Source organism: Thermobia domestica, chromosome 1 (genome assembly GCF_964235325.1).
Source record: "Thermobia domestica chromosome 1, izTheDome1.hap1.1, whole genome shotgun sequence".
NCBI lineage: Eukaryota > Metazoa > Arthropoda > Insecta > Zygentoma > Lepismatidae > Thermobia > Thermobia domestica.
This window is the reverse complement of record NC_137454.1, coordinates 193,945,644-194,182,184: the sequence shown is the minus strand read 5'-3', so window position 1 is coordinate 194,182,184 and position 236,541 is coordinate 193,945,644. Positions and strand designations below refer to the sequence as shown.

The window sequence follows — 236,541 nt, the reverse complement described above, 5'->3', positions numbered from 1 at the left end:
TCCTTAAAAACAAATTCGAGTATAGTTTTTCTTTTGTCTGAAAGCACTAAATTTATTATTGAAAAGAAGATTGTTTTTCAGCAGACACTGACTTTGCTTCGGAGAGTCATCTGCTTACAGACCTCACGTAAAAGCAGCAATTCTTCTTCTTGCCTTAGCGAACATCGCTCTCCCTGCAATTATAGACAGTGATTTCAAAAGACAAAATGGAAGAATGAGATAAATCTTTGGAGATGCTTATAAGAGCGACATAACATAGATCTTTGTAAACAGATAATAGGTATTAAGAACAGGTGGATATAAGGTGAAAATTAACAAATCAACATTAAATGAACCAGAACCATAATATTTATGGAGAATGGCGAGAAATGGCTGGCGATATTTCTCGTAGAGAGGACAAGAGAAAATGATATGATTGATGGAGCCAATATCGAGACCACAAAGTCGAGCAGTTCGTTTTTGAATGAGATATAAGCGTTGGGATGTATACAGAATGTGAAGTCTGTTACGGAGAAGAAAATGGAGGTAAGAGGGAGGGAGATTATGATGAAAGAACCACGATGGGGAACGGAGAGAAAAGCAGCAAGTCTCGCGAAGAAGTTAAATCACGTGAACAGGGTTGGAACTATTTTCCCCTCTTGCCCGGCTAACTTATTTCTTTCGCGACTGTACGATAGGACTCAAATATATTCCAATAGCTGACTGACTCTCATACACACACAAATCCATACTTTAACGTCGAAAACAGATTCTTAATAAATTTTGAATTAAGTTTTTCACTTTTCCTCAGGTGGATGTAAAACTGGTTTATAGCGGTTCATACATTCTTGACAAAATCCATATAATTTTTTATGTTCCAGCTCGTGCTTACTAAGTTTTCTTCTAGAAACGCAGGGTGCAATATGGCACCGTTAATTTACGCATTGTTTTCTTCATTGGTGGAAGCTTGCCAACTCTGTTGGTACTTTATTATTATACCAATGCTGTGCAAATTGTGTAATTACTGCTTCCCATTCGTCACTTAACCCCCCCCCCTTTTTTTTTTTTAAACAAGTAAATTTTCAAACACGAGTCATTTCATTTTTAGTTCCCAAAGTTTTGAATCTTTCGTGTGTTGAGTTTTTCAAATGTTTCCATAACCTGACACCTGGCTTTCCACTTTAGCATCCCTAACATGTTCCTTAACACGGACTACGAGGTTTATTTTCCTCTGTAACTTTCGTCATAACTGCATTTTATTTCAGAAACCGATTTTTCATTAGAATCTGTAATGTTCTTTTCTCGAGCGTTGGGGGCTTTAAAGCAGAGAAAAAACTCGTGTAAAAATTTTCTTTAACGTTGTCAATCTAGGAAAAACAGGCAGTCTCATTTTGTGCATTCGTGTCAGTTTTAGGTCTACTGAAACGTAATGTACCTTCTAACCTGGTTATACTAATTTATTAATTAATGGAACTGGATACTATTCATACTGCCAAGCTTTAATAAATGACCAATCTCTTTCTGTAAATGTTTCCAGAGGTAAACCGAATGGCACGTAAAAAGAAATGCTTCCAAATACATATTTATCTTTGTAGTATGAGCGGATTCCTATGGATATATGTGCCCGGGGTAGGCTTGTGGTGGACACTAGTGACGAACTTACTGTTTTGTCTACTTACATTAAGATCTAAATAAACAAGTTTGCCTTCATTATCTACCGTAAATCTCAAATTACTATTAAATTCCTTTAATAAAATTCAATTCCATCCTTACTGAGGACTAAAAATGAAATGTCTCTTTAAGGACTCATGTCTCAAAATTAACTTATCCTTCATCCGCTCGCGCCCGCAGCAAATTGGCCATCATTTTTAGTTTTTGTGTGTTGTTTCCCAGAGCGCTAACATTATGGCTGGGTGGGTGTGTATTCTCTATTATACTCTCCTCTTCTAGATTCTGTGTCTCTGCAGTCTCACTAGAGCCTACTTCCGGCGCAGTACAATCTCAAAGTTGGTGGTGGGGGGAGGGCCAATCTGCCGTGAGTGCGAACGAAAACGTGATTATATTTCTTGCGCAACTACATAAAAATTTAATCATTTTTCATTGGCTGTTTCATTTTTAACTGCCCTAACATCAAAAATAATAGAAGACTGTATCTTTACGAGTTAGAATTAGAGCTAATGAATGAAAAAGTTCGTTCTAAAAAATCTCAACTTTGCCAACAGATTTCCTGGTGTTCTTGGCACAATTCAGGGAGTAAACTAATGATGATGAATCAGTCCAACAAATCCGAAGAGATATTTACGACATCTGCGGGTCAAGAAAAACCAGCAGAACTCGCCTTGAATGTAAAGTTTGTGGGAAAAAACGTTGCAAAAAGCCCTCCACCATTACTATTACATGCAATACATGCCAGCAATATCACAACGAGGACAGTGACATGGATATTGATTAGGTTAGTTTATGTTCTTTCGTGTTTTGTTCACTGTGTATTCATTCATATTTTGCAGTGTTGTAACTTAATGTAAGTATATTTTTGTTCAACAATGATTTGTTTTAATGTACTAAACCTAATTACTAAAAAAACATACACTTTGCATCATGCAGAATGTTGAAAAACGTAAATAATCGATGACGGCCAAATTGCCGTCGGCGCGAGCGGAAACGTAAATTTGCAGTACGCGAGCGTATGAAGGTTATTAATAATAACAGGGTATCTACTAAAATTCCAAAATGAAATTTCGTGATCTTATCTTTCCCAAACCATAAAATTTGGTGACATTCTCAACAGTGAATTTGCGTGCGAATTGGATTGAATTTTCATGCACGCGATAGAAGTGTGTTTTGCTTGAGATTTGGTAGCGCCTAAATCCGACCATAGACATTTTTGATGGTGAATTTTGAACAAAATTTTTCAGTCTATACTTATATTTGTACAGATAAAAAAATCGGGACCCAAAAGCTAAATTTCGTGTCTTTCTTGATTTTCATGACCGTTTTCTGATTTTATGACTTTCTTGACCGATAGACAACCTGAATAATAATAATAATAATAATTTCAATTTAGATGGGAAATGATTAAGTGACGAATGGGTAGTAGTAATCAGAACATTTGCACAGCATTGATAAAAAAAATACCAACATCAGTTAGCAACCTTCTACCAATGAACAAAAGAATGCACAAATGAACTCCGCCAAATTGGACTTCCAACGTTTCTATCATTTGGTGTGTGATCTTAGGTTCTGACAAGGTATTTCCTGCACTACTCTACTTGGTAATTCCATTTCTTTTATTTTTACCTTATGTTTTTATTTCTTATTTTTCCTGTTCCTGTCCTCCGTGAGCACGACTGCAGGGGAGAGTCAAAAGCTAAGAAATGCAAACAGTATTCAGGAGCTATATACACTTATAAATAGAATGATAATTATTGTGTGGGGCATTAAAATGTCTGAAGGAATTTTTGATTTGTTGAAATTGTTAATAAGCAGGTCTAAATTAAGTTCTTTTCTGAAAAGCTGATTTAATTTGAGACTATTTGTAACATTACTCTCTTTTCAAATTCTGGTATGAGGTAGTGTTCTGTTACGACCACGTTTCTTTGCCAGTAGTTTCGATGTTCAGTTAATTTGACGGCAAGAGAAACGAAATTTCTCCATCCTTCGCTTGTCATTGAATATCCACGAAATTTATATTTAATTATCATCTGACCAAATCCAATTGTCTGATTTTTCGTCTATTGTGACTATAACGAATTACTCAATCATTGACGTTCTTATTCGATTCCATTTTTATTCGTATGGCTTCCACTAGGTCCAACTTGTTGACATATTACCTGAGACAAAGAGTCTTTGCTGATAGAATATGTTAAGTGCCACATTTACAATTCTAAAACGAAAGAAAATAGGGGGGAATGAATACGTGATTATGATTTTTTTTTCTTAAATTAAATCTGATACCAATCCGCTCAAAACATCAGCACCAAGATCAAGCATATAAAATTGTAAATACATAAATACTTCCTAGATAGCTGGGTAGATGAAATGATACACATTGAATTGATGCTCAACACTTTTACACAAAAATAGTCGTACAGAACTATCCATCACAGATAAAGTATTTCTTGGTCATATTCATGAAGTACAAACAGCACTAACACGTTCCTGTGGCAGCTAAAAAATTTCGATTAACAAGCTTTGTTTTTTCATTTGTATGTAAATTCGATAGACTGATTCTTTAAATCCATCTCACAGATGTTAACTCGATATACGGAATGCTTCAAAAGCTCCAATTCCGTTATAACGATTAAATAAAATTTCCTCCATTTAACATTCATCTTATAACTACTGAACGAAACAACAGAAAACCACAAACTACAATATAAAGAAAAGTACATTTTACAAACTTCTTTTAAAAAAATCGAAAAAAAATTATGCATAGCAAATGTTATATATATTATATAAACTTTTTTCTCACTTAACCTAGTCAGACTTCAATGATAAACTTTACAACTGTTAACTCTAAACTTTCGTATCTCACAAAAATTTTATATACACAGAAAAAAAATACAACTTATATTTAAAATAGTAAACATATTTGTTCTCAATTTAACAATATTTAAATAAAATGCGCACTGACTGACTATACGATTATTACAAAATAATACACAGATAAGTATATCTTTCTATAATTCGCATTATGAAGACTAATATTTGATATGTCTACGTTTCTAATCAAGTTCGTCCCATTGTACAATATTATGACGGATTATAAAATAAATCTCAATGAAAAGCTCTGAACTTACGGAACATATTTCATTGATCTTACAGTGCAAAGTCTATGAGAATCACGAAGTAATTCAGTACTCCGAAATTCTCACTTTTGATGAGCATTAAAAAATCAATTAAGGTTTTGTAATTTTTAATTTTTTTTCTTTGTTTTCTAGAAATAGTTCCCCAATTACCTTAAAACTATCTGTGCAATATCTCCACCAGCAGCATATAGCTGTTAACTAGACATAAAATATTTTCAATATATATATATTTATATATATATAACTAACTTCTCAATATACAAGTTCTTATATATATATTTGATGCTTAAATTTATGTATTCAACCACAAAGAAGTGACAACTGCAAATATTATATATTAATTATTTCGTGCAATGTGTAAATTATCGTAAAAGAATCTTTTTTTTTTTTTTTTTTTTTTGATCCTTTAGTGTACATCAACGAAACTGCATTTTTTTTTTACAGTTGAACATTTTTTTACATACCAAATATATATTTTTAACATTTCCATGCACCATTGATAAAGAAAAGCTAGTCAGTACGTCCGTATTATGCAGCTTTCTGTAACAATATAGCGCCAAAACATGTTTTCCTTTTATTTAGCACAATAAACAGCCTGACAGGGCCACCAAGAGCTATTCTTAAAACACAGCTGGTGCATCACAATCGTTCTCTGCATATTAATTCATTTTTTTCTCACTATTTTTAAAACTAAAATGAACACAGTTTATTAACAAATTGAAACATGTAACCATAACTGGCTTTGTACATAGTGTAGTAGTTTTACAAAGTACTTGTAGTAGCAGCGATATTTTGGGCATTAATTGCAGATCCTTTGTTCTGCCAAAGGAACGCAACCATCTACAGAAAGAGCACTTTTTATTTTTTAAATGTAGTACGCGACTATTCTACAATATAGTATCTTCATAAAACTACTTTCACCATTAAACGTGAGTTTTACTAACATAAGACTTTATTAATACTCTATAGTACAAAGTAAAATACAAATGTGGACACTTTAAATGCTCATGACTATGGAATGCGATAACAGTTTATCTGATGAAACCACTGATTTAGATTTCAACAGTCCGGTCAACCTCTATCTACTGCACACTTATGGATTACTTCTCTTTGGTAAAATGCAAATTGGAAAAACTTATGCCGAATTGCGTTAGGTACTTTGCATGGATAAATAATTTATAACTGGAAATTAATTCTTTTACAGGAAGTTGCAGTCCTAGATTTTTTTTGTAAAGTTACACATATGAAGCAGGAACTGCAATGGCGAGAATTTAGGAGGGAAAAAAAAAAGAAAAAAGCAAGCTACTTTGATAGAAGAGAAAATCTACAAGGGAGTGAACAGACTGTTTTCTATGTTCTTACGGGTATGGCTGATGTTTTACCAATTTTCGTTATATGTCTAATTAAAACATACCTGCATTATTCTGGTATGTTCACAGTAACCACATATCGTTAATGATTAACCGTTGTTTTAACAAACAATACAAATTTATACAAATTATAATTACAATTTATACAAAATTAATAATTGTGACTTTTTATACAATGTAAACCTAATTTCTTTTCTGACAGCAAGATATGCATGTCCTCAGGAAGGTTACATGAAACAATTAATAAAATATCTTTAAAAGAAGAACACGGAAATTGAAATTAACAAAATTATGATTGCTAGTATTTAACACTTAATTACAATATTGGTCACCAACTCACTCGTCTTATTGCACAGGGAAGACAAAAATTACAATATATCTACAAAATTACTTATTGTCATGGAATGTCAAACAAAATTAAGAACTACAAAGGAACTATCAACTACCGTCTTATCTTAGGAACAAACAGGAAAAAAAAAAATGCAAGTTAGGAAATTCTACTACATAATACGAACATATATATGATGGACTTGGAAGTTGCTTTTCAAAAACACTCTTTTTGGCCCCATCAGGCAGCATAGCACCAGAAATTCACTGTTCAGGCAAGAAGCAATTCCGTTGTATAATTTTTCGTTACCATTTGTACCAAGCTGCCGTTAGGAGGTCTGTCTTCTCCACGACTCCAACGAAGGAATAGCCTGCAAGGAGAAATTTGTATGAGGACGATCAACAGTAATAACATTCAATAAGAAAAGAAGTCGACCACGGCCCATATTTAAAGGTTTCAACCATCATAGTATCTGGGTAGTGAAACTACGGAAAAGCCTTATGGAAACAATAAAGGAACGTCGAGCATCGGATTCGAATTCCGGACATCCTGATTGTGAAGCAAGAGCTTTAATAACAGAAGACAACGCAAAGAACTTCCACAAGCGGCTTTATTAACATTTTAAGTCATGTGTTCACTACTATTACAACTGAAACCACGTATAACGGGATTAACCCTTTTACGATATGCAGTGTTGTCTTCAACCGTTTATTTAGGTCTTATGACAGGCATTTAAGCCTCTCCCTTTTTTGTCAAGTCAGATGGAACCCAGATCCATTTTGGAACCACATGGTCAACTTGGGAGCGTGACATTTTTTCTTCTTGAGACAATTTTCATGAATTTTTCCCGCCCTCATTGCATTCTCCACCTGAAATATAATGTGCTTGTACACTCTTGAAGGATTTATTACATCCGGTTATAGTAAATTCAGTTCATATTTTTTTTTCTGAAATTACAATTTGTTATAAAGGCAGGAAATTATCAGATTCGAAACTGCTACTTTTTTTCAATCATATGCAAAAGACTATTTCAATAAAAGCAGTAGTTAAAGACACTGCCTGCGAAAGTTCCAATGACTTCTAATAACTTTGCACATAAAACTTGAATCAATGGAATTTCGCACTTTTTTTTTTTTCAGCAAATTTTATATTGCTAAATTGAATACTGTGCTGTAGACCTGAAAGACGGTGTAAATGCTAGTTACTCCGAAGTGCAATCCAAATTATATATTTTAATGCTTTTTGAAATGAATTGTGAGATTTTATACATTGGAAAAACTTCAAGGATCGGATATAAAAAAATACCGACAAAGAGGAAACATTAAAAACTGAATCATTATGAAGTGACGACAGTAGTAGTAGTAGTAGTAAAAAAAAAACTCCTTGGCAACCTCTTTCCTGGGAGGCAAAATGTCTCCCACACACATTTACTATATTTAGCTTGTATAAAGGTAACCAAGAAAGTTCTGTCGCTTTTTTGTGGAGATCTGTGTTCAACTGGCCCTCACACCGTGAGTTGAATGCGAAAGAAGATAGGCTGAAGGTCAATTGTTAGTGTGGATATATATCTAACATACTACCTGGTTGTGGCAGTTTAGTTACACTGTGAACTTGCGTAAGGACAGAGTGAACATGGGACCTTCACAGTGTCATAAGGGCGTGTATGCTGTAGGAGTTCAAACTGGGATCAAGCGCCGTTGGAGCGGAGCGGAAGATATGCTAGGCGTTCGCACGAGGGTGTCGTGACTACGCGGACAATGCAGCGGTGGTTGAACAAGTTTACGGACGATGAAACTCGAAGACGCACCACGTGCCGGAAAACCAACACATGTACAAAATGAAGATCTTCACGCAACAATTGAGGCGAACAGTGGCCAGATACGTGAGGAATTGGGACTACAATTCAGTGTGAGTGGAGAAACCATTCGGCAGCACTTCCATCAACTTGAGAAACCCTCTAAGTTTGGTCGACGGGTCCCACATGATTTGACACCAGAAGGTAACGCGAGCAGACACCTGTGTTTCTATAAAGTGTCTCGTCTGAGGAAGGAGTCATTTCTGGACAGGGTGTTGACATGTGATGAGAAGTGAGTCCTGTACGAAGCTCCACGGCGCCGTCATCATTGGTTAGCATCCCATGAACCGGTTCCAAACAGCCGAAACCAGCACTGCACTAGAAGGTGGTCCTCCTGTGTGTTTCGTGGACTGCTAGCGGCATCGTGCATCAGGAATTGCTAACACCTGGTCAGAGCATCAATGCAACTGTGCACTGTCAGCAGTTGAGTCGTGTTCAAGAAAAACTCAAAACTCGGGAGCCAGCGCTTCTGAATCGTCAAGGGGTCCTCCTGTTCAAGGACAACGCTAAGCCCCACAAAACTAGGATGACCCGGGATACAATTTTACGCCTTGGATGGGAAACACTATTGCATCCGCCACACTCCCCGGACATTGCACCGCCCGATTGTCATCTGTTGCATTCCTTGGACAATCACCTTAGAGGATGCCAGTTCAAATCCCTAGTAGAGGTGCAAAATGCACTTGATATCTTCTGCGCTTCACGGAACACCCAGTTCTACCGCGATGGAATCAATGTCCTTTCAGAACGTTGGCAGAAGGTCGTAGATGCTGATGGGGACTATTTTTGATCTTGGTACGTCTTAGGTGACATATCGATGTTCGAAGGTGGTGGGTGAAAAAACGACAGAACTTTCTCGGTTAACTATATATTATGTGGTCTTCTATTCATCATTTTTATTCTTATATCTGATCACTGACATTTTCCAGTACATTGACCACAATAACAGTTTGACGAAGCATGAGCGAGAGAAAGAGACCTAGTACTTTTGTTTCAATAATAAAGACTGATAGACTTTCCTCTCTTGAAAAATATTTTCAGCTGAAAAAACGATACTTGCTCCGATCCCTGCGTTAGCGAAAAGAATTTAGAGACTACTACAAAAGTTGCCAAACACTGTGGATAACCCGGCAGATCCGTATTGTGACGGATTTGTAATTCTAAGTAAGTAGTTTTCTGCAACTTTTGCTCACGTCATAATAAACCAATGTTGTCTGGATGCCTATGTATTGCTTCTTCCTTACGAGAACCTTCTGCGTCCATTCTTTGGTGGCACCACTTGGTTGTATGTGCTATATATTCTCCATATTCTTAATGTCTTAAGAATATATAAAACTGAATTTATTGCATTACGAGTAAGGGCGAATACACAGTGTAATTTTTATTTTGTTCATCCTACTAATCATGAAATACCAAAAGTTTCAATGATGTTCTTGAAATTTACGTTTCTGCATTATCTCAAGCCTGAGTTCTTTAAATAACATGATCATACTTCTACACGGAGGAAAATATGAAACGAACTGACATTTCAGAACTTAAAAATGTGTGTTGAGAAGGAAATTTACATCGGAGGATAATTAAGAGAGGAAAGCTGATCATAAACATCGCGTGGTAGTTACACATGGAAGGTTTCTGTAGAAAGGAACAACGATATTCAATGTTGCAGTTTTTAACATGTTTAGAAAGTGTTTGTCAACACAGATGAAAGCAATATAGCGGACGCTTCAGCGTAACATTCGCTATATGGTACTATGGGAACACATGTTCTTCGAAATGTCAACTGTTTCTAATTTTGATCCGAGTATACAAATTGGTTTACCAATCCTAAAATTGCTGTATTTTATCTTTTTTGATTTTCCTATATGCTCCTTAATTTCAGTTCATACGTTATCCTTTGTCAATAATTTCCTGTGCATTGGGATACGGCCTTGTACACCCATGAGTCCATATGTACGGCAATGTTTTCTTTTTTTAAATCATCGTTATGCCATTATTATAATGATCCATTCGTTCTGGCATGCAAAGAAGGAATATGCACACAGACTTCATACTCTGCAATAATACAAAGAAAGAAAAGAAAATCATGCACACAAAACATCCGCCACCAAACTTGTACTTGCATTCAATAAAGTAAGGTGGTAAGATTTAAGTCACAATCTTTTAGAACGATATTCTTAATAATGTAAACAAATGGACAACTACCATATCAATAGTTTCTACACATTAAATAACATCTTCAGTAAGAATACCATTACCCTATAGTTAAAGTGTATTATCAAATATCTACTTACTCTGCAACAAATTCTAGAGGTGTCCAAGTAGAGAAATCTGCATTAGGCATCCACTTCCTGTTCATTGGTGTATCTAAGGTGACTGGCAGTATAGCTACTGATAAAGAATTCGGCGGTAAACCACTTTTGTCTGCTGCTAACGATTTTGTGAGTTGATGTACTGCAGCTTTGGCCATCCCATAACCAATCATAGCTGAAAGCAAACATATCAAATAGTTGACAAATCTGACATTGAAATCGTTCAAGATACGAATATATAGTCACATTTGGAAACCAAAAAACAATGTTTTGTTGTTCTGATATAGAAACAACATTCGCCACTAAGAATTGTAAACCAGATGCAACGAAAATAGAAATTAAGGAATTCTATGCTGTAACACTCATTTCTGTCAGTAGTTTTTAGAGCTCTGCACCCGCATTACAGACTTTGGGAAGCACAAAACCTACTGCCATAATTAACAAGTTCCACAGAATTCACAAGGAGCATCTTCCTAGGTTGATGTGATATGCAGCCTTTGAAGAAGGGAAAGAATGCAAATAAGGGTATTTATGAAGCTATGGGAACATTTTGTGACGTTTTGTTTTATTCAGGGTCTAGAAAGGCATTTTAGAACAAACGAATGAAAGAGGTTTTCAAGAGCGATAAACCTTGTAAACTGGTTCCTGTCTTTTCCGTCTGAATGAAAAGAGTACATTACATCACACACCACTTTAGACAAGAAGAGGTGGAGGAGGGGGTGTTAGGTTGAATACCGGAAGTAACTAGTCGATGAGAAGTGTATTTCGGAATGCATAAGCACATAGCACAAGAGTTTGTTCCTAAGTTGGACTTAAACTTTCTGTAACATTTTCTATGCTTCGAACTGTACATCCAGTTTTTAAGGTCGCTGTCAACCCGCCTGTGCAAGAGTGGAGTAGGTCATTATGAGTCGAGCTGTCATAGAGAAAGTGTGTTCGTGAAAGTGTAGCTATGGAGTGGGGCGATTATAAAAATCGTGTGGCAGGAATAGCTCTTCATAAATTGTGTCAATCAGCCCCCGTGATATTCACAACACTTAAAAAGTTAAATATTAGCAAATCTTTCGTGTATCGGACCATCAAGCGGTTCACGAAGACTGGGACAGTTGACGATTGTCCAAAGGAAGGCCACCCACGCAGCGTAGGAACTAAACGTTAGTGCAACCAATAGCGGCCCGTATTCAGAGAAATCCTGTATGAAAGCAATCAATGCTTTCTCGTGAGCTGAACATTTCCAAAATGTCAATGTCTGGTGTGTTAAGAAGTGACTTGGGGTTGACGGCTTACCGACGAAGTACAGGTCACTTCCTCAATGCACGTCAAAAAGAGCAGAGGGTGATAAAAGCAGAACGCCTATTGCAGCATTACGCAAACTATGGACACAGAAGTCTTTTTCACAGATGAAAAGATATTCAACATTGAGGAGGCTTTCAATCGACAAAATGACCAAATGTATACTTGAACTTCACAGGAAGCTCGAAAGAAAACCCGAAGACCCATAGGGGTCATCAACCGGCCTCATCAAGGTTTGGTGGGGAATGGCATATGATGGCACCACCAAGCTGCATTTTTTAGAAAAAGGGTTGAAAACGTCAGCCAGAGTGTACGCAAATACTGTTTTGAACTCTGGTGTGAAGCGTTTGAGCTACATTTTTTTCAGAAACCAACAATGAACCTTCCAAAAGGATTCCACACCAGCCCACAATGCACACACTACCCAGGAGTGGCTGAGGAGAAATGTCCCGAACTTCATTGCTCCAGATAATTGGCCTGCTATCGGCCCTGATCTCAACCCGTTGGACAAGTTGTGGTCAACGCTTGAGTGCATGGTCTGTAAGAGGAGGCATGACAATAATGACAGTCTGAAACTTTCCCTGGTGAAGGCAGCGACGGGGTTCCCTATAGAGACAGTGCCTAATTCTATAGATGAGTGGACGCAGAGACGAAGGCCAAAGGCGATGTATTCAATAGACTTGTAAGTAATCTATACATTAAGAATATTAAGCCGATATACAAGACCAGGTATATCGGAACGGTTCAATATCTTGCGAAATATACGTATCAGCAAAACAAAGAAAAACACGTGATAAATTGTTTTGAAAAAGCTATCCAATAATACAAAACGCAACCCCTATCCTAACCCCCTTTGGGGGTAAACTTCAAAATTTTAAATGGGAACCTCAATTTCTTACTGCACATTTGGATTCTACAGAGAAAGAGACAGTGATTTGACCCAGAACTGAAAACAGTGCCTTCACCGATGGCGCTTGAATCGACACACAAAAAGGGAAGATACTAAAATATTATGAACATACGAGATGTTAGTCCCGTATTCTATGGCCATACGGTCAGTGTACTAGATTGTGGAGTCAGGAGTTCTGAGTTCGATCCCCGCTCAAGGCAACCTTTTTTTCTTGTTATTTCCCCAAATAATAACTCCATATGTTTAAACTTCAATTAGTACTTTATTCAAGTTACATACCATACAAATTTCGATAAATGTTTCGCAAACTAGTTTTACGACGTGGTTCTTAGTAATACGGTTATAGGGTTAATTACAACAAAAACAAACCATTTTTGATGCAATTGTATTTCCTTGCAAGTTAATAAATTATGGACAAATACATTATTTTTTTATCCAAGTTAAAATGTATAAATTCATTATTTGGATAAAAAATGTTCGCTTACGCAGGGAATCGAACTCAGGACCTCTGACTCCGCAGGCCAGTACGCTAACCGTATGGCCATAGAATACGGGATTAACAATTTGCATTTTCATAATGTTTTGATACCCTTCCTTTTTTGTGTGTTGATTCAAGCGCCATCCGTCAAGGCACTGTTTTCAATTCTGGGTCAAATCACTCTCTCTTTCTGGAGAATTCAAATGTGCAATAAGAAATGGGGTTTTCCATTTAAAATTTTATTCAAAACTATGTAACATGTGTTTTTGTTTGTTTTGCTGATCTGTATATTTCGCGAGATATTGGACCGTTCTAGGACTTTTTCCGCACTGTTCTGGGACTTTTATATATATAGTATTAAAACAGACTCTGAGAAGTCAAGCACAGTTATGTCTCATCCCAAAAAAAAAAAGTTAAGATTCTTATACTTCTACAAAGTTTTATCATAAATATTGTTACAAACATATTTACAAGCGGTGCAAAGAAACAAGTGCTCAATGTTAGCAATACTCCATTAGGCGACTGAATTGGTGAATAATTGTGTAGTGCACCACAGTGGAGAAGTTGTTTTACGAGGTTTAGTATGGAGCAGAGTTATTACAAATCCAGTATTATTACAACAGAGCTACATATAGTAGGAAGGTCAGCTATTTCGGAGATTTTCCACCATGTTTAAAAAGCTGACTACACGAATGTCTGTCACATCATCAAAATGTTCCCTGAGAATGAAACTGTTGATTCGAACTCTAAGGTCGGTTCGCATAGAAACGATTCAGGATCTGGTTAAGATAGAAGAATCGAATTCTGAGAATTCCTATTGGGAAACCGCACTGGTAGCTTGTGAACATTCCAGAAAGTCGATGACCAGAGAGCAGAGGTGACCACTTTGACCTAATCTCACTCAACCTCACGCTCACATCACCAGTCTGACCTCGCGTTCACATCACCAGTCTGACCTCGCGCTCACATCAACAGTCTGACCTCGCGCTCACATCACCAGTCTGACCTCGCGCTCACATAACCAATCTAACCTCACGCTCACTTCGTGAGGTTGAGGTCAAGCGAGCGTGAGTTCCGAACTCGTGAGCGCCGACCTCATGAGTTTGAACACCTTTGCCAGAGAGTTCAGCAGTGATGCATGGATGAGAGTTAACTGATGAAGTCCATGTTATTTGCTTACTCCAGCTGAAGAATAAAAAGATGAAAATAGAACACTTGCTTCTGTATTATATATATATATATATATATATATATATATATATATATTTTCTGATTTTGTTTCTGCGCTGAAGACTACTTCAAATGGTATAAGTTACCTAGTAGCTAATGAGGCTACAAGAAACTTGAGATATCATCCAGCTTCGAACATTATTTTACTGTAACTGGGTGTCTACCAAAATTCCAAAATGAAATTTCGTGATCTTCTCTTCACCAAATCATAAAATTTCCTAACATTTTCAGGCAAATATGGGTGCGAATTAGGCCGAATTTCCGCCCATGCGATAGAAACGTACTTTGCTTGCGATTTGGTAGCGTATAATGCAGACCACAGACATTTTTGGTGGTGAATTTTGACGTTTTATAGAACAAAATTTTCCAATCTGTACTTACATTTGTAGTTAAAAAAAAAATCGTGACCAAAAAGCTAAATTTCGTGACTTTTATGACTGTTTTCTGATTTCGTGACTTTCGTGACCGATAGACACCCTGTGTAATGTTTATATAAATCTATTATTTAACTTATGAAAATATCTACGCGAGTGTACACATATCGGGACGAAAAGGAGTTACAAAAATGACTTTCTCGGCACGCAGAGAACATGAAACGTGGAAATCTGCTAAATATTAAACTCGATTTTGTCAATCATCATACTTTCCTCCCCCATATCATGGCTCAAAAGATAAACTAAATTGGAATTGGAAGAAAGGTTATGGCTCAAGAATGTAATAGTTCTAAATCCTGATAAAACTACATATTTAGCATTCTCATTTTTCGTTGTGTACAAACAACAAATCACTAATTGCGTAGTTTTCAAAAAATGTTTTAGTGTAAATATCTTACTATTGAAGAAAATATAAAATATTTAGGAATGAATACTGATAGAAAAGTTTAAAATAGAAAAACCATATTCAATACTTACGGAAGTATTACGAAAATCGTGATATTATATATATTTGTCAATCCAGAAATGTTGTCGATTTATAAATATTGCGTATGGTCTAACACATACACATACACAAATTCAGGAATTGATGTTGAGTCTACACCAGCAGGGAGTTCCAATTTATTTGGTGAACACTCAATTCCTGACTATTCAAGGTTATCCAAATCAGAATTTACGAATTTTCAGACCTATAAGTAATGAAAAATAATACTCTTCCCGACCAGGGGTCCGTTATCTACTGTGTGTGTACACGTACAATATATATATATATATATATATATATATTGTAAGTATATAGAAAAGTTCTGCAAACTAAAGTATTTTAGAAAATATCCCCTACCAAATAACCGGATAAGGCAAAAAGAGAAATGAGTTCTAAGTAAAAATCCGTACTCCCTAACTTTTTGCGAGTAAGCTGAATTCCCTGACTTTCACAGGTTAGTGGGAACCTGACCAGACATGTCCGGATTTGTGGTTAGTGATTAGACTTGAGCCCGAACCCTATTTAGATTAGTGAGTGCAAGCTGCATTCAGAATAGTGTGACCGAACACCAACGAAGTGAGCACGATTCTGATGGAGAAGAGGTACCTTTGTTCCATATTTAACAATATAACTTGTAAGACGGGACACTAGTATTGTCAGTCTTAAAAGACTGCAGAATACTTTCAAGTGTTACCCGTGTGTGATATAATGGGTAAGTAACTTCAGAGAATTAAGGCTCGTGTATGTGGTAGAAATTTGGAAAAAGATGGATGAATTGTATTTATACTTACATTTGAATTATGTAACAAGGATAATAGAATATTTTTATGCTTGTATTACTTATTACAGAATTTAACGTGATTAGGCGTATTTTTCAGGTAACAAATCAAATGACATACCTGGTGTAGGGCCTAGGGCTGGTTTCGCACCAGGTAATGTTATTAGCCCTCCTTCCTTCAAATGTTTAGCAGCAATAGAGGCAGCAATAGCTGAACTCCACACGCTCTGTCGCCACATAAGATCTGCATTCTTTATAAGATCTGAAAAAAAAAGAAAAGAAAAAAATAACTAAGTCAGGGTTGGATAAAACCGGTAGATTTTGCATTCCTCAATGAATGAAATTTAAGTCTCCTGTGAGAACTAACCCAGCAAAAACCGACATCTATATTATCTTAATACCATTATTCATTCTTGAATAACATTCTTCTATAATCAAATGAAAATCATAATCGGAACTAATAAAGAAGCTTTACTTGAATTTGATTCTGCAAATTGCTTCTATACGTAGTTATGATTAATTCTGATCTATAACATAAGTAGTACTGAATTCTGCAGTTTACTGATGCTTTGAGATCTACATTAAAACTGAACATTCATTGTTGGCTATAATTAAGTAATCCTTAGGAGTAAGTTCTCATCAACAAATCGAACTCCCAGAATACGACTGTCATAATTTGAAAATGTCCATTTTACGAAAAAGAAAAAAATCTAAAGAAACTACTATTATTATTTTGTTGTTGTTGGGAACTACAATGTTATTTCAATATGTATAGTGTTAATTACTATAGAGACTTTTTTAATATATAGAAATTACAATTATTACACATTAAAAATTAATAAAAAATTAAATTCTATTGTACTTACGACAGTCTTATCTGGGGGAGCGAAATATTGCAATATTGCTGTTGCAATTTGTTTCATACGGATAGTCTGACGATGTGAATGTACCTCCATAGCAACGAACACATCACTTAGTAAGTGAAAGAGAAAAAAAAAAGTGAAAACACCTTGTTAAAGCCCCAAACATTCGGACGTTAAAAATCCACCCTAAAAATAAATCACTATAACCGACTCATGAATACCTTGAATTCACGGACAATAAATTAACTACATGATCTGAATTGTACTTCAGTTTTTTCCACTTTCCTTTAACAGATAATCTTTTGCTGTATTTCTTAAGGCGTTTGAAGAATTTGTTTAGTAAAAAAGTACTACTTACTGCAATAATTATCAAAACTTCTTTCACGTTATCGTAAAGTTATGATCTCCGTAACTGATACTTGTTGATTATTAAACAGTCTCGAAAATTCTACTCTTACAACTTACGGTTAACTTGTAGTTCCTGTTTTTAATAAAAGCAGCTTTCATAATTAAATAAATAAAGCTTTTGGTATTCCTTGTCGGTTTTGATTTATTTGAACTGATATTCAGAGGCAACTAACTGCCTTTACCAGCACACATTGGAACAAAATAAAATATGAATGGAATACAAAAATCAACTTTTCTTCAATTTACTTTTGCTAACAACATACAATCTTATAGCCAAGGTAAGAATGTAAGCTTTTTCAGAAGGTAATAAACTAATCAGCTTTGTTATTTAAACAGGCAGCTCAGGTCACACTCAGACCTTATGACTATATAAAGCAAGTACCCTCCTGCACTCTGAAAAATTGCCTGTTGAGTTTTCTATCATATCCAAGGATAACTACAAGTAATTCATCGAAAAACTTGTGAAATCATACGTATTAAACTCAAAAGATACTTCCTATCCTCTTCGTATCTTGTTCGAAAAATAAATGTCGAAATTTCGCAACCATTGTCAGTATTGTCAGAGCATATGAAGAAAGTGAAAAAAGGGAAGGGGTATAGTGTGGATACGAGGAATGGCAATTAATTACATAGGTCAGCATTTTTCAATTCTTCTGAGTGGGACCACTTTTATAAGTCACTATGTTCTACGGATCACCCTACATTTGTTCCCTAAATGTTTGGAGCATATGTTAAGATCACCATACTTATATTTTTAAAATCGTATTAACTGAAATTCCCCTAATTTTATATTGGTATTAATACAACACAATACATATTAGGCTTCCAGTAGAAGGCTTTCAAAAGTATTTTATTATGATATATTTATATAACCCATCAGAATTTGGAAAACCTTTATCTTGTATAATCAATTATTTGCAGAATCCAGAATTATACCTGTTTGAAATTTTTAACTATAGTGTGTATACTATGCAATTCACTTGATTTTTTTCTGACTATTGTCCAATTTAAGGTGTTCACAAAGGTGGACCTTGAGAACCGTATTTTGAGAAACTTTCACATAGATAGTAACATACATCGACATATCTTTATTAATAAACAATAACTTCTAGTGTAAGGGTACGTAAACATACAACCTGTCTCCGATTATCGGAGCTATCTGCGCAAGTACGGAACAAAGAACGGCAGACAAAAATCTGCTAGCAACTTGAAAGATGATTAGTTCGTCGAATGAAGAGTTTCTTGATAGCGCCGCATTACAATTCAAACAGAATGCAACTGGTATCTACATCCATATTTATGTCCTATAATGAAGCTAAAAATGTTATATATCTGAGCAACATATTTTTGAAATAACTGCAATAAACATGGAGATAAATTGTAATGTAGATTTACTCTCTTTCCTCCTTCAAATCCACACCTCTCCCTTTCCAGCATTTGTCAAACACAAGTCTCTTGTGATATTTGTTTTTCTTATCTTATACTTCAGTACATTAAAAATAGCTTCAATTAAGGCCCAAACCTTTATTTTACACTACAGCGCAAAGAATCAGTGCCGACACCTAGCGAGCTAGAATTAAAATTAATTTTGGTGAACTTATAAGTGCAGATTCCAAGCTTTGACAAGTCTGAATCTGCTTTCTGTGTGTGCTGTTTTATTTACGAACATTCTCCAACGTGACAGGTGCAGGTTGAAGCAGACAGTCTGAAAGCAGGGAACTCGCGTCCTTTGTGTTCGTACTCGAACAGGATACAGAAAAGCCAGGTGAATGAATAACTTGAAGATTTTAATAGAAAATAACTGCTATTTTGTTTCGTGAATTTTCTAAATGTATTGAACAAGCATGGACTCAAGCACCAAATCGAGCATTTTGAAATTACCTCTAGATGCCGCATTGCCACCAGCCCAACCTCCTGCAACGCATATCACAGCATCAACTTTATCTCCTTTAAGTAGTTCTCCTACCAACTGCAACACGTTGGCCTCCTAAAATGGAAATCTCACATAAAACACTGATAAAAGCAATTACGTCCTATTACTGCAATTTGACATTAATAGAAGTAACTTTCGTTTATTGTTTTTAATTTAGGGTTCAGAAATAATGAATGCATTCATTCCAGTCGTCTCATTTTGGTTAAGCTTTCCGATCTTTGTTACTATGGTTAGGTCTACTTGATTTTAAGTGTTCGAAATTATTAGTATTTACTAATGGACGCTGTAGACATAAATACGAACGTCATTTCATAAATAATGCACACTATTTTTTGTGGCTTATAAGTTTATTGTTTGGAGAGGATCTCTTTACAGGCCTTCAATATAATCTCCCTGCTTGGCAATGACGGAAATCTCAACGTCCGGGTAGCTTCTGTATTTTATCTAGGACGCTATCTTTGTGAAATTGTTGAATGGTTCGTGTAACGACTACAGAAAACTCTTCCAGATATAGGAACCGACATTCACGCAAACTTTAACTTTAGGAACAGGTCGTAGTTTGGTGGACTTATATCCGGACTGTAAGGAACATGAGGTAACATTTCCCAATTGTATTTGTGAAGCTTTGTACGCACAGAATTAGCAATGTGCGGGCAAGTACTGTTGTGGAGAATCAGTGGACCTGCCCTGAGCAACTGCGGTCGGATTTTGTATTTTTCTGCGCAGTTTCAGCAGGAGCTCGCAATAATACGCTCGTGCGACATCTTCCACATAGAACTCTGTACATTATGATAATGCCTTGGTGATCGTAAGCAAAAATCATAATTTGCTTAATCTTTGATTGAGATCAGCAAATTTTTTTTCTTTCTTTTCTCCTTGAAGAAGATGGAGCTTTCTACTCGTGGGATCGTGATTTAAGCTCCGGCTCAAAATTTCTGATCCTAATGGGACGCAGGAAGTCCTCACTTTCAACGTGGAATCTCTGTTTCAACACTTGCACTGTCCAGACATGTCTGTTTCTGTTCTGCAGTCAAGTGGGGGATCCATCAGGCAGAAAAGTTTCTCTTCTGTAAACCACTTGTCTGAATTCCGCATATTGACGCAGGGGGAATCTGTGGTGTTAGAAAGTTTCATAAATGTCACACAGGCGATTTTCTTCAAATGTTTACCTCTATTTCATCATTTACTCCGCATTTTTCCCATAGTGTGCATTATTTATGAAGAAATGACCCTCGTAAATGGTCAACTCATCTCAGTAAGTGTTCGGTTACTGAATAATTTTGGCTCATTGTGAAATTTTCTTTGCAGCGTTCCTCTTTGTTGCAGTGGTTTCTTTACATAATTATTTTCGAGACTTGTTTCGAACCAGTGGTACACGTGATAAACTCAAAGAATGATCTGGTTTCCTTTAAATTTTCCAGGGAAACAACTCTCCAAAATTATTATATAATGAAACCACTGCAACAAAGAAATGATGCAGAAAGAAGTCCCAAAGTGAACCAATCACTGTTATCCTTCCCGCTCCATCTTTCCATTCTTTTTGAGTTCGTTCTGGCAATGCTCTTGGAGCATTCTCAACTGGTTTTGATAGCGTAGCGTCCTTAGTTTATTACACTGAATAACAAATGTGGGTAATTTTTCGTTTGGTGTATAGATTTGAAATGTGTAATAATTTGACGTAAAGTCTTTAATAATATTACTGATAAACTATGGCAATGTCCTTCTGTCGATATTTGAATCGTACAGAGGCTGTTTTATATATATATATATATATATATATATATATATATATATATATATATATATAAAATGTCAGCTTAAAAGTCACAAGGGTGTTTCAAGATAAATAGTCCACCCTGTATATTTTCAAATGGACGTAAATTTTGCTACCCAAATCTTGCCCGATAACAAGCTCAGATCGGTGGGATGACTGACAAAGCCTCAAAGAAAATATTCATAACACTGAACAAAAATAGAATATATATTTTACGGATGCCATGGGATCATTTTCTTAACATAGTGTGTGCATGACAGCTACTGAAGTAAGGAAATTTAGCAGCAAGACTCGAAGGACCAAATACATTATTTCTACAATACAAGGAATTGATGAAATAAAAATGTGGTTCTTCAAGCAACATAAATAAGTTTTGAAGGGATACCTAATAAAGATGGCAAAAATCATCGCTGAAAATTTTGCATTTGGATTTCTATTTGGATGATTATATAACGCAACTTTTTGTTATGATTATTATATAATGTTTATGATGTAACTCCAAGTTAGGGGTGAATTTATCTCTGATTCTCGATTAGTATCAATCCTAAGCAATAACTAGGATGATCACGAAGCCCTGAAGAAAATAAACACACATTAAACCAAAATTGACAGATTTTTTACGAAAGTTCATAGAAATCGGGTCTCTTGCAATGATACACTTAACGTGGATCTGGGATGAATTCAAGCCTTGTCTTTAACTATTTACAACTGTGGGTCCCGTGTCACAACTAACTATTTACAAGTAAGTATATATATATATATATATATATATATATATATAATTATATGCCCGGTGAGATGTTGAGAAATGAGGGACTAACGCTAAACAAGCAATACAATGAGTAATGAAGGAATCACTTCACCGTGTTTTCATGAAAGCTTATACAAGATTCTCATCCAAAGTTTTGGTTATTTCTAAACAATAATACTGTACATTGTGTATGAGTGCTGACATTAACGACTAAGAAAAATGCAGAACTAGACCGGGACTTCCTCGCTGTTATATGGTTAGCGTACGCACCTTTGGTGTGGAAGATATGGGTTCAATTCCCCATGAGAGCTCATGTACAGTAGTTTGCCCCAGGCTAAGCTGTAGGTCCACGTCTCATATAGTCTAGGTGGTAAAATGGACGCTAAAGCCCGAAGTAGTGATATTAATGCACAGCAGACAAGAATTTTCATCTCTAGAATGTTACTTGGAACTCGCACTGCAAAGCTTTCAAGGCCTTCCTCACGCGAATAGTACGCTATTCCCGCCCACTCTTACATTCCGGAGAATGTAAATATTAACGCGACAATATAAAACTTGTTGAAACTATGAAATTTTGTTACTCCTCTCTAAAGTGGGTGAGTCACAAACTATCTTTGGTAAAGTAAATAAATAAATAAATAAATGAAAAGCTTGTTAGACAAATCTCATTCACAGCCAATGTAGCGACTGGGAGCAGAGAACTTCATAGCGTAGAAAACTTATAGAAGTTATCAACTATCATGAAAATTTTTGAGGAAACATACAAGGTTTTGTACATGGAACTGCCTGTAAAAGTGTCAGATTTCGACAGGCATTATACAGATGCCTGTTTCGGCGAAAACACATATAAAAAAAATATTACAGGCACATTGTCTTCAGGTGATATGCATGTCGAAAAAGTATTAAACTTCGCTTGGACATTTTGCACGGAAACACGCGTTGTACAGAGCCTATACATTAAACTGAAAACATGCAATGTACACGTAGTCACTCACATGCAAATAATGGAGGGAACATGTACATGTAAAGTACCCTGAATGGGTTGTTGATAACATTTGCAATACAGTAAGAATGAAAAGTACAAGAAGGTGCCTGTTTATCAACTTGTAATTACATGTGTGACATTCGCATTACATGTAAATACCATGTATTAGCGTATAGCATGGAAAAAGCATGATGTAGAATATGTTATTTTACATTTATCATTTTCATGTACATGCGAAGTGTGTAACTCCCCTACGTGCAGTGTACAGGCAATGTGCAGGTGAACGGGAACATGCAACGATCATGATTGCCAATAAATGGATTAAACAGATACGTGTGGTGAACAAGGTGGATTGGAGCTAAACATTCACGTTATAGGCATAGGAGACATGTAATATTCAGGCACCAAGTCTCCAGTTTGTCATACACATATGCACGGTCCTGACCATGTATAGTACATAATGCGATGTACGTTACATGAATATTTCCCCTAACACGCCCACTAATTCACTATCACCTGTATTTAACATGTCAATTACATTTTTATTAAATGAAAAGCAGCTGTCGGCAGATCCTCATGAGGTAACGTGTGTGTCAACTGCATGGAATATGCCGGATTTCGTACATGTCTTTCCACTCTTTACGTGTTGTTTACACGCATCTTTCACGCTGCAAGGTTGCAACCCTATCAACATGAAAACTCCCTGTTTCCGTGAAACGAACATTCTAACCCCATCTCTCATGTCATCTCCATAGCAACGATTTCAGAAGAAACCATACGAAATATTAACCGTGTGTTGAATAAGGCGGACACTTCACCGAAGAAAAGAGAAATAAAAACATTCCAAAGAAATTGAAATGTCATTAAAATGAGATGACATGAGTATGGCCGTTAGACTAGGAAAGAAAGAAAGGAAAAGAAAGAAGAAGAAAAGAAGAAAAAGAAAAGAGAAGAAAGAAACAGTATCTAACCTGTCCACATAAAAGAATAACCCTGAGAGAAAACATTAAAAAAAGTAACTCTGCAATTTAAATTATTTCACTATTTCCCCTTTTTTTTAACCAGTCACCGTTTCAACGATTACTCCATCTTCTTCTGTGCTATACAGCACTGAATATATGTATATATCTAGATCATATTTAGAGGAGTAATAATATATTACTTCATAATTTCGATTGATACTGTTTTCAGTGCATGCCTAAATTGGGTATTGATTTTACTCTCATATATATATATGTATATATTCATTCACTATTGAAATATTCTTTATAACCAAATCGGAGTAAATCCACACCATCACATCAACCTAAAATACATAAATACACAAATAAATTAAAATGTTACTAAACTACCATTAGTTGCTAGGATGCATTGGTCTACAAATTACAGAAAATAAACATTTTTCCAGCTGGAAGTTTTATTTACATTTAATAATTTGACATATTCAAATAAAAAAATTATTAAACTCCGAAATAAACACATTAATATTTTCCAAAATGGAAATACCTCCGTCCACAACGGAAGTAAACAGGGAAATGGTTTTAGCAGTATTTCACATAAAATTTGCAGTATCAAATGATTTTCAAAACAGTTAGTGGTTAAACAAAAAAAAAAAAAAAAAAAAAAAAAATCTTTTATGGCTTTACGAGACAAAGAAAGTTTTATGAAATTTTTAAATAACATTGAGTAAACTTGCATAAAAAAAATAGCACAAAATTTCTGAACTTTAATTCTCAGGGAAGTGTTCCATTGCATTAAATATGTTGAAGTTTTCCATATTCTTCCAAAGTTATTGCAGAACAATGTATATATCTTTAGGTCAACTATTTGCAAAGAAGATGGTGTATTTATGAATAAAATTTAGTAAATCACAGTTCCTGTAAATTATTAATTCCTTGCCACTACTTGTTTCACTGTAATTTGGGCATACTTAAATTCAAGGTGATTCATAATCTATATATCTTCTTAGTACATTATTCCTGTCTATCCAAATTAATATAGTAATTTATTTCCGAACTTTATTTTGATTCCGGCATATTGGGATATCTGCGTTAACCTGTCACTATTTGCACTTCTAGAATAAATTGGATGTGATTTCGCACTATGGCAACTCCAAATGAATAACTAGGGAAACACTGTTCTATAAAGATGAACGCACTAAATTGACGTAAATTAAACTTTCAATTTGGGTGTTGGAGTTTTCTTTTGGAATGGAATGATTATTACGGATTCTTCACTGATTACGAAAATTTTCATAGCTCCTGAAGGTACTCTCGCCCATACAGAGAAATCATATACAAAAATATTGACTTTACATGGCAACATCGAATATAAATATTAATATTTTAATTTTCCATCAATTGATTTCGAATAGAGGTTAAAATTTTGTAACAATGATAATTCCAGAAAATGTCGTCAGTATACCCATCAATGATTAAGTGAGACGGCGCAGAAAATTGAGATTGAGGTACGAACAAGCAATTTACAAAAAAAAGTTCCTTATTTGATTAACTAGAAGTCTTAAACATAGGTATTACGATATGAAAACAGAATTTCTGGTAATTACATCTACCTACAGCTATACAGTCTCGGTCTAGTAAAAGGGTATATTAAGTTAGTTACAAAAATATTATAGCAAGAGCTTTTAAATTTGTAATAACAGAAGCTTGTATATCTATACAGTAGTATTCTCGTATGGACGATAAATATTAAAATTTGAAAATAATACATAAAATAAAAAAAATACTTCCACAAATATCCAACCCAAGGTTGTTTTTTTTTTTAATCAATAAACAGCTTTTCTTACTCATCCAGGTATATTTACAAAATAAAAAAAAAATCATGTTAATTGCGTACGCAGGTGATTAATATTTCTCCTTATTGGTGATTAGCTAGGCCTAGCTGATGTTAAGGATACTATTTTGCTATAACTGGCAGAAATATAATCTGTGGAACCACTATGAATATCGGATTTCAGGTATATTTAATGGAGACTAATTTCTCAGCAATATGGAAACGACTTCCAAGATCATGAACCCATTTCGGAACCAAAATCCCAGAACTTCAGTTATAAGTCCCCTTAAATGAAATATATATTGGTAACATGTCTGTTAGAGATGTCTCTATTATAAATATTTAAAAAAAAGTACTTATATCAAGGAATATACAAATGGCAAAAAAAAAAAAATCTAGTTCGAGGAAAGAGAGAAGAAAGAAAAAAAAAATCAAAGAGCGAACATCGAATGCCTCCAAGCCGATAAAATATCAAGTAACATTAAAATTTATCCTTTCCCCATTCCAAATAACGCTAGCTTCTTAGATTTTGAATAATCGACGTCTTGGAGTCATCGTTGATCAGAGATACAAGGAAAAGAACCGAAGTAGCAAATGAAAAACCGAACAATTTTTAGGTCGTCGAAGATGATAAAACTTGCAACCATTTGTTGACTTAAACCGAAACAATTTAACATAAACCCCAAAACGTACGGTCCTCACAATACAGACCGATTTACTATCCTGAAACCCGCTAGAAGTCTGTGACCAAGCAGAGATACGAAGGAGGACTACCGTTAGAAAGTTCCCCCTTAGTACCTGCGCCCTAGTTATTCCGTCTCCGCTAGACGACCTTCAGAATTAGAATTTACAGAAAAAAATTCTATATAACAAACAATCTTCGTTACGACCAAAAGTCGGTTAAAAGCAAAGGAGACAATAGAAAGGAAAATTGTCAAAAAAAAAAAAAAAAAAAAAAAATCCCGTTCAATAAAAATGTAAGTAAATAAATAATATGATCAAAAGATGAACTAAGTAAATATATTCTTTTTCTCTAAATCATCATCATTATCAATTCTTCATCCCGACATTTGACATTAGATTAGCATTATTGTCAAAACAGTCAGAATGTCAGCCGGCTTCAATAAGAGATAAATTACATGTCCGGAGGAAAGCTTGGAAAATAAATCGGATAGTTATAGTACAAGTTTATCGGTGATGTAAAATAATGTTAAACTGTCCCACTGTGAGCTCACACACATGTCCCCCACATCACGACATCGCTCTGCCCCGAAGGAACCATGACAGATGCCATGAAGTATACAAGAAGATGAAAACTTCTTCTCACATGAAAACAAAGTAGGAAGAAAGTACTTAATGCTTATATTTAAAAAACTAGGAACAAAAAAAAAAAACTGGAAAATACCGAAAAATAAAAAAAAATCTATAGGATGTGTTAACCTGTATTACTTTTTCCTTACCGAATCTTCCTCGTTATTGGAAATATTTTAAAAATATAGTATAATAACATTACTAAATAATATGCGGACGTATTATGAAGTTTCGCAAGATATCAATACGCATCGATATTATGATACTATTCGCCTTCACTTCCACACCGAAGTGCGACTAAATTCCACTCCACCCAATCTTATGAATTAGCTTTCCCGAAATTATAATATTCGACGATAGGTCTGGGAGACTCCGATCGCATTCACACACTCATTCACTTGATCTAGTGGCCTCTCATATGTATATTCATTACTGGGCTTATATTTTTATATGTTGGGTTCCTATTATATTCATAATATTCATAATCACAAATCAACATATCTATATTCTCAAGTACTAGTCACTACGGAACACCACCCAATTTACAAAATAGCCCATAGACTCGATAATCCTATACTATAATATGCTTTTATAAATATATATATATATATATGCCACTATTTGTATCGTAATAAAGGTTGTCATATGTAAACAATACCACCGGGGTATTGTATACATATAAAAAAATATATATAAATACTCCACGAAAACTCCCGTTCCATTCATTTAAACTAATATTATTTATCATTCCTACTACTTTCAGCTGCTCACATTTTACCATATTACTTCGAAAATCGCTAATTAAATTTCTGGCTTACCTTCCAATAAACAACGCATTACAGATTTATTGCGAAAGCTAACCGATGCGCACACTATTCGGTAAAATATTCTGCTATTTCTATCAATAACTTCTGTTGAATATTCTTGTATTTACTATCTATTAATTTGCTCTGTATATCAACAATCAGCTTTGAATACGACGCTGCTAGCGCCACATCTACAACTACGAACGGATCCTAAACTATCCAAGCACAACGAAGCGATTTAATTACTGCAATAGTTAACTATTGAAAATTAAATTTTACGTAATAACAGGTAAAATTTTTAATGACACGTTAAGCACTCTCGAATACCACATTGGCCAACGAAAATGAATATTCAATATACACACAATGACTCGTTATCAAAATTTTCAAACACCTGGATTCCCTCACTAAATTACAGTGGTTCACATCCCTTCGCTATCACTAAATTATTCATGATGCAGTCTATCACCATCCCCACGAGACAAAGAAACATCGCACAGCGAAGAAACACGCATGGGAACTCACAGTACGAACCAGACTAAATATCTATATACGGAAGTTCGAATTCAGAGTGGTTACTAACACGAGAATAACCCGGCACTAAAATTTCAATACAGAAGTGACCATGTCAACGGGCTAATCATATATAAACAAAATAAATATGAGTCCATTATAATCACTAGTGTGTATCCCAACCAAAGCAATAATAAATATACACTACAAACTTATACACACATAAAAATATTATTAACCAAATAATTATTAATCTAAGATGGATGGTGGGATTAAAAATTCTTGCTATTGTAAAAAAAAATATTATATGACGAAGCCATCTTTTAATTGTTTTGAGTAAATGACAAACATGCGAAAATGGGGAGAGAGAGAGAGTGTAGGTTAAGGTCCTACTATTTCATAATGTTCTGATGTTAAGGAAACAACAACACAAAACTCACCTAGGAACTGAAGGTTCCTAAGGAGGAAATGAAAACTTAGCCAGCTACATTTCACCCTTTTTGGCACTCAACACCCTCTTTAGCCCCGCATGGCTACGTGTTCAATTTTCACATAAGCAATACGTCGTACCATTTTGAACTTGAGTCACATAAAAAAATAATAATAATGTTTGCTTTCAGTTTTACATAAATCAAACGTGAGCGAGAGTAAAGGTAAACCAGAAGACTTTTATAGTTCAACAATTAGACATACTCAATAATTTCCAAATATGGCTGTCCTTATTTACTTAATGAAGTCTGAGTATTAGATCGCAAAACACTATTTCTGTCTATCTGTGAAATTTGATTATTCGAACATATTTGTTGTACTTACAGTTTCTTCACTTCCACACCGAATTGCGAATAAATTTTATGCCGGAAACTTTTAAACTAAAAAAAATTTTGATAACCAAAAAGGGCTTGATATTTCCACCACGGTATATGAAGAAAAGACGCTTCTACATCTCTTCCTCCCAGCTTCTATAAATCTGGAAGCTAAAATCTGACCAATGACATTTCTTCTATCCACCTGTGGCAGATGTTACGAAGGAAAAAAAAAATATCCGCTAGCATTTGCTAGTAATTATTTAACCTATATTTATTCAATAAATATAAAGGATTCTGTAAATAATAATCTTTACTATTATGGTCCCAAAGAAAGAAAATTTGATGCTACAAATCTTTTACGATTAATTATTTACTGAAATTTCTCTTTTCTTGGTAAAGCGCTGATGCTTAAGAAAGCACAAAAAAATCTATACGGTAAAAAGGAAAGAGTGGGGGGGTATGAAAAGATTTTTTTTTCTCTAATCACTGTAACGATAAGTTACAACATGCAATGATCGTGAAAAAAATCGATACCTGTCTCATGCGTTTAAGTGTTCCATTTTCAGGTGCATGTACAGGCGCCTGTAAACCACCTGCATTTTCTGTCTGGAAACACAAAATTTTATTTTGTATTTTGTCTTATTTGCAAGTGATCCACACTCATATTTTTAAGTTGGAGGCACAGTGCATTTCCACGCAGGAACATCACTCACTTTCACAGTAGAAAGTACTCATAGCAAATCATGAAAGTATGACATTTTTCATATTGAGATGATAAATGTTAAATTCATTTCTGTCACTTCCACGCCTTGATAAGTTGGGAATTAGATTTCTACCTTCGGGCAGTTATACCATGTTAGTCCATCACTTTTGAGGGATAACGTTCCTCGGCGATCGCACTACCCGGGGATTTGGGGAGGAAGCGGCCTCGGACTGTTGTTAGATACCATTTCTTCTGGTGTGAATGACGAAAAACCAGAAAAACATCAAGTTTTACACTTTTTAACAGTGTGTCCCAACTGAGAATCGAAACCGGGACTGCTCGCAACTTCCTTGAAATGTCAAAAAAAATCAGTCGAATTGTGAAATTCATTTACATTTTTCGACGTTTAATTAAATACGTATTTTTCAAAGTGATAAAATATCTAGACGTATAAAATATCGTAGAAAAAAGTATTAGAAATGTGTTTGCGATGTAGTATAATTATTAAAAGGTAGTTTTCATTAAAAAAAAAAACTTTTTCTACACCTTTCCACCCAATTTCAGCATTTTTTTAATACACCAAAAATCCTCGCCCTAGTTTCATAGATATTTTCGTTAACCTAAATAGTGGGGAGATTCACCCTGTAATTTCCGAATGCTTTGGAATAGAAGTACTAGAAATGACCGTTAAACTTCAAAAAGTGTGTGCCAAATTCCATGAAAATTTTATATAAACGTGGAAGATTCTTTTTTTTAATCGGAAAGAGGGGATGGAAAGTAATCCATACATTCAGGAGGTTAAATTTATTGCTCACTCTTGACTCGTTTCAATCTGAAGCTCTGAAATCACAAAATATACAGGGTGGTAGGAAACTCCACCGACAAAATTCGGGAGGTGATTCCCGACACCGAAACAAGAAAAAAAAAAAAAAGTCCTTTTGCACTTTTCTCTAGGACACAGTTTCGGAGCTACATGATGCCGAAAACCTGGCAAAATACACTTTAGAGCGCTATATCTTCTCTATTCGAATGATAGAGGCAAGGCGGCATGGTCACCTCAAAGGAACGAAACCTGCTCTATTCAAAGATGGGTATGTCGCAATCGTGAAATCAGTGCACAAGGGATTCCCAAAGGAGCGTAGGGACTCCCGGATAAACTGTCAGGTAAAGATACGTCAAAATAGGCGTGAATGGATAGGTTTCCCACCTGGTAACCATAATTAGTTGTAACCATGTCGAGATCTCAAACAGAGACGAATTGATGGACGCGTCATATTAGGTATGTGCGGTTGGATAACCACCAGGTATGATGGTGACCAACAATGAAGTTGTGGATATGAAGTGTGGGTGAATACACTTCGGAAGGTGACTCCACAACTGGAAACAAGTCATGAACAGAAGTCGAAAGAGGCGGCGTGTTCCAGCAGGAACCGAGAATTGCTGTAGGCCCTACCGAGTAGGAAACAGGCATGGAAGACATGGACAAAAGTAAGCATGCGTACAGGCAAACCTGGACTGTATTTTCAAGGATGATACACTACAGCTCGTATTGGTGTCCGTGATGAATAAGTATCACAAAGAATGACACTAAAGGTTTCAGAAGTCTTACAACAGTCTTACCTGTGGCAACACTAAAGATGATGCTCAAAATAACGTCCACCACTCTGAACACAGGCATTCAGATGTCGTCGCACAGACCGGTGCACACGTCGAAACGTATCTGATTCTTCCCGCAAAGCGTCACAAGCGGCTCGGACGCGTTGTTCCAACGTTTGGATATCAGGTACCGGAGTAGAATAAACAATAGTTTTGAGATGTCCCCATAAATAGAAATCCGCAGGGTTCAAATCCGGCGACCGGGCAGGCCATGACAGGACCGCCACGCCCGATCCACTTGCTCGGGAAAACAGTGTTCAAATAATCACGCACCGGGCGACAGAAATGCGCCGGAGCACCATCGTGCATATACCACATACGTTGTCGTAAGACCAACGGCACATCCTCCAGAAGCGTAGGAAGTGTCTCGAGCAAGAAGTTCAAATAGATAGGCCCAGTGAGTCGTTGTAGAAGAACAACTGGTCCAATGAGATGGTCACCCAGAGTCCCTGCCCAAACGTTGATACGAAACTGGTGCTGGTGGCGGGCCTGTACCATTCCATGTGGATTATCCACAGACCATAGATGACTATTATGAAAATTCTGGATACCATTCCTTCCAAATTGGACTTCATCTGTTAACAAAATGAAGGAGAGAAAACCGACAGTTGTTGCCACCAAATGGAGAACCTGATTACAAAAGCCCAGCCTGGGAGGAAAATCCCCTGGCGATAGACCCTGTACCCGTTGCAAATGATAGGGGTAAAAATTGTTGGCATGAAAGATCGACAACACCCTCTCATGACTGACATTATGCTGATGGTCAAGCTCCCTGGAACTTACACTCGGGTCATCGAGCACATGTCGTAAAATACGTTCTTCGGCATGCACAATGCGTTCCTCATGTGGTTTTCCCGTGTCATACATGGCAGGGTGAAACGTTCCGGTCTCACACAAACGACGAAACAGCGTTGCAAATGTTGTATGATGTGGTTGGCGTCTATTGGGATATCGATCGTTGTATAATTGAGCTGCCTGACTACCATTTCCATGTGCTTCTCCATACACAAATATCATCTCGGCCTGTTCCTGATTGGTGTAATGGGAAATTGTTACAACACACTACACTATGAACGTGATTCAGAACACACAACGCAGCAGTTGCCCACTTCAACTTCACGGATGACTTTGACAGACAAGGTAGGTCTGCTCAATGGTGATGTATTGTTTATTGGTTGTGCACTCAAGTGTTTCTTCCGTGCTAACTCCTTATGCATCGGAATGACTTGGACTGGCAACTTGGGGGTCCTCTCGAGGCAAATCAACGAAGTACGTATGTAGTGTGGTTTAGCCGTATGGTAGCTATGGTCCTCTGTGACCGTGCAATGTTCCCGAAAATAGTCAACGTGTTGCTGTCAGCGAAATGAAACTACTGCTGTTTATATATATATATCTTGAAAACAAATAACATTATTGGAAAAACAAAAACATAGTGCACTAGATAATATTCTGCATGTGATACCGTTATCACAACTCACCTATCTTCTTTGGGTGTGCCGCTATTTACACAACCCGCAAAAAATGCTAAATCTTTCGGCAGTTGCAAATGGAAAGCAGATAGTTGAGTTGTGATGACGGTATCACATGCAGAATCATAATATCTAGCGCACTATGTTTTTGCTTTCCCAATATTTGTATTTATTTTGAACATATTACAGAAAAACTATAAAATTTGCGGTAGTTTAATTTTCGCTGTGATGAAGACCCTTATGCAACCACACACAGCGAATATGGTGTGTCCGCCATTTCGTCTCTGAGATCTCGGCATGGTATAACTAATTATGAAAATGAAAAGAAATCTTTGAGTTTTACGTCCCACGGTTATGCCGGTTAGGCTAAAGGAGACGGTGATGATGAGTAATGAATGAAATGGTGGAATGAAGAAAGTGGGAGGAATCGGGAGAACCCCGAGAAAACCCACGCACACGGTGCTTGTCCACCACAAGGTTCACTTGGCGGGGCCGGGGATCGAACCCGGGACCCCAAGCACCAGAGGTGAACGCTCTACCACTGAGCGACCGCGGCCCCAACTAATTGTGGTTACCAGGTGGGAAACCTATCCATTCACGCCTATTTTGACGTATCTTCATCTGACAGTTTATCCGGGACTCCCTCACGATTGCGACATACCCATCTTTGAATAGAGCAGGTTTCGTTCCTTTGAGTTGACCATGTGCCGCCTTGCCTCTATCATTCGAAATAGAGAAGATATAGCGCTCTAAAATGTATTTTGCCACGTTTTCGGCATCATATAGCTCCGAAACTATGTCTCCTAGAGAAAAGTGCAAAAGGACTTTTTTTCTTGTTTCGGTGTCGGGAATCACCTCCCGAATTTTGTCGGAGTTTCCTACCACCCTGTATATAACATTGTATCAAAATCTAGCGAGTTTTACGTAGGTTATCGTGGAGCTCGAACAAAAAATGGAGAACGGGAGATGTAATACCACTACTTATTCTTTACTGATTTCAAGTCCATGCAGAGTGAATGATTTGACGCCTTTAATAAAATGTACAATACATTCAAATCGAACAGTTCTAACGGAAATTATTGTGGAACATACGTTTTAAATTGCGAGTGGGGAACAGGTGAGTAATCCACGCCATATGAGAGGACTGAATCGAAGAAAATGTATATTACATTGTATCAAAACAGAAGGAATTTTTAAAAAAATATGGAGGAACTGTAACTGATTGGAAGGAGGGAGGGGAGGATAAAACCATTATTTTATTATTTGCTGATTTTAACTGCTTTCTTGTACAAGGAATGATTTCTAAGCTTCAAAGAAAATGTACGATATATTACGTCAAAATCGAATGAAATTGGAAAGTGTGGATTCAGATTCGTTCTTGACAGACTTTAATCCTAAGCTGTGAACATATTCAGAAATGCAAATGCTATAAAGTAAATATACATTGAGATTTGTCATTACCAAAAAATGATCTTTCATTGGAAAACTGTCTTGCGTGTAGATGTGTAAACTTGCATTATGGAGTGATTTTACCTCTTTTCCTGCCTTTATACTTGATGAATTTTAACCCCAAACAATAGGGTTATTGCTAGAAGTGAAAGGAAGGCAAACACTTACCAACTTTAATGGAAATCGGATTAGTTTCACGAGCGTTATCGTGGAAGAGATAAACACTCAAATGCCAATCGACTCAAACAGCAGAGGCTTTGCTAATGCTTGCTTGAATTATAGCTTTGAATAAAAAACACTAAACGAATACATGGAACATGCTGCTATTCATTGATTATAGCTTTTTCAAACTCATCTGAATGGCTGAACAGACTTCAAGAGTGAAACTGTTTTAGTCACAAAAGGCTAGGTAGCGTAGTTGTTAATACAACAGCATATATTCCCAGTCCACTCGAACAATTTTACCATAAATTACAGTACTTTCAATATGGCTTCTTGATCTAGTTCGTATCTGGCACCAAAATTAAACCTTACTCTGGTTCTGAGCAGCAACAACTTACCTGTTCAACCCAGCTTTCTTGATGTTTCACAAGGATATTAGCATCTGCTTGATCATTTGCGACGAGATCTATTGAACCAACCCACTAGAAAAGAAAATAATAAATGTGAACATCTTAATATGGTTACTATCTCGTGCGAAACTGTTTCTGTAAATCTATGTAATCATACGAAAAAGTTTTAGAAGCTTCATTATCTTTATTTCTACACAAAATTATATTAAACGAAGAAATATTTGCTAAAAGCTATAGAATACATATTGAATACTTAAAGACATTAAAAAACTTACGTTCTCTAAATGAAAAGCACACCACGTATATTTCGAATATGTCAAAATACTATTCAACTCATTAAGTAAGTGGAACATACTCCCCTTATAACGTATTTTTAAAAAATCACAATGTTTCAAGCAAGTGATATTTTAAAATTTCTCAAAAATGACTCAACGAAACAAAAATCGCCTAGCTGTATGTTATCAGTCTAATAGAAGAGTAAACGACTGAAAAGTTGCAAGAGAATAATAAAACTAAAACAAAAGATAGGCATTTTCCTTCCTGGATAAAAGTAAAGGCCCTTTATGTCTTAGGAAATACATCATTTTGAAAGTCATTTTTGCTAAATACCACTCATAGGTTCAATTAAATGGATTTCAGAACTGTGCTGAGTTACAAGTGTGGGCACGGCATCAACTAGAGATGAAAATTTCTTCAACTCAAAGTTCAAACCCAAGTTTAACTACAGGTATTATTTTTAAAAGACGCTTCTGAAGAGAACGTATTAATCAGAAAATAATAAGGAGATACATTAGCTCCAATGGCACTGAAACAATCCTTAGAAATTAGAATTATCAACATAAGGTTAAAATTCAACATGTATTTACGAACTAAGTTAACTGAGTTGAGTTGATTTTGAGTTTAACGTCCCGTTAAGCAGCAAGGCTATATGAGACGTGGACCAACTGATTGACGTGGAATCTGAACCACATGAGCTCCCGCCGGGAATTAAACCCGGATCTGCAACGAAAAGACGCGTACGCTAACCGCTTAGTCACGAAGGAGCTCACTAAGTTAACTGAATTCTACTAAGTAACAAAATTCTTAACCTGAATGTTGCAGTACTTTTAATGAGAAAATAAGTTTCTTAACACTTACATATTTTAAATTATTATCGGTTTTTAAAAAAAGAACCAGTAATTCGTAATATACGCACAGTTCCGGAGGTAAGATATATATTTTTTTTTAATCGGTAATATGAATCCCATGGTTTAGAGTATATTTAATGAATTTCATTAGAACTCAGACACCTATTAATTTTAACAAAGTGCAACTCTTATCTACATACTTTGAAGCTAAGATCTCTCCCTCTAAGCCTAGCAGCAAGAACTCATTTCTCAAAATTAACATCAGTAAACAGACTTACTATTACTAGTTGGCACTGCTATTTCAAATTGTTTACCAATCGACTACGTAAGTCAATTACTAACAAACACACTGTGCAAGAACTACGAATCTGGAGTGTAGCAAGACATTTGTGTCACGCTGTATAAATGTATAATTTATATACGGATCTGCAACAGCAAAATAAATGAACATATTTACAAATTATTCATCTCAGAAATACAATGTTTTACACAAATCGTCAACTTTTAGAGTTACGAGCTAAATTCAGGGATCATAGTGTCTTAGTGGTAGTTTGCTTACCTTTGATGCATGGGGTTCGTTGTTCGATTCCAGCTCCTGCTCACCGTGTACTTGGGTTTTCTCGGGATTCCCCCCGTTATCAACTTACTTCATTCCACCATTTCGTTCATTAATCCTCGTCTCCCTTAGCCTCGGAGCATAATCGTGGACAGTTAAACTAAAAAACTAAATTTAACTGAAAGATCCAAACAAACAAGATCACATTCAGGAAACTACTTAATTTTTCTTCTGAAGGGATTGTTTGAGTTACTCGTATGGTATGCTTTTAAGCTTCCTGAAATGTACAGTACTTTGGTGTAACAATAGCAGTTCAAACGTTCATTTTAATAGGCCAGAATCAGCATCTGTTTTCGAAAGAAAATACTATACAAGTGAAAACATTTTAAATGGGTACCAACCAAGAAATGCAGTAATCTCTGAATATGAGGTTGTGAACCTGTCCGGTCTTTACCACACAGAACTCGAATATTCTGTAAACAGTAGGTTATCTAAAAACTATTGTGGTGGACTAACACCGTATGAGTAGGTTCTCTCGTTCTCTCCCACTTTTATAATGTCAATATTATCATTTACGTCTTCCATGTCCTCCACAAAGTTCACTTGGCGCGAGCTCGGATCGAACTAGGGACCCCAAGCACCGGAGGTGAACGCTCTACCACTGAGCCACCACGCCCCCAAAACTTCACTGTATTTATTAGCAACATTTCAGTATACAACAGAAAGTGAGAACAGTATACATAGATCGCCAAAAACGGATGGGTGGAGGCTATCTGCAAGCACTACTTACTGTATTATCTTCGGTACTCTTACAGAATACACAGTTGTTTAATTAGGTGTTTATATACTAATTCTCTTTACATTATTGGGTTTAGGTTAAATGTTTCTACTTTCTGAAGCATTTAATATTTATTTCGTCCAGATTTCCGTTATACTGACTGGATATCAAACTAATATACACAGACGTTTTCAGTGCCAATAACTTTAATCGTGTGAAAACAACTAGTTCTAAAGCAACTAAATTTCTCGATTAGAACATCCAACACCAGTTGTTTCGATCAAATGACACCTAGCTACAAGTAAGGTAACCAAGTAAGGTTTTAACAATTAGTACACATTACGATTTTTTTTTTTTTTTTTTGTAAATATGTTCACCCATACCTGGTTTATCACACCAGAACTCAACATATATTGCATGCTGTCTCAGTTTACAGTTACATACATGAATTCAATTAATATGAAGCTACTTTGTATAGAAAAAAAAAAAAAAATCATTCCTATTATCTTGTAAGGAGAGTTGGGGTTAACTTTACAATGCCCGCTCCAGCTGGTATCCTCATCCATAAGCGAGAAATTACACTATGTTTTATGAAAATGAGTGAAAATTTACCTAACCTCAAGTTGACACGTTCCTACCCCTACTCTACTTATCCCTATCTTACTCTACCCTTTTAAAGTGTTTCTACTTATCAACGCGCAGCTGGAGCACTTATTGTAAAGTTTACCCACGAGTTGCATTTCTGGGCACTCTCAGTGTAGATTTATTTCAGGACGACTTAACCGTTAGAGGTACTAAGTCCGGGTACACGACGTAACAACAGTAAAAATAACCACCTCGTGGCAGGTAACCACTAAAAACTAAGGAATGTTATCAAACTGGTCAGAGTATGACGAAGCTGGTGGGCTCACACGGCAGCACCCGAAACTGGCGCGTTAGCGACTCAAAGTATTGCATGTAAGCGAGATTAGTCGAACTTATTATGTTCCTCCTCTTACTAGATGTCTTTTGTGTCAGACAACTTTATAGTTCCAGACATGACTTAGGTTTTTTGATAGCACACTACATTCGCATACAATTTTAGTGCATTATAGCTTTCTTATGGACTATTACGTGCTTAGAAGCGTGCATTTGATTTAAAAAAATTATTAGGGATGTCAGAGTTAAGATCCGCATATATTTTGACTACTTATGTACATATGTTTCTTTTGAAATAACATTAGATATCATTTCTGTCAATTCTACAAATTTATGCATCTATTAACTAACTATAACGTGATTTATATTCCTCTTTCTCTGTAATACATAATAAATTTTAATAATTTATTTCGACCTATAGGCTACCTAACCAGCATTGTATAATTTTCTTGTTAATGCAAGGGCTCAAACAAGAAAGAGAAAGTAGAATCTGCGGTTCCAAATATATTCCGCAATTCCTTTCTCCGGAATTTATTCGGAGTAATATGACAGGAGCTAATGTTCCGAAATTGTTGATAGAACTTGTTTAAATTTTTGAATAAAAGTAAGGTTGAAATTCATTACTTGTCAACGTTACTTGTATATTTTTCTTTCTTCGCTAAAAATAACAATCTGTTTTTCAAGTCTCATAAATTGGATGATGAAAAAGGAAAAGCGAACAGAAATAAATTAAGCGTGTCTCCGTCCTTGCGTGGAATTTGACTTTCACTTTATACGAGAAGGAAATCGCTACGTTATATCGAATTTAAATTATTATGTATGGCAACTTACGCTTCTAATATTAAACATTTTTATAGGCTACCTACTGCCAAATCTAAAGAAAAATCAATTTTCTATCCACTCATTACTTCTAGCGCACCCATAACAAGATTCAAATACACAATATACCTAGTAAGTTTACATCTAGTAGATATTTAATTCAGACAGAAATATAATCTCGCAAGTCAACAAATCAATGTCCTATAACAATTCTACTTACATATTAATCGTTCTATATTATTAAATGCACATTTTAAAAACTGTTTTAGCTTTTTGTGTGCCCTTCGACCTTCCATCTCATGCTTGCAATTCCCGTTTCTCTTAAAATTCCGATTCCATACTTACTATGGTGAACTTTTTGGTAATTGATATTGATTTTTAGTTTCGTACCCAGTTATGTGCTTTAAAATGAGCTACACATGCTGCTCCTAATGCGCCTCTTCCGCCATAAATGAACACTCTTCCCATTACGGCAGCCATTGCTCTTCTAGCACTTCTCACTTCTACGATGTGCTTGAAGAAGAATGCTGGGAACCGAACTCTGTGACGTCATTATGGCCTAGTTGGGTTAGGTTTGGACATTGGAGATGGAAGGTTAATGAAAATTCTCCGTTGTTGGGAATGTACTGAATGATACACGTTTATATCTTATATAAATATTGACACTCGAGGGTTTCCAGAAAATATTGAACGAAAGAAAGAATAACTGAGTTTGTGTTCTTTCCGAAATGTCTCGACATGAAGGTGAGTGCCATCTCGTCGTCTTCAGGTTCTTCTTTGGTGTGAGTACGCACAAATGGATGAGAAAATCCTGTGAAATTTTATATATACTTGCGAAATTTCATTTTTTGCAGTGTAGAAGTACAATGCAAAGTACGTATATAAGTATAGTGAACATATTTTTTGGCTGTGGTGAATTACATATAAACTAGATAAAATAATAATGCATAAATATTTCTTAATACTTACCTATCAACATAAGTAATTCTCGTATGATATTTTATTATGCTGAAATTATTTCAGTTGTGAACTGTCCCTTTATGTACATATTCTAGTGTTAGAGAATTTTAATTTCATTGCGTATTTAGAACATAAGGGAAAAGGAAATGTGAGGCAATATCTTAAAATAGTTTGATTTGCTCCATACATGAATAGGCTTAGACTATCACCTGTTTAATATCCTACGTTTTCATTTTGAATGAATCAGATGGGTCCTTTTTTGTGATAAAGATATTGTTTGATAAGGAGGAAATAAGCTTATTGCAAAGTTTGTGTAAACTTATAATTACTTTCTTTTGTCCGATATTTAGGCCTAATTTCCGGAATATTGTGCAAGCATTTGCTAGGTGTAATTACGTACTGTTTGATAGTCTTGTACAATTTAAAATAATATTAGATAAGCCTATTGCATTCGATACATACATTTGAGGACAGGTTGAGAATATGCTTAGCCCAAGAACGATGGTTAATGTAGAACCGTGAAATACGGATATTTCCATTTGAGTGTAATGGGATTTTAAAAGTACTTGATGTGGATAATTTTATTTGAAGTTTTGTAAATATGTTGTAAATTCGATGCTTAAGAGCTTCCCCCCTCCTATTATACATTAAATAGTGACATAATTGGTGAAAAACTATACACTGAAAAATATTTCGAGTAGTATCACGAACTATTAACTTTTATGCACACCCACACACATATAGATACATCCCTATTTCGTACTCAATACATATCTAGGGTAAAGTTCAGTAAGTGGTAATCAGTTTTTGATGATTCGCAGATAAAACCTTGAACATATAACTATGTGTTGAAAATATTTTAATCACGAAATGAACTGAAAGAAAAGATTTCTTTTTCAGTTTTATGTCCCATAGTTATGCCGTGTAGACTAAAGAAGACAGTGATTATGAGAAATGAATGAAATGGTAGGATGAAGAAAGTGGGAGGAAACGGAACAATCCCGAGAAACTTCCCCCACAGTGTTTCTACCACGAAGCCTACTTGGTGCAAGCTGGGATTGAATCAAAGGTGGACGCTCTATATTGAGCCACCACAGACCTACGAAATAAACTAAATAAAATAACAATAATGGTAACAAAACTGGGAGTAATTTAACTAGGGAGTTAAATACAATACGAAATCTTTGCCTTGGCATGGCCTGTACGATGAGTGAATGAAATGGAAGTAAACTTAAACAGATCACTTATCAATATAATGCGACATTAGTTGTTCCCATGAAAGAATAGGTAGCCTACCAAATTGCAAAGTGCACAATTTTTCAGGTATATCTTACTAAATGAATTATAGGGATCAAACGTAAGCAATTGTGTATTACAATAAAGCTTTTGAAGAGTTGGCTACATCTATTTTGAAAGCAACTAATGAATATAAGCAGCCAACTAGCTCTTACTGAAGTAGCTCCATATTGTTATTTTAATTATTTTGATTGACTTATTTATTTTTACAAATCGACCAAGAAAGTGGTGTGCTGCAAGGATTACCAACGGTTGTATCGTATATTATAATGGAAAGCGGATTTTGACAAACTCTTTGTGAAACCATTCATTTCTTAACGTCTTGCTTTTCTGTGCATATGAATGCTTACACTTATGTCTTGACAGTAGTGCTGTGAAACTATTGGCATTGTATCGAGGAGCAATTCCATGTTTGAACACACAGTCAAAGGTACTTTACTGTTTACCTTGAGCGTGTTGGTTGTGTAAGTCTGAATAAAATATCAAATAGTACCTGCGTAAAACATTAGCGTTTACTATCTCTCAACAAATAGGAGCGAATGAAGAGTATATGTTCCGGTAAGATATAACGTAGCCCTATGTTGAGGTTGTCAAAAAGACGCGGAAATAGCGGTATTAACTAAACATTGTGTGACTATAGTCACAAGTCTCTTGATTTCAAACGATGAATCTCCGTAGTGGGCAACATTTTGTGTGTGGAGTTCTTGTGAATTTTCCCACTTCAGCCTTACTTGCCAGTTCTTAAAAGGGTTATTCATTTATGGTGATCGCTTATTTTGGCTCATAGGGGATAACGTAGGACTTTTCAGTAAATAGTGAAATTCATTTTATTCAGAAAGAATTAGAAACAGTTATTTCATTCATTTTTAAAACCCAATTTCGAGACAATGGTGACGTTTGGTTGCATCTTAAAGTAGACACAACTGTATTTGAATTTGAAGAGTAGGCTGTTTTTTATATCGTACTTTAAGACTTACGAATTGTAATGCAAACGCTTCTCTTAATTTGTTAGTTTTCTAAGGTTGTCGGTGGATAAGTTTGTTAGTAGAAGATAGATTCAGTAGCTTAAATGAATATATATATATATATATAATATCGAAATTTTTACATTGCTCGAGAAATATCGGTCGTTATTGGGTCATTCCACGGCAGTTCAACCAAGACTTTTAACCCACTATCTCAGATTTGGATGAAATTTGGTAGTTATATAACTTTTCATGCTGATTAGAAGTGTGTAAATTTTATTGCAATAGCATCAGTGGTTCAGAAGTTATTGCATTTCAAAAGTGAGGAGAAAATCCATTTTTAACAGTCGCAACACGATATTTCCCCGTTTTGGAAGAACACTAAAACAAATCATATTTTTATTCAGATTGTTTTGAAGTTGTTTACCATTAAAACATGAAAACTTTCCTTAGAGCTGGTAGAAAAGTCATTTGAAAGGTAACATTTTGAGAAAAAACTAGAGCGCCATTTTGTAAACTTGAAACCTTGATTTCTCAAAATCCCCATCATGGATTTCAATGAATTTGTTTTTGTTTTAAGCTTATTACATCTAGTTTCACAAAAGTTGTGATGGGCCATCGAAGCACTGAGGATATCCCAGTCAGTGTTGCCAACTGATTGCGAAATAAACAATTTCCAATAACTTTCATACGATTTAACCTATCCACCCCAGAATTGGTATAAGTACTCTTCGGTATCTTAGAAACACGTTTGTGAGCATTACCACTCCTCCTAAGCAACCCAGTTATCAGGGTTGCCAATCAATTTCAGGCTTGCCTGTCACAGCGTTAGACGTATCTGTGCCACATTTTGCAGTAAGCTTATTACATCTATTTTCACTATACAAAAATTGTGATGGGCCATCCAAGCACTGAGGAAATATCCCAGTCAGTGTTGGCAACTGATTGAGAAATACATTTTTTCCAATAACTTCCATACGCTTTAACAAACCCTCTCCCAAAAAATATTGGTATGAGCACTCTTCGGTATCCTGGAAATACGCCTGTAAGCACTACTACTCCTCCCAAGCAACCCAGTTATCAGGGTTGCCCGTCACAGCGTTAGACGCATCTGTGCCAACACTTTGCATTATTAAGTGCGACATTACAAATATACGAAATCGTGTGGACCAAATACCCCTAATTACTAAACTACCAATTTCGTAAAAACATAATATATATATTCAATTAATACAGAACACTGTGTTCGACATCTTACCAACCTGTACGTAGGGCTCAAGACCCATATTTACTCTGCTTTCATTTCCAAACAACAGCGAAATTCGTCTTTTTCTTTCTAGCTTTGAGAATGTTCATGACACTACGAAAAATGCTACATGATTCAACGTTCTAAATCTTTCCGAAAGTCAGAGTTAGTGAATGTATTTGAAGATCTTCCAAATATCGCTTACCCCGCACAACGGAGGGCGTATCAGCTAGTATATCTATAACAAGTAAAGTCTTATACTGCTGTTCTAATGTAGTATAGTCAGGGTTGGCAAAAAAACATGGTTTTTATTGGGAAAAAAAAACAAAAAAACAGTTTTTTTTTTTTTTGGTTTAGACCAGGTTCTTTGGTTTAAATAATTTACTCTATGTATTTATATTAGATATGAACAGAAATTAGTTTGTTTTGCCTTGGTGTTATTATGCAACAACAAGGTTATGCTGGAAGGGGTCACATAAGCTTAAAGCGGAATCCAAACCGCTTCTCGACTTACATCCAGGAGAAATTGTCCATTTGGACACGAAACCTGGACTAATTGGTCACAAATGCGATTGCCGATTCACTCATGAAGGATTCCTGATAAAAATACGTTGTACTGATCTTTACATAGGCCTACTTGTTAATATAATTGTCAAGAGTCATTTCAAAAGGACAAAAAGATAAACATTTAAACAAGTAAAAACATTATACCAGAATTATATATAAATCGGGAAACTCCCGTCTTAGCCATTGGGAGAATCCTATTATTACTTTAAATGTATTTGTATGTAAAATTTTAAGGTCAACGTATCATAATCACTAGGCTAAAACTGAGGTATTAAATTACAAATTTAGTATGTAAATATCATTCAATAAAATTAAAGTCAAACCCAAGTTGATGTTGGAAGCTACGTTGACAATTGATAAATTTTGCCAATTTCTATCAATATATTTAAGCAACCTTGGCTTCTTTATAGAACAACAGGCATTCATTCAAGTAGAAATATATAATTTGGTTTCATTTCGTATGTTTAGGCTTAACATCCTTATAAAATACCAAAGTTATCACGGAGAAGACTTTCGCTTAAAGGGACACCTCGAATCACTACTTGGTTTACACTTGAAAGATGGGTTGTGTTTCGACCGAGAATTGAACACGGGACTCCTTGATTAAAAGGTGAAAAGTAGATAAACGTAATGCGGATGGTTTGATATGTAGAAATGTCACCACGAAGTTCACACAATTTAAAGCATTTTTCGTTCTTTTTTTCTTTTTTGGTTTAAACCAGTTGATTTTTGAAAAAATCAGTTGGTTTAAACTACCTTGGTTTAAACCAGCCAACCTTGAGTATAGTTATTGTTAGAATTAAGGAAACTATTGTATCTCAATGTGATTCCTCCAACTAATTATGACTATTCAACACAAAAGTTACTGCATTCTTTCAGATGATATGAACATGACATACCAACAGTCTTTCGAACAGAGAAACTGGTAATGTCGGATTTAAAACAAAATTTTACTCACGTAACAAAAGTTGGAATATTTTACTGATGGGTGTGGAGCCCAATATAAAAACTGCAAAGTCTTCTTTCTTAAATCTTTACTTCCATGCAAGTGATTTCCATAGTATGGTGGCAAAATGGTCTGTTTTTGCTACCAGCTTTGGAAAGTCCTCATGCGATGGAATTGGTGGTGCTTTTAACCGAGTTGTGACAAAAGCAAGCCATCAGAGACCATTGTCTGATCAAATAAATATATGTATCCTTATGTTAAATTTCTGTGAAGAAAACATCATTGGCACCATCATTTTCTTTGTGTACAAAGAAGAAATGGCTGTTGTTCGTACCACACTTCAATGGAGATTTCTGAGAGAAAAACTATTCCGGGAACACGTGCAATACATTATTTTGAAAAAACTGGTCCGTTAAGATTAAAGCGAAGCGTACAGGTCTGGATGAAGATTTTAGTTAGTGAATAGTGATGAAGGTGATGCATCAGTAAATATCCGACATACCCATGGTCCATCTCCCTAATTTTACTGGGCTGAAAATGATTCCTGTTGTGTTCCGTTTACTCACATTTTATGTAAAGTTGATATAACAACTGCTACTGGCAGAACCTACCAGTATCTCCAAAGTCTCTGCAAGTAGTTACTTCAATGTGGGAAACGTTTCCAAAGAGCACCTGATGTTAATATCTAATTACAGCAAAACCGAAGAATTATTTTATGTGACATAACATGTAGGCCTATAATACTATCAAGCTTTAGTATATTTGCTTCTTTGGTAGTTATTTTGATTAACATTTGAAAATGCTAATGCCCATTTAGTGTTCAGATTATTGTATTTTTCCCTTACCTATAAATTTTCGAAACTCTCTGTTTCTCCTCCGTGTTTGGATGGTCCATCGCAATTTTTGTATAGTAATAAGGTTACTGCAAAAATGTGGCACAGATACGTCTAACGCTGTGACAGGCAATCCTGACAACTGGGTTGCTTGGGAGGAGTAGTAATGCTTATATACGTATTTCTAGGATACTGAAGAGTACTTATACCAATTTTGGGGTGAATATGTTAAATCGTATGGAAGTTATTGGAAAATGTTTATTTCGCACAATTGGTAACACTGACTGAGATATCCCCTCAGTACTTGGATGGCTCATCACAACTTCTGTATATGTGAAACTAGATGTACTAAGCTTAAAACAAAAACAAATTTATTGAAATCCATGATGGGGATTTTGAGAAATAAAGGTTTGAAGTTTACAAAATGGCGCTCTAGTTTTTTCTCAAAATGTTACCTTTCAAATGACTTTTCTGTCAGCTCTAAGGAAAGTTTTCATGTTTTAATGGTAAACAACTTCAAAACAATCTGAATAAAAAAAGAATCATGTTTCTGGCATTAATAGGAACCGAAATATGATTGTTTTAGTGTTCTTCCAAACCGGGAAAATATCACGTCGCGACCGTTAAAGATGGATTTTCTTATTTTTGAAATGCAATAACTTTTAAATCGCTGATGCGATTTCAATAAAATTTACACACTTGCATTTAGCATAAAAAGTTTTATAACACTGCCAAATTTCATCCAAATTTGAGATAGTTGGTTAAATTTCCCCAAGATTTTGGTTAAATTGACGTGGAATGACCGTATTCGCAATTTTAGTTTAAAGGAAGAAACAGTTCGTTTGATGTCACTCTTCTCATATTTAACAAAAAACTAATGTAGTTCCAATATTCTGAAACGAAAAGATAAATCCATAAACTACCATTTTAGGATTACATATTTAGTATGTCCTCCAAATCCAACGACGGCTCCGGAGCAGGTACTGTGACATAGTGAACCGTCGTAAACAACTTCGTTTATGCATATCGCTGACGCGTCTGCTCCCTAGGGACACCCTACCCTCACTGTCGCTCGCCCTCCCCCCATGTGCTCCTACTCTGACACGGTTAGGTAGCATCCGTGCTTTTTAGTGTCCACTTAGCACGGGTTGGTTCGTGTTTTATGTTCTGTGGTTTTCATGCCATATGTCCACATTGTATTTATACTCATCTCACAGCTACAAATAGCAAACTGTAATCACTACCTGATGATTTGGGGGAGAAACTAAATAATAACCCCATTTTTTTCAATGTGTGTATTGTTTTATCTATACATTTATAACAAAACGTGTTAGCTAGATTTGTGGATAGTTAGTTATGATAGGTTATTTCCGTATAACGTGGTGAGGGGAACTCCTGAGTGGAACAAATATCGCTGGTGTTTTAGACTTTAAAAAATTGCTTAGCTATTTGAATTCTTTTCGTGAGATACACGTGTCCCTTAATACTTCGAGAATCGAAGTAAATGTTTTCCGATAGGAAGGGGAGGGAAATATTTTAGTGAAAAGAGTAACAGTGCTATGATATCTGTACTGAAAATGTAATTTTGTTTCCCGGAATTAACATCTACAATTTAATTATGTGCTAAAACTTCAATTAGTCACATGGTTTAGGTGTTAAAGTCATAATTAATGTGGGAATATATAGACTGACTAATACATTTATAGAGTTGTTTAAAATTCCCGAAGGACGGAGTTGCTTTTGTGCTGTTCCCAAAACTTCCATCTGACATATATTAATCTCATATAACATTTAAAAAAAAAAACAACTTACATCTCATGTAAAATAACAGTTCAGAAAAAAGAATTTTGTACTTTCTTTGTGACATTGCATTGTTCTTCATGATAGTAAGTCAATAATGTAACGCAAGAGGATAGTTCAAGATTTTTTTCTTAGGAAATTCCTTAGAAAAAGCTTTCAACAGTACACAAAAGCGAAATGTTGGGTAAAGAGAAGAACAACGCGCAAAAGTTTAGTTCTTTATTTGATAATTTAGTTATAAAAGAAATGTGTAAAACATAAAGTTTATAAGCTCTCACTAACTTTCAAGCTATAGTATTTGAAGTCCGTACAAAGGGATGGTTCGATTGTGAGCGCAATTTAAGCATACTATTTTGCAAACAGGGAAAGTGACTTTTGTGCCTTTATGTCTGTATCTTTGTTCAACGTACTATTCTTGTGATACCTCCTGATATTATAAATACATTAATTAAATAATAAAACTAGTTGCCTACCAATCGGGCAGGTTAGTAAAGTAATGCACGTTGAAAACCAATCCAGGTAGATACCCTGGATTGAACTTCCGACTACTGCATGTTATTGAGCAGAGTTACAACAACTAAATGTTGTGAAGGCACTTTCTTAATTGTAGAATCCACTGCAGAGGGAGTAGTTGAATAAGGAAACTAAATAAAGAAAAGAAGAAAACGAGTTTTCATCATATTTTCCTTTTTTCGTCTCTAGAAGGAGAAAGCCAGCAGGTTGTTACGAAAATGCTTTAAATGAATGCATCTTACAGAGCATGTTAGCTTCTAGCGAAATAAAAAGGACGGCTTTCATACTGATTGACAGTGTAATATTCGCGTTTTATTGTCGTAATTAATATTGTTTAATGACATAAAGAGAAAAGTTAAATTGGAGAAACAAATAAAATGTATTCTGTTCTGGGATACCAACTTCGGGATATCATAGTTCTTAGTCCTTCATGAGTTTCGGACTCCTCTCTTATTGGGTTTCTCACGTGTTACTGTAGGCCCATATCTCATATAGCTTCACTGTTAAAATATTCAAGAAAGAAATACTTATATTTTCCTACAAAAGGAGTAATTGTTAGTATTAACAAATAATTACTAAGAGTATGATGTACATTCCAGTGAATGGTCTGAAAATTGAGACCACAGTAATTAATTGATGCCATCAAGTTCAGGAAGCAAGGCGGCTAGGTATTACACCGAACCAATCGTGATTATATAATCCTAAGAGTTATGTTAAACAGTTGTCTTGCCACGTCTTACATAGCTTCGCATAAAAATATCTAATACGACATAATAAGTATGCGGAACAATTTGTTTATTTATTTGAAGAAATATAAACATAATATCATTACATACTGTTTTAACTTACATGAGTTACATTAATAGATTTGTTTTATAAAGAACAGACTAAACAGTAAATGAGACTACATATGTATAGTTAGGGCTTGAAAAATCTTGCTTGCAAGTACTAGCCGGCCAAAAAAAATCTGCTAGTCAGATGGAATAAAACACGTTTTTGATTGGTCGTATTTGACTCGCCAAATGTAAAAAAGTACTCGTTGCTGGCGAGCAAGCGAGTGGATTTTTCAAGCCCTGTGCATAGTTTATAATTATAATTAAAGAAACGATTTATATACGAAATATGGTATTTTGTTTTGTCGGTAACTGTAGAAAACCAATCTTACAGCAATCATTATTGATACACCTCCTACTGTAAGCCATCACTGATGTTAACATGGTTCATAACAAACACTAACACACCAAAACGTACCTATATCTTATTTCATATTTTTGGACAAGTTCCTTCGGAATCCCATTAGCACGATATTTCCTTACCTACTATCTTTGTTATTGGTTTCAACAGAGTACTTTGAAATGTATTTCTTTATGTTGCTAAGAATATGTGTATCGTTAATCATACACACACCAGTATACCAGTAATTTTATTAGTTTCAGAATGTTGAATTTTATCATAGGAGCGAAAATTTGCCAAATTTCAACATTGATGGCCATTGTTTTGAATGCTTAATAGTATTGTGTACATTTCACTGAGAATCAATGTAATTACAAATCAATAAAGTATAGTAATTCTCGGGAGAAAGTCATGGTAAACACTAACATTTTTGTCGACCATTACGGTATACATAATTCTAAGTAGTAAGAAGTTATATTAAAAGAAATAGAAAGGTAAATTGCACGGGAATAGAAGGACGCAGTACTAAAGAGAAGTAAAACCTAACTTCTTACGTTTTATACACATTACACCTTCATGTAACGATGCAGAAACCAGTTTTTCTTGGAAAACGTTTTCTTTTCATGATTTTGTTATTCAGTTACCATTGTTGTTTCAAATGCCTTTACAACAGAACAGTATTCGTGAGTCCCATTTTCAATCCGGATCTGATTAGCTTTTGATTTGTTTTCGAACTACCATTGTATTTGTTCAAAGAGAGTAATTGACGCATATCAGTAATAATAATGACATTTGGCAGTTAACTATTATTGCCTGCAGTGTAGTCAAATCTGTAGTTTCGGTTTTCTTGCTATTGGCTCTCTCAGCAAAGCTAGAACATATATTATAGTCAGTTCTTAGCAAAATGTTTGCGTGATTTCAAGTAAATCGAAATGTATGTTCAAAACAAACTTTTTAAAAAAAATTAATTTAATAAGTCCTGAGTTCAGATTTTCCATACTCATAGAGATGAACAATCATTCATTTTTTAAAGTTGTTCAGTTTCCCATTACGTTCCATAATTCAATAGGATCTGGGGCACTGACATTAATATGTAGAATCAAGTAGCTTGTGCCAGGATGTTTATTTTCTTCTTCCAAGATGTGTATCGTTTTCAGTGGTACACCCATGCTCATTAAATTTTGTGCTTATACTGTAGTTGACGATTTTTCATATTCATTACATTTTTCTTTCCGTCTTCGGCAAAGTTGAGTGATTAGTAAGTGGAGATGATGTGAAGCATTTCTTATATAAAAATATTACCAACAGATATTAACAAACAATAAAAATATAAGCAAAAAACGAAGTCGACCTGGAATGAGTGTACTCTGGCATTCTTGCTTTGGATGAATTTTTCCAAGCAACGGAAGGAAAGAAACTGCGAAGTTAGCATTCAGTAAAAGGATCTGAATATGGAAGTGAAATAGAACCAGAATGTTGTATCTTTTGGTCTAAAATAAGTGGCTATGTTGTTTGGCAAATATATGTAGTCTTCTATAATCAAGATTCGTACACAAATAAGGATGAAAAATCCTCGAAGTGATGCACTAGACAATAGTAATAGAAAACCAATTTTTGCGTCAAAGTCTAGTGGGTGGGAGTAAAGTTACTGCTTAGGAACCAAAAGTAGAAAGTGTTTTGACCTCGATTGACCACCCACCCCTGCTTTATTTATTTTATTATTTTTATTTTACTATGAAATAGTAAAGTATCGATAAGGCATTAATGTCAATGAAAACTGAAACTATAGGATAATGAAGTAAACAGAATTTTGTATCTTAAATGTGACAGATTTATTTATGAGAGTAACTCCATTCATACATTGATCATATATATATTCGCCTTTACATGGCGATTGCATTCAAAGAACAGAATACGAAAATTAAAGCATATTTAAACTGTTAGTTATCAGCGCACTGAAATGGAACTTGGATAGGAGGAACGATCAATAAAAGCAAATGGAGGCGTCAGATTGTGAATACTGAGAAAAATGGAACGGAAATATATAAGGAGATGTTACAGCACATGTGGTAAAAAAGGGTCACACAAGAGATATTGCAGTTGTAAGGGTAAAAGAAACCAAACGAACATTATTTAAAAAGAAATAGTATTCTAATCCAGATGATAAAAGATATGAAAATTTAAAGTAGAGGGTAGGAGGTCAAAATTTATAGACAACATGAAACAGACTGTTCTTATAAAATCGAACTAGTTAGTGGCAAACCTTCGGGCGCGGAAACATCTCAGTTTGCGGAAAGTGACCTCCTAGTCAAATGAAAATACTTACAATGACGTGACTTTGTTGCGAAGACACGATCATAAATTAATTAGTAAGTAATTAAAGATCACCTCCCTTTTGGAACAGGACGTGAAACATAAGGGCTATACGTGGATTTGAAGGCTCCACAGTTTCTTGAATTTGACATTAATGTAGGTGATATAGCGAACATTACACTCCTGTTTTCTTTATTTCCTCTGGTTGCCCAAGATCATTTATGTTCGTTTTGCCGAACATATTAGGCTATCCAATTATATCCCATATCTGGACATTCAGCCATATTATTGCTATTTCGCCTAAAATTAGTTAAAGGGAATCTGTACTGAGAATTGGAATATTTCCAACTGTCTCTGTTTTGCAGTTTGAGTTGTAGGTGTTTCCAGTTTTCATTGGTCACTATGATGATTTATCGAACAAAACTTTTCACTTTGGCGATTTATTTTTTCTTTACACAAAATTTCTAAACAGAACACTACCTTTTGATTGCTTGTATTCCGTCATTATCTTTTAAACATTACATTTTAGTCTTCTCGGTTCATTTTTCTCCTCCATTCAAAGCAATTTATATCGTAGTTAACAAATATAAAATTAAGAAACAAACGAAGATGAGAGGACTTCGCATATTATGAATTCACTAGTAGTCTTGAAGCGGCCAGATCTCTATTAATTTTATTTTTCAGTTCATCACGGTTTTCCCATGATGAGCCTGAAGGAATGATATGGTGAAGCATCTTTAGTCAGGAGTCCGTTCACAGTACTTGAGGTTCGTGCTTCTAAACACGATGATCGCGCGTTATCCGTTACAATAGACACAACTGTATATCTTATGAACATATCTAGTTGATAAGGCTAATAGAGTTGGTAAGGCCCCAGTTGCAGTCCACGTTACAAAAATAGCTTGCCCAGATAAGGGTTAATAGTAGTAAAATCTAGCCAAAAAAGCCTCTATCATTCGTTTCGACGAGCATCTGTGAGTCGGTCTATTGTGAAACTTAACCAGTTTTAATGAAATTTGCTTTGTATCTTCGTCCAATCTGCGGAAACTACCCTGTGTTGTTTGAGGTTAAAATTCATCAAAAGCAAAGTGATACATTGCACTCCATGTTACAGGTTTACACATAGGTTTACATTAAAAGTTGTTTTCCAGTATAAGCTATGTAAAAATTATTTGATTTTGATAAAACTCAACGTATATTTTCATTACGGCATTCTGACCTTCCTGTTCGTTGCGGTTGAAATCGGTGGCTGAGATTTAATGGTTTAAATGAAATAAGCTCCCACAAATCTTTGACTTCCCTCATTTACTATAATAAAAATATACTTTTGTTCGATGACGTTCGACAAAGTGATTTGATTTTGATGCAGTATGGCGTATATTTTGTTTAGGGCTTCACAATCTTCGCTACTCTATAGTTAAAATTGATCAAGAGGGAATTATTATATTTATAGTTTTTCATGTAATATAGTGTTTATATTCTTCTATGGCATTTCTGATTGAGATTAAAGTAAACTAATAATGGCGGTAAATTGATGCTAATCAGAGGTGAATTACCCCTCAGTTGTTCACGATAACTCTCTGTGCACTTCATTAAGTCTTATATTATGATATTTCTGAGACTCACAATCACTACCATAGTTTGGAGTTAAGGCCAATCAAAAATGAAATAGTTTGCCTTCTCGTATTATTACAACTTTTACTTTACGGGAATCAATTAAAAAGTAACAGCAGATTTCTGCCACTCCCGGTTGCAATAGAGGAGCAAAGTTGAAGATGGAAATTGTTCTTGCTATACTGAATCCACATCAAGGAAACTATTCTTGCTATACTGAATCCACATCAAAACCTGCTTATCGCTATCTATGACTGTTTTTCACTATGGTCGTCGGCGTTGAAACCGTAAATCACAGATTTCAGCTATTTCTGGCTTCAATAGAAGAATAGAGTTCTAGATAAAACTCATTCCTGAGATGCTGAATCCATATCAGAAACATATTACACATTATATTTGACCATTTTTTATCCGTATCGTAACCGGAAGTAATAATGTATTTTTACCACTTCCGGTTAATATAGAAGAATAAAATCGAAGATGGAACCTGTTCTTATGGTATTAATTCTATATTACAAAACAACAATTTCACTCTTATCTGTTATCGATTTTCACTGTTGTGATCAGTATTAAAACAAGAAATCGTAGATAACCACTAGTCGCAGTTGACACACAGGAATAAAGATTAGAGCGAAAGTGCATAGAGAAGATCCTTTATCTCGATCAATATTTAAGCCGAAAATGGCAGTAAATTTTTACCACTGCTGGTGGTAAAGATATTCACTAGGAGATGGAATCTTCTCTTAATGCGCGGAATGGATTCCAAAAGACAGTTTGTCGTTATCTGTTACCGTTTTTGTTCCATGGCGATCAACGTTGAAAATGGAAATGAGTGTTTCTACCACTTCCAATTTGAATCGAGAGTTAACGAAGGAGATGGAACCTATTGTTTGGACGCATAATCGATTCCGAAAATCTGCTTGTCGCTGTCTATGACCGTTTTTACTTAATGAAGAACAGTATAATTCTTATTCTGGGGAGATAAAATTTAATATGTCTAGTTGGAAATGTGGAAATGAAAATGTATTTCCAAACAATACGGAAACTGTCATTATCAACAACAACAACAACAACAACAGAAAAAAAAAACTTTCATCACCAAATTCTAAGTTACTTTTTCTTACACATAGCGAAATTTAGAAAGATAGAGGAAATTTTATGGTTTATTAGAATTGCAGCATAATGATAGTTAGTTTATACATCTGGCGTAATCCTAATATGCATATTCATAATTTCATCCGTAAACAAAGAACTAGACGAAGTAAGGTACAAAATATGAGAAACGAAGCGACCACACAGTTAATAATTGGTGTATCCGCGTTTATTAAGCACCAGGATTTCGACCTACCTTTGTAGAATAGTTTGTTAGCTTTTTTGTTTTTTTAATTTCTTTTTCCATGATTGTCAGTTCATCTCACAGTCTATCTAAAAGTTTTTTTCTTTCTTATAATTGTTTCTAAGAACAAGCTTTTGTTCCAGAAAGTTTCTTAACATTATTCGCTTCATTGTAGTTGATTTGAATATTTGCAAATAATTCAAAATTGTGTCTTGAAAAAATTTCAAACTACCAACTTTTTTTTTTTTTAAGTTCTAGTTGTTATTATTACATGAAAAGGAAACTTTAAAACATTTTTAATTAACATCTAAGTAAACATTAATGGAACATTTCAAAAATAAAACGTGTGCTCTGAATAGTCTTAACAAGTAACATGTAGAAAACAGCCCAAAACAATAAATGTGAATTATTAATCATTGATTAAAAGCGTAGCAGGAATAATCCTTAACCATGGTATAAAATAAACCATTTGCTTCATTAAAATATTAACATTTTACAAAAATAATCTGATCACATTTATCAAGCAGACGTAGGTTAGTAGTTAGCGTTGGCATTTTATAATTGGGAGACTCCAGGTTCTAATATTAATACATAGAATTTTGACTGAGATTTTTTACTTCTTCCACATGAATGTGAGATACTTTTAATAGACCTTGTCCAACTCCTTTAAAATTTTGTTCCTTTGTTAATGTTTCATTGTAAGATTGCCTTTTCTCGCATCTAAAATTCCTTTCTTTGTAAGTTATGCTACGCGTTTGTCACTTTTATGAAAAAGAAACCTAAGATTTGCCGATGAAAGTTTCATAATTTTTTTCTTCTTCTTTTTTTTTTTTAATTATAACTTCTTTATTTTTCAACACTTTATTTTTCAACTTTTTCTTGAAATTTTTTCTCGCATGTGATACCTATTTTGGACAGCAGCACACTAGTAAATTTTTACCACTTCCGATTATAGTAGAGTGATACGAGCACAAATGGTAAATTTACTTCAGATGCGGAATCGACTTCAGGAAACAGTTTGACGCTATGTGTAACCACTTCCGGTTGGAATAAAAGGTTAATGGAGGAGATGGAATTTGTTCTTGGGAAGATGAATGGATTGGAAAAATTCGCTTCTCGATACCTCTTGGTGTTGTTCTGTAGAAATGAAAACTTTAGAAATTTCTGCCAGTTCCGGTTTGAGTCGAGTATTATGGTAAAAATGGTAGGTTTCTGTAGACGCTGAATCGAATCCATGGAATCGCTTGTCGCTATGTATTACCGTTTTTATTGTATAGCAATCAATGTTGAGAACTTAAGTACGAGAATGTTTTTTTTTTTTTCTCGTACGGCTTTAGTAGAATAATACAAGTGAAGACGTTATCTTCCCTTAGATCGCTGAATCGATTTTAGATACCACTTCTCAATATCTCTTAGCCATTTTGCTTTATGGAGATCAATATTAAAAACTGGGATGTTAGTACACCACTTACGTTTGTAGTAGTGGTACGGGTAATGGTACTTTTTGTAACATACTGACTTAAAAAAAATACTGTCACTGCCTATTACTGTTTTGTATAACTATCAACGTTGTAACCAGAAGTACTAGTAAACTTTACTACTTCCAGTTTTAGTGATGCAATACTGATACAGCTTTTCTTCAGACATTGAATCATTTTAAAGAAACCACTTCCGGTTGAACTTGTGAGTTAACGGGCCAAGTAGCACAGATTGTTCGCTCAACGTTGGGCAACGGTGAATTCATTGAAAAATTGTTGAACGAACATCTGTGCTACTTGAGAGAGGACCTGAAACCTATTCTTGAGACGTTGAATCGATTTCAAAAATTTCTTCTTGATATCTTTTACTGCTTTTGCTCCATGAACTTCAATATTGAGACAGGGAGTTTCGCTTTCAGTAAATTGTTATGGGTAGACATGCTATCTTTTGTTGATACTATTAATCGATTCCACGATACTGCTTGTCACTGTGTGCAGAGTTTTTGTTCTGTGGTTATCTACGTTGAAAGCGGAAACTGTTCGTGTCTACCGCTTCCAGTTTGGGTAAAGGATTAATGGAGGAGTTTTAAACCTATTCTTACCGATTTTGCTCTGGTACCGATCGATAGACGGACGAGCATAGTCACTCTGTAAGACTTTCGATTCGACACTTAATACAATTTGAAAGTGTAATAAACTTCCGCTTCTACCGCACACAACATCACTAGTTATTATTATTATTATTATTATTATTATTATTATTATTATTATTATTATTATTATTATTATTATTATTATTATTATTATTATTATTATTATTCACATACAGTGCACATAGAACTAAAACCTCATTGTTTACAAAGATCAGCCTGTTCGATGCTGCCAAACCTTTAGCTACACTGCTGTAAGATAATACGTTCAGTTTCTTTATAGCCGTGTCTGTTTCACACGCAGAGACAGACAGAAAGAGAGAGTGTGGAAGAAGAAAATACACATTACAGAATATATATATTTTGTCAGACCATACGTATTGCAAGCCAAGTAACAGATAATGATTGCAAAGGTTTATCTTAGTGAGCTGATTACAGGCCAAACCAGCGTCTAGGTTTTTCACTATCATTAAAAAAAAAAGTTGGGATTAGAACCAGGGTCAAAATATTTTCGTTTTTCAGGCAGTCGCTCTATTTACTCACCCACTAGAGTTTGATGCAAAAATTGGTTTTCTATTACTATACATTGAAACATTTTGCCAAGTACATCGCTTCGAGTCTAAATAAAAAGTATTTTCTATCTTCTATATTTGTGCATAGAATACTAAATCTCGGGTGGGTGTGCAAAACATGCTAAGTCCAAAATGGTCAAAAATGAGCTTTTCACGCTACCTGAATAAGCAAATTTTTCTCTACAATTCTGTATGCTTGGCTAAGTTCTATCAGGTTTTTCAATGATGTTACAAACCCGTGCGTTTTCAGTCATGTTTGACATACTAATTCTATTTCGTGCAAAACAAGTTAAGTCCGTAGTAAGTGGACTTAACATGTTTTTCCCAACTTTGTTCATTCATATATGAGTGTGAAAAGAAAGGTAAGTCCTCTAAAATGTGACTTAACACGTTTTGCACTGCACTTAATTGTTGAAAACATTTTCATCGTGTGAATGAAACAAATGCAAGCAATAAAGTTATGTGAAATATGTTGAGGAGAAATGAGCTTGTAAATTATTTGCTTAGTTACTATTCGAATTATATTGGTTTTTCATATTATTCAGAGGTTAAGTAGTATTTGTTTGAAACAAATACAATCATTTTACTCTGTTTCTGTTTTCAATCTCTATTTGAATATTTTTATGAACAAAAAAAAATGCGCAACAATAGAAATAGACCCGGAGTTTGATGAGAATGATTCTGCATCCGAATCAACAGAATCCGAAGCAGAAGAGAAGCTTAAAAGTCATAGGATGAGACGCAAGAAACAGACTGGTAAGAGAAAAGTAATGAAAGAAGATAGTAGTGAGAGAGAGGGGGAAACATCTATTACTGTACTCAGCCAGTGTACAGATCTGCACAATTTATCAGAGAAACCAGGAACATCTGACATCGAACGCGAGGTACCTGTGGAAGATAGGTCCCGTGTAAATAGAGGACGGAAGGAATCACGAGGTTTGAAAGGCGATACACGAAAAATTCATGAAACGAGAAAACGTCTCAGAAATACAGGTTAATCATATGTTACTTCGAAAGGGAAATGCGTTCTAGCTCGCACATTTCAGCTTCCCGGATAGAGTAGGAAAAAAAATGTAAAATAATGTCTGCAGAAGAAGTGTTTAGAAATATATTTGACAATTACTAGGCTCTTGGTGATTATAATCGAAGAGTTATGTATATCTCTAGTTTGCTGAATATTGCTAATAAGCAGAGAACCAGAATCAGACAGAAAGATTTTGAAAAGCAGCACTATCGCCAAGTGACAGTTTTGTATCACATCGAAGTATTGGGTAAAAGACATGAAGTGTGTAAAAGTTGCTTCTTGTGTACTTTTGGTAAAAGCAAAAGCTTCATAGAGTCTGTAATTCAAAAGAAGCGTGCTTCTCTCTCTACTGTTATAGATATTAGTAGCCGAGGAACCCACAAACCTTCCAACACCAAGTCCGAAAATGAACTGGAAGAGGTTCGCAAACACATTCAATCAGTTCCCTCATATGAAAGTCATTATTACCGACGAGACTCCAGTAAAAAGTATTTACCGCCATATGTGACACTTTCCGGATTATATGAGGAGTATAAGAGAATATGCAATGGGATTCCTGTAAGTAGACGTCTGTGTGAACTTGATGAACTTGAAAATAAAGAAACCGCACGTAGATACGTGTCAAGTCTGTGATAAATTATTTCTTCAACTTAAAGTGTCCGGAGATCCTTCCATAAAAACACAATTAAATAAACATCATGAAGAGGCTGAAGTAGAATATAACTCTAAAGCTTCCGACAAAGAACTGTCTAGGAATAATATTACATGCAAGACCATCACAATTGACTTACAACAATGTCTTCCAACTCCCTTTTTACAAAACTCAGTATCATTTTACAAAAGACAGTTATGGATATTTAATCTTACAGTTCACGATTGTGACAATCAAACTTTTTGTGTGGGGGGAAGGGGGGGGGGCATGAGGGAATCGGTGGAAGAGGAGCAAATGATATCGCCTCATGTGTTTATCATTTTCTATTAGAATATATGAATCCAGAAGTGAAACAAGTAGTTAATGTACTCCGATTCATGTGCTGGACAGAATCGCAATTCCCACTTTGCAGCCATGTGCTTCACAGTTTTACAGAAGTCTACGAACCTTGAAACTATTGACCACAAATTTCTAATACCAGGTCATACACATATGGAATGTGATACAGATCATAGTGTTATAGAGAAAAAGAAGAAAAAGTTTAATGGTAACGTCGAGCATCCCCACGACTGGGCTCAATTAATTCGTCAAGCAGGGAAGAAAAAACAATTTGTAGTACGTGAAATGTTTGAAGATTTCTACGATTTTTCCTCTGTGTCAACAGAATCTATTCAATTTCGCAAGAGTGACAGTGCTGGTGAACATTTTCTGTGGAGAGATATTAAGTGGTTACGCTATGAGAAACAAAAGCCAGGTGTATTATTTTACAAGACAACACACAATGTTGTGAAAATTTCAAAATTATGGATGTTTCAAGAAGGGGAAAGCAAAGTGTTTTGATGCCAAAACGTCTCTACAATGGACCGGTAGCAATTAGCAATGAAAACAAGAAGTATCTTTTGGAACAGCTTCCGTTTGAATCCCCTGTATTTCATGAGTTTTACAGGTCATTAAAACTGCATCCTCTGTTCGAAATGTATTTCCTGATAAAACAGAAAGCAGTCTAAATGAAGACGATTAGTAAACTGACATTAACCATATTATAGAATTAACCTGAGCAAAATACACAGATATTAATTTTGGTAAAAATATGTTACATTTCTGTTACAGTTTCGACAGATTAGCTCTGTCTTCCACAGTCAAACATTACATGCTTACTTGAGTATGTAATGTTTGTCTATAGAAGACAGAGCTAATCTGTCGAAACTGTAACAGAAATGTAATATATTTTTACCAAAATTAATCTCTGTTCCATTAAAATAATGTTATAACATTATCCACAGTATAACATAACTATATACATTCAGTGCAAAAACAGATAAGTCCACAAGTGCTGTAAGTTGTATTAAGTGCAAGGTTAGATAAGTCCACAAGTTCTGAAACATAGTCCTAAAAACAAATCTAGAACTTTTTTTTATTAGGTGTTAAGCACTAAAAACTGAGTATAATGTGCACGAAGGAATATGAATTGAAATAAAATTACAAAAAATCATATATTGTAGTTTCTGATTTTTGTCGAATTTTCAAACTTTCAAATTGAGTTTTCTCAAAAGTAACATTTTGTGACATCTTTTGCACACCCACCCGAGAAATATGTTTGACAGACAATATAGCCACTAATTTTAAACCAAAAAATGTAAGGTTGTGGTTCAGTTTCATTTATACCTTCAGATGTTTTTGCTGAATATTAAATCAATTTCGTAGTTCTTTTCCCTCTCTCGCTTGAAAAATCCATCGAAAGCATGATTGCCAAGATGTACTCAATCGTGCTTTCTTTCTCTTTCTTTTTTCTTATATTTTTATTATTTGTTAATATTTCTTGGTAACATTTTCACACAGGGAATATTTTCTATCATTTTCACTTAACTTTAGTCAAAGGCGGAAGAAAAATGTTCTAATTTGTGAAAAATTATGAACTACAGTATATGCACCAGATTTAAAGCGCATGGGTTTGCGTAGAACGATTTTCAATTAAGAAAACACCGGTATAAATGAATCTAGTTTTTCTCAGCTTTAATTCATCTTTATCAGGCCTTGTGCACAAAAATGCTATGTATTTATGTAAGATGTGCTTGTAATCCAATTTTGTTGAAAATGATAGTAGAAAACTAGCGTAGCTGTACAGATTTAACTTCACTAGACGCAATTAAGTACAAAATTTTATTGTTATTAATTAGTTACATTGTTTTCCTGTAATGAGATGTTACACGAGCCAACCTATCACTGGGATGTTTTCCCCTGTAACCATTTTATCAAAGCCTGAAAGTTACGTTTCTTGTTTTTTGTTTGTTTTTCGGTTATTATTCAGCCTGACAGACGAGAGAATACTTCCTTGAACTCAGCAATTTTTGTTTTGGTTTATATGTTTGGTGAGTACTTCAAATTACGTGCCCCTACCCAAACTCCCTCTATAAACACTGTTGCGGAAATACCACAGGATTTTGAAACATGGAATTTTGTATAGCGCACATGTTACTTCCTAAGGGAAGTCTTGACCCGACTACGGTAGGTATCATAATTTTGGAGCTATGGACCTTTCAAGTTCAACTGTTCATGATTTCGGCAGCCTGTAACTCCGAAAGGAAGCATTTATGCACCCAAGTTGGTCTATACTTTTTGTCTTATTTTGGTGTCAGGAATCACGTCCCAAATGTTGTCGGTGTTGTTTTGAAACACCCTCTATATATAAAACATATCTTTTCTCCACTCGGTTGATCGTTTTCTGAGAGTTTCAAATATTTAAGCAAAATTTCAAAATTGGCCAAAGCAAAAATTTTATATAGCTTGTAACTTTACAACAATAAAGTGTCAAAATTGTAACACAAGTTATTTCCGTATCTAGATGCCCATAAGACACACCTCATCATCTTTGATCATTTTTGAGGGAACTAACTTTCAGTGCATACTTAAGCAAGGGATAGATTTAGAGTTAGCAACCCTTAACTAAATGTAGAATCGCAAGTAGTCTGGGAATGTCTATAGCACTTGCACGTCCAAAGAAAGCACTGAAACGATCAGTAGATCGATTACATGCAAACTACATTTATTGAATCACTGAACTGGTGTAACTAGAGATTGCACAAAAGAAATAAAAAATATATCAAACTGCATAAAGTAATCGTGAAATTTACTGAAAATGAAATACTATTTCTGAGGCGTATAATATGCACCCCATTTTTGGGGGTAAGAAAGTGCATTCTATACGCGTGCAAATACCTGTTCTGGTCAGAATTTAGATTTTTATATATATATATATATATATATATATATATATATATATATATAGTTACGGATTAGATCCAAAGCTAGAAGCTGCTTCAAATATTCTATTAGAGCAACCTAGTATGAGTTATTTTTTAAATTAAACTGAACGATCATTTTGATATGATGGTATGATAGTGCAAGTTCATTATTCACAGAATTTGTTCTTTCTGTTATATCCTGTCAGTATTTTTGAAATTGAAATCTTAGAGAATACCATTTTAAACTTCCTCTTGATGCTATATACTTGTTCAGCCGGTGCTCTGAAGTAAGATGTGTCTTTAGCTGTTCAAATATGTTGCTAACAGAATGTTTCGTTCATGCTTAAATTGTAAATAATAATACTGGTGATAAAATTTGATCATTGCATTTTGAGTAGTTATTTGTTAATACAGTTAATCTTTTCTTAAAACGTTTTCGTCGTTGAGCATTATCCAAAGAACTATACAACAATTCGCTGGAACTAAAGAACCTATCTCTTCCACGATGTGTCATTTTCGCTCTTATCGAATGCCTGATTTTTTTCTTTTCACTCTTCAAAATTTTTTTTAGGTTTATCTTCATAATACAGGTTAATTTTTTTTCGATTTGTAATGGGAAAAGATAGGTTAAACGTGCTGTAATTGAAATGTTTAAAAATTCTAAAATTTCTCCAGACATTTTTCTAAAAAGTTTTTGAGACGACATATCTCTTCCTTTATTATATTCTCCTGTTCCACATTATTATATTTTTATAATATTTTATACCAAATTCCACCTGGCAATACAAAATAATTATCTCAGTATTTCTTCGTAATTTAAGTATTTTATTGTAACTTCCAACAAGGTAGTTGGTCGTTTAAACTAGACCTGATTTCCATGGAATCAGTTTGTGTTCTGTGGTTAATACGGAAAATAATCGAATGTAAGTCTGAAACCCGCATCTTAATCCATATGATGGTGGGATCTTAGTGTAATAATACAAATCCAAAGGAAGTACTTTATAATAGTTTTTTAGATTACAGTTAATGGGCCATTGACAATTTACTGACTTAATCACTTCATATTGTACAGGGAGCGTGAGAGAAAGTGTGAATCAATTTAATATTCAATAATTTTTAGTTCAGAGTTGCACATATAGTGGTCATACAGTAATACTCTTTTTACCGTAACTGGAACTTTATATTTTCTCGAAGTTCCGTTTGAAGTGATCGTGATTGGGACAAGTAGCCTCGTTGCAGACGTCTCATTAAACTTCAATCAATCAAGCAACCGTTTGAAATGCATTTTGAATATAGTTAGTACCTACCTAAAATAACTTTTTCTATCATGTCACTCTGATTAAAATGCGTATCTTAAAAGGGATGAAATTACTTATAACCCCTTAGTTCACTAGCTAAAAAAGTAATATTATTTAAATTAAATTCTTTTAAAGAAATCTAGCAGAAGTGGTTTAAATAAGAAAATATGTGTAAGTTAAAAAAAAATTAACAGAAATTACTTTCCTGAAAAAATCGTGATTTTTTTTTCCAACTCTGCTTAAAAAATAGACTATTGAGGTTAACTATATATTCTCAGTAACCTACAAATTAACACTAGAACGGCGGCTGGGTCATTTTTGACCCATTTCAAACTTTATGTTTTAACAACTTTTCTATTTTCTTACGAATCGGATCGAACTTTTGTGACTTTTACTCATTCTCTTGAAGAAATATTTGTAGTAAGTATCAGTCTTATCCACACTTTGCCTTTTGAAATAACAAACAATTATACTAGAACGGCGGCGTGGGTCAATTTTGACCCACCTCTTTTATTAGTGATATTTTGTTGCATTGTAGCAACACTGCTGGCTAGCGTCTTTATTTTGCGACCGTCCCTTCTCATAATACTCTCCCATTCCGCCTCGTGTTCAAGACCAGCTTTTCAGCAATTTTGTCGGTTTAGTTGGAGTTAGTAATACTTTAGAAAGTCTGTTGATTAGGAGAATCTCATTATTTTCGGACTGATGTGCTATTTCGAACACTCATTATGAGCAAGAATCTGATGACATTGGATGAAATACTTGCAAATTCCAATGACATAAGTGATGCCGAGTCTGACGCTGAATGCCTTGATATTTCTTCAGATGAAGAGTACCTGCCGAATAACAACGAATATGATGATTCGGATGAAATATTGAAAGAGGAAGAAATAAACACAGAAAACCATACTTCTGCAAATAAGCGTCGTAAAATTGGTAAGACTATTATTATTATTATTATTATTATTATTATTATTATTATTATTATTATTATTATTATTATTATAACACAAATTATATGTCTTACATCGTAACAAAATATTCATAATATTTTCAATCATTTTAACAAAAAAATTGCAAACAATTTGCATGGTAATGTGAAAATATATAGCTAGTGTTTTTTTGTTGGTATCACTATGTTGAAATGTTTCATGGGAAGACGTTTATAGCACAAATAAATAGTAATAAATTGCCCACAGCCATATTCGATCCACTATTGGTTGAGGCCTCTCCCCGGAGGGAGGACTTGGTCTACTGCTCCCACGCTGACCAGACGAATTGGAACAAGGTTCCTATATACCAGACGGGTTGGGAGAAGAAAACCGAAGCTCTCACTGTGATTGCCACTATATGACCGCCCCGCTGGTCTAGTGGTGAACATGGCTGAGTACGGATTGAGGGATCCCCAGTTCAATTTCCGGCGCTGCCAAGAATTCTTTGACTACTAGCCTGTGTAGTAATCAGAAATTTCAAAGTTACCGAAACCAAAAATTTTAGAGGTCTAAATGGGAGACAACGAACATTCTCTTATGTTTGGATAAATTATATTTCAACCAAAGAAGTAGAATCTCTAAGGAGTTTTTCGAAAGAACAGTTTACAATTCTTTTCATGTCAGAGCTTTCATGATTAGAACCTAGCAAATCTTGTTTATAAAACAATCACACTATACTGACTTTTTCTGGTTTGAACTACTGCAAGTTTACGACTGTGTATGCTATTTTAGGTTATGTCAGGTTAAGTTTCCACAAATTCTAAATAGGAGAGCAAAATTATAGAAATGCATAGGTGCGTATTACAATCATATTAGTAAAATATTTTTTTTTGTGTAATACGTCACGGTTTTATTTGTGAACAATGTTTTTGTATGACACTTCGCCTTGTAGAGGGGTGACTGAACTTTGTTCTGTGTAAGACTGCAAGTTTAGATGTGTGTAGATTAGGTTAGTTTAGTTCAGTTAGGTCATGCGCTTGAACAAACTATCTAAGAATAATAACTATCTAGGAATTAAAATGATATATAACATTACTATATAATAAACTGACATTGTATATAATACATTTAATAATATCATTCTAATAATATTGTATTCATAAAAAATAGCATGTTTCTTAAATTTGTATTATTGGCAAAAAACACATTTATCAATAAATAATAAGCTAGAGTTCAAAGAAGCTTTCTGTTTTATTCAATGAAAGTTACGTTTTATTATGCAATAAATATTAGTGGTTTAGAATACAAATATTTAATACAAATGGAATGGGTCATTTTTGACCCACTCCCGCCGTTCTAGAGAGTATCAAAAACCCCGCCGTTCTAGTGTTAATACACCTTACCTTATATCCAGGAAAGGAAAAACTTTTTCGGACAGTTTTATTACTCTTTGGATATTTTTTCGAAAGCTATAACTTCCCTGATGAACTCCTAACATGTAGAAAGGTTCATGTGTGTTACCAGTTTAGTAGCGAATTTGCATAGCCAGAGAGCAGTGAAACTGTATAGAAAAGGTCTTTTTTTTTCCCGAATACAAGATAAGATATGTTTATTCCTAACCTATTCAATACGTACCCTATTGCCATTGATAGCAAACATACATTTTCTCAAGTTTTATTTGGTTTTACGAAAATGTAGTTTTACGAAGTACGTACATGATGAGTTTTGTGAAAAGCTTGGGATGAAACAATTCGTGTTGATTGCTATTTGGTATATTTCTTTCGAAAAGGAGCTTAATCTCTCGAAAACACAAAATGAATGGTAGAATTTACTGAGATAAGATTCTATAAAAGGAGTAAATTCCCAGAAAACTCTAGATGTAACTTGTATTGCAGTTTATCTCTCCAAAAATAAGATAAACTGAATTAAAGGAGACTAATGATAAATGTAAATGATTGGTGAAGAAATGATTAGAATGATAAAGTGAAAAAAATATCTATCACCACCAAAAACGTCACATGGTATAACCAAGGAAAAGGCGTCTTAAGAATTGTGGAGTCAATCTAATCAGATACCGGTATTAATAATGGAAAGAGTAGCCTTGACATTTACGGATAAAATGAAACGCTAGTTTCCTTGTGATTTTTGCTTGCTACTAATAAATTATTAACTAGTCTTTGAAGATCATATTTAGTGTGCTACACAAGATAAACATATATTCCTTTTCAGTGATCTATACGGCGAAAAATTTCATAAAATTAAACAAGTAGACAAGCGTGGTTTGAGAAACTGTTCCTTTCGGAAATTCAGAAAAGGCTACGAAGTCAATGTTTTTGTTTAATAATAACCAAACTGAAAGTATTGAAATTCATTCGTTCGTATATGGCCTATCAAAGTACTATATTTTAAAAAAAAAGGTGTCCTGTTACGCCCAATCATTTTAAGGAAGAGTTCCTCAGCCTATTCATTTTCTAAATGGATTTAAAAAAAAAAACACCAAATACGTGTAAATTTTAATAGTTAAAAACTGAAATTTGTAGGCTAGTTAAGAATGTCATTACATTCAAAATAGCCTTCAAGGTGTTTGAGGTATGTATAATTGTATTCCAGTACCTTTGGTGAATTCTTGTACGCAAACACGGTTAAGGCAAACCAAGTTTTTCACCTTAGACATTCATGAATTATTAAAATTATTAGAAGTAGTTATTTCATCTTTGCAAAACTCAGCAAACGAGAGTAAGAGTAACCAACAAGTTATTTTATGTATGTCGTGGGGTTCCTTGCCATTATCTATCACACTAATTAAAGAACCGTAGTTCCTAAAGAATTAACATGTTTCACTTTAGTTCTGCTCACCTACACTCCTCACTTCGAACCTGTAATATGACAGTTATACATAAATAAAACAATATAGGACGCAACTATTTACGGTTAGCTCTCGTCACTGGCAATTTTTGAAAGTTGCAACACAAGGAAGTATTATTGACAAACATCTTTTCAATATTAACGTAAAATAATTAAATTAAAACCAATGAACTTGAATGTAGGCAGATTTTCTTCCACTGTGAATACTGTAAAAGATAATTCTATACAGGGAAATTTTTACTACTCGATACTGAACATTGAAACTTCACTTCCAAGAACAATTTTTGTGAATTCAGACCTAATCGTGTTAAAATCTCATAAAATCTATTTCTATCCTAAAATTATTATAGGATATTACCTGCAGTATCCCAATATTGCTACCTAAACATTGATTTGCATAAACATTAGTCTTGTTTGATGGGACTAATGGTGCTTCGGTTAAAACGGAATAAAAGGCTTTTGATGTCCAGTACTGTATATTTCATATATTTTCAGTGTGAATAGAAGTTGTTGGCAACATATGATGCCTTCAAAACTAAACATTAGAACTGAATATTGGTAAACTAAAGCCGTACGACTAAAATAATGAAGTTTAATTCGGCTTGTGAGAGACAAAAAAAGCTTTTTTTTTAAACAGTTTCTATTTAAAAAAAAATGTTCCACATTTTCTTTACAGTCCTCTTTTGAAACTAAACAATATTCAGGGTGTAAAAGTTAAAAATATAGGTTTCTATTCAGAGCTCCAAATTTTCTATAAAGGTTTAAAAATATGAGGACTCTGTTCACGGCACCAAATTTTTTATATAGGTTATGAATTAAAGGGGTGTTGGGTTCGTGTTCCGGCTGCCACAATTTACCTTATGTGCACCACCGTTGAAGTCACCGTTCCCGAAAGAAAGATAGTTTATGACTTGATACGCCACTGTATCCGGTCTGGGTATGACGTCACATGTGTAAATTAAATGAAAGAAGAGAAATGAGAATGTATTCCTCTATTCTAATTAACCAAATAAAAGAGTGAGTTACATGAATCACCGGGTGTTGAAAAAAATAGTTTTTACACGGAAGAATGAGATCTTGAAAGGAAAAGTCACCTATTTGGGTTTCGAACCCACGACCCTGTTAATTAAATGTTTAATGATAAAGAAAATGAAGACTGATTTCACGGTCATGAAATCCTATCTTCCCGCGGTATTCCAGGGCTTTAGGAAAATAAGATCCCCCTAAACCGTGAGAGCAACTGAAAATTTGTTTTACTCGTAGTATATTTATATTATCACATGCTCCAATGCTGAAAAAGAATTAGGCTCTAATGTTTGATGTATAGAGACGAATTAGACTGACTTTCACTTTCCATGAAAATTGGAATAAACTAATTTTGAAATAAGTAGACAGATATCCTGGACTCAAATTTTGACTGAAAGTCCTGAAAATCACTTTAATTCCGTCCGTGATAAATTGCACTAGAAATTTCCTGCATTTCCTAACATTTTGACCTCTCAAACTCTCATAGAAGCGGTATTATTATTATTATTATTATTATTATTATTATTATTATTATTATTATTATTATTATTATTGAGGTGAAGGATGCAATAAATGGCTTCCAAAAGGAAAGTTTACAAATTTAGGTTAACAATGAATAAAAGCTTTAATGCTTAAAAATAAATGTTAAAAAAATCAAGTATATGCGAAAGAGGAACAATGAATTTTGCAAGTATAATAACAAATAAAACAAAAAAAAAGGAGGGTGAGGCGGTGAGGCATTAGCACCAAAATGTAATCTAGTCAAACGTATTGCAATTTTTCTCCTTCTTGGCCTTTAACTTGAATTATTTTCCGAATGATGTGACATACTTGAACCAGGCAATGACAGTTTTTCGTGACAAGTTTTAACTACATTAATTTTGATTTATTATTACACACTGAGTTCTTGAAATTAAGGATTCGAATATAATTAACTTATTAACCTTACATTGACCAATATCGATTGATATAATTATACGGATTAGCAGATAATTGCTATTGATCAGTTGATACCTCATCTCAAGATTTATAAAATTAAAACGAATGTGTATAACTTCTCTGGAATCTGCCTTTGAATACCAAAATTTAGACTAAGTAAATAGAGTAAATTAGTGAAAAGAGTGACATAAGGAAATAGAGAAGTCATGACTTTTAAAGAAAATTCATAAGAAATTTTGAAAGAAAACTGGGACAACTTAATAAGAAGAATTGAGTGATAGCTGAGTTTTGATCCTTTTTTTTCAACTACGACTAAACCTTGGGACCTAGCTGATGCATATTACAGGGCTCATAGTGAGTCACTTTTTTTTAATTAAAAGTTACTTTTTTTCAAGTTTGTCACTAAAAGTTACTTTTTTGGGAGGTAATGTGACTTTTTCGTGTGATTGTTTTGCATTGGCAGTTTTCTAAGAAAAAAAATAAAAATAAATGGAAAAAGGCAGAAACTTGTTACTCATTACTCTTCTGAAAGCTTCAGTACTTGCTGTCACATGTGAAACAGTCACCTTTATTCTCACTTCAGCTTTTATTCTTTCTAAAGCACTGGATGGTTGGTGGATGCTTAAGCTCAAAGGTGAGGTTGAGAATAAAAGCTTCCTGTCTATTCTTTCTTCTATCATAATAGTCTTTTAGTTTTCTCTCGTTATAGTTAACGCTCCGCTCAACGTTGTGTGTGTGTTTGTGTGGTTCATCATGTTCGTCTTGTGTTATGCTTCTTGTATGTTCTTAAGAGTAGGTGATGAATTTGAATATTTCATGGCTTTGAGAATTCTCAGTGCTAAGTTAGATATAATGTCTGGGATGAAGAAATGCGGAAATAGGCCAGAACTGGTTCTACTTACTCAGAAGCTTCTTACATCTGCTAAGTCTGCTTACCGTAACTACAAAGCATACTTAAAAACCTTAGAAAGAAGAAGTAAAGAAGAAAAGATGAAAAAAAAAAAAAAACAGAGAGGTGATGGAGAAATTGACAAATGAAAAAGAGGCATGATGAGTTTTTGGTCACTTTTCAACTATTTACAAGAGACCAGACCACTATGAGCCCTGATATTAGCATATTTTGGTATTAATAATAAACAGATTATATATATCAATACGAATTACATTGTCATTTTAGCACACACAGAAATATACTAATATACATGTATATAGATGAGATATTGAAATGCATACACATAATACAATTAATACATGATTTTATATATATATATATATATATATATATATATATATATAATGCAAAGACGTCTGTTCAAAAGGCTTTGGGTAAATTTAGTTGTTTTCTGCACTTTATTATTATTATTATTATTATTATTATTATTATTATTATTATTATTATTATTATTATTATTATTATTATTATGTTGCAACATTTTCTTTTGACCTGGTCGTTGATCATTGTCTATGCGCATAGATCTTGATCTCCCTATTGCTTAGGAGAATCAAGATGACTAGTTGATTGCGGCTTTACTTAGCCTAACATTTTCATGGTATGTAAATAATTATCCATTTTCTAGAATACCATGTCTAGCCAACGGGTACCGTATCCTTAACATGACTATCTGTAAGATTTATGTATTTCATTTTTCTAACCAATGCTTCTCTGTTTGATTTCTCAATTCTACATTCTTTCAACTCTCATAAGAATACAAACTGAAGTTAATTTTCATTTCACAAATACCCACTAGAAAATGTTAACACATATCATTATTTCATACTAACAGAAATATTCACTGCATGACTTTACGTATTATACATACAAGTAATGCTTGGCCATGGTATGCTTTGGACATTTTTAAATAATTCGACATAAAAAGAAATAAAATCATAGCTTGAACCTGGCGTTACTTAACTAACATTACATACTTAATATTATAAAGAGTATCTGGAGTTTTTAGCAGTTACGTCTGGTTAGTTTCTTGCCCTGAATATATTTTAAGCTACATCTTGTAGAAGCAATATACTAAAAGATTTCTGTAAGTCAACAAAAAAATGTATAAGTTTTCAAGATTACTCATAATCGCTATAGTTTCTCGAGAGCTTTAAAAACCTCGAGAGAGTTAAAACCGAAGACATTGCTTATTTACGTCCAATGTCCGAAATAGAATACTAATTTCGAAATAATGAAAACAAAGTTAACGTCTTTCCAAATATAAGTTATTCTGGCAATAGTGTTTACGCAGCAACGTCTTGCATTTCTATTTAAGAATGAAAACTTGTCTTTCAACACCAGTAAGTAAAATAGGTTGGTCCTACTTTTCGCTGCCAGTGTTGTTCTCACCACACACCTTCTTACCACACACACACACACACACACACAGAGGTCTTCGCGGTTCCTGGATTGGTGACCCTTTGACAACACTTCCGGGTTGGATTGCCGCTAAGGAGAATTGCTGGGACTTCATTTCTATCTGCATGAGGCGACGAACCCTAGACCTTCCTTCCTCTGTCGGGATCCACTTGGCACTTTCTTTCCTCGCTATGCGTGGCCAAACTATAGCACTCCTTGTCACTACACTTCACTAACACTTTTTTTTGGTTATAGCAGGTGTGTGACTGTTTCAGAAAATGTTTCTCAAAAAGTGTGTATGAATCTAAGTTTCGTGCTTGAGCCATGATGATGTTACTGTTTCAATATTGTAATAGTTTTTCTTAACTCCAAATTGTAATATGTACAAAAATATGTACATAACTTGATAATTGATACTGGTTTGTCGCTGGCTAAATAAAGTGATGAGTAAATAGCGTTTACTTCAGTCCGTGTTGTGGAATTTGGACACTGCGGCTCTGTTAACTTAGCCTGCCATCATTGTTACGATCAACTTCAGTGTGTATATAATTCTATGTGGTGTTGTATTAAGTGTATGAATGAAGTCGAAATGTTGTGTTCTACACCATTGATGAGTTCAAACTGTCTCGAGGTTTTTAGTTACCAATTTTCCTGATTTGGATCCGCCTATAACCTATTTTCTAAATTTTTATTCTTTCTGATTCGTCCAGTGGTTTTTGCTTGCGTTTTGGATTTTTAATTAAGGTATACACCCCTTAACGGTGCTGGAGCGTCTGTTTTCCGAAAAACGAGATTTTTTTACATTTCACAATATGCTTCTATAGTTTTCTGGAATTTAGAATCGGCGACGTTCTGTCCTGTGTGTGACTTTGTTAAAGTCTCATAGATGTGTAAAAAGTTTATCTCATCTTGGTTTGGAGATGAATGGTCTGAAATGTGCTCTTCGAAATTTTCAGGAATTATCTTCCATTCTGATTCCATTCAATTTGGATAGGTTTGTCGTTTCCTTGCTCTTTCACAAGGTGATGCTAAGAGTTTTTCGAGTTCCTTGTTCCTTTCTTCACTGGGTCGACGGTTCTCTGTGTACGTGTGTGTGGTCGGGTGAGAAACAGCGGTGGACAGTATTGTTAACCCTTTCTATTGAAACTGTTGCTCAGGTTTAAAAAAAAAAAAAAAAAAGGAAAGAAAAGGCACCTTGTGCTTGAACTAGGAGGAAAACTAAAGAAAATTGTGATCCTGTTTGCTTTGAGTCTTTTTTTTTTTTTAATACATACACACAAAATTTTAAATGATATTCACTTTTAATAAGATGTATATGAAATTAAATGAAATTAAAATTAAATAACAATGGACACAGATAGCAATTGTTACAAGGGAGTTCGGCAGACATTGAAATTATATACTGATGGTGCCAGGTCTGGGCTGTACAGTGTTTACATTCAAATCTCCAGCCACGTTCTTTCAATTACTGATGCGTTGTTACATAGGTATGTCAATGTGATATACGACTGACAACTGACTAATTCTGGCCGTTTCTTTCTAAGTGCTAGGTGCACTCGCGCTAATTGTCGACAGTACAGGTCCGAGTCTATCGTTCTGCTCGGCGGCAGCAGCTCGTGATACAGATGCCCTTCCCATCCCTCCCAACACATAGCCTAACCTTCGTGGGCGTCATTGTGTTCTTTCCCACAGAGTGTGGAGCTTCTCGCTTCGATCACAATCTCTTTCGCACATTGTTGTAGGTTATTCACTTTTCACCACTCGTCATCAGCCGTTTCACAAATGACCCCGAGTTCTCTACGTTTCAGTGGAGATTCGTAGATAGAAATTCGATCGAGTAAATGTTTTTGAGTCAGATCATATGGCATCCAAACGTCGAGGTTACTTTTGTAGCTTGTTTTCTTCAAATGGTTTTAACACTTTTTGGTGATGGATATTTGTCATTGACGATGTCATGACTGCTTACATGCCGGTCTTGCTCAACTTTCGCCCGCAAAGCATCCCATTTTTTCTGTAATTGGCCGCTCACTACGAAGAGGATCTTGGATATCAAAATTTCGAGAACGAGAGTTGCTAAACCATCTTTTGGCTGATGCCTTTAATAATGTGTCTTACAAACAGCACAATTTTTACGGGCCTCCACATCATTTGCGCCTTGATCGAATTAAAATTTAAAACTGTAGCGTATTTTTGCAAAAAAAAAAAAAAAAAAAAAAGTTCATTCATCTTCACGAATACCCTACGTGTGTGATTAGAAAAATTTCAACACTTTTTCCATATCTACTAGTTTGAATTGACAGTTGTCAAATCACGTTAGGCCTGATCCACTACGACTCATTTATCCTGATATTTGAAACATTACGCCATCTCGTACGCAAAAGCTCAATACTTTTTAGACGATCTGATATCTGAAGTAAACAATGAAAAGTGTGTATCGAAATAAGCGAATAGTAGACCTCTGTCACTGTCTTCTTCGATATACTACAAGTAAACCGTACCAGTAAGTGAAGAAATAGTCAATGGAATGGTTGAATAGACTAAATTATGAAACCAAAGATCGGAGATTTGAAACTGTCTTAAGAACGAACCTTTTTTCTTTCTTTCTTTTTCTCAAGTGAAATTCTGGATTAAGAAAAGGAGAAAAAATGAAGTGCTGATAGTAAAATCCAAATAATTTGGATAGAAAAATTATTATAACTGTGACTCCTATACCAAAATGCACCTGTCGCAGGTTCGAATCCCGATGAGGAGTGTGTCGGAAAGGTGTAAAAGTTCTTTCAGGGTAGCCATCTTGAGTGAGGTTTTTCTCATTTAGACCAGACAAATGCCAGGATGGTACCTAACATAAATGTTACAGACTGCTTCCATTCTTTCTCACCTCTCCAGGTAATGTGATCTCCGAGTGACGTCATTCCTCGTACGTGACCGGCTAAAGTGGCCATAGTTCCCAAAAGATGAGAAATACATAATTCATATCCCTAACCAAAGCTGCATGGCAAAAATAAGGTCAGAAGCTCACGGGTCGACTTGTTTTAACAATTTAAAGCCAGGATCAAGCAATCTTTGAACGCATTCCTTATTTTCTGAAGAAATATGCTTCGCAGTCAATGTAAACTCCTTCGTTTGGAAGTGTACTGTATAGGGATGGCCAGAACCGGTTCCTGGTGGAACCGGTTTTCGGGTCTGAACGGATCCGGTTCTAGAAGATCCGGTTCTGGAACCGGGTTTTCGGATCCAGGCCTGGAACCGGTTCTGAAACCAGATCTCCAAGAACCGGTTCCTCTGGAACCGAAACTTTTAAGACCATCCCTACCCTAAACCCGAGCTGCTGGCAGGCTGTGAACAGTGTGCTAGATGAAATGGTGGAAGCGATAGGCAGGCGCCCAGGCGGCGGCCGCTTCTCTCATTTGGCTAAATAAATTGGGTAACTGGCTAACTCATTGGTTAAACAGGTAAAATGGCCAACTTATTTGGCTAAACACCCACTGGTGGACCAAATTTTTTTCTGGGGTCACAAGCGGGTCTGGGCGGGGAGGGCACAAGCGCATGGTCCTCTTTGCACTGTTTTGAAGGTGAACTTTGTGCCTCCTTTATGGGTCTTTGGGGTTTTTCGGATCCATGTCTGGAACCGGCTTCTAAGATCCGGTTCTAGAACCGGGTTTTCGGATCCAGGCCTGGAACCGGTTCCTAAGATCCGGTTCTGGAACCGGGGATCCAGGTCCGGAACCGGAACTTTGTGGCCATCCCTAGTAATGTAGTCTTACCCAAGCTAACACAGTTTCAAACTAATAAATGCCTTTTTGTATAAATTGCTGTAGTGTGTGTCTAGTGTTGATATTTTGTTCTTGCAAATATATTGTAATTATGTGGAATATTAGTTAAGCATCTCATAGGTTCATTGGCGTAGAAACAAAAGCTCTTTAGTGAATTTTACTCTACATAAGGGTAACGTATTTTATAATGATTATACTCCATTCTATCATGATATCTATCTACACGATATTCTCTACCTATTTATTGATAAGCCTTTTCTTCGAAGCCATTTCAACCAAAACTCCAAATTTACCTACCCATCTCGTATAGCTCAATCACTGAAAAGGGCATTAAACTAAAATTAAAAGAAAACCATATACCTGCGTATGTTTTTATATAAGTGACACTATAATATCAGACTTCTCAGTTCAGTGGTATTATATTTTGCACCGCGTGATATAACTCAGCATGTTGTAAATAATCATACCAAAAGAGATTGTAAAATACAAATTACGAAGTAATTAGCACCTAAAATAGGATTATATTTCCATAGTGATTACAACCCTTTATTGTAGGTTTTTTTTTTTTTTTTAGTGAAATCAATTTTGAAGCATTACTACTACAGTAATAATAATTCTGACCATTATAGAGATGAGCGAAAGTTTTCTTTTTTAAATTGATATTTAGGTCGTCGTAGCGTCTCACAATTTAAATTCCAACCAATATCAGTAATTTTTATCTTAGAATTGCTTCATGATGATTGGATTTTTAATATTTATTTTGTTGAAAGGTACTCTGATACATGACTTTGAAGTTGGGATGTATTTTCTGACTTGCATTGTGTGATGTCAAGATTAAGGGGCTACAAGTAGTCAACATCCACTTTGTGTTTTGTTTAAGAAGAGAAAAAAAAAATACTTTTGTTCGCTTCAATGCAAAATCACTAGGGCCAGTAGAAGTACTAGTAATAGTAGACGAAGAAGAATTCGACAACAGTACTACTACCAATAATAATCTGCCCACTCTTGACCAAGGACTTTCTCTTACGGATTATTACCACTAGGGAGTTCACATTTTGCCATTGTTTCTCTTCACAGTCAGCCACGTTTGGATATTTTCTAGAGTGAAACGCCTTCTGTTGCCTTTTTGCACATCTTGGTGGGCTGACAAAGCCGTAATGGGCACATATTTCATAGAGCTCACTATACAGTAATGGCGTATAAAACAATTAATTTTGTACTCGAATTTAAGAAAATATAGCCATTTAACTTTTCGGTTCCGTGGAAGGCTCATTTGGCCTAATAGGTTTTTAAGTCCTAATAGTATTTTCTAAGATTCAGTAAGATGGACTTATCGAGATACATGAACATAAAACGGAAAAATACGCTGGAACTCGAAAATTACGAACTGAGTTTAAAAATTGGTTAAAATTTAGAAATTCGTGCTGTGGTAATTATATATGTAGATAAGGGATGGGTTTCTTCATAACGATGGCAGAAATGAAATATTCCCTTTATAGCTGTTATTTTTATTTATTTATTTATTTATTAACATTTTTTACATGCTATATTTGACTTACATCGTAGTAGATCGTACGACTTTCTACGCACGGTAATCACACAATTTTCGGGATGGTTTTAAGGCCAAGGAAAATGGTCAGATTTCATTTACAGGATATTTACTATTGTTAAGATTGGAAGGTGGAAATTGTTGTTAATAACTAAAAGAAGAACGGTTTTATACCGTAGTCTGATTATACGGTGTATTAAGGACTGACTTCAATCAGTTCAATTTAGTAGAAGAAAAAGTAGAATCAGAAAGAAATTGGTCTAGAAAAGCCCACTCATAAGCCTCAGAGCAGTAACAGAATTGTCGACGTTGACTGAGAAACAATTCCATCGTCGTGCATTGTAGTATAATACGTAGCAATAAAATACCATAGATTTCAAAGCGTGTCGTTCTTTTCAACAGCTTTTCCATAACAGCTTTTCTGTGCGTTGTTGGAAGAAATTTTCATCCTTTATTTGAAATCATGCTTCGACAGAGTTCTTGACTGCATGGCGTCTATCCGACATTACTTCTTTTTTGGAAGTAAAGTAATTAAGGCTAAGTCGCGTTGAGTGCAGATTGATCCACCAGTTTGAAGCTATCAACCAATATAAATGAGAAACATTATGATATGCAACCAGGAACAGGAACACAGTGTTTCAGATAATTACGGACTGTATATGTTATTCCCATAACCTGACTGTTTATTACGAAATTTCTTTGGAGTAAAAAAAGAAATCTGTTTCCAATGTATGTAAATATACTCGGATTTTGGATTCTATTTAGTCCTTGATCACGGATGGGAATAAAATGTGGTTCTGCTTCCGTGGAGCAGTCACTCTGATGCGCTTATGATCATGAGTCTGGTCTTGTCTCGGATGGGAATGAGTTCAGTCGGAGATAGGGCGCTGGGGGAATTTTCCTTTGGACACCCTAAACTCTTCATGGGACCCTAGATACCTTTTTTTGTCTGTGTGCCCCTTCCGATATGTGAGCAGTCGCATAGAAACCAATTGTTCAACAAATGCATACCAAATTCCAGTATTTTTCTTTCGAATTTTCGTTCTACTCACAAAATAGGAATGCTTTACTGACAGGTGAAAATAAGTAACTGATTTTTTCCTAAACTGTTCTAACTTTTTAAAAGTATATATTTATATAAATTAATATTTCATTAACAACATTGTGATATAGTGTTTTTTTTTTTTTTTTTGGTGAAAAATCCAGAAGAGGAATTACTTTTGTGGGTGCACGCTATTTTGTTCATGTTCAATAATGTTTCATTAACATCCCACGATATAACATATCATTTCTGATTGAAAACTCCACACTGGGTAGTTTATTCTCGGGTATGAGTTCTTCTCGGACGATTTCATCAAATACGTCTGAAGCGTGTTTTCCCCATATTTCATAAATAAATATTTTCAAGAGAATCTCCATTTAAATCTTAAAATTTAAAATATTTTTAAATACCATAATATATATAAAAAAAAGAACAAAGTAGCCCTTACTAATTTTTTTAAAAACAAAATTACATACACCTCATTATAGGATTGTTCGTGAAATGTTTATTTATGAAATATGAGCAAAATCATCCTCAAAGAATTCACACCTAAATATATATACTTCTCCTTGTAGACTTTTCCATGAGAAGTGATTTGTCATGTTGCAGGGAAGCTACGTAGTTGTTCCATTCAAGCCTTCGGCCTGCTGTACATTGTAGGATAAATTCATTCTTAAATAAAAGATGTAATTGGAATTTAGGATTTAGATTTCTTCTTTGGCAATGTTAGCCGGTCACGTATGAGAGATGACGTTCCTCGCGGATCGCACTATCCGTGGAAAGGGAAGGAAGAAAGGATTGGGGAAGGAAGCGGCTTGGGACCTGTATGTTAGGTACCGTCCCCGCATTTGCGTTGTGTGAATGAGGAAAACTTCACTCAGGATGGCTGGCCTGAAAAAGCTTTCATGCTTTTTCGACCGAGTGGCCCCACCGGGAATCAAACCTGGGACCGCTCGACTACTACTCAGGGCCACAGGATCTAATTGGTTAGATTTAACATTTATTTTATTTTTGACGTAATTCAATCAGTTTTTAAGTTGTAATTAAATTGTCACAATAATTTTAAATCGGTAAATTGTTTCTCAGTTCGATATCCAATAGTGGAGGTAGCAGCATCTATTAACGTCAGACAGGCCGCATTGCAACACGTATTACTCTGATTCTTCATCATTAGAAACTAGTGAGACACCCAGTCTGAGAGGTTTGCTTGCCGTTTATTATTGTGATCTTCTTGAAAACTGTACAGTCATTTTTTTTTTTTTTTTTTTTTTTCATATTCCGTAAGTCGATATTTCTGTGACAACAGTATGGCATAAGTTATATCTTATTAAAGAATCTGGAAGGACATACTTGAGGGGAATTTTCTTCAGACGAGTGGCGGCTTTTGAGAATTCACATTGGTAAAATTTAAAATTTCTTCGCTTAACTTGTGGCAGTAACATTTTAATTTTTATCGGTGTGACTTCTCTCAAGAGCTGCCATTATTTCGGGTAAAGTTTTTCGGGAACGCGTATTATAATCATTAGAGTCCGAATTTTTATGTAATATCAACCCCCTAAATATGTACATAAATATGTAACAATAATCGCTTAAAAATGTAAGAAATATGAAAACGTAATATTAACACGCGTATGAGTATGCAATATTTAAACGAATTATGAAAATAAAAAGAAAAATCTACTACACTTTATCCTGCTTAATGCAAGTCACCCAATGAAGTGAAATGCTTGAACAGCTGAGACAGCCATACGTCACTGACGTGACTGATTGCAAGATAATAAAAATCAGACGCGAATGAAGGAAGATGTGAATCGGCTAGAGAGAAACAGGAAAGCCCCGAGAAAAGCAATGCATACGGCATTTGTACGTTAGAAATCTCATGTGGTGTGGTGTGATCACGTTTCAAATCTAGAACCTTTTACACTAAATACGCATCCGTCACCACGGCCCAATCTTGAAATGAATTATACGCAATATACAAATTTAAATACTAAAAGCAACTTAAGATGAAATGTATTGTATTATATATATTTATGCAGGGAAAAGCAGTCCTATATCTTTTAAACAATACCAGCTGAACTAAGATTGAAGAATATTTCCACTAATGAACATTTTTAATTTGAAATAAAGTACTTACAAAAGATGTGTCTGCAATTCAACTGTGTATTGTTGCACAATGGATTACAAGGTACATTTCCAAATGATCAGAAGTAAAATTTTGTCGGCGATCGGATAAAATATTCTTGTATTCAGAGAATGATCTCCACATCACATGAGGTAACAGAAGCGTATTTCAACAGGGAGATGTAGTTTGGGGAAATATCTTCAGGGGAGTTCTTGTTTCATCACTGAGAATCTCACACACTGCCAATAGGTTGTCGTAACTCGGGTTTCTTTCCAGCACTGCATTTAGTTTCTTTCGAACTTTTTCTCCTACATCTCCATACACACCTTGCAGCAGTCTCTAGCTTTTTAATGCTGGTAGGTAGCCAACCAAAATTGCTGTCTATTTAGCGATATCACACGTTACTTTTGAGTCATTAAACAGTTTCTGAGCAATGCCAACTGACACAGCAGACTCTGATGAAAATGAACGAACAACAGGCTTAATTTTTTGAAAATGTTCATTGTAGAAATGTACTGCCTGCATCCAAGTGTCCCATCGCTTTAGCACAGGCTCCGGAGGAAGTGGCACGTCTGGCAGTTGATCTCCGTAAACTTGAACACGTCGTGGCGCCTTAACAAACATTTTTTTCGTGGAAGAAACTAGTTGATTTACTTCGCAAAAATTGTCTCTCACCTCTTCAGCAACACGCTGAAGAGCATGGGTCATACAGATGAAATGAATTAAGTGAGGGTAAAAAACTGTAAGTGCTCTAGCCGCTTTTAATATGTACGCTGCACTGTCTGTATAGAGAAAAAGGACTTTTTCTTTCTGAACTCCTCCCGGCCACAACACTTTTTAAGACCATCGTTTACAAAGCGAGCAATCGTGGAATGAATAATGCGTTCCAGCAATTTACTCGCAATAAGATAGGATTTAGATGGAACATCTTCACTTAACTTTCCAATCACTAAATTTGCTACATAACGTCCCAAAGCGTCCGTTGTTTCGTCCACAGAAATCCATATATATATATATATGAACTACATATTTCTGCCCTAATGGTATCTATAGCTTCCCTATAACAAACTTCGAGATAACACTTTCAAAGAGTGGATTCGTCAGGAGTTCTCCAGAAAAGCACGATATTTTGGCACTTGAACTTTGTTCCAAGGTATGTTTGCTGCTATCATGCTTGGCTTGGCATAAGTCTTTGAAAAACTCACTCACTGAAGTATCTTGATGCATTTGTGTCAAGAGTACTTGTTTTTTTGCAGTTCGCAAATGTTTATTTCTTGGCATGAAATGCATTTCGTACATGTTGTTCTGAGATTTCATTGAACATCCAATTTTTTTTATCACACACTTGGCACAACACTACTTTAGCGTCCGTAGTAAACGCATCATCGATAGTTACCCACGATCGCAATTTTGCGGGTAAAGTTGAGGCAACCGGAGCCATTTCTAACTTCGACGGTCAATACAGAGTACGTGCGTTTTGCAACTGCAATACTAGAGTACTGTCCTCCTGTTATTCAGTTGAACAAGCGAAGTTCTTTGAAAGCTTAGGTTACCTGCTATGATATTGCCATTGTCGGCAGCTTCTTGGAACGAACTCTTGCATTAAATTCCTGGATGCACACTAGCATACAGTTTTAACTTGAATTGCAGGATTTGCTTTCATCTTTTTTCCCGTCCGACCTCCGATAACAATCAAATACACTTCATTTTAGGAATTTCGTGGCCAGTCGCCTGTCAGGCACGTGATCTGTCTCCCTCCAGAGTTGAAAATAAAGGGAGGATTTTGCTAATGTACCCCGGAGGGAGGATTTTTACTTGTTTCTTCTTATTTATATTGGTTATCGGCGAAAATTCTGCGAAACACGGTGTGACAAATAAAAAAAAGATATATATATATATATATTTCTCTTTCGGTAAAGAAACGGAAAGATGGACATGGCAAAATTGAATCTAGATGCAAGCCTTGCACAATTGAAGAGTTTATTATTTTTATTTTAAATTAAAATTTTAGTAACGCAAAATTTTAAGACAGTTTTATGTAAAAAAAAAAAAATGTATAAACCATAGAAATATGTAATATTGGTCAAAATATGTAATATGAAACTTGAAGCACCGTACAGGTGTGAATCACAAACATTTAAGGATTTGACGAACCTACATATGGAGGAAAAATATGTAATTACATACAAATCCGGACATTAATAATTATGTTTCCGTAATAACTCCAGCATGACAATGATTCAGTTTAAGAAATTGGGCGAAAGAGTTTAGTGTAGTGGTCCGTATATCTTTTTTTCTTTTCCCTCAAATGAAGAGAAAATTTCAAGGGCAATGAGAAATATGATAGTTATGTGGAAGTTTCCTTTCCTCATTTCTGTGAAACCTGTTATACGGCAATTAACTACCTTCGTATATCATATACTTACGTAGATCGTCTTCAATTATAGATCTTTAAAAATATTCAAATTTCTACATAAAGGCCTAATCTCATAAATTTAATCCTAATTATCATTTTCAATAATTGGTTAAGGGATTCAAAATATCCAACTTTGGTATTTTGCATGTATTTTCCAATCCTTTTCATTTGCATTCTTGCTGCTGGAAATCGTTTTCGTATTTCGTATGTTTCTGATGCTGTAGTGGTCCTAGTTCGCAACACTGATTGACAGGATTAATGTTACGGATTTTTGTTTTGATATAAATTTAAAATGTGTAATAAGCTGACGTTGTGCTACTTGAAAAAATAAATATTTATATTACATAATGATTTTCACTGTGTTTTCATATTGGCTCTTTAAGGGGTGAACAAGATAAATTGTTTGCAGTATGAAACAAATAATAAGTTAGTATGCGGAAAATTATAATTCTCGGAAATATCGGATAGATTCTTCTGCAAGTGTAATAAAACATTAAATATATTGAATTTCTGTCTTGCGATGTACGGACAATTTCCAGACTGTTTTAAGTCTTCAAAAATCTCCAATAAAGCGATGTCTCGAATCCTGTAACTTACACACATCATTGGGAAGTAGACTAACATAAACTATTACACAATACTGCTTAGTCAGTGTAGTGTGTCAGTTTGTGCCCACATTAAGTTTTTGTGGCGTGTAAGTTGCATTACCCAAAGTCCTGAAAACAAACGCTTCTATACATTGAAATGCAGCGCTTAAATGGAGAAGAGGTAGTAAACCCAAATGTAACAGTCATAGTATAAGATACAGTTCCAAAATGATAACTTACTGGTTTGTACCAGAACGACGTGGCGATGCAGATTTACAGGCAGCGTTCCCCAGCCTGTTGTCAAGGTACCATTAGACACGAATGCAGTCATTGTGCATCGTATCCCGGATTCGTCCGAGAAGAGGATGCTATGTTATTGAGATTTCCATACGTGATACTATACTATGCAGTCAAAGGCAGCTTCAGCAATGGATGTCACAGAAGTGTACCCCGTTTCACCACACAACGCCGAACTATTCATGGAGACAATGGTCGCACCAGTGTTCGGGATGTGGCTGTCCGATCCGCCAGTCTTGCGCACGTGAAGTTTGCTTTCTGCGTCCGTGCTCCTTTGGAATTCAGCACATTATTGTGTATTGCCTTCTTGGATACATCAATTCCATATTTGCATCACAGTATAATAGTTGCATCCCGTACAACACGGACACCTATGTCGTGGAAGGATAATCTGTAGTTCTTTCGTGATGAAAGGCGGAAATCTGCTGGAATTACTCTGGCATGTGACGATGACACTCGTTCGACCGACGTCACGCCAGCTGAATCCATTTTGGCTACTTCTGATTGCTGTTTCTAGGAGGCTGTGACTAGCGCACGAAGTGCATCGCGGAGCTACATTACTAATTGATTCAATTATTGCAGGGAAGACCTGAGTCCATTTTGTATAGCTTTGAGATACTAAAAGAAAACTATTTAAATCTCTTCAATGGGCATCTTTTTGTACTCAGCCTGTAATTAAATCCTCCGTTTATAATGTTGTAAAATCTACGACACTGCTCTTTTCTGTATAGAAATGTTCGTATACCGTAGAGAATCGGAAAATGTTAATAAACAAATTTAATAAAATATGAGACTCCGTTCTTGTCTGCATTCGTCGATTCAATTATTTTCCTATCCTTTTTTTTTTTTTCTCTGCATATTCTACAAATGTCTGATCAGTACGACGCATAATTGTTTGTGTTAAATTTTTAATGTCTAGCAATTTACGTTGACAAAATTCTAAATTGTTGTAATGGGTGTTAAAACACCATGATTAAAAAAAAAATAGATAAGCAAAGAGTAGCTATTTGTAATGATTGTGGTGCCCTTGATTATCATAAATAAAATGGACTAGTTCATACCTGAAATTGTGAACAAGGAATATATTGTTATATTTGTTATATCAGGTAGTCAAAAAATATTGAGTCTTTTTAGCAAAGATCACATTAGTGTCCCAAATCTTATTTTATGAGTCGCAGAGGGTCAGGCTCAACGTCATGTGACAGCTGATAGTTCAAGCCATTAGATGTACAAAAACTGTTAGAATTCTTATAATTGACGTAAGATGTTGCAGCATGAAGATGACTAAACTTTCCGCAAATCTGCACTACATTTACAATTTTATCTCGATAAAGGTGCAAATGCTGCGCAGGCCCGTGAAGAAATTAGTGATTTGTAGGAGAGGTACGTTATTTAAAGCAGTAGCAGAAGCTAGTTAAGTCGCTTTTTTTAGGGAAATTTCGATATCTTACGTGTTCTTCGCAGTGGGCGACCAATCATAGCAAAGTGTATGATATGCGGGCTGAATTCGAGCGAGATAAGCATGTAAGCAGTCATGACATCACCAATGACTTAAACATCCATCATAAAATAGTGTTAAAACATTTAGTATTTAGATGCCACATGATCTGACTCAAAAAACATTTTTCGATTGAACCTACTGAAACCTAATGAAATTAAGCCATTTTTGAAGCGGATTTGAAGCCGCAATAGAGGTCCCACAGTCTGTGACAAAGCCGACACTGACGCCCAAGAAGGTTATGCTGTGCGTTTGGTGGGATTGGGAGGGCATCGTGCTTGACAAACTTGCTGCCTAGCAGAACGATAGGATTGGGCTTGTATTGTCGACAGTTAGCACGAGTGCACTTAGTAATTAAAAGGAAACAGCCAGGACTGGCCAAGAGAAGAGGTGTCGTATACCACGAGGACAACGCCAGATCGTACATCTTTGACGACCCATTAGAAATTGACAGAACTTGGTTGCTCACTGTTAATGCATTCGTCATATATCCCGGACCTGGCACCGTCAGAGTTATATGTTTCGGTTTCTGCAGAAGTCCCTGAATGGTGCTAAGTTAGTTTCAAAAGAAGCGTGTCAGAACCACTTGCCCCCCCCTTTTTTTTTTTTTTTTTTGATAGGAGCCTCAGAAGTTTCACAGTAACAGGATTATGTTGTTACAGGAAAGAATAAAATGAGTGGAGTGGATTTTAGTTTAGCGTCCCTTTCAGCAGCAAGGCTATATGAGACGTGGACCTACCGATTAACGTGGAATCCGAACCACATGAGCTCCCGCCGGGAATCGAACCCGGGTCTCCCACACCAAAGGCGCGTATGCTAACCGCTTAGCCACGGAGGAGCTCGAAAGAATAAAATGAATCGAAAGAAATGGTGCATATGAGGTATCATGATATCACAACAAATGTATTCTTAGTTTTGACCTTCAAAGGCTACTTTTTAGATTATTTGATATTTTCACAATGTTCGGCACAAATCTTTTGCATCAGTTTCTTGTAAACAAACTTCTCATCAACACACACTTGCATAGTTCGCAAGGCATTTTATCCTAAATACAAACATGCTTTTGACAGTTAATTTTATCATGTTTAAAATGTTTATGAAGTCATGTAGCTTGTCTCCAAGTATTTAGGCAAGGAAATATTCGAAGAGACAGAAAGTATAATTTTTTTTATCCATAACTCCAGTGTTTGCATGTAAGGCTAATTAAAAAAAAAAAAATCTTATATGAGTTTCGAGAGCTAATATTTATCACTTGAACAGGGTGTCCACCCATCTGTCAAAAGCGTGAATAAGGAATGGACTTTGTATACTATGAAAAACTGGAAAAATCCGTGAATTTCATTATCAGACCTTGAAAATTTAAAAACATTTCATATCAATAGAGAAAACCAGAATAGAATAAGTCGTTTTGAGTCGCAGAACTGTGCTTTGAAACTATTTAAAATTTAAAAGTTCGAGGAGAGGCAAGGGCGGGGCACACTTTGTGTCCCGCACCGAACTATTTTATTGTCGTTATGTGATCAGTACAGCTTATTTTTCGACTCAACTGCAAGCATAACCATCGCAGGGAATGAGAAAGGACGTTACTGAATATAGGATAAGGGGATGGTTAATAAATCTAATAAAAAAAACAAACTATATAAAGTATAAGTAGTGGGCATTCAAACTGAAACACCTTGTATAAAGCCATAATTTGTATTTAATAAGATGATGGGGCTCCTGTGGCGGACAGTACAGTATCAACACAACTTGGGAAAATTGACAGAGGTCCTGACCATTTGCAGAGGGATTTTGAGCCATTCCTCGTGAAGCGCAGTGCAGTGACAAGTTCAGCACGCCCATGTGCGTAAGGTAGACGTTTCCTCACTTGATCCTCTAACAAATCTCATACAGGTTCAATAATGTTGAGATCCGGCGATTGAGCGGGTCGTGGCTCATGTTCAGCCTCACTGTCATGCTAATCAAACCACTCTGTGACAGGCGGTGTGAATGGGGTAGTTATAATCTTAAAACGCTACACCACCGTCCGGGAAGAGCGTTCGAACTGTAGGTTGTAAATGATCCTCTAGAATGGTCTTATAATCCTTGGCAGTGACACAACCCTCTAGAAAATTTAAGGTGCCCAAATTCTGCCATGATATTGCACCCCAAAACATCTCAGATCCGCCTCCATGTTTGACTGTGGGTACCAAGCAGTCTGGGTTGTATGAATCAGGCAGGCTTCTCCAGATGAATAGTGGACCTGGACTCATCCGAGAATATGACATGTTTTAGGTCATCCAGCGTTTAGGTTTTATGCTTCAGACAGCACTCAATCGCTTTGTGGCATTTGTACTATTGATGAAAGGCTTCCGTATCGCAACCCTGTCATGAATGTTGGCCTTATGCAGGTATTAAAAGACTATTTTCATGCACAAAGGTTCTGCGATGTGTGTATTCACTTCTACAGTGATTGCTGATGCGATGGTTTTCCGTTTTCGTGCAACAATCTCAGTTAATATACTTACGTCCCTTTCAGACAACTTCCGTTTTCTCCTGCAGTTGCTCCTCATGGATGTGGTATGTACACATCACCCTGGATACTGTATCTCGTGAGACCTCAGAAATACTTACGTCCCTTTCAGACAACTTCCGTTTTCTCCTGCAGTTGCTCCTCATGGATGTGGTATGTACACATCACCCTGGATACTGTATCTCGTGAGACCTCAGAAAGTGTTGCAGTTTTGGACACAAATTCACTTGCTAGACGAGCCCCTACGATCTTTCTCTTTTCAAGTCGGATATGCCCCTCATTATACCACTCTGCACACCTGTATACAATTTGACATTCACTGACGAACCTCTTCTTCTGGAGTGACTACGAAGGACCCGCACACGTGACTCGTTGCTCAAAAGTACGATATAAACTAACAGATGCTCTATGAGCGCTGGGAATTTCCAATGCTATTTGCGCAGGTTTCTCAGTTTGTGTCCACTATCTGTATATATACATGGAGGGGAATAAGACACCTAGCACCCCTAGTTGCAAGAGGTTGACATGGAAAATAATGAAATTGATATTAGTGACGAATCCATAGTTTTCGAGATTTCAGAGATGAATAATACCATTCACAAATCCGTGCTGTTAGAGCAGAACAACCGTAGCATCCTTTGGTGTTTGGGAAGGGGTAACATGTAAAAATAATCGAAAACGGCTTGTATTAGTGTGGAATGCATAGTTTTCAGGGTCACAGAGTTGAATAGTAACACTTGTTGCACATCGCTGCTAGGTACGGCTTTGGAGGTTGTACGACACATTCATAAATACTGTTGGTTCCGCCTCCAGACTGTGAATCTGATTCTGGGCATAATATTAAGTACGACACTAGTATCACGTCAGCTGTCGGAGGGGAGAGTATTTGTAATCCGACCTCTCCAGCCAAGTCTCAAGTTTGATAAACTACAATTATTGAGCATTATGTGAACTTGACCATGAGTTCAAGTTCGTGAATGAAGAGATGAAGACATGGTTGAGTGTCTGGACTCTACAGAAACACCTACTCAATTCCATCATCCTCCTAGGCACACATTAACGTCATGACTTATTTCTATTTTCACAAATAATTGTCTGTTAGCATATTCATTAGAAACTCAGTTGCTGACTGTTATGCTGCGACAGCCTCAAATCATACTCATGCTGTACGTTCGTGTGCATCCATTTTCCAGGGTTAACAAAAATGAGCTATCGAAACCTTGACGGAATTGAATAGTTTGATGTCATACTTCATTCACACTGTGAGGGGGATACAAGGTCATTGGTACTAATTCACCTGCAAAAAAAATTACGAGTACCATAAGCTGTACTGATCCAAGAAAAATAAAGGTCATTCTACAACGAAAAAGATATTGATTTCCTGAGAAATTGTTATCGAAAGAGAATACGGCAACATTGCCTATGTTTAATTTCATTTTCGATGACATAAACACACAATCACAAATTACAATCATGACTGTGACATTTTTGTGTATCACTCTCTAAAATATCTCAAAACGTGCCTGTTTACAAAAATGCAGTCATAATTAAGATATCCCTGAATTTTATGCTTTCTTTTGCTTATGAAATGTCTGTAAATAATTGCTCAATATCATAGCCTACGGAATTGGTTCACATTAAATAACGTTATTTTTATCATGCAGATGCCTTTTAGTGAAAATTAACTTTTGATATAACTTCTTGGAAATCTATAATATATACAGAATCAATTTTGATTTTGTTGCCTGATTTTCCCCAAGTATTTTCTGGTTTTCTCAAGTTCGTGGCCCACTTCCCTGTTATTATGCGCACGCATCATAAAATGCAGTCGAATCTCAGCAGACGGAACACGTCTCGGTCACATGTTCGTCGATCCTAATATAAATTTTCCGACCGCGAAAAAGCTGTAAATTCGATTTTTTTAGTAAGACTGTGAAGCCTGTTGGAACGTAACTTGTTTGTTTCTGTGAATTCAACGTAACGTTGTGACGCCGATTTGTGTATAACTTCAGGAGGATGTGTCTTTCGTTGTAATATATCCAAGCAAAAATATCCGGATTGTGAAGAGGGGGTCGACTGGTTAAGTGGGATCAAACTTAATGAGAGTACATGTTTCGATACCTTGCTTAGCTGTCTTTCCACATCGTATAGCCCAGGGGCGGGTCCAGGACGAACTTCTGGGAAGGGGGGCGGTCAGTAGCAATATTGTTACTTAGAGCTACTTTTAAGAGCTCCGAACTTTTTATGGATGGGTTTATTTATATACTAGGAATGCAATGGATATACCCGATTGCAATGAAATGAGCTTAGCGAGCTTAAACTACGTAATCATGACCTTTTCCCCATGTTAAGTCTATGCAAGCGTTTTTCGGTGATTATTCCACGATGGTACATCGGATTTTTGATTTCGACCTATGTTCTCACTCAGCACGACATACTCTATCAGCGTGCTAAGTTTGGTTGAGATCGGCCAAACGGTCTAGGAGGAAGCGTTTTTCGGTGATTATTCCTCGATGGTACATCGGATTTTTGATTTCGACCTATGTTGTCACTCAGCACGACATACTCTATCAGCGTGCTAAGTTTGGTTGAGATCGCCCAAACGGTCTAGGAGGAGTTCGCGGACAACCAAACGGCTAACCCGAGTATAAGAGCTTCGCTTCGCTTAGCTCAATAAAATAAGAAAGTTTCCTCTTCTGGAGGGCAATCGTCTCTATCGCCCCCCTGGATCCGCCTCTGGTATAGCCATGGTGCTGAAAAGAGACATTGAACAATAAGAACAATGATGCTTGCAACAGTGCGTACAACTGTTGCTGAAGGTGCTTCTATCTAAACTTAGGAGATAATATTTCTGGTCATAGAAAAGATATACCCACACCTTATAGTTCTTAGCACTGTACAGACAGCTGAAACAACTCGTTCGAAATTTACTGAGAAAATAACGGTGTATGTACTCAATTTTACTTTTTTTCTAAATGATACATTTGTAGGTTTAAGGAAGTTAACCCTACATTTCTACGCAGGCTCTGATTGTGCAGTGCTTATTGGTTTCAAACCGTGATAATTTCAGGGGTGACTCCGGGAAACTTCCCCCGGAGCCATATTTCCTGTGTTCGATTTGGATTACCAGTATTTTCGCAGGACAATTTTTCCAAGGGAAAAATTAATGCCATCATTGGTTTCAAATGCAAGAATTACTAGTATTTGAAACTCATATTCAATGAGTGCTCCTTCGTAGGCCTAAATCACTGTACGCGTGGCCCTGGATTCGATTCCTGGTTAAAGTAGGACTCTTGCCGCTTGTATAGTGTTCAGCACATATATCTTTAGTTCGCGTGGTCTCAGGTTCAATTCCTGGTAGGAGAGCATGAAAATTGAACGTCTTACGATGGTGTGAATTCTACCTAAATTGTAGGTACACATGTCATATAACCTCAATGCTGGGAAGGAACGCCAGAGTTCAACAAACAACAATCCCAGTGGTGGATCTAGCCCGCGGCCGAGGGGCCTAGCCTTCAGTTTGTTGACTGACAAAAATAATTCAAACTATTAAATATTTTTGAAAGTTTATAAACCCACGATATACCCAGGGCCGCCCACAGGGGGGATGTATGGCGCAAGCTGCGCCATTCAGAAAAATTTTGGGGGGGATTTTACTCTACTTTCGAACTAGCAATTTTACTGTCGGAATAGCATTAAAACACGATTTTGAGATGCTAATTTTCAAAAATTTTCCGGGGTGAACCCCCGTATTCCCTGCTTCGATACTCGATGAATGAAGTACCGCGCAAGTAGCCGTATGAAAGGAAAGGTTGGTTTGTTTTAAAAGAGAAGGGCCGCCCACAGGAGGGATGAATGGCGCAAGTTGTACCATCGAGAAAAAAATTGGGGGGAATAAAAAAAATTGGGGAAGAATTTTACTCTAATGTCGAATAAGTAATTTTGCTGTCGTCAGAATAACATTGGAACACGATGCGATTTTTTTTTTTTAAATCTCGAGAATGAATCCCCCTACCCCCTGCTTAGAAACTCTATGAATGAAGTACCGCGCAAGATGCTATATGAAAGGATGGCGCCAAGTTCTGTTGAACAACAGTTACAAACACTCAAGGAATCACTTTCAAATTTAGATTTGAAACTTGGCTATGTTGTCTGTTGAAAATTATAAAGTAGTTTGACATAATTGTGAGCTAATGGTAACCATACAGACAACAGCCAAGTTTCAAATCTAAATTTGAAAGTGATTCCTTGAGTATTTGTAACTGTTGTCCACCAGAACTTGGCGCCTATTTTTGTGATTTCAATTCTTTTTAAGGCCACTCGTACTTGGCTCTTTTACAGGAATGTTTTTTGTTAGATTTCACTTCTTTTTTGTTAGATTTCACTTCTTTTTGTAGGCTAATTTCGTGGACAACATTTTCTTTTGGTATCAAACTCAATAACTTGTAACTTGCGTCTTACTTTTCATGTACAAGGGAATTATATCAATATTTTGTAAAGAAAAAAATAATACTACTAATTGTAAAAAAGAATACCTGTGCCATACACAGTGTGTAGAAATTTTTATACCCTTCAATATCCTTATAGAACATATTTAGTATTGTACACTACCAAGACTACTAATAAAAGTAATGCCATTTTTATAATTACTACTGCCCCTACTACTACTACAAGCATTCTATAATACTACTACAGGAAATAAAAACAACAAAAATAACAATTACTAGTACTATAAAAACTACTGCTACACTGGGCAATTGTTTTTAGAGGACTTGAGTTTTGAGGAGGGAAGAGATTATTAGTTTTGGGGGGGAGTGCGCCATCAGCTTTGGGGGGGATGGGCACCCCTGGATATACCTATCATAGTGTGGGTTCTGGCTGCCCCCCCCCAGTTTTTACCTTCTAAATCCGCCACTGAACAATCCTAGGAATACTTACCATGGATATGAACCCAAGTAGTGGTTCAGATCCCACTTTAAAGAATAGGTCGTGTTTTATATAACCTCGTTTTTGAAAGGTATCTTTCAATCAAACAGCCAACCAATCATGTTCAATGAAAATTTGATTATAAAACTGTACCGCTTAACAAACTTAAGACTGACATCTTTGTCGGCAACGGGTACAAACAAATTCTATAATCGACGGAAATATATTTATTTACAGAGTTAAATTTTGCGTCCTTCATGCAACTATTAACGTGAGATGAATCTGCAGTAGGCGTGTGTACATATTATTACGCAGGATCAACACTTCCATTCTATTTTGTTCCCCACCATACTATATCGCTGCTAAGAACTTGATTACACAAGTTCCCGGTGCAGGTTACAGAAATTTTCAGTTAAACATAAAGCGATTTGATTTTTCAAAACTGATATTGTAAATGAGAAAAGTTTTATTAACCATGTGAAATATTTAAATATTACTGTTACATTCGAAAGAAACTCAGAAATCTTGTAACTGTGTAAACCATTCCAACAGAACAAAGACAAAAACGCAGTTTGCGATATGCGTGTTGATTCCGAACTACATAATTTTGGTGAAAACGCTAGATGGCGCAAGTAGTAACTGACCGCGATACATAGTGTTAGTATGTAGGTGTGGTTTACTATAAATTGAATAATAGTTAACAAATTATAAATTGAAAAATAATACTATAATAACAAATTAAATAAGTGTATCTATACAAGAATTTTATTTTGTTTCTGTTTAATGGGTTTGGTTTTAGGTGTGTATGCGTTCAGTATATTCGGGTAGTTCGGTCTTGTCATTAGTGTAATTGGGTACTGAAGAGAGTATGCAGCAGCCATTTAAATAAACAAAAAATGCTCGTTCGAGGTTTGTAATTAACGATATTTACAAATTTAAATTTAGTGTATTTGTTAGAAACTCTAGGTACAGTCAACCCGTATTTCTGATCACGAATATAATTTTGCTAGTAAATATAATTTTGACAGTTGACATAACGTGTAGGATGTTCATGTAGTCATATAGCCTGTCTCAAAATATTAACAGAAGTATAGTAATTTAATCTTAATTCCCTGCAGAATTTTTTGAAGAAAATGTTAACAAATCTAATGCAGCAGCTTAAGCAATTTGCATATACCCCATGTGGATGCTGATACAAAAGAGAAGGAATTGGTTGCATTTGTTTCTGACGTGCAGTAATACTAATATGCGCCGACAAAAAATGCTGTGTGATGTAATCTAGCTGTTGGGTTTAATTGTGGTGATGTAAAATTACGGCTTAAGTTTAGAGTTGCCCCTCCAGTCTGAAGGTGCCCTTGGACTTTGCAACATACAAAAAACAATGCTTAAAGTATTAAAAATTGTTACATTTCACGTAACTTCAGTACTCCGTGAGCTTCACAAAAATTTAAAAGTTTTTCTTCATTATTTTTGCGCATCCGTTACACCTGTTCGCCATATTCGCCATATTTTACAACTACCATGCTGCTGAAACCTTCCGCATGCGGCAAATAGTACTAATTTTCACATATCTTTTCTCGCATTAAACATACCTCTCCTGCCGAACTTACATTCCTAAACATCAAATAAAAACTTCAAATTATAATTTCTTACCTCATTTCTCCTGTAAATTTTCCTGATTTTTATAAAAAGCGGAGGGGTAACTCTAAACTTAACCCAAAATTACATGGCATTAAATATAGTCTATTAAGTAGTATTACCGGCCACTGATGCATAGTTTGTATTTCGATTCCTTTAAATATTTCTAGGCCACAGCAAATTACGTCTCAATTCTCCTCCCTAGTCGCTTGGGCCTGATCCTGGGTCAAACTCAGTTTGCACCAGTTATCGGACTAATCGTATACAAAGTAACGTACGTTAATCATACAAGGCAAGATGCAGTTGTGTGTGTGAGCGGGCAAAAAGAGGAAAGTTTTGCTTTAAAAGTTCCTTTTCCCTAACCATTGTTAGATGTAGTCTTGAATAAAGCGATAATTTATGAAATTAAAATGTTCCTTGCATTCTGGATCAGTACTAATCTTCAAGATGAAAATGAACTTTCTGAAAAGCAGACGTGTGTGTAATATTAAAAATAGTTCGATTTGGTTAAATTTGCAGAGGACTCGAGTTATACCGTGAATTTTGGTTTCATAAGGTAACTTCGTTTTGTAACCGATAACCAGGGGTAAAATTGAGGGGGAACGCAGGGAGACGTCGTTCCCCACTTCGAGAAAGTGTGTGTGGCGTCCCCTCACTTTCAAAAAAAAAAAAAAAATACAACGGATAAAGATAGGTAAGGCGGACGGTGTGACGTCATGTGTCCCCTCCTTTTCAGATTTACATTTACCCTGCCGAAAAAAAAAAGAGTGAATTCTGGAGTCACTCAGTAAAAAGGATAGTAATATACTATTTGGAGGGAACCCAGGCAATATGCTGTGAGTGAATGTTAGCGACCTTCATACGCTCCTTTGAAAGTTAACAAAGATTCACAAGATTCGCAAATTATTTTTTTATTACATAAAAATAATACATTTTTCAGGGAGTTTTTATTATCGTTAATAAGTGGGGAGAGAGGCGTCATAAAGAGGTGGGGGCACCGAGTCTGCTCATCTGTGATAACTTACTAAAAACCTGCCTGGATACAAACAAAAGTATGATTCGTAATCGTATACCACTTAACTAAAGTCACGGCCTTCACAATCTTCGTGCTGTATAAGAATAAAGTGCTTGGTATGGCAATATTATTATACATATAAAATTTCTGTAAATGTGAATTTCCACCGGCATTCGTAAAGTCATGGAAGCAATACAAATTCTGTACAACAATAGGTCTTTGAAACATTAAAAGTCTATGCAACAATGGAACTGAGTCCTGTGAGATAGAGGTTGGAAATGCGCTCCCGGCTTTCGTCGTCTGTGTTACGTAGGCATACGCAATTCGTTTGTTTGCATTCTTGTACGAGAATGATCTGAACTTCACACGCATCGGATTTATTACAGTTGTGTGTTTTTGAACAGTTTTATTTATGGGTCCCCCACGTTTTTTGGCTGTCTCTTCGAAGAAAACACACAGTGATTCATTGTTTAAAAAATAGCTTATGCTGGGCCCGGGAGCGTAGTCCTCTAGAATTCTCGTGGAGGCGAGATAGTGTGGTAGGGAATGACGAACACTTACACCTTCGTTTTGCAATATTTTCTACCGTATTCGAGCCGCGGTCAAGGTTAGGAGCGCACGTTAATAACAGTTTCTGTCCTTTATAACTACGGTGTTGCAGGGCGTAAAGCCCACTTTAGGGCGTAAAATAAAAACGCAAACTCAAAACAGCTCATAAGTGAAATATGAGGTTCAAGTCGAGGTTGGGTGAAGATTTTAATCTGCTTTGGCACTTCAGCATCTATTATTGACCTGCTTAAATATACAGAGGGTGATCAGAAAAATGGAAACACCTGAACGAAATTTCAACTTACCAGATTAATATGGTGTCGGGCCACCTTTCGCCTTCAGAACAGCCTTGATGCGATGTGGGATGGAGGCATAGAGGTCGTGAATGATAGCAAGTTGAATTTTACACCATTCCTCGTGCAGGGCAGTGGCCAGTTCTGTGAGAGAGGATGGAGGTGGAAATCGTCGCCGGAGTCGTGTTTCCAAGACGGACCAGGGGAGGTATTGAACTTCATCCCGATGTTCCTCAAAGCACGCTGCAACAAAGCCAGCTGTGTGAATGGGTGCATTATCATCCTGGAAGATGGCGTCATTGTCCGGGAACAACATTCGGACCATAGGATGCAAGTGGTCTCCTAAATTTGCGACATAATCGTTGACAGTGATGCGTCCGCTAAGTGTGACCACAGGACCCAATGAAAACCATGATATGGCAGCCCACAGCATCATCGAGCCGCCGCCATGTTTCACAGTTGGGTGGAGACACTGCAGATCATAAGCTTTTTTGGGCGTTCTCCACACATAAACACGGCCCGTGGTTGAGAATAGGGTGAAGGATGACTCATCCGACTATATCACACGTTTGCAGACCTCAACGGTCCAAGTTGCATGGTCGCGGCACCATTTGCGGCGTGCGAAAGCGTTATGGTCTCTGATGAGCGGTTTGGCCTGTGCAACACGATCCCGTAAGTTCATATGATGTAATTCGCGGCGGACTGTGATTGTCGAAACAGGGTGGGGGAGGTGCTGATTGAGTTCCTCCGTCACTTGTTCCGCAGTGGCACGACGGTTCTGCGTGACAATGCGCTTTAATACCCGGCGTGACCTGTCGCTGATGATTTTCTTCCGCCCACTGTTCCGCTTCCCTGATGTGGTTTTCCCGTGTGTTGTGTAGGCCGTCATCACCTTCGACACTGTCCCACACGACACACCTAACACAGTAGCCACTGCCGTCACACACACTCCACCTAACCGCGCACCAACAATTTGCCCTCTTTGAAAATCTGAGAGGTCTCCCATTTTACACTACCTCCGTCTGCTGCAGCCACTGGACACTGCTGTTCCACTGCGCCTGACGTAGTATGGAGACCGACCTAACACACCACCACCAGCGGTCCGGCGCTGCAGGCGCCACGACACCACTGCCAACCCATACATCTGACGTATTGCCAACTACAGGTGTTTCCATTTTTCTGATCACCATCTGTATATGTATGGGCAAAATTGTAATTTTTGTGCATTTCGCACAGTGTAGCCAGTAATTTGTTCGGGGGCTTTTACACACTACGAGCCAGGGTTTCAGAAAAATCTTTGAGGAATATTTTTGGATGCGTGGGAAAATTATTGAAATCAACATGGGTCTATAGAGCATGAGATCCGCTCCCCGTAAAAAGCTATTCATTTTTCCATTTGATATTAGTACACGATGTTACAAAAAAAAAAAAAAAAAGATTTATTGCTATTTTGGATTTATCCCCCTCCCCCCGTCATAGAAACAACTTAAACACGCCAATGATGAATAAAGTAGACAGTTTTATTCTGTCGAATTAATTTGTTAGTTGCAAATAATAAATCGTATTACAATGCAAACACGTCTAAGCCGTAACGTATAGGGCAAGGGTCAGTTTCTTACCAAATTCCATCCATTGTTGTTTTCATTGTTGTTTCAATGTTGACTGTTAAAAGTAAGTTGTAAGCTGTATTGGTGTGTGTGTCTTTTAAAGAAATAAATAAATGAAAAACTCCTCTGAGGACTATTTTTTTTTACCGTATCAAAGATGGCGTCGGTGAAAGAGAAACTGCAATGTGTTCTGTGGTACGCAGAGCTAAAATCACCAATTCTGGTGTGTCGAAAGTTCACCAAAGAGTTCAAAAAGCCGGCACCGACTGAGAGTGCAATCCGAAAGTGGCATGCTAAGTTCTTGGAGACAGGAAGCGTCCTGGACCGTCCTCGAAGTGGGAGGCCGCCAACATCGCCTGCAACAGTGAGCACGGTAAGGGAAAGCATCATCAACAGCCCACAGAAGTCGATTCCTAGACGGTCCATGGAACTCGGAATTCCACAGACAACCGTGTTTAAGATAGCCAAGAAGACGATCAAGGCCAAAGGTTACAAAATCAAGATAGTCCAGGATCTGCATGATGAAGATTTGGACATCCGGTTCAACTTCTGTGACGCCATGCTCAAGCAGTTGGAACATGGCGACGTTCTCCTTTCAGCCATCATGTTCTCAGATGAGGCAACCTTCCATGTCTCCGGGAATGTTAACCGACACAACTGTCGCGTTTGGGGGCACGGAAAACCCAAAGGAATTTGAGACACATGAGAGAGATAGCCCTAAAGTGAACGTTTGGTGCGCTGTGTCCTATGATCATCTGATTGGACCGTTCTTTTTTGAAGAGGAGACCGTGAATGGAGATTCGTACCTGGATATGTTGCAGAAATACCTCATTCCGGAACTGGAGGCACGTGGAATCCAGAACGACATCGTGTTCCAACAGGACGGGGCACCCCCTCACTATGCAATCAAGGTGAGACAGTTCCTTGACGAGAAATTCCCTAACCGATGAATTGGCCGCGGTGGCCCGACCGCTTGGCCGCCAAGATCACCCGACCTTACCCCCCTGCGACTTCTGGCTTTGGGGTCATGTGAAAACGGAAGTTTATGCAAAGAAGCCAAGTGGTTTGGAGAACTTAAAGGACAAAATCAGGGCGTCTGTGGCTGGCATTTCGGATCAAACACGGCGGAACGCTGTGAGTGGATTCCAGCGCCGCCTACGCGGATGTGTGGACGTAAATGGCGCCCAGTTGGAGGTGTGGCGGTGAATGAACTGAGCTGGTGCAGATTACAGGTAAAAATTTAATCCTTTCGCTACCGTTTGCACTTTATTTGATTTCAATATGAGCATTTTTATGTAAATTATAAGCGAATTAAATCCGTCCATACTTTATGAAAACCCTGTAGATTAACTTTTTTGAAGACACCTCATTTTAAAAATAAAAGATAGGAAAAAATAACTAAAATGTCGGTGTTGTCAATTTAGAAATTATTTCTACATAAGAAATAAAATCTTTTTACGTGCAAAGCTATTTGTCAATTACTGTTTACAAAAATTGATCTGTTAAAGCTACGGTGCCGTATTTAGAATCTGTCTTGTCACTGAAAAGCCAGAGGCGGTATGGCATACCACCGCATACCTTATCACTTCGATCACTGACCCAGTTCCAATGATGAGTCTCCGAGTTGATTTCTTAGTGGTGTCATTGTTCGATTCATTGTGGTAAAAAACCGGTGCAGCAAGGAAGCATATGTTGATTTATGTGGCATACCCTATTGTGGAGACTTGACAAAGCAGAAGACTTAATTGCAATAAGGCAACAGTTTTGTGGTTATGTCCAACAAGCTGTTGATAAATAATGAATTACCTAAAATGATGAATGTCCCAGTCCACCTCGTTCGTAGTTCACGAATTACCAGTAAATCATAAAAATATATTAAGAAGCAAAATAAAAAGATTAATTTAAAAAAATGATTGTATGATTGTATTGTATTTAAAAAGATGATTTGATAAAATTGTAAATGTAGTGCAGATTTGCGGAAAGTTTAGTCATCTTCATGTTGCAACATCTTACGTCAATTATAAGAATTTTAACAGTTTTTTTACATCTAATGGCTTGAACTATCAACTGTCACATGACGTTGAGCCTGGCCCTCTGCGACTCATAAAATAAGATTTGTGACACTAATGTGATTTTTTTTGGGGGGGGGTGCGTTTCAACGTATCTGCCTTTACTCTCTTGTTTTTACAATCAGTCGCAGTTACATTCCATAATACTGAAGCGTTGTGGCAGTTTTCAATGAATTGTACTCTTTTTTTTTTTTTTTTTTTTTCAATGGATCACTCCGTTTTTTCGAGAGCGGTCTCGGGTTCGATTCCCAGTAGAGACACTCGGTCGAAGAAATGTAGAAGCTTTTTCAGGTCAGCCATCTTGAGTGAGGTTTTCCTGGGTTTTCTTCATTCACACCAGGCAGGGATGGTACGTAACATACAGGTGCAAGGTTTCTTCCTTCCTTTCCCAATCCTTTCTTTCTTCTTTTTCCTTGGATTGTGTGATCGATGAGGCACGTCATCCCTCATATGTGATAGACTAACATGGCCATAGATACCAAAAGCCCAGAAATCTTAATTCCTAATCCTAATCCATTTTGTCGAACGGAAATTGCGGCATCGATCCACGTTTTGCAGCATTCGGCCAAAACTGTTCGAGAAACAGGTTTCTGTAGCGTGCAGCGAGTTTGCAGCCCCAACAAGTTGACATGTGACATGCTACATGATGCACCGTGTTTCCTTGGTTGAGTATCGAATGCTGCATGCGTCACTGTTGTCCAAATGTTGGTTTGATGGAATAGCGCCTTAATATTTTCACACATACGCTTTTTAGTGCACCATAGTCTAGAGTTGAACTAATGATACTGTTATCCACACATCTTGCCAAGACTTTAAAGGATTTTACATCTGCTTGTAAATAATGTTAATCTATGCCATGAACAAACTGACAGATTTCTGACATCTGACTCTTTTATCAGCTGATACAATCAAAGTTTCAAACAAGGAACTCAGAGAGATTAAACCTATAAAGCAGACCGTAGTGGCACATGAATGTTGAAAACCTTTCAGATGCAATTTCTTTATTGATTCTTAATTATGACACCTTAGCATATATGATAACACATGTTACCACCAAATGTTGTGGTCAGGCTTATCTTGATCCGCTATTGAAGATGGAGGATGAGCCACTTCATGCTGACTCCCAATTAAAGTGCAAAGTATGAAAATGAAAACTAACAGTTTCATTTATGCCATTCCATAACAATTACTTATTTAACTTGTTTAAGAATTCTTGGCCAAGGAGTTACTATAAACCTTCAACTAAGCGATTCCTCTAATTACTTCATTTCAAAACTATGTGACCAGTGACGACGCCAGCTTTAATTTCTTGAGGAAAACACTTTTGGGATTACATCTATTTGTATACAGTAAATAGTTTTATATTTGATCTATATTATAACACTATGTCTGGGGCCCAGTTGTGTGGGGGCGCCTGGCACCTTACTCTCCTCTTACGTCGTCACTGAATGTGATATGGCCGCTGCGCAGCTGCTATGCCTAGAACCTGACGCTCTGTCCTAGCGGTGGCCGTTTAAGATAGATTGAAACTATTTTTCACCATACCATGCTGCTGCTTCAGTCAGATAGATTCGATACTGCTGGCTTTTAGATACTACCGAAAGCAATTCAACAATATTTTGTGAAAGTGGAAAGTTTCAGTTCTTACAGTAAGATAACTGAACCCACCACTGTGTGTTTGGATTTGTTGTCAACACACCTTTTTCTTTACCACTTCTTTGGTAAAGGTTCATAATAATCATAGCATTATAAACAACATTTGGAGATAGTGAGACACGTGGAACATAGGACAGAAACTGATTGTGGTCAAGGGTAGAGATGAGTTAGAGCTTGGTGGTAAATGACCATCCAGGCATCTCAGAGTTTTCAATAAGTTTTTGCGTAGTTTCCTTGTCAATAGAAGTTTTTATTGCAACACATTATAGTTCAGATTTGCTCATACCTGTAGAAGTCACTGCTGGAGGCATATCGACGTAAGAACTCGATAGTGTCAATTGTGTAGAATGATCAAACTCTTAAACGTTTATGGGGCCGCGGTGGCTAATGGTAGAGCGTTCACATCTGGTGCATGGAGTCCTGGGTTCAAACCCTGCTCCCGCCAAGTGAACTTTGTGGTGGACGAACACCGTATGCGTGGGTTTCCTCGGGGTTCTCCCATTTCCTCCCACTTTCTTCATTCCACTTTTCATTCATTCCTCTCATCACCGTCTCCCTTAGACTAGCCGGCATAATCGTGGGAAACTCAAAAACTCAAACAAATTTCATTTCATTTTCTTAAACGTTTGTCAAGAAAGTGAAATTAAGTGCTCAGTACCGAAATTTCGAATCGTCTCTTCGTAATGGCTCGATGATACTTAACAGTAGTGTTTATATATATATTATACATACATATTTATATTATATATATATGTATGTATATGGGAAGTAATGTTTCTCTTATATTACATTTGGAATAGAACTTATTTTCTTCGTGCGAAATATTACGCTTCATGTAAGAAACGCATATGCGTATCTGTTTTATGTGTCCATGTTAAATTTTCCCTTAATCTGTCAGTTTTGTGTATTGATGTGTTTAAGTGTCTAATACATAGTCAAATATTCATTTGGGATAATTCTATAATATCATTGTGATTTTCATTAAGATAGCATTATATATATATATTTTATTTGTTTTGCAGGTGTTAGTTGTGATTCATGTCTTAAGGGAAATTTCCGTGGTCGTCGGTATAAATGTTTAATATGTTATGATTATGACTTATGTGCTACCTGCTATGAAGCTGGAGCTACAACTACGCGACATACGACAGAGCATCCCATGCAATGTATTCTAACCAGGTCAGACTTCGGTAAGTGTCCGTATGGAAATGGTTATTTTGCAGTACCATAATTGGTATTCCAACAAAATAGTATTAAGTGCATCTAAGTATTAAAATGGATCTGTGGATCAGATAACTGTACATAATTGAAGAGTGTCAATTGATTCAACGATTTTTTTTCTTCTTAAGGCATTTTATCACTTGCAAATGTAATACTGTATTGAAATAATAGCGTCTCAAAAGTCAGCATTTCTAGCTCCTAAGTTTTTCTTCCCTTGTCTTTTACGTTTTTTTGCCTTTGTTGAAAGAAATCACAGCCCGAAGTTCAGTGAAGTTGCTGTGTATTTTTTTTATCTTTGTATGTATAAATATTTTTAATTAGAATGTGCGAAGTATAGTCCAACACAATGACTTTACGCCTGAGATAATGAAATAAGTGGATTTTACAAGCTTATTTGTAAGCTGTTACAACAATGTAAGACTAAACTCATTTTAATTACTTTCTTTTCTATTCGACTGTGTTGCGGCTGGTTAATTATTTCCTAATTCTGCATGCGATATAGTAATTGGGCTGTAGCTACATTGAAACACCTTTTTTTACAAAGTCATCGTCTTCTATGCCTTTTTACGTCAGTTAGCTGGGTTGGCTTTTAGGATCACTGTCCTCCACTTGTTTTTATCTTGTCATATCCGCTGTGACACCACATTGCACCATATCGTTCTTAACACAGTCTCTCCACTCTTTTCCCCGAACATTCTCGTGTAAGTATTACACACAAGATACTGAAAATTATTATGTTTGAATACAAACTACATATGAATTATCAAACATCTACAAAAGTATTATCATAAGAGTAATTAAAACATCATCTCCGTAGAAAATATTTATAAGATTATGTTTATTTTGAAAATATAGTTTAACATCTTGTAAATTCTTGTACTTTTGTGAAAAGTGTTTCCATTGTAAGTATTTCTTGTTATATTTATAAATTTAAAAACTACAAGATGGAAGACTTAACACATTTGACTAGGATTGTTCTATGTACTTTTTTCTTTATAAATTCTAAATGAATGAGACATGAAAGTTTTCTAACAAGTGTGTTTCTTCCAGATTTGTATTATGGTGGGGAAGCTCTAACGGTGGAACAACCACAGTCATTTACCTGCCCATATTGTGGCAAGATGGGCTTCACAGAAACTACATTACAGGAACACGTAACGTCAGAGCACTCGGAAACTTCGTTTGAAGTTGTAAGTACAAGTTCGTTCATTTAATCACATTAAAATTGATAATCAAACAGGACTTGATCAATCTGAATTATTGTAGTGTTCTGTCAAGGAAATTGCTTTCTGTAGTTGAAAATTGTTTCTGGTACTTTCCGATTGAGTTGTGATTATTTCTACACTACTGTGGAATATGGTGGTGGTCTGAACATGATGATACACGTTCTCTAACGCAGTCTCTTCGTATATTTTGGCCTACGTTTTAATACAGTTTCAGAAGAGTAGAGCTGAGTTGTGCCGTTGTACGACACCCCTACCAAAGCATCTCCAAAGCGGAATCTACCTAGTGATATCATAAGTTCTTTTACAAAGTCAATAATGAAATACGGGACAGTGTAAAACTGAGTAATATTATTTTAATGTGTGAAACATACAGATATTGTCAACACCAAGCACCAGTCACTTCTTGAAATGACTACGAAACAGGATTTGAATTTCTGAGGGCGACTACTACTTTCAAAAGTACATGATTGGAGCTCTTAGTGGTAGGATGCCTCTTTCTGCAGACAATGCCCTAAAGCATGTACCACAACTTCTAGTTCAGTGGGTTGAGGTCTGGAGGACCAGCCAGTTGGTGATGAAATCAGACACAATTTCCTGAAGTCACTCTTGTGTTGTACTTGCTTTGCGGGCAGATACCGAGTTCTGCTGGAAGCTTCACGGCTCATTACTAATACGGTGGTAGAGGTTTCACTATTCGCTGTATTTTTATTTTTCTGCAACCTAAAACTAAATGTCCTGGCACGAAGCCTCGAAGTGTTTAAACTGATCAGCCGGTGATTTATTTCCTTCGAGAGTGTGGGATTACCACGTGAATAATCTTATCGCTGTTGTTACTGGCTTCATTAAATGGAGTTTGGTACTTCTCTCATGCAAGTAGCTCCTCAGTTGTTTTTACGCCATCTTATCACATCTTTTCCAATGGATACGTACCCAGCTACAAGTCGTGACTTTTTTTTTTCCTCACGCATGAGGAGTAATACGAAATATGAACGATAGACGTTAGAAAGTATATTGCATGTACTACCAAGTGGTGCCACCAAAGACAGGATGTAGGAAAAAGCAAAACAGGCAGCAGATCAACATTGGTTTATTATGGCATCAGCAAAAGTTCGACGAAACTGCTTACACATGTTTGCAAATTGGTCACAGTACGCGTTCCCTAGTTATTAATGGTATTTAGAAGCTTTCGAAGTATTTACTCCTTTTGAAGGCCTCTCTGTGCTTCTCGCCACTATTCAATAGGACAGAGCACGCGCGCTCAATACTTCCTGTATCTCTGTGTGGCATTTCCGTGCTTTGTGCCGCGGAGAAATGCTGCTTTCACATACGAACGTTATTTACCCTTCATGACCTTCATTTCAGACTACTCTTGCTCGTAACTAACCTTTAAAGCGTGCTCAGACGCTCAGCTTTGCTTACGTAAACATCTGGTGGCACCACTCGGTATAACTTGTATTTTCCAATGTCTTCGTTGCTTTTGTAGTATTATCTCTATTCGCGAGAAAAAAAATGGTTGTCATGACTTACGACTTATCCCTCGCATTGGTCATGCTTGTACTGCTTCACCTTAACGATCACGGGAATTGGTAGACCAACGCAGCTATGGTGGTGTTGTCTCTCGATTTCGTAGACAAAAACAATACATATATGCAAAAATAAACAACTGAAATTTAAGCATTCAGATTTATCCGCTGATTTGATATAATGCGGATATGTTTGTCTATGTCTTTACATCAGACTTACGGATTAATTTCTTTATTTGCCTGAAGAAATTGTAGACAACAACAATTGTTCATTTTGTTAGTATCAAATTTGTCATTTTCACGGTGACAGTTCAGCTTTATCAAATGATAGTGAAATGCCCGTTCTTCGCATGGGGAGAATAGGGCTTATGTAAAACATTCGAAAATTAAGAAACGAAATAAAATAACGAACGGATCTGAAGCCTTTGAAGTTGCTTCTGTCAATATGAATGATATTATATGATTCCTGTGCCGGCTGTCATGCCCCTTCATGTGTAAACCTGGGCTTTAAACGTCATTGATACTGTTAACCAATCAGTTTAGTGACCCCGAAAACTATGGATCGATAGTAAGCTCGATAATTCTGGACATTTTATTTTCCACCCCATTTCGTCATCCATGGCGATAGGAGCTGAACGTAGACTTAAACGTAATCAGAAGTGCTACTATTCATCTCATCAACCCCGAAAACTATGGAGTTGATAGTAATATCTGTCGTTTCGATTAGTTTTACATGCCACCCTTTTTGACCTCCACTTTTAGAAGTATCACTATTCAGCGTCCACTAGGAGTGCCAGCATTCCCGAAACGTATAAATTCGACACTAGTGTCGGTTATTTTCGATTAATTTTAATGTCACCTCTTCGTACCTACCTTGAGTGTGATGGGAGTGTCTTACCACCACAGAATAAAAAAAAAAAAAAAAAAAAAAAAAATGGAAGTTACATGTGTACTAAGTTTGGTTGAAATTGCTCCAGGCATTCTAGAGTTACGCTGGAACATATGACATAATTTTATAGATAATATCCCGTGCGCCCCCTCCCCCCTAAACGAAAATTTTCGGCATGCTCGGTCATGTCCAATTATTTTTAATGACTAGATTCTTTACCGAGATAGGCTCGTGATATATTCAACTTTTCCCGTATATTATGATTCCCCTCTTCCTTCTTGTTACGAACTTGCTTTCCGTAAATCGTACGATTGAACTAATTAATTATTAATAAATATATGTATTATTGTTGATTTTTAGTTTTGTCTATCTTTGAGCTCTATTTACTAAGGTACGTAACATAAGTACAAGAGTACGTGTTTATAACGTAGTTTGTTTTTGTTCGAGTAATTTCGTTCGCGTGTAGTAGTTCTTAATAAAGTAAAAATTCAGTTAAATACTTACAGAGGTTGTTCAGCCTACGTTTGGCCGAATCGTTCCTTCCCCCTCCCGGACAAAATGGTCTCACTCGACCTGGCTCGTGACGTCCTGCAGTGTTGTGCAGTGGCTTCCTGGGAACGGAGTTGTATTTCCGCGCGGACGACAATAACGCACAAAACAGGACCATTGTTGTGTTGTGTTAAATTTGTTTCCAAGTGTGTGGGTTTCCGCTCTGTGACCAAAATGCCGCCCAAACTAAGTCTGTTTTGGAAAGGCTATGTTGCGACTCTTTATGACGCCCACTTTTGTGTTTCTGTCATTAGAAAACAGTGCAAAAAGAGTGTTTGCAACATCAGTTTAAGTGGAATAAAAAATGTTATTAAAAAGTACAAGGGCAGCGAAGCTCCACCATTTGGATCACCAACGAAGTTGTCTAGGAAGCGGGAATGCACCAAGGCTACCTCTACCATGCAGAGGAAACTTCGCAAAATGGTTATGCAAGAAAATCCGCCAACACAAAGGTGTATGGCTAATCGTTTTGATGTGTCTTTGGGGACTGTGAGCCGACGTTACACCATCAACTCAAGCTGGAAAATGTCATCAAAGCGCGCGGCCATCTTCTCACGGATGCCCACTAAAAGGAACGAAAGTGTAACGCCCGGAAGCCGTACGAACGGCATCTGGCAAAACAAAGGTGGATGTACGTCGTAACGCTCGATGAAGTATGGATTTACCCTTCCGACTGCGGCAAACCGAGAGCCATCATGTACCGAGAGAAAGGCGCCAAGAACTTCAGAAGGTGGGTCCGTGTCTGTAAAGAATCCTTCCCAAAAGGGTTCGTGGTCGTTACTGGCTACTGTTACCGAGGTAAACTGAAGATTCGTAGGATGGCGAAGAACTGCAAAATAAATTTGCAGTATTTTCAGGAGCAGATCATGCGGCCTATCTACGAGCATGAGATTCCAACAATGTACGGAAATGACGCCAATCTGGTGCGCATTCACATGGACAAGGCCTCATCACATACCTCATGATCGTCCCTCGCATTCTACAGGGAGATTGAGGAGGCAAGTGGTATACAGGTGATACCTTCCAATGAGGTACCTGTTAAATCTCCAGATGCAAGTCCTATGGACTATTGTGGATTTGGATTGGTGAAGCGGGCTTTGGGAAAACGGCGTGTGACAACTGTGGAAGGACTTTGGAGAGCTGTGCAAAGGGAATGGGACAAGGTTCCCCTCCCAGTTCTTCAGAGAAGCCTATTACAGTGGAAATTACACTTTCGGGCTATTGTTAGAAACCAAGGGAAACACATCGAGTACTTACAGACCTGGCGCCATGGATTCTTCTAAATTTTTAGGTAAGTCGAAATTGGCCAAATGTAGACTGAACAACCTCTGTCTTGCATAGTTATAATGTCGTGTTATGATTATGATGAGTGATGTGCCATAGACATGCAGATTTCTGTCATATTTAATACAAATACGGCAGGCATACCAGTAATTATATCTAACATTACTATTTAGGATGGATAAAGTAGGTTATTTTGCACCGAAGCAGAACAATGTAGAACACTGTAAAGTATGATTGTAATCGAATGTGATGGATGTAAACAAACCGTATATGTTAGGCCTAAATTGATAATTTAAACATGTCAAAATTTTAGTCTTTCACAACCGTGAAATGGAACATTTAAGGAATAACGGGCATAATGAGTTCTTTATTGTATTTTAGAAGAATTACAGACGTGAGAGATGACAGGATGTATTACGTGAGTGGAAAGAATGAATAATTTTACAAAATTAGAATCGTGTAATAAGAAACAAACGTGAAGGGTAGTTTTCTTTTTATGAGTAAATAATTTAGGTATTAAAATTGATTAAATTAAATTACTTAAAAATTCATGTTTATAAATGCGAATATTATTCTGCTCCCGAGAGAGCGCGATGATCTACGAGGTTGTACGAAGCGGACATTTGTATGAATGGTGCAGCCTGCAGTTCAGTGTCATGAAATTCTGTGGAATTAAGTAAGGAAAAGCGGAAACGAGGACTGTACACTAATCAAATTGATTTCTGAACATTCATACTTTGTGCTACATATGTGGGTAGTGATGAAGGTAAAAAATGTTCCAAATTTAAGTAATAATCATCTGAACTAGAACTTCGCAAAGAAGCCATTTTATAGTTAATCCTTCAGCTCCATTTTATAGTTCATCCTGCTTTGGCTGACTAATTATTATTCCCCAACGAACTAACTTGGATGCCTTTTGGAATAATTGATTTTCAGTATAGTCGTTTTGAATGGATTGGTTAAATTAGGTATTATTTGAATAATTAATTTGTCTTTGTTCCGTCACACAGATCTAGACAAGCTATGAAGGGGGCATGTCCTAACTTGTTTTGTTTCTAATATTAGACCTATTTATGCTATTGAAAAATTATAGTTAATCTGCTATGGCACATTATCTATCTTGATTCTTTGCATATTTCAGTTTCAGTGAAGTCCCAATTTAATTGATTATTTCAAGACAATGGTAGAAATTTTCGGTGAAGTTTCTGAATAACGTAATATTGGTAGGAAATATATATTAACATATGATGGAATTACATTAGCTACTGAACGCTAATAGCGTTTGTGTAGTTATTAAATACAATTTTAGGCACGTAATTAGCTGAAAGATGATGATAATATTTTGCTGAATTTATTAAATGAAATGTGAAATTGTAATAAACGAACATCTCATTTGCTGTTGCAAGCTTAGTCTGAACGATGCCTATGCGTTGGTTCCTGAATGTATGAGGACTTCTTATGTATTTATATTGTTATTAATTTTTTTGATTAACAGTTTTTTTTTTTTTCCGTAGTTGATAATCTATATATGAAGACTCGTTTCCGTAATGATGAAAGTCAATAATTTCCACAAAGTATTCTAATTTATTATTATTATTTAATATATAACTAACTAACTCTGTGGCCTATGGAACCCGGAGGTTCAGTGCCGCGTTCACAAAAGCTCTCCACTGACTTCTGTCGTTAACCAACTGGATTCAGTTTCTACTTTGTATTCCTGTATCTGCGAGATCCATCTTAATATTGTCCTCCCATCTGCTCCTAGGTCTTCCTAATGGTCGTTTTCCGATTGGTCTTTCAGTCACGACTTTGAAAGCGTTCCTACTTCCTTTCATCCTAGCTACATGCCCTGCCCACCTAAGCCTCCTAGACTTTGATGACCCTAAGTTAATGAAGAATTTATACCAAATTTCATCGTTCTAGTTTGACTGAATCGTGAAATGCTCAATTTTTTGCATGCATTTTGACATGCCTTCTTTCCCGTCTTAGGATACTCATTTTAATAAAATAACATGCTTAAATCTAAGGTATGCCATACTCCACTCATATATGAAAAATCATCAAAATCTAGGAATAGTTCGCGAACTAACATTGTTACGTTCACAGTAGTAGTAGTAGTTGTTGTTGTTGTTACACATTATTTCAAATTACCTTGAAAAGCACAAAATTAAACAACTTGCTTCAAGTTCGAGAAAATCCTGCCTGCTAAGTTGTCCTGCTAAGGTCACATAAACTTTTGAAAAGGGGATTTTTTTTTTTTTTTTTTTCAGAAAAAAAAAATTTTCCTCGAATTCTTCTTTCCAGGTATATAGTACGGACATGCGAGTGGTACGGTTTGGATGGTTGTTTTGCGAAATGGGATACTGGACAAAATACAGTAACTCAACTCAATAAGGACATAAGTAATCACAGAACGATACTTTTTTTTCTAAATTTCTTCTTCCTCGTCGCGGTACTTTGAGTGTAAGTTGTTGCGTCTGTGTAAATGTGTTTCTCTCTGTTGTTTCAGAACTAATGAACAAATGGACAATGGAAAATTTTTGAAACATTAGATATTTCTAGTTCACTTTCTCCCCTGGTTTTCTACGCTATAAGTTTGTTCAGCCTACATAAGACGGTGTTTCGGTAGAAATTACATAGTATATATAATAGGTGGCTCCTTTGCCCCCCTTAAAACGAGGATTTTCAAAAACTCCGAGAGTTGGGTCCGCTTACTTAAATGAATTTACGAGTTTTTTGTTAAACCACCAGATGAGATGTTGAAACCCAGAAGAATGAAATCTGTTGACAAACACCGTGTTCAATCATTGTGGAGTAGTGAGCGTGAAACTATCGAGTAACCGAAGCATCCGTCAAGGATGAACTGCTTGATGTAATTCGAATTTTCTAGGCAGTCGCTAATTTTTATGAAATTCCTACGTCAGACAGTTCAGAAGCCATATTTTACCCCGCTCACAAATTACATGATTCATGCGTTGATCAAGGTCGTCTCTGCCAGATATCCACCCTTCACTTCTCTCATCTTGTAGGTCAGTCGGGCAAACATCGTGACATTATTATAATATACAGATATGTATAAGGTAATAGAGTGAGTGTGAAGTAGATTCTGTCAAGTACGTAACGCAAATCTCATTTCATGGAATAATGAAAATGGCCATTCAGCTATATTCGTTAATCGATACATAGAATAATTAACTTCATAGGTTTGTGATAAATCTGAGAGCAAACTAGGTGGCTACATTTATTCTGCGTGATTTTGGTTTTAATTACAGTAATTCGTTTACGACAGTTTTCATTAAGTAAACAGACTGATGGTAATTCAACAGAACCAATGGTATTAAGTCGAATGCCCGTTGATTAGTTTTTAAGTGTATAAAAATGAAAAATATATTTTAATATATCAAATTAAATAAAATTAAGTGCTAGGTATTAATGAAATACAACTAATTGTATTCAAACATTTTAAATTACAGTACTGTGTATAAACTGTAAGGAAGAAAACTATGCTGTCATTAATCTGGAACTAGCAGTTTAGATTTTCCTTAACTCATTATGTTAAGAATGCTCATTTAACTGAATATTTTGCGACATTATTTCTAAAATTTATTATTGTATTTTTGTTTTCCAGGTGTGCCCTGTATGTGCCTCACTTCCTGGGGGAGACCCAAACCACGTGACTGATGATTTTGCTGGACATTTAACACTAGAACACCGCAGTGGGCCGCGGGACCTGATATCCTTCCTCATATCCTCTTTATACAGAATGCCCAACACAACCTAAGTTAATCTAGAATTTTTATTAAGGGCAGTAAATTGCTATTATGATTGGTCTTTAGTTGGGAAACAGACAGAGATTTTTTAAATATGGTTAACAAGTTAAGAAAATTTTTATCGATGTTTATTTTTATAGGAAGAACTGCTTGATGTGTAATAATTGTGTATAGCTACGTCATGGTATAATGCATATGTAGATGCTATTTTCAGTTGCTATAGCTAATCAAATTGAATATGCAGATCATGGATGTACTCAGAGATCTTCAGTATAAGATATTCTGGTTGCAAGAAAGTGATTTGCTTTGAATTTTTGTTATGATCTTTTCGTGCGCTTGTGTTCTTTTGGGAGTTGTTCAGTTATTCATAAGCAGCTTTAAATGCTCGATTCATAAATGCCTTTTATTCTGTCAGAGGGGGGCAATACTGGTTCAGTAGTAGTGCGCTAAGCTCGATACAAGGGTACCTGATTTAATTCCAGACCGTATGAGTTTGGAATGGGCAAGAACATTTTTTTTTTCCTCCTTCGAAATCCTTTTGTCTTTATTCTACCAATCCTTGGATAGTGATGCACTTATCTTCTGTCTTTGTTAGCCTCGAGAGAATAACACAAGACGTTGAATATTCTATTTTCAAATTCCTTCGTAATCTATACGAAGAAGTCGTACAAACATTAAACGTAGATTAAGATGTAGTTCGAAAATATCCATCATAAAAACATATTCAGTATTATAGTGCTGCATAATTAGTACGGGTATTGTACAGGTTTTGTCGTAGTAGAGGCAGTGATTATCATGTGACCAATTATTGTGAAACTATTTGAATTAAGACGTAAAAATCGAAAATGAAAAACTAGTAATAGTGGCAGTTAGCTACTGTCTGGTATGTTCCCCCTCACCATACTATTGGCAGTGGTTTATGATCAGATCAAAAATACGTAGAACTTCCATATTCTTTAATTTTTGTATATATATTGAATAATTGGATAAATTTCTAAATTAAAGGAAGTTATTCACAACTAGAGGGAATTAAAATAACTTTCGATAACGTGTAATCATAATCATATGTAGAGTTTTTGTTACCTACTGTTAATCTTTGATATCGATTTCAATTCCCAATGCGAACACAACCTCCTGTAACGTACGAGAACGTAAACAAGAAAACAACTAATACTAATCATTAATATTTCTAATTACGACATTGTGAGTTGCAAATATAGCAATAGCATATTCACGGACCGAACGCTGATTTACGACTACCCACGTAATAGCATGCAGATTCTAATTTTGCTGTGCATACCCCAGCTGTGCTACGTGGCAAGGATGTAATGAGAGATTGGTAATCGTCTCCTAGTATAGCCAACCAGACTGCGTGTAAGATGGTCTTCAGTGTTGAGGTGAAAGTGGACAAACTTTGTAGACTTTGTGTGCCATTCCAGAACGTCTTAAGGTGTTCAATAGTGTTGAGTTTTGGAGTGGAGCTGGTCCAGTAGCTATGGAAAATACTGGAAGTGTGCACTGTGTTCTTCGAGCCATTGCTGCACAGAATATGTATGATAATTAGGTATGTCATGTCTTGGAAGATACCATTGCCATGGAAAACTGTACCGTGGCTGTCAAAAGATTGTGCCATGTAAACGTGCTTCACACCATACAGTCGCCGCAATGGCTTTCACTGTTGGCACCATGTGCAAGGGCTCCGACGTCTCATAGGATTTCCCTTACACACATGCCCATATACGAGTTGGAGTAAAGACCGTGACTCATCACTCTTTATTCCAGCCTTGCATCGTCTTCCAGTTCGGGCATCAGGCGAGTCGACTTTGCGGAAACGGGATGGGGAGCAGGTATTGCTCCTGGGGTTCTAAGTCCATACGCTCTTGATCATAAGGGATGTCTTCGAGAAGACCACGAGTGCATTAATTAGTCAGCTGATCCATTGTGTCGCTGATGTGCCAATAATAGTCGCAGAATGAGACGGTCTCCCGGACAGCCTTGTACCGTTCTTTACGGTTTTGCTGATGATACTCTTCGTTTACACTAGTCTTGATATACTTCCATATACAAGGGATGGGCAAAAACATGGAAACACACGAAAAATTGCAAATTATTTTTATTAATAGCAAGTAAGACTACTTTTGGCACGCAGAACTGCCTGCTGTCGACGGGGAATGGAGTAATACTGGTCGCGTATGGTTGTGAAAGAGATGTTGTACCATTCTTCCGCCAAAGCTGCTGCAAGTTGTAGAGACGACGGTGATGGGTAGCGGGCTCGCACTTTGGTCTCCAAAACTGACTACAAGGGCTCAATGATATTAATTTTTTTAATTAAAAGTTACTTTTTTTCAAGTTTGTCACTAAAAGTTACTTTTTTTGGGAGGTAAAGTGACTTTTTTTGTGTGATTTATGTTTTGCATTGGCAGTTTTCTAAGAAAAATATTATTAAAATAAATGGAGAAAAGCAGAAACTTGTTACTTATTACTCTTCTGAAAGCTTCAGTACTTGCTGCCACATGTAAAACAGTCAGCTTTATTCTCACTTCAGCTTTTATTCTTTCTAAAGCACAGTAGATGGTTGGTGGATGCTTAAGCTCTCAAGGTGGGTTTGAGAACCCTTCTGTGTCTATTCTTTCTTCTATCATAATAGTCTTTTAGTTTTCTCTCGTAATAATTAACGCTCCGTTCGACGTTGTGTGTGTTTATGTGGTTCATCATGTTAGTTTTGTGTTATGCTTCTTGTATGTTCTTCTTAAGAGTAGGTGATGAATTTGAATATTTCATGGCTTTGAGAACTCTCAATGCTAAGTTAAATATAATGTCTGGGATGTAGAAATTCGGAAATAGGCCAGAACTGGTTCCACTTACTCAGAAGCTTCTTACATCTGCTAAGTCTGCTTACCGTAACTACAAAGCATACTTACAAAAACCAGGAAAGGAGGAAGCTCAAAAAGAAGTAGTAAAGAAGAAAAGATGAAACAAAACAACAAGATGAAACAAAGAGAGGTGATGGAGAAATTGACAAAGGAAAAAGAGGCATGATGAGATTTTGGTCACTTTTCAATTATTTACAAGAGCAGACCACTGAGAGCCCTGCAGTCTATCGTACGCTTGTGCTGGCGTTCTCCACACGTACACTCGGGCAGCAGTTGGAAGCAATGTAACGGAAGACTCATCCCACCAAATGGCATTCGTACATTGCTCCATTGTCCAGTTTTATGGGTGTTGCACAACTGTCTCAGTATAGCAGCATGATCAGCAGTCACGAGTGGCTTGGGAATTGCAGATCTGCCATAATTAAATACCCTGATTGTGGAGTTTTTGGGGCTAACAGGGTTTGTAAGCACTGTATTCAGCTCAGCTGTTTGTCGCCGCGGTGATCTTCTGCTTGGTCACAATCCTTCCCAATGTGCGTCTGTCTCTTGTGACGCAACACATATTTGCGTCCATGCTAGTGCTTCGCTGATATGGTTTGCCCGGAACACTTTTAGGCAGTCACGATCTTCGAGACTGTACCTCTTGGTACACCAAACATATCAGCTACTTTCGTCATGGAAGCTCCCGTCATACGCGCACCCATAATTTGCCCTCTTTGAAACTCTTCAACTCATGTCAGACATGATTTACGATAATCTGCATGGACCGGTTGCTGAACTGTTAACTGGCCCGTTTGTTCGATTGGCCAGGCTGTATACCTCACAAGATGTGCCGGTGACCACAGCGACACCTACCATTCAGACGCAAATCGTGTATACCAGGTGTTTCCTTGTTTTTGTCTGTCCCCTGTAGCTGCTCTCGAACACTCCACGAGTACAGCTATCTGCGCGACTGATACCAGCCCTTCGGGAGTCCATAATCTGACTTTTGTTAAATAGTAATACATCTTGGCATTTACTCATCACACGCGAACTCTCACTATTGACTGCCTAGACCAATATCTACGTACTACCTGGGTGCACCTTGCGCCGTTACTGAACAAAGGAATTCCAGAGTGGGACTATCTCGGACGATCTGTCATAATTCCTCCTTTAAATGCGACTTTTTTTTTTTAACTTCCAGCTGTAAAGTTATATAAATGATAGAAGACCGCTTCGTATAGGTCGTTGTGTTACTATTCTGATTTTTTTCTTTCTTTTCTATTTACATGTTCACACAACCTAAATTACAGTAATAGCAGGTTTAATGTTCGGAATTTATAAGTAATAAACTTAACCATTTTGTTGGTAATATTTATGATTGTAGCTTTTAATTCTGGAAATGTTGTTACTGGGGTTGATAATTGTTGGAAGACTCAGCAGTTCTTCCTTAAAGTTACAGTATGGAGAGTTAAATTATTTTTATGCAAAATTTAAAATTATGGAATTGTCTTGAATACCCTAAACACAAAATTGGAAGAATTACTTAATGGAAGTTATTGTTGTGAAAAATAGGTATTATTGTTTATCATTATTATTATTATGTGGCTTAATGCTTTTATTCCTTCTTAGACATCTTATTTATATATTTCAAACCAGTTTCGCTGGATGGAACTCGTAGCTTGTGTTGGGCAGATTGCTTTTTCTTTTTCGTTCTTTTTTTTTTTATTTTACAGTATTTTTTCCCCCTTTGTGTTAGTTTTGTTGCATTAGTGTGTTAAGTCTAATTTGTTTGTTTTTCGTTTGGTATGGTAGACTCTTAAATTTCTGAGCATATTAATCCAAGCTTTTTCCTCAAGGCATGTTTCTAACCTAAAATATGTATAGTGTTGGCCTGGTGAACAGTATAGTTTGATAGTAGTGGTGAAACTTAGAATCGTAATATAGTCACGTATTGAGAACTATTAGCATGCTTTTATCTTTTGTAACCTGGCCTGTAATTTAATTTTTGGTGGGAAGATAGTGATACTATCCTAGAGAGACAATAGGGCATCAATCAAAAAATTCAAAGATTATTCAGTCGTAAATTATTGCAATAAGATTATGTTTCACTCACTCTATCCTCTGTATGATTAAATGTGTAATTTCTTTCGTTAACCTCTATCACAAAGAAGGGGTGTGATTGTTTTGAAGGTGTTAGGGAGAGAGTATGATTGCATGACGAGTCTAAGCTATCTTTGACTGATACATTGTTGTTTAGCTCTAAAGGAAGGTAATAGGTTTCTAGATTCCACACATTGATAAGTGAATTAGTATTTGCTTAGAAAGCTAGTCTTATAGGGTATAAAAGCGAACAGGAAATAAGTGTTGTACGATATTTTTAGTAGGAGAATAAAATTTGCACCGAAAATACGATGCCAAAGCTACTAGAAAATAGGAATCCAATCAACGAAATAATAGGATCATGGTTGCTTAATGAGCAGGTAACAAGGATACTGACGATTTGTGTCCCGTGTTACTCATTATTTGTGGCCCTCGTTAGGCTTATCATGTAAGAAATATTAGGTTGGTGTCTATGAAATGTCCGTTCCTAGGTGCGAGTTTTCTAAGAAAAATTAAAGCTGCAATACCTGGTTAATCAAAATAATCGTAGTCTGCAACCCCACAACTTTTGCCATCGTGTAGCCAACGATTGGATTCCATGGCGAAAGGAATTTGGAGTCTGGGATGCAAAGAAATCCTCAACCCCACACTCCACCATCCAGACAGAGAAGATCGAAATGCAGAAAGAGGTGATAATTAGTGGGAGAAATATCAGGAGAATGCGGTGAGTGAGGAAGGATTTCATACTGTATCTAGAAAGCTTGCATTGTCCATTGCGCAACATGTGGATGAGAATTGTCGTCCAACATAAAGAAACCATGTCTGTTGACCATTGCTGGATAATTGTTGACAAGTTTACTGTGCATTTTATGGAATTCGACACTGTAAAGATCTGCATTGATGGTTTCACCTCACCTGAGAAAGACATCACACCATAGACCACCATACCATACCAATACCTTCTCTGGGTGAAGTGGTGGTTTAGGAAACGTCCTGGATGTTGATCATGAACCTGGGCTTAACGTTTTCACCGCCGAATGACAGTGACATGATGTGTGCCAAACGTATGCAATGACACGTTTCCGAAGATCTACTTGGTTGGTGCCCATGGGGCTCATTCTGCAATGCTGCCAATGAAATGAAATGTGACCAATGGCGAATGATGCCTTCATTCACCATTTCTGTCTGGTCCAAATATACTGTTAATGTTTTTTGCAGCCTGCGCCGAATGTCCCATACTCGTAAGAAAAAAAATCATAGCTGGGTTTCCTTCATTATGCATTTTCATAAGACCTTGTCTAACTGCACTGCCTTCTGTCTGTCTGGGTAGTCCAACCTCTGCTGGGTATGTATAGTTTGTGAATTTAACCCATCCGTATGTTGTGTCGTTGAGGTGTTTCCCACCAGACATCAAAGCGGACATTTCATTAACATCAACGTAATAAATCACATGCCATTTCTTTTTCTAAACATCTAACTGCAGCAAGAGCGAAACATTTCAATTTCCCGGTGTACAGTAGCGTATCTGTCAAAACGGAAATGTGTGCAGTAACTCGAATAATGTCAGAGTAAGATGGACTTGGTTCTAACAAAACTTTAAACCAGAATTTAAAATCGAAGAAACTCCTGAACTCTCGGAAGTTTGTATTAATATTAATGTCATTCGGCTTTAAACAAATATTACAAACATGATGGTTTAGCGAAGCTTTCTTTACCACACCTCTTACAAACAAGTGGTTGAACTAATTTGCAGAGCAGAATCTTAAAGGACGAGAAACTTCGATACACTAGACGTTATTGCTATGTGGGTGAGACTTTTGAGCTTTCTGTTCAACAAATAAGGCTATAAACACTGTAAAACGCTAGTATTCATACTGATTGTACACACTCGTGTTTTGATTTATTCCTTAATCAGTATTTAAACTTGAGATTTTGCTGAAGTCTTCCTCAGGGTTAAATTTGTTTTAAAATCCAAACTTCTTATTTGGATCACATAACTTGCTCTTCTTAGTTGCCTAACACATATCAATGTGGTGGACTGTCTTGCCGATTGGGAGTGGTGTTTACAAGCTTAGATATTTGTCTTTTACTTAGTATCAGGGTGGAAAAAAAATCATGATTTTTTAAAAATCATTTTTGATGATTTTTTTTTTATTTAAATCGATTTTTTTTATTTAAATCAAATCTTTCTTCCCGTATAATACAAGTCGCGAACTGAAGAAAAAGCATTACGAATTAGTATTAAATGCCAATTAGCCATTTAAGTGAAAGCATTGGGTTTGAATTTTGAATTAATGCCTAATCGTTAGCCTATATCAATCCCAAATAATGTTATGTGGTTTATTAACAATTTTATTTTATTTTATTTTTATTTATTATTATTTTTTGTAAATTATAGACTTTCAGTCAAGCATCATCCCTATTTATCCTAGGATCATGGTTCATACCTCATTCTCTTCAGAATAGAACAGCCTTTAAAACAGTAACATTCACATTTTCCCTATCATGTCCCTGAAGCGGAAAATTTTAGAGAAGTCGGGATTTTTTCTGATTTCTTTTTCAAATTTTGATCCCCTCTCGACTCCTCTGTGTTAACGCACAGATCTCAAAATCAACTGGGAAATACTAAGGGTGTACTAAATTTCAAGCTTCTATCTTGAATAGTAAGGGCGAGAAAAATATTTAACAGTGAGCTAAGAACATCCCCACAATACCCCAGATGACCCGGATGTAATATAAAAATTTCCTCGGACATCCCTATTTATCCTAGAATCATGATTTGTACATTATTCTCTTCGGAATAAAACAGTTTCAAGCGGTTCTCCATCGTGTAGGCTATCTGGGGCTGGAAAATCACGAAAAAACGGATTTTCTGTTAAGAAATATCTCCTTTTTTACTTTTTACCCCTCTGTACCGCCTCTGTTTAAAGGCAAAGCTCTGAAACAAATCTGAAAAATGCTAAGGGTCGCAGTGAATGAGTGTCCAAAATTTCAAACTTCTAGATGCAGAAGTAAGCCAGCGAAAAATAATATCCCAGATTTCCGTATAAAACAGGATCTCAGGTAACAGTTTCCTGAGACATCCATATTTATCCTAAGATCATGGTTCGTACATCATTCTCTTCAGAATAGAACAGCCTTTCAGATGGTATCACTCATATGTCTCCATCTTAGGCGGGAAAATCGCGAAGAAAGCTATTTTTTGTTAAAAATAAATTTTAAAAAAAGCATTTTTGCCCCTCTCTATCACCCTGTTTTCACGTAGAGATCTGAAATCATCTGAAAAATATTAAGGGTGCACTGAACGAGTATGCAGAATTTCAGTCTTCTGAATGCAAAATGTAGGCCCGCCAAAAAGTAATAAAAATAGGCACAACAAAAAATATCTTTTTTAAATTTATGCCGTCATCACATTCTATGTCTCGACACAGAGGCGTGAAAGCATATGTAACGTGCTCTACAATGCCTTCAGTCCTGAAAAAAACGAAGTAAAAAGCTTTATTGGTACTTTTTTAATCGAATAATGAAGATTTGATCCTATCACCTAAAAATAGGTGATATAATTTAAAAGGTTAAGCGTTAAGGAAAAAGTACAGCAATGCTTATCAAAGTGACACTTTTTTTCCACAAAAGTTACTAATATTTGGCAGGGGCATATTTTTAAGGAAATTGTAATTAGCTTGCGGCACGAAATACATAAATTTTGCCTAAAGTTATAAAATCTAAAAAAAAAAAAAAAAAAAAAAAAAAAAATCGGAGAGGGGATAGGACACTTCTAAATACATCCTATTATCTTTGAACAAATATATAGACGCGCACACAAAAGAATCTTCGTCTTAAATGTCGATGGTGATTTCCCCGTTGGAATAGTTAACGATTTACAATATAAACACTATGTTACGAAGAGAAGAAAACGGGATTGTCCTGTTACCCGTTCAAAACGGGGTTTTTCCGAATCATCCTCTGTATGACACTTGTTTTCATACTTTGCTGTACATAGTGTACATTTGAGTCTCATTGCATTATGATTTATCATCTTCCATAATCGAAATAATAGAACAGAAATGGGACTTTACTTATTTTCACTTTAAATTATTTGGGAATTTGATTTAAATCTACAATTTTTATTTAAAAAATCAAGTGATTTAAATCGTGATTTAAATCAGACTGATTTAAATCAATCCACCCTGCTTAGTATACCTGGTATTACCTCTTAAATCCTTCAGATTTAGGAGGAAAAAACAAGGATTCTAAAAACATGAAGGTATGTGTGTGATCCAGATAAGTTGTTCAGATTTTTAAAAACAAAATTAACCCTGACGAAGATTTTAGCAAAATCTGAAGTTAAGTAGTGGTTACGGGATAAATAAAGTTGCACTAAAATATATGTATAAGACTTGTCTAAAAGGTATTAAGCCTTTGGAGGTCAAAATTGAAAATGCATTTATTGTGATTTGAAAAATACTATAAAACCACGTATGTGTCAGTTTGTTCGATGACTTTCCGTCATTTTTTCCGGCAACACCGTAATTCCATCGCTATAAAACGTCTGAGCCTTTTGGTCAAAAATTGTGACACGTGGTGTTCACAGACCTCTTTTGAAACTAGCTTAATACCATTCAAGGAGTTCTGCAGAGACCGAAACAAATAAGTCTAATCGTGCTAGGTCCGGGATGCGCTGTGGATCCATAATATCTCCCAGCTAAGTTCTCTCAATTTCTGACGAGTCGTTAAAGATGTGTGTGTTCTGGTGCTGTCAGAGTGGAATACGACACCCTTTGTATTGACTAGTTCCGACCGTTTCTTTTGAATTGCTAGGTGCATTCGCGCTATTTACCGACAATACAGGACCGAGTCTATTGTTCTGCCCGGCGGCAGCAGCTCATGATAAACGATACCCTTTCAATTCCATTAGACGCACAGCTTAACCGTCCTAGGCCTCAGTGTGAACTTTGCCACAAACTGTTCAGCTTCTCGCTTCGACCACGATCTTTCTCGCACATCGATGTCGTATGTTACCCACTTTTTATCAGTCATGATCAACATCATCAGAAATGGCTCGAGTTAGTTACGTTTCACTAAAGATTCGCAGATGGAAATTCGATCGAGTAAGTGTTTTTTGAGTTCGATCATGTGACATCCAAACGTCTAGCTTCATTTTGCAGCAAATTTTCTCCAAATGGTTTAATACTGTTTTCTGATGGATGTTGTAAGTCATTTGTGATGTCGTGATTGGTTACATGCCGGTCTTAATCGAACTTTGCCCTTTTTACTATGATTGTTCATCCACTTCGAGGATCATCTTGGACATCGACATTTCTGGAACGCAAGCGATTGAACCATCTTTTAGTTGTTGCTTTTGAAACGTATCTTGACTATAAAGAGCACAGATTTCTTCATAAGTCTGCGCAGCATTTGCACCTTTATCGAAATATTATAAAATGTAGTGTATTTTTGCGGAAAGTTAACTTATCTTCATGGCGCAATAACTTGCATACGATTATAAGAATTCAGTTTTTGCACATCTACTAGCTTAACTACTTACTTTGACAACTATCATATGTCAAATGATGTTAGGCCTGACTTGCTGCAACTCATGTAACCTGAGATTTGGAACATTAACGCTAACTTGTGCGCAATTGGCTAAATACTTTTTAGTCTACGTGATAAATAACTCGAGAATGCCGACGCGGCATCAATGTACTTATTGTGAATTCTTGTAGAAAACTTACTTTCTGTCCTATAGGTATGTCAATCCGAATAACTATTTTTGTATTCAATTAATATCAATCTATTAAAATTCACCACCGTATACAAAATAATAGTTTTATCGCATTTGTGGATTGACATATCTACAGGACAATCAACAAAATTTTCACAAGAATTCACAATAAGTACATCCGTGCTGCCTTGGCGTATTCTTTTGACAACGAAGGCTTATGTGTGATTTTTTTTTAAAGGTTATTAATCTTCCTTCCGGTGAGAATGATTGAATATTTGTATTATTTCTGCCAAAAAAGTAGACATCGGAAAAATTGTATTGAAGTAAAACGTTTATTAACAACCCGGAAAGTACTATTGCCACCGAATATATTACATCTGAGTTATGTGCGGAAAAATTGAGTTCTGAAGAAGTAAAAAGTTTAACAGCTCATGACACAACAAAACACAACATTGAAACCAGGAACAATGTACACAATATGGAAACTAGAGTACAGAACTCTGGCCATAAAAGTTCTGACAAGTATGGATATATTTTGAATAACTACGGTTGCACAACAAAAAATAAGCACGGTAGTGGAAAATATTGATTATCTATTCACCATTTCATGAAACAGCACTTTTCTGAATTACATAATTGTTGCAATCTAGTTTCAAAATTTACGTTTTCGACTTCTCTCCTCAGCACCTTCAAAACAATCGCATCCAATCCTCGTGATCAAAGTTTATTTTCAGCCGAAATTCCAGAATAAGTCATAACTTTGGTGGTGTCTTAGTGTGGAACATTGGTATTGTCTAAAAAGCGTGAAAACTTACCTTCTCCAAGGAAAGTGTTTTGTTGGATGGTCCTTTGCAACATAACTCGAGAGAAATATTCGCGCAGCGATTCCTTTCGGCGGATTTGGAGCTCAAAAAATCACGCAGCACGTTTTCCACATCATTAACTGTTTTAAACCATTCTTTCTAAGAAATGCGAAAAAAATATATAGAAATGCAAGAGAGCGAAATAAATTATAATTTGAAGGAACGAGGTCAAGGCTGTGTGTGGAATTTTGTACCAGTTCGAGTCTCTGCACTTTCAGGAGGTTTTGCGTAGCTACCTGTGGCCAGTAGCATAGGATGTTTTCGATCTAACACAGAATATGTATCTATTGAGGATATTTCTTTTAACATCATTTATCCTCTCTAGTTGTGCACCATGAAGATTCCTATCCACAACATGGCCGTCTGGAACGAGTTCTCAGAACACTGAACAATCGACTTTTTACCATGTATACAACGGGATTTTTTTTTGGTCAAATCTCCCTCATTGGACAATTGACATTACCTCGTGGTAACGTCGTAACTACTGATGACCACCGGCAGTGTCGCAGAAATATTCATTTTAATCACCCGTGGCTATCTGTTGTCACAGGGTTTCTGTAGCAATTGTTGATATAGAGCGAGTCGTCTTTCGGATTGTTATGGTGTCCATCTCGTGAGGCACACGTTGAGGCCATCTCCAGGCAAATCTCAGTTGAAGATGACACACGATGCATTTGAATGATTCTATCTGTGTTGCCAGTTGACGTGTACTTGTGCATGGATCGGTCAGTACGACGTGCATCTAGGGGTCCCTCTTCGTGGCAATTTGGTTCCCAGCTTGAGGTTAAGTTTCAGCGCGCTTGCATTTCACCTGAATCGCGTAAACCATGTTTAGGCTTTCGGAATATTCACACTTCCTCCTCACCCATATTCCACCACTCTAGATTTCTTTCTTAGCTTCTTTAGCTTTCACCCCTTTATTTCCAGTGAGATCTTAATATATGAATAACCAGTTGATCAAGCTTCATATTTGACCTATCAGTTTCACAGTAATCAGGCATTGTCTCAGTGATGACTGGCATGTGCTTGTCGTACTAACTTATGGTTAAAATCAATGCTTAACGTAATAGAAACGATATCATTCTGATGGATTCAAAAACGAACGAACACGCAACTCTGTGTGGTATTGAAAAGAATCACTTACTCATATATGTAGGTTGAAGTGAGGTAAAGTTGTTTCAATATTAAGGAATATTATGTTGACAATTATTGATGCTTATCTTATAATGTGGTGGTGTTTAATTATAACTGGAAATATTTTAAGTACTTCTATTCTTTTGATTTTGTGGCTTTTTCTCATTGCATTTACGAACCTTTGTGAAATTTCCAATTTAAATACAATTCATTAATTCAGACAATTTCCTTTTCTTCAAAGTACAGTGTTTGAATTGATGATGTTGATGGGTTAAATTTTTTAAATTATAATTTAATGGATGTTGTGGGTCGTATAAGTTGTGTGAATATAACTTCTCAGGAAATGAGCTTGTAGTAGTCAGTTATTCTCCATTTTAAAAATAATTTAAAATTCATTTTCGGAGTAGTACATGAAATGAATGTAATCCTTTGTATGCTAAGAGAAAATAGTTCTTCGATGAAGAACTCTTAGTTTCACGAACATAATGCAGTATATTGTTAACTAGACTTCGCAGCTCATTTTAAAATTACTTTCAGTCCGTTGTTCTATACATACATGCTACACAATTCGAAATCTTGTACAAGTTCTGTATGAAAGTCTCTTGATCAAAGAACTTCAAAAACTAATACTTACGGTTAGAAGAAAGGAACAGGCCAATTCTACTCATGATTTACTAGCTTATTGTCTTCATCTAACAACGTTATATAAATGGTGTAGAGTCTGCCTTCGACAAGTTTTAGATAAAACCATAGACAATATAATGGCCTCAGAAGCAGTCCATTGAAATCGCCTATAGACAAAATTCCTGTAGAGCAATATTGTAATTCAGAAGTTTGTTTTGCCAATATTTTATATTCATATGGAAGTCATACTTGTTAGATAGATTATTTCAATTGTTTGCCAAGCGCAGCTCATGAAAGAAGAAAGTAGTGAGATAATCATACTAATAACTGCAATATTTGCGTTCGAAATTCCTTTACTAACGACTAGATTTGTAACTGACTTATTTTGCTAAACGTACTCGACATATTTCGATTTACCTTCAAAATTAGTTATTGTTTCATCATGTTTATTTGCTTATAGCAGTTTACATGTCAATGTATGTGAATGTGCGATCAGTGTTATGTCAGTGCAGAAGAAAGGAAAGTAAATACTTTGAATTTCACTTGAATGTTGCTATACTCATAAAATTATGTAGTTTTAGTTGTATCTAAAATAGTTGATTGTGGTCGTAATTTTTATAAATGAATACGTACAAATTTGCATATGACAATCTTGCTGGTGTTAAGTCGTATTAATATTATCAGTTTCTATGAACAGAAAGCCATTTATAGGATTTTTAAAATTAAATAATAGAAAATATTGTTGTTAACTTTTGTACTTACTAACAATAATGTTCCGACTTCTGTTTGAATATCTCGTTGTAACTAGTTCTACAGAGAGCCTAGATGTTATTTGTAGTTGAAAGTAAATACGAGTGACTATTGATTGTTTCTTGTTCAGATTTTCTCAGTATATTATTCCAGTAACGTTGCTGAAATTACCGCTTTTAGTGGAAATATTAATCACTGCAGACCTACGCAGTGTGACATGCATTTATTCGATTAGTTTATAATATCGAGTAGTCTAAAAGTATTGAACCTTTTGCGCACAAGATGGCGTTAGTGTCGTAATTCCCAGAGAATATGAGTCGTCATTTGATAACTGACAGTTGAAGCTAATAATGTTGAAATTCTTGTAATCAAATATAAGGTATAAGCCCGCAAAGATGAGTAAACTGTTCGCAGAACTGTGTTAGGGTGACGTGTGGCAGTTATGACATGTCAGCGTAAACCTTAACTTCAACTGCTTATATCCTAAAGTAATATATTCTGTTTTAAAGGTACCATAATAATTCTGTTACTTTTCCTGTTGTTTGCATGAATTAAAAAGAAAAATCTGAAACACTTGTAAGAGAAATATGAGATATATCCTTTGAACTCTTAACTGCCAGAATTGTCCCAAACATAGGAAAATTATGGCAAAGTCTCCCAGCTTGTATTAACAATGCATTGAGTTTTGGGCAGTCATATAATAGGCCTGTTTTAGCCCTTTAAGACCGTTTCTTAAATGTTGTCTATCTCTATTTATAAGGAAGTTAGGAATAAAATATCCTACAATACAAACAACTGTTGTATTTTTTTGATTCTGCTGAAACAAACAAGAACAATGTCACTACGAAAACTCACAAAAAGACTTTCAGGCTTCAACTTATTACTTCAACAGTTACAGTGCCTGCATATTTTAGATGTAAATAGCCTATATTGTTAGCTACATTAAGAAACTTGCTAAAGGCATAACGTAACTAGCGACTTCTCAATCGAAATCTAAATTCGAACCTATTAAAAAATCATCATCTTACCTAGAAACCCATTTGTACGTTTTCTGTGCTATTTCACCGTCTTTTACTATAAATGGTTCATATCCACTTAGGATAAAAGAGCGAAAAAATCCACTTTACTGCAACAACATCGAATAATAAGAAGTTCTTAAGTTGTAATGTAGATGTCACAGATGTTTACAAAGACATCCAAATTCATCAGACCTTAAATAGAGTGCAAAAAAACATTGTTTAGGTACATTTTCTTCTTCAAATTGTATATTCTTGCTAGAAGAAAACGCTGCCATAATTGCCCTATAGCATAATAAAATGGTGCAATTATAACATCCCTCGTAAATCATGTTATGTATTGTAATAACTAATGTAATTCTTTTTTGTAGTACCTTGGAACATGGTTAAACAACCTACATTACTGAAAACACTTATAAGAATTACTAGCTTAAAAATTAACACCAGGCAAAGTATTATAAAATCCTTGTGCAGCGGATAGAAGCAGTTTCTTTTATTGCTTATAACCGTTGCTGGGACCAATTTATTTATTTATTTTTTAACAATTATGCCTGCTTTGTGTAGGTGACATTCTAAATAACACATATTCAACAGCGCCGATTTCTCTAACTTGGGGGGGGGGGGCATTCATAAAAAAAATACATATAACAATAAACATACATAAAAATACATGGGGCCTACATGAGCTTTGAGTGGGCCCGGCTCCCCAGGATCAGCACCCTTGCACATATATTGAATTGAGCTATATAACTAAAATGCATAAAAATTATAAGCCCTTGCCATAATTTCCCCGTGCCAGAACTGCTCCAGGTCACCCTACATTTTACAATGTTATTTCGATAAAGGCTCAAATACTATGTAGGCTTGTAAGAAAATTTGTGCCGTTGATGGGCGTTATAAAAGGCAAGTCAAAAGATGGTTCAGTCACTTTCATTCTGGAAATTTCGATGTCCAAGATGTTCCTTGCAATTGGCAACCAATTACAGAAAAAGTGGATGATATTCTGGCAAAAGTCCACCAAGACAGGCATGTAAGCAGTCATGATAACGCAAATGACGTAAACATTCATTATTAAACATTGTTAAACCATTTGGAGAAAGCTGGCTACAAAAATAATCTTGACGTGTGGGTGCCACGTGATCTGACTCAAAAACATTTATTCGATCGAATTTCTATTTGCACATTTCTATTGAAACGTAATGAGCTTGAGTCATTTCTGAACCGGTTGAACATGAGTGATGAAGAGTGAGTAACCTACAACAACAATGTACGAAAAAGATTATGGTCAAAGCGAGAATAAACTCCACAGTGTGCGGCAAAGTCCACATTTACACCTAGAAAAGTTATGCCGTGTGTTTAAAGGAACTGGATGGGCAACATGCATCACAATCTGTTGCCGCCGGGCAAAACGATAGAATCAGAACTGTACTGTTGACAATTTGCACTAGCAGTTCAAAAGAAACTACCGGAACTGATAAACAGAAAGGGTGTCGTATACTACACTGACCACATCTGTTAACGACCCCTCAAATGTTGTCTGGAAGATTTTAATGCATCCACCGTGTAGTGCAGACCTGACACCATCAGACTATCACTTACTTCTGTTTCAGCAGAACTACGTGTATGATGTTCAGTTAACTTCAAGAGAGTTTGTGAAAACCACGTATCACTTAAGAAAGAAAAGAAACCGTTCTATAGCGACGAGATCATGATGTTGCCGGAAAAATCGTTAAAGGTCATTGAACATATAAGTGTTTATGAGGTTTCATAATGTTATTTTCAAATCACAATAAATGTTTTCTCAACTTTGACCTCCAAAGGTTCAATACTTTTTATAAAACGTAATGGTAAAAGTATTGTGAACTTCTCAATTACGTGTACAGTTTTAGGAATACAAATCTTTAAATAAGAATATTAAAAATTATTAGTAATATGAGATAAGTAATCAAAATTTGTTATTCTAAATAAACTAATAGGTTAATGTGTACCTTTGTTTCAATTGATAACACTTTGTATCTATTAATGAAACATTAATCTGCTCAATTTGCTGAAACAAACGGTTTCCTTAACTCACATTCACGATGAACCAGCAGGCTCAAGACACGGAGTTCGTCGGATACCTCACCCTTCGAGAGGAGTAGGTGGACCTCGAGCAAGGCGCTCGAATATGCACTTCAGGTAATAAGAGTAGTAATAATATCAGTTACACCTTAGAAAAGTTCTCTTCCAAAGGGTTTACCATTAAGAATTTAAGAATATTAAAATGAGCTAAACTGAAAATTATAAAAGTGTTTTTAGCAATGAATGGCATTGTGTTTCGAAGATATTGTTTAAATGTATTCGTCTGCTTTTGTAGTTGGAGTGGATTCTTGAGGTTCAATTTTGCGCCGCTTTTGCTCGCATGTTAGTCTGTAAGTTTGCAATGATGCGTTCAGTGTCTCCTTTGAGTTAACAAATTGTTATGGTTTATTCTGAGACCTTAATCTGCCATAGAAAGTAATTCAGAGAGAAGGAATCACATGATCTTAGGGACTAGCACCATTTTTCGACAGAAAGTGGACGGGGAACTTTTCGTACAGTAAGTCCAGAAGTAATCTGTTCCACTGTAGGTGATATTTGAACGTCATTATCTTCCAAACATAATGCCATTGATTGCTTTTCACAATCTATCTATCTATGTAATCATTTCGAACGAGTAACACTTTTATAATATTGGAGAGTGGATGAACATCTGCTCTGCAATTACTCTTAAGTAACTTGTTACAAGTCACTTTTTACGTATTTCACCGACTACAGTACTCTGCTAAACTCTTCGTTTAATATAAGAATTACCTTCTTTAATGTCATTAAATAGTAACCATCCCATTCCTGTTTTATCTTCTATTATTCCTGCAGTTGCCTAGTTTCTTTTTTTAGTACATCCGTTGTTGAAAAGCTAACAAACAATTCCACCAATTAATCTCTGAAAAGAACATTTATTAGATGGCTAACTACTTCTTGTTCTAGCTCGAAAGGGATAGGGGTGGTAAGTATTTTTTTTTAAACTTATATTTGAAAAATTTCCATGATAAATATATTTATTTCTGGAGTCTCTTGCTTTGAGGAACCTTTTTCCCAGTTAACTGCGGTCGACTTTTCGAGCCGTTGTCCTCCACCTGTTTCTATCTTGTGTCACATCCACTTTAACACCAGAGGGCACCGTATCTTTCTTCACGCCATCTCCTCACTTCTTTGGTGGGCCTCGAGCTCGTTTCCCATTCAGTTCTATAGTATTCACCCGGCGAGCTACGTATTCCGGAAGTCTTCATCTTACTTGCTCAAACCATTTAAATCTACTTTCTTGCTGTCTTTCTACTACTGGTCTTACCTTTACTGTGTCTCGAATCGCTTCATTCTTAATTTTTGCCCCTTCGCGTCACTCCACACTTCCACCGTAGCATTTTCATCTCCGTAACATGCAACTTCTGATCCTCTCTCTCCTTCGTCCAGTGTGAGCGGTCTCGGGTTGGATTCTCGGTGAGAGCACTGGGTCGAAAAAGTATAAAAAGTCTTTTAGGCCAGCCATCCTAAATGGGGTTTTCCTGGGTTTTCTTCATTCACACCAGGTAAATGCAGGGGTAATCCTAACTTATAGGTCCCAGTCCGTTTTCTTCCTTCCCTTTCCCTGGATAGTGTGCTTGCCGAGGGACGTCATTCCTTATACGTGACGGGCTAAATGACCATAGATGCCGAAAGCCCAGAAATCTGAATTCTAAATGTCTTCTTCGTCGTCCGACATTCCGCTTCGTATATGGCAAGTCTTACTACTGGTTTGTATACTTTTCCTTTAAGTCCTGTTAGTACTCTACGGTTACACACTATTGCTGCCGCTTCTCTCCATTTTGTCCAACCGCTGCTAATTCTGCTGTTTGCATCTGCTATTACTACATTTTCCTATGGTATTGGTCCCAAGTACGTGAATTTCTTCGTCATTACCATCTCTTTTTTTGTCCAGTCATATCCTTATTTCGATCACAGTTTTGCTGACTGGAATGGGCTATATGTTGGCCTCAGGGAATTCGAACCTTTTCACCCCTCTTCCACATCCGTTTCTTGAAAATTGTTTAATGTTAGAAAAGTGTTGTATTATTCGAGCGTGATAAGGATCTCATATAATACACTGAACACTTGTATAGAATCCTCCCTGTCCTTCCCCTTGTTGATTTTTTCCTACATTTATTAAGAATCTTCAGCAAAGCTAGCGATAAGTGTAATATTATTATTGTCATATATCACAAGAAACAAATACATTGATATTTGTGGAATGATGCTACAGCCACGCCATCAGAAATCGTACCATGGAGACATGATCCAACTATTTACAGTTGAGACAATTAGTAGTCTTGTTTTATATTGAAGTTTTCCAGGATGTTGCAGATGATCCAGATCCCCTTGGTTGAGGTCATCCGAAGCATTGTGCTCAACTTATATCCTATAGTACTGAAGGCACTTGGTTATAAAAGTTGAGTAATACGAGGAAGGTGTAAGTACACACGACATGGATGATGGACTTGGATCAGCATCTTGCTTAGTAAATATAGAAGAAAGGAAATTCAGTACATCCCAGAGAAGCAATATATGTAGATAGTATGAGCTTAATGAGTCACAAATGTATAATTCAGGATGAGAATCTAATCATAAGTTTCACATACAGGAGTCGGCTTATAGGCTCGTTCTTAACATTAACTTGGATTGTTCTTCCATAACAGTTATACTGTGACAAGTCTACCAACTCTACCATGGACATACGCCCCTCGGATACTTACAATCAGCATTTGTTGAGTACAAGTAAGATGCAAATAGAGGCAACATTATCGACATCATCTAGTGTAGTGTCACAAGAGTAAACATTCCTGTAAGAAATTAGTGTAATACTTTGTACAGTTGGAGAAACCCATTGCAACAGCTACCATAATACCACTACTTGGATTAAAATCTTCACAATGGGTTTATTATTATTTGATGATAGTATTCTTTAATTAGCAGCAATGACAGATTACGTGATTTAATGTAAGAGTACTAAATAACTATTATCCTTTGAGATCAGTACATACTCACCATAAATATTTTGTGTACTTCCAACATCATTTTATAATTAACCAATAACAATGTATAATAATTATTATTTTTACGAAATATATTTAAATATTTTACACAATTTCTGGAAGGAATAGTATTTGAGTATTACGAGAATTACATTGTTCATAAGGAATTACAGTAGTAACTGAATTTATATTTATTGATAATTAAAGTAGGAAAATGGAGTAGTAATTGCTCTTAAATTTGCCGAGATATCATCTGGACCAACATAAATTTTATGGCCTTTCTTTACATGGAACATATTTGGCGATAAAACAAGTAATTCGTGAAATTCTCTTTCTTCTTTACGGAAAGAGCTGAGAAATAAGAGTTGAAAAGTCACCATTTCGTGTCTATACTAAAATATAATGGAACGGCCGAATACCAAAATAAGATCCGTTACAATGATTAGCGTATTATGCACTCTAACCCAATGATGTTCAATATTGTATAAAATGTATAATCTTTATGTATAATGGCTTATCTATATAATTTATGCTTTCATTGTGGCAGTTCCTCTGGTGGATTATCATCATTGTCACCGTCAAATAGGGAAAATGTAGATCCAATAGCAGAATTACTATCACAATTATCTGGAGTAAGGAGGTCTGCAGCGGGACAGGGTTCAACACCGTCACAACTACAACAACTACAAATGCAGCTTCAACTTGAGAGACAGCAGGTGAGGGTAGGGATTGTTTTCTATAAACTTCGGTAGTCTAGTTGGGAAGTGGAATAATGGCTATATGGGTCGATTGTAGTATTGTTGCTTTGTAGCAGGTATGCATTATAGTTGTAGTTAAGCGTGTAGTTTTGCATTAGTTCACAAAATATAATTATTAAGTGTAGAATTGTCAAAAGCTTGTAGAATTAATTTATTCGAAATAATATTTCTGAGATGTATCTTTAATTTATTCATTTGTTCGTAGTAGTCTTTTAATGTCTATATAATTAACTCGTTTTATTGTAGTAGCAATAAGACGTATTATCTTATTTGTGCTTCGTTGTGTGTGTTGCTTTTTATGTAATGTATAAGTAAATAAGCTTAACAGTAGGAGTTGGTAATCTTAAATAAGACGTGAGTTGAGAAAATACTAGATCGGTAACATCAGTAATTATTATTATCTTGATTCTGTATAGAAATAATCATTTACCGTGGATAGGTTGGTCTAATGTTCTGATGAGACAGAAAAAAATTGGATTCCGTTCAAGAGATCAAGCAGATAGGATTCAGAAGGCCCTTGACTCGAGCTTGTACATAGTTTGATTCATTTATATAGAGCTGAATTTGCATGTACCACTTAATTAAGAAGTGCTGTGTGGCCACCACCAGTTGTGTTCGATCTGCAGATCACCTCTACTGATTATTGCCCAACATCAAAGTTACCATTGAGGAGACTCTGTGGCCTCGACGATAGGACAGGCACCGCTTGAGAAAGGACTCCGAAAGCACAGTAGGCCATTGGGATGGCATCTGGACTTGACAGGGATGTCAGAGAAGGAAATTATCGCAATTCCAGTTTCTTACTCCATACGGCGATAGAATTCCAGGAATGTTTTTGTTGTGTGATTGGATGCCTTGCCTTGGTGCCGATCAACCTGGTTCACGTCTTATCCGTATAATGCTGGTACATTTCAATCAGAACATGAGACTGGTAGTATATTGTATTGATTTTGACGTTTTGCTCCACCATTTGAAGACGCAGTTTGCCTCTGTAGGAGAAACCAACCACAATTTTGAGAAATACTGCGCACTGGTGGAAGAACGTGCTTTGACCCTCGGCGTCAACAGGTCTGTATGTAATGGCACGAACTTTACCACAGATTGCAAGATAAAGCCATACCTCATCGAGAGTAACAACCAACTTCCACCGATCATCCGCGAGATGACGTTCATACAGTCTTTTGTAGTTCCTTTGTCGTTCATCCACATGACACTGTTTCAGCGCGTGCACACTGGTCTTGTAAACGGCCGTGAGGCGTATATCTCTGTGAATGGCGTGGTTGATTGGCGTTTGCGATGTGCAGCATTTGCTGGTCATCACATACTGTGTGTGTGTGAGATTTTCGGAGGTCACCATATGCCGAACTACACGTAAATGGCGGGGTCTTCTTCACGTGAGTCCGGTTTTCAGATGCTCGTGTCTGTGTGGTGGCTCAGGACTTTATCCCGCATATTTCCATATAATACGATTCACAGTAGCATGACCTACAGGAAAATTACATACTTCGCAAATTCCTACGATCCATGTACTTTGCGTCCGAAAGGGCCGCAATTCATCCCTCACAGAATCTGTTCAGTTTCAACGGTATCACAGTACGCATAACAACACTGCTCTACTGCGTGACTAATGAGATGCTGTTACGTGCCACGTGGCAATCTCACGATAGATTGCGCATGCACGGTACAGTTGCACATTGACTTCGGGTCTCTCTCTCTCTCTCTCTCATATATATATATATATATATAAAATATTTGTAATATACAGTATGTCACATGCTCTATTTTCCACAATTTCACGTAATATTACGTAACACACACTTTGAATATCCCTACCCGTTCAATGTTAATGCCATTCACTAATGTGACTAACCGGCTTATTAGCGTTGACACAGACAGATTCTCGCTTTTCATTAAGATGTGCACAATAGTGCAATGTGCGTATCATAATCATCCCTATGTCACGCATTATATCGTGATAATTTCTTTTGCACGATAATGTGAAAAATAAGTCCACCACCGAATTAGTTTCTTAGCTGTTGGTTTGTTAATTCACAAATCCAACGTAAATCAAAACTTGGTATGTAACAGTTATTTTATTACGAATTAAACATCAAAATAACGTAGAATTCACTTGGTTTGTGATTTTTTTAAACTTTTTTTATTTGGTGATTTAACTGACCAGTTTAACAATATCAATATCATATAACAATACTTTTGTTGCAATTAAGATGTTTAATGTTTCATATAAATAAACAACAAAACGTTAATATTTTAAAAGATAATTAAACACGTGTTTCGGGGTTTTTGTCTGTCAGAGAAGGGAAAGGTTTATGTTGTAATTATTGCCAAAAAAAAAGTCGGAATCTTGTATGGTTAGAGACGTGAAATTTTGTATTCGAACTTTTCATTTCAAATGATTCAACACGTGTAAGGACATTTATACATAGATAACAGTGTATAAAATGAATACTTTAATATTTTAATTAAACAAGTGTTTCAGCATTTTTAGAGTTTGACCTAGAATGCAAGAAAGAATATCAAGGGGCTTCAGTAAGATACACATACGAGGCGTTTGAATTTCGTGTAAGTCCTCGAATTGTATATGAAAGGTGCAGAAGGAAGAATGCGAAATATTACCCACAGTAACACGAGTTAGCGTTTGCTAGTTTAACATATATTTCGAACAATATACCTAGTTATATTATAAATACTGTCACAAGTTTGAATGTGAATAACAGAGAGTATTAACACCAAAGCAATTTATTTTGGTCATGTTTTACATTGATATGTTGTACACCTGACACACGAATCATTTTTCGAAATGTCCCCTCTTGGTCTTGATGCAGGCACGAAGTCTGTCCGGTCACTGGTCAATGGCATTACGCACCACGTCCATGGGAAAATTGTTCACTGCTTGGGTCAAGGATTGTTTCAGACTGTCGATAAATGGATGCCGTTTATGGCAGACCTTTGCCTGAAGGACTGCCCAAAGTTTGTAGTCCAATGGGTTAAGGTCCGGGCTGCTAGAAAGCCAATCAGCCGTAAAAATGAAGTCGGGAACGTTCCGTGCCAGCCACTCCTCGGTTGTTTTCGCTTTGTGGCCTGGAGCGGAATCCTGCTGGAAGGTCCACCTTTCTCCAGGGAACATGATAACAGACAGTGGTTTCACTATAGGTGTTAGCACTGTGTCCTGGTACACCTTGGCAGATGTTTTAACACCTTGTTCGCAAAAATGTAGCTGGGTTGTGCCTGAGTAGCTCACTCCCCACCAAACCATCACTGAGGCAGGATGATGTGCCCTCTGAACCCTTGGAGCTGCCTCAGCGGCTGCAGTAGATGACGTACCATACACACGGTCATTTTGGACGTTGTAGGCCTGCTCAATTGTGAACACCTTTTCGTCAGTGAACATAATTTTTCTGTGCAGATTGTTGGCGTAATGCCGCAACAGTCTCTTTGATTTTAGGACCGTCTGCGACATTGATGTTTGGGTCAGAAAGTGACCAGTCCGCCTCTTATACACTCATAGATGTAGATCACTCCTGAGCACACGAGACATGGAATTTCTGCTGATGTTCATCTCAGCAGCCATCACACTTTGTGTTCGAACAGTATTTCTTCGAATTCTTGCTGCGACTGCTTTCTGGACCTGCGGGGTTCTTACCGTTCATGGTCTGCCTTTCCTTGGGCGGTCAGCTGCCGTTCCAGTCTCGGTGTATCGCTGTATGGCGCGATACACGAATCTCTTTCTGACTTGTAGCGGTTTCAGTAGGGCAGGGGTGACAGGAGGTCTCACCTACTGTCTTCCCGACATTGTGTAGTGCAGGTATGTCAAACTCAAGTTATGCATGGGGCCAATTCAGCCCGAGCCAAATCAACGACGGGCCGCACCTCAGAGGAAAGTGATACATTATATTTCGATGTTACAAAATTTAATATCGATAAAAAAAATTGTAAGTAGTAAAACATCTTACCGGTCTGAGTTTTAATTTAAAGGCCTTAATATTGTCATACAAGGAAACTACAACGTGATTTTTCCCTTGTAACTTCAAATTATATCATTTAAATGCCCTGTTATGTCCACCATAAAGGCCAAATCCTGTACCCAAGTATCATCACAAAGTTTGTCAGGTGTGATTCGCCTTTTAATTTCTTGCCGAAGAAGCCAAAACCGCTTTAAAACACTGTAACATGAAAGCCAACGAACCTCTGCATAGTATGGTAGACTCTCAAATTCACTTCCGAAGTCACGAAGTAAAGATGAAAACTGACGTTGATTCAACCCCCGAGAACGAATAAAGTTTACAACTTTTTTCACAAATTTCAAAACGTGATCCATTTTTATAACCTTTGAACACAAAACTTCTTGATGAATAATGCAGTAAAAATGATGAAACTTACTACTTGGGGATTCTTCTTTCTGTTTGGCCACTAACATAGCAACAAATCCGTTTTGTTTTCCTGTCATGGAAGGAGACCCGTCTGTTGCTACACACACAAGTTTTGATAATGGAAGATTGTATTTTTCCAAGAGACTAATTACTTCATGAAAGATGTCCTCGCCGGTTGTTGTATTTTTAAGAGAAACTATGTCCAGTAACTCCTCAGTTATACTTAACTCATTATCACATGCCCGAATGAATACAGCTAATTGTTCACACAACAAACATCTGTACTTTCATCGACTGCAAGGAAATATGACATGAAACTCAACTTTTGCCAACAACTGCTCACTTAAATTAGTAGCAATATCATCAACCCTCTCTACAGCAGTATTTCGCGACAAGAAAATATTTTGAAAGTTTGAACTTTATCAGGACATACACTCTTTTACAAGACACTCTTTTACAAATTCACTTTCACTAAAATACTTAGAATTCTTTGCTATAAGTTCTGCAGTGATGTAGCTTGCTTTGACAACGGCTTCATTGTCCCGTTTCACATTCGTAAACACAGATTGTTGCTTACCTAAAGCAGCTTTAAAATCGCGCAATTTATCTTCCCTTGACTTCTCTTTATACTGGTCATATTTTGCACGGTGTGTTTCGTAATGACGCCTTATATTGTATTCTTTTGGCACGCTTGTAGTTTGTCCACAAATCAAACAAGTAATTTTACCTTTAATTTCGCAACAGAAATAGGCGATTTCCCACTTTTCTTAAAAAAAAACGGCGCTCACTTAATTGTTCTTTTTTGGTGCTTGAAGGTTTTGATAACGAAATTTACTGTAAAGCATAAGATAACTGTTTGCTTAAGTAAGCTAATGGCCAGTTCAGCGAGATAGACTTGCAACGATCGCTACAATTCATATACACTTCGCACTGTGTAAAAAGACACTGAGCTCGGCTACGGCTATGCTGAGACAAAGTAGAAACTCGGATGCACATGTGACATTTCACAACCCCCTCTGCAAGGATGGAAATTGGACGAGGCTGTGACGACCAGTCCACTCCTTGTCCTTGAAATTATTTTCCTTCTGTAAGGGGGGAGACTGAGTGGAGAAATACATCACAGAAGTGCAGCAACAACAATAGGTTTTTTCATTGATGCCAAGAGAAAGTTTTTAAAAAACATTATTTCTTCTTAAAAAGTGCACAACAATTTTTCTCTTCCAGAAAGTAAAACTAAATATGGATTACTGGGAAACTTCGATATGCGAAAAACCTCAAGCAGTGAAATAGGCCGGCGGGCCGCAAAGCACGGGCTTCCGGGCCGCATGTTTAACATACCTAGTGTAATGCAATTACTGCTACACGATTTTCGTAATCGCCCCACTCCATCAGAACTCAGTACAATATCAACGTATGTCATGAACAGTCACACACACACTACATGCATCTTCCGCTTTATACACAGATGGCAGCACTGTGCCACTCCTGATACCTACAGCGCCACTCCAAACTTTGTGACAGTATTTATGATATAACTAGGTATACAAAAGGTGGTTCGATTTATACCTGACCGATTTGGCGAAGCTGCTGTCACCTGTGAAGTTGCACCTGAAACACGAAACCGGAAGTTTTTTTTTTTTTTTCTTCGTCTTCTTCAACAAATAATGAAATAGTGTCTTGAAAATGTTCAATTATGGGAGTGACAACAGTTGAAGATATCGTTGCCAGGCAATGCAAATTAGTCCTGCGCAGAAAGATTCGACAAGAAAAGGGACCTGTTCAAGGTTAACAAGGAAAACGCTTGACGTGCTTCGTGGAATTCGTCGACTGGCAGATAGGAAAATTGACCATCTTAATGTGACATGACCCAGAAATCAGATAATAATCCGTGTTATTCCCGTGAAATGCCCTGATGCCAGTCCAGTTGATTTTTGTGCGATGTATGCAACATCGTCCTCACTGCCTGTGGGAAACCTGCAGGGAGGAATGAAATTAAATTGCTATGCTTGTACTCCAGCGTGATTTGTTATAGTGGAAATTAATCGCACTTTGAGAATCGGTCGGATATAAATCAAACAACCTTCTACATAATAATATACGTATATTGTTAATACTTTATTATTGTGTGTTTATATTTTTTATGTTATATATAAAGATGTAGTTGTGGGAAGAATCACCAAAAATGACAGACAAAATGACAAAATAAATTTTTGAAATGTCAGTTTATATTGCAAAAAGGAATATATTCACTCTACTTTTGTGATATAATTTTTTCAAAGTTTACATTGAATGCTTTAATCTGCAGTCTTTAAGGATTATCAATAGCGCTAATTAATAATGTTTGTCTTTGAAAGTATCAATAAGTGGAACAGATCTGAATGAAAAAAAGAAAATTATATATTGTAGAAGTATTAGTGTCATAAACATAAAACTGCAGAGAAAATATACTAATGATTACAGTCATCAATGAATACAGTGTTTTTTAAAAAAGAATGTATTAGGTAAACCATACCTTGGCACTTACTAAAGCAGTCATGCCAGTGCTTATACAACACACAGTTCACTTTTGATTGCATGAAATCACAAGCATTTCCTACAGATTCTCCAAACATGACTTACGTCGTCTGTCCGATAACATGCGTTAAAATCGTTAAAACGATCTTCAACACCTACCGATGTAACAGGAGCATATTTGAACACGTCACATCTTTTGGTACCCATAGGAACATCAACACGTGCATTCACACTATAAAACTTCAGAAATGTTCCCGATTTTATGTAAGTTATTGTTTTGGTGAGAAGACGTTCACAGTTTGTGCTCAGCACTGCACCTTTCTCACCGAGAATACTGGACACTCATAGAAACCATCAACTCCCAAATTCTGCTCCTCTGAGAAGGTATTGACGTTGGTATCTGAGAAAATGTAAAGATAGAAATGCTGATCTGGCGTACCGTGCCATAGAGACCTGCACGGGCCGAATTTTTCGGCCCGAGCCCAATCCAGCCCGAATATACTTAGGCCCGGCCCAGCCCGGCCCGATAAGTTTTTTAAAATTCTTGGCCCAAGCCCGGCCCGGGCCCGATAAATTTTAAAACTTTCATTTTGTAACATTTTTCACGGGCACACTTCTTCGATGTTTGCCTTTATTCTAATTATCGTTTAACAAAAGTCAATAATTATTAAAGAATTGCAATTAATCGGCCCCAGCCCGGCCCGACCTGAAGAGAAATCAGTGTCGGCCCGGCCGAAAGAAATAACAGAGTCGGCCCGCCCAAGCCCGGTCCATGCAGGTCTCTACCGTGCCATGCATTAACCACTACGCTACCCAGTCCGCTCATAGAACAGTCATACACTTTCTCACTCCTGAAGTCTGTGTTCTTTCACTCAGATCACTTGGTTTGTACCACAACTTTCTGTTGTGCTTTTACAATCCAGGATCCCTATTCACTTACACCGATTTCAGGAATGAGAGAGCGTATGACTATTCTGGGAGCGGACTGGGTAGCGTAGGTTAACGCATCGGCACGATACGCCGAAGATCCTTGGTTCGAGTCACGCTCTAGTCATGCACTCTTTCACCCTTTGAATATTATTGAATTTGCACTTACAGAGGATTGGTATGTTAAAAATCTGTTGTTTCCTCTTTTCGTTAATATAATGCTGGTCTTTAGTTATGTATATGTGAAGTCTGTTAAATATATATATAACTTCGTAAATAGCGCAACAATAGATGCAGGTGGCATTCTGCGATTGCCGAGTGTGCCTAGCAGTATATCTTGGCAGGAAATTTCCTTTTACCGCGTTCTAATCTATACAGTAGTTGTCGAGTTACAACCAGTGGGTTCATGCACATATCGTAACCGTTCGTCGTATTAGTGACAAAGCAATACTGATGGTAGTTGCACAACCAAGGATTAATCTATGGATAGGGATAAACTTAAAAGTTCATCATCAAAGTGAGAATAATGTGCTGCGCCAACATTGATCTGAAGATTATCACGACATATCGTCAGATTAAGTTAAATCGTCGGAAACGGGAGATTAATCCTTGTTCATAGTTGTAAGATTACTCGTAGAAAATTATATAAATAATTTGGGTGTTTATGTGGTTATGTGGATATAAATGATAGAATGCTATAACGGCCACAGTTCGTATATTTATATAAACATGACTACTAATATATCGAAATCCATTTTACATACTGCATTAAGATATTACCTTTTATTGTAGTATGTAACAAGTTAAACAAATATAATCTTTAAAATCGTACATGTAAGTTCCACGAGATGGATCCTTTCTTATGCATTATTTATTTTTCATTGCTATGACAACTAAACTAACATCGTCGGATCACTAACTCAACAAAATATAATCGCATAACAACAGAAAGGAAATTAATTCTATTTCTCTTGTCATATTCTTCTTATCTTGAACAGCTTGTGCATAATTTAAAAATACATTTTGCCCATAAATACAAATAAAGATATAATAAAGATGTTAAAATACAAGTATCGTTGTAATTCTACTGCGGTTATTTTAATTGTTCGTAAAGCAAGACCCACTGATATTTCAGGTAAAAATTTTCTTTTAGGCCTTATATCTCGAGAACTACATACCAAACCAAAACTAACAATTTACTCAGTATGATGTGCTTATTCCATAAAAAAGTACGAAAACTCGATTTAGGGGCCGTTCCAAACTTTTGTTGCCCTGATCCAAAAATTAATTATTAGCCAAGATCGCAGTCTTTCGATGCATTTTTTAGATCATTCCTAAAATTCTTGTGCCAATATTACTACAATATAACGATTTAAGTACAATATTTGCACTACTTCATTTTATTTATTTTATTAATTTATTTGTTTATTTACTACAGTTTGTGAATTGAAGAAATTCCATTTTTAGTGGCAACCTAGTAGAGGTTGATACAGTAAGTTAATTCTATGTCACCGTAATTCACGCCACTCTTTTAGCTCAACTACATGTTATGGCATACTTGGTTCCATTCGTTTATTTAACAGACCTGTTGGCATTTTAAATCTCTTAAATGTTTCTTTACTGGAGTTGAATATTAAAAGCTACAGCAATAAAAAATGAAATCTTTGAGTTTAATGTCCTACGACCTGTCTGTTAAGCTAAGGGAGACTATGATTAAAGCAAATGAATGATAGAAGAATTGGTGGAATGAGAAAATGGGAATACCCGAGAAAACCCACGAGCATGATGATGTCCACCACACTTACTTGACCGGGGATCGAACCAGGGACCTCACCCACCAGAGGTAAGCGCTCTACCACTGAGCTACCGTGAAACTGAAAATCTTATCAAATTTATCCTCTCCATGGATTCTTGTGTGTTCCGATTCCAGAACTAGCAGAAAAGTGAATCACAGTTACATTCCAGTTCTTACTCACAGGATGAACACTACATTAAAATCGTGATAAGCCTACAAACTGCATTTTTCAAGGATCTTACTTTATTATTATTTTGAGAAATGAGGTTCACCTTTTCATACTGAAAGGTTCCACAGGAAGCCAGGAATCTTTACTATGTCTCCAGTTTAGCAGCATTTAAAAGTCTTCAAGAAAAATGTCAGCGCACATTAAACCTAATTAAATATTTACTATTGGAGTCTAAGAATACATATCTCAAATAAATGTTGACATCGCCTTTGTATCCTGCGCAAATTCTTGTGCATAATATCGGGTTTCTCTGGAATCCTTTTCGACACTACTTCTGTTTATTGCTTCCTTATATACCCATCTTAAAAATTATTTCCCCTGGAAAATTTAAAGGAAACACATCCGGAAAACAAATGAGGTTTTAAATATCATTTGTTACTGTTGGCACTTATTTGCTTTTGAATTTCCCCCCTCCCCTTTTCTCTTGGGGGAAATTTCAGTTAAGAATTCCATTGTTTTTTTGTTTTTTAAGTGCTCATTGTCAGTTTAAAATTTCTTCGTGATTATCTTAAATTCAGACGTCCACTGATTTAATTTCCATACACGAAGAAGCTAAAAGTGGAAATTTTCAAATAAATAATTTTTCACAGTGATTCCTTCCTTTGTCAGTGCAGTTTTTGCATCCTTCGAAATTGTATATTCTCAACGCCACTTTTTTTCAGATTTTATTTTCACTTCATCCTAGTACGTTTCAACAGCCCCTTTGGTTTTGTTAAACTGTCGCACTCAAAGGTTCACTTTCAGGATGCCAGATCTGGGGCCTATTCCTCAAAGCTACTAGACTAGTAATACGTATTTTTACACTTGTGATACTAGAGTCAATATACGAGTTTGTTTCTCGAACCGATAAGAGTAAAATACTAGCTATCTGTGGATAGCTGCTACAAGTACGTGAACTGGTGTTACAAATGCACATGACTTTCTTTATCAGTGACAATCCTAGTGTAGCGCAGTTAGCTTGTAATTTACTAGTAAATATCCACAAGAGATTGTTGACTTGTGTGTAGTAACTTCACAAGAATAAATAGCTTGGTGTTTTCTGTTTAAATAATCACGAAAAGTCTGAAACCGAGTGCAAACTGTATCCAGGCAACTATATAGGAAAAAAAAATAGATCTGTTGATTTATCTAGCACTCACAATGAACGAAAAAAAGTTGAGTTCATTCTAAGCAAAAATTAAATTATACATTCCAAGGAAACCGTTCAAGCAATTTAATATCTTTATTTTTGAGCATTTAATTTCCATTTTGACTTTTTTCATCGCGTCTACCTACGTGTTTTTAATGCATTTTACTATGCTCTTTGATATGGCGAAGTAATTGAAATTCAGTCTAAGATGATTATATTAACGAAACGAGGAAAAAACCAATTTTTTACACACCAAATCCTCTATAGATGCGAACTCAGTGATTCATAGAGTGAAAAAGTGCATGACGATCGGGCTGTTCTGAGAGCAGACTGAGTAGCATAGTGCTTAACGCATCGGCATGGTATGCCGATGGTCCCAGTCTAGTCGTGCATTTTCTCACTCTTTGTATATCATCTAAGATGATTAGTTAAAATATTCTATATTATTCCATTAGTATCAAGTTGGCCCCACCACTTTTGGACGGAGAAAAATAAATAATGCTATTCGTTTGTGCTACATTAGTTCTGGTTAGTGCCCAAATTTCAGCGTTTGTGCAATCAAAAGAACAACGTTATCAACAATTTAATTTTCAACGTCAAGTTGGCCCCGCTTTTTTCCCTAATTGAGATAGAATGGATTATCTAATATCAAACGTCTGTGCTACGTTAGTGCTGGTTAGTGCCAAAATTTCGCCGTTAGTGCTCTTCAAATAACGCCGTTATAACAAAATTAATTAGCGTCAAGTTGGTCCTGCCTTTTTTCCTTAATTGAGATAGAATGGATTTTCTCATGCCAAACGTTAGTGCTACGTTAGTGCTGGTTAGTGCCCTAATTTCACGGTTAGTGCTCTTCAAATAACGCCCTTATAACAAAATTAATTAGCGTCAACTTGGCCCCGCTTTTTTCCCTAATTGAGATAGAATGGATTTTCTAATGCCAAACGTTAGTGCTACGTTAGTGCAGGTTAGTACCCAAATTTTAGCATTAGTGCTATTCAAATAACGCCGTTATAACGAATTAATTAGCGTCAACTTGGCCCTGCCTTTTTTCTCTAATTGAGATAGAATGGATTTTCTAATGCAAAACATTAGTGCTACGTTAGTGCTGGTTAGTGCCCTAATTTCACGGTTAGTGCTCTTCAAATAACGCCCTTATAACGAAATAAATTAGCGTCAAGTTGGCCCCGCTTTTTTCCCTAATTGAGATAGAATGGATTTTCTAATGCCAAACGTTAGTCCTACGTTAGTGTCCAAATTTCAGCATTAGTGCTCTTCAAATAACGCCGTTATAACAAAATTAATTAGCGTCAAGTTGGTCCTGCCTTTTTTCCTTAATTGAGATAGAATGGATTTTCTCATGCCAAACGTTAGTGCTACGTTAGTGCTGGTTAGTGCCCTAATTTCACGGTTAGTGCTCTTCAAATAACGCCCTTATAACAAAATTAATTAGCGTCAACTTGGCCCCGCTTTTTTCCCTAATTGAGATAGAATGGATTTTCTAATGCCAAACGTTAGTGCTACGTTAGTGCAGGTTAGTACCCAAATTTTAGCATTAGTGCTATTCAAATAACGCCGTTATAACGAATTAATTAGCGTCAACTTGGCCCTGCCTTTTTTCTCTAATTGAGATAGAATGGATTTTCTAATGCAAAACATTAGTGCTACGTTAGTGCTGGTTAGTGCCCTAATTTCACGGTTAGTGCTCTTCAAATAACGCCCTTATAACGAAATTAATTAGCGTCAAGTTGGCCCCGCTTTTTTCCCTAATTGAGATAGAATGGATTTTCTAATGCCAAACGTTAGTCCTACGTTAGTGTCCAAATTTCAGCATTAGTGCTCTTCAAATAACGCCGTTATAACAAAATTAATTAGCGTCAAGTTGGTCCTGCCTTTTCTCCCTAATTGAGATAGAATGGATTTTCTCATGCCAAACGTTAGTGCTACGTTAGTGCTGGTTAGTGCCCTAATTTCACGATTAGTGCTCTTGAAATAACGCCGTTATAACGAAATTAATTAGCGTCCAGTTGGCCCCGCTTTTCTTCCTATTGAGATAGAATGAGTTTTCTAATGCCAAACGTTAGAGCTACGTTAGTGCTGGTTAGTGCCCAAATTTGAACGTTAGTGCTATTCAAATAACGCCGGTATAACCAATTAATTAGCGTCAACTTGGCCCCGCCTTTTTTCCCTAATTGAGATAGAATGGATTTTATAATGCCAAACGTTAGTGCTACGTTAGTGCTGGTTAGTGCGCTATTTTGAGCTTTAGTGCTATTCAAATAACGCCGGCATAACGAATTAATTAGCGTCAACTTGGCCCCGCCTTTTTTTCCTAATTGAGATAGAATGGATTTTCTAACGCCAAACGTTTGTGCTACGTTGGTGCTTGTTAATGCCCAAATTTCATCGTTAATGCTCTTTAATTAATTTCGTTATAAGGGCGTTATTTAGTGTCAAGTTGCCCCAGCTTTTTTTCTAATTGAGATAGAATGAATTTTCTCATGCCAAACGTTAGTGCTACGTTATTGCAGGTTAGTGCCCTAATTTGAGCGTTAGTACTATTCAAATAACGCCGGTATAACGAATTATTTAGCGTCAACTTGGCCCCGTCTTTTTCTGCTAATTGAGATAGAATGGATTTTCTAATGCCAAACGTTAGTGCTACGTTAGTGCCCTAATTTCACGGTTAGTGCTCTTCAAATAACGCCGTTATAACGAACGTAATTAGCGTCAAGTTGGCCCCGCTTTTCTTCCCTAATTGAGATAGAATGGAATTTCTAATGCCAAACGTTTGTGCTACGTTAGTGTTAATTAGTGCCCAGATTTCACCGTTAGTGCTCTTCAAATAACGCCGTTATAACGAAATTAATTAGCGTCAAGTTGGGCCCCGCTATTTTTCACTAATTGAGGTAGAATTTTATATTTAATGCAAACAGTTTGTGCTTGATCGTTGGTGCTTGGTCGTGCTTCAATTTGTCCGTTAGTGCTGTTGAAATTACACGTATATGAACTTTGCGTCTCCACTTAACGCATTAACGATAATATTAGTTGACGCTAATTAATTCGTTATAACGGCGTTATTTGAACAGCACTACCGATGAAATTTGGGCACTAACCAGCACTAACGTTTGACGTTAGAAAATCCATTCTATCTCAATTAGGGAAAAAAGGCGGGGCCAATTTGACGCTAATAAATTTCATTATAACGGCGTTATTTGAACAACACTAACGGTCAAATTTGGGCACTAACTAGCACTAACGTACCACTTACGTTTGACGTTAGAAATCCATTCTATCTCAACTAGGGTAAAAAGGCGTGGCCAAGTTGACGCTAATTAATTCGTTATAACGGCGTTATTTGAACAGCACTAACGTTTGGCATTAGAAAATTCATTCTATCTCAATTAGGGGAAAAAGGCGGGACCAACTTGACGCTAATTAATTCGTTATAACGGCGTTATTTGAACAGCACTAACGATGAAATTTGGGCACTAACCAGCACTAACGTAGCACAAACATTTGACGTTAGAAAATCCATTCTATCTCAATTAGGGAAAAAAGCGGGGCCAACTTGACGTCAAGTTAGCCCCGAAATTTAAATTGTTCATAACTTTGTTCTTTTGATTGCACAAACGCTGAAATTTGGGCACTAAGCAGCACTAACGTAGCACAAACGAATAGCATTATTTATTTTTCTCCATCCAAAAGTGGTGGGGCCAACTTGATACTAATTATTATTCCTTATTTGCATGCTATGATAAATTACTGTATATAGCATGTGTCAGATAATAGTAATCTTTATTAATGTAGGTTTACTTGTGTTAAATATATGTACATCACGAACACATGAATAGTCTTCGTGTGCTCAACAAGTCCATGGCCCTGGCATGCCTGCAATACTTCTGTCCATTCATTTACTCTATCTTTCTGTGTCAGATCCTTACCGAACCAAATGTCTTCTGATTCTCTTATCACTTTCAAAATGTTTAGTTTCAATTCTGTTGTCATTATTTTCGAATGATTTAACTAATGCTACAGAAAATAGTCAAACTGGCAGTATTTCATATAATGCTTAGTATTTGTCAGCTCTCTTGCAGGTTTGATTCGTGACTAAGGAAAACTCTTGTTCAGTTCACAAATTCTTGTAAAACTTTTGAGAAATAGAAATTACAAGAACTGCAAAATTCTAGCTGGTAGCTGTGAAGTATTAGACTAATAGTTCTGAGAAATAAGCCCGTGGACTATAGGCTGAGTGAGTGCAGGTGGTATGATCATTCCCGGAAAATAGTACCTTGGTTCGTGGGCTGTGAGACCAGTATTAGTGAATGACGACTTGAAAGACACAAAATGGCAAGGTTCACAAAATTTTAGATAACATAGAAACCAGGTAAAGATGTCGACGAGCGAGAACACACATCGGAAGATAGCCTAAATAGATTACAAGATTGCTAGCTCTTTCTTTCTGTAATTTTTATCTCACTTGGTGCATTGTGTATATATACACATATTTGGAACCTGGCATAACACAGAAACTGGATCTGACATCTCAAGGATTCGCGACATGTAACCGTTGCATACTCATTGTAATAAATTCGAAGTGTTTCTCCATATATATATATATATGTATGTATGTATGTATATATAATTTCTTTTCTTTTCACCCTTACATGCACAAGCTCTTATATTTATTGAAAGTAACATCATTATAATAGTACAAAAATAATTATATAGCTACCAGAAGGGCAGGGTTGAACATTTGATTCTGCATTTGTCATTGTATCCCAATATTAAAAGTTTTATCAGCCGCCCGTGTACAGTTCAGCGTTTTCGTATCATATATACAAATTATCATACAGTGCTAGTAGAATATATGTATATAAACGTATTTTGGTGATATATTCACTCACTATTTATACTAAGGCTAATAAATATAAATTTCAAGTTTCATATTATCAGTAATTTAAACAGTTTATCTTCACTGAGTTATCTCGTTTGAGTTTCAATCTTCGTAGAAAGAAAAAAAAAAACTTGACAATGAAATTGAGGTCAATGGCACCAATTTGTATAATTACAGTCAAAACATCAAAAATTCCGACATTGGACCTAACATGAACAAAATAACATATATTAAACTTAACCTAACATACGTAAATATTAAACAACATTAATGGAATATATTGTGCATTATCGAAAACAAGGGTTCAAATAAAATATAACCACTAAACGGAATAAACGAATTATAGAAATAAAAAGAATGGACAGTAATTAAAACGAAATGTCATTCAACTGTAACGACCGATAACGGATCGTTACAAGTAAAAGAAGAGTAGAGTAGACACACGACAGATATTAAATGATGTCAGAATAACAATAAACAATATAAACCGAATAATTATAATAAATTAATTTTGCTGTAAGAGAAAGTATATGAATTTTGACTAACATGGTATAAAAGCATGACAATAAACCCATATGCATAATACACAGTATAGAGAATTCTTACTCTTTGTAACATTTATCGAGTGTTATATATGCTGTATTATGTTTGAATTGTACAACAGGGAAGGAATAAGCTAACTGACTGCTACATAATTCCGAAACCAACAGAAGAATCAGTATTTGAGAAGTTAGGATTAATATACCTACCTCCAGAAGAAAGAGACCATTGATTGTACTAGCTTAGCTTTAATTTTAACTTAGGTACATAATGTTTGATATGTCATTGTGTTGTTCTGATTATATATATATATAACATAATGCAACATAGCTTCACCCAATCGTTGAATACCATTGCTCAGAATATTCAGTATGTAATTTATCTTCAAGACTATACAATGACATTACGTGAGATGTCATTGTATATTTATCGTATATTTATCGTATTATTCCATAGTGCATGGATCTCGTAAAATAGCCAATCCTCGTATTAATTATAATTGTATTTTAATCTTATATTTTGCCGTGCATAGTAATGTAAATAATTTAGGTACTGTCTCGTGCTAGAGATTATCATTTGACTTCTTGTGAAAATCATTGGTCTGTTTAAAATAAGCTAATGCCGGTATATTTTGCGATACCTTATCCCAAGTTCATTTCCAGCACTTCCTTTCATTACTATTTACCACGAATTCTCAAATTTTACATTACAGTTTTAGGTAACAATTTTTTGTTTGGGGAGGAAGGGACATAGATTATGAATATTATCTTCTTTCCAGGCTAAAAAAAGCAATCTTTATCCAGATTTTCAGGTGAAATCTACGGATTTAGAGTTCATTATTGTTGAAAGAAAAAAGAAATAATTTAAAATTTCAGGCGCTACAGCTCAGGTCTTTCATCATCAGTAACGTAACGTTGGTTACTTCGGTAAATAAATCTGATGGGCATAGGCACAAACAAGAGAAATGAAATAGCAGAAAAAGAATAACATAACGTAATAAAAAAATAGAAACAACAAACATAAAAGAAATATAACGTAAACCGTAGAAGCTTATTGCAAACACACAAAAATACTTACGTGACAGCTTTCATTCTTTGAAGCTAACTGGCGGAAACCTGATTCTTCTTGCATCACAATTGCTCTACGCAAGTGCAGAGGCAGTGTCATCAATAGAAAGTCGGTCCACATTTATGGAAATGAAATCGCGAGGTGTGAAAGAAGAGTACGGTAGGCAACTGCCTGTACATTAAAGTGTACGCCGTCAAAGAGTGAAAATTTGGGGCGCGAAATGCCGTCGAAAATAACACCATTGTAGGAGTGCTACATCCATCTCTCAATGTAAAGTATAATTACAGTTCAATAAACAAATAGTTATTCGAGAGGTTCTACCACGGGTAACCGAATGAAGTCGATCAAACTCAAGAATGTACCGCCAGAGTCAGTAGCCTGTTTTACAGAGGCGAGAAGGAAGCACTTAAGGCCCAAACGTATAATGGATGTAGTATGACAATTGTGTTTAATGGCACCGTCTCGTGGAGGCATTTAAGGAGTATTGTAAGACCCAAACCAACCGTACACGGGATCATTAGTTAGTGAACAAATGAAAGTGAAACATAAACTTAGTTTGCTCTCTTTCAATAATGTACCAGACTACAATTTTCTCTTTTTCGTATATTATTCCTCATTTCTAATCAAGGATGTGATTTGTTCGTAAGGTAAAGTTCGCCTTGCTAATAATTTTCGTGTCAGATGTGTATTGAGCATTAGAATTTTCGTAAGCGCTTAATTTTGTGCTTGTGAGGTGAATACTTAGGCTGTTACTGCTAAAAATTTATCATAGTAGAAATATCAAAATTATTTTCCTTATAATGGTACGAGATCTACAAAGGTGAGCATGCATAGGCGGAAGATTTATAGTCCCAGCCGTAGAGCCGTGTGGGCTGTTTCACTAAGTTTGTTTTGAATAAAAGTTTTTGAATTAAATATTTGTATTAGAATGGCGCATGCTGATCATAATCTAATTAGAGAAATGTAAAGATATTGTGTAATTGTAATAAAAATAAGTAATTGTAACAATAAGGAATTTGTCCTTGTCATTCTTTGGTCATTTTTAACAATATTGTTTTACACATTGCTATGTATATTTTTTTTATATTCGAAATTCCCAGAAGCTCGTAATTTAACAATAAAATTATTTAATGTAATGTTTCTATTGTTGTATATTTAATTTGTCAACTGTTTTTCTTTTACGAAACAAATGCAGGTAAATATAAATGTTTTGTTAGATTCAGTTTCAAAATTTCTAGTGAAATATCTTATTTGTGGATTAATCAGTTCCCTACTCATATTACGTGTTGTTGATAATCAGTTGTTGTAGCGTGTGGCTGAAGGAGCATTTTTCTGCTGTAAACAAGAGAAATTAGGCTTCCATAAGAATATAAAATTAAAACTTCAGTAATTAATTGCCGTAACGGTGTTAAAATTTCAATAAGTGTGTATTGGAAGAAAGTCAAACGTAATGAGGAATAAAATACGTATACTTTGGTCATCAGAAATATACAGTAATTGGAGAGTTTAATGGTAACTAAGTTTTCGTATTGTAAAAATAATTTTTTTGTGTTTCAGTAACAGTATAATAGATCGACAATAATGAAGTTATATATTGTCAGCTCTCAATTCTAAATGAAAAAATAATTTAAACAACATACATGTGTTATTATCCACTGCGTGTGCTGTCACGTGTCATTTTAATATAAAATTTAAAGTCACATTCCTTACTTCAAAGTTGTTTTCTTCAATCGCGTTTGATAGTTCGCCTACTTATCCTTCAATTTGCATTATTATTGTCATTACATTCGAAAATGTGACTTTAAAAAAATGTCAGGATTTTTTTTTTTGTGTGTGTGTGTGTGTGTGTGTGTGTTTTTCGTCATACAGTAATTTGTGTCAGGACTCGAATAGTTTCTTCTAACCTAGGCGCCAGTGCTGAAAAGTACAAACACCACAATAATAATCCAATTTCATACATTTGATGTTTTGGTCTTAATTATATTTGGTCTAGGAATTAATTCGTGCGGTTGGTACGCACACATTGAAGCTGTAGTACAAACACAAAATACATAAATACCTTAAGAAAAATATTGTCCATCGCTAGCCACCATTTTCGCCCATCTGTCAGGCAATGTACGGATTCCGTGGCGAAAGAAGTTCTCATCCTTGGAAGCGATCCAGTCAGAGACCCATGTTTCGATATCTTCTGAAGAAGTAAACCGCTGTCCAATCAAATCGTTGTTCATGCAATCGAACAAGTAGTAGTCCGAAGGAGCAACGTCTGGTGAATACGGCGGGTGGGGTAAAACTTCCCATCCGACATTTTCTAAATAGGTTTTGACCGGTTTTGCGACATGTGGGCGAGCGTTATCATGTTGAACAATAAGTTTATCATGTCTGTTCTCCCATTCTGGTCGTGTTCTGGCCAGAGCTTGCTTCAAACGCATTAATTGTCGTCGATAACGTTCTCCATTCATAGTTTCACCCGGTTGCAGCAGCTCATAGTACACCACACCTTTCATATCCCACCATATGCACAGCATAACCTTTGCACAGTGAATATCTCGTTTTGGTTGTGATGGACCTGGTTCACCTGGTTTCACCCAGGCCTTTTTTCGTTTAGGGTTCTCGTAATGGATCCACTTCTCATCACCCGTAATAATTCGATGCAGAAACCCCTTTCTGCTCTGTCGTTGAAGCAGCAATTCGCAAATGGATTTTCGTCTTTCAACGTCTCTGTCTTTCAATTCATGTGGAACCCAATGTGACATCTTTTGAATCATTCCCATGGCTTTCAAGCATTTGGAGACTGTTGTTTGATCAACGCCTAATGCTGCTGCAAGTTGTTCCTGCGTTTGACACGAATCCTGCTCGAGCAATGCTGTCAATTCTTCGTCTTGAAATTTTTTTGGCTATCCAGCTCGCTCTTGGTCTGCCAAGCCGAAATCACCACTTCTAAACCGTGCAAACCACTTCTGACACGTTCGCTCAGCTAGAGCATGGTCACCATACACTTCCACCAAAATACGATGACTCTCAGTCGCACTTTTCTGCATGTTAAAGTAATGCAGCAGGACACCCCGCAAAAACACTTTATCAGGCACAAATTGCGCCATGTTCACTTAACTACAAACTGGTGTTGTTGACGCTTTAATCCACTGCCCTATACTACGAACGATACGCGATGACAGGGGTTTGCAACACATGTGTGGATACACGGAACTGTGGGACGCTCCGTTCGTTGCGCCATCTCTTGTCCACCCGCACGAATTAATTCCTAGACCAAATATTTCTTGGTATAAAAACTAATATCTTACTATCTGTTTATATCAGGCTGTCCCTCAAAGGTAACAGATAAGGCAAAAGTGCACTTTGAACTCAACATTCATAAGAACCTATTAAGAACCGAACCTAACTTAAACTAACCTAACCAAACCGAACCGTACCTATTACGTATCAGTGATTCTATTCCTTCTTCAATGCCCCATCTTGTGACAAAATCAGTTGTTCTGCTGAAAGTGCGCTCTTACCACAGTTAATATAAGTGAAGTTTCACAGAATAGCAATGTAGTTCTTGTGAATAGATTTGGAATACTTACATCAAAACAAGAAAGAAAGAGAACAAACGAATAAGAAAAATAAGGATAATTAGAGGATCGAATGTATACAGCGAAAAAAGTAAACTTCTAATTGAACGTGTGTGCAGCTAAAAGTGAAAGTGAAAAAAACACAAGTGTTACTTCTTAATGAAGGGGTGGAGCCTAATTAAAAGTTGATCTCCGGAGACTATATAAGAGATGATCAACTCCCAAGCAGCAAGGAGTGGAAGTCGGATGAAGACACAGTTATGGTGTTGAAACTGTTACGTAATTTTTTTTAACATATTATCACATAGTCTTGCTCAGTGTGTTGTGTTTTAGTACGATAGAGTCGTAAATATAGTCGCTACGGTGTCCTGCGGCTCTTTCCTTGTTGAGTGACAGTGTTGATACTAGTCATATCTTGAGTCTTGCTCTAGAAGAAGGGAAGAGGGATGACTTTTGTGTTCCTTTCGAGTATCTCTTCCGTACCTATGAAGATAATATGTAGCATGTTTTCTTCTTACACGTAGCAGATCCAGTTTTTGTTCTGAGATTCTCTTCTGTAATAGCCACGCATTTTGAACTGCTAAATCAATTATATACATAATAAGACAACTTTACCACTTTTTGCCTCGTATTGACGTTCTGTATTGACTTATATTTTGTTCCATTCCATCGACTCCTCTCATGTTTTGATTGTACAATTTTACCATAAATGGCTGGTCTATCTTCACTGCCTTCTTTGAAGGTTGAGACCAACGTTCAGCTTTTTGAGAGTGGTTCGACCCCAATAGAATTAGAAGCTATGGTAACAGCACTATTGCCCAATTACATACTGTAATTTCTGTTTCGTGGTCTTTGCAACTGTCAAACGACCCTCTAGGTTTCGTGTATCCCACTATTTCATCAGTTCAGTCAGAATGGGGTGACTTGTGAAGAACTTATCGAAGAGAAAATGATAATTTGCTGATTTTCTCTCTACCAGTTTCTCTGCGTATTGAAGTATTACAGAACCACCTACACCTGCACTTCCGGGATTATATTCCTTGTTCCTTCCTTGGTATAGTTCAAACCAAAGGCAATAACATGATCGTGTACAGCCGCACCACATTTAAAAACCAAATCTAATTGGTTTACCCTTGAGAAACTGGTGGCATGTGTGTTTGAAAGACACTACACACATTATAAATTCAAGATTTTTTAAATATAATCTTGTTTTAGACAGACCTGTAGCCAGTCCAAACAGTTAGGAGGGACTTACAAATATTTTGGTGGTATGAAATTACATTATTCTGTAGGGGCAGCACGAAATTTAGAGGGATGGGTTCGCTCTAGTATCACTAACTAAGGTACCAAGTTGTAGACGCTAATCAAAATTATATAAATTTCATAACACCATATCTTCCTAGCGTACTACATAAAAAAACACTAGCAAAATTGGACGAAAGTAGCACATTTTCCTTGTGTCTTACATGTAGTACACTGTTGTTTCAAAGCATGCCTTGTAAACAAGAAATTATTGCGCAGTAAACAAATTGTATATAAGAATAGACATTTGTCTTAAAAAACCAATAACACAGATCTAAACAGTTTGCAACTTATACTTTTATTTATTATTATTATTATTATTATTATTATTATTTTTAACGAGACATGTTGCCTAATTCTCAATGCCAGTTTCACGATCCCTTGAGACAAAACACGCGCGCTAGACTTCAATGTTGGCAGGTCAACATTAAAAAACAATTCCTCTTTTTTATCTTAAAACTACCATCTCGTGTATATAATTCTAAAAATATTAATACAGTGTTCGAAAACATTAGCGTCCTAATGGTAGGACGCTGGGAACAAATGGGTTAAGGTGATAGTAATACAGATGGTGATCAGAAAAATGGAAACACCTGTAGTTGGCAACACGTCAGATGTATGGGTTCTCAGTGGTGTCGTGGCGCCCGCAGCGCCGGACCGCTGGTGGTGGTGTGTTAGGTCGGTCTCCATACTACGTCAGGCGCAGTGGAACAGCAGTGTCCAGTGGCTGCAGCAGACGGAGGTAGTGTAAAATGGGAGACCTCTCAGATTTTCAAAGAGGGCAAATTGTTGGTGCGCGGTTATGTGGAGTGAGTGTGACGGCAGTGGCTACTGTGTTAGGTGTGTCGCGTGGGACAGTGTCGAAGATGATGACGGCCTACGCAACACACGGGAAAACCACATCGGGGAAGCGGAACAGTGGGCGGAAGAAAATCATGAGTGACAGGTCACGCCGGGTATTAAACAGGGTGTCTACTGGTCATGAAAGTCATGAAAAAAGTCATATATTTTGCTTAGTGGCCATGAAAGCCATGAAAAAGTCCTTTACTCAACTGGTCATGAAAATCTGAAATCTCAGAGTATATTTTTATACTTCATACTTTTATACCTCATACTGCATGTACTGAAACAGTTGTATCAGGTCAGTAATTGTGAGAATTTCCCCCACCAGTTAGTACTGGCTAACTGGTACTTTACTGTCTTCCTAGCTGCTCCCCATTTCATCTTCTAGTCTCTGTAATTTAGTAACAACTTTTTACTGTCCAACTTTCTGATCTGCTATTTCTTTACTTCTAAGAAATGTAAATTGTGTATTTTTGGGCCTTTAGACTTACGCAAATAATATTATTCGTTTGACTGTTCACAAGATTTTTTAAAATCTATAGAACCTGGTAAGCCTTAAACCCATACTTGAACCGCAATTAAAAATTTGTTTACTGCCTTTTAAATTGCTCTTGCATTTTAAAATTAGTTGTCAGCTAATCGACATTACGTACATTAGACAAATAAGAACATAATGTGATCTTCACCTTAACCGATGCACCACTGATGGTAGTGGTTTATTATTACTAATGGTAAATTTTTATCGCCATGGTCATGAAAATTTGAACAAAAAGGTCATGAAAAAGTCATGAATTTACTTTCTGGTATTCCAGTAGACACCCTGTTAAAGCGCATTGTCTCACAGAACCGTCGTGCCACTGCGGAGCAAGTGACGGAGGAACTCAATCAGCTCCTCCCCTACCCTGTTTCGATAATCACAGTCAGCCGCGAATTACATGGCATGAACTTACGGGGTCGTGTTGCACGGGCCAAACCGCACATCAGGGACCATAACGCTTTCGCACGCCGCAAATGGTGCCGCAACCATGCAACTTGGACCGTTGAGGACTGGAAACGTGTGATATGGTCGGATAAGTCATCCTTCACCCTATTTCCAACCACGGGCCGTATTTATATGTGGAGAACGCCCAAAGAAGCTTATGATCTGAAGTGTCTCCGCCCAACTGTGAAACATGGCGGCGGCTCAGTGATGCTGTGGGCCGCCATATCATCGTTTTCATTGGGTTCTGTGGTCACACTTAGCGGACGAATCACTGCCAACGATTATGTCGCAATTTTCGGAGACCACTTGCATCCTATGGTCCGGATGTTATTCCCGGACAATGACGCCATCTTCCAGGATGATAATGCACCCATTCACACAGCTGGCGTTGTTGCAGCGTGGTTTGAGGAACATCGGGATGAAATTCAACACCTCCCCTGGCCCTCCCAATCCCCAGATCTCAACATAATTGAACATCTGTGGTCCGTCTTGGAAACACGACTCCGGCGACGATTTCCACCTCCATCCTCTCTCACAGAACTGGCCGATGCCCTGCACGAGGAATGGTGTAAAATTGCACTTGCTACCATTCACGACCTCTATGCCTCCATCCCACGTCGCATCAAGGCTGCTCTGAAGGCGAAAGGTGGCCCGACACCATATTAATCTGGTAAGTTGCAATTTCGTTCAGATGTTTCCATTTTTCTGATCACCGTCTGTATGTACCGGTATATTAATGTGTGCACTATTTATTACATTTAGAATTTACAATAAAATGCATACACTGTGCTCATTTTTAGTGGATTCTACCATACAGCATAATATTTCGTAATTGCCTTAGTATTTATCGCTGTTTTATGACAGTAATATTCGTGCTACATTGTAGAAAAGGCGAAATTTTACCTAATCTGACTTGAATTATTCAGTGTTTTTTGAATTCAACAATGCTGTAAATATCTGCAGTTGAACTAAAATACTTTTATATACTAAATACGTACATTATATATATGCTAATTAAAAAGGAAACAAGCTTGTTTAAATGTGTTAATAATTTGCTACTTTAAATTTGAAATAATCGTCTATTCAATAAAACAGTTTGAACTAATTCTTACCATCATGACGCCCCGCTACCTTCATTTCCAGTTGAAATTTTCTTACAGTGCAAGTTGTCACGTACTCCCTAAACCAAATAGAATGTGTGTTTCATAATACAGACAGAACATACGGGAGTCATTCAGGTATATTTGTGTTGATTTTTGTATTTTTTCAGAAGTTACGTTTGGAATTCGGACATTTTATTTATGTATTTGTTATCTTCAGTACTTTGTGTAATTACCTTGAAATTTGCAACAATGAGCGGAATGTTAATATATTTCTTCTGTCCTTTCTCATTCTAAAATGGTGTATGCTGTTGCAGAATTAAGTGCTGTTACCGAGATAGAAGAAATTACCCCTTTCGAATTTTGTGTGAATTTCAGTTCTACGCTGTTACTATGTGGAACTTCGCGAAATGAAAAGCTGTATATAATTACTGCTGTAAATTCGTGCGATCTTAAAAATAAGTATTTTAGCTCTCCACTACAGGGTGAAGATTAACAAAGAACTTATTGAACATGAGTATATCAGAATCATAAAATATAATTGTTTATATTGGATGCTACAATAAATTTATGATTTTTAATGCAAAGATACATTATTTGTCTACCTTCGTTGATACCCAAATATTGACCTGAGGGATTCAGCACTGGCGCGTAGGAAACCAGAAATTAAACGTTAAAATGTTCTAATCTGTTAATCCATTAAATTTATTAAAAAAAAAAAAAAAAAAAAAAAAAAAAGAACTTGTTTGTTTTCAACTGTAGATTATAAAGACTAATTTTGTTGTTTTCTCTTCCTTCCTTTCAGAGGTTACAAATATCATTCGCTTGCATGAATTGAACAGTGAAGCTAGATTACTCTTCATTATAGAAATAATGTTCCTTCATTTTTCTAAAATAATTTCTCGCAAAACAAATTATCATCATACCCCTGCTAGTAATTTATTAAAACACCGTCATACTTCTTAACTGCACATTAGCATTATTATTTTTCTTTCTTTCACAGTGCATAAAATCGAGATAACTTACAAAAATGAACAGTAATAAGATGAAACATTTTCAGAGGACACACAGACGTTGGCATACTAATGTGGAAGCTGTGCGAAACATGCAAATAATTTTAAATATGTTACCTACATATTAATGCTTAATTTTCTAACAAGAAACTGAATATAGTTTGTGGGATTTGTAGTGGATTATTTTCAATAGGATTCACTCTTTAGTTTTTAAGTTTTGGTAAATTTAAACGCAAAATCATCATTTTCTTAAGAACCCATGACAAGAGCCGTTTCTCTATTGTAACTCCTAATTGAAATGATATAAATACATACTGGAACAATATTTCGCTTATTATAATAAGGTTATTTTATGTTGCAGTTCTTTACAAGTGAACCTCTTTTTAATACCTGATTTTCTGATTTTGTTCGAAGTGAATTTTTGTTGTATCTCATAATTTTGTGTTTTACTTAATCATTTAAAATGTTAATTATCTAGTTATGTAATAAATGCTGTCACAAGTTTGAATGTGAATAACACAGAGAGTATTAACACCAAGGCAATTTATTTTGGTCGTGTTTTACATTGATATGTTGTACACCTGACGCACGAATCATTTTTCGAAATGTCCCCCCTTGGTCTTGATGCAGGCACGAAGTCTGTCCAGCCACTGGTCAATGGCACCACGTCCATGGAAAAGTTGTTCACTGCTTGGGTCAAGAATTGTTTCAGACTGTCGACAGATGGATGCCGTTTATGGCAGACCTTTGCCTGAAGGACTGCCCAAAGTTTGCAGTACAACGGGTTAAGGTCCGGGCTGCTAGAAGGGCAACCAGGGGCTCCCTCGTGGCTAAGCGGCTAGCGTATGCGCCTTTGGCGTGGAAGACCCGGGTTCGATTCCCGACGGGAGCTCATGGGTTCGGATTCCACGTTAATCAGTAGGTCCACGTCTCATATAGCCTCGCTGCTGAAAGGGACGCTAAACTAAAATCAACTCAACTCAACTCAAGGCCAATCAGCGGTAGAAATGAAGTCGGGGACGTTCCGTGCCAGCTACTCCTCGGTTGTTTTCTCTTTGTGGCCTGGAACGGGATCCTGGAAGGTCCACCTTTCTCCAGGGAACATGACAGCAGACAGTGGTTTCACTATAGGTGTTAGCACTGTATCCTGGTACACCTTGGCAGATGTTTTAACACTTTGTTCGCAAAAATGCAGCTGGGTTGTGCCTGAGTAGCTCACTCCCCTCCAAACCATCGCTGAGGCAGGATTATGTGCCCTATGAACCTTGGAGCTGCCTCAGCAGCTGCAGTAGATGACGTGGCATACACACGGTCATTTTGGGCGTGGTAGGCCTGCTCAATTGTGAACACCTTTTCGTCAGTGAACAGAATCGTTCTCTGCACATTATTGGCGTAATGCCGTAACAGTCTCTTTGATTTTAGGACCCTCTGCGACATTAATGTTTGGGTCAGAAAGTAACCAGTTCGCCTCTTATACGCCCGTAGATGTAGATCACTCCTGAGCACACGAGACATGGAATTCTGCTGATGTTCATCTCAGCAGCCATCACACTTTGTGTTCGAATAGTATTTCTTCGAATTCTTGCTGCGACTGCTTTCTGGACCTGCGGAATTCGTACCGTTCGTAGTCTGCAACTCCTTGCCCGGTCAGCTGCCGTTCCAGTCTCGGTGTATCGCTGTATGGCGCGATACACGAATCTCTTTCTGACTTGTAGGGGTTTCAGGAGGTTGAAAATTTCACCTGCTGTCTTCCCGACCTTGTGTAGTGCAATTATTTCTAGAGCCTATCTATCTTATCTATGCCCTCGGAAAGTATGCGAACTATACTTCGGCCCCACCCCCGCCACCCTCTGACGGAGGAAATTCTCCCTTTGCTTACGGAAAAGAAGTGAATGCTCAGCTGTGTTGCTAATTTGTCATTCAATCGTTTGGTTTTGACGAGTGAAGATCGTACGCTACTGAGAATGGCTAACAAGATAGAGGACAGCGAAGTCCGTGAAATAATTCATTTTGGCAACGCTTCCGCATCTAACAATTGAAAGATCTCTGCCGCAACAACTTTTCCCTTCTCTTTTGAGGGAGGTACGGGGAAGCACACATGGACTGCAGCGCCAGAAGGGGCACAGATCAAATAAAAAGGCTCAACACGATTTTCGTAATCGCTCCACTACATCAGAACTCAGTACAATGTCAACGTATGTCATGAACAGTCACACACACACACTGCATGCATCTTCCGCTTTATATACAGATGGCAGCACTGCCGCTTCGGATGCCTACAGCTCCACTCCAAACTTTATGACAGTATTTATGATATAACTAGGTATAATTTCATTAAAATTGAGACATCTTTCAAGATTTCTATAGCGAAAACAAATTGTCATTATAGTACTAATATGAGTTATGTTACTGCATACAATGTATATATCGCCTGTTTATTTCAAGAGTGACACAACTCAAAATTTCCTAACTTTTCAGGAGAAGTGTTTGAAAGTTTCCAAACGCAATGAAAACACAAGGACGCAAGAACGACAGAAATTGCTCTCTAGCGTCCAGTTTTGGAAGCACATCTGTAAAAGTTTTACCAGAGATAGACATCAAGATTAACTTTCTTTTTCTGCTCATAAGTCAATAAGGGCGACTTTTGAGTTACGTCACTCTTGAAATAAACACGTGATATGTAAAGCTTCGGGAGTTCTATATGTGCTCATAATCCATTTCCAGTTAGTCCAACATATATTAATTCAAGTTTTCTTTTTAATGATAAAATATGTAGCTCGTCGCTGTTACAATTTCTCTTGTTTTTAGTTCGTTACAAATGACATTACGGTAATGAAATTGTAGCATGTAATTTGTCAGTACTAGTAGGATGTAAATGTGTATAAACAAGAAATCGGTTGAATGATCGCAGAATAATCATACATTTATTGTTGAAACCTGTTCTTTATTTAAAAGGAGAATAAGTTGTAACATTTTACAGGCTGCACGTCAACAGTTGGAACGTTTGCCTCGGCGTCAGGCACAGAATGCCACATCCGGTAATTCAACTGGTGTTACTGCAAATAATACCTCTACGCATGCTTCGGTTCCCTTAGATTCAAATGGAAGTCAGTCTACACAAAATAATACGCAGTTTTTACTTTCGAGGTAGGTATTTCATTTTCTTTCCTTACAAAATAATAACTGATCCTTTGGTGTTTTTTGATTTACTCTAGTTGCTTCTCATGTGCTTAATCGCTTTTTAGTGAGTTTTCTTGGTTAGTATTTTTTTTTAAATAATAGTAAAGTTTATATTAAAAATGTTAATAGGTCAATATTAACGTTATATTTAATTATATACGAAAAGTAATGGAACAACTTTCTAGTGTAACTTCCGCAACACACTTACACCACAAATATATATGAATGTCTCCTGCTTAAATTAGTGTATTAAGCAGATATTTATTTCAAGTCTCCGTTTAACATTTAACATAACATAATAATAATAATTATATATATATATATATATATATATATATATATATATATATATATATATATATATATATATATATATATATATATATACTGACATAAATCATACCAATTCAGTATATATTTTATGGCATATTTCCTTTAATTATCACTTTTCGTCCAACATATCTGAAATCATCATCAGCTACTCATAGTTCTGGAGGAAAACATAAACATGAAAGATTCTAAAGATAATGAAACAACAGTGTCATTGTCAAGATTATCTTAAAAGTTTATGGAAACTAATCACACCATAAAAAAGATAGCTAACATACATAGGGCCTTTTCTCAAATTATAAAGGATCCATTTAGAAACCATATTTTATTAGGACTAAGGAATCTGAATTAAACCAAGATAGAACAACTCTGGACGAACAAGTGAATTGCATTATAAACTGTTTGACAAAATATATAAATTCACTGCAAGATTCAAAATAGAGAATTCGCCATACATCAAAAGTATCTAGGCAGAATTGTGAATAGCCAACATTGATATGATAGCTACAGCTAAAAAACTAACATGATAGTTTACAGCACAAGATAACGTAAGAATTCTTTAGGTATTATTATATATTCAACATAAAATCCGAAGTCAAGAAGAAAATCAAGGTAGGGAAGAATGAAATGAAGCAGTTAGTTTTCCTCTAAAACCATAAACTAAACCGCTGATGAAGTTTCCAGCAATCAGTTAAATTGAAATTGTTCCGGAAAAGTAAACAATACACACTAGAAGGCAATTCTGTTAATTTTATTATATAATTATATACGTGTGTGTATAAAGCAATATGAGAACTTAACGTTATATTTAGTTTAAATACTCTGCTCCTCATACGGTAAGGCCAATAGTATTAGTCATAACCATGTTTACAACCTTTTAGGCTAAATTTGTAAATTTTACAGAATCATCATCTTGTAATTATGATTCCTGAATATAATGTGTGCTTTCTAGCTTTCGGCTCTTCTTTAGAGCCTTGTTCACGGAGGATGAAAACATTAAAACGATCGGCAAAAGTAAAGAGGAACGGACTCACCGGTGTAAAGCAGCGCGAAGAACACCTTGCCTTGATTGGATATGTGACTATCAGCGAAGATACAGTGTTCTTTGTACCCCTCTACCTTTTTAACTTTCCCGATGACTTTGTTTTTCTTCCTGCTTTCATTCTCCGTGAACAAGGCTGTAGGAGTTATCCGAAAGCTAGGAAATACAAAATGATTGCTTTCAGGAGACACAATTACAAGTAAATTGATGTATTCCTGAAGGTGTTCCGTATTGTCTGGACAGTTCATATATACTCTCTCTCTCTCTCTCTCTCTCTCTCTCTCTCTATCTATCTATCTATCTATCTATCTATCTATATATATATATATATATATATATATATATATATATATATATATATATATATATATATATATATATATATAATGTGTGTGTTTTGTTTGTTTGTTTGTGTGTGGTTGTTTTTTGTTTGAAATGAATGGGAAAATAGAAGTACAGTTCATAAATAGAGGTTTTATTGCAGGGTGTCTATCGGTCATGAGGCACGAAATCAGAAAACGGCCATGAAAGTAAATAAATTTAGCTTTATGGCTTTTTATTATTATTATTATTATTATTATTATTATTATTATTAATCTGCGAATATAAATACAGACTGAAAAATTTTATTGTATAAAACGTCAAAATTCACCACCAAAAATGTCTATTGTCGGCTTTAGACGCTACCAAATCGCAAGCAAAGCACGCTCCTATCGCATGCATGAAAATTCGGCCTAATTCACATTCAAATTCACTCTTGAGACTATCCTTCAGCTGACAGCATTGAGCAGTGACGATGCAAATCGCATCGCCGAAACCTACGCATCTAAGCAGTTTATTCAACTGTAGAAGATGCCAACCTTTTATCACTCCCAAGATACCAGCCTTTGAAAGTAGAGATAAGATAAAGATAAGTGCTGAAGAATATAGGTACTGCTATTAGTTTTTGAATGTTAACGAAATTTTATGGTTTAGTAAAGAAAAGGTCACAAAAAAGTCAGGAAATATCATTTTGGAATTTTAGTAGACACCCTGTATTGTCAGTTGTGCTTCAGAGTGAAAAACTTATATTCAAGTATATTCGTACCATGATCATCATAATATAAATATTTATTTGTGGTAAATTTTAGTGTTACTTTATAAGAGCTAAAGCAGTCTTGTTCAAAGAAATCTTGGCGATCCACGTTGCTTTAGAAACCCATGACATTTCCTAATGGGATATTCTAATACTTTGGACCTAAATAAAGATCTCAGTGGCTAAAAAGAATGAACTTTGGTTTCAGTTAATTTGAACTATCGGTTAGACCATAGGAGTTTTCAAAAAGAGATGGCTGGCCATTTTTTTTTTTTCTTCAAAACTGTGCATCAGTAATAAAAGAAACAACAAATTCGTATATTTGTTGAGAATTTTATATCTATCATCTATTTTGAAAAATATCCTGTAGTAACTTTCCCAAGTTAAGTTCCTAATCAATATTTGTGTAGTCACATATCTGAAATTTCATTATTTTCAGTAATCGTCTAACTTAGTATTAGAATCTTCGTTGACAGTATATTATGATGTCATCTTCTGACTGTTATATCTAACAGTTAAAACTGTCTAGGTTGGCCAAGTTTCGTTTCAAAGAAAACTAGTTGGTCCAGTTACAGAGTAATATTACCACAAATATGTATTTTCATTTTTCTCATTTAGCAAATGTCCAATAGGTGATTAGCATTACATGTTTTACTGTATTACTAAAATCTTGAATGATGCGTTTTTTTAAATGTAAATTTGCCAAGTTAAATCCCTCAAATGTAATTGGATTTTTTTAATAATAAAGAAAATAACATAATTATGAAGGAAACATAAATAAAATTAGGTTATTTACAGTTGTTTATGACGACTCGTTTAGAATACAGAAGACCGTTTCAGATTTCCGATAACAACTGTGATCGCTAGGTAGCAGTACACGTGAACAGCCCCGACAAGATATTGCAGATAGTTCGAAAGTGTTATGTGTTGACTTGCAAGGAGGATGGCTGTTGCATGTGTGTGTGTTTGAGAGGTCATATGATTCGGGAAATTATGGTCTTTTGGGAGATCTGTGCCTTTCACGACATTGGTTATAGTTATAGCCGAAAAAGTAAACAGTGTATGACAAAAATGTTTCCATCTAGAAAGAAATCTGGGCTGTGTTGAATCACAACAAAACTGGTACCCCACTGTTTCGGAATCCTCCAATATTAGACTTCTTAAGATATCGGAAGCTTGGGTGTACCCCCAGTTGCAAGAAAGTTCGTTCCTAGGTGTGACGTGAAACCCACCGCCACAAAGAACAATAGCAAGGGCAGTACAACGTTTTGCCGCGATCGGAAATCTCATAGTTGTATAAATTTGCATCTGGTAAAGAAACATCATTCCAGCTCATATGCTCCGTTCCTCACAAATTATGCGTGGAAGACGAACAGTCGAAAGCTGCAGAACACCATCTTGCATGGGACAGATAGAAATTAGTAGTGACTCCGGGCGAGTCATGAGTGTATCTGTTGGAATGTCATAAAACGAGGGCCATCTTCACCGACCCTCTAATTCCTGAGGTCGTTCTGACTGGGTACGTGAATGTGCTGAATTTTTCATACAGCTTTATGGTTGTTGGTTACCAATACAATTGTAAACTTAAATTACCAGACGAACTTCTTGCAGCCATTATACCGCCATATGATATCCACCCCTATATCTATTCCTATATGACAGCAACACATCTGGCGGTGTCATTAATCAGAACAAGATGTCCAGCCATATGACAAAGTCAACGTATATGGAATGAATGGCACATGAAATGAAAATTAATGCAGTTCTGTTTACATACATTCCTGTGAAATCCCCTGATGTATCTCCCATGGATTTTTGTCTGTTTCCGTCGTTGAAACGTGCGTTTTTAATAGCCAGACACACTCGAGTGCCTTTCGAATGTTTGTCCAGAGGAATGGAATATTCTTGAATAAACGTGCTACAATGGTGTCTACTGAGATGAAGATGGTAGCTACCAGACAATACTTGCACAACCGCTAATGTCGTCACGATATATTTTTTGAGCTAATACGAATGACAGACTCGTTACCATAAACTTGAAACGACCTTACGTGTTAGCAACACATTCGCTTCCGATAGTTTCGATCATGGATTTCCAGATTTGTTGGGTTCAACCGGTGTTCTTAAGTTTTTTCTTTCTTTATTTATTATGAATGGTATTTAATGATTCCATTGTATGTTTTTCTATGAACATTTTTGCGTTGGCTATTTTCATGGTCCAGTTCAGAACTAGCGGAAGCAAGCTTATTATCGGTTTGTAAGGGCTGAAAATTGAGTTTTGTGTAAATCCTCTATTTAAATTAATTTTTTCAAGGTTTTTTCCCTTAACCTTGGAAATCTGAAATGGTATCCGATCCTATCTATTTTAATTTGTTTTCTCAGAAAAATAGATAATCGAGAAATCATCGCTGAAAGCGACAAACTAGTCGCAGCTATCATAGTTACTTATGTCTAGAAGTGTAGATAAATTTTGAACCTTCCTTACTACTACTACTACTATTATTATTATTATTATTATTATTATTATTATTATTATTATTATTATTATTATTATTATTATTAACATTTTAATAATACGTCTAATATAAAACCTGGTTCACAATTTTTACTGTTCATGCTAATCATGACATATTTTTCATAATATTGCTGACAATCGTTATTCTCGATTTATTTTCTCATTATTCGTGCCATTTTAATAACATTGATCAGTAACTAATTCCGCTAAAGGCAGATTTCACTTTAGTGAAAATGTGCAGAATCTGAGAGTTTCCCAAGCATTTTTAACTTGAAGACTTGACTAAATTGTAAGTGACTCTGAGCTCGTGGGAGCCGGTTGTTCTTATGTATTGATTTGCTGTAAATAAGAGGATACATTTAATATGTCTATATTTCCGCTTTTCTGGAAAGTTAGCATTTATTTCGTCAACGCGTCTTTGGTTCATGCAGGTTATCTTGAGTGTGCCAATGTTGAATATCATTCGAAAAGATTGTGTTTAACATGAAATAGTAGTTTGCTCACCTCTATACTAGCGGAACCTTGATTCTGTTCCTGGCTATGGCAGTTTGGGTACACAAGATCGTGTCAGTGTTTTTTCAGAGATTTTTTTGTTTTCTCTTAGTCTCATTCCACCAAGACTAAAAATTCCGTATCGCATATTGAAGAATGAATTTCTTAAAAGTAAGCTTGTTTTAGAGTATGTGTTGCTAGTTTTGAATTTTTTTTAGCAGTAGCCAATTGTTTGCATGAGATTGTTAAGTGACTGTCTTTTTGTTATGTGTACATAAATGAACAAATTGAAATAAAGTTATCTGCCAATATCTTAGGAATGACGATTCCTTCTTATTTCATTGTAGGTGCATGGACACCACTCTTTCGGACTCTGAAATGCAGTCAGCCGAACAGGAAAGAGCTGATCGCAGTCTGTTTGTACAGGAATTAGTTCTAGCTACTTTGGCGGAAGGCCAGAATTTACTTGAAGGGTTGGACTCTGATTCTGGTACTGAATTAATAAAGAAAGAGAAAGAGACAACAGAGCGAGCTAGTCCAAGTGCTGGTTCTGCAAATGGTAGTGCCAACACTTCACCTCGTGCCTCACCATCAACCAACGTTGCCAATATATCTGGATGTCCGCCAGCACCACAAAAAGTAGTGCCAGCAAAACGAGCCTCTTCCAGAGGGTCTTTAAGCAGTGGTAATGTAGCGTCAGTAGGAATGGTGAGACAAGCAGGTGCATCAGCCACCTCATCATCATCATCATCGGGGTTTCACCATGATCTTCGTGGCGGTATTCGCGGAGGTCTCGGAGGCGTCGCCGGCGTCTTGACGTCTCCCCAACAGCAACAGCAGCAGCAGCCAATGAGAGTGCTGACAGGCACCGGCACAATACGGGAGGTGCCTCCTCCAGCCGTTGGTTTCGGGGGGCGGGGTAGTGTTCGAGGTGGAGCAGGGGGTAGAGATTCTGGATCCGGCTCACCAGGAACGACCCGCAGAAAGCCAGTTCGCCCGGTAGAAGGAAGAAATCAGTCCACGGAACCACCTCCGCCCCACTAACGACAAGCTAGTCGACATAGATTCCCCGTTTTTTATTTGCGAACCCTGTATAGACCTTCCAAAAGTTGGTGAGACTGTTGGGGGCTGTGGAACCGTGACGCATGAAGAAGACAAGAATTGGTTGTTCTTTCCGAGTCGAAGAAAATGTGAAGTTCGTTGTTCTGCAACACATGATTTGTGATAATATGGCAACCTCCTAGATTACATAGTGGGATAACAATATATATAATGTATATCATCCACAATACTCAAATCTAATTGTGGATTTATTCAAGAGGAGTGTATTGAAATAGTGAAGGTTCTGTATTTAAAACTAATAACCTTTTTCTGTGTAATAATTGATATATACATATATATATAAATATATAAATACATAATACACATATACATAATATTGAACTGTTCTTTAAAATAGTGTGGTTACATATATTCTTCTATAGGCTCTTGCAGTCTTGCCAACTTTTGTGGCCTCTTGTAAAATAGCTTGTTATTTGTGAGTGTATACTTGAAGTCGGTGAGCGATATTTGGGTAAGAACTGTGAAGCCAGTGTGTGCTATATTGGGAAATGTTACGCCATGTTATGCTGAGTTTTCTTTCCTTTTTGTGACGGCATTTTTTTCTGTTTGTATAATAAAGCAAAACTGAAGTGAAGGGGTTTTTTGCAGGGTGCTCTACAACCTAGACAATTTTACATAGAAAGTTAGCCTTCTTTCTACTACATTACCTTAGGGGCAAAAGAAGTATAAGCAAAAAGCAAATATATTTCAGTCATCTAAATGTTACTGCCCATTTGATCATGGTTCTAAGGGATAATGTATTTCTTTCTTAGAATCTGTTAGTCTTGCACCTTGTGTCCAAAATTTATCAGTTTCATGCATAATTGGCAGAAAAAAAAACAATTATTATATAATTACCAGTATATTATTGCACACTTTCTGCCACATAATAATCTCATGATCCCTATAAAGAATGCTTTAATTTTTGTTGGTTTCTGCATACATTGTCGTGAAACAATGAACTGTACATTCAAGGTAAATTAACAATTGTCCTGTTTTGTTTCATGAAACATCAAGTAATAAAGCAGTAATATCAAATATGTATGTTTTAACTCACTGATTTGTGCCCATTTCTTTAGAGATAACTGGAAGAATATTAGAATAGCTCGTGGTAACTTGAACCAGATTCCATTGTCTTGAACAGTCAGTAATATAAGTTCTCTTTCTTTTATGAAAACATATTTCAGTGCACCTTAAGAAAATTTTGGCCCATTATATTATCGAACTTAAGGATGTTTTGCTTTTAGTTATACATAGAATCAACAAATTTGTTTCCATTAGGCAAACTGAATCTGAACTTTTCTTGCTGGCTGTATAGTTACGCTCATAATTACCAATCAGATTATACTCGTGTAAAGAAAAAGAAATAATTCGTGTTTCTTAACATTTCATTTGTTAATCACACTAAGGGATAAAGAATGAAGGCAGTATAGCTTTGGCCTTAAGGTAGTAATTAGCTCCTGTGCTGGTAAAGAACCAGAGTTCAGCTGCTCTATCACGTCCAGTTTAAATCTAATTACGACGTGTAAGTAGTCTTTACACAGGTCTGTTTAAACATATTAATACGTTTGTAACAAATTAGAGGCTTTAGATCACATAATCTCTGATTCGGATCCTAGTTAAAAGTTTCTGTTCATGTGCGTAAACTATTCATAATCAGCAATACAATATATGCCCATACAAATGGAATTTTGGGTGGTACTGTTTATCGTATGATATGATGTAACTATTTGAAAAATTTTCATGGAAGACTAACTTTGGAAGCAACTTAAATGGTAAACACGTGGCTTCTTATAACTTGTATCAGTTGTTCAGAAATATAATAAATGGTCTATGTATGGATAGTTCATATTGTTTTAACATTCGCCCAGTGAAGATACTAAAAATAACAGATCCGACGAACATAGGGTCATTTCTTACCCATCAATATTTTAATTGTTTTTTTAAGAACATAGTATTATTACTAGATTTCCAATTAATTTAAAGCTTGATATTAGTGATGAGCATATTGGTCTTCATTGGCGGATCTAGAAGGTAAAAATTGGGGAGGGGCAGCCAGACTATGATAGCTTCAGCACTTTCTTCTTGCTGTCTAGTCAGTTCACAAAATATCCATCTGAAGTTTTAAAAACTTTTGCTCGAACATTATTACCGCAAAGAGAACACACACGCACAGTTTATTTACATTCTTCGTCTGCACGAGTGAAATCGGACAAAAATGTTTGATATTTTCTCTGACAGACAGTGTTACAATTTCGTGAAGGGAAATTTCCTGTCCGTAGAGATGAAATTTTCCAATATGAGGGAATGTTTCCCTCAAATTTATAACGCACACAAACACACCCAGATATGCTTATATATTACCATGCGTTTCCATTGGTACATATTTTGAAAATTACCTGATACGTATTTGGAAGAAAATATCCTGCATTCCCGCCACTGTTATGAATTTCCCGCTTTATGGGATTTTTTTTGCCACCTGGCAACACTGCTGACATGTTGGAGCATGCTAAGGGAATGAGCAGAGTAGAAATGATCACGCAGAGTGAGAGAAATGGCAATAAATTCGACGGTGTGAGGCAGACAGGACATAAAATATCCTTCACGTAAACAGTGAAGACTGGGTCATTCAAGACCCAGACAAAGAATTGTTTATTTGTGATTAACAAATAATGAATGCTAGGCTAATGGAAGTGTTACTACATGTGTAGGTTAAAAGAAGCAAGGCCGATGAACGGAAAAAGGAAGAAGAAATAGAAAAAAAGTTAAAACATTTATGGGTAAAAAATGACCCGATCTTCGTTGGGCGAGTGTTAAAAAATTATAATTTTCTCTAAAGTGATAAACTGTACATAGTAGTATGTTATACCAATATTACATTCATAAAATATCAGCAGCTAAGGTACAGTATAAAAAATTCAAAAGCAAGGTACTACAGTGTTTATAAATGTAATATTAACAAAAGAGAAGTCTACAGGTAGACGAGCAGATAAACGTATTTCATAGTGCATAATATCGAGAAAAAAAAAAATCAATTTAGGTTGACTACGAAAGGAATTTTAAGATGTACGAAGAGATATCAAAACGTTTATGCAATCAGTTCGAGAAAACCACTGTGTATACCTTTAAGAAAATGATGGCATTAGTTTTTCTTTATGTAGTTTTGTGCTTCGTGATGCGTTTGTGCCAGTAGACCCTCACCTTGCGTAAGTCATTTTTGTAGAGGTCTGCACTTTAAACTAGAAACGATATTTCTGTACAAAAATGACAATATGATACATACATTTTTACAGGCAAGCAAATTACAACCTTATTAATTAAATCTATACGATAATGTCGAAACATGTCACTTTCTGATTTTTAGCTGTAACAGTTTCACACTAAGATCTATATACAAGAAAAAGTTGATAATTTAACAAAAAAAAAAAAAAAAATCCTTATTTAGCAGTATATATAGTCAGTAAATTTGTGGACTAACGCCTAGAATATATGCAACCAGTAGAATCTAGATGTCATGGTTGCTGTGCTTGCCATAAACGTCCACACAGATCCACACTGACCCTGAAAATAATCACCGTTGGTAGATGCACTTTTACCAACGTTCGTAGAGCCGTTGAAAAGATGTTTGAAAAATGGCATTAGCAGACATCTCTCGTAAGGTATCCTTTGTGGCAATCATCTCGGGAGAATGAAAGCGACGTCCACGTAATAGCTTAGCTTTCAAGCGGGGAAAGAGATCGAAATCACAGTGCAAGATCAGTTGAGTATGGAGGATGTGGCAAAACTAATCTGCCTTGCCAACTCCTCGTGGACAAGAACAGAGCGATGTGCAGGAACGTTGTCGTGCAGCAACATCCAGTTTTTCCTGTGCCAAAGTTCAGGATGTTTATGACGAATTGACTTGCGGAAGTGGCGAAGGATCTCTTTTTAGCGTGTCTTATTGACAAGTACTCTTTGTGGGATGAATTCCGTGTGGACAATTCCCTGCAAGCCGAAAAAGCAGTTCAAGCATCACTTTCTCTTTTGACCTCGGGCTTTTAAGTTTTCGAGATGATGATGCTATTTGTCTTGTTAGTTGTTGATTGAACAGGAGTGTTTCATCTGTTATTATCCGGTTCTGGAACATTCCATCAGCGACAGCACTATTTGCGATCAAGTCATTGCAAATGGTCATCCGCTTTCCATGTTGATCTTTTGTCAGAATGTGTGGCACACGGTGCTGGGTGATACGGGGCATTCCCAAGTAATGTCAGAATATTGTGACACGTCTCATGACTGATCCGTACTGCTGCTGCGATGTCTACGACTGTAAACAGTTAACGCGACCACCATTGCAACCTTTTCGATCTTGTGTTTAGTCGACCAATACGTTTATCATCCTCTTAAACAGTTCCTCCTCTCTTCGGCCGCAGTAGCTCAGTGGTAGAAAGTTCACTTCTGGTGCATGGGGTCCCTGGTTCTATCCTAGCTCGCGCAAGTGAACTTTGTGGTGCACAAACACCGTGCGCGTGTGGTTTCTCGGGGTTCGCTCTTTCCTCCCACTTCATTCCACCATTTCATTTATTTCTCACCATCACCGTCTCCTTCAGCTTAACCGAGATAATCGTGGGACGTAAAACTTAGATTTCATTTCATTTTTTGTTTCTCCCCTTCACAAACCGTTGGTGCCGCTTAAACACAGCACTACGCCCCAGGGTGTTGTCAACATACACTTGCCTGATCATCTGTAACGTTTCTGTAGCCGATTTGTTTAGTTTTTGGCAAAACTTGATGCTTTCCCGTTGCTCAAACTGCGACATTCTTCAAGTCTGCCGCGACGCGTTCATCTCCTTTCACAACGGAGACAATACGTCCGTTTACACTCTGCACACACCTGTCTCTTGCTGAGTCGTGAGATGAACTTCCACTGCTTTCTCCAGGATGTCACTTACCAGCTGTAGTACACCACTAACGCCACACAGCGTCTAGTCCACGAAGTGATATATATTTCACCAGTGAACTGGAAATATTTTAAATTTAATTCATAAGGTTATAATTGCATGTACAAATGTGCATATCATGTTTTTCCATCCTCATGTAGATTTCTGCTATTCGTGCTGTCAAAATGGGGTCTTTCGAATAGTCCCAAGGAAAAAAAATGCTTAGTGGTAGCTCTGATGAATGTGGAGGGTGGAACAAGATTTCATATTGGACTGTCTTCACTGGGGATACGTTGGCCGAATGACCTGGTGCATTGTGTACCAAAAGCAGCACCCATTCTGAGCGTTCCTGGGCGTTTGATCTTCAGTTCTTCTTGTGACCGAGCTTGGAGATGAGAGTAATATTGACTAGTGATAATTTTGACTCCCTGGCAGGTAATCTGTAATGATCAGAATACGAGAGCAGCACTGGTGGCAGATCTTTGCCTTTTTAGAGAAAGGGAGAGGGGATTCTTGCTTGCTCGTTCCCATCGTTTCTGGGTCATAAATTTATCAACTTCCACTCATTATGACTAATCGGCCGGAAAAATCCTACGAAACATACATACGAAATGGTCATGTCCAGTTTGGAATTCCTGATTCAAATTGAGTACCATCTCTAGGGTTGGGCTGTCATACCTGTAAACTGTCATCTTTTTGTAAATGTATTTTGCTGATTTTCCATGGATATGCAGGAACGTGATGGCGTTTCGTGCCTTAAGTGTGTCAGTCTTGCTCGTTAAGTAATTGTGAATCAACATTTTATATGCTTAACTTAGAAGAAGCAAAATGTAATACGTATGTTCGAAGGGATTCATCGTTTTTCTCGTGGATGATTGCTCGAACTTTTTGACATCTCTCCTGTGGTCAGTGATATGAATCCCAATCTACGAACGGGAATTTTGTTTTTTGATCAACGTGATTCAATCTCCTCTCTGTGGTATATAGACACTGGAACTTTAGTATACTAAATTCATAGAACCATTCAAAATGTATTCCTAGTGTCGAATATCTGAACATGGTTTTGCAGAATTTACCCCCCCCACACACACACACACACACCCGCAAAAAGAATCTCGTAATAAGAAAGATTTATATTGAATAATTTTCAGTGACTGATAACTCTATATATGAGTGGCAGTCAAATGAAAACAGAATACGCGCGAAAAAGTACCAATGGAATGTTTTTATTCAAAGGTAATTGTTAGATATATTAATACATTTATCCAATGTGAGACAATACGATCAATTCCAGTCTTGTAGGAGGAGTTAGGTCGATGACGCATCTACAACCTCTCCCACTCTTTCACTTCCTCGTCCAACTGAAAATGACGTCCACAAATGCCTTTCTTCAGGTCACCAAAAATGTAAAAATCACAAGGGAAAAGATCTGGGCTGTATAGAGGATCCTGAAGTGATTCCTAGTCAAAGCTCTGAAGCGAATCCCTCAGGAGATTGGAGTATGGGGACGGATATTATCGCACAGAAGGATGATTCCGTCCGACAGCATTCCAAGGCGCTTTGACTTTACGGCACATCTCAGTTTCTGCAGAGGGGGCTCAGTGGTAGAGCATTCACCTCCGGTGCTTGGGGTCCCTGGTCCCAGCTCGCGCCGTGTGGACTTTGTGGTGGACAAACACCATGCTCGTGGGTTTTCTCAGGGTTCTCCCGTTTCCTCCCACTTTCTTCATTTCACTCATCTCTCATCATCACCGTCTCCTTTAGCCTAACCAGCGTAACCGTGAGACGTAAAACTTAAAGATTTCATTACATTTCAGTTTCAGTTTCTGCAGAGAGTTCATAGCGCTTCGCATTTATTGTGGATTCATGCTCGAGAAAGTAAACAAGCAGAAGGACCCTGTAGTCGAAGAAGGTAATTGTGACTTTACCAGAACTTGTGTGAACCGGTTCGAATTTCTTTGGCGGAGGGAAATTGGGGTGTTTCCATTGTTGGCTTTGGCGTTTGCTATCGGATTCAAAATGGTGCTACCATGTTTCGTTCCCTGTAACAATACGGGACAGAAACCCATATTCTTTGTCGTGGTATCGCTGCATATGCATCAGACAGGAAGCTATTCTGTCAAACTTGTGTCCCTCTGTCAGTTGGTGTGGGACCTACTTCGCGCAAATTTTTCAGAACTGCAAGTGTTCTTTGATAATGGTATGCACGGAGCCATGGCTGATTCCGACCTGATATGAATTTCTTCCTCTGTGATTCGCCGATTTTCCCGAATAAGACCATTAATCCGCGCAATCATATTATGGGTAATGGCTCGATGGGCCTGTCCTGGGCGCGAATCATCTTTGTGATGTGCAGTCTTCTCGGAATCACGTATGCCACTCCTGCACACTTGTCAGTGACGTGCAGTATTCACCATACACAGCAGACATGCGACAATGAGTTTCGCGTTTTCCAACACCTTCACTGCCTGTCGCGACAAAACGCTATAACTTTGGCGGAGCAGTTTTGAGAAAAAGAGCCGTAAAGTCGCCACAGACCGGCTAATTCCCTACTTACATCGAAATTCTCTTTGGTATATTTTCAAAAGTATTTGACAGCTCAATGCTGGGCCTGGTGAACATAAATATCGGTGGCGGGAAATTCAAAAATGCTTATAGCGACAAAACAATGTAACTCAAGTTACAGCGTTTTGTCGCGACACGGCAGTTCAGCCACCAAGAAACGAACCACACCTTTCTCCTCTCAAGCACGTAGCCAGAATTTCGCGATAGGGGGGGTCCATGACGAAATACAGTAGTTATCACACCAGGGCTCGATCATTCTAAACTATTTTAATGCAACATATATTCGTTCGTTTAGCCAGGATTTCGTAATTGGGAGGGGGGGCGTGGCATGAAACTCTTTGGTTACACACCAGGGGATCGATCAATCTAAACTATTTTACTGGCAACATATCCATATTGGTTTGTGAGGACAATAAAATGAGGATATGTTAGTAAGTATAGCAACGAGATCCTTTCGGCAGTAAAGACATTCTATAAAATGGATTACTGTTACCCCAAAATTCAAAATGTCCCAAATTATTGGTGATTCTGGGCATTTCTTACGTTCTACCTGAGACTCTATCTTATCGAACCAGTTTATACATCGTCATTTGTAGTGCATAGGATTAGCATGGAGATAGATGGAATTCGGAATACTTCATTACAATAATATCCATTTTCAACATAACCCCTCCCCCCGTTTCCTCCACACAGAACCCCTCATAAGAAAGAGTAACTAAACGCTTGCTGTAGCTTTATATTTTTGACGCTGATTCATCTTTTTCTCGTTTCTTTTTGTTTCATCCTTCCTTAATATTTTTCATTTCTGGATCCAAAGGTGGGGGGGGGTCCGGACCCACCCCTTGGCTACGTGCCTGCTGCTGCTCTTTGCTTTCATCTAATGTTGGACGAAAACAATTTTCACAACATTAGAGTTCTGAAAACTCGGACTGAAGGGTGGCCGACTTTGTGAAAATGCTGGGTTATCGAGAATGGAATTTAAAAAGAATGAATACGAATGTTTCCTTAGAAAATACAATACTGTACTTGTATGTGTTCATTGCTTGAGAATACAACAGAGAATAAATTGCCCAATTACCCTTAAATAAAGGAAAAGTACGTACTTTATGGAGGCATAAAGCCTTTACTATACATGCAAATCAATGAATACACACTGTACAGTAATTACGTGATCAGACCGATCTCACCTAGCAATGACCTTAAACGGTCTGAGCGCGGAGTTCTTTCAACCTGCCAGGTTATCGAGCACCAAGTTTTAGGGACTCTGCTGTACTCACTCATAGAACAATAAACGAATAACTTTGTGTATCTTGTGAGTTGAGAGATGGCAGTATCGGTAAGAAGCAGCAGTGTTGCCAACTTCTGCGAGATTTTTTTAAAAGGATGTTCGGCTTTCATTTGACTGCTACCCGTATGTATAAAATATCGAGAATATTCCATCCACAAATAAACTATCTGTGTTCAATTATATCTGACAGTATTATCCGCAGTGGCGGATAGTGTTAGTGTTGCAGCGTTGCGCAATGACCAAAGTATTTCAAGAAAAAAAAAATATTAGCAGTAGTAGTAAAGAATGGGAAAAAATACTTTCTAATACACCATATATACTTTAATAACATATTTTTTGCTTCTATAATTGTAAAATCCATTAATCAGTTTAAAAAAGTGAAAAACAATCCATCACAGAATCTAATTTATATTGCGTTGCAGCGAGCATACAACGACCAGATTTCTACAGCACGGCAATAGGAGCGAATGTTAAGTCTCCTTTTCCCTATCTCGGGAGTTAAAGGCTCTGGTCGTTGCAGTGCTTCTGCAACAACGCGGCACGGTTCCCGGTGAACGAGAAGGTTTTTCGCGTTAAATAAGATTTCTGAATCTTACTTCCCTACCAATTATAAATGGAATTTATTTTTATGCATTCATAAATTTTAAATTACAGGACTATACTGAAACAAATCAATATAATGAAAATTAAAAAAAAAAAAAAGTGATTGCAGAATTACAAAATAAGATGGAAAATACTTTCATTTGCTTTCCACTTTATTAAATAAATACGCATTTACAAGTTAATTCTTAGTTTATGTAGATAATGAAGGCTTCTTGTACAGAAATTTGTGAACTAAATACTAACAAGTTAATATATAGAACCCCTCCTCTGTACATAATATTTTAGTATATACATATTTGTTTTATAAAACAAATGTATTTTATACTCTTGATAACTTTCCACATAAAACTGCATGATGGGAAACATCATATTGAATTTGGGACTAGTTAGCAATGCTCAGAGGCGCAACTACGAGAGGGTTCACTGGGTCCGAACTCCATAAAAATTTCAAAACTCGACTAACATTTGTAGACTTGCTTAACGAACTATACTTGTTTAACAGAGAACTGATTGATGTAGGCTAAATATTTTATTTTACGCCTCATCATGTACTCTTCTTGTAAAAATAATAGTTCTATCATTTTTTATTTTTTTTATTATTATTTAGAAATATAGGTGTCAGTAATTAATTACTTATCGTCTTTTCGGGTGCAAAATAAGACAGGTTCTATATTACATAGACGTATTGGACCCCTTCAAATACTTTGGACCCCTCCCAGCAAACATTTCTGGGTGTAGAACTGGTAATGATGTTTGTTTTGACGTTCTTTGACTTTGGCTTCTGTTACATGCTGATCCTACATCTGGCGGGTTTCAAAGTTTCCTTTCCAGAACGTATCACATCGATAACCATTATTTCCTCTCGTGTGGAAGTATATTGTGTTCATCGTGCATTGCTTACAACCAAGACGGATGATTTGGAATGTAGTTTTTCTTTTACGCACGTGTGTGGGTTTATGTATATGTGACATTTGCCATTCATATATTCTTTTGTATCAGCTATTTTTTCTGAATCAGTTATTTCAGATTTTAGTTATTAGATTTACTTGAGTTGTGTGTACTCTAATTCTTTAAATAACCTACAAATTCTGAATGAATTCTATACCATGACTTCTGTAAATAACATACAAGAAAAAGCAATTTCTCCAGCTCTTCCCTGAGGAAAAACTTGCAATTCAGGCTTAGACAAAACAAGCAAAGGGCAATTCAAAAGAATGTTCGGAAAAAATCTGGTTTAAATTCACAGGACATCTCATGGCAGCAATGCTGTTTCCCTTATATATATTTCCACAATTTGTTTTAAATATTTCTAGATAAACTGCGAGTAAAGTGTGTTCAATTTACATTTTTTTTTTATAACACTAATCTCATATAGCCACGAACTGTCTTTAATCAAAGCTGCAGAAGAATTTGGATTACTGTCAGGGGTTTGCTAGAATGAATTGCTCGCAATAATCTAGAAAAATTATTTAGTGAATCTACAAAGCTTCTGAAATTAATATTAACTGTACGTATGACGTCAGCAAACGGAGACAGGCGTTTTTCCACATCGAAAAGAATTGACACTTTCAAGGAATTGTATATGAAGAAGGGTTATCACCATTGGTTATGCTTTCCATCGAAAGAGACCTGATAATGTGAATACCAGAGTTCAACCAGCATGTATTAGCCAAATTTACTCTAATCAAAGAGAGGAGAATGAACTTACTAATTAAATAAGATGACTAGCCGGATAAAATGTTCTTTATTATTTTTTATTTTTTGGAAAACAGAATTCCACTTAATTTCACATGTCACATAGCATTTGCATCTAAAGTTATACTGATTAGTCAATGAGTTCATTTTATGTCTTCTGTCTCCGAGCATTAGTACTGCAACATCGAAACCACAATCCACCGGCCGCCACTGATTATACGTATCAATTATATCAATAATATTTTGGTATTTAAGAAAGTCGTACATTTGAAATGAAAAGGCGAAATGCTTCTTCAGTTATTACTTCGTAGTTGACGTAGCAAGTGTGCTTATTCGATCCATCGAACACTGGAAAGGAACAATAAGAAATTTCAGGAGGAAATAAACAATAAAAATACTAGACCATCAGCCATTCTAAGACAAAGGAGGATGCATTGGAACAAAAATTGTCGATTTCATTCTCCGTTCATAGAATTATATTATGTAAATGTAACACTGTCTTTAAAGATTAATTATGTATTAGGCCAAAACATTTTGTCTGAAACATTAATACAATGAAAACATTGATAAACAATTCAAGTACAAGGTAACTAGAGATCATCTTGTTTAGAAGCACTCGCAACGTTTAATGACTTGCAAGTATATATAAGTTTCAGTAAGAAGAGAAATTCGAAAGTTTTTAGTGGTTCATAAAATTCGTGCGTGGTTACACAATTTACCTCAAGGGGCGGTGTGAAAGTTTCTGTTATACCTTCCCAAGGTGCGAAATCGTTTGAAAATGGTGGGGGGAAGAAGAAGTTCAGTGATCCACATTAATGCCTGGCTGTGCTTCACACATGAAGTGGCTGCTCCAAAAAGTTGAAATACTCATGGATTATTATTATTATAAGCACCGTAGTAGTATTGATAATAATACTAATAATAATAAATGTCCAAACTAGTGGTCATTGTAATTTAAAATGCCTTAATAATGGTATTTAATTTATTCATTTAACCTAAATTGGTACACTTATCTACTGCATTTAATATACACTTCGGTGCGTATGGTCCAGGGATATACTCCCGTGGGATCATAGTCCCGTTGTGTTTACCATCACATTGAAGACTGCATTCACGAAAATAGCGGTATAAGATCTAGAAGTCAGAAATAATAGCGCCTGAGAACTGATGTCCTAACCAAGCATTAGATCTACCTGGCCAGCCATAGATCCCCACGAACTGTAGAGTCAGAGTATAGTTTTTTTTATTATTATTATTTGTGAAATTCCCGTTTCTTCGCTAAGTTTTTAGTGTTTCAGTTTGGTCGCTCAGATATCCCGGATATATCATATCCGGTCACCTATGTATCTGTATTGTATTATTAGCAAGAATATGTTATTATAAATAACAGATATGATTTCAATGAAAATACTTGAAAGCACAACGAAAAGCCGCGTTGCGTCAGTGGTAGAACGCTCACTTCAGGTGGGTGGGATCCCTGGCTGGATCCAGCTCGCGCCAAATTCTTCTTGTGGTATACAAACACTGTAGGTTGATGTTTTCTTGGGGTCCTCCCGTTTCGTTTCACTTTCTTAATCCACTATTATCATCCATCTCATCATGACCGTCTTCTTTAGCCTTGGCGGATATTCGTAGGCATTTGCTTCCCATCTCCCTCTCTAGTCTAATATTGGTGTCCTCCCCTACAGATTTTGTGAGAGGGAAATGCAAGCATGAAATTTTTGGTGGTGGGGGAATTTCCCCTCCCTCCCGGGATTTCGCACCCTGTACCTTCCATTGTCACGTAATCCAGTCTGTCAGTACACTGTCTAGTACAGTAGTCTGTAGTATGCAACGTAAATTTGGATAAGATCCTCCGAGATCGTATACAATTCGTAAGTGTTCTTTCAATTTCAACTCGTATAACATGGGTTTATTATTATGTTGAAAAGAGGTTGCATCTGTAAATAAAAGTTATCGCCGTCCACCAGTAAACATTGAAATAGTAAAGCGCTGCGGGAGATATTCTCAATATTTGCGATTTTATTCGTAACTGATTAGAAATGTTGCGGGCACTAAATGGCGACAAAGTGAATTTCTGCGAGAATTCGGAATGTAAAAACTTCAGTAGAAGCAGACGATTTCATTTGATCATTAATATTAGGTTCCAAACTATGGTATGCGTAAGTGTCGAAAGTCTTATAGAACGGCTATGTCCGCCTGTCTTGTCTATCGACAGGTATCAGAGCGAAAACGGTAAGAGATATCGAGACATGCTTTTTACAACCGATTCAGTGTTCCAAGTATATGTTCCATCTCCTCCATTAACCCGCTGTTCAAACCGGAAGTGGTAGAAAAACATTTCCGGTTTCAAGGTTATCGCTATTGAACAAAAACAGTAATAGTTGACTGACATGCTATTTTTTTGCAATCAATTCAACATCTGAAGAGGACGTATCATCACCGCGTGCAATATACTACCAAAACCGGAAGTGTTTGAAATTTTTTAGTACTTCCGATTTCAGTACTGATTTCAATAAAGCAAAAATGGTAAAAAATATCAAGAAGCTTTTAAAATTTTTAAAGAATTTTTTCAGTCGATTCAGCATCTCAAGAATAGATTTCATGTCTTCCGTCAACCACTTCAGGTTTCAACGCTGATCACCATAGAACTAACGGTAATAGATAGCGACAAGCTCTTTGTTGCAATCTATTCAGCGTCTCAAGAGAACATATCACCACACTATCAAAGCCGAAGGTGGTTGAAATTCACTAATACTTATTTTCATAATGAAAACTGTAAGAGAAATTGTAATATGATTTTTGACATAGCGTCCCAAGAATGGGTTTCGCCTCGACTTTTATCTATCTATTCAAACCGGAGGCGAAAATTGCAACGCAACAATAAGTTTATGCCGTTCTAGACCAGTGATAAAAGAGCAATACAATGAACCGTACGTACACTCGTGTCCAAAATGATTGTCGCATATCTATAACTGTCTTCTTGTAAGAATATAATTTCACAATGATTTTGCAGGGTACTTTTAATACCGATACTATGTGTATAATCGGAAAATGTATATTTGTTGTAAGTTTCATAGGAAAAGAATTATGAATACGAAAATTAGAATGAGTAAAACAAAATGTTTCTAAATGGACAAGAAAGTTTTACAAGGGTCACTATGAAAGTTTTGAGATACGCATTGTTGTGGCACAGTATTTGAATTCCAACAATTGCGTTCGGTAGTGGTATCCAAAGCGCAGAAGCGAAGCAAGTTTCAACTCGCCTCGCTTATCGGCGTGGCCGTATCGCCTTCACTTGTTTGTTGATGTGAGCAGTATTCGGCTGTCTAGAATGGAGCTCGAAAGGGAACATTTTCGGGCAATTATCCTTTACGATTTCAAAAGTGCTTTGAACGAGACACAAAGTCTTGACCGTTTGCAGGGAGCATTTGGGGACCTTGCTCCTTCCCGTGCTACAATTTTTCGGTGGTTTGGTGAATTCAGAAGAGGCCGGACATCCCTTACAGATGAAGAGAGAGCTGGACGTCCGGCAACAGCTGTGTCAAATGAAAACATTGCCACTGTGGAACAAATGATTCGAGAAAATAATCGAACAACTTTCAAGGACATTGAATCTACAGTGAACATTGGATCGCCAGCAGTAACAAAAATTCTTCATGATCATCTTCGGCTCAGGAAGGTTTCGTCTCGTTGGGTGCCTCACACTTTGACTGAACAGCAGAAGCGCATGCGTGTGGAATGGTGTGAACAAATTCTTGCAAGATTTGATGGAGGCAATTCTCGATGCGTCTCTGACATTGTTACTGGTGATGAGACTTGGATCTATCAATTTGACCGTGAAAATAAACGCCAGTCTACAGTTTGGATCTTTCCAGACGAAAATCCACCCACGAAAGTGAAGCGACCGCGAAGTGTGGGGAAGAAGATGGTCGCAACTTTCTTCTCCGAATCTGGCCATGTTGCAACTGTTCCACTTCAAGAACAAAGGACTGTTACTGCTCATTGGTACACCACTGTTTGCCTAACAAAAGTATTCCAGAAGCTTCGGGAACGGCGTTCAAGAACTGGATTGCGTGGGATCCTGCTTCGTCATGACAGCGCGTCCGCACACACGGCCAACATCACAGTTCAGTTTTTAGAATCTACGGAGGTCAAACTTATGACTCATCCGTCGTATAGCCCTGACCTGGCCCCGTGTGATATTTTTCTGTTCCTCAGGATCAAAGATCGTATGCCTGGGAAGAGATTTTGCAGTCCTGAAGAAGCTGTAGTTGCTTACGAGAATGAACTTTCAACACTTGAAGAAAAAGACTGGCAACACTGCTTCCAAAAGTGGTTTTCGAGGATGCAAAAATGTGTACAGTGTAACGGTGAATACTTGGAGAAAATGTAAGTTATAATTGATTTTAAGTATGTAAATTATTTCACATCTCAAAACTTTCGTAGTGACCCTCGTATTTTCGTTTTATTGTTCCTATTTACTGTTCTTTTGACATGAAATTTGTCACATACATGTCTTTGGCGATTATATACATTCTAACGTTTAAGAAATACCGGGCGAATTTGTTATCAAATTCCTACAACAACATATTTATAGACATGCGACAATAATTTTGGACGTGAGTGTACCTTTAGGTTTCAAAGTAATCTATATCAGCATCAAACACCTTTTGCCTAGTGCGACAACTAATGTCTGGTACGCTGGGGGGTGTCATAGAGGACCCACTTTTTGTCACTAGTGAGTAAGTGATCAATGATGAGTATTTTCAGGTCCGAGTAAGGACAACAGGCTTACTCGTTGTTCCTTGTTGGCTACAGACAATATGTGGGGTACTCACGTGCTTAACTTGCGTAATTTTTGCAGGCTGACTATTTCAACGGAAATGAAATCTTCCTGCAAGTTTATCACACGTTAGACCACTATCCTTGATGGCTGCTTTCAGGGCCTCGTCATCTAACACCTGTGGTCGTCCATTGTGAGATTCATATGAAAGGCTCATAGCTCTCGAATGTAATTTCTGCCTGACATATGCGGCATCTGACAGGCCCACCTTACAGTCATACAACAAACTACTTCGATACATCTATTTCTCTTCGACACTGGACGATCTATGGCTGGTGTATGTGCATAATATGCCTTAAAAAAAAAAAAAATCGATGGTCAAACTAACTCCCGATCGTTTGGCAGCCATGTGCATCATTTCGTTTCGTCTCTGTGAGCGCATGACTAATGGGAAGTCAAAAACGAGAATTTCTTTGGTTACCTTTTACGATTCCCAGTTACAATAATCACATAATGGATAAAATGGACATAAATAGCTACAAGCAGTTCTTTGATATGGATTCAGTACCACAAGAAGGTCTTCTAGCAGTGGCGTATTTACGATTTTGTTTCGGGAGCTTTGCCTGAAAATGTGAAAATTCTGCGAGATATTTCGTATATTTTACTATAGTAAGTAAGATTTCGGGAGGCTTAAGCCCGGAAGCCCTCCCCCCTAAATACGTCACTGTGTTCTAGTTTTGATTTTATTTCTGTATAGAAATCAGCTAGCACTTCCGGTTTCAATATTAATCTCCATAGCACAAAAAGAGTAAGGCAACGAGTAATGGCTTTTGGTTATAGTCTAGGCATCGGGGCTTAAAAATTGAGTTCTAAGGACAAATCATGTAACAATTTGGCATCCGATATTTTTTGAATATATACCCATCATTGATAACAAAAATGTCGGATGCCAGTAGGGATGCTCACGAGACAAGATTTAAGACTGTCTCGACTCGAAAATGTGCTGTAAAAGTGATGTCTCGACTCGAAAAATATATACTTTTCTATTGGAAGAGCTGTGTCTCGACTCGAATTTTGTCAGGAAAATCCTGTCTCGACTTGACTCGAACGCATCCCTAGATGCCAGAAAAAAAACACCTCACGGAAGGGGAGGGGGAGAGGGGAGAAAGCCGAAATTTTAGCTGTTTCAATTACTTACTGTAACTCCGCAACAATTGGAGCTAGAGATTCCAAACATTTTTCATTTTGTTTGTCTAATTGCCTTCTACAATTTAATCTTAGTGCATTTTTGTGCTAGATATAATGGTTTTCTTATTATTTTCATTTTTACTCAGTATTGGCTGAGCGTGACGTCAGTTTTTTAGCCACAGATTCTTTACCAGATCAAATTCCGAAAAATGTTTCGGCTAAAAGTTTTTCGTCATTTTATGCTCTTTCAAAAAATGTATACTTATATTAGTGTAGGAGTAATTGTGCCTGACTTATAAGCACTGGCGTCTCTGGCACGTAAAATTTGGGGGGGGGGGCATCAAAGAAAGTGATTTAAATGGTACTACCTAACCCAGCCAACACTCAGGGGCGGATCCAGGGAGGGACGAGTGCCCACCAGAAGAGGAAACTTTCCTATTGTATATACATAAATAAAACTCATCCCAGAGTTTGGAGCTCTTAAAAGTAGCTTCAAGTAGCAGTATTACAACCTACCGCGCCCCTCCCAGAAGTCTGTCCTGGATCGCCCCTGCCTACACTACATGAAATATACAGTGGCGGATTAAGCTTCGTCGGCGCCCTAGGCACAAACTTAATGTGCGCCCTTCTCAAAAGAAAAATATTATTTGCAGTATTTTAAGGTTAATATAAAATTAGTGAACATACTGAAATAAGAAGAGAAGTATAAAAATCTATATTATAAAAGAGAACGCACAAATCCTTTGTTAGCTCATCACGCTAATACGGCTGAACCAATTTCTTTTATTTTTGGGGGGTTATTAGGATTTGGACCCTAGATGGTTTTTATCATATCACTTTAATTTTTAATTACCAGTGTCTTGAGATAATTGACCATTCAAGTGTCCATACGTACAAATCCTTTGTTATTAGTTCATCATAGGTAAAAATAAACGTATTTATATGCAACCCGCATGACCGTGTCACTCGGCGGGTTAACATAAATGACAGGCGCTATAATGTTAACATTTACTGCAATTTGAAAGCGAAAAAGTAAAAATTATCTAAATAACAAAGTTTATTGCGTTCCGGGGTGACCGCAGCGAAGCGGGGTGAACGCTGCTAGTCAATAATAAAAGTAATAGGCCTAATGCAAACAATTCATTTTAAGTAGACTCTATGTGCTATACCTAAAATTATGTAATGTATTCAGAAATTAAATACACGAGTCATAAATTAAGGTGCTTCCACCTCATTTTGATTGCTGCAAACTCGCGTATAAGTTGTTCAAAATTGATGTGTCCATCAGTCAAGTTGTCTGCTTCGATGTGGAGAATAGATAACTCGTTCAGACTTTTATTACACATAGTTGAACGGAGATAAGTCTTCAGTCTTTTTAGAGCCGAAAACGAACATTCGGCTGAACAGTTTGTTACAGCAGTACATAAAAATATTCTTAATGCAATCTCCACATTTGGAAACACACACTGCAACGTTTCTTTCCGTATAAACGCCAAAATTTCTGCTGGTGAGTCACAGATTCTTCTAGTTTTCAGAATTCCTGCAAAGTGCACACATTATGCAAAGTGTCATTTCTGAACGTGCAGCCTGAAGGTTGGCTGCACGTTCAGAAATGACACAAGAACTTTGCAGAAACTTACTAAAACCATGAAATTGTCAGACATTACATTATAGCTTTCCTTTCTTCTAATTAATTCAACGTGCAATTTATCAAGCATGTTCAGTCTGCTGTTCAGTCAAAGTGTGAGGCACCCAACGAGATGAAACCTTCCTGAGCCGAAGATGATCATGAAGAATTTTTGTTACTGCTGGCGATCCTATGTTCACTGTAGATTAAATGTCCTTGAAAGTTGTTCGAGGATTTTCTCGAATCATTTGTTCCACAGCGGCAATGTTTTCATCTGACACAGCTGTTGCCGGACGTCCAGCTCTCTCTTCATCTTTAAGCGATGTCCGGCCTCCTCTGAATTCACTAAACCACCGAAAAATTGTAGCACGGGAAGGAGCAATGTCCCCAAATGCCCCTTGCAAACGGTCAAGACTTTTTGTCTCGTTCAAACCACTTTTTAAATCGTAAAGGATCATTGCCCGAAAATGTTCCCTTTCGAGTTCCATTCTAGACAGCCGAATACTGCTCACATCAACAAACAAGTAAAGGTGATACGGCCACGCCGATAAGCGAGACGAATTGAAACTTGTTTCGCTTCTTCGCTCTGGATACCACTACCGTACACAATTGTTGGAATTCAAATACTGTACCACAACAATGCGTATCTCAAAACTTTCGTAGTGACCCTCGTAAGACAAAAACTGGTTGCATTGAATTAGATATCTGCGTAATTATTTATTGCAAAGCACAAATACTCGTCTGCGTATAACAGAGGTAGCTCCGAGTAGATTAATAACACGGTTCAAAAACAACCACTTTTGCGGTCCATGCGAAAGATGCACTGACTCACTTAACAGCAGTCTCAAAAATGACCGAGTGTATTTTCTTTCGCTCTATTTATTATTATTATTATTATTATTATTATTATTATTAAAGACTGACATTGTACAGGCAATACGATTATGCGAGTTTCAAACAATCAGTCTTCTTTGTCGCCTGGCCATTGGTTTTGCAAGGATGGTGAGAGATCGACGGTTTATTTACAAAAACAAACCAGGAAGGATGGGTGGGCTGCTTGCATTATTATCATTGTAAGCGATAAAAGTCACAGCAGGGTTAAAAAACGAAGTGATTGACGCCTCAATCTGAATCTGAAGGAGGCAGAGCAGACGAAACATTTCTCGATGACACATAAATCACATAAATACGATACACCAAGATTTGTTTCGTATGAGTCGAAAGTGTTGCAAACCATTGATTTGAAACATTGGTTTCAAAGGTCTAAATTATTACTATGTGCGTTCGACATTTGTTTTTATATATATATATATTCTGGAAAAAAAGATTTGCCGCCCCCAAGAGTTGCCGCCCCTAGGCACGTGCCTAGTAGGCCTATTTGGTAATCCGCCACTGGAAATATAGTATCAAGTGTAGGTTCATTCCTTTCTTTCGTCGCCGTTTTCTTTCTTCGATTCCGTTTGTTACCATTCTACTTGCCTCCACGGACCCCCTGAGAACTCTGAACTCTGTTATAATCGTTTCACAGCCTGAATATTATATTCCAAGTAAGTACAATTATTATCATTCATAGGTTATTCTGTCGTTAGTAAATAAAGTTAGAATAAAATATTGAATATTTTGTACTTCAAAATATTGGGGGGACGTGTCACCCTCGTCCTCCCCCCTGCCAGAGACGCCCGTGGTTATAAGCGACTTTATTCTGTCGTGTGCGAAACATCACGGCACGACCCAAGAGTTACCTTCCCACAAACGGTAGATATCAGCACCTGATGATTAATATATATATATATATATATATATATATATATATATATATATATATATATATATATATATATATATATATATATATATATATATATATACATGGTGGGCCATTTTAATCAATCCACGGACATATCTGAAAAATGATAAAACATAGAAGAAGTGTTTGAAGTACACGTTATATATTGCTAAGGGGAAAAACCAATTCTGCCAAAAATACCCCTCCTCGCCCCCCGTAAATGGGGCTAACGCGGGGTAACTTTGAAATGTCAAATGGGAACATGCGTCGAGTAATACCTCGTTCGAAAGGTCTTGGAAAACTAAGTAACGCTGTACCAAAAGATCTTTCATATGGAGCACCAGTTTCAAGATGGCCGCCATGATATGGTTCGGAAACTCCAGTACCCGCAGTATGAAAACCATGGAAGGTAAATGAATGGAACAAAATTGAAATACGTAAATATCATAGGGCATATCGAATGATGTGATCCCTGTGGTCTCCCTGAAGGGGTCTTGGGGGCTAACTTCAAAATTTCAATGTCCGAGCGAACAACGGTTCGGGCGTACGCTTGACCTACCCAATGCTGTTTGGAAGGCAGATTTCATGGATAGAGAATTGGTGCATTGGTGCTGATGGCCACATTTACATTTTGATTAACTATTAACACTCATGTCATCTTGTGAGCTTGAGGGACGAAACTGTGTATATCCCCGAAATGCTTTCCGAATAACCAGCACGCATTGCATAAAAGTTTCTGTGGCGACAAATTCACACGTTTGTAAGTTCCAGCAACTGCATTATTCGACAACTTCTTTCGTATAACGTTCCTTCTGTTTTCGCATCAAATCATACTCAGCCATACAGATATGCGTTACCATTCAAATAAAATTTCACCTTTTTTAGTCATTACAGCGTCATCCTTACAAATAAATGTTTCAACCACATCATACCTATTTGTAGCATAGCCTTAATTTGCGAATTAAAGTAGAATTCTCATTTGAACTTTCACAGTTACTTTCCACCCCACTCACATACAGAGCTCAGGGAGAGATTATTTTGCAGGACTTGGATATATATATATAATGGCAATTTTACTCTAACATTTTTATCTCTGTTGTATCATTCTCGAGCCATGGAACGCCTCCGTGGTTTCCTATTTAATTTTCGTTATTTTCATTTATCTCTAACTGTATTCATACAATGGGCACTAGACGTTTTCTTAGACACAGTCACCATGTCTTGGCGATCATTTTGAAAACGGTGTCTCATGTCGAAAATATTCTTACAGAAGCTATTTAATATTCATTTGTCTATGTAACGTGATGTTACTCGCTTCAAGTTGCTATTTGAAATTTCCATGTTGGCCCCGGATACCCTTCAGTTGGCACTTGGAGTCACCCCGACAACACCTCTCGATGTGTCTTACGTCAGTTACCTACTCCAGTTTTTCTTCTGTTGATTTATCTCCAATCGCTTTCATACTACGGGTACTAAATCTTTTCTCTGACACGGATACTATGTTTCGGCGGCCTTTTGAGAACACTGCCATTTCACCTCAATCGTTTTCTCCTACAAGATGTTTAATTTTGCAAGATTTATCGAACGAGATACCACTCGACTCATGTTACTATTTGAAATTTTGAAGTTAGCCCCCAAGACCCCTTCAAGGAGGCCACTGGGATCACAGGGACCACACCATTCGATATGACCTATAATATTTACGTATTTCAATTTTGTTCCATTTACTTACCTTCCATGGTTTTCATACTACGGGTTCTGGAGTTTCCGAACCATATCATGGCGGCCATCTTGAAACTGGTGCTCCATATGAAAGATCTTTTGGTACAGCGTTACTTAGTTTTCCAAGACTTTTCGAACGAGGTATCACTCGACGCATGTTCCCATTTGACATTTCAAAGTTACTCCCCGTTACCTCCATTTACGGGGGGCAGGGAAGGGTATTTTTGGCGGAATTGGTTTTCCCCCTTAGCAATATATAACGTGTACTTCAAACATTTCTTCTATGTTTTATCATTTTTCAGATATGTCCGTGGATTGATTAAAATGGCCCATCCTGTATATAATCTTGTCTGCCTACAAGTATATAATTCTGATGATAGTCTGTCTATAATCTAATTAAAAATATCCATTTTTAATATAATTTGAGGAGCTTTTCGGAAAATAATCCTTGTCAAAACAAAATTTGAAGAATGAAAAGAGAGCTTCCTCTAGTACACAGTGAGAAACTCTGCAAATCTGTAATACTTACTGTAAGGATGAGGAAATAGGCAAAAAATAAATAAGATATGCCTAACATATTTTATAAATGATCAGTTTTTAACCTGTTAAATCTTATTTACAGAAGAATTTCTTGTTTATTATTAACATTGGGTACAGTTGCTATAATACAATAAATCTATAATTAGAAACTTAATAGAAGGAAACCATATATTTAAAAAATCTCTATACACGAGAACAAATTATTTGAGTTCTAGAATTAGTTTTCAATAATGTTATGCCACTCTTATATAATTGTTACCAAGAAAGTTATGTCGCTTTTTCACTACCACTTTCGAACATCGATATATCACCTAAGATGTACTTGGAAGATCAAAAATAGTCCCCATCAACATCGACGATCTTTTGACAACGTTCTGGAAGGCCATGGATTCCATCGCGGTAGAAAACTTGGTGGGCCATGAAGCGAAGAAAGTATCAAGTGCATTTTGCACCTCCACTAGGGATTTGAACTGGCGTCCTCGAAGGTGATAGTCCAAGGAATGGAACAGGTGCAATAATCGGACGGTGCAGTGTCCGGGGAGTATGGCAGATGCAATAGTGTTTCTCATCCAAGGCGTAGATTGGTGTCCTGGGTCATCTTAGCCACGTAAGGTTTTGCTCTGTCCTGTAACCGGGGGACCCCTTTGCGATTCAGAAATGCTGCCTCCAGAAATTTGAGTTTTTCTTGAACACGGCTCAACTGCTCACAGTACACAGTTGCATTGATGCTCTGACCAGTTGGTTGCAGATTCTAGTCGCGCTGTGCGAGCAGTCCACCAAACACACAGGAGAACCTTGTTCTGGTGCAGTGCTGGTTTCGGCTGTTTTGGAACCTTTTCATGGGATGCTAACCAATGATGACAGCAAGGTGGAGCTTCGTACAGGATCCCTTCTCATCACGTGTCAACATCCTGTCCAAAAATGGGTCCTTTCTCAGACGAGACAGCAAAAAAACTCAGGTGTCTGCTCGTGTTGCCATCTGGCCCGGAGTCAAATCATGTGGGACCCATTGACCCAACTTGTAGTGCTTCCCAAGTTGATGGATGTGCTGCCGAATAGTTTTTTGCTCACACTGAATTGTAGTCCCAGTTCCTTACATGTCTGGTCACTGTTCTCTCCAATTGTTGTCTGAAGATCTTCATTCTGTACATGTATTAGTCTTCAGGCAAGTAGTGCGTCTTCGAGTGTTTCGTCACCGTCCTTAAACTTGTTAAACCACCGCTGCACTGTTCTTCTCAGCTAGTGATGCTCTGAAACAACATATAAAGAGATCACATTACCAAACAGCAGTTTGGGAAACGCTGATAAGAGGGAGATTGATCTACCAAGGCCAGAAGACTCCGGATGGTACTTGGAGGACCAAATTCTGAAGCCAGTTTTGAAAACACTGGAGGATATTCTCAAGACTCGTTTAGAAATTATCATGTGTAGTTGTCAGAAACTTGAATGTGTAAGTTTGAAATGCAAATGTAAGGATTGCTGTTTCTTGTGCACTCCAATGTGTAGTTATCTGAGCTAGTATAACAATTCAATATCAGCTAATGAACAGAGTGACGAAGAAGACCGATTGATGCATTAAAGACAGCAGAAATTTCTTTATCTTTTTCGAAATATTAGAGTGGCATAACATTATTGAGAACTAATGCTAGAAATCAAATAATTTGCCGCCTTATGCAGAGTTGTTTTGACAAATGATTAGCGTCATGCCAAACGCCCGACTTCTGCAGGAAGCATATGCAAGTCTAACGCTTTAGTATGGCACTAATCACACGTCAGAAGGACTCTGCATATGGCCCTTGTTCTCTTGTGTATAGATTTCTTAAGCATATGGCTTCCTTCTATTACGTTTCTTATTATAGATTTATTGTATTTAGAGCAACTGTACACAATGTTAATAATAGGCAAGTGATTCTTCTGCAAATAAGATTTAACAGGTTGAAAACTGATCATTTATAAAATGTGTTAGGCATATCTTATTTTTTGCTTTTTTCTTATCATTACATATGTATTAAGAGGGAAATGTGGTAATATATTTTAAAAAAAACGTAGATGGCAAATTGTTCGTGATTCTCTCTTGAAGGCAATTTTGAAATCTGGTTCCTGCTCTATTTCGTTCAGTACCATTGTAGTACGTGAATCGAAGGACTTGTAGCCAAAAAAAGAAAGAAAAAAACTTTTCGAAACAAGATTTCTTCTTCAGAAAAATGAATAGAAAGCTGCATGTTTTTGTACGTTTTAGAAGGTATCAGAAACACGTGTAAAAAAACAGATTTGCAGAGTTTGTCGTACTATGTACTAGCGAAAGCTCTCTTCTTATTCTTCAGACAAGTTTTGTTTTGACAAGGGTTATTTTCCGAGAAGCTCCTCAATTGATTTTAAAAATTGATATTTTTAATTAGATTATAGACAATCATCAGGATTATATACTTGCAGGAAGACAAGATTATTAATCATCATCAGCTGCTGATATCTACCGTTTGTGGAAGGTAACTCTTGGGCCGCGCCGTGATCAGTTTCGTACACGACAGAATAAAGTGGCTTATAACCAGGGGTGTAGCCAGCAGGTTTGTGTAGGGGGGGCCCGTCGTTTTTGAGGGGGGGCCAGCTACAATGTACAAAGCCAAAAGCCAAAAAAAATGTATTGCTGCTAGTCTGCAAAACTAAAAACACTATTTTAGCTTCTTCTTTTTCTTCTTCTTCTTCTTCTTCTTCTTCTTCTTATTATTATTATTATTATTATTAGATTATTATTATTATTATTATTATTATTATTATTATTATTATTATTATTATTATTATTATTATTATTATTATTATTATTATTATTATTATCCATAAATTATATTCAAGATAGTTTTTATTATGCTTAATCCAGAACTACTGCCCGGGACCAAACGCTATACTTTTGTGCATAACTATAAAGGTAACCAAGAAAGTTCTGTCCCTTTTCGTGAAGGTCTGTGTTCAATTGGACCTCACATCGTGAGTTGAATGCGAGTGGAGATAAGGCGAAAGTCAGTTGTTGTTGTAGGTATATCCAACATACTACCTGGTTGTGGCAATTCAGACACACCGTGGACTTGCATAAAGACAGAGGGAACATGGGACTTCCACAGAGCGTCATAGGAGCATGTATGCTGAACGAGTTCAAATGGAGGTCAAACGCTTCTGTAGCGGGACAGAAGATATGCCAGGCCTTTGGTGAGGGTGTCGTGATGACGCGGACATTGCAGCGATGGTTTAACAAGTTTAAGGACGATGACGAAACACCCGAAAACACCACGTGCCAGAAGACCAACACATGTACAAAGAGGAACTGGGACTATAATTCAGTGTGTGGAGAAACCATTAAGCAGCACATCCATCAACTTGTGAAGCACTACAAGTTGGGTCGATGGGTCTCTCATATTTTGACTCCGGGTCAGAAGGCAACGCGGCAGTCGCCTGTGTTTATTTACTGTTTCGGAGCCATTTCTGGACAGGGCGTTAACATGTGATAAAAAGTGTGTCCTATACGAAGCTCCACGGCGTCGTCATCATTGGTTAGTATCCCATGAACCGATTTCAAAACAACCGAAATCAGCACTGTACCAGAAGAAGGTCCTTCTGTGTGTTTGGTACATCGTGCATCGGGAACTGCTACCAGCTGGTCAGAGTATCAATGCAAATGTGTAATGTCAGCAGTTGAGCTGTGCTCAACAAAAACTCAAAACTCTGGAGCCATCACTTCTGAATTGCAAATGTGTCCTCGTTTACGGGATAACGCTAAGTCCCTCGTGGCTAGGATGACTCAGGACACCATTTTTCGCCTTGGATGGGAAACAATATTGCAACCACTATATTCACAGTGTATTGCACCGTCCGATTATCATATGTTCCATTCTTTGGACAATCACATTAGAGGACGCCATTTCAAATCCCTAGTAAAAGTCCAAAATGCACCTGACACTTTCTTCGTTTCACGGCCCACCACGTTCTACCGCGATGGATTCCATGGCCTTCCAGAATGTTTTCAGAAGGTCGTCGATGCTGATGGGGACTATTTTTCATATTCCAGGTTAGGTGACATATCGATGTTCGAAGGTAGTGGGTGAAAAAGCAACAAAACTTCTCTTGGTTACCTTTATATTTAAATTTAAGACCTTGTATACAGAACCTATCTACACAAGATTGATTTTCTTTGAAATTTCACTTAATTTCTTTACGGTTTCCTGACAAATATACTTATTTATTATTCGTGACTTAAAAAACATAATTATTTTATTACACTGACGAGGAAACGGTCTTAAGTGTAAACAACCGATTTGGCTGGGGTCCGGATATGTGTTACGGGAGACCAAAGTAGGAGACACGTATTTTGGCGTTTGGGCCCATACGCAGAAATTTCCGAAATTCGGGACCCCAAAGTGGCCCTACATGCTATAACTAGGAAGCGAATGACGTTACTTGTACACAACCGATTTGGCTGGGGTCTGGATGTGTGTTACAGGAGACCAAGGTAGGAGACACGTAATTTGGCGTTTGGGCCCATATGCAGAAATTTCCGAAATACGGGGCCCCAAAGTGGCCCTACATGCCATAACTAGGAAGCGAATGACGTTACTGGTACAGAATGTTGGCTTGGGTTGGAATGTTATAATATATCCAAAAGTATGAGACTTGTGTTTGTTGTTAGGTCCCACAAAAAGAAATGTCGAATGTTCAGGATCCGATATTGCTAGATTTTCAATAACGCCATGAAGTTGGCGTATGTGGTACCCATGCAATTCTGAACAGATGTTCAGCTGGCACGAGCCGTCGAGGGGGATCTGCTGACCACGAGGGTGTCAACGGAGCGAAAGAATGTTTGCGTTTTTCGCTTGTATTTCTAACTTCATGACCTTATTACATTCGACATTCCTTTTTGTGGGACCTAACAACAAACACAAGTCCCATACTTTTGGATATATTATAACATATTCCAACCCAAGCCAACATTCTGTACCAGTAACGTCATTCGCTTCCTAGTTATGGAATGTAGGGCCACTTTGAGGCCCCATATTTCGGAAATTTCTGCGTATGCGCCCAAACGCCAAATTACGTGTCTCCTACCTTGGTCTCCCGTAACACACATCCGGACCCCAGCCAAATCGGTTGTGTACAAGTTACGTCATTCGCTTCCTAGTTATAGCATGTAGGGCCACTTTGGGGCCCCGTATTTCGGAAATTTCAGCGTATGGGCCCAAACGCCAAAATGCGTGTCTCCTACTTTGGTCTCCCGTAACACATATCCCGATCCCAGCCAAATCGGTTGTTTACATTTAAGACCGTTTCCTCGTGAGTAGAAATAAAAGAAAGAGCGAATGAAACCCAAATTGAATAAAAGCATTGTTTCTCACCAAATTTTCCATCCTCTATGTCTTTTAAAATACTTGTTAAAGCATATAAAAATACACTGTACTTACAAATCAGTTTAGTATTTTGTTTTATGCCTGTATTTGTAGTACCTTATTAAAACGTTTGTCTTCAAACTGTCAAATATAAATCGCAGTAAATTGTGTAATCTGCTGCCACAAAAAGTATCATATTTTTCGATCGGTATAAGGAAGAGATACTATACTATTTTTCGATCGGTATGGAAAAACAATATTTCTCCATACTATTTTACCATAAATTATTAATTGTCAATAAACTTTGTTACTTTTAAATGAATGAAGCGAGATAATTTTACTATGATGTTTTAAAAGTTGGTCATTTGGGGGGGGCAGGAAACCATTTGGGGGGGCCCGGCCCCGATGGGCACCCCCTTGGCTACACCCCTGCTTATAACTCAGGCACAATTACTTCTACACTAATATAAGTATACATTTTTTGAAAGAGCATAAAATGACAAAATAAATAAATAAATAAATAAATAAAATAGAGAAAACATTTTTCGGAATTCGATCTTGTAAAGAATCTGTGGCTAAAAAACTGACGTCACGCTCAACCAATACTGAGTAAAAATGAAAGAAAACCATTATATCTAGCACAAAAATGCACTAGAATTAAATTGTAGAAGACAATTAAACAAACAAAATTAATAAAAGTTTGAAATCTCTAGCTCCAATGATTACGGAGTTATAGTGGATAGTAGAAAAGGCTAACATTTCGGCTTTCTTCCCCCTCCTCCTCCCCTCCCGTGAGATTTTCTTTTTCTGGCATCCGGCATTTTTGTGATCAGTGATGGGTATATATTCAAAAAATATCGGATGCCAAATTGTTACATGATTTGCCCTTAAACTCGAAAAGGAGAGCACTTTTGTCAAGTTGATGCCTAGACTAATATGGATTCAGCGTCTGAGCATCAAGTTCTATCTTTGATCTTATTACAGCCAATAGTATAGATGTGCTACTTCAAGTTTGAGTATTGAATTCGCATATGGAAGCCTAACGTAGTTTCACACCATAAAACGGAATTTACTTGTTTTGTAATGAAATCATCTTCTACTTTTTTTTACCAAAATAAAAATGTATAATGGTATATCAAATAAATATCCACTTCTTCTGTTTAGTAGTATTTTGAAATACACTGACAACCACTCAATGAAAAAAATACAGCGACAATTATTTTTGCAGCTCAAAATACTAATAATTTACTAGTATTTTTTAGTCTTACGAGGATCGAGAATTTCGCAAGTTTTGTTCAAAACAATGTTAAAATTCTCCGCTATAGGGTGGAGCCTACTCAACCTATTCGGAAATACAGCCCTGGTGACAGGCAATTAAGGCGCAGTCGATGGTTTTTTAGATACACTACGTGTGAATTCATAACTAATCGAACACTGCCAACGTTGTTTTATTCTATTCCACCTGCCTCGTTCCCTCTCCTTTTTTGCTTCACCTGTTTTTTGTGTGCTGGCTTTGATCGTGAAAGTCCGCTCTTACGTCATACATCGTTCAGTTGGAAGACACTGCTATGGAGGTTATCTAAAAACACGATCACCAGTACTGTAAGTAATATACTGTTGCCTACTCCATGTATATATATTAATTTTTACATGACACTACGTCATGTTATTACAGTGTCAGGACCCAAAACAGCCAGTCACTGCTGATCGCTCTCTGCTATTTCGAGGCATGCGTCAGCTGAGCTTGGTGTATAAATGTGTCAAGGAATAATTTGAACTCGCGCCTCTTCCATAACACACTCCTGTCTACTAGCCTGCTGAAAGTCAACCAAGCCCAAGAATGGGTTCCCACTGGAACCAAACCAAACTCAGCTGACGCATGCCTCGAAATAGCCGAGAGCGATCAGCAGTGACTGGCTATTTTGACCCCGACACTGGAACAACTTCAAATGCAACATTGGGATTTGCATGTTTGGAAATTAGCGTGTCTGCATGTTCTACCCATACCCACATTGTCGGTGGTACCCGTCGGTCACCGGAAAAACGCGCTCCCAGAAGTAAACAATACATCCTTCTGGGCTGTTCTTGTGAATATCCTGCTCGATCTCCGTGGTTTATGGGTAGTGTGCGGCATAGAATTATGCAGCTGAGTCAGGAGATGAGGATAGAGTCAAAGATCTACATCGTAAGCCTCTTCAGTAACGCACGCTAATCCGAAGGAGTGACCACAACACTGTCGGTGTCGTCGATCGGTTTTTCGACTCCTGTTCGAACACACTTCACTTTGCGATATCGAGACCAACGTATTCGTGATCTACAGACCCCACCGGTTCTCTAGATACCCATATCGACCCTGGTACTCACCGGTCAAGAAAGTAGGGAGTCAACAATGCATTGAGTGCAGATGCTGAGAGCATATATCCAAAGCAGGGGAAATATTTTTACTACACTTGTATGGTGGTAGACAACAACAAACATTGGACGATCTACGGTACTACAGGCACAATAACGTAATATCCAAGCAACCTTTCAACATGACGCTTGACCTTTCATCACTATCTCCTACAAGTGACGCAGCTGCCCGACATTCGTATCGTGTGTACCTTCAGGTCCAGCTATGGAAAGACAATAAATTGAACCCAACCAACTTGAAATGGATCTAATTGGGAAATGCCTTGTCTCCAGTGCCGATGACAAGGCGTCCAGCACCTCCAGAGTTGATGAAGCTTATTTCATGTTCATGTCGATCTACATACTATAACAAATGTTACTGTAGAAAGTCGGGTTTGTTATGTTCTGCTGTGTGTTAAAACTGTCAAGGACTTTTCTGTATGAATAAGGCTAATAGAAGTAAGTGATCTCAGGGCATTTTTTAAGCTACCTTTCTGTATCCAAATGGATACGCAGGCCCAGCACTTGGATACCCAGTGCAGTCCATAAATCTTTAAATTACTAGAAGAGTACTTGAACAATATATTCCTTGAATTACTGTAAATTAAAATTACTTCAATCTACTTTCGTTTTATGACTATAAAATTCATTTTGTGATTGTGTATTATTTTGTATTCTGTGGATAGGTATAAAATTGGAGACCTTCATTCTTGGAATTTCAGATAATCCTCATTCCTTCGTTTCGAGTACTTATTTGTCTACCTCGAGATGCTAGCACTTTCATTCTACTCTAATACCGAGAAAGTTTATAGACCGACTAAAGAGGTAGAAAGGTTGAAGCCGAACTCTCACACACAACGGTTCAAATGACGTTTGGCTTATGTACCTTTTGAATAGTCTCTGAGAGAAAATAACAGAAGGAAACAACTTGCTATTTGGATATTTATTTCTTATGAAATGGAATTTTTACTTACTTTTAGCTCACTGTTTTGGTTTGTTACAACTAAGACTCATTATTTCTGATAAAGTATTGTGAACAGAACTTTCACAATTTTGGGGGAACACATGCATTGCGACGAAAGCCAGTTGTGTTTCTGACCTGGCAACCTTAGATCGAAAACGGCGAGAGGTAGAGCAATAAGGAGCTGCTGATTCAAAGTGTCGACGCCGATGGCTTCTTAGTAATTTGAAGGGATAGTGCAGTGTTGCTTAAACTTCCTTGGTGTTCGACCGAACGTACAAGATAACGGTATTCTCAGCTCCATTCAAACAACATTGTCCGCATCTTCAGCACAGTCGATGATAAATACTGCTCGTCCATTAGTAGAAACAATATTCGGAAAGGAAGAAGTACAAACGTTTACCTCAAATGTATGCGACGGCTGGCCAGGAATTGAGGAAGTACCATTACTAGTTTATCTTGCTGATGCAGGAATAAAATATTCTGTGAGACTGAGGAGACTATTACCAGTCTCCTCTGGGATGCTACAGAAACTTCCTTCTGCCTTACTTGGAATATCGCCTCACAGCATGTCAGTTGTACGAGCTGTTTCACACTATAATCTGCTTCGATGTATACATCGTTTGTCGATGAGTGAAAACATGACTACTGATCGACTTATGATATCGCTAAATGGAACGGGTACTGCAAACTACCACCCAATACCGGCTGTAGCGGCGTTCTTGAAGCAAAAAGACAGACGGGAGAGCAGGCCTGACATCGGTATCTATAAAAGGAGGGAGTTTGTGAGGAAGATTTTCAGAGTTGAATAATCTGTTATATTCGAAATCAACATATTTATATCACATCAGGAAAGGGTCCAGAACGAACTTCTGGGGAGGAGGGGGCGATGGATTGTAATACTTGTACTTAGAGCTACTTTTAAGAGCGTCAAACTCGGGGATGGGTTTTATTTATATATAAAATGAAAGAAGTTTCCTCTTTTGGGGGGCCGATCGCCCTCCCCTGGATCCGCCTCTGTATCACATTGGCCTCTGTTGCGATGCGTTATCAGTCAATGCCCTTTATTCGATGGTAATAGATCATGAGACAGTAATACAGGTGTTAAGACTGCTAGTGATATTAATGGCTCTGTCAAACCTATGATAACTAAATGAAAAGCTTACTAAATTATATTCTAAACATGTAAGAAACCAAACAATACAGAACATATTCAGATGTAGAGTGTAAAAATAATAACAGGAGTGTAACTAATAACAACTGGGATAACACGCTTTAAAGCATGTGAGAAACCAAACAATGTGAAACAGGTTCAGCTTTAAAGTGTGAAAATAATAGCAAGAGTACAACCATAAATAACACTGTTCAACAACGAAAATGTAAATTGAACAAAATCAGCTAATTCTTATTGATTTTGTGGTGCTGATCACGAATTGGAAAGTTATTTTAGAATATTAGCTCTACTTTTCGTTTTACAGGCATGTCTAATAATAACGCTTTAAAAATAAATATATTCGCTTCGTTTGGGGTAAAATGTTACACTGATCCGGCAACACTGAGAAACTATATGAACGCTTGGTTTCATTGTGTTCCTTATCTCAGTAGTGTTCTGATATTGTTAGAAAAGACAGGTTTAGTGCAGTTATCAGCGTTTTGGGTGTGACGTTTGTGTAGTGCAGGACATAAAAATACAACTACAAGTACGCAAAAATACTGGTATTTCGAATGTATATTTTTAAATAGTTGTCGGAACTATTTCAAGTGATATTTTGAGGATTTCAATAAACAAAAATGCCGCGAAATTGTGTAAACAGTGCGGATAGCTTCTGCTACGTGGGTGGGGAAGTGACATTTTCCTCACAAAAGCAGACTATAACACCACTAATAAGAAAAGCCTATCAATATTACTTTGGTTGTAAAATTGGAGACCAAGATAAATCTTGGGCACCCCACATTGTGTGTAACACTTGTGCCAGCAATCTAAGAAATTGGATTAATGGAAAGAGGCGCTCAATGCCTTTTGCAGTGCCCATGATTTGGAGGGAGCCAAGCGACCACATCAAAGACTGTTATTTTTGTATGGTTCCTTCCGTCGAAGGGAATTTCCACGAAGAAGAAGCGGGCCTTGATCTATCCTAACATTCCTTCTGCAATGCGCCCTGTTCCACATGGAGAAGGACTACCTGTTCCTGACCCACCTAAAGAATACGATCTTTTTTCTGATGATGATCAAGAAGTTGAAGCTCCTGAATCAAGTACTTCGAAGGACCCTACGTTTGTTGTAGAAGAACCTCCATGTGAACCAAATAGACTTGGACCTCTCGAAAAGCAAAGCCGAAATTTTAGCGTCACGCTTAAAGCAATGGAATTTATTGCAGGAAAAAGTAAATATTTCAGTGTATCGGAATAGGAAGATGTTCACTTTATTTTTTACTATGGAAGACACACTTGTGGCATGTACAGATGTAAATGGTCTCATGAGGGCACTTAAAATGAATTACGAACCTACGGAGTGGAGGCTCTTTGTAGATTCGTCCAATGTGAGTTTAAAAGCAGTGCTTTTACATATTGGAAATGAACTTCCTTCAATTCCTGTAGGTTACGCAGTTCATATGAAGGAATCTTATGAAAACTTGAAACGTTTACTTCAAGCCATTAAATATTACGATTTTCAGTGGCTCATTTGTGGTGACCTTAAAGTAATAGCACAGTTGCTAGGTATGCAGTTAGGGTATACAAAGTATTGTTGCTTTATATGTGAATGGGACAGTAGAGATCGTGGATCTCATTACCGCAAAAGTGATTGGAGTACCAGAGAAACTCTTCAGCCGGGAGTGAAAAATGTGCAGCATGAACCACTGGTAGATCGTAACCGAATTTTGCTTCCCCTTCTACATATTAAATTAGGTCTTATGAAAAGTTTTGTTAAGAGCATGAACCAAGAGGATGAGGCCTATAAGTACCTAAGAGGACAATTCCCTCGATTAAGTAATGCCAAAGTTAAAGAGGGTGTTTTCATAGGGCCACAGATTAGGCAACTATTCAAAGATCATAAGTTCGACGAAATTCTCCAAAGTAAGGAGAAAGCTGCGTGGGAAAGTTTGAAGAGTGTTTGTTCACAGTTCTTGGGAAGACACCGAGCAACAAATTACAAACAACTGGTAGCAAAGTTGTTATTGTGCTACGAAAATCTTGGTTGCAATATGTCTCTGAAACTCCACTTTCTTCATTCACATCTAGACTTCTTTCCCGAAGATTGTGTAGCAGGAAGTGACGAACATGGTGAGCGTTTCCATCAAGATATTGCAGCCATGGAGAAGAGATATGAGGGAAAGTGGAGTTCTAACATATTGGCTGACTACTGTTGTACTATTGCAAGGGATGCTCCAGATGTAACCTACAAAAGGCAAGCCAAGCAAAGACGCTCAAAATAAAATAAACATAATCCTGTACAAGGGATCACTTGAATCTTTTGTCTACATTGCAGTGTAGTTCTTGCACAAAAAGGTATTTGTAAATATTTTTCATGTTTTGATGTTAATACTGATTTTTATTACGGAATTGTTAATGTTTAACTTGACCACGGTTACTTTATTTTCTGTATCGCTGTCAAACTGGTATTTGCGCAATTTTGAAAAAGGAAGTACAAGGGTGTAGAAAGCTATAGGTTAGGGTACTTCTTAACTCCCCAGCTAATCACATCACAGTGAAATAGATAAAAAAAAGTGAAATGTAGGTTTTTACAAGGAGTTTGCTTAAATGTTCTATAAATATTAATACATTTGTATACATATAGCTACTGTTGTACAAGGGCATTTTTTTCACAACCTGAGCTAAGAAAATTCTTCTATTATCATTTCCTTTCATATTATGCTTAAATGAATGTAAAAATAGCAATTTCAAAGAATTTACATACTTTCGATCAAAATTTGTTGAACAGTGTAATATAAAATGCTTTAATATAGGAAAGGAACCAAATAATATGGAACAGGTTAAAATTTGAAGTGTAAAAATAATACTCGAGTTAACCATTGCAAGTGGTATAACACGCTTTAAAACAGGAGAGAAAACAAACAATGTAACGGGTGCTATCAAATTCCATCAGTTCTGATCTCCCCGTTTTATCAATATGATTCTGTATGTATTCTTTAAAAGTGGATACCTAGCTGAACGTCCTGAACGGTTTGTAACTCCCAAGGAATTCGCCTTCGATCTTGATGATGCGAACATTTGTAATCACTGTGACGCGTCATTTTTCATTCTGTGTTCATGGTGCAAGATAATGGTTTGTTTTGAACATTTCGTGAATGTCGACGATGTCCATTCTGTAAAGTGTAATACATATATTCCATAGAAGGTTGATCTCTGTACTTGCCGGATATGTATTTTTTGTCGCCCTCCTGACGCGCATGGCGAGTCATTAGCAGCTAATATTTTTCCTGTCATCATTTTTCACACTACACTTTCAAATGAGCCTTACTAAAGATTGCACTTACGTCCTCGCACTCAAGGAATTCCTTGTTTGTCTACTTTCTTGCAATTTTTCTACTACTGATCTCAGCTTTACTGTTCCTCGGATTACTTCATTCTTAATTTTGTTCTTCCGCGTTATTCCACATATCTACCGCAGCACTTTGATTTCCGCAACATGCCACTTCTATTTTTCTTCCTTCTTCGTCCAACATTCTGCTCCGTGTAATATGGCAGGTCTCACTCCTGTTTTGTGAACTTTTCCTTTAACGTGTATTGGCATCCTACAGTCACACAATACTGCTGCCAGTTCTCTCCATTTTGTCGAACCTCTACTAGTTTTACTATTTACGTCTTCCTGCAGTTTCCTGTAATACGGATTCCAAATACAGTGAAACCTGTCTTCAGCGGAATCGAGCGGGACTCGCAAAAATTTCCGTTAAAGACAGGTTTCCGCTTAATGGAGATAGAACTTTCCGTTAAATATATATATATATATATGCTTATAACGGACATAATGGGAAAATATATTGATGTACGCAACTTGTTCAATTACAGTACTTTTTCCTTCTACGGATTAATACCCCAAAAAACTTAAACACAAAATATGCTGTGCACACTTTCCCTTATTTTTCCCAATAGTCAAGCAGGATTTTTTTGCATACATCGCTACTACTTGGCTGCGGTATACTTCAGGACATAGAAAAGCTTTCTCTGGAATTTTGAAAGTCCTCTGAACTCTTTCCTCCTTGTTTTCACGACACGTGATGGAGATATATAACTTCTGCTTTACCTCAATTCCTTTTTTCCAGAACTTTGTTTTGTCAGTTTTCTTCTCATTTTTGTTGGTTGTCGCTAGTTGCTACACAAGCGGAACAGAAGTACGCCTACAAAGAAGACTGACAGCTGACATGCTACGTAGGACTAGCGAAAAATTGTGGGAGCTGAATATGAGTAGTGATTGACGAAGGTCAACATTGCCCATAAAGATTTAACAAAAGAACGAAGTATTTATCGCAGACAGTATATGTTTACCCTCTCACAGGATGTTTAAAAATTTTCTAAACGATGTAGTCTGAAACTCAGAATTTTCCGTTAAAGTTTTATTTTGCTTTCCGTTGTCCGCATAACACAGTTTCCGCTTAATGAAGGGTATTTTACAAGTATTTTACTCCAAAATCCATGGGACCATGAAATATTTCCCTTTAAGACAGTTTTCCGTTTAATAAAGGGTCCGTTGAAGGCAGGTTTTACTGTACTTGTTCTTCGTCATTATTACCTCTTCTTCTTCCAGTCGTATTCGATTACATTTGATTAGTCTTGTATTTTCGATTACATTTTTACTGAATATCCAATATTCCTCTCTATGTACCCATGTAACTAAGATCCAGTTGCACTCTATCATACGCTTTCTTTAGGTCGATGGAAACCATATGGAAAATCATATGGACTCATATTCTCCTGTGGTTGCCACATTCTTATAGATCTCCGTTGTTTTCAAAACCCGCCACAACGTAGCTGATTTTCCATTCTTTCGGTATTTTGCCTGTTTCTAACATCCTATTAAAAACTCGAATAGATCACTACACTCTCCTATGCTTTGACAGGGATTTTATCCGGTCCTGGGGATTTACCACTTTTCATATTTTTCATGGCATTTTCCTCCTCTATCATAGTCACTGGCTGAACAAGTCTGATTCATAGGTAGATTTTTGCAAGTTTCCCTCGTGTTTTCTTCATTGAGAAGTTTCCGGAAATACTCTTTCCACCGATATTTTCTTCTCAACTTGTCAGAAACCTCGTCATTTTCATTCTCGATGTAGCGCATATGCAAAATATATTTCTTTTGCCTCTATCTTACCTTCTAAAGTTTGTAAATCATCTTTTCGCTCTTTTTATTTCCAGTTGTTATACAACTCATCATATACTTTGCCTTTTGCTACACTAACTGCCTTCTTGGCGTTCTTCTTCGCTTGTTTGTAATTCTTCAAATCTTGTTGATCGCTAGAATTCTGTCATTGTTTGTATCGTTTATTTTTTTCCTTCGCAGCTGCTTGAACTTATTTTTTTCTATCGCGTTTCTTTATCAATGTAACCTCTTCCTTCTTTCACAACTTTCCTAGCTGTTTCTTTAAGAGCTACTGATAGTTTGGTCCACTTCTCTTCGACGTACACCTCTTCCTTCATTTACTGTACTTGCAATCTGGTAATTTCCTTTTGAACGTTTTCAGCGTTTATGTCATCTAGTTTCCATCACGTCGTTCGAACAGGAACATTTTATCGTCTTCCTATTTTTTCCTTGATGCAGATATCAGCAACTACGAGGTAATGTTGTTCCGCTAGAATCTCAGGTGGTATTACTTTTCAGTCTTTTGTAGGCCTATCATGTAGGTTTTGTCTCCTCCATAAAATGAAATCTTGAGGTGCCCCTCTTGTATATAACATGTTTTTCTCTCTTCTTATAGAAGGCATTCATGATAGCATGATCATATGCCTACGCCAAAAACAGGTTCTAACAATCCAAATATGCTGTTTTAGTCATTGTTAATTTTGATCAGTTGCTACATTTGTTAATGAAACGTTGACATTACTTGTACTTTCTGAAATATATGTTTTGACCTAAAATCCGATAAGTAGTATTAAAGTGATTAGTTACGTTGATTTATAAACAAATCGGGAAATAGGAGCTGGTTTAGTGAGACCTCCTTGAATTTATCGTTACTTCAGTAATATTGTAACGACAATATTATAGCCTCGGGACGTCAAGCTTATGTTGAGTTTCTAAGGGCATAAAGATCTTAATATATTTCAGATTCTATCAAGAATCCAAATGTATATTTCAAGGTGAAGTTTCCCGTATCTATTCAAGAAATTCCTTTTCAGCATATAAGGAAAAATATATTTGGTAACTTCCAATCCTTTGCAGTTCATAGTAATTTATTTTAGTATAAAGCAAAATTACTTACTTTTTGGCTTCATTTATCACAGAATTGATCATAATGTTTGTCACATTATCTTCGACATTTTCAAATTTAAATGTATTCATGTTTTCCCTTTATTTATGTAACGGAATGTAATGGCATAGTGGCGTTTTAAAACTATCTTCTCTGTTCTATTTAGAACTAAAGATGAGTATTTTATTTCTAAAGAAAAAATGTTTAGTTATGTAGTTATATTTAGTTTCTAGAAACAAAGGTGATGGAGGTTAATGTGCTGAACACATACAAAATGGCTGAAATCCATCTCGTTGACCATAGCTGTTTATGGACTATAATTGAAGAGAACTTAATTTAGTTTTCAGCTGTAAATCTATTCATAGCTTTTATTAATAGAAAAATCTAGGTCGTTCTTTATGCTGTTTATGAAATCCTATCTTATCCTCTTTAGTTGACCAAAAAGAAAAAAAGAAAAGAAAAAGAAAGAAAAGTCTGCAGTGTTGAATCAGACTAAAATTATAGACATATTTTTCTTTTAGTTGTTCTACCCGATCAATGAAAAAATGGCACGACGAAGAATAGAACACCGGTCGTGTGGGTGGGAGTCCTATGTAGATCCAATGAGCCACAGAACAACATGTAGCAGAGCCAACTCTTTAAATATAGGTATGGCAAATAGTCTTAAGTTTCAAGATATGAAAGAACGTATTTTTATTTTCTTGTTATTAATTGTATTTATATAGTGGCTTGTATGAACTGCAATAGGAAAGATAATGCATTCGTCGATTTTGTTAGGAATTGGGCTTTTAAAACCTTTATTTAAATCGCGAGGTGGTAGAAAAGTATGCATACTGATTTTATTCTCATAGTAAGGGGCAAAAGATACTATCCGCGAAAAATCTTTTTTATATTGTGGCAGATAATGCTAAGTATTGCTTACGTTTATAATTTTGGTAATGTTTTACCATAGAAGAAAACAAGTTGGATTAATCAAATTTACAATTATATATATACTTGCATCTTTGAGAACATTTATTAAATTTTATTTTGACGATTCCCAAATTTAAGGGGTGGGCGAATATAGCTCTTTTTAAAATTTAAAAGGGATGCGTCAATGTCGCCATGTCCTATGAAAGGGAAGAAACCCGTGTACTCATTAATATAACCATGTAAGGTAATAAAGCCTCATTAAAGAGGATAAATAAGGTTAGTAACCTGACATATGGTACAAAATTGCGACAGCTAACGCCGTGCAGCTAGCCCACCCAATACACACCTTGTTATCCCATAATCGTATCTGGTAAAGAGACCCCTCTTTCTCATACTAAAATCAGCAAACAACATGAGCGTAATTCTAATTTCAAAATATACATGTATCATTATCGATAAAATGAAAGAATAAAACCGAGACAAAACAAGATTCATTAGTTGATGTAGAGAGAAACTTAAATAGATATATGGATTGGGTAAGGAAATACAGAGGAAATTGGGATTGGTGAACTTTCGCCCCACCGACAGGAAACATAGAGATTGCTCTTGATAGGAAACAAGCGATTCAATTAAAACAAATAAAGAAGATATACCTAGAAGTTTCCATTTGATAAGGAGAGATATCAAATAAATACGTAATAAAATTATACATGGTAGGTTTAAAACAAAAATCCAATAGAATTCTCGAAAATATGTCTGATGAAAAGAATAGAGAAACTTAGCTGGTTGGAATGATAAACTAATAAGAGAAATTATGAATAATAGGTGGAAAGGATATAATTGGAGATCATTAGGATAGAGGATATAAGAGGTTAGAACATTATTGAACTGTGTTCTGACAGTGAGTGATGTAGAAGGTACAGTAGTAGTAAAACAAGGCAAAGAGGACTATAGAGTATGGAAACTTTAAATTTGTAGTAAGTGACCGACAAAGATGTAGAAAATTATGATAAACACAAATGGCTTAAAACAAACAAACAAAGAAAAACGCAAGAGCTCTGAGATCAAAATCTTGTAGTGGTGAAATGGAATTTAACTGGAAAATATAGACAAGATGGAAAATGGAAAGATAAAGATAGATACTGAAAAGTTTGAAGATAAGGAAATAAAAACCGATTCGCTCGAAATTTTGAATGAAAGTGTATGTTGAAAAAACTAGACTCAGAAATTAACTAGTTGCGAAATCATTTCGAATTTAAGTGATACAGTATTATAAAGATAACTAAGTTAAAAATCGTGTGTTATAAGGGTCTAAAAACTAGGGAAAGAAAAGATGGAAACAAAATGTATAGAAAATTAAAGCGAATTAAGAAGGAAAATGAACAAAAACAAAGAAGTGCAGAACAGATGAAAATGTGACAAGATACTTAAAATGAAAGGAAATTTGAATAATCCATATTGAAGTAAATTCAATCGAAATAGAAAGATAGCAAAAGAAAACTATTCTGACAATATAGAAACTAAGGATGGAAATGTCTAATAAGTGAAATTAGCTTCCGTCAAGTAGTAAGTGAAAGCTTTTTAGACAAAGAAAAAATATATATAGTACTCGTTTACTTAAATGCTTTTTATTGTGTTAACTGGTACTCTTGGGATAATCGTGGGACGTAAAACAAAGATTTCATATTTTTGTTTCAATAGGTCCATTAAGTCTATTCAAACCAGAAATAGTAAAAATTAACCCTTTCCGGTTTCAACGTTGATCATCAAAGCACAAAAATGTTAAGGTATCACAACAATCGGTGTTTTGGAATCGATTTAGCATTCCAATAATAGGCTTCATGTAATCTGTCAACCCTCTATTCAACCCGGAAGATGTAGACATTAACCACTTCTAGTTTCAATCTTAATCGCAATTCGCAATACGATATTATCAACCTGCTATACTAGGTCATCTATTGGTTCCTAACACATAGCAACACCCTGGCAAACATGTTAATATTATGGGTTCAAAATGAACCCCTACAAGATTAAATAAAAAAGTAACGGCGCAAAAAATGAATGAATGTAACAAATCTACACTAAATTTGGAATTGACCAGCGAAAAGGTATATTTCTAGAGCCAGGAGCAGATTAACCCTTTAACTGCCACAGTTTTCTGGAAATGTATAATCTCAGGTGAATGTCTTGACGTAGTTCTATGTCATAACCAGTTAAAGGGTTAAGCTTCCACGTCACACCTTGCCCTTCTCAAAGGAACAGTAGTATTCGCAGTACTCTCACAGAATGATCGGAAATTTTATGAAGATATTGACACAGAAAGTACACCATGCTGTAAGCGTCGGCGTACCACCGATGGACAACTAGCGTCATCTCGCCAAAAATTGGCGGCCCAACAGCGACGATCCGCGGTGGCCCTATTTCCGTTTTGAAAATTATTTAACCGCGACGAAACGCCAATAAACCATAAAATTACTCCCCGAAAATATGTTAAATCGCCTATATGTATGATTTGTTTACATTAAGGTGAGCCTAAAAACACTAAAAAAAGGTACCCCGAAGTGGGCCCGAACTACAAAGCTTATTATTACCAGGCGCGTGCTTTTCCGACTTTGCTACGGAAGCGACGAAGAACACCTCGCTTGTAGAGAGATAAATCTTTGAGGTCTTTTTAATTTGGTCAAACAGAGTGCTCCTTTAACGGTGTATTTCGACGATAACCGTTTGGGATCAGACTAAATGCATTCACCATGTAATTTAATAACAAAATGACGCACGTCTATTTACTTTATTTCATAGTTCTCCCATATTCATTTCCTAATGATTGGCGACAGTTGTCATGTAAATTCATACAATTATATGCACTCATCTCAAGATCTTTCACTTCACCAGGTAGAGGCAGGGGTTACTCTTGACCCCCCGGAGCTCACTTTAGAAACAATTCGTTAGGAAAAAAAAAATACATAATAATAACCGCATGCATATGACTAGCAATAGTTCGTGTTGGTCTCTTCGCGATTCTTCGCGACGAATTGAAGGAGCTCGAACCAAAATGAAGTCCTCGTAGCTCCGCGATGTTAACTTCAATATCCCGATTCTAGATATCTGTTTCGACTCGACGAAACCCTGCCGCCAGTGGACAGGGCAATCCTTCCGCAATCCTTCAACGTCTCGCTATTTAAACGATCGACATTTACCGGCAAGTAGGCCACTAGGTGTTGGCGACGTTTACGGCATGGGGTAAGGGAAATATATAATAACAAATAGTACAAATACTCCACTATCTATTCAATTGAGGCGTTAATCCGGCACTGATTAGTTTTATTAGACACATATTTCTGTTATTTCATCTGTGTTATTTGGTGTAATATTGATTGACAATTAATTGCATTTACTTTTAGGGAAGGTGTGGATTATAAACCTTGACGGCCCTTGTACGGCTCATGCTAACAAGGTTCTATAGTAATTATTTTTTACCTACCGTCTGCCCCCCACCCAAAATAGGGCCCAGGGCGGGCACCGCTCGCTCCGCCCTTACGCCGCCACTGGGCCAGGCGTCATCTTCGTTAACATTACGAAGTTCTTCCAACCCTTAGAGTGATTCCAGCCTTATAGTCGCCTTGAGGTACTAAGGGCTAATAATCTATGCGAATGCTCTCTTTGTATCCGACTAAGACAAAACTGAAAGGTCGGTTCAACTGAAAGGCTCCCCCTTCCATTGCTGGGTTTTGCAACATCATCTTCATGTTCACCTCAACCATAGGTTAGTGGGCAACATGGAAATTTTAAAACTTTTCTCTCGCTTGGGAGAGCTGTTTGATACTTTGATAAGGTATCTTCTTCGTAACTGCATCTAGATATTGTGTCCTTTATCTTCCTCTTCCTGGTTTTCCTTCTGCCTTTCCCTCTATCAGCACGGTGATCCAATCGGAGTGCCGAATAAGATGGCCAATCATACTGTTTCTTCTTTTTCCTATTATCTTCGAGATCTGTCGTCCTTCATTAGCTTCCTTTAGTACGTCTTCATTCCTTTTCCTCTCGGTCCATGATATGCGCAGCATTCTTCGCCAACACCACATTTCAAATGCTTCCAGCTTGGATATTTCAGCTTTTCTCAATATCCACGTCTCTGATCCGTACAGCGCCACGCTCCATGCCAGTGTCTTAACAAATCGTTTACGAACGTCCAATGACACATTTTTTGATGTTAGTATTCTCTTTCTCAATTGAATGCTTGTTTAACCTGCGCTATTCTGGAACTTACGTCTTTTCCACTTCTTCCGTCCGAGCATATTAGACTTCCTTAAATAAGGGAACGTCTTAATGTCTTCGATTTTCAACCCTTCTAGCCATACGTTTGCCTCATAGTATCTTATATTATAATTGTTTTACGAGAAGGTTTTGAGTGTAGATTTACTTTCTTATTTTTATTGTATTTAACAATGATTCTGGCAAAACAGAAGAGGATAAAATATGTAAACTATTTAGACCATATCTGTGCTGGCGCTGGCATTACTGCAGTTGAGCGTTAAATAGTTTATTTTCTTACTGAACGTGGAATGCGCAGTGTTAAGTTTGCTATGTACGTGTTCTTGAAATTAAGTTAAATATAAAAATATTTATAAAATCTTGATATTTTATTTCACGTGAAAAAAACTGATGAGCAATTGGTGAGTACCTGCAGCGAAACTGATAGGCTGCATGTTGTTGCTGAAGAAAATATTCATTCGGACACTGTTGATAAGGAAGAAAGTAAGGAAATTGCTAGCACCTCACAGCAAAACATTCATGAGAATGACTCTTTTCAGAGGCCCAAAGCCTCTGCAAAAGCACGCATCTAGAGAAGAAATAACTGCTCGTCGCGAGTGCTTAAATCGTATAGTGGCGATTGTGATCCATTTGAGTCGACAGGAATTGGTTTACCGAGGCGACACAGTTTAAATAAAGGGAATTTCTTGCAAACATTCGAGTTATTACGACGTTTTGACTCTTTTTAAAGAATTATACCGCGCCAGGCAATACCACTTATTTATCCCCAGAAATTCAAAATGAAGTTATCTTGTGCTGCGGTGAGCATTATGAGAGGTCACATAGGTGGTGTGCAAAAGTTATTTCGGAAGTCTCACCTTCGCACCGTATTTCCATTGCTATGCGCACAAGTTAAATTTAATGATTGTAGAAGTGTGTTTGTTCGAACAAGCAATTGTCTTTTTTTTTTTCGATTTATTGCAGACTTTGCATAATTATTCTCCAGTCGTAAAAGCTCATAGACGATTACAGCAAGTTCAAACAGTGTTAAGTTTGGAGCAGTTTAGTATACATGACCTTTCAGACATTCGTTGGATTTCACAACATTCGTTCACTGAATGCTGTGAAAAAGAATTATGGAGCTATAATCTATGCATTAGAGGATAACGAAGCTAAGAAGACTACTGAAGCTGAGGGTATTGCGAACAAACTGAAATCATTCACAACTCTTTAATGCTTGATTGTTTTTAGCAAGATTTTGGGAATTACTGGTGGCCTGAATAATTTTCTACAAGGAGAAAATATACCTTAGCAGATGCCCATCTACTTATTGGTTGGTTGTTCAAGCCATAAAACACCTTAGAACAGAGGAAAACTCATTGCGTCTCTACACTGAAGCATTGGAGTTTGCCAAACAAAATAGTGTAAAATGTTTTAATCAACCAAAGAGCAGAAAATTCCTCTATCCAGTAGTTGACAACATTGTGCACGAGTTTGACAGACGATTCTGCAAGGAAAATATGTCTGTAGTTTGCGACTTTCAAGCGTGTGATTCTAAATCAAAACTGTTCTTGATGAAGGAGGCAACGGAATAGTCTGAGTAGCAGTCATCAAGAACAGTTTCGAAATAGATTTTCCTGAACGTGAATTCGTTGTTGCAAAAAATACATAAAATCTCTTAGGAAAGAGAAGGAAATTACAAATATCTTGGACCTGCATGCTGCTCTGGCCAAGACAATTTTCCCCCAAACTATGAATTTACTGAAGATAGCCTTGACGCTACCTTTGTCATTAGCTTCCTGTGAGTGTTCTTTCAGCGTGTATAAAAGGCTCAAAGCACATCTTCGGTGTAAGTCTGCTCAGGACAGAACATCAGCATTAGAATCAACACTTGAAGTATAACAATAGATAGCGTCCAAGCTTGAAGCAGATAAAATTACTGACATATTCGCAAAGAGATCGCATAGGCATCACAGTTTGTATTCAGCATGTGATTTGTAAATGCAGTGTGGTAGAACGTTGTCATATGATGCAAAAACAGCATAAAAAATAGTGTAATATTAGGCCAATATTTTACCAATTATTATTTTATTGTATATGTACTTCGTTGATTAGATTTTTATACACTGAAAAAAAAGTTTGGTCAAATTGACCAAAAAATAGTTCCTGGGTACCAAATCGTTTGGTCAATATAGCGCCAACCAAACGCTTGGTCACCAGCACTAAATCGTTTGGTCACGATTTGTTTGGTTGCAGGAATCTATTATTTGGTTACCAGTACCAAATATGCATTTGGTAATTTTGACCAAATAATGACCAAATAAGTAGAATTTGGTTGGGAATACCAAAAATTTGGTTAAAATGAACGAAATTTGGTTCTTGGAACCAAATAATTTGGTTGCAAATACTAAACGCGTATTTAGTGAATTTGACCAAACCATTTGGTAGCAATTACCAAAGACTGTTGCTATAGGTACTAAACTGAAAATAATACGAGGGTTATCACAAAATTCATGGGAAATTTTTTCTAACGAAAATGGTAACAAAGCAAGAAATTTTTAAACATGCAAATGGAAAGTTAATACATATGTAAATATTACGTATAGATTGGATATAAATACATATTCCCATAATACAAACAATCATTTTTACTTTTTTTCTCGTGCTATATTCTGATGGAGATGTGTATGTTTACACAATTCCTTACATGTAACGTTTACGTATATGCTAACCTTCCATTTGGATATTTCAGAAGTTTTTGATGCGTGACCATTTTCGTAAGAAAGAAAAAAAAAAGTTGCCATGACTTTTGCGGTAACCCACATATAAAGTTAGAAGTTATTGCTTCTAGTTACTAAGAACTTCTTCAAAAATAAGATTTACATATACATTTTGAAGCAACATACGAAATATGTATACGAATACATGTAAATTTAAAACTCTATGTATATGTACACAAAGTTGCAAATCAATTTTTTGAGGAAAATAGAACTATTTAATATATAAAGAATTTACACACAACATTTTTCTACAAAATCATTTTATTGTAAATAATAATAGTAAAAAAACAGCAACTGAGTCATACAGGTTTCAAAATTAAACAATGATATTAACATCTGTTAAAGTAGGCCTACTGAAAGTAAGATTTTTAGATCAAATTCAAAACTTCAAGAAAAAACGTAAAGAACTTAAAGAAAACTTATACTGTAATTTTACTCCCAGTAAACAACATTGAAGATTTTTGAAAATAAATTAGAAATTAGTTGCTGAAAAATTTCGCATACGTATTTAAAATGTTAATACAAGAAAAAAGTTTATCTACGACTTTGGTCGGAAATACATATTTACGGAACTGGGGCCAATTTAAGATAATCAGTAGAAATGTTCGCAGGAGTGGCTACAATGAATAAAACAACCGAGAAACATCGCACACGTGTTCAGAACCTCACTATAAGTAAAGAGTTTATTTGCGATTTCGGTTGGAAAAGCCTAATTACAGAAATTAGGCCAATTTAAGGTAAGTAGAACATACATACTTTTCCGTAATTAAACGTTTCAGATCAAATTAAAACAACCCTCTCGTATCGAGGTCCTCAACCGTGTGCAAAGTTCCTCGATTGTTTCATTCAATGTAGTATCCTACGATCAATTCAAATAATTACATTAATATATTGATAAATTGAGAAAACAACCAATTTTGTCACACCAGACCCTTTGTAGGTACGAAATCAAAGATATACAAAGACTGAAAAACATATAACTGAACCGGAACTCCAACCCGGAACCTCCCGCTTACCATGCAGATGCGCTACCACTGCGCCATTCAGTCCGCTCCCAGAACAGCCATACATTCTTCCACCTTGTGGAACAACATCGTTATAAAGAGTGAAAGAATGTATAGTTGTTACTGAGAGCGGACTGAGTAGCACGTCTGCATGGTAAGACGAAGATCCCGGGTTCCACTCACGGCTCAGACGCATTTTTTGACTCTTATATGTCTTCAATTACCTTAAATTGGTTCCATCTGCATAATTAGGCGCTTCCGATCAAAGTTGCAAATAAACTCTTTTTCTTATACGGAGGTCCTGAACACACTATGCGAGGCTTGTCGGTTTATTCCTGGAATATCATGCATGTACATAAATACATCTACATTTTCATAAAGTTCTAATACATGTACACACATATATGAACAAAGTTATAAATCAACTTTTGGAGAAAAGTAGAACGAATTTAAGATATAAAGAATGTACATAAAATACTTTTCTACACAAGAATTTTATTATAATTGAGTATAGCAACTGAGCCATACAGACTTCAAAATTAAACAAAAATATTAAATTCAAAATTAAACAATGATATTAATATTTATCAACTGTTCACTGAAAATAAAATAGCATTTTAGGCCAAATATAAATCGTTTCAAAATTAAACAATGATATTAATATTTATCAACTGTTCACTGAAAATAAAAAAGCATTTTAGGCCAAATATAAATCGTTTCAAAATTACACAACGATACTAACATTTATCAACTGTTTACTGAAAATAAAATAACATTTTTAGGCCAAATATAAATCGTTTCAAAATTAAACAATGATACTAACATTTATCAACTGTTTACTGAAAATAAAATAACATTTTTAGGCCAAATATAAATCGTTTCAAAATTACACAACGATACTAACATTTATCAACTGTTTACTGAAAATAAAATAACATTTTTAGGCCAAATATAAATCGTTTCAAAATTAAACAATGATACTAACATTTATCAACTGTTTACTGAAAATAAAATAACATTTTTAGGCCAAATATAAATCTTTTCAAAATTAAACAATGATACTAACATTTATCAACTGTTTACTGAAAATAAAATAACATTTTTAGGCCAAATATAAATCTTTATAACAAAAAAAGATAAAGAAATATAGGAAAATTTACGCTATAATTTTACTCCCAGCAAACAGCATTGAAGATCTTTCAAATAAATTATGAACTATTCTTAACTGAGCGAGAAACTAGTTTTAATTAAGCTATTGGACGATACACATACACAGTGGAAGCTTGGGAGATACATAATTTACGACTTTTCAAGTTTTACAACTGAAATGTAGGTTTCATGAGTGCATTACCTGAAAGCTCTTCATTGCTGTTAGACGAGAATATATTCTTCAACATTCACGTTTTTTTAAAAAATCATTCATTCCTACTAACTTATTACTACCATTCTTAATTTCTCGTATAACTATTTATTGTGTGACAATCATCCTATAACTGAACAAATATGTTGTTCTGATAACAGCCCGTTCATTTAGGAACAGCAATGTAGTATTATTAGTCACAGAATAGAATTCTTTGCTTGGACAAATTCTAAATTAACTGGAAGTTTTAATATTGCTACACAATCAAGCCAAGATTGCCTTCAAGTTATCCCTTTAAAGCGCATTTCGTAAAGGAACGCAGAGCATATTGTTACCCAATGCTACAAGAAAAGTAGGACTCACCTCAACTATATTATTATGAAGAACACAGACCAGCTTTTCTGTTTTTTTTACTTCATATGCATACACGTGTTCATTGAAAGATATAGTCTCTAGCTCTTTGCATACAAAAGCTACAGTTTCTTCTCGATTAACTAAAATAGTTGTAATACTACCAAACACAGGAAAGTGACTGAGAATATCAAGAACAAGAATCATGCCTGGTTTATACATTGTTTCTTTAATTGAAACCCATCGTGGTATATAACTCATCTCGAAAGATCTGCTAGGAAGAATGTCATTTATATGTATAAAATCAGTATGTGATGATACTAGTATTTCTTCTCCCGGCCCGACTGATACTGTGGAAGACTTTAGTCCTCGTTGACCTAACATTCTTTCTGCTTGTATTAACTGGTGTCTTAAAGCTAAAGTATATGTAAGATTCTTTCGTGACGTAGTTACATATGACGCAGATTTAAAAATGTTATGTTTTGCTTCAAATCTCATATTCCATAAGTGAACTAACGGTCCTGACTGACGCATTATCATCGGATAATGACACATAAAATGGTACTTTGGTTTCAAAGGTTCATTGAAAACTTTTAGGAACAACTCGTGATGTTCTTGAATCAAAATGTTCAACAGTATATCACACCCTATTTGAAAAGATGGAGCAGTAAGTACCGGTATTTCACATCAGTTTGTTTTAAAGACCAATCATGTCCAACAATAGTGTATTTACACTCATGATCTGTTTATCGTGAGGAGTACTTATGTCATATACCACTTTTTGCAGAAGAAGCCAAAGATGTTCCCCTTTTTTAGGGTATTCTGCGTTAAACACAAAAAAAGTTTTAAAACATATGTCCACACCCTTGAGCACGTTGTCTAGCAGATAAAGGGTGTTGTCTATTATCACGTACGTTCCTTGAATGTCTTTTAAAGAAGAGCCCATAACAATTACTGAGGGTTGGCGTGTTAAACCCAACATGGATAACTTCTTGTCTCTCGTTTCCATGAAGGGTTGAACATCACCCATTACCTGTTGGAATTAGAGAGAGGTTAACTGATCATGTTACATACTTAAATAATTTTTCTTACATATAAGAACAAAGACATTTCTGCTTCCTCAATAGTCTGAAACATTATTTATTGTACATTTACAATGACATACGCATTTTGCGCCTATAAATATATGTTATTTTGAAGCTAAAAAATTGGTAAGTAATACTAATACTGCAAAGTTTTAAAAGCTCTTAAATGCTTTAAAAGTTGCAAAGGTTTTCAAAAGCTATTTATATCTGACTGCAAAAACGATACGTTCAAACAAGGACAGAAGCTACTAAATTACGAAAACTCGACAACTTGTCCTCAAATAGACTTAAGAACTTCCTCACTAGCATTTACCAACAGAGAATATAGAATAGATCACATTTATGCTCAGTAAGTGATTTTGGTTATTAAAATGAAATGAAATTTTTGAGTTTTATGCCCCACAGTTATGCCGGCTACGCTTAAGGAGACTGTGATGAGAAATGAATGAAATGGTGTAATTAAGAAAGTGGGAGAAAACTGGAGAACCTCGAGGAAACCCACGCACACGGTGTTAGTTCACCACAAAGTTCACTTGGTTGGAGCAAGGTTTGAACCCGGGACCTCATGCACCAGAGATGAACGGTCTATCACTGAGCCACCGCGGCCACTGTTTGGTTATTATTAAATAAATGTATCGAGTTCGTATTTGTTCACATGTAATGAAACGTCGTAGCTCAGCTTCACACTCCGAAAACAGGGTTCTTGGCGTAACCTTAATTTTCTTTCCAACGTGTGTCTTTGAAGAGTGTGTGTGTGGGGGGGGGGGGAGAATTATTGGCGAGAACATTTTCATACCACTTTGATTGGCACAAATTACTTTAGTTTACGCTACAGTCCTCCGAACTTAATGATCGGAGATAGGGGAAGAAGACAAACTCTATTAATAAACAAGTTGTTGAACCTTCTCTGTGTGATCTCCAAGCATACCCCAAAATCCCAGTCGGACTACGAACTGTGTTACGTATTCTAGAAAACTGAACCTTTCGTCCACGCCCGATACAATTGGATAATTATGGATAGCCAGCAATGGATAATAATCTACTTCTCTCTCTCGGGGGCGCGGTGTCTAAGTGATAGAGCGTTCACTTCCGGTGGTTGGGGTCCTTGGTTTGATCCCAGCTCACGCCGTGTAGACTTTGTGGTGCACAAATATCGTGCTCGTGAGTTTTCTTGAGGTTCTCCCCTTTCCTCCCACTTTTTTCATTCCACCATTTCAATCATTTCTCATCATCACCGTCTCCTTTAGCCTAACCAGCATAACCGCGGGACGTAAAACTTAAAAATTTCACTTCATTTCTTTCTTTCTCTCTCGTCCTCACGTTATTTGAAATTAACAATAAACTAAGTTATGTTTCTGTATGAAATATAATGCCAATCAGATGTTTATAAAGAGTTTGAAATGAAATGTGAGAGTTTATCTCAATAGTTTTTAAATTTTGCACTCCAGGCATGGGCCTAGTTGGCTAATAGCAAGTGCGACCCCGCTTCTGCCCCTCTTAAGATTTTCATTGCCTCTCTCCACCGAAATATTGATTTAACAGATCTAATTCTCATATTATTCATGCCCATGCCAGATCCATAAAAAGACGTAACTTTATTTTCTTAACAAAACATACGTATTTGACACCTGATCTGGCTGACCATGATCAATCAATAGAATAAAATATACTTACTTACATTAACATGACAGAAGAAACTATCCTGAGACTCTTTCACAGTTGGCTTCCAAATTTTCTTCGATGTTTTTATATGTGATGTTGACCTACACAGGGTACCAAGCAATAAAAGTAGTACACTGGATCTGGTATCTAAAAATAAAAATGAAAACTATACAATAGAATATAAAATAAAAAAATATTTTACCGAAATTGTTTTTTATACGCGGACTCCTGCATTATTATATCTTCCATATAAAATCTTAAAAATTATATACTATTTCGATTAAAATGCCTACCGGACGTTTGACAGTAGTTTGCAGTGGCAAATGCCCCACCCATTACAGCTCTGTGAATCAATTCCATTATTTTCTATATTAATTTTAATGCGTAATGGTTTGAAACAAATCTGCAATGTTTGTGATGGATAAGAAAGAACTATATGAATGAAAGTCATTTTGTTTTTAGTAGTGAACTATTTTGCAGTGTTATAAAAATTATATCTTTAATCATTAGTAACTCAATATGAGTGAGTTTTGTTTTACAGTTGAAACTATGGTAGACTTAAAAACTATGCCAATTTAATAACAAAACCGCAAGTAGTAGACACATAACTTTCGGTTCCAATACAGGGAGAGAGAGATAATCTGTTCTTCGTGCGCTGAGTCTATAAGAAAAACAGATTTCTGCTATCCGTTATAATTATTAGGAATCAAAATTGAAACTACAATAACTACTAGCTTTACTTCTCCCGGTTTCAGTAGAAAAAAAAATCGGATGCTGTATGGATGCCACTATTTTACCGGAAGTAGTAGTATAGCTTTACTATTTTCGGTTTTTGTACAGAAACACCGGTTAATGTGTTTACTTTACTTGAGACGCTAAATCGAATCAGGGAAACAGTTTCTAACTATCAATAACCATGTTTGATTTATAACGATCAATGTTGAAACCCTAAACGACTGATTCATACCACTTCCGGTTTGAATAGAGGTTATCTGGAGAAATGAGATCTACTCTTTGAATCAATGCTGAACAACTGAGTATATATTGTACGTATAGTGTCTACTACTTACAACCAATGTATAATTATTAATATGATCATTGCAACATACTTGTTGCAATAAAACTAGATTCAGATAGAAAAATCTACTTCATTCATACAAGTAATTACAATTTCAAGTTAATGAATCAGAAACAAAGGAAGAATTAAAGAACACAAAAATAATATTACCTTCTGTAACACTTTCTGTGTCTAACAGACTTAAAAGTTCGACTGCTGGAGCGTCTTCTTCATTAGTTTTTCCAATTTTTTACTGACAGAATCCCATTTCACGAACAAGGATGTATGATCAGGATATAAGTCTTTGAAATCTTGATCAATCTGGAAATGGAATTCCATTGTATTAAAACATTTACATTAATAACATTATTTCATTAATTTTTAAGAATCACAACTTCCTTTACGTGCATAAATGAAATTTCTTAACTGTAACAATTTCAATACAAACTACTAGTTACAGCGTGTACTTTTATGGACTTGGACTTGGGTTCAAATTCAACCTGCTTTCCTCTGGTGTTGTCCAACATCTTGAGGAAATTGACTTACTGGTAGCTTAAATAAGTAGACCACAAAAGCCAGAAACGTAGTGCAAGAAGATGTTACATTGACGATAATTGCCAGTTAGACCCATATTGAGGTTGTGGCATCACGGGCTTTCGTCGTGTTATAATGGTTTTTGGTTATATAGGTTAATGTAAACAAAGGTCTATTTACTCGGATAGATTAGGCAAGGATGGGGAAAGTATTGATCTGGACTTAATATTACAGGTACCATCCCGGTATTTGCTGGAATGACTGAGGAAAAATCCACGGAAATTTCAGTCACGATGACCGGATTTGAGCCCGGAAGCTTCCGAATGTAAAGCCAAGGTTCTACTTTCTGAAATAAGGCCGCTAGGGTTTCATATTAATTTGTCAAAAAACAAAGTGAAGAAAATTCTACAATATTGTTAGCGTTTATCAGACAATAAAACCACTATTTGCTATCTACTGAGTAAAAGAAAAAGACTTATTGAATCGAAAAGTACTTCATGCATTTAAAAAAATCACCGTCAAAGTTTCTATTGCTGTACGTATATGCTTGGTTGGTACGCAATCACAAGAAAGATTGTTTATCAGTCATGTAAGTATTGTTCTTCTGAGATCTCGCTTTCATAAGCAAGTGACATCGTGTTGTAAGAACTCAGTTCTCAATTGTTATTTTACTGAATATGATACGTTTCTTTCCATTGCAAGGTAAAGTCAGTGCACGTGTTCGTAATGTATGGCTACGTAATCATATGCGTCTTAAAAATGAAAACAATAATTTTAGGTTTAGAGTATTTGTTTTCAGACTTGCGATTGAGCTTTTCATCTAGTTGTTCAAAGGAAGATCGAGTTGCTAATAAACTGAACTTAATCCTTTCCCACTTTGTGTTACATGCATGTGGATGAATATGTTATAAAGAACCAGCAAAAAAGATTATTAGACATGTTTTAGTTCTTTTAATATGCAATCTAAATACAATGCAAAATGTTCACTTTTTGAAAAGGAAACTGCAAAAACTTTCCAGATTCATTGATTGCCTCTATCCTCTTTCATCACCGGAGCTAAACAGGAAGGAATCTATAGTTTGTAGTTGAATCTGAATTACTTTTATAAAATTATACACCTACCGGGCATCGAACCGATAACCACCAACCTACAGGCAGTTAAGACCTGCTTCAAGATATCTCAACATTCATGAACAGATATTACATAAGAGGACAAGGAAGTAATTCATGTCCACCATTTATATATATTTTTATTATGGTTTTATGACAACTAAGGTCTATTAGCTCACACATACAAATACCTACACTAGTATATGTCATTTCAATATTCAGTATGACTATCCTGAAGGCTTTTACTATTTTCTTGTCAAACGCGACACAATTTTAAAGAAAACTTCTGTTCTAAAAAGTACGTTATGAAAAAATCAACTTCTGGACGTGAGCAAAAGATTTTGTATGAGTGTTCTCAGCCCCAAAGAATAATTCAATGCTTGTAAATTATGGCCTATTCAGTAACAACACAGTCCTTAGTAGTAAAACAGAATGCAGGTTAATTAAATGAATCTTACCAATGTATATCCCAAAGGCTGCTTCAATGCTGGCCAAGTTGAAATTATTTCATGAACAGTTTTGCCCTCTTGCTTGAATCGAACTTTCAACGTTTTCTTCCAGTGATCAAGTACTTCCTACCAGGGCTCGACACTATGCTTTAGCCACGCTAAGCTGTTTTCAATATCTATGCCACATTCTGAAAGAGAAGAATAAACTTACCAAACAGATCTGCATTACATTAAAAACTCAATAAATAAATTCCTATATTTTTTCAAATATCAGTTAAAATGATTCTATATTTTCATAAGTCTTCTGTACAAGTATTTATATCCATATGTAATATACAATAAAGAAAGAAATATATTTACAAAAAAAAAAAAATGTCCTGGAACTGTTCCTGTGAAGCTGAACTTGAAATTTGCCTTCATATGGTAATCTATATTTCCGGCACAAATATCGAATGCCTTTCATCAGAATGGTTTAATTCTTCAAACATGTAGAACTGATGTAAATTACATGTTCTAGCTTAGTACTTCAATGGTATAACGTAATAGTGGTACTATATAAGTATAATGACTATCTACGACGAAGAAAGTCGCAAAAATATTTAGTAATAAATGCTACTTATGATTTCTTATCAACAAAGTAACTCTTGTAATGAAGGATTTGAAGATTAAGCATACAAAATTTGGACTTGTTCAGTCTTGTAAATAGAAACACATAGAAACTAAGTATCGATTAATTTAGTGCACTATTTAATCCTTAATAGATTAGTTGGTTGCTTAACTGAAGAGTAGGTGAAAAATTTCTCGACTGTAGTTTCATGTTGTAAACAGTAAGAATATCTACACAGTCCCATTATTACCTTATACTATTGAAATACTCAGCTTGAACGCATATACACTTTACATTTTGAGCCATCCTGATGAAAGGCACACGATATTTTTGCCAGAAATACATATGAACATTGAAGAACCACGTTTTAATCTTACAGGAACACTTTCAGGTTAGTATCGACTTATATTAATGTGTTCCATACGTTCAATTAGCAGGAAAAAACAAAAAAACTAAACCATTTTTTAAAACATGGTTCTTGCAAACCCTGGCACAAAATAGGTAAATCATTGGCAGTTTTTAAAGTATGATCGGGGCCTCGGTGGTTCAGTGGTAGAGGGTTGACCTCTGACGTGTGAGATACTTTGTTTGATTCCAAATCGCGCTAAGTGACACCGTGTGTGTGGATTTGTCGGAGTTCTCCCGAGAAGATCTTTTCATTCAAATCTTTTTCGTCAAAAGTACTTGTCAAATGTTTCCCGACCATATATCAACAGTTGATTTAGCTTCATAGGCTAAAGGAGACGGAATAAATACAAACGAATTATGATTAGGAACTTAAGAGCAGAGATGCTGTTTACCTAGATCAAATTTTATACGAAATCGAATCCGGGTATTTTCACTTGTAGTTAATAAATACTGAGGTAGTACCTTTAAGGTTTCCACCTTTTCCTCCTGTTCCTTTACAATTTTAAAGATCCTGCATATTGTGGTGTCATTTCGCTTAAATTGAAATAACCAAAAATATAACTGAATACCAATCTCCTCGCCTTCCCAGCTACTCTAGTGGATAACGGGTGTATCATTGATGTATGTGGTCCGGATTCAATTCCCGGTGTGAGCACGAAAACATTTGCGAACGTTCACTTTCATTAATCATCTGTTTACTTTAGTCTAAACGGCATAACCGTGGGACGTTACAAAAACTCTTTCAATGCATCTGATGCTTTCCTCGTATCGTGATGCAAATAAATTTTCTCGGGGTATCAGCCAGGTGATGTGTTTGTTGTGCAAAGTCTCGAGAACAGACATTGTTCTCATGATACTGACCCTGATGATGAGAACAACGTCTGTTCTCGAAACTTTGGACAACGAGCACAACACGTGATTGATATCCCGAGAAAAGTTACTTGCACCAACAAAGATGGAATAAATAACACGCAGGCTGTCACCAGATTGAAAAGTGAACGCAAAAATCTTTTACATTTCGACTGATAATGAATCACATTTGCACAGTTCATATGTGCAGCATAAGTATCACTGTATCAATTGATATTCAAGTGACTAAAGACAGAACACTTACAAAATCTGTCAGCTTGAAGAGCTTCGGACTCCGAGACTCTGTAGAGAAATTTGTTTCTCGTTTCAGCATCGTATCAGTTCCTCTTTTAGTTGGTGCTGGCATCTAACAACTGCTTTCTGTAGTTTCAGATCGAACTGACACTGAGTCATCTGGCGTTGACACTGATGGTGAAGCAAATGAGAGAGAACCGTCATCTAGCACATCATAAATTTCAACTGTGTTTGTTTCTACAAATTCCTTAAATTTTGCTAAGAACTTTGCACGTATCCCTATTTTGGGAATTAACTGAGTAATTAGTTCATCAGTTAATGAATTAAATGCTGCTTCGTCGATTTCCTGTTCTGAAATGTAGATTGAAAGTTTATAAGTAACCAGATATTTACTGAATATCAAAAAAGAATTATACAATGGTGAAAGCATTTAAGTTTTATTACACTACCAAGCGAAATTTGGTATGTTACGCGATCATGTGCCACACAAAGAGTATAGGAAGTTGCTCACCCCAGTTTTTTTTCTTGGGCTTTACAGAAATGGGTGTATTTGGGCAAAGCTAAAGAGAAAAATGTTCATGGTAACTTCATACTTCAGCTTCATACTGTAAAAGTTACAATGGTATAGAAGCAACAACAAGAATTTAAGAGCATTTTTAACTCATGCTAATAATTTTGTAATTTGGTGCATAACGAGTACCTATGGATAACAATAAGTCTAATGCTAACCGATTGTTTTCAACGACTTATGTACTTCTAACAAACAATGAAAGGTTCTATGCAGAAATCATAGCCTGTCTCCTCTCTCTCTCTCTCTCTCTCTCTCTCCTCTTTGCAATTTCTGACATTGGTCGTTTTGCTCCAAACCACAGAATTATCTTTTGGAGATAATACACTATTCTCTGAATGCTTTGAAGAATGTAATATTTTCCGAATACCTAATAGAAGTTACCTAATAAGAAGTATACACTCGAATATATATAGGGAGGGGATAGTGGTTCATGTTACGGAAGCACAATTTTGTAAAATTTACAGAAGAAATATGACATAGTGTACACAAGCTGAATTTTACGTTTACAAGTGGAGCGTTACTAGTGTCAAAGTATGACAAGTGCTATTGAAACTCGTATCATTGCAATATCCCACTTCTTTTCATATCTTTACTTACGCGTATACCCACCATCACTGACGTGCCCGCTCCCTGCGATGCCGCTTCGGCCCACCAAATTTGCTTTGCCCTGACTGTTAGATAACATTCGCGCTTTTTAGTGCCCACCTAAATGAAAAAAAAATGAAATGAAATCTTTGTTTTACGTCCCACGGTTATGCCGGTGAGGCTAAAGGAGACGGTGATGATGAGAGATGAGTGAAATGGTGGAATGAAGAAAGTGGGAGGAAACGGGAGAACCCAGAGAAAACCCACGAGCACGGTGTTTGTCCACCACAAAGTTCACTTGGCGGGGGCAGGGATCGAACCCGGGACCCCAAGCACCAGAGGTGAACGCTCTACCACTGAGCCACCGCGCCCCCCTAAATGCACACTTTTATCAGCGTATGTCACGAGAAATATCGATTTCAAAGGTAAGGATTCTATATTTGGGTTCCATGAAATGTTCTTTCAAAATTATGCTTTAGGCTATATTTCGGATGACATTTAGTATCTCTCCCAAATCCATCGACGGCTCAGGACCCAGTACTGTGACTTAGAGTAAGCTGTTGTTAACTACCTCGTTTATGCAAATACCCACCGTCGCTGACGCGTTTGCTCCCTACGGACGCAAATCGTTTCTAACTGTCGGGGCCCCGCTGCTACGCTTCTGTTCTGACTCTGTTCGATAGCATAAATGGTTTTCCGTGTCCATATAGCACAAGTTGGTTAGTGTTTTATGCGTAGTTTTTTATGCTATACGTTCGCACTGTACTTATACTCATGACTACTTTATATTTACAAATAACGAATGGTAACCCCTACCAAGTAAGTCAGAGTCAATACCAAGTGATCTGGAGGAGAAACTAAATAATACACCATATTTCTTCCGTAAACTTTAGAATTTTGTTCATCTGTAAACTATAAATGGACCAATTTATTTTGCAAACTACCAGCGTTAGTTTCACTTTATTTACCCCTTTCCGGAAGTATCTAGTGGTAATAGAAATTACCCCAACTCTTGCCCCTGCAATTTTATACCCTGCTCTAGTGTCGTCAATGCCCCCCTTATCTATATGTAAGGGCCTAGGTTTAACTTAATAATGCCCGCTCCGGGTGGTATACCGGTACTCACTTTGAAGCGAGAAATTCCTCTCTATTAATTATATGAAAATGGATCAAAAATTCCCTAACCTTAAGCTAACCCGTTCCTACTCTTACCTTACTCTAATGTACCCTACCCTACTCTATTCTACACCCTTTGAAAGCGGTTCTACATATCGATGCGCAGCTGGGGCGTGCATTGTAAAGTTTACCAAAGGTGTATTTGATACGCCAAATTTACAGCCAATAGAATAAGTACATATGAACTAACAGCAAAATTAATAGCCTATATACGAAAAAGTACACTTACCTTGAAACATGTCGATTAGCTGCGGTAAATTCCAGCTTCTTAATAAATTTATAACATAGGCATCCATTACGTCGTTGAAAAGTGAAAATTACTCGTTGAGAAAGTTGTATAGTGCAAACCAACCTCATTTACACACAGTTCTTTTACTTCCAAGACATGTCCCTTATGATTGTTGCCCTACGTTTTCTTTTCCTTTTTATTTTTACGGTATAAAGCGCTAATGCGATCCACACTTTCGTAATCGAAATGTTTACACAGAATGCAAATAAACACATGTGACGTTGTCACTAAACATTTTGGTCAGGAAAACCAAATAATTACCAAATCAGTTCAAATTTGGTTCGCATAACCAAATTAATCAACCAAATGTTCTGACCAAAAAATATAGTGTTCATGACCAAACACGTTTGGTCAAAATGACCAAATTTTGGTTAAATTAACCAAAAAAAGTGACCAAATGCTCTGACCAAACAAATTTGGTATTCCTGACCAAGCCCTTTTTTTCAGTGTATGTTCACGAAAGTTCAAGTAATTGTAGGCCTCTTTGATATTGATTTATATTTGAGACACATTGAAGATGTTAACGATTTTGTGAACGATAAAACGTACTAATAGGTAAAAGGAAGTCAGGATCATTGAGAAAATGCTAGTTTGTTAATGCTTATTAAATTTACACGATAGCCAGTTGAAATTATATTGAAGTTTGTTAGTCGAATATATAATGTTTCTTCAAAGATGTAGAATATTACATTTTAATGCTAAAATATACGTCTTGATAGTCTGTATATTTAGTTTAGGTAGTCTCATGGAAGTCATGTCACTTCTTTAGGGTAGTGAACGTCTGTTACTATTTTATTTGTAACTATTTTCTCAAGTTACAAAGTATATAAAGGTACAAGGCAAACAGGTATGTACAGAAGTATAAATGTACCAAAAAGTGTTTGTATGAAGTACAGCATTTTATAATGTTATAGTTGGATGTCCTTGCATAAGTAAACACTAGGTATTTTATTATAGTTTTAAAATTATTGCTTCATTATCTCACTTCGTAGGAGAAGTTCACTTTTCTCAACTAATCCCCGAAAGAGTAGTTAAGTTTAGGACAATTTATTGGTGAATTCTACAAACAATATTTCGTGTTGATTATCCGCGGTTGCCGCATCACTCGATTCCGCGATTATAGGCTGCCAAAAGCATGAAAAAGTGAACTTTAAAGGTCCATAGCTCCAAAACTATGGGACCTACCATAGTCGGGTCAAGAATTAAGTTGGGATCTAGTATGTGCCCTATCCAAGTATCCAAGTTTTAGAATTCTTCGGTACTTCCGCAACAATTTTTATAGAGGAAGCTGATGAATATTTCAAATTATATGCTCGTAGCCAAACTCTCTCTATAAATATTGCTGCGTGAGTACCACAGGATTCTGAAATATGTATTTTTGGATAGCACACGTATTATTTCCTAACTGAAGTCTTGACCCGACTATGACAGGTCTCATAGCATTGGAGCTTTTAAAGTTTATTTTTTCATATAATAGCCTATAACTCCGAAAGGAAGCATCCGCACCCAGGTTGGTCTCTACTTTTCGTCTTATCTTGGTGTCAGGAATCACTTCCCAAAAGCTGTCGGTGTTGTTTTGAAACACTATTTGGTCTAGGAATTAATTCGTGCGGGTGGACAAGAGATGGCGCAACGAACGGAGCGTCCCACAGTTCCGTGTATCCACACATGTGTTGCAAACCCCTGTCATCGCGTATCGTTCGTAGTATAGGGCAGTGGATTAAAGCGTCAACAACACCAGTTTGTAGTTAAGTGAACATGGCGCAATTTGTGATTGATAAAGTGTTTTTGCGGGGTGTCCTGCTGCATTACTTTAACATGCAGAAAAGTGCGACTGAAAGTCATCGTATTTTGGTGGAAGTGTATGGTGACCATGCTCTAGCTGAGCGAACGTGTCAGAAGTGGTTTGCACGGTTTAGAAGTGGTGATTTCGGCTTGGCAGACCAAGAGCGAGCTGGACAGCCAAAAAAATTTCAAGACGAAGAATTGACAGCATTGCTCGAGCAGGATTCGTGTCAAACGCAGGAACAACTTGCAGCAGCATTAGGCGTTGATCAAACAACAGTCTCCAAATGCTTGAAAGCCATGGGAATGATTCAAAAGATGTCACATTGGGTTCCACATGAATTGAAAGACAGAGACGTTGAAAGACGAAAAACCATTTGCGAATTGCTGCTTCAACGACAGAGCAGAAAGGGGTTTCTGCATCGAATTATTACGGGTGATGAGAAGTGGATCCATTACGAGAACCCTAAACGAAAAAAGGCCTGGGTGAAACCAGGTGAACCAGGTCCATCACAACCAAAACGAGATATTCACTGTGCAAAGGTTATGCTGTGCATATGGTGAGATATGAAATTTGTGGTGTACTATGAGCTGCTGCAACCGGGTGAAACTATGAATGGAGAACATTATCGACGACAATTAATGCGTTTGAAGCAAGCTCTGGCCAGAACACGACCAGAATGGGAGAACAGACATGATAAACTTATTGTCCAACATGATAACGCCCGCCCACATGTCGCAAAACTGGTCAAAACCTATTTAGAAAATGTCGGATGGGAAGTTTTACCCCACCCGCCGTATTCACCAGACGTTGCTCCTTCGGACTACTACTTGTTCGATTGCATGAACAACGATTTGATTGGACAGCGGTTTACTTCTTCAGAAGATATCGAAACATGGGTCTCTGACTGGATCGCTTCCAAGGATGAGGACTTCTTTCGCCACGGAATCCGTACATTGCCTGACAGATGGGCGAAAGTGGTGGCTAGCGATGGACAATATTTTTCTTAAGGTATTTATGTATTTTGTGTTTGTACTACAGCTTCAATGTGTGCGTACCAACCGCACGAATTAATTCCTAGACCAAATATATATACACCCACAGTGGCGGATTCAGGATATGATCAAGGGAGGGGCTAAACCATAGTTTGTCGTTTTATTCAGTGTAAAACAGGATTTAAGTCCATTGTATCCAATGTATCCCTGAGCGTCAAGGGAGGCTATAGCCCTACAGCTCCCCTTGGATCCGCGCATATATATATATATATATATATATATATATATATGGATTATTCCATTTGTAAGTATGCCCCCCAAACTCAGAACTCTGGCTACGTCCCTGATAATAATAATACATAAAGTATACTTATGTTGGTTGGTAGGCTATAATAATCATAATTTCAAACAGCTCATATCTTATATAAACTTAAATCTGAAGTCAAGAGAAATCATAAATGTGAAGGAAAACGCAGTGTACGTCTTCAACCAATGCAAGAACAATGTTTAACGATTTTTCAGTGAGTCCAGTTTATTTGAACATGCCTGTACATACAGGTATAGGGTGCATATTCTCTATTTACGAGAAAACTTAAATGTAGGCAGTGGTGTCGGAAGTATTTTTCAGCTAGTGGGGGGCAAACTGCTGTCTTGAAAATAGACACGGGAATGTAACATAAGTAAGATAATACGAATATATGTTTGTAATGTAACAATAATTTGATTTGTTTGGTTAATAATAATAATAATAATAATAATAATAATAATAATAATAATAATAATAATAATAATAATAATAATAATAATAATAATATAGTTAAGTTGTAAACAGTGTCGTGACAGTGAAATTTCCATCTATGAGAGGCATCTTAGTTTACATCTTTAAATTAATTAATCCCGTGTCAATTTTGTGCTGGATTTTGGTCTGGTGCAGAAATTTTCAACCACTGAAATCAGAATTAAAAACATATAAAATTGTAAAATTTGTACTGTTCACAATGACTATTTGTAAGTACAATTTTTACAATTTTATATACTGGTGCATATTTTTTAACTGTCCTCAAATATGTCTTTAGACGACGCAAATAGCTGAGTGATATTTCGCAAATGCTCAAGAAGAACGAAAGTCCCTAGACAAACAACTTGGTCGAGAAGGCTGCGAACAGTTGGGGTTTCAGTACCAATAGTTTTTAAATATTCTGGTGGTCGTCAGCAACTCAGTCCTCATCAAAGTAGGTGGAAGCAGCCTGAGCTGAGCTCATAATCTATCCAGGTTAAAATCCGACGCATGAACTCCCAATTCCTGCTTCAAATAATCTCTTGAGAGAGGCCCACCAGCACATATAGCTCCTTCACAAAGTATCTTCTAGAGTTTTATGAGTTGTTTGAGGCCTGGCTGATTGAAACGACGCTACACTTCATTCAACAAATAGTCAATGATTTCGAAGTACAGTTTTGGAAGATCTGATACAGGATGTAGGGTAGGTGCTATAGAAGGATTATCAGTCTGCTCCAACCTAATTGGTGTTCTGTTTGATCTTGATGAAGTGGGCAATTTTAAGTGTAGTCTGTCTGCATTTTCATTTGCTTCCTTATAGATGTTTTCAAATGTACTGTCCAGAGATGGAGTGGGTCAGTGGGTCGGTGGGTCAAGTTTTCTGAGTGGGTCGTGGGTCAACAGCATGTGGCCCACTGTGACCCACCACCCACCGTGACCCACTGCGACCAACCGACTCAGTATGATCTACCGACCCTCTCTGCTCACTGCATTGTAGACAGTATCTTCTGAAGACTGGCAAATTTGTCTTCGTTTTACTTTCAACACCTTCATTTCCCTTCCTTTTCCACTTGTTTCTGTCTACTTACCTGAGGTGAGTATATCTAACCAAGTGAAAAAAGAACTTCAGGACTTTTGGGTATTGATATTTTTAATTATAATAATAGCAATAGGACTTCTACTACTACTTGGCTTTCGAGATCTGTGAGTTTTTAGAGGAGCAAACTACTGGAAAAAATACATTTTTTAATCACTGTAATATATCAATTATTATATAAAAAATTGAATGTAACTATGTGTGCCTGATCATCACGGTCCAATTACAAAGTCAAATGAAATTACTTTTGGTATATAGTTAGGCCTTAATCCAAACTGGGATGTTATATTGCTTTTATTATAATGCATAATATCCTGAGATAGGGAGGATTCGATTTTTTGCGGAAAAAATCTCGCAAACGGTTAAACTTACGGAGCTGAAATTCAGTGTAGGTATTAACTCAGTGGTGAAGTTCAGTGGTGTTTATTGAAAATAAACAGAATGTGTCCTAGCATTTTTTAAATTCTCCTTTATGTGTGTGGGGGAGGGGGCACTTTCTATATATGGAAAATTGGTAGTGAGTTGGTTTGTAAAAGTGATCGAAAACGATCGATGTTATTTAAGAAAAAAAAAATCAGAGACAAAAAATACAGTGCTTGGCTTCATATATCCATTGCTTTCTACTATAATAATTGCTGAAGCTTATGTTTATTATATGGAGCGCTTACAGCACAGGGCAATCAACCTATAAAGTTGTGAGAAAAATAGGCATAAAATTTGTACTGTAAGCTTAATTACACGAAAATTTTAAGTTTGGATTGTATGCATAATTATATGGAAAATTTCACTCTTTTTTTTTTCCCTTTACGTTGGTCTACTTACCTTGATTTGGAACTTTCAAATTTCATCCTTTTCGCCACTGAAAAGAATCGATAATTCAACAAGGAAATAATTATACTATGATAATTTAATTGAAATTCATCGTAATTTGGCACATCGCAAACAGCAGTGTGGTAATTGAAGGGGAAGAAGGAGGGAAATTCCCATTCACCTCTGAACACTTTCCAGGAACGTCGTTCCCTTTCGCTTTCTAGACGGGGGAGGGAACTTGGTAATGGCATCAAACCTTCATGTGTAATTACAAAAATTAAATTTACAAACAAATAAGAAATCATGAGTTTATCAGGCTTTAATTGATAATTTATTCACAAGATTCCCTATCGAAGGCTTGGTAGATGAAGTTTCTGTTCTTCATGAGTCAATATTGCCAACTGACATGGTCGATATGGAAACGATGTTGTATGGTGATAGAGAGATGATATTTCTTGCTGAGTATTTCAAAACTGACCAAGAAAAATCGTTATCAGACTTAAGTCTAACAAGCAGATTGTCGATGAGGAGTTGCAGAAATCGGGTAGAAGTATTGTCAATTTCCACGACAGAGTGCGAACGGGGATTTCCCCTTATGAATTTACAGATGACTGATATTAGAAATAGACTAAGTGCTCAAACATTGTCTAACTTGTTGTTCATCAATGTTAATGGCCCACCGCTAGACAAGCTCAAAGTACACGAGCTAGTTATTTCTTGGCTGAAGGATGGACATCATTCCGCTGTGGATGATTTACCACGAAACATTTACCAACAGGAAATAAACCCGATTGCAGATTTGTTTTAAGGTGGAAAATTACGAGTTATAGAAAATGTATATTTGTATTAGTAATGGCTTATTTGTGTTATTCAACTTTTTACCTATTTTGGCTTTTAGTAAGTAAGTAAGTAAGTGATTTTTAGTAAGTCTCTTCTTTGCTTTAGGTAAACTACTTTGAATAAATATTCATGATAATTGCAATTATGCATATTTGTAACTTAAATTGTAACGTGGTGTTTTGGTGATTACACAAATTACAATTATGAGCATACTTTATGGCAGTGGTGCCCACCCTCCCTCATGTCCATGACGCACCCCCCCTCAATTGTCTATCCGTAGGTGTTCTTCCATGAAAAAAATTCTTTTCGATTAATTTTTACACCCCCTCAAACATATTTATATAGATTTTTAACCCCCCCAATATTTCAATGACTCAGTTTGCGTCATAGCCCCCCCTTGTGGGCACCCCTGCTTTATGGATATGCTCTCAGATAGGGTACCCAAGCACCTTTATAAACTATGAAAAACTGATTTTTCAAGTTTTTTGTGAGAAAAATACTGTGAACTGAGAAACCATCACCTTTTCCATATTGTACAGGGGTATTTTCCTGCGAATAGAAGTTTCTTTTAGAATGCGTTCAGAAATTAACACTTGCAAGAATACTCTCTTAGTACAAGTATATTTTAGGCACACACTAATTTCCCCCTACCTCGAACTGTTTCAATTTCCTCACTGACAAACACTTTACCAGTTTATATCATAAAGGTCAGATCCACCGTTATTCTAACAGAGTGCTGCTTGAGCGATTGACTAGAAATTCAAACTCCGATTAGTGACAATTTCACACACTTGTTTTATTTCAATTGTAAACTTTTTAGTCAGTACAGAAGAGGCCGTGGATCTTGTTCAGAGTTGATGACGATGGAGTTTGGTTAGTCAGAATAGGTCACAGTGGATGAGAGTGGTTGATGATGGGTGGTGGGTCACAGTGGGTCACGTGAGTGGTGGGTCATGGTGGGTCACAGTGGGTCATAGTGGGTCACGGTGGGTGGTGGGTCAGTGGGTCGTGGGTCACGGTGGGTGGTGGGTCAAGTTTTCATTGACCCACGCCAACTCTGGTACTGTCCGTTCGTAGGTTTCTCAGAGTGTCCTCTAGATAGAATCGCTGCTTCTCTTTTAGCTCCAGAAACAAAAGCTTAAGAATTTTGAAGCACTTTCGCCAGTTATCCGCTAGGTACAAAAGCATGTATACTGACTATCAGAAAAAATATCATTCCTATTTTATTCATTCTTTTCAAATACCCTTTTAGAATTATTTTTTGATCATCATTTGGACCACTTACATTACTGA

The 236,541-nt window shown here is 36.6% G+C and overlaps 2 protein-coding genes across 8 annotated transcripts; one reads left to right on the top strand and one right to left on the bottom strand.

Moving 5' to 3' along the window:
- Positions 1-4,032: 4,032 nt before the first annotated feature.
- On the bottom strand, positions 4,033-39,770 carry Dhpr (dihydropteridine reductase). Its single transcript, XM_081767751.1, has 6 exons — positions 39,637-39,770; positions 35,037-35,120; positions 19,409-19,514; positions 16,378-16,518; positions 10,632-10,824; positions 4,033-6,855 (listed from the first exon to the last, which is right to left on the bottom strand). The coding sequence occupies exons 1-6, from the start codon at positions 39,724-39,726 to the stop codon at positions 6,756-6,758; spliced, it is 714 nt and encodes a 237-aa protein (XP_081623877.1). The 5' UTR covers positions 39,727-39,770; the 3' UTR covers positions 4,033-6,755.
- Positions 39,771-39,853: 83 nt separating this feature from the next.
- Positions 39,854-169,825, top strand: LOC145692409 (E3 ubiquitin-protein ligase KCMF1-like). Of its 7 annotated transcripts, none has more exons than XM_081767740.1 (8): positions 39,854-39,990; positions 102,411-102,578; positions 103,660-103,799; positions 111,709-111,825; positions 128,995-129,092; positions 132,546-132,720; positions 162,033-162,199; positions 168,034-169,825. In XM_081767740.1, the coding sequence occupies exons 1-8, from the start codon at positions 39,975-39,977 to the stop codon at positions 168,728-168,730; spliced, it is 1,578 nt and encodes a 525-aa protein (XP_081623866.1). In that variant the 5' UTR covers positions 39,854-39,974; the 3' UTR covers positions 168,731-169,825. The 7 variants fall into 7 exon arrangements, with proteins under 7 accessions (XP_081623866.1, XP_081623849.1, XP_081623863.1 ...); XM_081767723.1 differs by having other exon boundaries at positions 39,990-40,119; positions 111,709-111,813; XM_081767737.1 differs by having other exon boundaries at positions 39,990-40,119; positions 132,546-132,714; positions 162,048-162,199.
- Positions 169,826-236,541: the final 66,716 nt, after the last annotated feature.

Excerpts from the sequence above, each read along its gene's own strand:
- Dhpr (XM_081767751.1), bottom strand. The coding sequence starts at position 39,726 with ATGGCTGCCGTAATGGGAAGAGTGTTCATTTATGGCGGAAGAGGCGCA. Across the intron at positions 10,825-16,377 it reads AGCCCTAGGCCCTACACCAG|CTATGATTGGTTATGGGATG; the intron begins GTATGTCATTTG and ends GTTTGCTTTCAG. Across the intron at positions 6,856-10,631 it reads CCTCTAGAATTTGTTGCAGA|GCTATTCCTTCGTTGGAGTC; the intron begins GTAAGTAGATAT and ends TTCTCCTTGCAG.
- LOC145692409 (XM_081767716.1), top strand. The coding sequence starts at position 40,047 with ATGAGAAAATCCTGTGAAATTTTATATATACTTGCGAAATTTCATTTT. Across the intron at positions 40,120-102,410 it reads GTGTAGAAGTACAATGCAAA|GTGTTAGTTGTGATTCATGT; the intron begins GTACGTATATAA and ends TTTGTTTTGCAG. Across the intron at positions 103,800-111,708 it reads CGGAAACTTCGTTTGAAGTT|GTGTGCCCTGTATGTGCCTC; the intron begins GTAAGTACAAGT and ends TTTGTTTTCCAG.